We start from the raw sequence: 288,358 nt of genomic DNA, 5'->3' as shown, positions 1-288,358 counted from the left end.
AATAATGGTTTTGATATAAGAGGTACCATAATGTCACAAGAATTAGTAAACAAATTCCTATACCTCGTATGCCCTCAGGATAAGGCAAGAAAAATAGTTAGAAAAAAATCTTTAACTAGAATGATGAATCCTCTAAAGGGAGCATTGTGCCCATCCATAAAGACATAATCAGACAAGGGGATGTGCTATTGTCAACGTAAGCTTGATCCTTGGCCTTTCTGTACAGGTTTTGTCTTAGAGTTAAGTTTCCAGATAGTAGCTGGTACGGGGCTGTAATTTGCATTTTTGATGAAACTATTATTGATAAGATGGGTTCTTATTTATTGCTGAGCAGTGCTCACACAGCATCAAGGCCTTTTTTTGCTCCTCACCCCACCTCACCAGCAAGGAGTCTGGGGGCGCACAAGGATCTGGGAGGGAGCACAGCCAGGACAGCTGACCTCAATCAACACAAGGAATATCCCAGACCGTATGGCATCACGTTCAGCATATAGAGCTGGAGGAAGAAGAAGGAATGGGGGGGACATTTGGAGTGATGGTATTTGTCTTCCAAAGTCATTGTTACAGGTGATGTAGCCCTGCTTTCCTGGGGGTGGCTGAACACCTACCTGCCCATGGGAAGTGATGAGTGAACTCCTTCTTTTGCTTTGCTCTAGTGTGCAGCTTTTGCTTTACCTATTAAACCGTCTTTATCTCAACCCACAAGTTTTCTCACTTTTACCCTTCCGATTCTCACCTCCATTCCACTGAGGAAAGAGTGAGTGAGCAGATGTGTGGGACTGATCTACCTACTGGGGTTAAACCACCATGATTACTATATTTCCATACCTTCGGCACAGTTTTCAGAGATCCCAAGTGACATGGGATACTTGTTATAACATGTGCAGAAGCACTTTTATCATCTTCTCCCTCCTCACCTCCAGTTTAGGAATTTGTTGTTAAATATCAAGGAGATTAGTTTCAAACGTCAAAAGCAGATGTGAAGTTATGAGCAAAGATTTTTTTTTTAAGAAATATATAAACCTGCATTTCAAACACCTTAGATAAAGAAATATGAATCACTTCAAACCACTCCTGTTTTGCAAAGCTATTTAATATTCTAGACTGTTGGTCTGCAGGCGTCCAAATGGAATGCTAATTATCCACTTTCTTCCCCAGCTAAAAGCTTCACTGAGGCTGACAGAAGGAAAGGCACTAGACTGTTGAACAACAATGCCATGCTTTCAGTGAGAAAGACAACTATAAAATGTTTCCTGCAGCTTAATTCTTCCAGTATCAGCTGATCTTTTACTAGTCCTTACTTGACACCAATTAATCTCTCCTCTATAGCTTACTGCTCCCCAGGGCCTTAGCTGTTATTCCTTTACTTTATGCTGCATTTAAAATGGAGGTTGGGAAGAACACATAGAGTCTCAAACACATCAGACTAATACATTTAAATTTCTCCTAATCTGATGAGATTTCTTTCATTCCTGTTTTTCATTACTCACTAAAGGTATTTCCAAGATTGCTAGTTCACTGGAATGTCTCCATCATCTTTTCCTTAAAACAAATATCCCAACTAAAAAGCAGAGAACAGCTCACCACTTCCTATCCATCAAGCCCAAGAGACAACAAGGTAATATAACTCATAATTTTTACGATACTTCCCCATGAAGAATATTTAGACAAAATTTCTAGAAGGTCAAAATATTTAGGCAGGGTTTGTTAGGAGAGGTAATATCACGATACATTCGGAAAACAGTCAAAGTCTGAACTTCCCATATCAATAACTTACATGCATGAAAGTTTTTCTTATTCTCTAGCAAAATATGTTAAATCTTTTGACAATTTCAACCCATTTCCCTTGGACCATGGTAATCAAAATATAGCTATTATGTTTTTGTTAATTATGAATAGCTATCATATCAATATCAACATCCTGCAAGAACACTTTTATTTTATGTATTCATTCCCTTGAATGACAGGTTAACATACATGATATAACCCATTCATAATGATATTTTTTCTATAAAAATATAATATATATAGTTATATATTTTTCTATAAAATGCTGACATTTAGTACAGATTAGGTTTTAAATATAAATTCCAACTATTTGTTAAAAAAATTCCTATTTTATGCTTTTGGAGATCATTCCACAAGCAAACTAAGCACAAGTTAATAACTCAAAGCTGTCTCTAATCACTGGAAAGGTAAGTGCACTAAAGGCAGTAGCTCAACCTTTAGTTGATAAGTACAGGAAGTGGACTCCAAGCCAGAGCATGTACTGGTGTTTCCTCTGTCTGGAAAAGTAAGGACTCATTTGAAATGAATCCTTTTATTTCAGTGTCACTGATAAATATTGAGACTGCATCTTCAAGAATTACAATACTCTGATGTAACAGTTCATTCTCTGAAATAAGGAATTCAATAAGGGGTTTTGTCTTCCTTTCTCCTCTTTACCTAGTCCTGACCACACACTCCCATTTGGTTCCAGTTCTGAGCTGAGACAAGTCACCAACTTACAAAAAAAAAAAAGTGTCTTGACCAGTACAAAGAAGGGTATAGGGCTATGAATCCTGGAGCTGGGAAGAAGGGAGGAAAACATCTGAGATGGAGAAGGGAATGACAGCCCTGCCCTTTTGGAAAGTACACTCCATGAGGGCCACACAAGTGTTTGTGAAAACACAAACTGAGATTGTTCAGGGAAGAGTGGTCCTTCCCTGAGGTTCAGTTCTTAAAGTTGTTCCTTAAGTCCCACATCTCCCTTTATGCTTTATTTATATTTTCTTCTTAATTTTCATCTCTTCTGAAAATGTGCAGGAGAAAGGGACTGGAGTGGCAGTGACAGGAAATGTCTCCCTCATTCTCACAGTTGCACAAATCTCAATCTGGAGCATTTCTCCACTTGAAATTCTTCACTCTTCTCCTCTGAATCTTTCTGAACTCTCTAGTTTCATCACCTGTCCGATTTCCCAAGTACAATAGAAACATCCACTGAGCAAAGTTTTTAAATAACCTTTGCCACACACAGTCTACAATGGAACATAAGTGTTCATAAGGTTCCTCCTACCAAACATGCCCACTTTGTTCCAAGCCTTTACACTTCCAAACCCAAGTGTTTTTTCCTCATTTGCACTGATTCAGTTCTGCTGATACTGAAAATAAAGATATTATTTACACTTCATTTGTATGTGCTCAGTATGAAGATTTGGAACAACAGCTGAGAAACTGTGTTTTGTTTCGTGGCCAATATGGCACGTGTAAAACTTGTGGAGCAGCAGCTGAAAGGCTGTGTTTTTGGTTTTGGGACCAATTTGACATCTTTTAGCAATTTTTTTGGGCAGCAATTCAGAAGACTCTGATTATTCCCCCTCTCCAGACACCAATCTGGTATCATTCTATCTAAGTTTTTTGACACTTTTTGTCTGTGGAAATCAATAAACAAAGTCTGAAAATAATTTTCTCTGCAAAAATAAACTGTTATGGAAATTTCTGGTATGATCTTTGGCCAATGTATGACTTTAAAATCCAGGATTTTCATCTTTCATTACCTATGTTATGGTATATGTATTATACTTTAGTTTAAAATTTAATTATTTTTCTTTTGAAACATGAATATTAAGATGGATATATTCCAGACAAATTTTTAAGTGAATAATTAGCAAAATTTTCTTACAGAATTTGAAGAATCGTTGCTGAGGCTATTGAAAAATTTTTATAAGGCTTCAGATATTTTTAATGTGCCTGATGCCTTTAATGTAGTTTTTATAAACCTGCTATTCATGAAAAGTGACAAACAACCTTGTAACAGGAGTTCACTGTGCATTTAAAGTTAGTGCCTCTCATGGTAATCCTCTGAACATTTTTTGTCTCCCAACCACATTTAGGAGATTGAGTATATTGCAGCTTCCATATCTAAAAACCTTTGTCCAACAGGAAATCTCATTCTAGGGTAAGATATATAACACATACTTTCACTTATTAGGGACAGGATTAACAATATCTTTAATTTTACATGGATATCAAATACTGCCTATTTGATGTAGTCTAGACTAAAATGTAACTGAGAAGATGGTAGTGTGCATGTATGACTTTAAATACTTAGCTTTCCTTAGGTTTCAGTTATCAACATGTCCTGTTCTGCACTGTTTCGCTCTGTTCTCTCTAATTGATTATCCTGAGTAAAAAGTGACAAAAAGAAAAGAATAATCATTCCAGAATGGACACTTTGCTGGAAAACTTAATTTACTTCAATACCACATATTTTTAAAGTAGAGTTTAGTTTTCATTTTTGAAAGACAATATCAAATACATCTTCCTGAAGAAAAAGACCAGTCCACCATCTCTATTATATGACAGTAGTATACTGCAGGAGGAGGATAGACTCTTATTACATTAATTTAGTTCCTACATTAATTGTTTGCTCAATTTCAAAATTCTTTATGAAATGTAAAGATGCAACTTCCAAGAAGGCTTTCAGAAGTGTTTTTGGGCAGTACAGCCATAATGAGTCACCTAATGTGGCACCCTTTATAGATATTAGATATTTCAATATGTGAAATGAAATATAAGACATATCTACATATGATCTTGAATTCTGGCCTTTTGAAACCAAAATACCCCTTGAGAACATGATAAGTGCATAAGATACTGAAAAAAAGATAGCAAACATCTCAATATAGCATAATTGTTCTACTCCATAGAAGAAGCCAGGTATCTGCAGGCTACAGCTCTTTTCCCCTTTATAAGTTAAACAGGGTCTGAATTTTCTATCAGGGTTGAATACATTTTAGTGTTTCTGGTATGCTTCCTGAGCAAACTCCTGTGAAGCAGTAAACACTGCGGCAGCCTGGAGTATGTTATATCTCTGACAACATCTAAGTTTTCTGTGCTCACTCTGAGGTAGCTATCAAGATCTATTTTCAAGATAAATTATTTAATTTCCTTCCCTAAAATTGTTTTCCAGGCAAGATACACTAGCTGCTTTGAAAAGAGTTCTTTGTTTTTTTCTTTTCAGAGAGTTTTCACTTCAACAGATCAGCCCCTGACATCTCAGGTTAAGCTATCTCAGCATAATCACTGATACTACAGGGTTAGCAGGAAACGAAACGAGCACTGTGAAGGTTTCAGGTCGAATATTAATCTACCTGACAGCAGCATGTCTGGAAAATTTCATCTTCAGCATTCCAATATACCTAAATCCTTTCCACCTGCTGGGATGGCACTGATTCCCAAATTATAAGGTAATTTACAATTTAAAATTTGCATTTAAAAGTCTGTTTGAAGAAGAGATTTTGTTTGCTTCCTGTAACTCTGTATACTTATTAGTGGGCAAGGGCTGGAAACTGAGTGTTATGTATTTTTTTAACTTGCTTAATTTCCTTTTCCTGCTTCAAAGAAAAGCTAGGTCTCAGATGCAAGCTTCTAAAGTCAGTAAAATATATAATCTCTCTGTTCTGTGCCTGGGAATGGACAAAGCTCATTTAGTCTAGGTACATGGCATTTTTCTACATTGGGGTAAAAGAATGCAACATTAGCTATACTGTTCTAAAAAGCAGATCCTCTCTAAGAAAAAATCAGGCAGAATTAAGAATATTAATACTGTGTTGCATAACAGATGCACTATTTCAAAGTAGTAAAATATTTCTGTCTTGAAAAACTTTCCATGCAATGAACACTTTAAGAACTTTACCTGTTTTGCTTCTGTAAAATTCAAGGTAAGACTAATAACAACAACAACAATTACAACAATAATAACAATAATAATAATATTTATTCATTGCTTATGTCTTATAAGATTCCCACGGTCCATACTCACAGGTGTATGTGCAGTCCTGAATATAGAGCTTTTAATCCATTTTCTATATTATCATCTTATAAGAACATGCAAAAATATACTTAAAGAATGCCAGCCAGGATAAATTATAAAATGTATGAAATCAATATCTAAGAAAGTCTTAATTTGATATATTTTCAAAATTCAGTTTACAATTATGTATTAGTTAATTTATTCTACAGTCTTTGGAATACCACAACTTTATTGTATACATATCCTCAACAGTTCTTCATAATTTCCAAACTTCCTGTAATTTGCTTATAACTATATAGTACAACCTGATGGTAAATTAATTACTAATCATCACTTAATATGCTATTATTCACAAAAGAACTATTCTGACCTGCTACGCCCATGTTATGTCAATGTAAATCTGCAAATTTCAGGAAAATTACAAAATTCATTTATAAGTGAGGCTCCATCTCTTTCATCTTCATTGACTGGAAGATACCAGCTAGTACCCTCTTATTTTATATACTAATATATACCATTTAAATACAATATAAATACCCTTTTATTTTATATAAACCTATATATTATTAATATGTCAGTTGAGTAGTTATGTCAGCCAAGTTTTGTGCAAGGGCAGTTGATTTTACCCTTGAAATAAGCAGAGAATCAATTGTGGAAATAATTTTGTAGTCCATACTCACCTTGAATATATCCAAGTCTCCAGTAGCAGCATTGCTCTGTATGCCAAAACTCTTTGAACCACTGTTCTGGAGGAAATCATGGGACTCTTCAGAAGACCAGTTTGGGAAAACCCTGCCTGTTTATAGGGATATCCTAAATGTGTACAGTAAAAATTTTCTCCACAAGGTTTGAACATAAACTGAAGACAGCTACACCTGATGTAGTCTTTCTCTTTGAGCTTCTCATTGGAGTTTAAGTCTCATCTGTCTGGTGGTACTGTGAGATTAAATGCAGTAAGTGCACCTACTTCTTCCCAGTGACTATGGAGGGAGTGAAGACGACTAACTGACACACAAATGTCTACATCCTAGATAACTAAAACTAGTTGCTGTCTCGTACCAGAGATCTCAAAGAATTATGCTTGTACTCAAACAATAAAAAGAATCCAATTTTCAGGTTATTTCTAAAATGAGGGGGAAAATCTTCTGTATGGCACAATACTTGAAGTTATAAAAGGAGAATAGAACACATTGTTAGAAGAATTGAATGTGCACAAAGCTGGACTGACTGAAAAAGAAGGAGACACTGGTTAAAACTTTCGGGATGAATTGAGATTTATAACACAGTTTCTCAAGGTCTTATTATGTGCTAATTTTATTCATTTTGTATAAAAATAATTTGTCACTAATGGACTAACTGGGCCTACCTATGAAAACCACACTGTACTAGGTGATTCTTCATGGCATAGCAGGGGGAAATTTGTGTCACATGGGCCAACTTAGTTATCTAAGGCACCTCCATCACTGAGGGCATGTTGGTTACCTGAATTACCTCAGGCATATGAGTAAGGGCCAACAGTTGGATTTTTATGATCTTTGTGGGTCCATTCCAACTCTGAATATTCTATGACTTAATGTCCACCCATCACTTCTGTCTTTTCTGTCATTCACCTCAGAAGGCCCAGAGAAGAACATGTGAGGGGATGTAATTTTATCCTCAAAAGTTACATTCTAAATAGAATTAAATTATAAAATGAGTTTTCCTCAACTTGAAATAGCACAAGACAAGAAAGACCTGAATATCCTTATTCAGTCAAATAGTGTCATGTGACTATAAGAAGGCAAAAATAATCCTAGCATGCTTCAGGCAAAGTGATAGAAATAGAGATGTGTTGATGCCATTATATAAGGTGCTAGAATATTCTCCTCTGAAATACTGGATCCAGTCCATGTTCAAAAACTGTGAATTTAAACTAGAACAAATTTGGAGAATAACCTCTATATAGATCTGTAAAATAAAAGTGGAGATAATATATATGAAAAATCATAAATATCTGTAAGCACATATGGTGGAAACCATCAGGGAGAAAAAAGAGCTATTAAGCTAATAGATACTGTTGGCACAGTAGTAAAAAGGTGTAAAATGGTCATGAATACTTTTTAAATGGAAGTTAGGAGATTTCTAATACCAGGAACAGCTTTCAAGCAGAAACAGGAGGGTGAGAAATCTTAGCCAATTTTATAATGAGTCTTGCAGCATTTATAAACACGTTTCAGTTGCCTATAACAACAGGGAGTGGAGCTTTACGACCCACTAAGTTTTTCCAGCCTTATGCCCAAAGACACAGAAGGCACTGGCAAAAGAAATTCTGCTTGTTCATCTAAGTGGGAAGTTTTCACAAAACTTTTATAAGTATGAACACTGGTAATATGTTTACTTTCATTATATTAAATGAATGCACTCATTGGCCACTGTTATTCCAAAAATCTGTAATATACTTTAGTATTATTTTTAACGTAACAGTAAAATTATTGGTTTTCATTTATAGTTGGGCTGGTGGTGGTAGTGGATGTCAATGTGCTTCTTCTTATTTGTAATAATACAAAAGAGAAGGGAGAGATGTTTAGGTTGGTTTGTTTGCTTTCTTTTTGGTTTTTCCCATGTTTCTATCTGTTGAAACACAGTTTGATTCGCTGCATGATAATGTTCCATCTTTGTTTCTGACAAAAGTGGTGCTCTACCCCTTTCAAGTTGAATAGGCTACATTGTAAGTATTAAACATCTACAGTATGTCATATAATTGATTCTATATGTTTTGTTTGAGAACATTTTTTTGACATTGTGTTGCTTATTTATTTTTAATAAGGAGTGAAGTTAATTTTTATAAAAATTAATACATTCAGGAAAATCAAATCAAGTATTTATTACTGTAGAAGCCATTTTAAGACTATCTTTTAACAAACAGTCTCTTCAATACAACATAAGTAAAAATTCTTTCATTGCTCCTGTGAGACAGTATGTTTTCCAGGTCTGGTTACAGATGTTAAGAGTAACAGCCATGAAGTGTTAATAATTATTCCAATATCAATAAAAATAACATAATAATAACAATAAAATGGCAAGTCATATGTATTAGCACAGCCTCATTCATATTACTGCCTCCTACTCTGATTTTCTGTTTCTTTTTCTTTCCAGTTATCTTTTGTTTCCCCGAGTATAGTACAAATTCAGTCTATACATATAGGTGGCTTGAGATCATAGAAATTGAATGGTGAACAACCTGGAATCAGTGGAAGGAATATGAATTTCATTTATGTTCATCTCCTTGAAGACAAGATCCTAAACAAATAACAAAATTGTTTTAGTAATGATCCAGAAGACTGGGCTAGCAGTATGGCTGGAGCTGGTGGATGGTACTAACTAAAATTAGGAATTTAGTAAGCACTGTGCTTACTGCTGTGTTTGAGCAGGAAAACAGTATAAGTGACATCTGCTTTCTCAGATAACTCCTATCATCCTTTCTCTGGAAGAATAAAGTGTACTGAAAATTTAAAAGCTGTGAAAAAGGCAAAAAGATATTAGATCACTTGGCCCAGGTCCCAGATTAAGTGAACCACTGCCCCAAGCAGAGAAACCCAAATTCCCAGCTCTCAAAGCACCATGCCAGCTACTGGGAAGTACCATTGGCTCAGAGCTGATTTAAAAGAAAGTAAGAAAGAAAAATAACCCAGGATTCCAAATTCCAGAAAGAAAAGCTTTACTTTGCCTTTTAAATCTGAGGAATAATGTGCTGCATTTTTTGTGCATTTCAGGTCTGATTCTAGTTCTTATACACTGAATGTTATAATGCTTTACTGATGCTTGATTTTTACCGAGGAAAAAAGGTGCCCACTATTGCAAAAGGATGAGTAGTTTCTCCATTGCAGGATACCAAATTGCGTTGTACTGGTGTGCTAAAGTGCACATAAAAGCTGCAAGCCATCATTAAGAGTGTGTACAGATGTGTACTACTCAAACAGGTATGCCCATAAAAAAGGTTGCCATATACTAACTCATGACCAGCTGGTCATTACTGCATCTTTTGCAGAATTTATTACCCCCACTTTAATTTGCTTGCAGAGATACTCACATGAGCGCTTTTATCTTCTAAAGTAAGGGGCGGTGAGCTGAAATATTTCAGCTAATGGATCTTGGCAGATTCAGCTCATTAGGACTCCAGCAGAACAGGCACCATACACATATGAGCAGTGACTGTATCCAGATCAGAAAGAAATAATCTGGTTGTTGTTTCCAAGGGATAATTTAAATAACACATTGTCACGGAGTTTAATTCTTCACTAAATCTGAATGACAAATTTACTGATAGGATGAGGTCTGGAGGAGACCTTAACAGGCCATCTTGTCCTTCCTATGTCCAGAGAGAAGACCAGATATTTCTATATAATTCCTGGCAAGTTCTTGACCAATTTGTTTTTCAGCAACCTCCAGTGATGGAAACTTCACAACCTGCCCAGGCAATGCATTCCAGTGTTGCACTAACCTTTCTGTTATAAGGTTTTTCCTGTCATCTGATCTAATCTCCCTCGTGCTAATTAGAAACCCTTGATGTAATCACAATACATTACTCAGTTGATCCACATCTCTCCTGAACTGTGCACAAAATCAGACATCAGTGCTCCAGCTGACACTTTACTAGTGCCAAATACCACAAATATTTCAGCTGAATTAGAGATAACATTCCTATTTACTTTTTTTCAGAAAAGCGTAACATTCATGACTCTTGTCCAGCTTCTGAGCCACAGCAGCTCTCAGATCTGTTCATTTAGTCAGACATTTTTCAGTTTGCATTTACAGAGAATAATTTTGTGTGTGCCCCTTTTAGAACTACATCTGTTTTCTGTGTAGATTTTGAAAGACCGTGATCAGCTTGATCTAATGAGCCAGAGACTGGACAGGTGACCTCCCTGAAATCCTCTCAACTTGAAAAATTCTATTATTCTCTCAATTTCTGAGATGATTTTGAACTTGGATTCTATTCTACTGTGTACTCAAAGGTTTTCCAGCTAGTGCCATTTGCAACTTTAATGAAGTGATGATAAAATTACGACATCCTTGCCTTCCAATTATAACAAGATCTTTGCACAGTTTCTAAAAGAGGACAGACCCTTTAGTCCAAAATAGAATATATTCTATGAACTACTGCTAAAATATGCATAAAGTGTGATAATTGCCACGTAATAGTAGCGTCACCATTTTTCCCACTCAGCACAAGTTAGACATAAGTGTAAGAAGTCTGAAACCCTCCCAACGACACCATATGTTCAGCAGTGGCTTCTCTTTTGCTCTCCCCAGACTTCTACCATCTCCCAGAAATCTAACTGAAATACCATCTGAGTCAAGCTCTTTCACCCTCCTTCCCAGGAGGATATGATTTCTCATCTATTCAGCATTATTCCTGGCACTGGTACTGTCACTATCATGAGTTCCTACATGGATGAACATTAGCATGAAGCAGTAACCCCTGGGGCAGATGAGTCTCAGCAAGCTCTTCATACCATGTTGGATTAAGAGTGCTGGCAGGGTATACAGCTCATGGAATGTCAAGGCCAGTACTCACATAGATCAGTTCAACTCTCTCAGGACTCAATTGCTAAATAATTCTGTCTTTCATTTACTCGTTGGAGTCCTGCACTGCATTCTCATGGCCTCTGTCGTCTTCACTTCTTTACTCCTTTACACTCGTTCTCAGGACAGCATGCTGGTACTATGGTCCAGGTAGACTCGGCCTTCAATAGAGAACATCAGACTCTAAAGAGCAACCAGCTGTAGTCAGTTTCAAAAACCCCTTTCCTCTTTTCTATCCCCCATAGCTTCCCATGGGACCATGTTTCTCCTAATTAGAACTGACATACATTGATTGCAATTATATACATCCATACTGGTGTATTGCTCCTCCTGTTCTCTAAATCTCCTTGTGGAAACAATGATTGGAGTCTGGCAGCTTTAAACAGCAGCCTTTTTCATGACTCAGCTGATACAGATTCATGTGAGTTTTCCAGTTCCTAAGTTTCACACTGAAATGATGGCCTTGTCCTCAAAGTAGATAATTTCTTTGCTCCATGTACCGCAGCAGCAGAGTTCTAGGAAGAAGGAAGTGATTTCTGAGAATGAAGACATCTCTGGTTTGGCTGGAAGATGAAGAGCTGAAAACATGTCCAAAACTTCACTTCTTAACAGCTTTTACTTGACAGAAAATGTCATTAATGAATTTTGCCTCATCCAAAAGTCCATTTATCCAGTTTGAACACAAAAAAAATCTTCAGTAATTATTTCAATATTGGTATTTGTTTAGGTGTCAGAGTAATGGGAGATAGCTCAGCTATCTGGATGTATAGATATGCAGTTGGTACAAAACAGAAATAGAATCATGTGAGGACAGGGTGGAGAGGAAATAAAGTCAACAGCTTTGTTACTGTGCACAAATCTAGTCCAAAGCTTTCATAGACAAATTAAGAGAAGAAACAATACTTTTCAACTCTGCCAGTGTGGCTTTGTAGCCACTGCTCAGGTGATGTCCAAGATGCCTGTGATACTGGACTGACAGAAGACGTACTAAAGATGTATCAAAATGTCAGAATGGGCCCCTCCTTGTACATGCAGTTTCTTTCCTAGAGGAATTGATGTCTTTCCAGGCAGCATGTAACATTCAGGGAATGCTGATAATCAAAAAAAGCCAGAACACCCCTTTGAAAGAGCTGTAAGATACCAAAAAGAAAAATCCACTTCTGTCCTTACAGCACTCTCATTAGCTAAATTAATCTGGAAAGGTGATGTGATAGAACAATTATCTTCCTTTCTGTTCATCTTCTTTCCATAAGCTGAAATGATTTTACATACAACATGAGATTGTCTTCATTGAGGTTTGTTTAAGAAGTCAAATGCAGGAAGCAGAATTCAAAGATTATGATCTTCAAAATTTGAAGATTTAAATCTTTTGGTAATTATATAAGTACATGTTATACTAATGGACATTTTGAGCCAAGTGTTCTCAAGAAAATTGCTAAAGCTACTCTAAATCTTAATGAAATTCAATTATTTTTGCATGCTGAAGAATATGTGTTTATTTGCGACAGAAAAAAAACCCCAACAAAACCCTTGGCATTAGAAGGTTTTAATTCTTGTTTTTCCCCCCTCCCTTACTAAATCCTGGGATCAGCCCAACCTGTGTGTGTTTTTGTCTAAGCTGAGTGACAGCATTGTAAACCTAACCTCGTGAACATGCTGTAAATGGTTTGAATTAATTAATTTCCTCTGGAAATCTGTTGTATCCTGTATCCTGCTTTAACCCCCTATGAAGAAGGCCCAACGTGGAAGTATCAGTTAGCACCATAAGTACAGCTCACTGACAACTTTGTTGTTAATGAAAAATGGTTACTGTTTCATGTGGAAACCCATTGATGTTAATATGGCCATTGCTCTTGTGAGCTCACATCTGGTCTATGTTAGATGTTAATTCTAATTCTCAGTCAATATTTTTGGACACTGCTACTGTTGGTAATTTATTGATATTACCTGGGTGTTCTGCAAAGCTGTTTTGATGTATGTAAAGCACATTTATTTTGTAATAATTCATTAGTATTACTTCAACTTATTTTGTCATGTTAGTTGGATTTGTAAAGACACACATCATTAATACCCACATTCTTGTTTAAGCCTCATTTGAGTCTGTTAAATGTTCCCATTTGAAGAACACCATCACTTTATATGTATGTTCTGCTCAAGTCTGCCAAGATGTGGTAACCGAAGTACCTAGAAAGAAGAGTTCCCCACCCCCCAAATAACATTATAAAACTAAGCCTTAGCAATCCACATCAGAGGACTAAGGGGATTGGAGAGAGAAGAAATATCCACACTGTTGAAGTTTAAGTACTGGCCTGCAATGCCTGTATTTGGAAGGTAGTTCCAGTAACTGCTGATTATTGACTGTTGCTGATTGTCTGTCTTCTGTCTGCCCTAATAGATTTGTTTATATAATAATTAAATACATTTTACACTTATTATGTAGTAAGGAAGGAGCTGCCATCTACTAGACATTTGTAATGAAAACTATATTTGAATCCATGATGGTGATATTACAAAGGATAAAAAGTTAATAAGAATGTTCTGGTAGTTCACGAAATAGTGAACTTTATTGATAAAACAGAATTGAACTGCTTGAGTAAAAAGACGTCAGCATGAAGAGCCTGTTAGAGCAAATGGGACCATTTGATAGACAAATCAACAAGGGAAGACAGAACTCAGGTTAGGAGCAATTAGGCTAGAACAATTTTTCATCTGGACAATTGGATTTGAGCAGACAAAGAAGAGATGGGAAGCAAAAGAGCTCAGGAAACCAGACAAGTGAAGGCAGAGAAGGGGGGGAGCAAGAGTCAAGGAGTGGTGGAACACAGAATATTAGGAGTGAACGAGGAGTTAAAAAAGGAGTTAGATGAGGGAAAGGGTGAGAAACTAGATTATGAGTGGAGGAAGGAATAGGACCTGGCTTGAATCCCAGGTGAGGCTGGGAACCAGGTGAGAGAAGATTTGCAGATTGGGTTGAGGTTAAGTGGAGACTTCATTAATAGAAGGCAAGAAACAATGTACTTTGACCTTATGATAATGGTTGAACCAAAGGGATGCAAAAGATGTTCACTAGGGAGAAGTAATTCATCCTGGTGCCACTGAGAAGAAATTAAAGGTGGGGAGAAAAAAATAGAATGGTCTTAGTAATAAGCCTTAATTATCTATTTCTGAATTTTAGAGGGTATTACTTCGCATCTTTAGTATTTTAATGTGGGGGATGGTGGTATGATACGCACTGTAGATATAGTTCACTAGAAGGGGGGTTGTGATTTGAAACACACTGTTAAGCAATGAGGAGATCTTGAACATCTTCTTTTATAAAGAATCCTTGGTTGCTATGGAGGCAGTTTCAAAAGTCCTTTGTTAGAATATGTGTTTTCTGCTAATAAAAAAAAAAAAAAAAAAAAAAGGTCATTCATTTTTGGCTGAAAGATGATAACCCGGAAAAAAAAATATCGCTGAAGGGGTGGAGAACTAGGCAATAAGGCAAAAGCATGCTGCCCACAGAGAAAACACAGTCTGTAACTAATGGAAGAAGAAACAGGTAGAAAAAAAAAGAGTGGACATTTTGAGAGTAGTTTCTATTTTTTGCTGGTTATCTTCTTGCTGACTGAGAACAAACTTCATAGGGAGGGGAAGGGCACACCTGCTCTTGCAGTTAAAAAACCAGACCTAGGCAAACTAAGGGCAAACTGAAAGCCTCAGAAAAATCTATTTATCTATTCCAATGGGCATCTTTCTTACAGTGCTCAGAAAGGTGTCTGAGCAGTTTTCAAGGAAAGAGAAACAGGCAGCTGATCCCAGGGTCTTTCTCTTTTCTTACTCCCCAGTAGCAAGAGACTGTGTTTAGCAACTGTCTACAGTTCAGGCCCTCGGGCTTAAAGAAAAGGAGAGTAGAAGGTGTGGGCTCACTTCTTAAATTTTTTAAAATGAGTTAGGAACCCCTGGTTGTGGGTAACTAGTGAAAAATCTTCCTTGGCAGTTTTATGCCAGAGAAGCTGCATTGCTTCTGGAGAGCACTGCTATCACAGAAGACCCCACACAGTCAGCATGGAGATGAAGAGTCTATTGCTGAAGACCAGAGATGTTGAAACAGGGATGGTACAGGCGTATCCTCAGTGCCAGCCAAGACCAATTTAAAACCTCTGTGCTCCTGTTAGAGCTACAGCTCCACTGCGTGTCTGCATCTGAGGCTCAGGAGGAGGGGCACATGTTGCTGTGAGAGAGGCCCGTGTGGGTGGACTGGGGATGGAAAGCATATGTGAAAAGCAGATGTGGTGTGTGTTCCTGAGCAGAGCAGAGTGTGACAGCAGGGGCTTGGGAAAGAAGTCTCAGTAATGACTGTGTTAAGATATTTTAATAAAGAAGTTACCTAGTGTAAATAAATCCATATGTTTTGTAATCCACAGTCCCATTCTGCTTCAGCATCTGGCAATGTGGGGATTTAGCAGTGATAGAATTAATGGTACAGCTTCCTATTATATTTAATGGGGGGTGGAAAACAATTAATGACTTATTTTAAATGACAGTTTCAAGAATAGTCTTCATTAAGGAGGGCTAACAATTAAAGGAGATTATGTTTGCTAAAAACCAGAAAGAAGTACACTAAAAAGGAACAACCTGGAAGAGGGATCTGCCGTCACAAGTTTTGTCTTTGTGTACATATTATGACTAGGAAGGCTTAAAACTTGTGAAAGAAGTGATTTGGGGAAAAAGAGAAACATTTTGACAAGATCTTTTCTTCTGTGTTAAAAGTACCCATTTTATCTGATTTTTATTTAGTTTTTGCCTTTCTTTTTCTCTTAATTCCCTTTCCCACAAACAAGGACTGATTTGGTCAAAAAAGAGCAAGGGATGGATGTGGAACAGGTGTTGGGTTTTTTTGGTTGTTGTTGGTTTGTTGGTTTGGGGTTTTTTTGACTAGAAAATACTGACAAAAAGCGTTTCTAATTTACTTGCTTTATTAGTGATCTTTTTCAGGAGAAATAAATAACCATTTATGTCTTCAGTCTTTATGGACATACTAGGTCAAGTAGCTTGTATACAGAGTTCCTATTTGCCTCTAGTTCTTACCCCATAAAATCATAGAATGATAGCATCAGAGACTACAGAATGGACCTTAAAGATCAGCTGAACTTTTACTTCAGGAAGACAAAACACAGCTTCTAGGTGAGCACTGTCAAGCTATTCCTTCATTTTTTAAAGTATATGGTTCTCTAAAATACTAACTAAAGAGACTACTGGAGAGAAAACTGGAAATTACCCCTTTTACTCATTAGGAGTCTGACCATGAATATTCAACTATGCTCTTTTCCCCTGACTTTTTTCTTGCTTTGGAATTGCACTCAGTACTATTTATCATTTTCTTAAGGTTGATCGTGCCTTAGATTACGTGGGATGCCATTGAAAATGTTTTGAACGCAAGTAATTTCATAACAGGAGTGACAATTGCAGTAGTACTTTAGCACAATCAAGGAATCCTATGACTCTTCTTCAAAGGGGATGGGACATTGCTGAAGGGATTTAATTAATGTTGTCCAGAAGGATGTTTATTATTTCTGTATCTGTCTGAATATCCTTGTTAATAAAAGTGTTCTGCAATTTTCAGTAAGTTTGTTCCCAGTTTCACACATCTCCCACTTTCCTAGGGGAGAAAAATACCTACAAATCTAATAAAAAAAAAGTGCAACATGAACATTCATGGCTTGCTAATCATTGCTATAATAACAAACGTGTTCTGGGGAATTACAGTTGCCAAAGGGGCACAAAGTTGCTTAGCTATTTCCTACTGATTTTGTCCCTTCAAGAAGAGGAGTGTCAGGATCTTCCTCTGCTCACTGGCTGGTTTGTAGGAGGGTAGGGTTAGGAAAATGATAAAAGGGTGTGAAATGTTACCTTGTTTTCATAGTGTTGCTGCCAGTAGCTAGCCCTAGGGAGCACAGGCATATTGGTAGTTAGAGCTTTACCATGGAAGAGATCCCTGGATTTAAAGAATTGTGCTTGTTCTTCGCTCAGCCAGACATCCCAGAGGATTCAGTTGCAGAAAACAAATGTGCTACATGCTGCTACAAATTTTTACTTTCATGTTAGCTTGAACTACCCCAGGAAAAAATACAGTCCTACAAGATTTCTAAAAAAAAATTATTTTTGTTCCACTGTACATGGTGAGAGATGAAGGGCAGACTCCCCTCTGCTCCCTGCCGCAGTGCCGCTGGCTGAGGCAGTGGGATGGTGGTGCCGAAGGCTCCCATGTTCGGTGTTGGCTGGTGTGGGGCAGAGGGCCCAAGGGCACCAGCTGCCAGACGCATCCAAGCAACACAGGTTCCTTAATGGACACTGCTCTGTTGGAAGATTAGTGTGGTAGAACGCCACCACATGCCTCCCTGCCCCAGCAAATCCCCTCCACTCCCCTGATACACATATACAAACACTTTTCCCTGCGACCTGCAGAGCAGGAAAGCATCTGCCTTTGGGCTGACTCCTCAAATGAAACCTGGGCTATCTGGGGTTTTGCTGTATGCACAGGAGTCTGAAAACAGGTTGTCTTGTCACTTTATTTATAGTCACCTATTTCCATATTTATGGGTTCTGCTGATTTCCTGATTTGCTTCAGAGATAATTATGAGGGGTGAGGACACACTCACCTTTTCCCAAGATGCAGAAGATTGACCAGAGCTAGGTAGGTTGCTCTGGTGTCTCTGATCATTGCATTCTCTCCAGTGGTTACATTGTATGGGAAAATTTGTGCAGCTTGCTTACACACTCAGATCACCAGATTTGGCTGGGTATTTGAATCCCTGAATCATGTAAGGATGTTTATGTGCTTGTTTTTTACCTCTTGCCATGATGGGTCATGGTTTCCCATCTAGGATCATCTAGAGGATTTAATGAGTCCCAGCATCTTCTCAGGTAGTGGCGTTTTCCACTCAGATTCCCAATTTTGTGCCACTCTGTCATTGCAGCTTTTGGTCTCATACTGAAGATCTTCAGCAACTGCCCATATGGTGCTAGAGAGGGGTTTGCAGAGACATATAGAATAAGATCTTCCTAACAAAACCATCTCATTCATGGTTTCCTATAATTCATAGAATCATAGGATCATAGAATAGTTTGTGTTGTATGGGACCTTAAAGATTATCTAGTTCCAACCCCCATGCCACGGGTAGGGATGCCAATGGTTGTTAAGGCCTGGCCTTGCTGACATAGATGGTCCCTTCCCATCCTAGTGTAATAAAAGTAGTAAAACAGGGCCAAAATTGGATATATTAGTGATGCCACTTAAGTGTTGTGATACAGTAGATTTGTGCTACACAGAGAAACAACAAACCATGTATTGTTAATGGCTTTTAGGACATCCTGACCCCCAACAGGATTCATCTCACCTGTGACCTCAGTTGCCCTGAAGTCAGAGTGATCTTGTTCATCACCAATGACAGATAAAGCAAAAAGTGGCCATGCTCTTAATTTAGTTGTCTCAGTAAGGTTCTTGAATCCACATCTTTCTGCATGCTGCTTCTGCCAGCCCTCTAACAAGCAGCCTTTCCCTTCTACCAAGAAGTTGACAAATACATCAATGTCATGTCTATCCCTGCTAGGCAGAACTAAGCCATGTTCCTCAAACACAGCTCCTGGAGTAATAATAATTTATTGTAAGTAATAATAATTTATGCAAATAGATTTATCTAAAGAGAATCAAAAGACAGTTTCTACTGCTTCTTTATCTCATTGCAGTGGGAAAAAAAAGAGACACCAAATTTGGTCCTTCTGTTCTTCGGATTCTTACATACAAGTGTATTTTCCTATAACATTTTTACTGGTATGCCCCAGGCAGAAGACTTAGCAGAATCCAAATATTTGGATGTTTATTATCCTTTGCACATGTATTTTCCATTAGTATCAATGGAATTCGAACGTGTATGTATGGAAAGAAAAACAAACAGTTAATTATCTAAGTGAGAGTAAGGGAAATACAGGGCCTCCCAAAAAAACAATTAGCTGTAGAGGGGAGGAAAATTATTTTTCTGAATTAATTATACCTAATAGTAATGGAAAATACCTTATGGGCTTGGATCATCTGTCTCTGCCCTCTGCAGGAAAGGGATTGTATCTATGTTTGTCTCTCACTCATAGTATATAACCTACTCCTGGAGACGTTTAGTGACAGTGAATCAAATGCCTTCAGAGCCTTATCACTGGCAACCAATTGTCATGACTGTCAATAAATGTTTTCCTGATGTGCAGCTTTACCAGAAAGAGTACTACTTCCTCAGCTCAGAAAACACATGGGGAGTTATTTGTGCACTTAACTGTGACAGAGAAAGCAAAAATTAATTGATCATAGAATCACAAAACATCTCAAAGTGGAAAGGACCCCTAAGGATCATCAAGACACTCCCAGAAGGGAAGTACTTCCTTGCAGGTGAGCCTATTTCAGAGTGGCCACAATGAGGAACTCTGGAGCATTACAAAAACCACAGCTTTGCTTTAATTTATGCTATAATTTATGTGAAAACAAATAAAAAATAAAAAAAAGTCAATCTTGCAATGAAAGAACATATGTTGTAAAGTTCATTGCCTCAAAAAATCTCAAATAAGCAAAGAAACACCAAGGATGAATACTGAGTCATGGCAAGTTCACTGTTCTACCGTGTTGATGTAAGCAGTGGAATGATCAAGTGTGAGATACCAAAGTTCAGAGAGATGTTTGGGTCACTTCCATTGGCAGAAAATTGGATGGCAGAAAACTGTATGCCAGAATAGCACAGCACTACTTTTTCCTTCCATGCCAGTCATTCTAATATTTCATATGGTGACCCCTAATGTCTTGTAAACCAGTAGTAAGTACACACTTGAACAGCCAGAGCACTCCAGCTGTTGGTACCCATGCCTGCCCTGCAGTGCATCAGCGATGTTATCAGTGCAACCAAGCAGCTAATGGGCAGCAACACACAGCTTTGGGAAACTGGATACTCTGATGTAGATGATAGACTCTCAAGTGACCATGATGTCATGGTTTTAAGCCTAGCTGGAGATGAAGCACCACACAGCCCCTCACTCAACCTCACTTCTCTTCCCCTTCCCTGACCCTGGTGGAATGCGGAGGAGAATCAAAAACTTGTTTGTTGAGGCAAGAACAGTTTAATACTTGAAAATAAAGTGAAATACAATAATAAAGGTAAATAATAATAAAAATTATAATGATAATGATAATAGGGAAAAAAACAAATGATGCACAATGCAATTGCTCTCCATCCACTGACTGATGCCAGACCCCCCTTCTCGAACCAGATCAGCCCCCCCCTTCCAGGTAACTCCTCTCAGTTTATACACTGGGTGTGATGCTCTATAATGTGAGGAATATCTCTTTGGCCAGTTCAGGTCACCTGTCTCAGCTATGCTCCCTCCCAGTTTCTTTTGCATATCTCCTCACTGGCAGAGCATGGGACAAGAAAAAAAATGTCCTTGACTTAGGATAAATATGATGTAGCAAAAAAACAAAACATCTGTGTGTTATCAACACTATTCTCATTCCAAATCCCAAACATAGCACTGTAACATCTACTAGAAGAAATTAACTCTACCCTAGCTGAAACCAGGACACCGTGGAAAAGACAGTGCTTCTCACAGAACATCTGAAAATATTTGTTTGTCTGTAAATTATGAATACCTTTAAGAGCAATGAACTATTCTGCATGGAAGTAGATATTTCCATATCTTTACTTCCACCTTTGGGAAGGGTTGCTTGTTCAGATAAAATTCTTTGCCTCAAAAGTGGTTAGTCCAGAATGTAGTTTGAGCTGTGGTTAAAGCCAAGCTAAGTTTTCCATACCGTAAATTTAGCTAAGCTCCTACTATCTTGAAATTTCACTAAAGTGTCCAACCAATCTATTTTTCCTGTTTCATTAAACTACCAGTAAAAATGTTAGGGGAACTTACAGGAAATAGCTAACTGACTCATTTCTGGAACAGCAGCTGACCTATATACTCAGAGGAATAAGAGAGCTTTGATGCTACTTTAGGAATAGAACAGTGCATTTGACTATTTAAACTCAGAAGGACAGATATAGTTGAGGAAGAGCCTTGGTGGAATAACACCATTAGGGATATTCATGATGTGATAGTGACACTTTTATTAAAGGGTGAAAAGTAATGCATTACTTTGGGAAGACAATTTTCCCTGATATTTTAACAGCTATATATCTCTGGGATGATCATTATCCTTTATTCACTTTATTCACTTCTTAAATTCATTATTATTTTTCCACAATAGAACCTATTGAAGTTTCGATAGTATATTTCTTAATTGTTCTTGGAGCAATGAAGCAGAATATAGTCATTCAGAACAAATGGAAACTGATAATTAAGAAGAAATATTTCAGTAATTACAAGGTGATTCAATTAATGTAATAAAGAGAACCAGTTGTGATTGATCCACTCAAAGTCAGAGTTTATTTTTACAAATTGGATTTGATTTCTGTCTAGTCAGGAACAGGCAAATGATCTCAAGGTTGCAAGCAACAGATAAAGAATCTGAATAATGAATTACTTGCATTCAACCTCCCTTACCAGGGAAAGTTGATGTTAATATAACAACTTTGCACCAGTGATTCCACTAAGATTTCAACAGCTTTAATTTTTCTTTCTAGGATCTGGAATTATTGTTTTATTCCAATAAAAGTGGGTAATTTTATTACCTATCAATCAGGCTCTATGCGTAAATATATGCAGAGAAGCAAGCAAAAAGTCTCACAAAGATGGAAGCATGAGAAGGCAAAGAAAAAAAGTCCCTGCTAGTTCTAGACTTAGAGAACAGTTACAAGAAAGACTGATGGACACAGGCAGGCTGCTGTCAGGATTACAAACCCTGTAGTATTGCAAAACCTGGAGTAGTGATCATCTCATTAATGATCCAACAGCTTCATAGAGTTTTTGTTCACAAATGATTTCATGTACTAGTTTCTACAGCTAAAGAATAATTTGAATTAAAGTAACTCAGAATGATACAAACTAGGCATTACACCATCTCATTTGCTGAATTAAGGCCACAGGTCTAGGTTCCCTTCTTTGTTTATATGACAACTGAGAAGAGACACACATCTCAGAAAGGCAGTGAGAAACCTCACAATCTGAGTAAGAAGCTACTTAGAAATCCCAGTTTCTGAAATTCTGTCATGCTTTGAGATCCTTAGGAAACTCCAAGAGATATCTCAATGCATCTGAATCCAAAGATAAGGATTCTCTACAGAAAAATACCAGGTACCATCTAAAGTAACTGATCACAGCTATAGCTTGCCCCTTAAACATCACCAAAAGAGGTGTTGCTACCGACAGTTTTTCTGTAACAAAAAGGCGATTATAGCATTCAGAGCAGAGGAAGAGTAAGAGACAGATTCTCAGTCTGATAATTTTTAAATTTATGATTGCCACCTCAACTGGCAGTTTGCTTCTGGAAAGAAACAGTTCTTCTCACACTTTACTGAGTAGAAACAACATTCTCGAAGAAATTTCTTGGTGAAGATAGTCCATTGTCTAGTGTTGCCGTGGGATTTAGGTGCTGAAAAAATCTCCGGAGCAGCTAATTAGGGGTGAGATAACAAAGGGTTTATTTGCCAAGGCAGTAGATGTTACAAGACACCCGCGCGCCCCTGTGCCCGAGAGGTTACATTTTATAACATCATCCATCCAATCCCAGATGTATCCACCCTGTGGCCTTTTCTCTAGACCGCCCCGGGGTCCACCCCCTGAAAATGGGTCTGGGGTGCATTTTGGGACCCCCTACTTCATCATCTTCACCATCATCAGAGCACAAAGGGTACCTAGTTACCTAATTCTTGACTTCATTCTGTGGTTTAGGCCCAGATATGCTGTTCTGTCAACTGTCTAGGCCTTGCCTTGACAAAAGACTAAACATTTCTGCTGTATTCAGAAGCAGGATTGATATGGGGAGCATAGAATGGGGTAAGAGGGTTAAGGAATGTATAAACAAGGGTGCTACAGGGAAAGGGATAGGGACAGGGACAAAGAAGGGAAGGTTTCTGCTTTAAAACCTACTTATAAAACTTACAAGTCTTACAAATACTAAAAAATAAAAAACCATTAGGGGCTTAAGGCATCACTAGGAAAGAATGTACGTTAAGCAGGAGATTTTTTGCCTTAACAAAGTGAAAAAAAAAAGTCTGTAAATGAACATATTTAGTATTGATGTGACAACATTGCTAAGATGGATGTCAGAAAAAAAGAAAGTATGTAAAAAAAATAAATAGTTTTGAGCTATCAATTTCTCTCCTGCCAAGAACTTCCATTGTCTTCTACTTATTAACAGTAAATAAACTCCCTATATATTAATGCAGGAGGATTATGCTTCTTCACATTTGTGAGATCATTACTACTAAAGCTTTAAAAAGAATTACAGAAAATTAATTGTCCATAACTGAACTAAGGGACTGTACACGTAAAGGTAGCTTTGGGAAATGTAATTCTGTGTGAGTTGTAGCAGTTATGTTTGTCCAGTCAATAAAAGCTAATTTTTATACATCTTTATCTGCTAGTCTTTCTTTTTAAAGTCCATCTCTTTTTTCATCAGAAAAGGAACATGAGATAATGTGATCAAACATAATCTTCAGAAGCAGATTTTGCAGGATGATTTGTCAAGCACAATGGATGGAATATTTCATTCCATTAAGTGAAAGGAGTCTTAATTGATACTTGAGAGCAATTCCTTTGACAAGAGGAGGCTTTTACAAAGTTCTTCTGCACTCTTCTCAATATTATTCAGTTCAGTGATGCTAAATACCAGAACATAAACTAAACTGTATTTTCAGCTGGGTCTGAGAGAGTAATAATTTCTGTACCTTGGTAGGTGTGTTTCAAAATAGAAACATAAAGGAAGCCACAGCTTATAGAATAACATGTAGAAAATGTTAGACTGCTGGTCCTATCTGCCTCCAGCCTCCCATCATGATTCAGAGTCCATACAAATTACTTCAAATATACTATTATTTTATCTTTTATATATATATATATATGATAACTCACATTTTTCATAGTGTCTTTGTTTTTCAGACTTTTCCCCCTAATGGAGTTGCTTTTTACACCTGTATCTATATCAGGATGAATTTTATTTTAAAATTAATTTTCTTCTCATAATAAAGCAGACATTGACAAGTTATTTTAAATCAAAGAAATTAAAAATGCAAGACTTTAGAAGATGCCAAGAGACTACTTAATCCACTCTGTTTTCTAGGAAGCATAAGAACACGATATGTACATAATAAAGATTAAAATTATTGAAAAATCTTGCTGATTATCACAAAATCTTTCTCATAGCAGAAGTCAACTTTGCGGGCATGTTGCTCCTACTAATTTCTTACCATCAGGAGTTGAGTTAGCCATCTGTCCCTTTCTCTGGGGTCACTGCCACCCATGGCAAGATTTCAAAACTCTTGCCAAGGTTTTTCCTATTTCTTTCCTCATTGCTTCCTCTTCAGACTCAAGGATGTAATTTGTGTAGGCCTGGCAGAGCTCTGTCCACTTAAAACAGTTATATTTGCCTTCCAACATTTTACTACCTCTGGCCTCAGGAAATTGTCTGTGGTCCTCTTTAGAATACAAAAGGTTTTGCAGCAAGTCAACCTGTTGATCTCAGGTCTCATTTTCTACCTTATCCTTTGATCCTTCACTCACACACACATTTTGAGCAAGGTTTCAGGAAAACTCTCCCTAGCCTTCCTCCTTACCTGTCTCTCTCTCTCATCTGTCTTTGTCATCCATAAAAAGTGTTTGAGGTGTTTAGTGGAGTATTTCTCTTTGTTGACAGCTTCTTTTGTCCCTTTTCACTGGGAGACCACAGACAGATGAAGAGTGGCAATAGAATTGCTCAGCTTGCTAAACACTGTTTTCCTTATGTTATTAATGCTATTATCTAGATTGGTTTTTTAATGATAAAGAAAACAGAAAAACATTTTCAAAAATATAAATGTGTACTTTTATACCTAAATCCCTCTGCCCATCATTTTTTTTACCCAGTATCTTTAGTTTCTGCTTTTAACATTAAATTTGACTAGATAGAACTGGTTTTAATCATCTGAATTTTTATGTAAAAGGCAATTTTAGCTCTTTTTTTAAATTAAAACCAGAAAAAGTGGCTAAAACAAGCTGCTAGGTTATACAAAATTAATGTTACTGCTCTACATCAGGAGATACCTTGAAGATCATTGAGATGAGATCCTCGAGCCTATATTATTTCCACTTCTCATTCACAGGTGCAGTGTAGAAATGTCTGGTGAATCAATGGAAAAAAGCCAGTATAGTCTACTCTTTGCTATCTGTTTTTATTTCAAGCACTCCTCATATATGAGAACCTTGACAAAATGCAGTGGCACTTGAAACTCCAAAAGCCTCAAGTCATCAAAAGCTCTGTTTCACCTGAGAATCCTGTTCAGTAGGAAGAAGTTAATTTTACACTGGAATGCTGTCAGCACCTGCAGTACACTGTGCTGCTGGTACTCAAATTTACATATTACTATAGGGCAGAGTAGGAAAAAGAGCTTAGAGGGATTTTGAGATCTAAAACATACTTACCCAACCTGAACCTTTACAAGTTTATTACAAATAAAATGCTCGGGGTAATTAATGAGTTTTCATCTTGTTGTTTGCACCAACAGCTGTCAATTAAATATTTTTTGTGCAGTAAATTCTGATATTCTTACTTTGAGTGAAGATGCAAAGAATGTATCAACTTCTGATGCTCTCTACAAAGTCCTAGACACCTTCATGTTCAAATGCTTCATATGATATTTAGCTATCTCTATTTTACTGAGAAATAAAAAGTATTCTGAGGTATGCTTAATCTACACAGAACATCAGTTGAAAACTAAAATTTAACTAAAGTTTCTGAGCTTTTGTACAGTCCATATTCTTTCTTATCATAACATCTGTTGTAGCTACAGATACAAAAGCACGAAAAAGTCACTATTAACGCATATTTCTGTGTTGGTAGGAAGAGTTTTGATTGACAAATTAAATGAATGAAGCACCTCACGGAAAACTTTTCAAGTTCAATAACACTGCCCCAGAAATCTCAGGTTTTAAACGAGTAGCCCATATGCCTCATATTTTCTCACTATGTAGCCTCTATGATTCTGCATTTTTTTTTAATACTGAATCCAAGCAGCTGTAGTACAAATTCAGCTTAGAATCACAGAATATACTGGGCAGGCACCCATCAGGATCATCAAGTCCATCTCCTGACTCTGTGCAGGACACCTTGAGAATCACACCATGTGCCTGACAGCATTGTCCAAACACTACTTGGCAGGCTTGGTGCTTTGACCACTTCTCTGAGGAGCCTATTTCAGTGTCCAACTACCTTCTGGGTGAAAAAACTTTTCCTGATATCCAACCTAAACCTCCCATGACTCAACTTGAATCATGCATCAATACCCCCCCCCACACACACATGCATACACAAAATAAATTCTTCAACATATCAAAAGATTTTATTTCAAGTATTTCACATAGTTACAGCAGTCATATATCAGATATTTTTTGTCTTTTTTTCTCCCCTTCTGTTCTAAATTATGTCACAAATTGGGGCCCATTGAAGATTGGCAGCCTATAGAAACATTTAAGAGATTCTTGGATATATCCAATGTCTTTTTATGCTTCATATCACTACCTATTGCCATTGCAGTCGAAACTCTTTCAGTTAAAAATCAGTAGCGTCCTTAGCAGACCCCATGGTATTCCCTGGCACTCTGCTATTTGGAACTGATTCCACACTTGGGGTCACTTGGGGCACTTCTTTCTTCGGTTTTAAGGCTTCCTGACAGTGTACACAACACTGACATTTTGCTACAGAAATGAGGACAAGGCACTTTGTAGGGGAAGGAGCAGTGCCAGACCAGAAAGCTGCGAAGAACCCAGGCAATTAAGCTTCCTACTCCCACTGCTTCTTTCTTGTTGCTGCAAAAATATTACCCCTTGCTCAGTGACAGCAGCGAAAGAGCAGAAGGCTGTGCAGGTAGGAGGCAGAGACTGGCTACTCAAGCAATGCACTGCACGTCCTCATCTGCCATCTCAGGCAGTCTGTCACTGTAAGCTACTCTTTACTTTGCCTGACACTAAATAAGCCCTGTTTGTTGGGCTCAAACTACTATTCTTTCCCAATGGAAGGGCTTTGTGAAAAATACCATCTCCCTAACGGTGTTGCAGGTTTCACCACTTAATGTTTCCTATAAGTACTTCTAAATCACTCATAACTATTTTAAGGATCTGTGGCATCATAGGGATATCTGAATGCAGAGGGTTCAGATTAACAGCCCTGTGGCTGAGGATTGTGATTCTAAAATAGGGAGAGGTTTTTAATGCAAATAATGGTAAAGTCTTACAAAGTGCTTATGCAACCTGACTATTTGATTTTATTATCTTTTTCACACAAATACTCTGTTTTTTCACACAAATGCTCCTGAACTCTGCTACAGTTCAGGAAAACTGCCACTTCAAGATAAAAAATATATTTGCAGCTCTCCTTTCTGAACACAGAGATATTCCACAGCATCCTAATGCATGTACAAGAATTACACTGATGCAATAAGCCTTGTTGCCAGGATACTTTTGCAAGACATTTTTCTTTGCCTGTCAGTTGAAAATGGTGTGAAATAGCTGTTATTTAAAGTATTTCGAACTACTGTTCACCCATAATGCTTTAAGCAGCACAATACCTAGAAACCATGAACTGGAATGTCAAAATCTATATGAACAATGCTTACTATTAATATTATACCTACAGGATGATTTCAAATACCTCAGTGAGTTGAGAGAGAGGTATGACCCCCTGAAGTACAATCTCTTTCAAAATTCCCATGCACTAATTCTGTCTTCCACCATCTGCTTTATGGGACTGCACTTTCATATAAAAATGGAGTTGAATCTTGTAGACTACAAAGAAGAAATCAGAATCAGCTACATAAGTCCCATTATGTACCCATTACATAAGTCAGAAGTAGATCTTGCAAATCAGTTTCCCAAAAATCCATATTTGAACAGAATTTCAACATTTCTGAAGCATTCTTTACACTGAGCTTTTCAGTGAGCTGCCTGTAGTCACAGTGTTCAACATCTCAGAAACTGTTTTATCTTCGTAAATCTCAAAAGCTCTGTTGCTATTTGAGCTAAAGTATCAAGACAGAAATTACACCTGTATCCCACAGAGCACAAACTTCTCTGTGCAAGGGAGAGCTATGAGGAAAGGCAGTGAATGTGCCCTATGACTGAGCATCACTTTCCAGTAAATTACAAAGCAATACACAAATCCCAAGGGAACTTGGCTGAAAAGAGTTACAAAATCTGAGACTTAGACAGCAACAAAACCTAAAAGGGTATAATTTCTCTGCCTAATTTACCTTCAGCATGTAAGTGAACAATCCCTGCTGTATCGATCCCTCTCCAGTCAAAGTCTTTTTTACACTGTTCCTGCAAGAACCTGAAGAGTTTAGATTATTATGGGAGAAACCATGGGTTAAGGAAAGCATTTGGCATTGTGTAACAGCTCAAATTGCTTTACACAGCTTTAAAACATAGATACAAATACGCCGTGAGAGCTATTACTGTCATTACCTGAAAACTCACATTTGAACAGTCTGACTAACTGAAAAGGTATGTACAATCTTTTTCATCCTCCTTGGTGGCCCCAAAAGTAAAGAAAATCACTGCACCTTTACCTTTCTTCTGATAATTAAATTACCATTCTGCGTGAGCCAACTCAGACTGCTGACATGGAGTAGAAGTGAATTGGAAAACTCTCTGTAGACAAGTTATCCTTGTGTATAATAGAAAATCTGGTGAGCTTGTGCACACAACAAAACTGTATGAGAGTAAATCCAGAGAATGATGACAAAAGGAAAGAACTAAAACAAAAGGCAAACACAGGATTAAATGGATTTTTTTCATGTTAAAACAGGATACACATAAAGAGATGAATTATTGAAGTAATCTTGACATAGCAGACACTGCAGTGATACAGTTTTTAATGTGGATTCTCATCCCAAGGATTTTAAAAGTTAGTGGATGTTCAAGGGCCCTCATTAGTTTTTCCTTAGTTGTAAAACACACCATGAAAGACAGGTCCTGCCTACCTTTGTGCTTTGTTCCAGTTTGGAGCACATAGACTGATGCTCATTTTCCTCTGAGCCCTGGTGACTTTCTACCAACAATGAATGATCCTTACTTGTGGCAAAACATAAAGAATGACAAGTGGAGGAGGGGAAATCTAGCGAGATTATGTACAGTATATCTACATGACTGGAAAGATGATGCCTTCCCTCTGTTCTAGCCAGGGGTGGCCCTTGACAGCACAAGCAATTAGCTAAGTTACCAATGACACTGAGCAAAATTCCATTTCATGGTCCCTTTCTTGCACACCATTCCCTCCAAACCTACCAGAATTCTCTATAAGGTAATATAAAGAAAGGAATGAAAATTAGTTTTGGAAGACACCAGACATCCATTGCTGCACTAATTTTCCTATATTTCCTTTCAGATGAACCAGTCCTGGACATGTAAGTGCAATCAACTTGTGAGACCAAGGAACTTCTTGAAAAAGTGTGTGTTTACACTTCATTTAGCAAGAATTGCATTCTTTCTGTACAACAGAGTGACAGTGAATAATCCACTGCAGTAAACATGCAGTTGCCATTTTTTCTAAGGTAAAATCATAATACTGATTGCAAACTTATTTGTAGAAAAATAGATCTTTCCTGAATCCCTGGATAAAAGACGAGCAATTAAAATTATACCGTTTACATGTTCAAAAACCCACAGTTGCTTTCTTGATAGCCATGTTCCCTCTACTTGTTTTTCCCCATAGAAAAAAAAATCATTCTTGGATTCCTTGTAGTTCCTGTGACCCATGGCTCTGGTCACATCCTCCTGTCACATGCAGTCATGCACACCACCACCAATGCATGTCCAGGCCAGTGGAGCAATCAAGGACAGCTCTTCTGTTCTTGCTTGTTTTTTTCCCAACCACAACTTCCCTTGCAGTCCAATGCGTATCTAATTGTTCTATGATTTATTCCCACCTAATGTAGTAAGCACACTCATTAAAATCCAAAGATTTCTTTTATTGCCTATAGATCATGAACACACTTTCAGGATGCTGTCAAAATATTTCAGCATCAGATTGTCACTGCAGATAGGATAGCTGGCACTTTTAACTCATCTTTCTCCATTTTTTTTTAGTCTGTGCCCACTGTACAAGGATTCTTTCTTTCAAATTTGATTTTTACAATATGTGTTTCCAATACTGTTTAAAATTGAGATCTGTGGTACAGTGTCAAACTGCGGGCCAGTCACCAGTGACATGCCACTAAGGGACAATACTGGGGTCAATATTGCTTAATATCCTCATTAATGACCTGGAGGATGGGACAGAGTCTTCAGAAGATACAGAACTGGGACAAATGCCTGATACACTCTGTGTAACAGGCTGGAGAAATGGGCAAACAGGAATGCAAAGAAGCTCAACAAAGGGAAGTGCAAGTCCTTCACCTGGAGAAGAATAATCCTGTTCACCAAAGCGGGGGCTGACTGGATGGAAAGCAGATTTGCAGAGAATGACCTAGGGGTCCCAGTGGACAATAAGCTGGACATGATCTAGCAATGTACCCTTGTAGCAAAGAAGATCAAGAGCATCTTGGACTGCATGAGGAAAAGTGTTACCAGAAGACTGAGGGAGGTGATCCTTCTCTTCTGCCCCATACCGGTGAGACACATCTGAAAAGACACACTGGTGAGACATACAAATGCTGTGTCCAGTTCTGGGCTTCCCAGCACAAGAGAAACATGAACATAATGGACACAGTTCAGTGAAGGGCCACTAAGATGGTTAAGGGACTATAGCATACTATAAATGAAGTCTGAGAGAACTGGGATTGTTCAGACTGGAGAAGAGAGGGCTCTGGAGGGATCTTACTGAGGTGTGTGAGTACCTCATGAGGGGAATAAGGAGACAGACTCTTCTCAGTGGTGCTCAGTGGAAGGACAAGCAACAGCACACATGCATTATTTGTATCTAAATAGGAGTAAAAATATTTTTATTATGTGGGTGGTCAAACACTGGAACCGATTGCTGAGAGGTTATGAATTCTCATTTCTTGGAGATATGTAGAAGTCAACTGGACATTGCCCTCAGTAAACTGCTCTAATTGACCCTGTTTTGAGCAGAGGGCTTGCTCTCCAGATGTCTCTTCTCATTGCTTTTCAGTCTCCTTCTACATTACCCATCATAAGGCTTATTCTGCATACCAGGCACTTCAGCTAATTTCCAAATTTTTTGTTTACAACTTACAGTCACAGTTACCATTCAGCACACCAGGAGTGTATTCTATAGTACAGAGCAGTTCAGAATTACAGTCACAAAGAAATGTGCTACACTGGTAGCAGCCCATCAAACACCAAGGCAGAACATTCAGTTCTGTCAACTTTTAATGTCTGCTTTAATAGCATTATAGAAGGAGTTTAATAAGTAAAAAATTTACAGATAAAAGGAAATTGTTTTAGTGAAACAACCTATTAGTTTTGAAAGCTGAGGTCCTGAAAAATCTTTAATATCTCAGTTCCTTCTTACTTTCCTCCATTTTTTCAGCCTGACAGAAGAAAGGTGGCTAGTCTCCAAAGTTTCCATTCATTTCACAAATACACACTTGCCAGGCAAATTGTTCCCTAGATCATAGTTCTTCACTGAAACAACTTCAACAAGCTCAGAACAACAAAACTTCAAGTCTTTAATAGGGAATTAAGAGTTGTAGCAACCTATGGACTTACAGCCACTTCTACAAACACCATTAATATCAGAGGATCTAGATTTTGTTAACCCACAAATTTTTGTTAACTGATAAATTTACACACCTGGTTGGTTGTAGGATAATAGCTATGTAAGCTATTAAGTAGTAACTAAATATGACTTTTTTCCCTCACAGAAATGGTAGTTGGCTGACCACTGTATAGGACTGTCCTCATGTAGATCCAACCACTTATCCCTATGTGTCTGCAGATGAAATAAACTGTCTGGTTACACTTCAGTGAATGTTTCTGTTCCCTTAGATGGAGGGAAGAGCAGGAGGAAATTTTATTTTTCTTTTCTTTGCAAAGCAAGTTGTGCCTTGTAAAGAAAGATCAAAAATTCTATCTTTTAATTGAAGTCCACAAATATCACAGGATTCTGAGAAGTCCCAGAATTCTTCAACTAGTAAGAAAATATCTTTATTTTAAGTATATCACAGATTGAATGACATGAAGCACTATCTAAAAAAGATAATATGATTACATGCAAATGTCTGATCCTTTCTCCATAAAGATATTAACAAAGCAAATCACATTTGACTAATCTCTAACACATGCTAGCACTTGAAGAGTTAATTACCAAACATGGTGGAAGGAAGAATGTTACAAGGATTTAATACCACTCGGGGGCACTAACAGAAAAAATAAAACACTTCTGCTTGTGTAAGCAGACTGTATGTAACAGACAGAGCTCGTGTGGATTCTTATCCAAACCTCCATCAAAAAATCACATTCCATACACATACAGGTAATTTTTCAGGAAATTGCAGTGCTGTGTTTATATATTTATATATTTTTGTCTTCTAAGGGTTTCTGTTTTGTTTCGACATAACTTTTTTTCAGTAATTATCCAAACTGTTCGGGTGTTTAGAACAACTATAATAAGTTAAATGGAGGGTGAAGACAAATTGGTCAGGCAAACTGTTCATTTTACACTTTTTAAGTCCTGTCCTATCTCAGTCTCAATCTTCTTAGTTTTTACCTTTATTCCTCCAACTCTCCTTTCAACCTGTATGTGCTTCTATCATGCCTCTACCATCCTCTTAACTTTCATCTATTATCATTATCTTTTGATCAGAGAATCTCCAAATTAAGTCTCAACATATCCCATAGCAGGGCTTTTTCATATTTTAAAGTTGATTGTTCTCTTTTTCTTTCAAAATATGAAATAAACCATACTATTTTTTAAAAACTAGCCATTTCAAAAAATGTGTGGCTTTTTTATATCTTTTTTTCTTTTTAAAATTAAGCAAAACTTTTGATTAACCAGGGAATAAAACCAGAACCATAGGATTTTCATCCTGTTTAGAAATGTTTAGAAAACATTTCATGAATACCTTCAAAACTTGATATATTTATGTTCAATTTGAAAAAAAAAAGCATTCAAATATATTGAAAAAAAAATCTTAATTGATTTTAACCAGTTCTGGTCAGTCCTCCATATTGTGAAATGGTCAAAATTTCTCATAACCACTAACAAGATTTTAAAGAAAAAAATGAAATTACATTATGAAAATGAAATTTTCTCTTTAAAAAGACTATTCCATAAAGAGAGAGAGACAACTGAATTGAAGAAAGCTCAAGACAACGACAGTGCATGGTTAATATGGAGTAATAGAAAGAGGGGAAAGGAGATACAAATGCCATTTTGTAATCTTTTGGTTTTCACTTGCTTTGATTCAACTGTGTTATTGCAGTCATGCCACCTGGTAATTTGTGAAATTGAGCATCAGTTTTCCTCCTACTGTGTCAGAAGCTGGCATGTGGAAAATACTTTTCTTCCTGACTGTGAAGAAGATGGAATGGAAGGAAGTCTCATTTTAAATCACCTTTACTTTTGAACAATTTAATTCAGTCCTTACTTAAAGGAGACAATTCATAATCAGTTTTAGTAATTCTGTCAGTTATGCTGTCCTGGTAAATTGAAAATTCATAACCTGATGTAGCGGGCGTGTCTAAGGTACGAGGGGATGTACCAGGGCAAGAGCGCCTGAGGGAGCATGCGCCGACATAGACAACCTTACTGGTCAAAGAAGTCACAGGGTTTTAAGGGATAAAAGTAGCACCAAATTTGAAATAAACCTCTTTGTTTTACCACCCCACGAAGAGCATCTATACTCTTTATTACATAAGACACGTGCCACCCTACAGCCTACTCTTAGGGAATCATAGAATCATAGTTTAGGTTGGTTTGGGTTGGAATGGACATTAAAGATCATCTAATTCTACACCCCTGCCATGGACAGAGACTCCTTCCACTAGACCAGGTTGCTCAAAGCCCCATCCAACCTGGCCTTGAAAAGATATTGATAAAATGTTCATATTTGCATATAGCAAAACCATTTTTTGGCCCCTCACTATTCATTTTCCCATGCTCTATGTCATCCATTTCACCCTTGAATATATTCTTTGCGAATGACCTTTCATGTCGGGTTTCAAAAATATCTGCCACTCTTTCTATTCATCAAATTCTCAAATTATGGAAATGTAAAAAATTTAGATAACAGCTCTTATATGTTTTGAGCATGCAATCAAGCTCAAGAAACTCAACATTGCAATAAATAGTCTTAATGGAAAATTTAGGATTCGTTTTCAACATCATAGCCATTTTTTTCAAGGAAAGAGCAATATCACTTCTGAATATTACCTGTATCATAAACATTATTGTATAAGTCAAATATGTGTTTCTATGGAGAACACATCTGACCACAACATGAAATTTAAACAGATTCCAGTAACACTGCTACCAAAATAATTCACTCCAGCAATGAGAGGAAATGACTGGTAATCAAAGAGGGAACTGCAAGTAAAAATTCTTCAGAATGTGTTACTGATACACATATTCTGTGTCATCTTTTGGAAACTCAGTGAACTGGTTTTATTAACGATTAAGCAGAGATTATGATACTTTCCTCACAGGTGAGTTGTGAGGATGCTTTTGTACTGCTCGGAATCTGCAGGAAGAAAGACACTGCACAAGTACAAAGTATCAACAATTTCTTATCATTTCTACTATAAACAACTGATCTACTTTCTTATTTCTATAGGACACATAATTAGTCATTCCTCCTTTACAGGATTTAAAGTAGTTGCTCTGCTAAACAACAGTAAAATTTGAATGTTACAGATATTTTGAAGAGTATCAATATGGAAAAGGGTGGGGAAGGGGGTGGGGAGTAGACTACCCCCACTATCAAAGTATATACTTTGCACATTCCTGGCACTACATCAAGGTTAAGTTAAAAGCAGCACTTGAAGGCAGTTGCACATGGTAGATTGTACAACAAGGCTCATTAGCCAATGGTGAGTCTCATGTAAAGGTCTTTAATGTGGTACAATGGCATTTTTCAGCCTCTTTTAAAAGAGAAAAAGTTAATAATGTGAAAGTTTTATTACTTTTATTCTTTTAAAGAAGTGCCTTTTTGTAGTGAAACATTGTGGCTAGTTAGAGCAAAAGCTCAGGGAATTTCCTTCACTCTGGGAAGGACTGCAATTATACAAGGGGAAAGGACCACAGCAGTAAACTGGCAACATACCAAGGTCTTAACCCCTGAGACAGGAGGTGGAGAAATAGGTGTTAGCAGTCTTACACAAGTCCTTAAAGCATAAACATATGGTAAATCCATTACCTAAACTACAAAGAATGGAACCTTGCTAATAAACCTATTTACTAGGTTAAATAAATACAGAAAGTGTTTTAAAAAAGCTATCCGTGTGACATTTTAAAATCAGACATTTTTCACTTGTCAGAATTTGTTGTTGGAAATCTGTGAAACATGATGGCCCTTCCAACCCCATGAACACACACAGTCATGTTCTCTCCACTCAGCTCCGGCTCGGTGCTCTCCAACACCACGTGAAACCAACAGCATTTATTTCTGAGCTGCCTGTACCACTGTCTGCATGGACACAGTTCATCATCCAACTGGCTACTGGCACTCACAAGGAACAATAAAACATAGGTAGGATTCAAGTGTATTTATCACCTTGTTGTCCAGCCCTGTGCTCCATGGTATGTTTCATTTTATCCAGCATAAATTTCAGAAGTCTAATTTCAGAAGTAATAATATTCAGTAGGAAAAAAACCCACAAATCTTCTAGTGTCTTTAGAAGTGGCATACTGCCAGTAGCTTTAACAACACATCCACAGAATATTTTTGCATCATGCTTAGTACAAAAATGTTATTAGACAGGTCATAAAAGGTACCAAAGCTAAGGAGAACTGTGTTTTACAGTTGCTTTGCCACTAATTGCCCTTCTGCAAGAGGTGGGAATGGGATATCCAGGAATACATTTTAAAGCTTCTCAAAGTAGTTTCATGGATTTGTTGCAAAGTGGTGGCATTAATCTAAAGCCAGCTGAAGTCAATGGGCTGATTCCCTGCGTAATTCCCTGCCGTTTGAAACTAGGTGGTGTGGACACATAGCTGAGATGGTCATGTGGTAGCTTTTCAATCAGTTGTCTCTGCACTGGGGTGGTTGCTTAGTGGCACCCTCTCTCCTGCAGAATTCACGTGAATTTGCACTCTAATTTACCAGCCTGTGAAAGGTACTCCTTTCCTGCTTCTGGTAAATGACATATTAGTGATGCAATTTGTGTTCAAACGCAGTTTTATTCCAAAGTTTCATTTAGGAAAAAGAAGTTTTTAAATTCCGTGTGCCTATGGAAATTCAGTGATATTTAGTCATTAACCTGACTGAAATCCATCTAAGTGTATAGTCAAACACAAGCCACGTGTTCTCAAGCAGTGTTTATGGTTAAGGAAGCAAGGTGGGAGATCTATTACTTTTGCCCACACTCCCCATCAAATCTCCCTCTGTAAATACACAGTCAAACATTAATGATGACCCTCATCTGCTTCAGGTTCATTAGTGGAGATTCCTGTGCCTGCATGGAATGCCACTGATATCTAGTATGGACTCCTAGTTCTAGGAGAGTGGAGAGTATCAGGTTTAAAAGCACTGAATTATTATAATTTAAAAACATTTTTATTGCAGAAGATAGGGAATAAGCTGCAATTTAAAGAAAGTGCTTCAAATTATGTAATTATGATGGTTTTATTTAAAAAAAAAAGGTCAGTATAAAGTTGCAGTTGTAACCATTAGTTATGCGATTTTAAAGAGTGACAATATGTAAATAGTTCCCTTGTGGTGATTTTATGTTAGGAGTAATCTATTTTTTAACAAATGCTGAGGGAAAATTATTTAGTTTTATAATAAAAGTCTATTAAAGAACAAACCCATCTATGTGAACTATAAGGGTCATTCTTTTAAACAGAGCCATTATTTGTGATGAACTCTTATCCAGCTGCTGATGTGACACTCTGTGTTAACTGATAGCATCAATATTGCACTGCACTCAAAAAAAAAAATCCAAACAAAAAAACCCCAAGGCAAATAGAGAAATTAAGTGTTTTAAATAATGCCATTCCAGAACCATCTAACTATTATACACATTTGAGTACACCAGGAGCACTTCATATACTGGCTGTTATTGGATAAGATATTTCTTTGCATCTTAAAGTTATTTCAGTAACAAACGTGGGTAAAACCCTTCCCAAATCTTCATTCACAAAGCCTAACCATGATGATGATGATGATGATGAAAGTTATTTCAATATGGCAAAACAGATTAACACATTTAGATAAAACTTTGGAGCCATTTGGTACCTTCTTCTTTGATTTTCTCTCCAATTTCTTTTTTGTTTTTTGGCAAAATTTGCCACATTTTTAGCCATCACAGATTTTTGATGAAGAAAAGAAAAACAAACAAAAATAACCCTGTAACTGGGTACAGAATAAGTCAAATCTGTGAAAGGTGACCAGTGAACATCAGGAGTTCAAAAGACGAAGATGGTATCAAAGCTTCTAAAATAAAAAGGTGTTATGGTTATTTTTCATATGATATAATAGTTTCAAACATAATCATGTGGGTCGCGCTGATATCTGTCTGGGAGGGCAGAACAACCTTTAAAGTTTTCAAATGATCCTGAGCATATAGTAGGAACTGAGGGTGTTAATGCAGAGGAAAGGGCATGCAACTCATTCTTTTAATCACCTCTCCCTACAAATGTGCAAAGGGTGACAGCAACCATTTGCTCAGCGATCATTTAAAGCTGTCACTTCAGTTCGGCACAAAAGGATGGGAACCCCCTGGCCAAACACAGACATTTGCACCTGAGCGACTCAGGTAATAAAACAGGGTGTGAATAATCCAAAGATTAGAAAGGGATCAATTGCTTGCTGGAAATGCCTGTCTCTATGGACTATAAAAAGAGCCAGTGTCAGTAGCCCAGAGGTAACCACCTAAACCATGGACTTCTAAAGGTGTCATGACTCTAGCTTGGAGCATGGAAAAATGGAATATTTTCATGAAGTTTTATGGAAACCTGAGTGTTAAGAAAACTGGATCTTCTCTCTCAGGAGGTGATCTCCCACAGGCAATGCCCACAGCAAACTGATGCAGCAGAATCCCCTGCTTACCTGAAATCATTGAAGCAAGCAGCAGAAGTAGCCCTGCTACCTTTACACAGGGCTAGTGCTAACAGCCCAGGGAAGCCCTGTTGGGACAGGCAGCTGAGCAAAAAAATGGACTTACTAGTGCATTTATTTTTGAGGGTTTTTGTAGATTGTTACAATCATGCCTAAAATCCCTCCCTAGTAGTACCTCTACAAGCTAAATATCCCATACAGAAGTGCTATGAAGGTCTTATTGCTATTTTGCACAGTAAGTTGGAGCCAGATGTACACTACAAGAGGTTTCTTTCAGGCCCAGACTGTGAAGCCTGAAAAAAGCAGTTTAGATGAATGATCTGCAAAATCTCCACATAACCACTTGATCACACAGGAACTTACAAGGTACCTTAGATGATTATATATTGCACAATAAGCAAGTATTGGATAAAACCAGAAATACTGAAGGAATGACTGGAAACCCAAAACTTTTTCCCCTCAGCAAAGTAACCTAATCCTTTGTTTGCAGAGCTAACTCACCTCTAGTTTGGTTTTTTTGAATTTAGACCTCAGAGACATCTAAGTCACAGCTGCAAATAGGCATCTAAGCTCGAGATGAAATGGCAAACTTCACAGGCATCCCTCTTTTTTACAGATCTTGGGTGCCCTAGGATGTCAATATTTCTGCTGCCAACAGAACAGCTATTTCATGGGACACTGTCCAGTTTGATGTCCTGGATGTTCAAACCTATTTGTCTCCTCCTATTCAATGTGCTTTGAACTATGGTGTCTGAGTCAGGATGGTCAACTGTATTCCTGGAGCGAGCATCAAGACATCAGGAGTGACAGCAATAGGCAATGGCATTTCTGGAGGGATATTCTTGGGTTGATCACTTACTACTTTTTCTGTTTTTCAAAGGTAAAGGTTATTTTCCACCATGAGACATCTGTGAGGCAAACTGGGTAATAGCAATAAGCCTAATGCCCACACAAACAGGATTTTGGGGAACCTAAATGGGTTGAGCAAAATCAGTCTTTTTGCACACACCTGGCCATGTTATGTTCCAAGCCACCACTCTTCCCTAACAGGGATGTGGGCTCCCAGCAGCAGAGAGGGCTGCAGGAAAACCTCTTTCTTGATAGGATTTTATACACAGCATTTCTGAGGTACTGAGCAACTCAGGTGTCCAAATGTAGATATGAACCTGTCTATTCCTGGTGTCTCAACACAAATGTGGAGGGAGGCAAACAGTACAAACTGTGCACTGCAGGAGGGATTTTTTTATTTTCTTTTCAGACTGTTTTCATAAGCACTTACTAGTTGAGTATCAGAGTCTTTTTTTGTCCAGTTTCTAAAGAAAAACTGAAAGCTCTTATCTTTTTGAATGTCATGATTGACAAATCACCAGTACCATCAGCCCCTGATGTGTGTAATTTTCTGGGAAAGAAAATATAGTCTTCTAGAATAAAGACTTGCAACAGGATTATTTTTTAAAATAGTTCACATTTTTCAGAAGGAATTATGAAATTCATAAATTCACATATAGTTGTCTGCATGTTTTGAACAGTATATTCTCATTTTTCAAGGCACTTGTGCTGCTATATGTACTTATTTGCAGTGGTACACAGCAGGTGCTGATGAAGCAGAAATGTTACTTTATTGAGAATTGAAGCAAAATAGCACAAGCAGAAGATCAAATAGTACGTTAGGTATTTCTGGTAGATTTTAGGGTTTTAGTTTTCGGTTTCTGCAGTTACAACTTCCTTGCGAGGGGAGGGAGAAGAGCAGACACTGATCTCTTCTCTCTGGTGACCAGCGACAGGACCTGAGGAAATGACCTGAAGTTGTGTCAGGGGAGGTTTAGGCTGGATATTAGAAAAAGGTTCTTCACCAGAGGGTGGTTGGGCACTGGAACAGGCTTCCCAGGGAAGTGGTCACAGCACCAAGGCTGACAGAGTTCAAGAAGCATTTTGATGATACTCCCAGGCACATGGTGTGATTCTTGGGGGTGGTTCTGTGCAGGGCCAGGAGTTGGACTCAATGAGCCTTGTGGGTCCCTTCCAACTCAGTGTATTCTATGATTCTGTTACATCAGTCTAAAGTCTTATTACAAATAAAATTTATATTCAGTTTTCCTCCTTGTTTAGCTCTGTTTGGGAAAGTGAAGTTAATGCACAGAATGTATTTATCTGACCATTTTCATTTTTCTGCTACAAATGCCTTCAGTGAAGAATACATGTAAATCATGAAGTTATCTGATGGTAAAGCCAAATGATTAGTACACATCTTAAAGATTTTTAAAAAAAAAGTTAGAGCAACAACTACAAAGCCTTGGTTCCTGCATTCCTTGCAAATACAAACCTTTTGCTGTTTTTGCTGGGCATTTCTGATGTGTGAGGAATGTACCATGGGATCCTTAAAATCAAAATTATAAACATGTCTGTGAACGCCAGTTTAAAACAAGGAAACGTGCTCTGTCAGTCACGGGCTGTTAGAGGCACAGCCTCTACAGAGGCACTTGTATGTAAGAATATACAAGTTTTCCAGTGGAGGCGTTGGTTTCTAATGTGAAGATATTACTGCTCAATTACATTGTTATGCAAGAGTGGCAAACCAATTTTAGCTGTTACTTTTTCAAAACAAATATAACTCTGCATTTACACCTTAGTTTGTTCATGTACTTGATTAAACGTGTTTATAAATAGTCCCCCTCACCTTCCTTACAAATGTTTTGGATTCAGAGGCAGCATCTGGTTCATGGGACAGGCTATTGGAAAGCAACCAAGACACAAAATTCAAGCAAAGATTCACTAATAAGAAAAATTCAGAGGAACTGAGGTCAGGAGTTTGGGTTTAGGTTCATTGTTCCGATTTGTTACTCAAACATTGTATCAGACTGCTTCGTAATTCAGGCAGAAGAGACTCTTGAGATGGATTTTGATTTTATAGCCTTTCTAAATATTTGTTGAAAACCAAATCATACTTCTAGGAGGAAATAAGTAGGTGATGTAGCAGCATCAAGTCTTAAGCTTTTAATTGGCATGAAAGAGCCAGTAATAATGTGTCCTAGTAATAGTTTTCTAGTAAGTAGAATTAAAGCCATTGCATCTTTGTTACCTTTTACAAAATATCATCAATTAAAATAGCAATAATCAGGCTTCCAGAGAAACTACTGACTCCCGAAGAAGTTTGCATTGCACCTCCACCCATTTCAGCTAGCCATTGATGAACATATCCACACAGCATAAGTCATTACTAAAGACCTAGACTGCCAGATTTAGCAATCAATTTTTTTGTTTCCATACCGGAATTTTGGAAGAGCCCATTCTTAGGGTTGTCAAACAGCTCTTGTCCCTACTGATATCAGGTTATTCAAGAAAGTATTTTTGATTCAATTAGAGATGAGGTTTTTGTTCTTTTTCCTCGGGTGCAGCTCAAGAGAGTGACCACCTTTTGATCTGGACATAAGTGAATCGTTCCTGCCTAACAGCCATGATTCTCTGTGAATTTTAGCATGAATGCTTCTCTTGCTGTTTCAGTTTGCTAAAACTGAGTTCAAGAATTGAATGTAATAAGATTAGGACTGTATAATAAATAATACAACACAATTTTATGACACAAAGCAGTATCACAAACATAATTTACACTAAGACTTGGAGTTTGATATTGCAAATAAATGTGCAGTAAGTTCTTCGTGCATATTAGCACCTATGTACGTTCTTTATGACATTCCAACAATTAAAAAAAAGGAAGAGACAACATGTATGGCTTGATGGATTTTTTTCCTAGTGAATTGCATTAGAAGGAGTAGAATATATTTGGTAAAGAAAACCTAACCAACTTTAGAAGGCTGTGTAATCAAATTGCTAATAGACGATTTGTTGTTTTTTTTCTTGGCATTCCAAAAAATACATAAGTAGCTTCCTGTGTAGACTAAGGGTGAAAAGGAAAATGACAATATATTACAGCAATATGTGGAAAACTACAAATTATTTTACAAAGGGACAAACCTTGGAGCTACTCTGTTATTACTGAGGCTAAACTTGCATCCACTCCAGAGTGAAGCTTTAACTCAGTAAGGATCATAAGAATTAACTCTAGAAAGATCTGATATGATTAGAATCTGCTATAGCACTGATGTTAATTCAGTGGAAGGGTTTTTCCATCAGAATTTTTCTGCCCCTGTAACAACCAGTGTTAAATTCACCAGTAATAAAAACCTACCATCTACTGTTACAAAATAAAAGTGGGACAGAGAGAATACAGGGTGACAGATGAAGAGAAGATGGGTGGACACAGCTGATGTTCAATGTCTTATTCCTGTTGTCAGAAGCAGAATAGGAGGTCACATTCATCATTGGTCTGAACAGCATGAGATTGCTGACATTCCTACAGAATATTTCAGATCTGATTGATAAGTAGTAAGAAAGTTTAATATAGTTAGGGACCATGTCAAGGATGAATGTGGAAAGTTTAAAATGCTATTTGTGGTATGAAGACAATTTGTTATTTCAGGGTTTGTATGGAGTGATCTGTGCCTAGAAAAACATACAGACTGTGCATGAACAAGAATCCTGTATTTGGGATATGGAAGATTATTCTGCTGGACCACTATTAATTTAAAGCAGAGATTCATTTTCAGTATTTCAGTCAGCTGAACAGATTATTTTATCACTCCTCTACTAGCAGTCCATGATCTCAGAAAATCCAAAGAATCTATGAAAGAGCCATGGTAAGAGTTCCTTCAGACCTACATGCAGCAATTGCAAAAGAAACCTTTCTCAGCACCTTCCTCACCAGTCCTAGTTCCTTAACTAGACCCTGAAACTCTGTTAACAAGCTCATAATTTACTCAAAATCCTAATGTGTAATCTCAGACTTAAGCAACAGTTTCTGGAAAGAACTGACTTATTGAAAAACTTTATCCTAAGGAATAATTCAGAGCCATTAGATGATGAATTCAGAGGTTCCCTCACAGAGTCTAAACCCATTGTTTGAATAAAAGTCACAGGAGTCTTGAAAGCTCCTGAACACTCTGAAATGAGCCCTCAAGGTCCCAGCATCTCTAATGCATTATCTGGCTTGGAAGACACTTACATGTGGCGACAATAAACAACAGCAGTTATATTTTTGTTTTCATTTTCCCTTTTTTTTGACATGGTCATCATTTTCCATCTCTGATGAACAACCTTCTGCTGCTCAGGGTCATGGGGAGCAATGAGGATCTTTCCTACAAGCTCAGTAGTACATTTCAACATCTTCATGTATTTTATTCAGATGGCAGTGTAGAAATAAATAAAGTCCTACTGTACTGTGTGCAATGAAATCCCTAGAAATCATGGAGACATGGAGTTCTGAAGCAGCAGTGCTATTATTGTTCAGTAACAGTGCTTGAGAGAATAGAAATACTGGAACAGGAGCACCCTATACCTACACACAACACTGATTCCTTTGTCATTTGTCAATAACCTGTCTTAATTTTCTCATTGAAGATATCCCCAAATCTCAAATAAATTAATTGATAGCAGCAACTTATATTTTCTTTTTTTTTAGTTTGTCTGATCTTTGTTTCTGGGTATGGGGAAAATAATGGACAAAAGGAGGATATTTTAGAAGCACTGTTCTGTGCACAAGGTGACCTGCTTGATATTTTACGGGTGATATGCATTCCGACTGCTACATTTCTATTGGGTGATGACAGGATATAAATGCATTTAATTTACATTAATATGTGTTGGAGCCATCCACTTACAGCCATAGCCATACCTATAAACAAAGTACATTTTTTAATGGTAGAATTGTTCTTTCCATATCTATAAATTCCAAAGAATATACAGGAATTATATATTTAATATATATAATATATAGTCTACATTTCAAAAACCTTTCCTGCTAAAATTAGTACACTACTACACTGTAAAGGAATAGAAAAGTGAAACATTTCTAAATAAGTATAAAAATTAATCAGTAACAGAGGTTAATATCTGACCACTTACACTCTGATAAGCTAACATAATGAAATATACCAATCCTCATATCTAGACCAACCATGAATAATAGGCTTTAAACAATCCTTACCAGTTTTATCTGGTGCTTAAAATTTTAGCCTGTCTTTTCTATACTAAGCAAGTATCTAATATTTTTTCTGTGATGACTCATTTTAGTTGTATTTATTAATTGTTTAGATAATTGCAATTGTAAATGGAATGCTTCATTGATTCTGTAATTAGGGAGTCTGAATTTGAAATAATTTATTGGGTCTTAATTTATGTGCTGTGAAATCTGTTAGATCATTTGCTAGTCAGTATGTTGTCTAGAATAAAGGCATTTCTACAAAGGGATTTTAGGGTGAGGGTCACCAGTATAATCAGAAACATACTCAGTCTGGCCTCCAGCTAAAGATTATATGCTTTTAAGTGTATTTCTGTTTTGCAAAATGGCCTTTTGAAGATTTAGCCATTTCAACAAAATTCCTTTTTTCTATATAAAAAGAGAAAAGCAATTATTTTGCACTGTTGTTTGACTTCCCACCACCACCAACCTTTCCCCTAGACATAGATGACCCAGCTGATCAAGTGTGAGAAGTACATAGTTCTCTGCACTGACTTGTCTGAACCTCTGGAATGAAATCTTCAAAGTTAGGAGCAAAAGCTGGCATGAAAACTAAGCAGGGATTTGATTAAAGATTTAGATTTACCCACACAATAAATTGAACCAAACTAATTTTTGTCGCGTACAAAGGCACACTTATGTTTTCCGCAATGTATGGAAGGAAGTGACATCAGTTGGCTTTCAATTGTAATTTATTGTATTCATCCATACACTTATTATAACAGAGGATTTGTCAGTATGTTCACCATCAAAAAAAAGAAAAGACTCGGGTTTTTTTGTTGCTAAGCTCAGCTGTCACAAGTGATATTTGACTGAAATCTCAAAGCTTGTCTACTTGTACATGCTGCTTTGAAATTGAAACCTTATACTTTGAAAGTCTTTAGAAATGTACATGCAGGGGGGTTAAGGAAAAAAAGTGGGGTTGCTGAATATATTGCTTTGGGCAGGATTTATCTGACAAAATATATATGTCTATACATCAATACAGACATTTGCAGATGTCTGTATTGTAGACTTATGTAGATGTCCATATGTAGATGTCAGTATTTCAATTAATCACATATCCTGTATAACCAAAGAAGAGATGTGTGATTAATTTTAATCCAAAGACATCAGCTATACAGCGAGATATAATGCCATAGGCAAACCTAAGAGTACCTGTAAGAAGGGAATTAAAGGTGACCGAATTATAGTCATCTAAAGTGAAATGAAATGAATTTCATAGGAATGACCTGAAGTTTAATGCCTTGAAGGTACTTCTTTTATACAAGAGATTACCTTTTTAGATTCTCCCCCCTCTCCCCATTGTTAATGATTTTTCTTTAAATAGTCAAGAAACTTATTTGCCATTAATCTCACATATAAATATTTTGTCTCTGGACAAAGATGTAAATTACCGTATTTGGATCTATGACCATGTCATGAAATGTGCATATTCAGCTTCATTGTCTTCAGTGTAAATAATAAATTTAAAATACAAAACAGGGGCAAGAGTCTGAGCCTTTCACTCCTCTTTTTTCTTTCCAAGACTAACTCTTCCCATAGTTACAATCATGACCTATTCAACCTTTCTTTACTCTATAGTGTATATTCAGGAAAAACTCCTAATGAGCAACAACTATCCATGAATATCAACGCTTCAATAAAGAAAAGCGATAAGCATTTTTTTTTGTCAGAAGTCTTTTTCTGGAGCATGGAGAAAGCTAAAAATAATTGGAGTGGCATATTAGGAAAAGGAAGAAAATGTGTATACTAGAAATAGAGTAGGAAAAAAAGCAGAGGGAAAAATATCAGAAATAAACATATGAAGAATAATTTTAAGTGGGAAAAAAAGAGTATAGAAACCCATTTAATTTAATTTTTTTCTTGCAGCCATTTAAAATTTCCCTCAGATGCCATTCAGCTCTTGGTTATATTAATAGAATCTACTGAAACCATTGGGATAATAATGAAGGTCAAAATTTCTCTCTCAAACTAAATAAGATTGTTTTAGTGTCAACACAATCTGTCAGCACTGAACTTTGCTTCTCTAGGAGCTCTTAGATTAGTTCCTAAAAAGATATCTGAGAAGGCAGGCAGAGGAGAGACATTAAAAAGTACAAAGACTACTGTTCTTCATGTCATCAGATTCCAAAAATTTACTTTATCAGAATAACAAAAGCAAACCAGAAAAGAATTTGGATTGTGAGTAGCAGTTGTCAGAAGCTTGGAGCTTATGATTCACAGTTGAATTTTATTCCATAATTTTATAAGTAATTCCTTAAAGAATCATCACTTGTTCTTCTTTTGCCACTACATCTCATTTAATGTTACCTTCTTTAAGAACATCTAAGCAAAGCTGTTTGTACAATGCCAAAACCTGAAATAACAGTATGGGTTTCCTCAGGACCAACAAAATGGTAATCAGAAGACAAAAATCATGCTTATTTCTTTTTCATGCTTGCTTTTATTCCCTACTTGACTTGCTGCTTCCTACCCTGTTACTGTGTTACCTGGATTCCCAGGGGTTTTCTAACTCTCAGACAATAATCCTTACCAAGGAGGAGGAGGAGGAGGAGGGAGTGTTACATTTCTGTGAGAATCTTTGCAGTTTGTTGCCACTGAGTGAATTGGAACAATTTGGCTTTGAGGAAGTGATTTATACACACACATCCATCACATATAACCTGCTCTGCTCTGTTAGCTCTCTGTTTGATCTCTGGAGGGTTCAGTAGATTAGGGAGGGTCTTCACACAGAGGTTTCATTAACAGCCAATCGCTTAACCTGGCATGACTCCTGTTTGTGCATTTGGACACTTTAAAGCGGGAAGAATAGGGGAAAAAAATTGTTAATGGGTATCATTATTTGCCAGTTCAGGAAACACCGATCATGCTGTTAGAGAGAATTTGCTTCCTATTTCCTTGATTTTATTTTATGTTTTAGACATTGTAGAAAACAGAATTGAGGTTTACAATTTAAGTAATTCAAAAATGGTAATCACTATGTGTAAATTCTGGAAGCACAAAGTACATCAGTAATCAAAGAGAACATTAAATATCCAGCCATAAGCCATAGAAACTTGAACACTACAATCCAGTTTAATGAGACAGTAAATGCAGGCCAAACAGTTGCATTTTTTAAATATACCAGATTAATGGGTCTCTGGTTACTGTCACCTGTTTGTTCAGAGAGTGGAGGGTGGGATCCTATCAAGTCAAAGGGTTGATAGTATTATAAAACAAAGTTAAAGAACGAAGTCAGAATCACAAAACAATATGACCATTATTGTTATTGGTGGGGAATTTTGAGATATTGGCAACATACAGTTTTGGAACACAATACGCAGAGCTGCAGCAGTGACTCCCCACTATGTCTCTGCTCTTACAGAAAAGGGATATGCTATTAATGAAAGGATTAAATTTAGTACTTTATGATATCCTTAGAAATTAAACAACTGGTTTTAAACCAACAAAGTGCTCACCACAGTTTTACAGTTAACAGACCAAAGAAAGCATGCGAAAATTGCTGGTTTCTTACTGGACTCAAGAACTTGAATAAAATAGACAACTATCAGTAATTTTTGGGAAATATGTGGAGAAAATTAACAGAGAAACTGTGAGGGTTTGTTAGCTGTAACCACAACAGTAAGGTACAAAAATTTGGCAATGGTTATTAATATTTATTTCAAAAACAAAATATAAAAGACTGATGTTACATTCTATACAAGCTGTCATAATCTTTGAATATTTAAATATTTATCTGTTATTAATGAATATCAGTAGTCTACTCTTTCTTAAACTTTGTCCATCCCATACTTTCTAAGTCTTTACCACCCAGATGTCCAGAAAAAGAGATGTGCTCTGTAACATGCCCTGATATTTAAATGATAACAGACTATTTAGTACGAAACTTTGGAAATTTACTCTTTTTCATATTAAGGTTACAATTCAAGCCTCACTGGCATTTGCAAATGTGGTGATAACACATGAGAGAGAGAATCTGTGGGAAAGACTAGATTTAGGATTTCACAGATAAAAAGCAGCAACTTTGGATATATACAGAATTTTACTGGTAGTCAGATGCTTTTCCTGCTGAATTGTTTCCCGTGTTTCCTTTACCTTTCATTACCTTTCCTCTTAAACCTTTGCAAGAAATAGTTCTATTATCAGTTTCCCAAAATGAGCAGTCTCTTTCCCATGATGGTAAGGATATGAGCACAGCTGTTGCCTTATATGATCAAACGAAAGCTTCTCCTAATCCAATAAAACCCAGAAAATTGTGTGTCCATCATAATGTTTCTGTTATCATTAAAAATCACGTCCTTGTATATATGTTTATTACCTATATATAGACATCCTATATATCCATATAATCTTTACATAATTTTGATTTTCCCCCTATTTTCTACGTTGATGAATTCTACAATGTCAGCAGTAACAGTTAGAATCCCCCTTGACTTTTAACACCACCAAAAACATGCCACCACTGTTCCTCTGATTTTTTTCTGTTTTACATTTTATCTGTTGTCTTGTATTATAGTTACATCAAAGCTCTGTATAGTTGAGGTTGACTCTACCAGTGCACTACCAGGGACAAGAAGCTTCATGTATTAGGAAGACAAAGAATGACAAGATGTAGAGTTCATTTCGTTTTTGGTGAAAATAATTTTATTCATGTGTTAGAAGACACAAAATGTTGTGACCTATGACTTCTGTATTTAATTGATATTTCTTTTACAGATTTGTGGAAGATTGAAAGGCATGCAAGCGCTGGGAGTTTAAAGTCTTAAAAGGTAGTTTCAATACTTTTGTAAAAGGAGTGTATTTTCACTTATGAGGCCTTTCCCCGGTAATGTTCTTTGAGCTCATGAAAATCTCTGTATAAACAGTATTTGTTTGTCTGTCTATTTGTTTGTTTGCTGTACTGAAATCAAACTTTTCATGATGATTAACATGATCAGAAGCCTTTAGAGATTTTATTGCCAAAATAGGGAATGTCTCTTCTGATCTCTCCTGGCTGTAACAGAATTTAGATCCAGCTCCTCAGGAAACTGAAAGTACATTGTCATGACATATTACAGATTATTTTCATTATGAAGTTACCAAAGTCAGATACTGAAGGGTATGTATTTCTGGTAAAACATGAACCTTTTGTTACCTTGTGTTGACCTGACATTTCATAGTGGTTTATACGTGGATTAGCCTCAGATGTTGAGCAATAGGGTGCATTGGCTTTTTAGGTTTACCTTTAACTGAATGTGCCTCCAGTCTCAACAAAAAGGGACTGGGTGGAAACACTGAAAAGAAGCTGTTAATCCAGCTCAGCAGACAGAAATGTACTGCCAAGAGGTGTTAAAGGATGAATATTTATCTTCCATCTGAAGCTAGGTGCACTCAATATGGACTTTTGCTTTAGAAATTAAGATTTGGACATTTTGAAATACATTTGTATACATATTTTTCATTAAAGACAGTATAAGATTTTCCTTTTCCTGTTTGTCAAATGGACACCCACCTTCACCCAGAGCCAGCTCACACTGTGTTGAATCAGGGATTGATGCAGAGATGGAAACAATCAAGTGGAGCTGTGAACACCACAGCCCATTTCAAAAGCATTCCTTTTCCAGACCATCGGCTACAGCAGCAGTGCAGGAAATCTTCTCTGATTTTACCACTACTGAGCAGCAGCTTGATGGTGTTTATGCATGGCAGGACTCCACCAGCGAGGAGACCCACAGCTCCGGAGCACCAGAAGTGACATTCAGGGAAACGGTACAATTGACAATGGAGCTGTTCACAGCACCAGGGCTGTGAGCCCATCAAGCATCCCCTCTATCACATTTATTGCTCATTACTCAGTTTTAAAGAGGGTTTTTTATCCTGCACAATTTAACTGATATGTATACTTTTCTGATATTTTCCTTGTTCAGAAAATGAACATCAGGTTTGATAGACATCGGTGGGTCTCAGGGTTCATGCATTACATTTATCTTAATGTTACAAGGCTTATTCAGCTCTTCAGTGCAGGCTGTCAAACATGTTTGTCCTCCCCATTACACTAACTTAAACTGTGGTGTCACTGGGCCCTTCATGTCCCCTTTTCAGCTCTGTTAAGTGTCCCTTATCCTATACTTTCATGGCATATCATCTGGTGCTGAAACCATACAGAGAGAGGTGTTATTTGTGGCATCCAGGTGAGCTTTTAATACTATAAATATAATGTTTACCTCAAATCTCACCCTTTCTCTCTTGTGTCCTCCGACAACACAGCCCTAGTCCTGGATTTTAGTGATTTCCATGGCAAGTAGATGTCAAACTCAGTAACGGGGTTTTGCTTATCTTGCGAGGAAGCAAGATAGAGGATCTGCAAACCGTTATCAAAAGATTAAAATCTAAAAAACCCTTCAAACAATAGTAGTAGTTAAAATGTAGAAGCATTTCCCAAAGACTTCCAAAATACATTAATGAAAAAGGTTTCCCTGCATGTTCAGTTGATGATGATGTCAATATATTTTCCATTTTAATAGTAACTCACAAAGGTATTAAAAAGTAGCTCCTAAAAGCAGACATTGGAGTGTCCAAATAACTTATTTTAAAGGTTTCAGAGACAGCTTGTGAAGGAACTCTCTGGACCATTAGTGTTGATTTTCAATACACCATGAAATAATAGAGGCATTGAAGATACTTTGAAAGGGCAAATAAGATGACCCGGGTAATTACAGGCCTGTCACACTGACATTGATTCTAAGCCAAATAACTGGCTGGTGTAGGACATGATTAATAAATCAAAAGAGGACAATATAACTAATTCCAATCAACATGGGTTTACATCAAACTAAAATGGTATCTTTTATGATGAAATTTCAAGTTTAGTTAAAAATGGAATAATGGAGAATTCATATATTTAGATCTCTTTAAAGTATTGATTTAGTACTCCCTATTTATTTATTAACTAAGAAACTATGGTGACAAAAATGTAGCTTAGGTCATATCAGTAAAATTATGTGACTGACAGGTCTCCAAACATACTGCTAATGGACATACACAATTGAGAACAAAGGGGGTTTTTTGGATCTCCCCAAGTTACTTGTATCAAAAACCAGAAAAAAAATCAACAAAGTGGTACAAGTCATCTCATATCCTAACCATAAACAAGCATTTTGATCCTAAATATGGCCACATATATAGTATTACCTCTAAGAATAATCACTACTACTAGGTTATAACTTCAAAAAGTCTCTGAAAGAAAAATAAAAAGGAGAGAAGGAGAGAGAGAAGTATTAGTGAATTGCCAGCTGAACTCAAGTTTTCAGCATGATCCCTACTTGAAAAGGTAAATATAGTGACTGCTACAGGAAGTGTATAGGAAGAGAGGTTGCATTAACTCTGTGCTTGGAAACTGTGCTGTTGAACCTGGAGCACTCCCACTGCTGGTATCCAGAGATAAAGAACCATCCTGGGGAATTAGAGTTTGAGTAGAAGGAACAATGCAAGGGTTAGAAAACTTACTTCTTTATGGGGTACCTGAGCACACAGTAAAATAATTTATATCAAAGAAATCAAAGATATGACCTTACCATAATCTTTAGGTTCTTATTTAAGGACAAAATTTAATTATAGAGGGCTTTTCAGTCCAGATGATAAAGCTTCCATTTCTATGATCTTAGGCTAGAAAGGTTAGACTAGCAATAAGATGAAGTTCAAAAAATAACTCAGAATAACTTCTTGTTTATAGAGTCTTTCATTTTCTCTCTGCCCTATCCCTTAGTCCAATGAATCTTAAACTTCCTCTACACAGTTGTGCTGAAAGGTGAATGTGTTCTCTCCCAAAACTAGTTTAAAGCTGATTAGGTGGTGTAATCTCCTCTGACATAGGAGAACAGGATTTAAAACCTTCTAGGCAGAAGAAAGGATGTGTTTTTCATTCTTCTTTACCTGGGGTGATGCTCTGACCACTCATCTACAGGGCAAAATGTATCACTGATACTGCTACATTTGATGTGGAACACAGTTATCTGAGATTACCCCCATCAGCCATTCTCTGGAAGCACCTACAAGCAATTTAGACAGAGAAAGAGAAATATTTAGCTTGTGGTTCTTGAATATGCTATAAATAGTCTCCAGCTTCTCCACTGTCCTATTGATACACTTTTGGATACCACTATCCTACTGAACCAATTTTGGTCACTTTCTGAAGGAAGACTTCAGGCTCCTGAAAATCCTGCAGTTTAGTAAGGAAATGATTTGCAGTACTGAGGCAACTTTGGACTTTGCAACTTTGGCAACTTTGGACTGAGGCAACTTTGGTCAGCATCTGAAAAATATTTTTCAGGAACTGAATTTCCAAAGCAAAATGCAATTCACTGCTGTTCTAGATCTAGTTCAGAATTCCTAATACTCTATCATGGGAGAAATTTTTACCTTGCAATCAATTCAGAAATGCACCCATGTGTCTTTTCATACAGATTTGAACACTGTCTTCTCTGATTGGCATGTGATTTTCAAAAAAAAGGATATAATAAAATAAATGTACATTAATACAATTATCTATAATTTTGCCTCATTACATAAATATATTTATGTCCAGTAGGTAACTTCCCATAAATCTCAAAATGAAAATTTTAAATCTATATTTTCACTTTTCTCTTAAAAACCCTCAACTTTACAAACAGAACTTCTTCTTAGGTCTTCCTAGGTCAATGCAAGATTATACAAAGCAGCCAACCCAGTAGCACTCAGCAGTAGTCTTGAAAATCCTGAAGAATATCATATAGACCAGAATTTCCTACCTGAGCTTTAAAATTCTTTGCTTTTACATTTTATTCAGACCCTTAGCTTTATTTAAATGGCTTTTTTTATTGCATCTATAAAATATTTAAGTTTTAATATATACAGCATCATTATCCTACATTTTGAGAAGCATAAAAGCATATGAAAGTAATAGCTTCCTTGACACACAAGAGGATTGATGTGTATGAATTGAATTTTTCTGTGTTCTATGAACTCACATTTCATGGAGACACCACATTTATAGATAGAAAAAATCCCTCATCCAGTTTCAACTTCATAGGAGCTTAACATAGAAACATGAGGGATGTCTGCTCCTAGTATCACCTCTGCAAATTAAATTTCAGGATGGAGATCATTAGAGAGTATACTTGCAGGAGTGATTCTTTTTTTCTTAATACTACAATTTTATTTTAACACATGAGAGTTTGGTCTTCTCTACATTGTTTTAGAAAGCTAAGTTGCAACACATGTTATGCAATAAAGCTTTTGGGATGCAATAAAGCTTTTTTTTTAATTGTTTAGCAACATAACAAGCAATTTAAATTAAAGGATGACCATTTTCGTCATCAGCATATCAGAATCTTCTAGACTTCTATGACTTGAAATTTCCACAGAAAAAAAGCTGCTAAAGACAAAAGCATTTTAAATTGATTATCATTAGCATCTTTAAACAAATCCTTTTTATTTTCAGGAAAAACAGAATCACACAGCCCATTTGGGGTGCCTCCACGATCCTGATGTCACACATCTATAAGGCACAGTGGCACTGAAAGACCTCCTAAAAAGCAACCATCCAGACTGTGTCTCACTTTTTGAAATACATTTTTGAATAGTTATTTCTGAATTTTTCTCCAGTGCTTACGTAGAAAGGCAGCTGGATTCCAATAGTCGTGTTGCTTTACTGTTCTCTTTCAGCAAGTCAGCAAGAGCAGGGTTTTATTTGGCTACAATTCCATAACTAAGGAATAAATTAGCTCAAATTAAATGGCAGCAAGGGAGCGTTGAGGCAAACTAGACTGCCTAAAGGCAATTTTTGAAATTTTCCATTTTGAAAACATTTGCAAATATATATGGATATAATTAAAACTCAAATCCAGTACAACAGCAGAAAATGATGCCTAAAGAAGATCAGGGGCTATAATTCTCTGTGAGGGTCTTCTCACAGGCTGCAATGTCATCCCCAGCTAACATATGGTAGCAGTCAAGCATGTGATCTATCTGGGAGTCTTAGTGGCAATACAAATTCCACTCTTCTTTAAGGACGTATCAATTTGCACTTAGTTAATAAAAATCAGCATTCCCTCATATTGATCACACCTGTCCAGGAGACTTTATTTGGCATAAAGTGTGATTGGTCTGATTCAGACTCATCCAGACTGATCTTTTATTCCTAATCTCTAAGTCTGGATACATGATAAAACACCACTTGCTCACTCTGCTGTCAACTGCTAGTTTTGAACCAGAGAACAAGGAAAAGAGATAGCTGCAAAGGGACTTTTTACTGGGATATGTACTGATAGGACAAGGGAACAAAAGAGGGTAGGTTTAGACTAGATATTAGGAAGAAATTCTTCACTGTGAGGTGCTGAGACACTGGCACAGGTTGCCCAGAGAAAGCAACCTAGTCTAGTGGAAAGCATCCCTACCTATGGCAGGGGTTTGAAACTAGAGGATCTTTAATGTCCCTTCCAACCCAAACCTTTCTGTGATTCTGTGAAAGTATGGAAAATAGCAAATGAAAAAATAAATAAGTATATCAACCTTGCAAGCTTTTTCTAGACCTTTAAAAATACAAACTGTGCCAATCTGACCTTTGCCATAAGAGAAAGAACGAAAAAAAATTGAGTCCCTGTTTGTGCGACAGACCACTCCTTAACACAAGAGGGAATTTAATGAGTCTTCCAAACACAGAGCCAGCCAACTAACCTGCAATTTAGATATTCCCATAACTTCTTGTCAGTGTGTACAAGTAGTGTTATCACCTATAATTGACTAGAGGACTTAATTATGCTGGTAAATTTAGCAATAATTACACATCTTTGCCACCATTAAGGAATTACCTCTCAGGGCATGAAATCTGTTTATACTCACTTCCAGCAAATTCAGGGTTCATGTGTTTGCTCAGCTACATGGGTTCATCCAACCATAACAATCTCATTTGTTATGTGAAGTGCTCCATGAAACAGTATCTTGAACTACTCCTTGGTTTCTCAAAGAAACCAGTGTATCTAAAGGACAGTTTGTCCAGCACAGGAAAAAAAACACCTTTCTCCTCCTGACACTGTAGAACTTATAAAAAAAATTAATTTCCACTGGTATAGGAAATGGGTTTTGTGGTGGATAGAGTGGCTGCTCAGAGAAACCCAGGTTCATCTTAAATTAGTTCCTTTCTTTATTATGCTCATTATTTCTCAACCTCAACCTTCCTGCTTGTTACTTCAAAAGAGTGTTTTTAAGCCCAAGAGCTCATCTCCTTGCAGGGTAGCGAGGAAAATGAGCCATTCTTGACAGGAATCAGAAGGCATCATCTCACATCAGGAAAGCTCTCATCTACCACAATAGCAAAACAAGAGCCTTAGAGGAATAAAGCAGGCTGTGCCATGTAATTCACCAGTTTTTTCCCCCAGTCAAATCTGGAATGATTTACAGTAGCATGCTACTGCTGCTGTTAACTTCCCCCCTTATTAGGTCTCACATCAGCAAGTTTCCTGGGAGGAATATTGTACCCTCCTGCCTTAGCCCCCAGGTATCTTCAGTCTTCCCTTGTGCACATCCCCTTCACCGCCAGTAAGGGAAAGCAATAACACGGCACCTGGCACAGGCAGGTGAACCACAAACATGACCCATTATGCAAAGGGAAGGCTGAAGTAGGGTCACTTTGTAAAAAAAGTGAGTGCTTATCTATGACACAAACTGTGTAAGCAGCACTCCAGGTAAGAACTATTTCCTATCACTGCATCAAATTAAGCCCTGGCTGGGCTAGCCTTGCCCAATGTTATCTTCCACCTCCATTTTTTTTTTCTTATTAAAGGAAAAGACTAAATTATTAAAACTATAGTAAATTCCTGACATTGGTCCTCTAAAATGATGCATGAATAATACTTTTTACTAGAAAAACGTTGCAGAATAAAAACTTTTGAAGTCTGTGTGGTAAACAAAACATGAGTACTTGCTGCTTACACAGTAAAAAACATTTTACTATATAGCTAAGATAAGCCAAGAACACATGTAATGCTGGAAATTGTTTTTCATAGTGACAGTACCCTTAGAAATTAACTCAGTCTTCTTAAAAACTTTCTTTCTCCACATCAAACACTTGTTGGGAATGCTGCGGTTGCTCTCTTAGGAAACATAACCACCTCTTCAAGCCCTAGTTTCTGTGTGAAGGTTAATTAGTTTAATGCAGGAAACAGTCTGGTGGAGTTGGGGATTTCTTCTTCAAATAAATGAGTTAGAGACTTGAGTTTGGTAAGAATTGCCTGAGAAACTGTGGCTGTTGGATGTGACACTTTGAACAACAGAGCATCACTATACAAAAGGAGAGACAGTAACATCCTACAAGTTCTACCTGAACTGGTAATTTGATAAGTTTCTTATTAAACAGTTACAAAAACTGGAATGGCCTCATTTGGGGGGTGAAATTGCTTCCTGCTCACTTTTGTTACTCTCTGTTTTGTTCAGTACAAACCTAATCTGAACCAGAACATAGCTGAGGTTAGGATTTGCGAATGAGCTGCAGAGACTCACATCTTGTCGAGACGCAGATGCTTCAGTCAGAGGATTTTTCATCACAGCATATCAAACCACATTATTTTAATTTGCTTTAGACAATTGCAGTATGCAAGAGAGTAAAGAGAATTTGTATTTGTTGCATATCGATTTGCATAGTCAAGATTATTGAATACATTTAAGACCATAAGACACTGATCTCTGAAGCTCAGAACCTTAAACCCACAGTTTATTTGGGCATCACAAACCTAATTACCCCAAATCATGTCACTTATGGAAACACTTATTTAGAAGATTATTTTAAAACAGGCAATTTAGGTCTCAGTCAGGATTTGATTTGCATTCCTTCTTTAATTTATGGAGTTTGCATTTCTTCTGCATCTTACCCTGATATACTTTCTCCCCAGCACATGGCTGATTTTCAAGAGCTGTAAACTGAAAGCCACCATGAAAACAATCCTATTGATATAGGAGTAAAAGTTAACTCACTTTTCATCAGTAGGGTAAGAAGAGAGGTAATTCGATGCACACAAGTAAAAAGGTCACTTTATTGGATGTCTTAGAAAAAGAAAAAGGATTACTTTAAAGAGGTATTATATAGGCTTGATGAAAACATTTCATATACAAACCTGTATTTCTGATTGTTCCAGTAGCCTGTGCAGTGTTTGTTTGGACAGTTTCCCAGGGATTTCCTGCTTTATTAAGGAGACTGCATCCTGGAGCATAGCATTTACATAAGTTACCTACACGATTAAATGAGATAAGTAAAACATAAGGAGGAAGCCTCTGATACCAAAGGTATTATTCAGGAAAAAAACCCAAGTTTAATAGGGAAAGATTAACATTATATTTTTTTCCTTCTTTAGCTATGAAGACTATTTTTAAGCCATCAGGAAAAGCTGTTTGCACACACATAGGAGAAAAGTTAAAACTCAGTCAGAAAATACAGAAAAATTAAGTGTATTTACCATATACTAAGCATTACTGTGTTTTAGAAACTCGGACAAAATGCAGTCCCTAGTGTAAAAGCACCACCTGGCAACAATGGTTTTTGGCAAAACTCCTAACCAGAGTTTGGGCTGCTGACAGAAAACTACAGGTGACTTCAGATTATTTTAAATTTTTTTTTTAACTGAATTTAAATTTTGTTCTCAGTGTTTTAGGTCATTAGAAATACCACCACAGACCAGTATTTCCAGGTGAGTCAACTATCTTTTCTGCAAAACTTAAATTATTTTTAAACATTTCAGCCAAACATTGCTTAAATTCTTGTTATAAGGACGTTAAGAGCAATTTAAGACTTTTTTTCTTTGAGAAAGGTTAAAACTCAATTAAAACCCCCCAAATCTATTATTACATTTGTTACAGAGTTGCTTAGAGCATAATTGTATACACTGTATGCTAACAATTCTCGACTTCCTATTTGGAAGTATTTAATTTAAAAATACAATTCTTGATCAGAAAAACTGTCACAACCAAAAAAAAAAATCACAAAAGTTATTAAAATAGAAAACACTGCTTAAAACCTAAATAGCAGATAGCCATTCATAATATTGATAATATACCAAATAGTCACAAATGCCAACAAAAGCAATTTAGATATAATTTCTATTAGTTTTTGTTGCCCTTCATGTTATTCTTCATTACTCATATAATAAATAAAACTAATTCTAACATAATCACAACTTTGGTTAAAAGGACGCTGGTTCCCAAAACAGGATCTGTGGAAGCATGGCTTTAATTGATACCATTCAAATCCTTTGAGTTTTGTTATTGCAATAATCAGCAAACAGAAGAAAGTCACCATTGGACAATTCTGCAACACTACAGTGCTATCAAAAGACTGACAGCAAACGAAGTGAGACTGCAGAGGCAACACAGTTAATGAAATATGAGTACTATAACAATTCCACATGCGTTAGAATTTCTAAATTAAACTTTGTTATACATATAGGATTGTTCAAGTTGTCTAACCACAAGGTCTTGATGCTGTTTAGATGTTCCAGGCTACCTGAATTTTCTGTACAGTGGTGGCAGGTCCAACATAACACCTACAGGAGGCAGACCTGTAATTTCTGAAGTGGCAGCATATCCTATCACCCACAACAGTGTGAGCTCAATGTTAACTAGAATCTGGATTCCCCCAATCTGTTCTCCATGTATCAAGTTAGCTGTTTGTATTTTTAATTTTTCTGCTAAACATTAGATCAAGCAAATTCCTTCAGGACAAGAGAAACATTCTGCTATACACCCTAGGCACTCCAGTAAGCAGCAATGCTCAGCAGACACGGGATATGCTTCATGAATGTACCTTTATGTTCTCCAATAACAACCATTATGAAAAAGACCAATTCATTCACGTGCTCAGTATCTAGAAACAGCCTTTAATATGTTACTGCTGTAAAGATATTGTGATAATTCTTGCCAGTCTTGGCTGACATTCAGCAGATCGCTGCATTTCTTTACCTCAGTTTCTCCAGCTGTGGATGTGGACACATTTGTGAGAAACCAAGAGCTATAGACAAAAAAGCACTGCAAGAAGCACAGTGGGTTTTAGCCACCTTTTAATAAGAAGCGATAAAGAGTTTGCTCATCATTCAGTAAATGCTTTAGGTATCTGCAACAAGTAGCAACTCTGCAAAGTAGCAACTTTTGTTTTCAACTTGTTAGAAGATGCCTTACATAAGCCATAGTTTTTCCTCTCCCTCGCTACTTGCATAACTTCATTTTGTCTATAAGTATTAGTGTAATTGCAGTGATAAAGGGTTTCTTGAAGCGTCCCTAGCTGTTACAGTTTTCCCTACCTATAAACAGAGGTGCAAGGCAGAGGGGTACACACTCTGATAAAGTCTGTCCTTCTTCCAAACCATTTTCCCCCTTTCTTACATTTATCTAATCTACTTGAGATGCAACTATTTTGCTAACTGGCTTAAGCAGGAGCCCAGCTTATTGCATTACACATATGGTAGTGACCACAGGCCAATTACCTCTTCAAACAGACCAGGCACATTTATTTGTATGTGTGATTCCATAAACATGAGAAGACCGGAGTACAAGTTTGTGTTGCCAGCAGCAATTTTGTCTGCTTTCACAGTAGCAAAACAGAACCATACTTAAAGAATAAGAGACCAGCAAACTCCTCCTGCCTTTGGAGCTTGCTAAAAGGGGGCCCCAGCTCAGCAGTTTGGACACTGAGTGGCAAACACCATCTGTATCCTTTTCCCTTCCATAAAAGGAACCTTTATAGGAGTGTAAAGGAAAACAAAGAAAGATTACTACCAGTAGTTATAAATGAATAGTTAATCATCCAATAAGAATGTGAGTTCTCTCAAAGACATTGTACTAAAGAAAATTAGTAAAAATTACAAAGCTATTGAACAAGGGTGCTCCAATAAGCAAGTGACAAACCTCAAAAAGCCAAACAAAAATCTCTCCCTAAGCCAATTTTATAGCTATTACTAAAATATAACTAGGAAAAAAGAGGGTTTAACTAGAATTTTTATTTTGTTCATTTTACTTAGGCTAATCTTGAGCTTCCCATATTTCTCCTTTCTGGTCAGAAAAGCTGAAGCACAGCAAACATGCCTACATGAAATTTGCTGACAGAATTCTAAAGCTAGTAAACTGCAATGAATACTGCCGGGGGCACTTACAAACGCCTAATTTTTGGTGCTGTTTTCAGTTAGCCAGCCATAGAAATCAACACCGAGAAGAAAAATAAACACAGTTTTGACATGTACAGTAGCAAGAATTAGCTTTGTATCCAGAGGAAGAACAAGCCATTTAAAGCAGAAGTTAGTTGATTAAATATCTGAACAGCTTAGACTGCATGTTTATTCAAGCTGCGACAAGAAGTCAGTCAGCGAAGCAGAGGCCCTTCATTGTGAGTTTGTGCTCCACACAAACAGCTCTAACAGCTTTAAGTTCTTTTTTGTTTAGGAGTTTGTTTGTTTCTAAAGAGAAGGAGAATGTAATTGACCCAGTTGGAAGCAGTACGCTGCTGTCGGAAAGGCCTCTCTAGCCATACACGAGACATCAGCACCACCACGAGGCAGTCAGCTGCTACTCAGCAAACAACGAGTAACCAAAAGCACATTTGGAACCTCCACTCCCCATCACCTGTAGCATACACACACAAAGCATCCTACAGATCTGTGTACACTTACGTATAAAGACACAAATTTAGGTAACTTAATTTCAACAAAACTTTCTTTTTGCCTATCACTTGTAACGTTCCCAATGAAATGTACATCATCTGATGTTGAAAAATCCTGTTATTAGGTATGTGCTTACTTGAAGTTCCACTGTGCAAACATCTTCCTATCTTGACTGATGTGAAGGGAAGTCAGTGTTTGGTTCAAGAGGCAGTTAAAGCTTTTAACTGGAATCATGTCAATCTACCTAGATCTAGCTTATCACTTATTGTTACCAGGCATAAAGGCATATGCATTCCAAATAAAAATAATAAGACAGGGAACATCCAGGGACTTCACATCAGGTACAACTGTTTGAAATGAATTTGGTATAATTCAATTCAGCTATTTTATTTTTTTTTAAGATTTTTTTTTTTAATAACCTTACTTGCTTTCTGAAAAAATGTGAAGTTTTCTAGTAAGTTCGTCTTTTTAGTTTTTTAACACAGCAGCAACAGGAAGTAATATAAAAAACCCAGACCAGATCCCTCAAAAGAATTGCAAGTAGTTTATGTGCCATCTCATCTAAATATTTTTCCTAGAGATTACTCATTAGGGTAGTGGGAATTTTCTACTGTTGAGCACAAGATAAAGTTCTTGACATTTTGGACCACAAACTGTTTCTCCCTGTACCTCCCTCATGCTACAGCATTTGAAGGCATATCAGGAAAACCCTTCTGAAAGTATATAAAGCCATTGTAGTAATTTCAGCTCCTGTACCAATGAAATACAACTTTTAAGTCGGTATTGGCATACATAAAGTTATATGCCTAAAGCAATTTTCATTTCTAGCATGGCTTTTTCTCAGTCCTAGTCATGATTTGTAATTATTCACTAAAAGATGGATATTTGGATACCCAACAGCAAATCTTGAAAGCTATCAGCACTTTGAACATGTAGCAAATTTAAAATGTTACACTTCAACAAAAAGATTGATGCTCATAAAACTTTGATTCTATCTATTCACCATTTCCCCCTGATTTAGAAGTATTCCCCAATATATGTCTACTTTAAACTAGATGTAACTATCTTTACTCTCACCTTCAATTGGCAAACATGCATGATCTGTTTTCTGCTGTATCAAAAGTTATTTTAGGCATTGCAATTAATTTTGACTTATGGTGGGTAGATTTCATTACTCTTGTCTAACGAGAGCAATGCAACACATGGTAGAGCTTTTCTTCCCGAGTTCTAATGATAAGCATCCCATGTGACCTCCCCTCTCCTCAGGACCAGATAACATCACATAGCCATTGTAAATTTAATATTTTGTTTAAATTAATGAGAAACTTATGTATTTCATTATAATACTTGGGACTCTCAGTCTGCCCTCTCCAGGTAACACTACACAAAAAAATTATTTGCTCAACCTGAGTTTGATTGTCACTGTTTCCTGGAAGGAGATGGAATGTCCTGCGAAAAAAAGTTTACACAAGGAAGGCAAGAGGTTAGTTTGACTCTCAGTCATTGGCATTTCCAATGATCTACGGTATTTTAGATGACAATTTGTAGGCAAAGTCACTAAAATTTCTCATTATCATTAGAAAGTCACTAGAGAAAAAAGTTAAAAAAGAATTCCAAATCAGACTACAGTAACTTCATCTGAACAAATTCAACCTGTCTAAAAGCAGCCCAAGAGGCATTAAGTACTCCAACTGCTGCATGAAAAAGCTTTTTCTGCAAATTTATGAATTGCTTTGATACTAGCATGTTACTCTATGACCTCAAAAGTATTGTAGGATTCTTTGTACAAGATCCATTTTAGAAATTTAAGACACATTACCTCTGAGAAGTCTAGAACTACAGAACCAAAATGCAGTTATCAGCCTAGATGTAGGGGTTTAGGACAACCAAGAGCTTCAAATACACACTTCAGGTCTGTTTTTTTTTCATATTCAGTATCTTAAATATAAACAGCTGTATGAATACGGATGCATCTTTAAAAAACCCAACATTAAAAAATTACAGTACACAGATAGTTAAGTAATTTTAATTCTTTTCTTTGAAGAACATAAAACTCCTCCCAGATTTGTTTAACTACACTTGTATTTTCGATAAATCAAAATCTATGTGGAAGAATGATTCTGCAAAATAATCCCGTAAGGCAAAAGAGCAAACAAACCATTTCATCTTCGACTTGTTTTATTTTATTAAGACAACAGCTAACTCAGAGTTAACAGTGCTGAGCACTCTCTGTTCATCATGCAAGAAGTATACTTAGTTTTAATCGTTTTCTAACTACTCTACTCAGAGACAGTATGAGATTTTTGCATTCACAGGGTAGAGCATTTATTAACTCAAGCCTTATATCAAGTGTGGCACAATCAGAATGTTCTGAACAGCTGGTTAGGAAGATAGCCAAGATGCAAGAAAGATGTCTGAGCCTCCTTTTCAAGGGCAGCCAACTCCTGTACCGTAGGTGCCAGAATATCCACATGGCCTTTATAAAGTCCACCTGCCAAAAGACACACAATGTAGATGATGTATTCAAAGCCATTTTTCAGCAAAACTAATAGTGCTTAACCACAGTCATTTAAAAAGTTAAAGTAACTTAGTTACCTTGTTAAAAAAGGCATAAACAAAACAAAACCAGGCATACACACACTCTTGTCACTTGCAACCGTAGGCTGCATGCAACAAATGCAGAAGGCAGCTAAGAATGAGAAGCTCTTTATAATCTATCATTCTGTAGTTACACAGAAGACAACCACGAAACTGAGCACTGCAAGCAGGCAAGTATACCAAGGTAACTCTAGAGTAGTTCATTGCTTACCACCCAGAGCTCTTTTCTGCCCATATGTAACTTTCCCGTCAAAGTCATCCACTGGTACTTTTATGTCTGGTTCAATTTGGGCAATAGTGCAGTTTAAGTGTTCTTCAATCTCCCCCAGCAACTAAAAAAAAAAAAGTTTTCAAGTTCCTTTATAAGTCCAAGTCTCCGTCAAACCACTGTTCTGAACAGTCACATTCAAGTGCATTTTCAACAGAACAGTACACAGAAAACAATTTGGTCACAGACACCAAAGACTAACATGTTTTTTTTTGCTCAAATAGACAATACAAGTTCATTTCCAACGTCACTATGTTTTTACCCTACCTAGAAGCCATTATTTCACATTCTACCCTAATTATGTGAACAAGGCTACTTCATAATAAAGAGTTCATAGACCAAGCTTATTTTACTACAGATGATGTATGATTTGCCCTTTATTATAGCAAGAAGGCAAGAACTGCTTTTTACCAAGCATATATGGTTGGTATACAAATCCCAATTAAAACCTACTCAAGTGACACTATTTCCAGGTTAGAGAAACAACAGTTTTAAGTTACCTATAGCTTTGCAACAAACCATCTAAACAAAAGTGTGTAACTAACATAACTCTTAACAGATTTTGATTAGGAAGACTACAGGAAAGCTGAAAATAAGACTCCAACAGAATTAGTTGGGAATATTACAATAAACTTTAATAATTAAACAATTATAAAACATACAACTAGCAAAATTTTTTAATTTTTTCTTCAAATGGAATCAAAAGTTATAAGGACCCCAAAGCTAGTTTTGTATTTCAACTACACAGCTAAACAAAGAACTGTATCTCAGAGTCTTTTAGAGGAATTAGAATATTCTGGTTAAGCAAAATGTTTACCTGCATCTCATTGTACCATATGGTACAACCTCCTTCTTCCTTCAGTCTAGTATTGTAACACCCTTTTCCACGACTACTGCATACATGATACCAAACCTAGAAACAGAAGAAAACTTGTAAACTTTGTGAAATATAGTTGAGTATGTTTATTTTGACTAATTATAGCATGAAAAAGAATTTAGGTATCTGTTTAAAATCCCTTTCAACTAAGCACAGACAAGCAGTTTTTCAATGCAGGACATTTAAGTCAAATAGCAGCTGTGGATAGAACTTCAGATGTTCACCTTTGGAGTATAATTACCTTTTCTTTCTCTTTTGCCACAAGGGAGATTGCCAAACCCATCCTGAAATATTAGGGAAGAAAAGAGAGAAATGTATTTCAGTAACTACTGCCAACTTGTGAAACAACAAAAGAAAGTATCAAGAAATCACGGTGGCTACTCTGGACACATACATACCTCTCAGCTCTGCCCACTCTCCCAATTCGATGAACATAGTTCTGTTTTTCATCCGGGAGTGTCACATTGATAACTGTGTAAGACAGACACGACCCACAGACAACACAAGAACTTCTGTTTTAATGTATGAGCTAAGGTCAGAGACCAGACACCTAAAATAACACTTTGATTGCTGCAATTCCTCCCCTTAGCCCACATACGTACTTTGTTCTATTACAAGAATTACAGGCATCATCACCTGCAATACCTTAAGGTACACTTAAGGCTTCCACTCTCAAACTGCTTTTTCCATGACTACTTTTTGGCAAGAATGGAAAACGAAATGAAGAATCCCCAACAATACAGATCATCATCAGGTATTTGAGAAGGCATGGTGAACAACTAATTTAAAAATTGCTTAGTTTAAGCCTTTAACATCTACACCTTTTTAAATTATGCTGTAGGTGATATTTGTTTTAACAAGTGGACAGGACTGCAAATATATTGAAGCTCTGTGCAATTCAACAGCTTAAATTTAGAGTTATATCTTACCATATGGAACACCATGAATATCAATTCCTCTAGCAGCAACATCTGTGCAGATCAAGAAACGGACATCTCCTCTCTACAGAGACATAGTTATAAATAAGTGTTATGCTAAATAAAGCAAACAAAATCCCAGGCAATGAAACCACAGTCCTTCACACCTACTTCACCTTTAAGTGGCTTTGTACATTTAGGAATACTTCAAATAAAGCATGAATAACTCAACCCATTTACATCCTTATTTCTTTCCCCAACAGCATAAGGCAAATATAAATCGATGAACGGCTTAATCAAAACCAAAGTTTAAGTAAATTTTTTTTTAAATAATCAAGTGATAAAGACTTTAAAAAACAATGTAATTGCTACAGAGCTTAAAGTTAGTGGGTTTATTTGAAATAAAACCTATCTTCTCAATTCAAACTCACAAAGGTCATATTGACTGACAATACAGATTTCCATCGACAGAAATTGTGCCTCACCATTTCAGGAAGCGGGACATAGAGCATGTGAATTCAATTTATTTTAAAACAGAGAACTAGGAACAGAAATTAACAGATAAATTCAGATATTGGCAAGTGAGTAAAAAGCCTTCAAGAATCTGCTACATCACCTTAAATCTTTCCAGGTTTTGCTTTCTTTCTTGAGGTTTTCTGTCACCATGCAGACAGACACATGAGAATTGATGTCCCTTCCTATCAGGGCCTGAAAGAGCAGACATGCACGAATAACATCACCTATGACACAGAGCTACAGAGAACTTGGGAAAAAAAAGTACATTTTTTTGGGCAAAAGTCTCAACTCAGGGAAATTTCACTTATTTTATTACCAACTACTGAAACAGGCAGTGTTGGGGGACAAAAAACCAAGGCAAATAGTTAAACACCTTTCCTCCCTCCTCCCCAGAGCAGGTCTGTGCAGGTATTTCTCCTCACTCCTTCCTACTCTAGATCTCCCCCTTTCTTCAAATGTGTGTCTTCACTTTTCTCCTCACAAGTCCCCTTTCACTGTTGCCGTGTTTTCTCCCACCTTTCTTCATGTATACACTTGTACACACAGATTTCTTCCCATGTTTCTTGCCCTTACCAACCATCACTTTTACTAATACATGTTTCAGCAGAGGCACCATATACTCTTCTTATTGGTTCAAATTTTGGTGCACGGTGGGTTGTTTCCAGCCATTTCAGAGCTGTCTGGAACAGGTACAGGGCAGTTCATGGCCTTTTGCCACAAAGGGCACCTCTGCAGCTCCCTGCTACCAAACCCTGACTTTAATGCCCAGTCAATATGTAAAAAAACTGAAGCACCATTTTATTTGTGTGGGGTTGTAATATTGGTGAACTCTATCATACAATTTTGGTGTTGAAATAAACAGGAAAGTGAGCAGAGTAAGCTTTACACAAAAGATATTACCTCCACCCTGTTGGATGAAGTACTGCTCCATATTATCACAGTCTATTTTAGTCCTGCAGAAAATAATGGCTTGATCCATCTTGTGCTCTTTGATTGCCCGAACAGTGTATTCTCCTTTTAGAATTTTAATAGCTTCAGACCACATTTCTAAATAAAAGTAAACAAGTTATTTCACTCAAATTCTTTAAAAAAAGTGAAGAGTCTTTGAACTGCACACATTTATAGTTTTCTCTAGCCTTCCAGTAGACAAACTTTTATTATCAGAGCAAGTAAGATAAGTCTTCAGTTTTCATCTCTTCCCTCCATGCTCCCCTGTTGCAGCAAGCTGATATAATACAGAAAGAACAAAACCACTCAGAAGTTCCAGGTTTTGTCTTATACACACCAACAAATACCTGTTGTTTACAAATCTGCAAAATTCATATTCAAGTCTTTCTTTCCCACTCCCCAGTTACAGAAACACATTTCTCTTCCTAACTATAAAAACGTAGAAATAAAAATTTGGAGGAACATGACTAAAGACCAGTATCTACTATAATTTACCTTTACTTCATAACATTTACAAAGGAGCATTTCAGAAGCCACTAGTTCATAACATTTACAGAAGAGCATTTCCTAAGCTATTGCTTAACTAGTGTTGCTGATTACCTGGAGTGTTAGCGCCAGGTCGTGTATTGTCTTTTGCATGCACTTCATCAGTCTAGGAAAAACACAAACAAAAAAGCCCCCCCCCCCCCCCAAGTCATTAGTCCACACTTCACAGAGGAAATGCTTAATTCCATTAATTTACAACTAGCAAGAAATTAAAGTTTATAAGTAATCTTAGCATTCTGTTCTCCCACCAGAAAAAGTTAATCTACCTTTAGCTAAAGAAAAGTCTTAAGTTTAAGCACAAAAAACTTGCTCATAAAAAAGGGCAATAAAATTATTATGTAGACACTGTACAAAAGACACCTTTCTACACAAAGGGAAGAATTAAAAACACCCAAACCTGAAAAAAAAAAAAGGTATTGTAGAACATGGCTAAATCATATAACCACAGCTGTTCCTCATCTTTTTCCCTATGCTAGGCTGAATCAGATATTAACTTAAAACTCAAGAGAAATAAAGTCATACTAAGACTTAATTAAAAGGTACTAACATAACTAACAAATAGAGGTTCAAGAAATAAGGGGTTAAGAAAACCTTTAGACTTGTAACAGCATAAGAGCTGGAAATACAGTCCAGGTTATTCAGAACTTGAAGACTAAAGACTGGAACAACAACCACAACCTTCTCACATGGAGAGGTGTCAGGTAAGTGCAGAATTTAGAGTCTCAAATGTAGTCTTACACAAAACCCATTTCTCTAAAAATTGCTCCTCTCGCATTGCTTAGAGACAAAACTACCTCACAGAATGATCCATTTTGGCAGGTTTGTTTCCTCCTCATCAGTCAGAAAAGAGAGGTACTAGCTACAGTTAGGCCACAGGCCATTAACTGTGAAATGAGTGAAAAAGCAGTGCAGTGCCATTGTTCTCTAGTACAAATCAGACTTACTTTATCAAGCTCTTTCTCAGTTATGTTTGTAATACTGAGCTGTTCAGAAACAGTGTCACTACATCACCAATATTATGCTGACTACCATGGAACAAACCATTTCAGATATACTAAGCTGTTCCAATAGCCAGCAAAGATCCTTCAACATTATGCCCCTGTTCTGAAGGTTAAATAAGTAAACACAGACAAACAACCTTAAATTTCACTTACTCTGATATGATTCTTGCCGAGCCTTTCCCAAAGTTTATCAGCTTTTGGATTTACAGGCACAACTACATGGTGTACAGTTTCAGGGACAGAATCTTCTCCTTTCAAATCAACCCAGGTGGGAAAATGCATGATCTTTTCAGATAGTTTTTTCACATCAAAAGAGTGGAGTGTTGCAGAGCACACAATCACCTAAGAAGAGACATATGGATACCACTGAGGATAAAGATTCTCCCAACCAAAAAGGTGAGAGTAGAACTTGAAGAATGTTATGTAGTTGAACAGCATCACGTAGCACAATAGAAAGAGTCCCTGACTGGATTTCCTCAACACAGAAACCACTCAGCTGGTAAGAGTCAAGACAAAATAATTTGCTTAACTATTCTCTTACAAAGACCCAATCACTTAATAGGAAGAAAGCAGAACTACTGAAAGCTGATGAATCAAGATTATTAGCACATTAGAAATCATAACTTATGTAGTTATTTTTCAGATATGTTTATCTCTAATAATTCAAATTAAACTGAAAACTGCTAAACACTGGGCTTCAAGATCTAAAATCCTAAAAATACATATTCACAGGCAATTACTGAACCCATGAACAAGTGTTAGTTTTGGACAAGGGTTATAACAAACTCCACTACAAAGAAGTAGACTGCATGCCAAGTAACAGTTAAAGTAGAGCACATGGCTAACAAAACCAAACCCATAAAAAGCCAACAAAACCACAAATAGATTCTATACCTGAAGTCTCTTTCCATCTGAAGTTATCTGAGGAATTTGACTGTGTATCCTGTTTATGAAATCTGAGTATCCCTGGAGGAGAAGGCCATCCTACATGGGAATAAAATAAAAGAAATAAAGCTGCATTTCTTCTTTTTCATTCCTCAGTCTGTACACTTAAGTAAGCAACACACTTGTAATCTCAAAAGGTCTTGCTTTTAATTAACTGGACAGGTCAGTGCATGGCCAGGATATTATTACTAAGGAGAAAAAGATATAGTAAAATTTGGAGTATTTTCAAGTACAGCTGCTGTGCTTCACAGTAAGATCAGCAACTTCTCCTAACTAATACCCCAAGCCATTTAATCTTTCTGAATATTCAGTTGTACCACAACAGATCAGAGAGCTGTGCTCATTTCACAGCATATTGACTGCAACATTCATCAGCTTCAGGACCTGCTAGGTTAACTAACATTCTGATCTTGTCTTTGTCCTTCACGTTCCCTGCACAGGGACAGACTTCACTACTTTGTGAACACAGTTTGAAATATATTTTTCTAACAGAAAATTTTCAAACAGACTTAACAGAGAGGCTACAAGGGGAAAAAAAGTATGTAGGTTACTATGGTTACAAATAACAAGAGGATTAAGTTGGAACAGTCTATAAGTAGCTAATTGTTGTTTCACTGAAATATCAAATACTGTAGAACAATGACACTTCATTTACTCTTCCTGCAAACATCATATTGCATTTAAGAACAGAATTTAAGCAGCACTTAGTTGTATACATACAGCTTCATCCAGAACCAGGAATCGAACTTGAGATAAATTAATCTTCCCCGTTGAGACCAGGTCATCCAGCCTTCCAGGAGTTCCAACAACAATATCCACCTATGAAATACATAAAGAGTATGAACTGGTCCCATAAGTCCCATAGAGGCACTGTCAGTTTTATCTAAGTTTAACATCACGATACAATTATCGGTATAATGCCTTCTTTTCTATTACTTATAACTTCATAAAATCCTAGAGTAATTTGGGTTGGAGGGAGCTCTGAGATCATCCGGTCTCCACTCCCCTCATCACATGCAGACAAAGGACAGTTTCCAAGTTGCTTTAGGTCGCTGCCTTATACAATTTTCATTACCTTTAAGGAGAGAGATCCTACAACCTCCCTTGGCAACCTGCATTTTCCATGGCCATTTCACTGTTCAGTGAAACACTGCTTCTATGGACATTTCATTAGCAGAACCTGGGAAGTGCCCCTTCTCTCCTCCCATGCCCCACAAGCAGTTTAACTTCGTTATCTAAAGCCAAACAGATTTGTTTTTAAATGGGGATAAAAAAAATTTAACTTTTCCCACTGTGGAAGAACACAAAGTCTATCAACTATAGAAATAACTTAAGATTTTGTCAGACAGAAGGGTGCCCCATTACAAATTCAGCATTCACATAAAAGTCTATTAATCTTCCAGTTCAAGTAAGCTTAAGAGAAAATTTATATTTTGGCAGCTAGAATCACCGGAAAATTTATCAAGAGCGACTTGTTCTCATTTCCAAAAACGAGCCTTAAATAAAAAAATGACTCTGTTCTCCCTACAGGATGACTGAATTGATTGTACATTCCACGCTGCTCAAGCCAGACCAGTTCCTTCTGTGTAAGACTGATCTGCAGTGTAGGTTGACCTTGATAATTGCAGACTAGTTTTATTCACATAAACATGGAACAGAAGTCATTGGGAAAACTGTCTTGTTTGTTAAGGACAAATGGCAAAAAGTTACACCTTTATTTTAAAATTTTCAGGAGTACTCAGGCTTCAACAGAATTTGACTAAGTACTATGAGCACTTGTATTGACAATTGCCATGGAAGTAGAACTGCTACACTGGTGCAACATAAGCTTGTTATGAACTACACATTTTCTTTTTAACAGGTTTACAGGAGTTACAAGAAGCACCATTACTATTCTCTAGTAACATGATCATGAGTTATTCAGAACCCAAGCTATTAAAACATATGAAAAAAATACAACTTACTCCTTGTTCCAATACTGAGAGTTGATCTCTTGCAGCAACACCACCAATAATTAGCAGCTCCCTAAAATTGCATCAAAATATTTCACTTTTACCCATTTATTATATTCGGAAGTACATTAAACATCGGGCTGAAGACTGTTTCTTTTATTAGTAGCTGATGATTAACAGCTCTAAACAGTAATTTTAGGAACAAAATAATAGGAAAAAAATTTGAAAATTCATCCCATGACATCTAGTGTATTTTAATTCAAGCGAAAGATTTGTTACTGAATTGTATTTGAATTTAATTACTTTATCACTGTTGTAATTAAATCCATTAACACCATAATCAATTTAGTCTTATAAAAAAATCTGTTCCTTAAGAACACCTTAAAAATAATGTTAGTTTACTAAAGTTTCTTGTGTTCCTGAAAGTTAGAAATGCAAATAACAATAAACCAAGTGAATCCTACATTATAGCTTTCCTCTTCCCATTGCTAATCCCCTGTAATTATAGTAAACACTCTTGTAAATTGACTGCAGTTTAGTTTAAATTTTAGAAGCACAGTCAAAGCAGAAACAACTTTAAACCAAAGCAACTTGTAGACTATTCATTTTTCAGAATTTCATCTCCATGATAATTTGTCCTGTAAGCACATGAATGTAAACAGAGCAGACCCTATATACAACTATTTGTTGGAGATGAAAAATACACAAAATGAGGGGGTAGAGGGAGATGGGGGCAGGAGGATGTTCAAGAGAGAAGGGTAGTAAGTAGCTAATGATTTCAGTCAAAAAAAGGATGTGAAGTATCATATTAATTATCATTGATAATTAAAAAAATCCCACCCACCAGATCTGTCATACCAGAAAAAGGCAGTCCACAGATAAAACACATTAAACTCCCCCCCCCCACCTTAAGTGGTCTGACTGTAGATGAAAAGTCATAAGGTTGCTTGGTAGTACATTATTAGGGAGACTATTATTAGCAGCACTGCAGATTAAGGTCCATTTAGCTACAGAGTGGAACACCACCCATGCCCCCATGAAGTCACATGCATGGACAATATCATAAATGCAAGTAACAGATTCACTGTTACCTTAATTTGGGATTATCAACATATTTTTTGAACTGCTTCACATTGTTCAAAGTTTGTTCTGCCAGTTCTCTTGATGGCTCTACAATCAATGCTTTTGGAGCATTTGGAAGGTTCTGTGTTTGAACCACTTGTGCATTTCCTAAGTGGAAAAAAATAGCCATTAAGACAAACTGCATTCCTATCTTGGAATTTTTGACTGGAAAGAAACTTGGGTTTTCTATTGATAATTGAAACGGTGTCATTCTAAATTTTCCATTAAAGGGGGATATTATTGCTCACTTAATCATTAATAGCTTCAGACTAATATTCAGAAATTACAAGTGGGTATACTGGTCATGCAGGATAATTCATTTTATTGCAGAGCATAAAGACCCACACTTATTTTTAAGATAACACTGTTGAGTAACTCAGTTGAACTTCTCATTTTATCTGATACATTTCTAAATTCAAAACCTTAAAGGCTATTAAAGAGGAAGAAAATTTGGTATACTTTAAAGAAAGCACTAATATCTCTTCATTACTACTTTAAGATCTTACTGATAGTAATTAAAGGGATCAAAAGATGCTATGTAACACAATCTGAATATAGAAACAAGAGAAGCATAAAAAAATCTAACCTACCTGAATGCTGTGATTTTACAACACTACCATCAGGAGCCTTGCAAAGGCCAACATAGCCATCTTTTGGTGGAAACTTGAAATCTTCTTCACCAAAATTGAATTTCAATTCAGCATTCTAGATTTCAACAAAGTTGTATCATACAGACAGTCTCAAAAGACCATGTAAAATGAGAAACAATTCAATAGTGAGAAACCAGCTAGACGAGGAAGAGGGGAAGGGCCTTTTTCTTCCCATCCTACACATTCCTCTTCCCCAAGTTGTCACAGAAATCTTGCTAGAACTTAAAACCCAAACAAGGAAGAAAAAAAAAAAGCCAACAGAAACAAAGTACTTTTTCTAAACTTGTACATTTCTCTAACTACTTACACATTTTGCTAAAATCTTTACTTCTTGAGAGATCAACCCAGAAACACTAACTCCAGAAAGACATACTACTACATTACTGTAATGTCAAGAATTCAGAAGAAGTGAAATGGGAATTCTGGCACTTTCAAGCTAATTGTTTATATCTGTTGAATCATAGTATATCAAAGTTTAATACAAGCGAGATAGCAGTGGTATTAAGAATTAGTTATCCGTGCTTTTACCCTTATTTTCAAGTATTAAAATTATAATTTAAATATTTAACTTAAATGGTACTCAAAGCTAACACATATTTTTGAGACCACTTTAGTAGTGAATACTGGCAGACCAAAGAAAACTGAGCACAACTACAGTAACTGTAGGTGGCTATGTGAATTTTACACCTAAGTAGTTTGCTATCAAACCCAGAACAATTGTAATGATCTTGGAGATCTGTGATATTCCTAAGTTACCTTCAGTACACAAGCTGCAAAAAGTGCTTGGTTCTTTATGTGTGGTGGGATTTCAAACGCAAGGCCGAGGTCCTTTCCTGAAAGCAGGGTTAGTTCAGTCAGACTCTGCATGTGTGTGCATGTCTCTCACTGCCCCTCATCCAATAAAAGGATCCCAATAAAATTTCAAAGAAAGTGAATAAAACTTACCATTTTTTGAAAATTTTATTTGTCCTTTATCTATGTCTAGATAACATCCAATTGTATCGTGCATAGTGAATTCCTGTAAAAAAGAATAGTTGTGAAGCTAAGAGATTTTAGTGTTCAGTGCTTACATTCTGTCAACTTTTAGTTTTCCCACTTCTCTATTAAATGCTGATTCTTGAGAGAAGCAAGTTCAATTTATTCCAGTAAGACCACTGTCAATAGCTTGCACATTTTTATTTGGTTACAAACCTTCAGTAAATGGCCCAAGTGATCTTAGATATTCAGACACTTATTACTGCTTTAAATTTACTTTAAAAACCAAACACACTGACAATGATACATTTAAGTCATTTACCTGGAAGTATTCTGCACTACAGAAAAGTGAATTAGTCATGTATTTATTAGCCAATGTGAATCTAAGCTTAGAGCACCAAACATGGCACCTATATTTTGACTATACAAAAAGACTAACTCTCGAAAGTGTTGCTATATGCATGGTATGTATACTTAAATATGTTATTCAAATATCTTGAAATCTATTAATTGTAAAGGTATTCAATAAAATCTATATATTATAAAGTGTTTCACTACTAGAAGAGCTACAAGAGTCCTAAAAGTTGCAAGTCTCATGGCACTGAGACTTCATTAATACCACAAAAAGAATTGAGTTTCTGCTGTAATATTCATATTTATATAAATTATCCTTAAACATCTGAACTCAACTGGCATACTACACAAAAAACACCCCAGATATTCCCAGTAGACACTGCAGAAATGTACATTAAGGTACTGGCAAACCCAACTCAATAGCCAGAAGAAGTGCACCACTGTGTCTTACTAGCACTTTGTCATGCATTTTGACATATCAGAGTTACACAGTTAGTTCTACTTTAACTACTAGTAAACAGAATATGATGCCCTCACTTGGACATTCACCAAGGTATACAGATGGGTTGCTTTGTTCAAAGTAAAACTGAAATAAGTCAAGACATAAATCCCAGAGATTAGTTAAACTCTAACCTGTAACACACAGAAAAGTTTTAACTTTTAGATAAGCATCAATATATTTGTAGTCTAGCCACAATCATAAGTCTCAAGCTGATAATTGTTAATAAGCTTAATCTGTTAATAAGCTTTTTTTATCGAAAAATGATTCAATGCTTCATTGTACTTTTGCAAGTGAACCTCCTTTAGAATTTAGCACTATTACAAAAGACAGTTGATTGTTACAGCACAAAACCAATATGCCAAACTTTTAATAATGTTTCTACTAAACATAATTCAAGCTTACCTCCCCATAGCTGTCAAATTGCTTGTTGTGAGACTTCTTACCAGTGCCACCAAAGCCAAAGCCAAATTTATCAGTGCCTGAAGACAAAACAAAGTGCAGACTTTTATCTTTTGGATGACAGCTTATGCTTTTTTCTCTTTGTTTCAGTAACTGAAATCTCTGACACTACCACGTGAACAAATAATACATACTGCTAACTACAGACTTCTGGCTTTGACATATATCAAACCAGTATTTTTGGTACCAGTACATTTATTGATTTCACTAGTCGCCAGTCATCTTAATTAAAAAAACCAAAATGGAAATAAAAGGCAGAAAGTCACAGAATGCAAGAAATACTGCCACCACCTAAGCAGATTTCCTCTTAGAGGAAGAAAAACATTTGCATAAAAAGTTGTCAACTCCCTGGTATCAGCATCCTTCCCAAGGAGCCCATTCTCTCCAACACTAGAACAGGACTTCAGCCATTCCATGTGAATATGAAAACTGTCTGTGTGATTCTTTTGAAGGAAACTCACCCAAATCTAGTGAAGCCTGCATAGTTGACCAACCGACTCTGCACAAGCCTTGGTCATGACAGGAAACTTCATAGTAGTATTTCCCTTTAAAAGAAAGAGAAAGGTTCTAAAACAACATCCAAATTCATCAAGGTGGTTCAGTCTGGCTACTTCCAAGCCCATGCAAGTCTAACATTCCCACCTCTGCTGAAAGTGCCGACCCCTATTGTGTTTGAGTGAAACGTTTCTGTAGGTACCTGTGCATGGAAGGAAGAAATCAGCAGGCAAAAGAGACAAAGCACACACTGAGAGGCAGCATGTGAAAGGCTCCAAAGGAACAATAAGCAAGAGACAACAGTGGTTCTATTGAATCCATGAGAACTGATAAACTCCGAACACCAGGTTCTGCCAAATCAGTACCAGATCAGCAGCATGCGCTAGCATCAACAACTGCCAGTGCACCTTGAAGCACATCCAACTGGCTGTTTTCTACAGACAGACTATCCAATTAACAGACAGACTATCCAATTATCTGCACACCTGATGAAACGAGACTGTTCTAGGGTCTTTCTCAACATCCCACCAGAACCACTGTAGTATCAGAATGATTCTGCTTCTGAGTCAAGTGTTGGGGTTGGCCTCCCAACTGTTGCTGCAACCACAGAACCATGAAACTTTTACATGCACATGTCTGTGTGAAGTGTGTAAGGAAACAACTGAAAGTACAGTGTGCACAGCTATTTCCTAATAGTAACAGTTTAATAAAATGCATTCTGATGAATATCAGTTACGATTCTCCCTCCTCTTACTCAGTCTCCTATCAGGGAAAAGGTAACTTACAATACAGGGAGAAGAAAGCAGAGGTACTGGTCACTTCAAAATCTTCAGCTAGCAGTACATTTGGTCAGATGGACAGTAAATTTTAGATGCAACCATCAACATTAACAATGGGTGATAAGCAGGCATTTCAGCTGAATCTTTTCTAGAAGAGTCCCCAAAACACAGTTTTATATCTACCTTTAGTCACGCCTCTAGTTGCTCTGCATCCATGCCATTCTTTAATCTCTCTGCTTTGACAACACAAACCATCTGATCCAATTGCTGAAAATTACAAGACAGTTTTAGTTAAAGAAATTGTCTCTCTAACTGCTTTTAAAAGAAAATTTCATGCATGCTTTCCTCTAGTTAATTCTTTTTTACCATTTTTACCATTTTCAGGTGAACATCAGGACAACTCACCAAAAGCTGATCCTCTATCGTACGGGTTCATTTGCCATTTATTGAGCACTAAGTTTGAAAGACAGAAACAGAAAAAGCAATAAATCAAAAGGCAAGCCTGGAAAACTCAAATTAGAAGTTCATGGTGTTTGGTTTAACTTTCTGAGTAAACACCTTTGTTCCAATGCAATTCACAGGAAGTCAAGATGAAGGTCTACAACTAAAAGGAGGGGCACAAATGCATAATGCAAATCTATTCTATGGAAGTTTACATTATTCTACTAAGGAGAGCACAGATTAAGTTACCTAAAAACAGAACTGAAAACATTGAAGACTTTTATAAAATAAGCCAGATATCCCACACAATCACAAATTCAGCTAGAAAATATCCAAAACTACATGAAGAGCAATCAATTTGGATGCATTATTTGCCATTTCTGTTCAAAGCTTACATTAAGATATTTTTTCAGGGCATCAGTTAAAATGTCATTACTAAAGAGCTAAGAAACGTGCATATAAAATTTCTGATTTCATCTTTCATATGCTCAATAACATGTAATAAAGTCTATATACTGTCACTCACATAAAACCCAATCTATATATACCACAGACAGGACAAGGTTATTAGCTTTACAGTTGCAAGCTTATTAAAACGAATGTTTAACAAACCCTCAGATACTGTGAGGATATGATCATGGTTACAATCCACTGTATATCACTGAATTCTGGCCCTGTGTGTTTCCTGCTCAGTTCAATGTTTACCAGTACAAAGGCAGCAACTCAAGGTGTTGTTATTCACTTCCAAACCTAGCTAGGGGCTGAAAGGAAGGCAACAGCTCTAGTCAGCACAGGAGAACTGAAAGACTCTACAGTGCTACCTCAGTCACACAAAAATAAGTTTGAGCCTAGAAGAGCCTTCTGCTTAAGCCCACTTAAGAGGTCCAAACCAACTGTGTGGTGTCATAGCTGGTGCCTCCTCTATTCCTGCATCAGAAAGATTTTTTTTTAACTCCTTTTAAGCTGGACATTACCAGCACTCCACATCTTGCAAGGTACTGAATTAGCCTGGCAAGGCAGTAAACTAGTATGGCTTTCAGAAGAACACTGAAAAGCAAGCTGTGGATCAGCCAGGCTTAAAATGAAAACAAGAGTATTACTAAGAGAATGTAGTCCAATGCACACCAGTTCTTTCCGTGATTCCACCAGTAAATTTATATTCACTAAATTTATATTCACTAATAAAATCCTGAGTGATGATTCTCCACTTACCTTAGCCGAAATCAAGGAAAAAATACTTATCTAATGGCAAGTTAGCTTAACTTCACTTTGGAAGATGGCAAAACAACACAAGTTAGTGTTCCAAACTTAAGGAGTCGGACATATAAAAACTTACCTGCCCCACCAGTTTTAATAGTGGCTTTTCCTTTCTTGCCTTCCATTTGGTCCTTCAGTGTTTCATAAACAATCTGGATAACTGGAATACTAAAAGCCTAAAATGAAAAGTTATTTTCATTCCACAATTTATACAGTTACTTCCAGCCTGGTTTTCAGGTACAATACTCAGGACCAGGAACACTTAAAAACATTCCTACATGTCTCTTGGTATAGACTATTAGTAATAATGCATACATATTCTCTCTGTATATCTGCCTACACACCACCTCTACCACTTAAGACTTATTTTCTGCTTATTTAAATTTGATTACTTACACCAGTTTTTCCACTTCCAGTTTCAGCAGCCTATAAGGAGAAAAATCAAAGAGTTTATAATAACCAGGACTGTAAGGAATGTTCTAGAATTCTATTTTAATAAATTTGCTTTTTAGCAAGTGTTACTTTGGTTACAGAATCAAGAACACAGAGATCCACAAAAGACACGATGGACAAGGCACACCAGTCTGGTGCCTTCGAGGTTATTGACACTGCAGCATTGGCTTAGGCAGTATCAGTCATGTTCCATACAGATCTGTGTCAGGTATTTACAGCCAAAAGGAGAACAGCTGAAATCAGACAGATCTCATTCATGTGGCAGTGTCTGTCAAGTAGTTAAAAAAACGAAGTCTAAAGAGAATGAATTCCATCTGCAAGAACAGCTGGAAACATACTAGGAACTCACAGAGGGTTTTAGCTGAAGAGTAGAGTTCCTACTGAAGAGGGACAGGAGAGCAAGTCTAACCACAGAACCTTCTGGAAAGAATGAAATTGACCCCACAAACAACAATTAAAAGACACAGGATTTCTGAGAACAGGCCTATCCTGAATACATACCATAAGTACATCACCACCTCCCAGGATCAGTGGGATGGATTCTGCTTGGATATCTGTAGGAAGACTAGAGGAGGAACATGTGAGCACATGTCAGTGTTGTGAGTAGAAAAAGAGATTTTTGCTTACATAGGAATTCACAGAAACCATGTGCAAGGTATAGCAGGTAAATGTTATTCCTCCTGGCTTGCAGCTAAGGAACTGAAAAAGATTCCATTTACAAGGAAAGTCTTTTACAAGGAGAGAGAAGGAGATGGACCTTGACAGAAGTGTCTAGTGGATGCAATGGATTCAGCTGCACCCTGACAAGAGGGCTACATCTCACATCACTATGCTAAACTATAAAAGAAACAGATTAACTATACATTCCTTTTCTTGCTTTCTTTAAAAGATTTTCCCTTTAAAGCCACTTACGCAGCCCATACTGATAACATTCTGAATAACAATTCAAAACCAACTCTGAGGTGAAATAATTTGGCCAAGTAAGTAACCAAAACCAGGAATAATGACTTTTTTAGAAGACTGACACACAAGCTTTAAGTCTGAAGAACACAAAATTAGACCAGTCTGGAAAACATCTACTAAACTAGCACCAATTATGTGACAGTTTCATCCAGTAATCCCATGATACATAATAAATAAATCAGAGGCACAGAGACTTTTATCAAACAAAACAACTGAAATGCAAGCGGTCATGCTTTGCTTGTTCAAGTTTAAATGTTACCACTGCAGTCATAATTTGTGTTCTTCAGTCTTTCACACTAAAGAGAACTGCATCAGATGTAATGACAGTTAGAAGAAAACTCATATCCACTTTGTTTTGACATGGCAATAGAGGTATCTTAAGAAGCATGCGTACATTGCTAAAGGCCCAAAGCCACTCCTACTTACAGCCAGTCCATCTCCTCCACTGCTTGAGCTATCTCAGGCATAACACCCATTTCTGTAAGACAAGAAAAAAAGGAACAAACAGGGTTATTTACCTCAACATAGCCCAAAAGATATCCACGTGTCAACACTTCCAGCTACAGACAAAAAAAAAAGTGACTAGTTTACTATTATAATACATTATATATATACTTTATAACTTGCTAAACTACATAACCAAGCAGAGATTCTCCTATAAAACCCTATTATTACCCACTGCAATACACAGAAAAATCATGATAAACCCCCTGTTCTTGAAACCAGTCAGACTGAGGAACGAGCCTGCCTTTTCAGCAGTTCCTTTGTCAGACCCATATATGCAGTAAAATATGTGAACCCATTTCGATAACCACTCCCGACAACTTGCAGAACCCCGACGAGCCGGGGAGAGGCACCTACATCCACACAGGCCTCTCGACCTCCAGCCTTATATGTGTTCAGCCACACAGTATCGCGGGCCCACACGGAGGGCGGCCCGGGGAGCCGCAGAGAGGCCGGGAGCCTGCGGGCAGAGGCGAGACAGTCCCGCAGCACCGACACCCCTCAGGGCCCCGCGCCACGTACCCGAGAACGCCGCCATCTTCGAGCCGGAACAGGCCAAGCACCTCAAGACGCAGGCGCACGGCTCGGCGCCGCTTTATGGGCCCGGGTGGGCGCAGGAGGCGCCGCGCGGAGCGTTCCGCCCCAGCCCCGGCCCTGCGCACCCCTCAGGGTGTTTTGTTCGCAGAAGTACCTTCACACACAAACACGCCAAGTTATTTTTTTAGGCACACGCTAATGAGGATGCATTGTTCTCCATTTTTTATCCAAATTCTCCAGTTTCCCCAATTTCTGCACAATCTTGTTCTAGGATAACTCCTAGTGAGTTAATCTTTGGGGTGAATCTTTAGGATGTTATTATAAAAACAAAATTGGATTGCAAGTGAAAAAAAATAGAGCTTCTACAGTTAGACTACGGGTCAATGGTGCGTTTGTCTTTTAAGTGGAAGACACAGTATAAACATTAGGAAGAAGTTCTTCACAGATTGCTTGGGCATTGGAATGAGCTGCCCAGGACAGTGGTGGAGTCACCATCCCTGGAAATGTTTAAGAAAAGACTGGATGTGGCACTTGGTGCCATGGTCTAGTAGGCAACGTGGTGTTAGGTCAAAGGTTGGACTCAATGATCTCAGAGGTCTTTTCCAATCTAGTTGATTCTGTGATTTTGTAAACTATTGCCTATTGTTTTCCATTGTGAAATACAACTTCAAGCTTTTCTAGGCAGCACTGAAACAGACACATCTGGTTCAAAGGCCAAATAAATACCAAGAATCTCTGACAATGTAGTTCTCTCAACTACTGTGTTGCAAATTGAGTAATGGTTTTGTCCTGGAGGCTTGTTTCAAGACCTTTTTTAAAACTTACTGAGCCCTACTGACTGCTAACTTACACTGTAGAAACAGGTGTCATGCAGAGAAAAATACAGCAGATATATTATACCTTAAGTACCGGGCTGTTTCTCGTATATTAATAATTCCTTTGGTAGTAACTTCCTTTGATGTGCTTCCTTTCTTTCAGTATTATTCACTATATCTGTCAATCATTATTTTGCTTGCTTTCAGATAAATGACAAAACTAATAATTTTTTACAGATACAAATAATGTACAGATTCAACCATGATTCTGAAAAAACCTGTTTGTAGGCAGAACTCGATATCAATACATAGTGCTGCTTGTTGGTGTGGAATGTGGAGTGTAATTTATGATAAATTGTCCATAATTCTTTGAAACTTATGAACACCATGGTATACTATTTATCGTTGCTGTACAAGCTACATTGTCAAATACAGTTAGAGAAATCTTAAGTAAAGAGACAGTCAAAAGGCATTTTTTTTCTCAGTAGTTGTTTCTTCTTGAAGTATTTCCCAGGTATCCAAGAGAGCTTTCATATTGCCCTGAATCCCTAGTTTGAGAGTTTAAATTTTAGTTTAACCTAATTCTAGGTGACACAGTTGCCTAAGAGAAAACACTTACTAGACTCAAGCAAAAATTAGAGTACAGGAGCAGAGGTGGCCGGGAGTGAGGTAATTTTATTTCTATTTTACAAATAACGAATTCGTAGGAAAGAGGCTGAAACCTCAGTTCTTACGTAAGTATTTCAAAGAATCACAGAATCAATTATGTTGTAAAAGACCTCTGAGATCATTGTGTCCAACATATGACCAAACGTCACCATGTCAACTAGACCTGGCACCGAGTGCCACATCCAGTCTTTCCTTAAACACCTCCAGGGACAGTGACTCCACCACCTCCCTGGGCAGCCCATTTCGATGCCTAATCACCCTTTCTGTGAAGAATTTCTTCATAATGTCCAGTCTAAACCTCCCCTGGTTCAGCTTGAGGCTGTGCCCTCTTGTCCTGTTGCTGGTTGCCTGGGAGAAGAGACAGATCCTCACCCGGCTACAACCTCCTTTCAGGTATTTGTGGAGAGTGATGAGATCTCCCCTGAGCCTCCTCTTCTCCAGGCTGAACACGCCCAGCTCCCTCAGCTGCTCATCATAGGATTGTGCTCCAGACCCTTCACCAGCCCCGCTGACCTCCTCTGGACTCACTCCATCACCTTAATGTCCTTTTGGAAGTGAGGGGCCCACGACTTATAAACAGGCTCATTTTATCTGCTCGACAGAGCTGAACCCTATGAGTCCTACACAGCACCACTGGAAGAAGAATTTGTGAGAAATACACCTTTTGCTTTTTTTCTCCCCCATTTTCTTTGATTATCCAGTAAGGGTTTAATTAATACGCTCAGGCCTCGCCCACATCAGGCATTCCCTATCCCGAGCGCCCTCACTCGCTCCCGGGGCCGGCGCCGCAAGAGTTAACGCGGAGCTGTTTGGCCCCCGCCGGGCGCCGTCGCGAGGAGGGCGGTACGGGCCGGCCCGGCATGGCCGCCGCCGGCGGGGACAGCGGGAACAGCGGGACGGGGCCCCGGGAGCGCGCGATGGCCGGCGCCGGCGAGGAGGGGGAGAGCGGCGAGGAGAACATCCTCTACGACCTGCTGGTCAACACCGAGTGGCCTCTGGAGACGGAGGTGCAGGTCCGTGTGGCCGCGGCGCGGCCGCGGGCGGGGGAGGGGACCGGCCACGTCGGCGCGGGCGGGGACGCGCCTCGGGGGCTGCGCGGCCCTAGGGGCGCGCTGGGACCTCTAGGGGCGTGCCTGACGGGCACAGAAGGTGTCCCCGCAGCCGTGCTGCTCTTGTCGTACTTTCTTGTCACTTAATTACCACCCTGGTTTGTGCTTCTGGGGGTGCCCTGAATTGTTTCTTGCTCATTGAACACGTATGTCAGGTTTTACTGTTGAGCTGATAGGAGGGAAGCTCTGGTGAATGAAGTGCAGGTCTCATCTCCGGAAACTGCTGCACAGAGAGCTGTGAAAGCTGTCCTGGTAACAACAGCATCTTCATTGAATTTACCTTGCATGAGGAGAATTAGATCTCTCTCTGGACTTGTATATCAGAAAGGTTGCATCAGCATTTACTGTCAGTCATCATGGCTGGGCTTCGTGAACGAAGATCTGGGAAAGGTCTCTACCCACGTTTGTCACAAGCACGCTGGTGGCTAATGAGGCCAATATGAGACAGGCATGTCCGATTGCAAAAGGCACAGCAGAAAGACTCCTTAGGTGGTAAATTCTGCAAGGCACGATTCTTTCTGTGTTACCTTTTCTCCTCGAGAGTGATCCTGCGTGCTTTCTCAAAGGAAACAGAAGCGTTATAGATGGTGTGTCTCCAGACCTCCCGATTGGAGGCCAGAGTAGACCAGTTATGTTGATCAATGTGGCCAAGGCTGAGATGTTGTTTCAGGGAGCCCTTGTATCTCCTCTTCGGGGCTCCTCTCATGCGGCAACCGGTGGCAAGTTCACCATAAAGCAAGATCTTAGGGAGGTGGTGGTCCTTCATCCTTGAGACGTGCCCTGCCCAACGCAGCTGTGTTCTCAGCAACATGGCCTCAATACTTGTGACTGCTGCTTGTTCTAGAACAGATGTATTGGTCACATAATCTGACCAGTGGATGTTTAGAATTGTACAGAGGCAGCGTTGATGGAAGCGTTCTAGGAGTCGCAGGTGGTGGTGGTAGATGACCCATGATTCAGCTCCGTATAAGAGAGCAGACAGCACTATGGCTCTGTAAACACTGATCTTTGTACTTTTCTTCAAGTGTTTATTTCGCCAAACTCTTTTATGAAGCTTTCCAAAAGCTCTATATGCCTTAGCTAACCTGTTGTCTATCTCTCTGTCAATCTTACTGTCCAAGGAGATGATGCTACCCAGGTAATTAAACTGCTGGACTGATTTGAGCTCTGATTGACCAATGGTGATATGGGGATGAAGGAAGACTTCCTGAGGTGCTGGTTGAAAGAGAATTTCAGTTTTCTTTAAGCTGACTTCCAGCCCAAAGAGCTCAGCAGCATCTGCAAAGCAGGATGTTAAACACTGCAGAGCTGCTTCTGTGTGAGCGACAAGGGCGGCGTCATCAGCATAAAGCAGCTCCCGGACAAGATGGTTTAAGGTCTTGGTGTGGGCCTTCAGTTGCCTTAGGTTGAATAGGCTTCCATCAGTACGGTATCGAATGTAGATACCGTCCTGATCCTGCATTTGCAGGAGTGGGCTAAAAGGCAAAAGTGTATCACTTTGTCTATACGAGGCAGAGAAATGGATGCCAAAGCTTAAGAAGTCAGAAGATATTACTCTTGTACTACAAGTTTTTAGTTGTGCTGTTCTTCTTAATGGGCCAGTGGTAAAGCTGAGAAGCACTTCCATCTTTCCTTTTTCATCTTTTCCCCTGCAGTGTGCTGAGCTAGCTGCCTCTATGTCTGCTCTTGTCTGATTTGGATGTAGATGATGCAAAGAATGTGGGTTTCTTTTTTTCTTATAGTGGCTGTCAAGTCCACTGAAACAACCAAAGTTGTTAATGTATTTTGCACCAGAAGTCATTTATGGAAGTATTTTAACAAAAATTTATGCTTAATGAGAACATCTGAACAGAAAAGATGCGAAAACATCACAGGTGGAAGAATTTACTTGTTAATAATTACTAGAGTCATGCTCATAACAATAGGGTTTTGGTTATCAGAAAGATTTTTTTTTTTCTCCTGATCTGTAAATCCTCTATTGCAGCAACACATACGGATGTTTGGAAAGTACGATTACAGTGTTACCAATTACTGACTTAATAGGTTGTTCACATAGGTGAACAGACAGTTGCACTTTATTTAACTGCATTTTGAGAAATGGCAAATTGTCCTCATTTCTTGTAATACATGAAAGCAATTTACCTGTCTGCAAACCATGAGGAGGACTTAGGTGTGATGGCACCAGATTGTGGTTCCTCAACTGCATTAAGGGGGCACATTTCTGACAAGTATCCTTTCTCTTTTGCTGCCAGTAGTATTTTTGAAGTTGTATGGTAGGTTGATTAAAGAACTGATTAATCTGAGTAACAATTGTGTTGTTTCATCTCCTTTTGTTGACTAGTCCCTCTAGTACTCATGTGGGTGCCAAGGGGGATGTGAATATTGTGTCAGTCAAAGCTGAGTGAAGTGTGACACATCTCTTCATTGGCAGCTTCTGGGGATGCCAGTTTAAAGTGATTGTGTAACCCAGTGTGAGAGTCCTCATCTGCCCTGGTAGTCAGAATTTCTAAGCATTGTATATTCTGCTTGTCAGCTTCAGCAAATGGTATTGGCTATTTTAAACTTGATTTTTCTTGCCTATTTATTTTATTTTCAAGATAATATCTATTTTGAATGGCAGAAATAGGAAGGCTTGAAAATATTATGCTATGTACTTTGTTTGGATTTACATTCTTAAGAACTGTTAGTAGCCAAGGACACTTCTGATAGTCTTTTTACCTCTTTATTGGGAAATTGATTTTACACTGACAGTCATAGGGAAACAGATGATTTTGTCAGTATGAGTTAGATTTTGCCTTAAGATGTCATAACTATAATTTTACTTAAGTGATTTTGACTTTCGTTTTGGAACATCTTTCCTTTTGTATCCCTTTCAATCCTGGTTTATTCACACTTTTCAGAAAAAGTCACAGAACACTTCCTACCTTGTAGAACTGAATGTCTTGGAATGAATGAGGTGAGAAATAGTAGAAAGGAAAAGGAAGTTGAATGCTGCACTGGGAAATGAAATTAATGCAGTAATCTAGGCTACAAAGCAAGACCTTAAACTTTGACAGATTTCTATTGGCTTAGTTTTATTTTTCTGTTACCTCATTTGGGATGATTCATTTTTAATTTCAGAGCACTGAGAACTTACATCTCTAATTATGACTGTTGGAAGATGCATCCTGTGATGAAGACGTAAAGTCATTTTAAATTCAAGATGCTGATAAAACTGACATGGATTTCTTAGGTTCGACCCCCAAATTAGCTGTGATTTTAATTCTTGTTAGTGTTGTCATTCACCTGTATTGAATTTAACAATAAGAATTTCTTTCTGTAGGGTCGGGGAGAAGACAGGGGAATATAACAGTTATTTGTGAAGGAAACATGCAAGGGACTGACTATGCCAGAGGAGAGAGTGGTGTGGAAATCAAGCAGTCTGTATTCAGTATAGTGAGGTGATTGTATATAATGCACTGTTTGAGAACCCTGAAGAAATGTGTAACGAGAATAAAAGTAATCACTGAATAGTTAATCAGTGAAAACAGTGAATGAGGCAGTCGCAGTGGACAACTTTGCAAGGGAGGACCTGTGAAATCATTTGTGGAAATAAAGGCTGATTGAACTTTTCCTTTTCTCCAGTCTATATTTCCAAATGTATCACTTGGCTCTGGGAGGCTTTTTCATTGTAATCTAATGTTTTGAGACTTCCCCACCACCCTCCCCTGCTCCACCCCCAGCAAGCTTGCAGAGTGTGCAAGAAAATCCAAAACTGAGTGTTTTATCAGCAGGAAAGTACATTTTATTTCTGGAATTCTGTAGGGAGGGAGAAGTTGAAGGTGTTTTTCCAAACAGGAATGAATTAAAAAAGAAATATAGCAGATCTGGTAGTCATTGCTGTTGCTGACCTGATAAGAATATATTATAAAAAATAAAATTCAGATCTTCAGAGTATAATAGTAAATCAGTTTTTGAGGAGTTTAAGATGTATGGAATAGAAGCCTGTAGTTAAAGCTCAGAAGTGTACACCTAAAATATTCAAAAAAATTCTGAAGAGATATAAGCAATTTTGGGAATGTTTTTATTGTGAACTTTTCTTAATCCAAAAACTTTAACAAACTCTGCTTTTAAGGTCCCTAGGAAATTGCAGTTCTCCCTGGGGTACTAGGAGAGCTGTAATAAATAATTTATGCTCTCGCTTATTTTACTGTAATGCCTTGTTATTTCCTGAATGTGGAACATTACCTATTAGTACAACCATGTTTACTTCTTACATGCTGTGAGATGACAGCCTGGTTATTTGAAAGACTATTTATGGATTGCAAACTTTGCCTACAAAACTAATCTTTACTTCAATAACTTAAAACTTGGGAGCCCACATACTTTTTTTTTTTTATTTGAACATACTTCAAAATGTTGATAAATTGTATGTCTTTCAGTGTTTGCTGCTCCATAACTTGGTGAGGTCTGAATATTTCAGTTATCAAGTGAAATCTACTCTATGTATTCTATACTGAAGGGAAGAGGAATTTCATTCATTACCTGCTCTAATGCTCAGCTTGTGATGCTCTAATATGTTCATTAGAAAAGTATAAGTATGACTGCTTATTTGAAGAGGTGTGTGTGATTCCTTCCTTATTGGTTATCTTTGTTATTTTCTCAGTGTCTTATCTTTTTTCTGCTTTCTTACTGGCAAATAACTTTATCTCCTCATAGCTAAGAATATACATCCTGTGTAGTTTTCTGTTCCTTTTTTCTGTGTTTGGAGAGGGCTTTCATTTATATATTGAATGTAGTTGTTCCTCTTTGCCTTAAGTAGAACAGGATTGCTGGTAAGACTTTGTGAGATGGTGTGGAGTAGAGCAGCTGTGTTACCTAGTATAACTTGTTGTAAAAATAGTTTTTCTTCAGAAATTCTTTGTTTTGCTTGATGTTTCTGAAACTTTCATGTGCAATCTTTATGTAGCTTAGCAATTAGATATTAGCATAATATGTTGAACACTGGGTACTTCGACTTCTGAGCAGATCAATCTGGCATTAGTTTGGGATAGAAGGAATGGTTTATAATACCTGACAGGAGAACATAATCAGAAATCAATGTCTTTTCTTACTACCCAAAGATGGAGGCAAAGTTGAATCAATAGACAGTCTGTGGCACGTTTTTGTTTATTGCATCTTGGCATTTAAATTATTTGGCTTTATAGCCAGTTTTAGCTTATGCAGTTAAATTACTCACTATATGAAGATGTGAGTAATAGAAAATACATAAGGAACTCGTAGGCTAGGAGGCAGATTTAATCCATGAATCTGTGTATGAATGTTGTATTTAAGTTAAAATGTGTGATATAGTGTCTGATCATTATTGTTGTAATTGCAGCCAAGAGGCAACAGAAAACATGGTGCATCATTTATCATCACTAGAGCAATTACAGGTAAATATGACTTGTTCTTATGTTCATGACTTCCAAGAATGTGTGGATTACTTGTAAATTTTACAATTTCTGCCCTTTAGAGTGGCGATTGTAATGGAAATAAAGCACAGGATATGTTTTCAGGAAGATGTTTTCTCATTGTCAGTATTACTTTTTTAGTTTTATGCCAATTTTGTGAGCTTTCTTGTCTCCATTAGTTTGTTGGGACTAATGTCCTAATGTCCTAACTAATAAACCATACTTCTAAGAACTTAAGCTCTGTCTTTTGCAAAATGTTGTTGAGTCTTTCCTTTTCTCTACCAGCTCTTGCATGGGGCTGTTCACTTGTTAAGACAGTTCTATGCAATGTAATACAATCAAAATGTAAAATTTCCTTATAAACTAAGTGTTCAATCACAGTAACTGAACTGCATTTTCATCTAGTAGGAATTTCTCTTAGGATTTCCAAAAATGCATAGTGATTTTTTTTTTGATCTAACATTTGCATTCACAGTAACATGAGAATTTCTGTAAGCTGGAGGATGTTTTAAGACCACTAGAGATGTAATTTTTTCCTCTTTCCATTGTAGGTCCTGCATTATTTTTACTTCGGTACCTCTGGTACAGGTAGGTTTGATGAGAATATTGCTTAATTTTTCTATTTGGGAATATTTTTATAGCCATCAAAAGATTTGATGGAACGTAATTCTTAATGAGAGGAAAGTTGAACACTTCTTTAGAATATTGTCCAAGCAATGCTTAGAATAGTCTCTTTTCATAAATTAAGTTGTAACCCCTTAAGTTGCAGCTGAAGTCTATCTAGAAAAGAGCTAGTGTGTACTAGTTTGACTTTGTACTTTTACCAGAAGTGAAAGTCAACTTGCAGTTGGAATGTCATCTTTCTCCAAACACATATTTGTCCTCCCGACTCCCAACTGCTATATTGCGAGTGAAGCTGCTGTGGTTTTTCCTTTTTTTTTCTCTTAAGCCCTAAGGATGGCACAGCAGGGGTTGCTTCCTTTGGAGTAATAATTTTGATTTTTTTTTTTTCCTTGACAATTCAAACTGTCATACAAAAAGCTTGATAACTACTTGAGCAGCATTTGTGCCATTTATAAATTTTAGGTTCTGGTTCAAAGAGTGATTAAGTGGTCCCAGAAATATATTGGGGTAAATAAAGTGTTTCTGAAGAATTTCAGCTCTGTGGTTTTACTACTCTGTTGGTGCACTTAGCAGGTTTGAAGATATCCGTTTTCCTGTTTAAAGGATATTCTGTTGGTTTTGAGATATATGAAAAGGGGTATTTATTGTGGCTTCCTGTGAAACAATACTGTACTTGAATTTGTCAGGGAATGCTGTTTTCCCTATTGCTGGTGTTCTGGTTTATTTTTATGCACCTACCTGCCCCCGTTTTTGGTGGGGGAGGTGAATTTTTTGGATGTCATACTGTCATGTAAGTCTAGTTATGAGGATTCAGTTGTAGACAATTAAATTATTTTTCTTCCCTCCCTCCAGTAGTCATTTAAAGTCTAATTTCAAGCTTTTATAATTGTTTCTAGTTGCTATTTTCATGTATTTAATAAAAGTGTTTGGGAGGGAGGTCGGGAGGCCTCTAGTTTAAAGTCCTGCTAAAAGCAGAACATTAAATTCAGATTGGGTTCAATAGGGCTCTGTCCAGCTAGGTCTTGAAAAAGTTAAAGGGTGGACATCCCAAAGACTCTCTGATCTGTTCTAGTACCTGTCTGTCTTCATGGTGAAGTAAGCCCTTCCTTATGTCAGTTTGGAACCTGGTTTAGATTCATAGAGACATTTAGGTTGGAAAAGACCTTTACAATCATGGAGTCTAACTTTTAATGCAGCACTACCAAGTCCTCCAAAGGGTTGATCATAGTTTCTTGTGTTCCTGCCACGCACCTCAGTTGCTCCCATCTTCATAGTAACCTCCTAGGTATCAGACAGCTGCTGTTTGGTCTCCCTAAAACCTTCCCTTCTCCAGGCTAAACACGTACAGTTCCCTCAGTATCTCCTTGTAGGGCAAGTGCTCCAGTCCCCTAACCCTCTTTGGGGGCCCTCCTGTTTACTGGTGTTCTTCGTTTGCTGGGTGTCCCAAAACTGGCTGATGATCAGAGTATAAACAGTGATGAGTAAATGATTGTTTCCCTTAATATGTGGTTTTGTTCTGTTAATACAAACAAGGCTGTTGTTACCCTTTGTTGTTGGCAGGGTGCAGTGTTGATTCATATTCAATTGCTAAAACCACATAGGTGATTGATGGTTACCTTAAAACTAAATTATCTGGTTTGTATATCTCAGGTACTGCTTTTGTTAGGTGTAGGTTCTGATTTAGTCTAATGTTTTTGGTATTTCAGCCCTGCAAAATTTTCTCTGCCCACTGGACTGGTTCGTCTCGTTAGTAAGCAGATCAGCTGGCACCTCGTTCTTGCCAGGTAACCAGCTCTCATGCTTTTCCATTTTTTTATGCTTCTTCTGCTCTCCCCGCCATCCCTGCTGGTAGCCATGCTCAGTTAATATTGTGCTGAAGTCATGTTATTCTTTTTGGTCAAGAAAAATACCGGAGGCTTTCACAGGTAGCTCTGTGAAAGAAAACTCAATCTGCTGACTAAGGGGCTCCCACCTGCTTCCTTTCAGTTAATGCACCTCTGCTCAGGTCTGAATGTCTGTCTGGCTTTTGGGGTGAAGTTATTTGCAGTGTAGTTGTTCTCAAACTCAAGTCCTGAATTTGGTCGGTTAAAGACTTGACAGGATATATAATTTTAAAATAAGCAATTTGTTTTTGTGGAAAGTGAATGCATACCCTCAAGACTTGTCTGCTATTGCGTGACAGAGAAGTGGGAGTTCCAGTGCTAGAACCAGCTGTTCTGCAGTAATTTTAGCAATATCGGTAAGGTCACTGGCATTTAAAAATAAGCATAATATATGCAGAAAAATGGTTCAGTGACTTGAAGGTAGTATGAAAGGTTTTAGTTTATATTGTGTGTTGGGTACAAAGACAGGAGACCTGCTCCTAAGGAGACTGCATAACTTACTGAAGTATGACAGTTGTTTATTCCAGATAAAGCAATACATAGTTTTGGATGTCGCTGTTGTAAAATTATCCATAAGCAGCATCTGATTCTGACCTCTCTTGCAATGAGATTTTAGACGTTGTTTCTATTTTCTTAGTGCTACTGGAAAAGAATGTCAGATAGATTTCAGTGACTTGAAGGGAATCTCATAGAACTGATACCTTCTTTCTAGTAAAAAATTGATATTTCCCAATTTGTTTTGATTTATGAAAGAGGCAATTTATATCTAACCTTGCAGAAAAACCCCTAGGACTGATGCACATTCTGTAAGGAATGGACTTAAAATGAACTTTCAAACCTGTATTTTCTCTTTCAGCAATGGTAAATTGTTGGCAGTTGTTCAAGACCAATGTGTAGAAATCAGGTAATTTAGTGTTATCTATTGCTTCATGAACACAGTTTTGGAGTCCTCAGAAAGTGTTTCTAGTCATTTACTAAATGTACTTTTAAATATTTTTCTGCATTTTGCAGTGTTATATATTGTGAAAGTTATCCATGGAATAATCATAAAAGCAGAAACCTTCTGTTTGTCTTAGTTCTCAGCAATTCCACATTAAAAAACAAAACAACCAAAACAACACAACCCCTCCTTTATCCCCCAATTATAAATGTAGTAGCTGTATCTAAGTATCTCTCTCTCCCTCTCATTTTGTTTCAAGATGTGAAAGAAAAACAATCAAGATGCTCTGAAATACTCAACACAAATCATGATCTTTTTAACCTTTGCCTTTCTGTCCCCTCTAGAAATTCTCTCCTAACAAATGGGACGAGGAGCCAGTATTCTTGTCTGTAGAGTAGCTGGCGTGTATAATACTTCACCTTATTTTGCAAGTAGTGTGGATTGCCATCAAGACTGATGCTTTCCCTTCTGCTCTCTAACAAGAAACTCTCCTTTTCCAGTTCAAGAGCACATTTAGCTGTAGAACAGATCTTGATTGAGTGTGTTTACTTGCTTCACAAAAATCCATTTGCTAGAAGGTCAGACCTTCTATTTATATGTAAAAGAAGCAAGTGTATGAAAATTGTTCAATCAAAACTGTTGTGAATACCATAAATGTCAGCTTACAGACTATAAAATAAATCTTGTTTCTTTGTATTAATGTAACTATATTCTTGCATTGTTTCTAAAATTGTAACCTGAAGAATACTGACTAGGTTTTTTTTCTAAAGTTATATGAAGTGCTGAAATGTTGCTATCCTATTTTGAACAGCATTACGAATAAATGAGGGATGTTAGTACTTATGCAGTGAGAGGAGGATGTCTAAAGTACTAGTATTAGTTACTGTAGCTGCCTAAGGGTGAAAGCTACTACCTGCTTTTTTGACCAAGTAGTTAAGGTGTGCAGGCCTTTGCATTGAATATTTTTCTAGTGTTCTGTTTATTATGGAAAGTTGGATATTGTCTTTTCATATTTAAATTCATATGAGTCTTTTTTTTTCTGCAGGTCTGCAAAAGATGAATTTGTATCCATCATTGGAAAATGTCAAGGTATGGCAATCTCTATGTGCTTACTTAGTGTCATCATTGTTTGTTATTCATGCATTGCTAAATGGTGATGTTGGTTTAGTTTAATGATAATGTTGTAACTTCTTAAAAACTACTGCGAAGAATCTCGTAATAGTTTTACTTTATGACTAGCTCCATTACCCTCCCTCTACCTCTGCTGTTTGTAATGATTAACATCAGAAAGAAACCTGAATCTGAAATGAAATGATAGTTAAAATTAGTGGGTTTAGGAGACATAACGGGTGACTTTTCTTTTTTGACCGTCCTTTGAAATAAGCTTGTAATGCAGGTAGACACCCTGCATTTTTTTGATGCAGCTGACTTTTTGTTCTGTTTAAGGGATTATATTTATATTTCACTTTTATTAATAACTTTATTCCTTTTTCACAGTGCCAAAGGATCCCAACCCTCAGTGGAGGAGAGTGGCATGGAGTCATGACTGTATGTTACTTGCTTATGCTGAAAGCACTGGAACAGTCAGAGTGTTTGACCTGATGGGTAGTGAGCTTTTGGTCATTTCACCGGTATGTGCTCTCTTGGATTAAATATTGATGTAGTAGAACTTTTTTTAAGGGTCATGCATAATTTTCACTCTTGGACCTTTTTAAAGTCATGACTTATGTTGCTATAAATGTTTACACTGCGAATACGATGCAGAAAAGGACCATAAAATGTTTAACTATAATATATCCATCAAATGATCAACAGAAGACATGTGTAGCCATTAAAACAGCACAGAGGGCGTGTTTTACATCTGTCTTGGAATTGTGGTAGATCTGCAAGTACATTGGATAGTGAAATATAGACTCACCTAATTAGTGTGTGTGCAAATAATTACAATTAGTAGTAATAGATCTGCATTTCATATACAGAGTCAATTATAAATCCAGAAATATTGCTGCTAGAGTAACATGAGGAATTTTTTTGCTTGGTATGACAGTAGATAACTGCTGTCAACAGGCCCCACGTAATATATTTCCTATTTTGTATGTTCAAAGGTTGTATTAAACTGATTTGTGAAGGTGACTGAAATGTATTTCCTTAGTATATTGTCTTTGCAGAATTTATAGTAGTAAGATTTCTTTAAAAGAAAAATAAAAGGAAGTGTATTTTGTTACTAATACAAACTCTAAAGCATTTTATTATTTTAATACAATACAGTAAATTTAAATTCCTAGTTCTTTCAGTAACAAAGACACTTTTTTTAAAATCCCCTTTCTCTCTCAATGTCTGTCTTCATTTTTGGGTAAAGACAGCAAGTTTTCCAGGAGATCTGAGTTATGCTATTGCTGGATTGATCTTTCTAGAATACAAAGCAAGTGCTCAGTGGTCAGCTGAACTTCTCGTTGTTAATTATCGTGGAGAACTGAGAAGTTATCTTGTAAGGTAAGCATACATTTTGACTTAGTTTAAGAAGGTGCAGTGAACTTCAAAGGAATTCTTTCCACTCTTTCTAGAAAATAAATCTGAAATAATCCATGGGTTTTTTTTTTTCCCCTGCATACTTAGTGTTGGAACAAATCAGAGCTTTCAAGAAAGTCATAGTTTCAGCTTTAGCAGCCATTACGCCCATGGTATTACAACTGTCATTTATCATCCTGGTCACAGGTAAGTGCTTCTGCTACCTGATGGTGATATGTAAATGATGAACAAAAGTGGCAAAATAAGCACTGAAGTGTGTTGGATATGGAGGGGGAGAAAAACCCCCTATTTTAAAATTGGTATTTAGTACATCAGTAATAAGTCATGTTTCATTCTACCTATGAATGAAGACTTAGTTGATTTCACTTGAATAATTAGGTAATAAAAGTCAAGTTCTGTCTGAGTGCCTTGCATAAGCAGCGTGCATTTTGTAGAATATTAGGAGTAGCTTCAAAAGACATTTCTGAGTGTGGTGGGGGTAAAGGCTGATATGTGTTTGGTTGGAGGGTTTTTTTGCTTGTTTGTTTATTTGTTTCATTTTGTAATTGACTGCTGGACTTGTTGGCCAGCCCATTTTCCCTAGTGTTCTGACTGGAACTGCCAGGCTTCTGTATTTGGAGTTGTCCTGTGATGTGTTTTCTCTATTAATAACCTGTTGGTTACAGAAACAGGATTTGAAAGGTGGCCTAATTGACTGCCTGCTCTTGAACCCATTGTAGTTGGAATAGGTACTGGTTAGCCTACTACTTATGCTAAAAATGTGCCTATTTTTTTAATATCAACTTGCTATATAGCAAGATAAATTCAGCAACTCTTTTTCCTACTTCTTTTCAGTTGTAGGGACTAAACTTCATTATAGATATTTTTCTTCTATTGCGTCTACTAGGATTGAACCCATTAGTGCAGTACGTTATATCACTGTTTAGTTTTAAATACCAGAAGAAGCTCACTGTTAAAAACTCGTTCTTATTCTTCAATGTTAAGTGAATTTTAAGTGTCCTGTCCTATCTATCTTGGGAAAAAAATTATTAATGAGATGTAATGTTCTTCTAGCTTTTTATTTTGAGAGATTAATTTTGCTTATGATTCCTTCTTGCTACCTAATTCATATCTAGTAATTTCACATGATTAGTATTCAGTATACTAAATGTATAGTTTTGATGTAGTAAGTGAGGATTATGGAGCTTTGGTAGCACTACCTGACCGGACAACAGAAACAACTCATTGTTTCCTTTGATCAGACCAGAGTTAATGGTTCTGACACCATTTCCAAAGTTATCTTTTCTAGTCCTAATATTAGGAAGTAGATTGCTGCAACAGTAAGTGTTGCAAAGAATGTTGGGTAATATTCAAAGAAGAGTCAAGTAATTACTCTGATGTTATAATAGATGGTTATGCCTGCTTTTAATTTTTGTGACTTTTTGAGTAAATGATGTCAGAACTGTTAAACTCTTATAATGGATGAATCCATTAGCAAGAAAATACGTAGCAAACCAGTTGTCAGGCAAATAGTATGGACATTGCTTTGTATGTGCTAGTGGCAACTTCTTGCCATAGTGATTTAGAAGAAACGGAAAAATTGCAATAATGTCAAGTTTTGTTTTCTTTCTTTCCTCCCACCTCGAAGAGAATGATATCTTTGTTTTTCCTACTATTCTTGTAAGATCTTAGGTTAATGTTTTTAAAACTTGATATTAGTGTGAAGTAAAAGAACAAGAGATAGTGCTGGGTTTGTGCTTAGAACAGTTAGTTCAAAATATTGGTCATTAAAATTGTCTTTTTATGGAAGCTTATGGTTGGCATAGCTCTTTTTGTTGTCCATGTTGCAGATTTTCTAGGAAGAGAAATGACCTTTCCTTACATGGAGAAATGTGATTCTATCTACTGCTGACCTAATAAGTTTTTGTAATGTGTGTGGCATACACATTCAGGAATTACTTGTTTTTACCAGGAAATATTATGACTCATTCCATGAAAATAAAACTAGTCAGATGGAGTCCCCTGTGACTGTAGTACCTCCTGCTGTATGCAGGAGATATAAGCCAGTTAACTGGCTTAGTAAAGTTGAAAAATTGATGCTTGGAAGAATGCACAATTGGATGGAATGGGTCGAAAGCAAGAGAACTGATGTTTTACCCTTCATATAGGCAAGTGCTTTCTGTTTTGAATTTAATCTGTGGTAGAAAACTCCTAAATTTGACATTGGAGAACTCTAAATTCATGATCAGAAAATTTCATTGCTGAAATTTTCTTGTTAACCAAAAAAAACCCCAGAAGGAGTTGAAGGCAGGCACTTTAAAATTATGCATTAAATAAAATGGTAGATATATAGGGACACCTGAAAGTTTTCATATTCAATAGCATGAACTTTGATCACTTAGCATAAGTTCAGCTTTGTCAATTTGTGCTTTCCTGCATTTCATTCAGCCTCAGTTGGTGAAGTTACACTGGACTATCTTCACTGCTTGTAAGGCTTGACTTACCGCACTTTGTATTACTGTGTATTTGCGCATTGCCCATTACAGAGCAATAAAAGAGCACTTAAGAACTTAATGCACTTAATTTTTTCAACTAGATGTATGATAATTGCAAAGAGAATATATCAGTAGGGAATGTATCCAAAGCAAGAGTTTTGGGGAAAAGTCTAATAATGAATTTCACTGTTGTTAAAATGTGTTATATACGTTAATTTAGATACCAAATGTTGCTGTCCTCTTGTGATGCAGCCTTCATCTAGGATGGAATTTATGGTGCACTTTAGTTGACAAAACTTTAATGTCTGCTTCAGTGTGAGCTCTTTGTAAGCTCTAATGTAAGTTTCAACAATTACTTCAGTATCTTAATCTGGAACTGAATGTCTTACCTCAGGGTTATCCATAGTAAGACTGCTAGAGAAAATGTTTGATGTTAAAGCCTAAAGTTTGCGATGAAGGCCTTGCGATAGAGTTGAAGGGTTTCAGATTCAGTTGAAATTTTTTTGTTGTACCAAAATTGATGAATGAAGAATGGCATATCAAGTTTTTCTTGGATGCCTGAATTGAAGTTGTTGTTCTCAAGACCAGTGTTACACTGGTTATCTTCAACCCTACTTTGTAGCAACCTGTAGAATAGAGTACACCTGAGGTACTGCAGGCATTTTTTAAGACTGAAGGAACCCCATGAAATCATCTAATCCATTCCCTTCACCGCAGAGTCAGCAGTCCAAGACCTGCACATCTGTATCTTCCCTTGAGAGTGTGGTCTGTGTCAAGGCCTCTGATGTGCTGGAGGAGCTGCTCCAGAGAGTGCTGGGGACTGAGCCTGGCAGTGCATCACCACAATTGTGTGGAACATGTACAGAGACAGGTTCTGGTCATCATTTTCTGCAAAGTGCTGCACAAAATGCTGCAGACATTGGCTGCTCTCTAGGCACTTATTGATCTCTCCAATTCCCTGAAAGGAGGTTGTAACCAGGTGGGGATTTGCCTCTTCTCCCAGGCAGCTACCAACAGGACAAGAGGACGTGGTCAAGCTGTGCCAAGGCAGTATTAGGTTGGGCATGAGGAGGAATTTCTTCTCAGAAAGAATGATTAGACATTGGAATGGGCTGCCCAGGGAGGTTGTGGAGTCTCTGTCCCTGGAGTTGGTCTAGTTGGCATGGTGGTGTTCAGTCATGGGTTGGACTTGATGATCTCAGAGGTCTTTTCCAACCTAACTGATTCTGTTATTCATCTGTGGTTTGTGAATAGCATGAGACCTGGGAATATTCAATAAATTTTACTGACCTCTTAAAGAGGATTAAATGGGGAAGGAAATTTTCTTCCTGGACTTTTTTTTTCTTTTTTTTCTTTCATTGGACTTTTGTGGGAAAAGTTTTGAAATGCACTCAGGGCAGAGCTGAGCTGTGTGAGTGGCAGCCGCTAGGGAGCAGAGCACTTCAGGAGTGATGCAGCCTTGGAAAAGGGATAATGGAGCTTTCCCAGGTCTGAGCTCTGGGCTCTAACAATTGTGCCTTTTTTGCAGATACTTTACTTTTTGATGGGTTATTCATTAAAATGATGCTTCCAAACAAACTTAGACACATATTCTCAAAGTTTTCATCAAAATAGTCATTAGTTAAATATAGAACTGCTTGTTAATAAGGTGGAAGGGCTTCAAGGGAAAATACTTTGATACAGTTTAATGTCAGTCAGCAATAATTATAAGAGTTATGTCAAAGTTTTTAAAATGCCATCTACTGTGTGTAACAAAATTATTACATGTATAATCAGTAGAGTGGCTTTGGAAAACAGAATTAACAAGTCTTGATGCTTTCAGTTCCTCAGTGAAAGAGAAGTAGCTTTTAACCACATCTGAATAAATGGAAACCTAATGCTTGAACAGAATGATCAGAACTTTTCATAGGCTTAAGCTATAATTTTTTATAGTTTTGATGGTAAGGCAGAAACTCAAACTTGTAGACAAACTTTATTTTAGATGTTGGGAATTATGACTTATCTGGAAAGCTACAGAAGAGAATGGATAGGTATAAATGCCACAAATAACAACTGACACTCAAATAATATTTAAATACTTTTAGATTTCAGGGTATTTATCCACAGACAAAGGTTATTGAGGCTCTTAACTGTCTTTATTTAGTCTTTTTGTTGCTGCAAGCAGACTGCTCTGGACTTAAGACTATGAGAAAAAATGTGGCAGTATATGAAACCATAATATGCCTTTATATATTTTACAGACTTCTCCTTGTAGGAGGCTGTGAAACAGATGAAGATGGAGTATCTAAAGCAACTGGTTGTGGGATATCTGCTTGGAGAATTCTGTCAGGTTCTCCCCATTACAAACAGGTCACTAGTTACGAAGATGACGTTAGAATAGTAAGTATTTGTCCTCATTTTGCTGGATGAATATTGTCACTGCCAGAATTATCTGACTGGACGTTCAATATGTCTCTTTTTGAAAGAAGAATTTAATGCAGTTTTTGCTATTTTCTAAGGTACGATGGGAATGTCTTAAGTAGTTATCTTTTCCCGCCCTGTATCTGTCCGTTTTTACTTTTTCTGTAGTATGATTTGAACTTTAAGTTCTTGATTATCACTTGGGGTTTTAAAACCCAAAACAACAAGAAAGAACAGAAATATTGTAACACGGAAATGTGTGAACTCCTCAGTTGTACACTGGGATATGTCTTTGGAAAAAACCTCCAATTTGTGCTTTTATTACTTTAGAAGAAAAGACAGCATACCTGAAATAAATGTTTCAGTTTAACTCTGGCTCTAGATTTCTTTTGCTTCTAGTAGAAGTAAATGTTTGATTTAGTAACAACTTGGTTATACTGAAATCAATTTATAATATACCAGTATAAATTCCAGTATTTACTCTTATGTAGGTATTGCTTAGTATTATAAGGGAGCTGCTAATTTAATTGCAAATGAGTGGTGGTTTTCTGTGACATGTTACATACCTAATGAAGTGGACGAAATTACACAAACTGGATTTTATTATCCTTGCATTATTTTGAAGTGGGCAGTTTTATGGAAATTTAAAGAATCCTGCACAGTTGTTTTAGTATTTGAGATATGACTTAATTTTTGGTGCATAAAACAATGTATGAGATTGTCTTTCATTGAATGATTTGTTTCTGTTTTTACAGGCACAGAGAAGGGGATTATTAAGGATTATGAATTTAAGATTTTACAGCAGGCGGGGAACAGAACAGGTATTAAGGTCTAGGTCTACCTCAGAAATGTATTTTACTAACATAATTGTCCATTAATGACTATCTGAGAAACTGACTAAAAGCAGGTTTTACTTTATGCAACTTAACATTCTGTGAAATTAAAGCTAAAAGTTTGTTCTTTTTGATTAAATGGAGAAGCATGCTATTTATTTGGCTTTCTTAAAAATCCGATTAGTTCATCTGCTGAAGCTTGAATCATTAGATTTCAGGAACAGGTCTAGAGATGTAAATTCAATATTAAATGTAAACTTATTCAAAAAGGAAGGTATAAGAAGCTACGTGCTTATTTGTTAATGAATGTAATAATCACAGCATGTTAGATGTGTTACAAGAAAGTAGATTGTGATAAGTTTCTCAAATATATGCCCAGGAGAGAAGTAAGAGGAATAAAACTCAGCCTTCTGCACTACGCCACTCCCACTAGAAAACAACAAAACCCCCTCACCTTACAGCCCAAAATTTTCATACAATGTAGGGAAGAAAAAATGGGTGGATTCAAACTAATCATTCATGGCTTAAATAGAAAAGGCACAAAGACTTGATTTTTTCTAGTCTGAGATACTAAGGAAACGTTTTGCTAAGTAACTTCAAAAGTTTATTAAGAGTCAGACTTCTACTACTGGGATGCATGTGAACCTAATAAAACTGCTGATGAGAATCAACTTGTTCTTAACAAAAACTGGGTATGGATTTTGTATTCTCTCCCCTGAGTGAGTGGGTGTTAGAATGTCACACTGAGGTGTAGGTATGTGCTTTCTGTATTTCTAAGGCTTTGTACACAGTGCTCGTGGCTTTCTTGTATATGCCCTAGGAGCTGCCCATGCACCACTGCACCACCTTCTCTTACCTCTTGTCTACTAATCGTGTGTAGCTTTTGACTGATTCCTCTTTCTGTTCCCGTTTCCCTTCTTGTAAAAAAATTTTTTTCCCCTTCTTTTTCTTTACTAAGAAAAACCAGAAAAGAATGTGTCTACCACCTTCAACCTGTGTCCTCTTGAGAGGAAAATGCTTGATTGGAAGTTATATGGACTTAGGAAATGACCTTAATAGATCTTTTGGGATGTTTAGGTGACTGGTTAAAAGAAGGTGCATGCTTGATTGGAAGGGGAAAATAAATCTTTCTGAATCTCTCTCAAGGGTGGAATGGGAAAAGATTTTATTTCCTTCACTGAAAATATAAAAGAGAAAGCTGAAGTAAAGTTTTTTTACTGAAAAGCTTGTACTGCGTATAGCTATACTAAACTTCAACTTCATTGCACTTGCCAGTACTGAATTAACAAAGGAAAGCAGAGACTGTTATTCATCCTTGAATGTTTGGATCCAATTTCAGAGATTACGGCTTAAATATATGAGACATAGTTTGTATTCTCTGTGGCAAATTAACACCAGGGTTAAAATATGGCAGGCACAGCAGCTGGATGACTTGTGTATTAGAACTAGCTATACTGGTATTGGATTCTTAGTGTTCCTACCTTGTGACACTTAGAAAATGTTAGGTGCCAACCTGCTGATGTTTTCAAAATCTTAGTTTGAAGTTCCCTTAAGTCGTCAAGCTGTTTACAGAGGCAGCATTACCTGCTTTACCAAAAGACTCATTAATTTTTATAGATAAGAATGTGTGGGTGGTAAATTTTAGTGTGTTAATATCTAAATCTAACAGCAAGAGAGTAATTACTGACTACTAAGTAAATATTTACCTCTTTTTAAGATCTGGGATGTATACCACTGATCAGTTATCTGAACAGGTTATATATTTTGGCTCTATGTTTCTAAGTCCTTTAACAGTCTTTTGTTCTTTATGCATGCAAATTGATCCCTAAAGAGAGAATTGACATTGTAGGCATGTACAATTCCTGGGCAAACCACAGCTGAAAGTACAGTACTCTGGCTTCTTAAGAATATAATCAGAGAATACTTAGGAAATTTTTCTAATATAAATAATGCTTAACTGATTAAAAAAAACCCTTAATGCTTCCCTTTTCAATTAAAAACACATTTTAGGCTTGGATTTAAGCAGTGCTCTCAATAGCTGCAAACCACTGTACAACAGTGAGCAGATTCCTTGATTGTCAGTTTTCTGTGACATGAAGACGTAACTTAGAAAGCCTAAGAAATAAAAGTAATAAACCCCCCCCAGCCCCAAAATAACATATCTACCTGAAAAGAATGTTTATATCTTCAAATGATACCTACTACTAATGTTCTGTAGAAATACCATTACAACTTCTTAATTGATGGAGGTCATTTAACGTTTTTGTACTTCATTTATGTTGGGGTATTTTCCAAGAGGGAAAGTGTCGGCTTAAAAATTGGTTGGACAGTTTTAACATTACCGTAGGTGAATCTTTATTAGGAAGTTTTTAAAAGTGAACTAACAAAATGGAATTTTATAAACAGTGTAATTTTGGAGAATCTGCACTTTGCTGTCTTTCAGTGAAGATTAGACTATCTAAGAACCTAATGATCTTTCTGAAAACATAGTAGTTGTGCTGGGAGCGGGGGGAATAAATATAAAATGTATTTTCAGAAATTGTTATTCATTGCTACCATAGCAGTGGTGCCAAATTTGACTTTAAAAATTGAGTGCATATTTAGAGGGTCTTGTGGAAATAGCATATAGATTTGGTTTTAGTTGTGTGGGATTTCTTGAATCCTTAAGGAAATATTTTGTTAGGAGTATGTTTTGCCTCTTAGGGTATCCAGAGCTGAAGGAAAACTGTATCCAGGAGCATTTTTGTAGCCTTGATGAAGTTTACTTACAGATGTTGAATTATTTCATCTGTATGGACTATGGACCTTATCTGATATTTGCTGTGTTGCTGCTTAGTCTGTTGTTACTCAAGGGATTCGTAAATTGTGATTCAGTGTCCTGAAATGAAGATCTCTCCACGTGTGTATTTCTTGTATGTCCTTTTCTTTTTATTTTAGTTTACTCCCAGGGAGAAAGAGCTGTACTGAACTATGTTTTGGTAACAGTCTTCCTTGGGTGGACCTGAGAGACAGGACAGTAGAAAACTGAAGCTGCTGAAGTTTTTTTCTGTACAGAGAATGACGTGCAATTTTCCCTCCAAGTAGCTCTGCATTGCTGTCAGGGGCGTTGTCCTAGGAATGCCACACTTCCAGGTTTTATGTGCTGTATAACAACGTGATGCCGAAGTTCACATTCTTAAAGATTTGTTCATGTTAAGGGACTTTTCTTCCTTTATGCAAGTTGTTTTTACTCTTCCATGCCACAATGGATATCTCACCTTTATTCTTCTAGAGTAGGGGGTTTTTTTATTTATAATTTAGGGCATGTCAAATTTTCAGGATGGAAGATAGTACAAATTTCTTCTCTAAAATAGAAAAAAATATTTTTGGAGGAATTTTTTTGGGTATTCCTTGGTGTGTATTTTTGTTTACTTTGACATAATGTTTGGCAGGATGGAGTTTTCAAGATGAATCTTTCTCCTGATGGAGCTCTTTTGGCAGCTATTCATTTCTCAGGAAAACTGACAATCTGGTCTATTCCATCTCTCAGACAACAAGGAGAATGGGACCAAACTGATCAGGTAAGAAGGATGTACATGTTTAGAAACTTGAGATATATATATTAATCTTCTGGAGATGTGTTTTCATAGGGAGATGAGAGTAGTTCAGATAACTGTGCCTTAGCTACATTCTAGCTTTCCAGTCAATTCCATGTTTTTCAAGAGCTCTGTATTTACTTCTGTAACAATCTTTTATGTTTCAACCATCAACCATAAACTTGAAAAATTAAGAAAAAGAACCAATTATGTTGCAATGAATTTTTCATGAAGCCTTTTTGGTGCCAAGTAGGTAACACTTAGAAGAAGATTGAAGTGCTATTATAAAACAGAAGTGGAGGCTAACAGGTAACTTTATTTGAATGGTTGAAACCAAATTATGCTGGATGTCTTATGTATTCTTCTATGCCTCCCTCAAAATTTATCTTACCTTCTGCCAGATAACACTCTAGAATAGTTTATTAATCAATTTGTATTAAGTAATTTACTTTCTGCAGGAATTGTTTGCAAAACTAAGTAGAGAAAGTTATGTTAGGAATTGCTCAGACACTGGCAAACTTTTGTGTAACTAGCATGAGTTTAAATCCTGGGAATTGAAAATTAATTAGTTTTCACAGAAAATTCTAAATAACCAATACACTCTCTAAGATTAAACTTTATTTTAATGAGAAAATGTAGTTTGAAAAGTGCCAAAACCGAAATGATGCACACTAGAATGTGAAGTATTCTGGTTTTCCTCCCATTAATTTCTTGACTAATAGATCGTAGAATCATGCAGCATATACTGAGTTGAAAGGGACCCATAAGGATCATCGAGTCCAACCCTTAGTCTTGCACAGGACCATCCCGGACAGTCACACCATGTGCCTGAGACTATCATCCAAATGCTTCTTAAACTGTGTCAGGCTTGCTGCTGTGACCACTTCCCTGGGGAGCCTGTTCCAGCACCCAGCCACCCTATGGTGAAAGACCTTTTTCTAATATCCAACCTTAACCTCCCCTGACACAACTTCAGACCATTCTCTCAAGTTCTGTCACTGGTCACCAGAGAGAAGAGATCAGTGTCTGCCTTCCCTCTTCCTCTCATGAGGAAGTTGGAGACTGCGATGTCTTCCCTCGGTCTCCTCCAGGCTGAACAGACCAAGTGACCTCAGCCACTCCTCATATGGCTTCTCCTCAAGGCTCTTCACCGTCTCCATTGCCTTCCTTTGGATGCTCTCTAAGAGCTTAGTGTCTTGTCTTCTACTGTGGTGCCCAAAACTGCACAAAATATTCCAGGTGAGGCTACCCTAGTGCAGAGCAGAGTGGGACAGCCCCCTCCCTTGACCAGCTCATGATGCTTTGCTTGATGCCCCCAAGGACACGGTTGGCCCTCCTGGCTGCCAGGGCACAAAATTTTGCCTGCGCCAAGGTTTTCCTTCTTGCAGAGGGTGAGATTTGAACATGCACCTGCAGAGCACAAGGGATTCCCCAAACCACTGAAAGGCTTTTCACTTTGAGTACTGTGTGTTATGTTCTAAACCTACAAGACATGAACCAACATCAATTCCAAGTAGGGTAATGAAATGAGATCGAAATGTAATTTCAAGCTTATTTAGAAAAGTATTTTAGAAAAGCATCAACATAAGGAAAAAAAACCTCTCAAAAAATTTCTGCTGTAGTACTGTGAAAAGTGTTGTGTGTGTATATATGCATATCCATCTGTCTTCAGACAGATTTGCTCAAGGATACTCAGTGAGTTGTTGTATTTTTTAGCAATAAAGAATATGTATTCTGAAGGAGTATTTGGGACTTTTAATTCAGTGAGGATGATGTAAAGGATATTCAGTAACTGCTCTCAGAATTATTTTTGTAGGTAAAACTGGTGTGCAAATATAATGTATATTTTCATAATATGTGTGATTCCTATGTAATCGTCACCCAAACGTATTTGTGAAATTAGCTCTAGAGTGGACTCATCTTTACTTTCAGTTAGTACTCTCTTCTTTCTACTGAAAAATTAAGTCCAAAAACCACCTTCTGCTTGATCCAAGCCTACTTTGGTTGTCTGAGCTGTATAATGTACCCATATTTCCACTGTGTTGCACTTAGGGGCAGGATTTCTGTCATCTCTATTGGTGTAGTTCCCATGTGTTCTCATAATACTAAACAAAGTTAAAACAACAACACTGCAACATAATTCTAAACATTACAGCACATCATTAAGTAATGCTTCTTCTCTTCTTGCAGTAGTTTTGAAAGGGGCTTTATAATTAAGAAAATAACCAGAGAAAATACTTGCAGTGCTGTTCTGGACTGGTACACAGGACCACTACCCAGAGCAAACAGGAGGACTGTTTTGGAGATACTTTTGTATGCCTGCAGTCCTATTTATAGACAGGAAAAGCAAACACTTGGCTTTCGATTGCTGGAGAACCCTTATTTCAGAAATCTTTAGGGTATTATTTTTGTTTAATGCTGACCAGGCTAGGTCTTGTGGCACTCTTGTTTTCTAATACGGTGTTTCAGGAATCCAGAAGTCTATTTTGGCTTGTTTTTTTTTTTTTTTTTCTTTTTTTTTAATTGTCTGGAGAAAAGTACAGTGATGCTACAGGAGCTGCATGTTTATGTTCAGGAAGAGTTTGAATTTATATGGAGCATTTTTATTGAAAAATGAGTGCGTCTGCAATAATGTAAATAAACAGATTCTGTATTACAAAGACTTACTTGCATATAATCCTTTTTTTTCTCACAATTTTTTTTTTTTTTTAGCCAGGCTATGATGAGCTCAACCCAGACTGGAAACTCTCTAGTGAAAAAAGAAAGAAAATAAAAGGTATGCAGTACAGTTAGATCATTCTTTTATACCATTGTGTGGATAAAAATAGTAATACAAATATACAAAGACCTGAAATGGCTTAGTTAAATCTCAGTCAGAATGGTCACTAAAATTCTATGTATGATCTGAATTTGTGGTATGGCATAGCTAAATGAGTGTTACAATAGGGGTTTTTAAGTTCTGTCTTAGGAATGCTTTTGTAGCCATAACTATGATGATGTTTCAGTTAGTGCAGGATTTAATTTTTTCTTTCCGTGAATGTCTAATAAATCTTGGAAGGTAATGTAATTTAAAGATACTGGCTTAAAATTCTAAAACCAAAGGGCTTTGTTTCCTCTGACTGGATTTACCTCATGTCAGTCTATTGTTTTCCAAAAATTGAGGCCACTGCGTGCCGCCATTTAGCAGCTGGTTATTGCATGGCTGTTCCAAGAGTGCAGAGATCAATAGCAATTCCATGATCCATTTGCTACTGCTTGTATACATCTATATTATTAAAAGATCACTGTTTCTTTGTACTACTTTTCTTGGTGATTTTGTCTTCAGGTTAATTCATCTGACCTTCTTGGGTAGGCTGCTGACTAAGCACAAGTAGAAAAGTGGGAAGCTGACCTGTTTCTCAGTGCTGTTTGGGGAAATATCGTTTTCATCTGAGAAGTGGGAAGTGACATATAGTGAACAAATTGAGCCAACTCTCTGATGAATGTTTTGTCCCAACATCCAGTTACCACAATCAAGTTTTGCAAATGCCGCAGTTTCCATCTTCTAGACTTTTTTGTTTGTTTTTAGTTTAATCTTCCTAACAACTTCATCTTGTAGGCTGTTTTAGGAGCCTTGTTCATAGTTGTCACTTGTCCTCAAAAGCAGTGTAGCCTTTTCTGATTTTCATTAGTATTAGGTTTGTTGACAGGTCAAGGATGGCCTGATAGGTATTGAAGTAGGTCTTTATCAAATATCTAAAATTTGTCATATTTTGTACAAGTAAATCAGATTACTGTGAATTCTTTTTCTAAATAAATTATATATATTACATCTTTAAGTGATTTTTTTTCTTCTCAGCAGCTTTATTTAATACAGAACTGATTTAGTAAAATGTAGTTGATATAAAATACAAACTTAGTGAATCAAGGTTGTACATATAATAGTAAATGTCTGTTAAATTAGACCATATCTCTTAGTAATGAAAGTCTTTTCTGTTCTTATCTAGAGTTTAAAGTGATCTTTCTTTCTATGGTGCATTCTTATTTGTTTTAGATAAAGAATCCTATTACCCACTGATAGATGTGAATTGGTGGGCAGATAATTCTGTCATCTTGGCTCGATGCTCTGGTGCATTGACTGTGTCATCAGTCAAGACATTAAGAAACTTACTGGGAAAGTCATGTGAATGGTTTGAGAGTTCTCCTCAGGTCACTTCAGCTCATGATGGAGGATTTCTCAGTCTGGAGGTGAGGAATGTGCACAAGCAGATACCTTTTTGGAATGCAGTACAATAGTTTGCTTTTTTATATGTAATTCTAAGAGGGGCTGTGGTTATAAAAAGAAGTTGTTACTAGTAATAGAACAAGTGGTTCTTTTTCCTTATCTCTAGATAGGCATTGTAGGGAAATTCTGAACTTGCTGCAACTTAACTGTTGTAATAAAAACTTGATTGTCAAGTTTTGGAGAGTAGAGGCAAAAATATTAGAAGATTGAGTTGCAATGAGAGAAATCTTGCAGCAGGAAGCAGTTTGTGTTGACAGTTTTCACTGCTTTGTTAGTGCACTTGAAGAACACTGCAAACATTCCTCTTCCATTTTGAAAGACATACCTCTTAGAGAGGGAGTATATTTAAGAGAAATTAAGACAGAGCAATTAAATGATGCTTTTTTTGTTTATCTTTAGTAGGATTCCAGGAAGGAGTAGAATATAGTCAAGTTAATAATAAATTTTCTTTGAAACTAAGAAAATTACTCTTTTCTAAAGCTTACACTGAAATAGGTATTAAACATCTTAAAGAAAAATTTAAAATAATATTGGAATCAGAATATCTCAGTACATACCAAAGCTTGTGTGTATGTTTTTGGAAAGGTGTATTATTCTGGAGATAATATACTGCCAGGGACTAGCATATTGCAGCCCAAATATGTAGTCTGAGATTACATGGAACAGAAGACCTTGCTTTGAATAATTGGAAGTTGAAAACACTCCTGAGTGCTGCATTAAGCTATAGAACAGTGTACAAAGATGTCTCCATAGCTCTGTCCTCTCTGGGGTGGTGCAGAACATTTAGTGTAATAGCAGGTTATTATAAAGGCTTTGCTACTTCAGTAGGTAAGGGATGGAGCCTCAGATCCAGGAGACAGATGCAGTTGAGGTTTGTAGAGCATGTTAAGCAAACTGATATATAAAGGGTGTAAAGGAGAAGGGAAGGAGGATGTTGATTCTGACATTTGGAGTATTGGAAGTGGAGATGTACTGAGTCCTCACCAAACTAGTTTAGGTGTACTAGGTGGATGCTTCTCGTTCATATTTTCTGTGCAGTGTGAGATAAAACTTGTTCCAAAAAGATTACGCTTGGAGAACAGGCCTGGTGAGGAAGATGAGGGAGAAGATGACTCTGACTCAGATGATGAAACTTCTGCTAAGGACAGATACTTCAGCTACCTGAAGCAAGGCCTGTACTTTGTGACAGAAATGGAACGATTTGCTCCTCCACGTAAACGACCACGTACTATTACAAAGAATTTCCGTCTTGTCAGTTTGAGATCCACGACTCCAGAGGAACTGTACCAGAGAAAAGTAAGTATAGCAGGAAAGGTCCTATCTCTCTTAATCAGCTTTATTTAGAAAGACCTTTTTACTTTTCTTTTATTTCCTGCTATATTAACAGCATATTTCTAAGAGTCTCTTAATTGACAGTATACTGTGTCACCTAATTAAAGGGATCATTGTTTAAAACTAGCATTATAATAATTGAAATTAGATGATGTTTGGAAGTCACTAAGAGACACTATGCATTATTGGCTTGGCCAGACTTGGAACTGTACTCCTGTCAGTGTTTACAAATAGTGAAAATCCTGGCAAATCTATTGAATGAAATCAGTTTAGCTTGTTACTGGCCTGGGAACAGGTTAACTTTCACTCTGATGTGAATGGTTTGCATTTTTTTTCAGGCATACATACAGGTTAGGGCTGTGACTCACTGTTACTGAAGAGATACTTCTTTATTCTTATGGTTGTTGTAGAGACTGCTTTGTCAAGGCCATTTCAGTTGTTCTCATGGTAAACCAGCCCACTCTACGTTGTTAAAGTTTCCAAGAAGTGCTGATGTCATACTGATACCCAAATAACTTTGTCCTTCTTTTTGAGGGAAAATCTCTGATTTTCTAGCAGTGTCCATCAGATTTGAGTCTTACTTATCTGTATCCTGTACCAGTCTATTTCCAACCTACTTAAACATACCCACAGTAATTATCCCTCTGCTTGTTTCAACATAGGGAATTAACTGATTGTTTAATATGGAAATCAGATGACTTTCATTTTCATGTTTGCTTTTTAGATCGACAATGAAGAATATGGGGAAGCTTTGTCTTTAGCTCAAACGTATGGCCTTGATTCTGATCTTGTGTACCAGAGACAGTGGAGGAAGTCGGCTGTTAATGTTGCTTCCATTCAAGACTACTTGGTGGGTTTGTTGTTTATGACTTCTAGGCTTTCTTATCAGAGTGACTGTGTTATCTTCACAGCAGTTGAATTCTCAATTGTGGTCTAATTTATGCAGTGTTAATTGATGGCAGTTTGGAGAACTGTCCTGCAAATTCCACCTCATATCATGTGAGAGAGAGCAATCTTGTTAATTTAACTGAAGGCCTGATCTGGAAACCTTGAAAATCTGTCTTTTGGAATATCTTCTAACTTCCATTCATAGCAATATGCAGTGTGATCTCTTCCCCCACATGCTACAGTAGATTGCTGCCTGGCAAATGGCAAATAATAATTGGAAATATAAAGCGTTTAAATAACTTCTAAGTATTTTACAAAATGATTCGGGAAGGTGAAGTTGGTATCAGTATCTATATAGCGAAGTCTGATTAATAAAATTTACCGTGAACTCTGCTACCTGTAACTGGAGCTTTTCAGTAGAATCCAACATGGGGGTTTTTTGTCTTGGAAGGAAGACTGCTAACTCCACAGACAAGTGGTGTCAAAGTCGCACAACCTAATGGTGCTATAGGAAAAAGAATTCCAAGACAATAAGAGATATATAATCTCATTTTTGTTTTTTTCAAGTCAGATATTAATTGAATGTCAAAATAAGATTTTTACAAGTAGTCTTTTTTTGTGTGGTCTGTAATGTCTACTGGAGATCATTAGATAAGGGCAGTGTGTTTTGTAAGGCTGGTGTCTTTTCTGTCATAGTATTCTATTGGCATGATATTGAAAATATCTAGTGCTATTGTGGAATACACTTGGTTTATAAAAACTGCATTTTACCTCCAAACCATCACATTTTATTTATTGTAAGTAGGTGTGATGTTAATTAGGAAGTACAAATAATAACTTTTGTTTCAGTTGTTCTGAAAGTTCTGCTAAAGAATTTGGTATGTCTGTGCCCTTTTCTGTCACATGCATTCTGAGGGAATTATGTTTTTTGCGTTCTCATCTCTCTTGTTACCTTACATTGTCAGTCATCAGATGAACTTTACATTTTCTTAAGTGGAAGAAATAGATCAGCAGACTTTAACATCTCTGGTTTTGTTGCTTTGAAGTGAACTATATAACGTTATGTCTTTGTTCTTGTTCTTGGATAGAGCAAAATTAAGAAACGTGCATGGGTTCTTCATGAGTGCTTGGAAAGAGTTCCAGAGAATGTAGATGCTGCTAAGAAGCTGCTTCAGTATGGCTTGAAAGGCACAGACTTGGAGGCTCTTGTGGCCATAGGGAAAGGAGAAGATGGTGGCAGGTTTGAGAAGAGTATTTTTTTTGTTTGTTTTTATTTTAAAGAATGATGTATAAAGTAATTTCTAGTAATTTGCTAAATTTTTTTAATCAACCACTAGTGAAAATGGTAAGAAGCTTTTGCAGGACATAAAGAAAGGTAATGCTTTGAATCAGGCTATTCTAAAGATGTCCACAAGGTACCTATTCTTATTTTATCTTTGTATGTACATAAAATGTAATGTTAAATGTAAGTGTGTGTATGTAAAATATAAAAAGGGAAATAGCTATTTATTTTGTGCTACATTTTCTCTCTTGTCTGGTTGTCCTATAACTTCTTCATCCTAGAGAACTTAATGATATCACTGTTTTTCTATGAGAATCTGTTTCTCTTGCTACTTCTGGAAGCTCCAGCTAGCCCTATCAGTGCTTTTTGTTGTATGTCTTAATTGTTGTAATGATCTGTAATGATCAAGCAGAAGCAAGACACAGTGGAGACAATTCACAATATTCTGTTCTTGGTGGTAGAAATAGAGGAGGCTGTTCTTTCTTTATGCAGTCATCTATTACCATTTTTTGCTGTAGATCTGCTGCCAATCCCACTGCTACCTGTGGAATTTATGAACTTTTATGAAGTTTGGTTTTGGTTTGGTTTAGGGAGGGGGTGGAAACAAGAGGTGATGCCTTTTGTTGGCTTGTGATGAGTGCCTGCTTGTTTACAACAGCAAAACTCACTATTTTTCTATAAAAGTGTAGATTTTTAGTCTAGTCATAAATGTAAAGCTGTGTTAGTATGTCTCTCCAAAATTAGTTCATCATATATTTTTGTTGGTTTTTTTTCTTTTCATCGTCATCATCGGTTGGATTGTTGGTTTTGTCTTCCAGGTTTATCTTACCGGGGGAAGTGGACATTGAAGTTCCCTATGAAGACTTTTTGTCACCAGATGAAGAAACAGATACTAGAAAGGAAAAAGAGGCCAAGAAGCGTCAAGAACTGCTATTATCAGTAAACTTCTCAAAGTAAATGAAATGTTAGACTGTGTTTTATTCAGTTACAGGTTTATAATAACTGCACAGTTGCAAGAACATAATTACTCTCATGCATGTTCTTCCTAATAGGAAAGTGGTTTAAATTTTAATGGGCGTTATATTGTGTAAAAGTTCTTGGTTTACTTAATTTCTTGATATATTCTAGTGCACAAAGTAATTAAAGTGTGTAACCTGGGTCTTCATGCACACATGATGTACAAGATTAATTGCAAACATGAAAATTCCTGTTTTGAACACAGGCTAACACTGGAGCAGAAGGAACTCTGCCGTAGCAGACTCAAACTGTTAACTTACCTTGATCGCCTTGAAACCTATGAGGTGAGTTCTGTTGAGTTCTCAACCTGCGGGTGTTCTTATAACTGTTTCATCACATCATCGTATCTTTTTTGTTACATATTGCAGTATTAATGTTTACAGTCTTCTTGAAATGCTATAGTTTGTCACTGGAGAAAAGTAAGACGTTTTCTGTTCAAGCTACTGTTTCTCCTGCTTTACTGTTTCAAATGGCTGGCTTCTAGTCTTGAGAGCTGTAGTTGGGAAGAAGCCTGCTTTGAACATCTTGTGTCTGCAGGGAATTTGGTCATGCAACAACATGGGATGTGGAGTTCATGGAGGATTGCTATGATTTCCTACCCAGTCGAATTGGCATATTTTACTCAGATTCTCTAACAAATCTTTTTCTTCCATGAGCTTACGAAAATGAAAGTTTTTGGATTGTCAAACAGTATTTTGCTAAGTTTTTATATTTTAACTTTGCAGTTGGCACTGCACACCCTCACATAGGACTTTTATTACATCTCTTTGCAACTAATGCTGTCTAAGCTCTAATTAAAATAAGGCAGAGTTGTCTTAGCTTATCAAGCAAAAATGCATCTGTTTTTTTCATACTGAAACAAAAAACAGCATGCTTTTCAGCATATGTCTCATACTTACTCATCCTAAGATAAAGAAATGTGTAGTCTTTTTGATGCTTTTGTAAATTGTGCATAAAAAGCGGTCTTGCTCCCTTTTTTTTTTTTTTTTTTTTAGGAAATCCTTGGAGGGCCTCATGCAGCTGAGCAGCATTATGATGGAGAATTCTTCAAGAAGTTCAGAAATCAGAATATTGTACTTTCAGCAAGAACTTATGCTCGGGTATTAATATTATTAATATATTTTTATTATATTATGCTATTTATTGGTTGTTATATTATTAGTATAGTTCTATTAATTATTAATATATTTATTTTGCTAGAATATAATGTTATTTTGGTATTGCTGTTTGCACTTAAGTGTTTTCCCCCCTTCCTTTGAACTTAGCTGAATTTCAGTAGTAATTTAAGAGATGGAGGTGACTTTAAATAAATGAATGCTGTGATCCTGAGCTTATTTTCTTCGTTGCTAAAGAAAATTTAAAAATTAAATCTTTGTTGTATGACCTAAGTTTACATTTCTTGCTCATTTTTAGTCTAAATCAATCTTAGGCTAGTTCTGCAAGTTACTGTTTTGTTCTTTAGGAAAGCAATGTCAGAGCCTTGGAAATCTTGTTCACTTTCCATGGATCAGCTTTACTTCCACACAGACAGGCAATTCTCTCCAATTTTCCAGAGACTACTTCACCACATGAATATGCTGTGTTGTTACCTGAAGCTCGGTAAGGATGCACCAACCGATATTAACTAAAAGAAAGACGATTTTTAGGTTAAAATGTAAATTAGTTTCCATATATGGCACTCAGCTATTGGTTTTTACCTGAAATCAAGGGGAGCAGCTTTGTGTATATGGACTTGACCAGTCTTCATTTTCTGCTTTACTTTGTGCCATTTGTGGAATCTTTTTGATCTCTTCTGATTATTAACAGGAAGGCAGGGATTTTAAAGGTTCTCCCCATTACATATGTAAACAGGAACATGGACTTTTCTGACCTGAAACTGCGTAGATTTTCACATATGTAATACAGGACTTTAATTGATTTGTAATAACAGCTAGTGTTAGGAAATTAATAATACAAGTGTTTAGCTCCCTGGAAACAAATAATGTTTTTCTCGATTTGTTTTGAGAAGTAATTTAACACTTAGGCAATCAGTAACTTCAGAATCATTAATTTTCTTGATACTGACTCTTACTCAACTTTTTAAGGTAGAATTATGCAAAAGTTTAAATCCAGATTTTCCTACTGTATGATTTCAGCATAAAATGTTAGTTTACTGTAAATTTTATATACACTTTCATAAGAGTCTTCCTTGAACATCATAATTATGTTCTGTATATTAATTAGGAGAATTTTTTGCTTGTAGAGTATTTCTTTCAGACACCTCAATTGTGAAATTAGTTTTGAAACATACTCAGTGCTCATAAAGAGTTGGCAAATTTCATTATTCAATATTTTATAATACAGCTTTGAAGCCTTACTTCAGAGTGAAAGTTTTTGAAGTAGCTAAAAGATTTTTTTTTTTGGTAGTCTTTCAACATTATAGTTAAGTTTTTCACTTCAAGGTCTTAACAGTCCAATTTGGTCAATTCTCTGTGTAGAATAGGGCTTTTCATTTCATCAAGTTACTCCCCTGACTTCTTTCCTAACTTATAATACTTAACAGTTTTGTCTTTTTTAAAAGGAAAGAGCGGTCTTTATTTCATGATATCTGATACTTCCCTTTTTATGTGTTGCTTGTATTAGGAACATGTGTAGTTAAGGCATGAAAACACTTGTTTTATCCTTTTCTTTAAGGTAACAGTTAGGACCATGAAGAGAAATTACTGCAGTGTTTATGAAATTGGTAAAATATATTCCACTTCTTATCTGTTGATAAGATTTATAATGTGAGACATAGGGAAGAACGGTCTTAAATGTGTTTATGGTATTTTGTTGGTCATAAATAGGTTCCCCTTCTTTCTGAAAAGTTGTTTGTTCTTGTTTTTAAATTTTGTTTTTGTTGTATGCTTTGTTTACAAAACTGACTTATGTGCCAAGAGGCAAAATGACAGCTAAAATAAAACATTTCACTAGTGATTTAGTAGTAAAGATGTGAAGTTATGGGTTAAGAACTTAGTTTTGTCTGCTGTTGAAAAATGGAAGTATATAGTTTGAATCTTTATTCCTGTAGCAGACAGAACTTTCCAGTGCTAGAGTCAAGTATATGCAGGTTCACACTTTTTTTTTTGAGATTGCAGAACGGACAATATTGTGTGTCTGAAGTGTTTATCTTTGGACACCTACAAAATGAGGATAAGATCAACACCTATCTACACAAATATAATATACTGTATATGTGATCTAACCATTTTCAAAAACTGTTTCTCTCTTACAAAACTGCTCACATAATATTGCTAAATTCACTCCCATAACCATTATTTTATTAATGTAATAAAATTAAATATGTACTGGTGAAAATAGTTATTAATGAGAATAATATATTAATGAAACAGACTTATGTTGTACCAGTAAAATTTTCTTACTACCTTAAAAAGTTTTTTTTGGAATGGGGTGGGTCTCTCCTCCCCTGCCAGTTCAGAGAGCTTCAGCTTCTGGTAGTTCTTGTTTTGTGTGAAGTCCGTAAGTCCATGTGAATCAAAGAGAATTGGAGTTCTTGGTCATTTTAAGTGAGTTTACTGACCTGTTAGTTCTAGTGTTTTAAGGGGATTATTAGAGTGAATAGAATTACTAACATTTTGTAGATATGTCGTTATTGTTTTGAAATCTGGTTTAAATGAGTGTGCTATCTAGTTTTCTTTGTATTAGAAGACAATATGTAGACATAATTTGCCATAAATTGATTCAACAAGGTTATGATACAACTTATTCATTCCAACATAACATTAAAAAGTTGTAAGTACTGACTGCAGTTAATAAATTTCTAAACAAATGAAAAACATTACAAAAATATAAACCCCAATGTATAATTAGTAGAAAAAATTTTGGCAGCATTACCACTTACTTTCTCTTTAGCTTATGCAGCTTGTAATTACAGAGATCTCAGGATAAGGGGCCCATTTTTTTCTGTCAGGATAGGTCGATTAGGTGGAAGGTGATTTTTTTTTTTTGTCTGATGCTTAGTGATTTTGTAGTGCTAAGACGGTGTGCTAGGGAGTTAAAGTATCCTAAAGTTGAGGAGAAATTTAGGAGGACATTTCATTTAGGGTTCATTATTTTGTATAATTCTAATACCAGGATAGTACCCAATACAGAGTCCTTGTCTGGCTGAGTTCTGCTTAGATGACAAAGCTGAGGGCAATGCTGATCATGCCGACTCATACGCCAAAAATTAGATGTAGGGTGCCAGTTTCTTTATGGTTGGTGGAGAATAATCATCAGTTAATGAAAGTCACAGGTAAGATGGCTGAGGGTTGAAGTGTTGGGCTGTAGTCCTTTTTACAGAGGTTTGATCCCTCTTACTGACTCTGTAGTGAAGCTTCTGAAACACTAAGACACACTGGTGGCTCCAAATGCTTGCCGGCTTCAAATTGGTATTGTGACAGACAGACATTACTAAGTAATGTGTTTTTTCAGAATTCAAATTGTGATGTTTTCCTATTTTTTTCATATTATTTCTCATCTGCTTTTGTAATGATGGCTCCTGAGTCTGGTCATTAGGATTCACAGTTCTTCTTAAAGATCCATCAGATGCGCAGACTACATCTGTTAAGACAACTAGAATGAAGGTGTTTGAAGTTTAGGTAGTCAAAGAAGATGGCAGTTCTTTTTAATCTTTATTTTAATAGCTATAGCTAGTGTTCTTAATGTATAGTTAAGACTATTGCCGTGAGGTTTTTAAATGGTATCTAGGAAAATACTGTTTTACCAGAATTGTAAATACATAACCAGAGTATTTTTCCTTTTCTTTTAAATTTCTTATCCTTTTTACTACATTTAACTGCTATGTTGTAACATTACTGCTCACATTTTCAACTTACAGAAGTCTGGAACTTCAAATGTATGGTTCCCTCAACAACCATAAGTCTGCTATATTGCACATTATGCCATAGTAAAAGTCTTCCCCCTAAGATAGTAACTTTTTATATGTTGCTGTGTTTTTACTTCTTAACTTTCTCAAATACTGGTTTTTGGTTGTGACATTAAGTGAATTTTTACTGGGGAGTTGTGGATGAACTCCATTTGCCTGATGAACTGGAGTGAGAATGGAAATACCTCCTAAAAACTTAGTGAAGCTTTTAAAACCTGGAAATTTCCATGCAGTTGACTTTCATCTATGAATGAATAAATACTACTAAGAGTTCATAAGCAGTTAGCTTTGCCTTTCCATAATGATATCTTCTCCTGAACTAGGTTTTTAGTTACTGCCTGTGGCACTGCAGTTTCAATAAAACTTTTACAGTTTCATCTTCTTTCTTCCTCATATGTGCATGTAAATAGGTTTGATGACTGAATGTCTGCAGAACTAATATATAGTCCACATTTTTTATATTATTTTTTTTTTCTTTTAAAGCAGCACTGCTTTTGTTTTTAGTGTAGTTCAGAAGTATTCATGTTAAAAGAATTAATCCTATGGTCAGTTCTTTTTCTGTGTTTGTTTCAATTCATTTGTATAGTGCTACAGTGAAAATAATGAAGGCTTAAGTTCTATATGCACATCATTTTTCTCTGCACTAAGGAAAAGAAAAACAATTCAGAGGTGGAGAGATCAATGTAGTTAATGTTATTTTCAGGATGTATTTGGTAAAAAAAAAAAACCTCAGATCTTACCTTCTACTGTGAAGTAGAAAAAATAATTTTTGAGAGAAAGATTAAGTTTTGATGACACTTGTGTTCCTGTCTGAATTGACTTATGGGAGGAGCAGGAAAAGTTCTCGTCCATTTAAAAATTAAAGCAGTGGTTTGGAGGAAGAGAGACTGTTCTGCAAATGGCTTATGTCGGGATCTGGGAAAACAGCAGGAGCAGCTCACTGCAGCCAGGAGGCTGCTGCAGACAGTGAGCTGTGAAAGTACATAGATGGTAGTCTTGAGGAGTTTTTGAAGAGGAGAATGAGAACTTGAAACCATGAAGGAGCTGTGGAGAGCAACACAAACTGTCATGGAGGAAGGGGGAAAGTTTCACAGAAGCTGCTGTGCTGGAGCTGAGCTGTCATTCAGCTGAGAGAGCTGAGTGTGTTCAGCATGGAGAAGGTTTCAAGAAGGCCGGTAGCAACTTTCACATACCTTCCTGTAGCATGTGAGCTGAATTATGCCTGTGCTGTATATCCACAGAACATTAACAGGATTTTCTGTGTATTTCTGGCTTCTTAATGCCTGGCTTGTCCTGATTTCATCTACCATACTTGTCTTTTGCCTACACAGTCATGAGCTGGAGTTTGACTTGCCTTGCTCAGTCTTCTCATGAAAGTGTACTGCTGCCAGTCTCATTTGTTTGTTGCCTTTTTACAGGGTTTAGAACAAAATTTCTCCCAGGAACGTTTATTATGCTTTATAAAGGTACAGTTCTGAAGTAGTATTTTCATGATCTGATGACAGATAGCTTTGATCTTACTTGGAGTTCAACTGTGTCTTTAAAATAGCCCATTTTGATTTTATGAAAACTGCTCCTTTGCAGTTTTAATTGTACACAAGTTAAAAACTCATAGTGAGCTTCTGAGCTGTGGTTGTGTATGTTAGTTGACTTTTCTGATGTTTAGGTTATCATTCTAGGTTGTTTAGGAGAAAAAAAATGACGTTTCCCTCTCCCCAAATTCTGTTAAAGGTTAACCACATCATTAATACATAGCTTGATTTATTTATGTGAAATCAGTTATAACTTTCTCCTCTGGTGGCAGAGTTGCTTCAAAAGACCTGTCATCGCAGTGTGCACAGCAGGAATTCTGAAGGGTAGTTAACTGTGGCAGCCAAAAGCAGCAGTGGGAAACCTTTTCCACTGGTTTATGCAGATCAGTTTTCCCAAAATGTGTGATGTTTTTGGCACTCTGTTTTAGGCAGCAGCTGTACTTTAATCTTGATGAATTTGCCACATCCTATTGATACACCTGGAAAATGAAGCACTTCTCTCTTTGCCCACCACTTCTGTATCACATAGTATATTGAAGCATTGTAATCAGTTCTATAATTGTACTAACTAATTCACTGTTCAGGTACTATAGTGATAAAAAAGAATGTTTTCATGCAATATGAACAATGCAATACATATGGCAGCTGTTTGAGATGATATATATAGGATGCATTTCTTATATTTCATCCTCAGTTATGAAATAATTGTGACATAACAAAACTGTTTTAGAGCCATAAGAATTGCAGAGCAACAGAAAGTGGCATTGATTTCCTTATTACTGTCTGAGAAGATACAGGCTTTGGACAAAGGAGTTACTAAATGAAATTAAAAAAATAATATTTATTTTATTTATTTATATAACAACTTTCAAATACAGAATTAGTTGTTTATAACACAATTTTTCAGACAATGTGACATGATTAAAAAAAAATAAAAGATTCATCTACTTCCTAAGTGCCCTACTCTTAAAAATGTCAATGTCTTTCACCAAAAAGATACTACTTCATGAATGCATTGGGGCAAATTACCTTGTGCATTCAATGTGCACGAGTTTACCAAGGAAAAGATCTAAAAAGAAAAAAAAATAATTTTTAATTAGATCAGTCTTGGAGACAGGCCTGTTGTAAGAACTGCTTGAAGAAAAAAAAGCCCACACAGTTGCTATTGGTAATGGAGAGAATTGGAATCTGACCTTAAAACTGAATTAGACCTTCCTCTTTTGAAAGCCTATCCTTGGACAGAAAAATAATCTACAGGTTTCAATAAATGCAGTTGGTAAGATACAGAAACTATAATAGCATGGACCTCTTTTGATAAAGAAAAAAATGGAAAGAATTGCTAAGCCAATGTAAACAATGGAGTGAAAAGAGCAATACAGGAAAAGTCAGCTCTTTTTGAAGAAATAGAGTTGAAAACCTCCATAGTCAGTCAATTTACTTGGCTCCAATCATATTTATTCTGCTGTCGAAAAGAAAAGGGAAAGGATAAAGGGTGGGGGAGAAGCAGTGGCTCAGGAAAAAAAAAACAAAAAAAAACCCCGAAGCCATCCTTATGTTTGTGTGCAGTTATGGTATGGCACAGCTGAGAGCTTCCTTCTCTTGGAAAAGAAAGCCACCTGTTTCAGTGACTGTAATGATCTGACCCCGTGTCTGGAATCTTGAGCGAGTGCCGGCTGCATAGTAATGCAGACTTAACCTGCACACATCTCTGACCTCTGTGGGATTTCAGTGACTAAAACAAACCTACAAGGTTGTGTAGCATAAGGACAGAATGAATTCTGGATGTAGTAGTGTACAGTGCATATATGACAAGCTACCTGTGCATGCTGAATTCACCATTTCAGCCCAGTTAGAACAATGTCGTGTGCACAGGGCATGAGAGGAGGTTCTGATTTGCCCCTCTTGAGCTGGATTTGCTGTACAGTTGTTGTAAACAAAAACATAGTAGAAAAATGGGAGGTCTGCCTATTTTCAGATATGTGTTCATGTCTGTATGTCTTTATTCTCTGTCTTATCTGCATGTATGTTTTTGAGTTTGCAGACTGCAATAGTGTTTTGATGCCCAAAATCTTTTTTAACTGACTTCCATTTTGACAGCTACTTTTCCAGTTTTGTTGCTCTCTGTTTCTGCATGAGTCACTGAAATTACTGATAATGGAAATTTGAAGAAAAAAAATAATCGTGCTGAAACAGAAATATTAGTTAAGAACAAACCTGTGATAAATGTTGAGATAAATACAGTGTTTTAATCTTTGCGTTTATAAAGGACTTGGGTACAGGGATCTGTCATCCTTGCTTGTGTTGAGACTGGTTTATTCCAGTCCTTGTATTTGATTTCACATACAAAGAGTTTTTCTTAACTTTTTAGAGTTAGAGGAGGGAAAGTAAGGACAATTGGATGCAGTTGTGGGGGGAAGGAGAGAGTTACATATTTCTTTATTGTTGTTGAGAAGGTGAATGAAATTAGGAGTCAGCTCTGAGTGATGTGGGTTCTGCTGGGGTTTTTTGTACATGTGATCTTAGCTCAGTAAGAAACTTGCCTGTTTAGAGTGTCTTTCCATAATTGCCGATTTCTACTAGGATGAAAAATTTTGTAGGCTTTTTTTTTGTGTGTGTGGTGTTTTCTTTAAGCATTTAGAGGAGGCGGTTTCTGAGTGCACCTTGACTCTTAGTGAGAGTTTAAAAATATAAAATTCCTCTCTGAATTTATTCCAGTGGTGAACCCAAATACTTTCAAAATGGCAAATGGAACCAGAGCAGAAAATACTTTAAAAAGTATTTTCCTTGGCTTATCTATGCACCTGACTTAAAATATTGTGACTCTCAACTTTTTCTGCTGTGAGAAGGGAAAAAAGATACACAGACATTTTCCAGTCAAGATTGCACTGCCTAACGATTCTTTGCCATGAAATGAAAAATCTTTTCCTCTTTAGTATTTTGCAGTCAGATCTGTTAAAAAGCTTTTATGAAAACCGTTTGAAGTATGCTTTTAGCACTTTTGGGTTTGATGTGCCTGGATGACTGTAGGTTTCATTCCTGCAAAACCTTGTGCTGAAACATGAGATTGGTTTTAGTAGATTTGGCCGGAAGGCAAATGGCCAACGACAGCTGTCAGTGAAAAAAAAAATGATGCAGGTAAGCACATTGCAACATTTACCTGAAGTTTCTCAAGTGAGAAGTAACACTACATCTATAATATATGGCTCAAATATCCTGCGTTAGATATTTTCTAGACATAGGAAACTTCCATGACACTTTTTATTCCAGGAATTCATTCTCTTTTTGAGCCAAAGGACATGGTGGTTTATCTTTTATGCCATGCAGCAAGTAGTTAACAACTGAGCTGCATATTGTATAAAACAGATCTTCTGTTTATTGTAAACGAGGCCATGTCTCATCAGCTTACACTGTTATAGGAAGTAAGAACAGTGAAATGCTATTTCCTATTTAAGTGAAATCATAAAATAGTATGCCTTGTCAACTTTATATCAGCCTCGGCATATTGTTTCTTTCTTTTAGGATTTTTCAGTCTGTTCTGGCTTTTATGGAAGGGATGTTATACACTTCTTGCTGTTTGTCATTCACATTGCTTGTCTCTGTACTTTTCAACTTTTTTTTCAATTGTACCATGTCGAGTAAGATAGAAGGAGGCAGAGTTACACATTGCTTCATCACTTGGTGGATTTTGGAAGTGCAGGGAAAAGGGGAAGCAAAACAACTTTCACAGAGAGCAAAACCTGGGAACTTAAATTGTTTAATTAAACAAAAATTATTTTTTTAAGTGGTAAACTTGCAATTTGAGTTATTATAAGGCTGGGACGTTACAGAAGATATTTTTAATGGGGTCTTTATGTAATTCATGACTTCTCTTATTTGGTAAGGATTCTAAAGTGTAAAGTATTTTTAAAAAAATATTTAAATTTAAGGGCAAACCCAGGGGTTTTTTTGTGTTTATAGAGATAGGAAAGAAAGTACCTACTTTTAGGGAAATGCAGATCATTTTCTGGAAATAGTTGGGGATACAGGCTGGGTAGGTGATTGATATTTCCTTGTCATGTGTCTCCCCTGTTGCACCACTGTCAGTTAGTTCAGTGTCAGAGACACTTGCAAAAGCCAAATTTTGGAAAAGAGGAGTAGGAGCACAGTTTGTGTTCTCTTTAATAGAATAATGGGATCATTTATGTTGGAAAAGACCCTTAAGATCAAGTCCAAATTTAAACCTAACACAGCCAAATTCACTTCTAAACCAGGTCCCTAAGTGCCACATCTGCATGTCTTTTAATACCCCCCAGGGATGGAGACTCAGGCAATATGTTGTCTTAATAAGATGTGAGTGAGAGGGACTGATAGAGAGGGACTGAATTTGTTTTACAGGTTCCCCAGTACTATTCAGGATGTTCTTAGTGGAGCTGTTGTTTATAAAAAAAAAATTGTTATTTTTTTGTTTTACTATTAAAAAAATAATCTCAGACACAGTATGGGCCTGTAGGATTTGATTACATCAAATAATTTCAACAAAGTACATTACAAATCTTAGAGGCAGAATAATAGTTAAGGCATTAGTATGTGAGCTAATGTTGGGATAAAAAGCTGTCTGTAATGTGAAATTAGAGTTGTTACCTGAAAATCTCCTCTTTTTATGTTATTTTTCATAGTAATTCTGCTACAATTTTGCAGACATTTGGAACAGCTTCTGAAATGAAACCTTTGTCTGTCCGTTACTGTATAAAAACTCTTTTCTCTTTTGTTTTCCCCATTTAGAAAGTGTGTTAATATTTAAAAAAACACCCAACCCCTCTGAAAAGAACAACAAAAACAAACAAACAAAAAACCCCGACCAACCAAAGTTACATGAAAAGGGGAGATTTCCTCAAACCCTTTGTGTTTGATTAGTTTGTCCAAGACCCTTGTGCCTGATCAGTCTGTCTGTGTCCTATATGGGGACTCTTCCCTGAGTAGTTCTCCAAATCAGAGGGCAGTTTTACTGACACACTCAGGGTCACAGGCCAAAGGGAGAGACCAATCCTGGGGCTCAACACCTTTATTCAAGTATGTTACCCACTGTCAGCAGCTGCCATCATCCTTGAAGGACTCACACTAACAGTTCATGGAATAACACTCTTTATTAATAAAACTGTGGCAGGTTGAGGTTTGAGGATTGCTGGTAATAGTATCTGACTGCAAAAACATGTTCAAAGCAATATACGGGCAAGCTGTCCTCCCTAACAAAAGTTAGCTTGAGGTATTCATTCAGTGCATGTAGAGTATGGTTCTTGCCCAGTAAGTGTCCCTATGGGGGAGAAGACAGGTTCAGCCCTAACTTCTCCCCATTCTTAACTTTTACACTATTTCTTTACGTTTAAGTTGATCTTGAGTGACTGCAGTCATACATTTTACTTGGTGAGGGACGGAGGTACCTTGGTGTCAGGTAACAGTGTAGAATCTGAGATAACCTTAGGATGGGGATATGCATCAGTCCAAAGAAAGTGATTTTGCCAGGGCTGATTCAAAAGCAAGACATCTTCCTTTATCTCCTTTGGTTTTCAGCTGTGATGTGGCTTATCAGCAAATAAGGACCACTGAGTTCCCTCCTCTGCAAGGATTTAAACAGTCTGGCCACAGTTTCTGCTCCTCTCCACCCTCTGCTTAGTTCCCTTAGCATGTACTGTGTACGGGAAATTGGGCATGCTGGCCACATCCAGGGAGTAGCAACTGCATTTCCCCCTATAATTTCTGTACTGTTATAACTATGTCTATAACTTTCTACTTTTCTTGAGTTTTACCCCCAGTCTTTCCACAGACCTGTCCCCGCCTAAACAACCAACCAACTAATCCACCCCTTGAAATGTCTTCTTAAGCCTATTGGGAAGTGAATGGGAAAAATTTAGTAAGAAAAGAAATTGTCATGGGCAAATTTTGTCCTGCAAAATTGATTGAGAGCATTATTGATTGAGAGTCATAAAGTGCTCCTTATACTGTCTTGATTTTATATTTTGGAAGACAGCATTAATGACACTTTGGCTTTTATAGTATTTGACGTTTCAACTGATAAAGAGAACTTTTTCACTACACACTGAACTTTCCCTAATAACATCCTCATGTATGACATTTGAAATAAGACCATATTAATTTAGTTTATGAACTCAGTTTTAAATATTCATATTTAAAATTATTGGTAAATTATGTTATCTAAGATTTAAACAACTAACAGCCTCCCTAATCCCCCAAATTCGTGGGCATATGATGAATCTTTCAAAAATAAGATGAATCTTTCAATAAATTTATGACATATGTACCAGGAATAAAGTCACTTGAGGAAAGTGACTTTATTCCTGGTACATATGCCATAAATGTTAATTTGAAGTTTTCTTTATTAATTATTTTTCAGTGATGTTATTACATGGTGCGTAATTATTAAGAGAACTGTAGAGTGTTTTGTCCAGCTGGAGTTGAATGCAGGTGTTGCTACAGGAATAAGCAGTTTTCCATCTTCTCCCCGCCTTTTGTTTGACTTTTATAACCTGCAAATCTGCCAGTTTATTGCTGGCTTTCTGCAGCATGTATCATTTGAGGGGTTCAGAATTACTGCGGTAAAACACAGGGTGTTATTTGTTAATGAATAGAGGAGGGAAAGAAAGAGCGGCCAAACTTCTGGGTGAGATGTCTGTGTGTATGGGGCAGGGCAGTTAGTGTGGGCATGTCTTACTTTGCTCAGTGAGTTTAATGGCTGTTGCTAAATGAGATGGAGTCACTGATTTTTAGTTGTTGTTTTGACTCTTGCTATATTGTGAAATTGATTTGTTGGTTGGAATTGTGTTTCTTTGGAAGCTACTGAGTTACAGTGCTGCTTTTCAAGGGATGAGAAGATTGTGTCAGTTCTTAATTTATAGATAGACATTGTCCACATAGTATTACTGTTGCTGTTTATTATCAAGGTCAGAAGAAAATGTGTGAAACTTAAAACAACTTATTGCTCCAGTATGCTGCAACTCTAATGTCTTTACTTTGTAAATGGTTTGTTTCTTATTTCTACAAGTGCCAAAACCTATAAGGTTCTTTTCTTTCCCTTTAGTATATGTTCTTCATTCCTTGATGTGTTTTTTTCGTGTTTTATACTGTTTAAACAGGTAGCCTACAGTAGCAAGCCATAACTAATTATTCTAATAATAGCCTATGTTGTTCTTAATCTGTATCCTAAGCAGATTTTTTTTTTTTTCTTCATCAACCTCAGTATTTAGAGGATGTTTCTCTGTGGAAGGTTGTAGTCAGAAAACCACATTAAACTTAATTGAGAAGATCAGTATAGCAGGGTATATCTTCTTTTGCTTCAGTACAAGAATTTGTGCTAAAATTTGAACAATAGTCGTGGTTTCTTTTCAAAATGTGAAGTTTGTAGGTTTTTATTCATTTCAGTCTTCCGTGACAGCACATAAAGTCGGAATACTTAGTGTGAAGTTGTAAAAATTCTGGAAACGTGTAGTGGGTTTTTTTTCCTTTTTTTTAAGGTATAGTCAGTAAGAAAATCAATTTAATAATGTTTTTTATTGGATCTTTAATGGTATAGGTAGAATATGTGTTTGTACAGATAATATAGAGGCAAATCACACTTGTAAAGCTGCATTAAGAAGTAATAAATCTTAAAGAATTGATACTGTGAATGAATGACATGCTTATGAATTCACTGAAACACTTGTGTATGCTGTGTATTCTATTAATTGAATGCCATAAAAAATTAAAAATAAATGAAATTATGTAAAGCTTTTCTGTTATACCAGTTACAGGAAAGGGATATTGAAAATTCTTCCTTGGAATGAGCAGAAGCATCGTGAAGAAGACTGGTGTGAAAAAGCAGAATGCAGGTAAGTATATAAAAAGCAAAAATATTTCTCCATATTATGTACATTTCAGAGAAATAATTTACTTATTAATTCTTAAAGTGTGGGAAATACCCAGTAAGACTGGCTTCTTATTTTTTGTACTCACTGACTTGTGTTGTCAGCCTTCTTAGTGAGACTGACTGAGCACTGTTTCATGTTCCAGCGTTACCTGCAGTGTGCCACTGTAATGAGTAACTTTGGCAAGTGCATGTGAGCAGTGGGAGGTTACTGTTGGAGATCCTGATTTAGTTATCTGTTTTTCCTTCCGCCCCATTACTTGTCAGCCATAACATTATCATAGCAGCATTAATGGATCACAGAACTGCCTTTCACTGTGTAAGGAACAGATGGAAAGCAGAGGTGGGGCATACCTGTGTCTTCAGTAGAGAGGATTCTTTCCTTCATGATCTGTCTGCTGTTTGAAATCTCTTACCAGTTGCTTTTCTGACAAAACTAACACTCAGTGTGATTGGCATTTGAGTTTCATCAAATTATTGTGTAGCGGTAGGTTGATTGTATAATTTTCTTTTGGAAGTTTTAGAAAAAAGACTGATGTGGAAAAAAAATGCAAGCAAATATATACTTAAACATATACTTCCTTTTTTTTCTTTTTAAAGGATAATTATTGAACCAGTTTTGCAAGATGAAGGCGAGTTTCTGTATGAAATGCAACCTGAATTACTGAAGTACAGGACTACTGACCTTTCAGTAGATCTCGTTACTGATTGGTATTTGAGCAGAGCTCAGGAAATTGAAAAATATGCAATGCAGGTGAGAATAGCAGTGATGAAATGATGGTGGCTGATCAACCTTCTTCAACAGAATCCTTAATATTCTTGATGCATATTAATGGGACACTTTTCCCTCAGTAATGTACAGTGTCTCAATCTTCATTATGGCTTTTGAAGTATTTGTTGTTTTTTTTTTTACAGTGTACTTATGCTTGCTCTAAAGTTTACTTAGCCAAATAATTAATCCATAGGAATCAATGGGAAGCCAGTAGATTCCCTTTCACATAGTTTACCATAGCAGACAGTAGCTCTTTTGTAATCCATGAAAAATGTTTACCATTACATTTTTATGTTTACAACTAAGGGGAGGGAAGTTGTGCACAGGATGTTGGGAAACATATTTTATTACCTGCCACATGATACTATATCATGTATATTGATATGTGGCAGTCATGTGTCACTGTCATATGTCAATATGTGGTATTGTCATGATTGATTCCTGGCAGTTCTATTGTGTGTCTGTAGGGCTACCATGCAGCTTATTTTTGCTTGATTTTTTTTGTATGTTAAAAGTATGTGAAACTGTGTGGTAAAGATAAGCATTGCAAGTAAGAGCAGAGCTCATTACTGATGTGCTGCAGTATTTTAGTGCTTCTTAAGACAATTGAGCTGCATGAAAACGAGATTGACTGGAAATATCACTATGAGTTAGTTTTAATGGGTGAGTTCTTTCATTCTTTAAGTTTTCAGTCCTCCAAGGCTCTTCAATTATAGTTGCCTGGGATCTTAACAGCCTATCAGTATGTATGGAAATAAAAACAACTTCTAAGGATCAATTAAATTGTGAACGTAGAAATTAAATTTCATTCTGCTCTTCCACACTTATGTCTGTCTCGCTGAATACATACAACCAGTATTGCATTCTTTGAAATCCAAACAGAACCCTTCATATAAAGGTAGGTTTAGTCACCAGGGAAAAAGGGTGTAATTATCTTCTGTGACATAAAATGCAACAATTAAAATTATTAAATCATGATCAGCTAGAAAAGTCACATTACATGTCAGTTACCTAATTGTCTTAGAGCAATCCTTCGTATTCCATACAGTGAGATGAGGTGATGTATCTCTGTTGATGATCTCCAGAAGGAATAATATTCTAAATTATGTACATGGGATGCAAGCCATTTAGGAATATACAGTCCACAAAAGCTTCTAGGAACTTAAAATTACCTATTAAGCAACAGGGAAAGAAACACAAACGGGGCACAGATTGACGTTGGTTTTTGGCAAACCAAAATTGTTCAGCAGTGAGGTTTTTTTATTATTTTTTCAGGTCGACTGTGCCCTGTCCCTTGTTCGTCTTGGCATGGAGAGGAATATTCCTGGTCTGCAGGTGCTTTGTGACAATCTGATCACTCTTGAGACAGTAGTTTATGAGACTGATGGTGATCGAACCTTGACTTTAAAGGAACTTCTAGAGATGAAAGACATTGAGAAGCTGAGACTGTTAATGAAGAATGTAAGTTTCAGAATAAATTAATAAGTATACCTTGTTTTCCTGTAACTCGTTTTACCATAAATCCTGTATATATAAAGATACTATTAGTGGCTGACATTTTTCTGATGAACCTCCGTCTTTAATTCAACAAAAATTTAACACTTTTACGGTTCCTTTACTGTGTGTTGGTATTTTTAAATATTGTCAAGAAATCTTAATATTTGCCTCTGCAGCAGATGTTTGTTTTTCATTTCTGTAGTCAGCCTTTCTGTGGCATTTCAGAATACAAAAAGACCTCTTGGAAAGGTTAAAATATAACTAGAGATTGAGTAGGGCTCTGAAATTCAGTTGAAGCATTTCTAGAGGAAAATACTCAAGATTTTCATTTTTTTCCTAGGATTTATGTAATCACTCATAATTAGTTTTCCTGTCTTGCATTCTTGCTGAAAGTAATGCTACTCTGGCATGCTTGCAAACCGATCTTTCACTCATATTGAAATGGCAGGAGGAAAACAGCTGAGCTTTCCTCATGGAATGGGCTTTACTCCCTGAACTGCTCAGTTTCCCCAAGCCATTGGATAGCAGAAAGGTTGTTTCAGTGCTTCATTGAAACATCTGTGCAGTGGTGGTGAATGTCAGGCTTCAGCTCTTGTTTGTGATAGGTGAAGATACTGTTTCAGTTACGTTGATCAAAATAGATTCTGTTTGTTTTTTGCTTTTTTTTTGCTTATTTTGGATAATGAAGCTGAATTTGTTCCTTTTTTTGCTCTCTCTGTAATTCACTGTGTTTTCCAGTCCTCCGATGAAAAATATGTGAAGAACGTTTATCAGTGGATGATCCCTTTTCTCCACCGCTGTGAAAATCAGTCCCCTGGACTTGCAAATTCACTTTTTAAAGAATATTTAGTAACACTGGCAAAGGAAGACTTGACTCTACCTCTGAAGATATTTCAAAATTCAAAACCTACTGTAAGTGCAGAGCCCTGATGATTCTACTGGTTTGTTTGGAAATTCTTGTCCTGAAGAGATAAGTTCATAAATAGGGCTAGTTCATTTAAATCAGATCGTCTTTCTGATCTTTCTCTTCCTCTTGGACTCAGGATTTGTTATGTTTTAGAACACATTAAGTGAAAGGTTTTATACCATACATTATGATGCAGGTAAACTGTCCTTGATGAGATTGTCAAACTAATCTAAAAATGATCTTGACCTAGTAGAACAGAAGTTATTGTATGGATTCTTCTTTGAAGTAATTTTCTGGTAATCTGTTCAAAGTAAATTCCTGGCATATTCACTTTTAAAAAGTGAACATGAAAGAGTTTAATGATCTCACTAATATTTCTTTCCTGAGGAATTTTACTAGGATTAAACTGCAAATTAATTCCCCTGCGTCCTGCCTTCCACGGGAAATCTGAAGAATAAAATGGGGACCATTAAGATTGAGGGAAAAGTTCAGTGAGTAAGGGTTGAAGTTGCCTTCCGTATGAGTGTTTCATGCTGCTTCTATGGTTTAAATAATTCTTCCAGAGCACATAAGCACATTTTTGCATGCTATTGAACTTTCTGAGTATATGGACAAAAATCAACTAGTGGAACAAAACCACAGCTATTTTGTGTGTTGATACTGTTGAACATATTAAACAAATCTGACAAATGTTTGCAGCAGTTGCCTTCCTCTGCCCTGTGCCCTCTTCTCTTTTCAAATTCCAGAAGGGTATAATGGCACACCACTGTTCTTTCGAGTGTCTGCACTGCAGGAAACTATCCAAGTTATGTTTCAGGTTGTGACTTCACCAGTTTTTGAGCAAGGGTCACTCTGATTGCACCTAGAGACAATTTACTTACTTGGAGTACACATCGTTTTATATTCAGAAGAAAACTGTTGAATTAGAAATGGAAAATAAAAATGAGTGTGCTTTCTTTTCTTGTTAGTGTCAGCAAAAAATTATTCCTGATCAAGACCAACTTATGATTACGGCACTGGAATGTATTTATAGCTGTGAACGAGATGACCAGCTCTCTCTCTGTTATGATATTTTGGAATGTCTTCCACAAAGAGGATATGGGTAAACATTTTCAGCTGGTTATTTGTAAATATTTTAGAAATATTAAATATACTTGTGAATTAATGCTTTAAAAATGGTTGTTTAGTCACTAAAGGGCAGTTGATGTTGGAATATTCTGCTCCTGTCTGAGTTGCCATGATTGTCATATGTGTATTTGTATGCTTGTGGTGTGTATGTACTCTACTAGATAATGCAGAAAAACATGAGTTGAAGTAGCAGCCCGGAGCAAGGCTTCTGTGTTAGCTCCTTAGACTTCTATAGTCTGATGAATTGAGACCCAGTGTTAGAGTCGTATTGATCCTTAATCAAGGAACGTTTCAAACTGCTTATCTTTATATCAGTGTAATATGAATTACATTAAGAGATTATAAGAATTACTTGTGTATATATGTATTTAATTGTGTAATATCTTTGCAGGCCTGAAACAGATAAAACTAACACTCTTCATGATGAAGTAGATGAACTGGAACAAATTCTTAGGTATTTAATTTAGCTAAAATAAATAATGTATTCTTACACAAGTCCCTAGGCAGAGCCAAGAACTTTTTTATGACAAGAAAGCAGCAAGAATACTTACCTTGTTTTTAGTGCTGTCAACAAGATTATCTGTATGATTTTTTTATTCAGAACATAGAAATGTTGAATGGTTTTATCTATTTGAATATCATAAAAATGCATATATTTCTTTCTTTAAAAGTTTGAGGATTTGGGGTTTTTTTTGTTCTTTTTTTGAGGAGAAAGAGGGTTAACTGAGGAGTTTGTTTTGGTCTTGATACTCTATAATGCTTTAAGTGATCAAAGACAAAAACTGTAAAGATATATTATCAGGTTATTGGTGATGTGTGTACCCTACTGTATTATTATTATTATTATTATACATATTTTAAAAAATGTAGATGATGTTACTCTGGCTAATCCCTACTGTTACAGATTTTATGGAATTTGTTTGCATTTGCAGTACATTGTCTGAGACAGCTTTAAGACTGCTGCTGCAGCAGTAGGTGTACGATTGTGCAGGATTCAAAAACGCTGACTCTCTATTTACAGTGTGTCAGAGCTGTTGGAGAAACATGGACTTCAGAAACCTGTTTCTTTTGTGAAAGACACAAAGGACAATGTGGAGGAGGCACGGAAGCTGATGATCAGGCTGACAAGGCACACAGGTCGCAAGTTAGTATTCCAAGGGGAGCGGGAGATAAGAGGGAAAGGACAGTCAGGTAACAGTCCCTGCCTGTTGTGCTGCAGTAGGGAGCTGTGGCATTCACCCTGAAGATGGTGAACCTAAAATACATTTGTTAAACTAATGATTAACGTGATTGCTGTTTTGGCTGCATTCTCCACAGTCAAGTCTGTCTTACTTTGAATCTGCTTTAGTATGTTGGTGTTCAAGTAAACAAACCTAAAAGGCTGCAAGATGATGAACTGTAAAAGTTAACATATTGTAAATGAGGTCCTTTAAGACCTATTTAATTTTATTGAGAGTGTAGGATTTGTAAAATAACACTTAGTTGTTTTTGGCATGTTTTCTTGGAACCCTTGTAATAGGGTAATTTATTGATTGTTACTTACTGATTCTACTGCTTATATTCCCAGTATAATTTTTCTACTTAAGAACTACTTCATTTACGTCATCTTTCAACTGTGCATGAATTATTACGGGCTCTTGGCATGAGCAGATAAAAAATTTGAACCCTGGGAAAAGCAGCCATCACTGTGGGTGATTTTTCTTTCTTATTTGAGGCAAACATGCCCAGCAGTTTATTGGTGATGGTAGAGTAATATTTAGATTTTTAGTAGTATGAAAGCTTTTTAAGAGTTCTAAAAACCTTTCTTTGCAAAGATCAAGTCAATGCCTCGGTAGGAAAAATGTTGATTTTTCTACTCATGGAGACTCTTTGCTTTGTCAAAATGAAAGTTAATGCCACATGAGAAAATCACTATTATCTGAAACTAGCTAAAAAAATCTTTTTTTAATCCGAAAGGCTCAAGATAATGTGAGAAAACCTTCATAATGTTTTTTACTAATAAAAGTTTTAATAGAGCACAGGAAGTTGAAATTTTGTGGGTCAGCATTGATCCAGGGATCCAGAAGGTCAAGAATCTGAATACCACTCAATTTAAAGGAACAAAACAAAGTTGCAGCTCTATTCTGCTGTGACTGCATGCAGTTGATTAGTCCTTGGAGATGGCCTAAAATGAACAACACTTTAATGATCCTCAGTTGCTGTTAGAAACTTGGTTTTGTCCTGCTGTTCTTGGATTATGAGGAGGAAAGCACATCCAACTTTCTGATGCATTATTGAAAATTTTTGAAACCTACCTTGAGAAAAATTGCCTAAATCCCTGTCTTATCCCACAGAAAAAAGAGAAAACGCTTGGGTATTGCATTGTTGTCAAACCATGTTATCCCACAGACACTTTTTTAATATTAATTAATATTAAATGCATTCTATCTTTAAATCACTTCTTGTTAAAAGTCTAATTTAATATTGAAATAACATTTGAAAAAACTCTTATTTTTGGTGATTGAAATGTAGTGTTATCTGTTACTTTTCTTTAAATCTGTTGAGGCAGGGAGTGTTTAATTTTAAAAAATGTTTGTAGGCAACCATCAGCCAGTGAGACGCAGTGGAAGGAGTTGCTCCAGGATATGTTAGACATGCAGCAGAAAGTGTATAGATGCTTGCATTTGGATACGTGCTATGAGGTGAGTTTTGTGTCTTCTTACTGACTTATGTCCCAGGTAAGCTACAGATACTCATTTCATATTGTTGCTCACAAATGTAAATACATTTTTATGTGTTGTATTACTTGGTTGTCTACTGGCTTTTTTGCGGTATTTTCATTCAAACTGGAAATTTCTGGTGTTAATTCATTTTGTCAAAAGCCTCTTTAATAAATATCCTGTATATATTTTACCAGAATTCACCTTTTTCAAAATTGAGTCAGCTTCTTGAGGCTGTATTCTGTAGACAGTAATTCTGTGTACAAATGTGTTTAGCAATAAATGCTTTAAACTAATAAAAACACTCTTTTAGATAAATGTTATCTTCTCTCAAGCATTCCTTAAACATGAAGTTCTGCTTTGATAATATTATCCAAGATCATTATAGGATTATGGACTTTCTGCTGCTTGCAGTTGAAGTAAAATAATGTGAAATGAGAAATCTAATTTCATTGAAGGAGAAAAACTCTGCATGTGCATAAAATCCAAACCTATGTCATTAGTATTTGCAAAGGACGGCTTTTAGACTGATACAGAATTTGCTGTGACATTTATTTTTTATTTGCATTTTCACTTCAATATACTGCAGTTTTTTTACATATACAGCACTGTGTCCACTATAATTCATATTTTATGTGTATGTGTGTGTGTATATATATATATATACATATATATATGAAAGAGGGTTTTTTACAGCTTACAGATTTAATTGCTTATGACTACCACTCTGATAAGTTCTTTGGAGAGGTCTTAAAAGCAGATTAGAAAAAGAAAGAAGGAAAAAAGCAATGCTGTTCAACCTATACATGGAAAAAATCACTCATTCTTTGTAGTTGTACAGCTTGAGGTTGCTCAAAGAGAACTTAAATGTATTTAATATTCATGGTTTTGTAATAACCTACAATTTAGTATACTTGGAATTTTTTTAAGTTAGTTAAAAAAATTATAATTCTAGAACACTACAAATAAGGCATTGGCTTTGCTCTAATCTTAATATGTCTTCTGTTAACATCAAATTATTTTTTAATCTCTGAACGATGTGATTTTAAAAAAGACAAACAAGGGTTTTGGTAAAATTATGTAGGAGTGCTGAAAATGCTTTGAAGTGTAATGCTGTCATATGCAGTTATACTTTGATAACTTCAAAATTGAGAAATTGATGAGACAGGAAGGAATTGCAATCTCGTGTGAGGTTTATATTGGGTATTTTTTAGAATAATGCTTACTCTGTTTTGCTTCCATGCAAAGTGAATTCTGTCTTCTTAAAGAAGGGCTTCGTGTCCATAAAGTTCAAGAGAGGTAAATATTGTTTATGTGAACTTTGAGGAAGAAGAGTCAGCTATCATAGTTTGCATTTTTCACTGTTCCTTGAAGATTAAAATGTTGTGGAATGGAAGATGATCCAATTGTGTGACGCTCTTTAAGAAGCACTGAACTGTGTTCCTTTCCGGAGCGTGAGATGGTTTGGAGAGGTTCAAGATGTGATTGGACAGGGTGCTGGATAATCTCGTCTGTGCCCCCTTTCCCATGAAAGGTTGGAGCAGATGATCTTTAGAGGTCCCTTCCAACCTGGGCTCTGCTATAATTCATTGATCATGTTTAATTTCTTGTGTTTTTTAAAACCTTTGATAAAAGGCATTTTGTTTCAGTTGTGATATTTTTTGAAATTATTAAATGTCTCTGCTGTTCTTTATTGGGACAATACTGACTGTGCTTAAGGAAAAAAATACTTATTTTTATAAGTAAGAGAGATTATTTTGAGTGTCTTAAAGCAGGCAAAACTTTGTCCTGGAAATAAATTAGGTGTTTTTTGGCAGATGCAGCGTTATATTAGTATGCGCTCTTTGAAGATAGTCTTGATTGAAATTTAAATAGCATCCTATATGCTCAGTTCTAAATATTTTTAGTTTCTTCAGGGATACAGAATTTCCTCTCATATGTTGTTGGTTTTAAGGTCTTAACTGCCTTTTCAGATTCTTACATCCTATTAATACCTCAGAATGTAGGTATATTTCTGATCTCTTAAAGATCACCTATAAAAAGACAGCTAGTATGCTTTTTTTTCTCCAGTAAGTAGAAACAACTAGCTACTAGTTAATTTTAGCTTTACTTAAAATAATACTTTCCTTGTTAGAAGTTACATTTTCTGCTTGGACTGAATATATTCTTTTGACTACAGGCATCCTCAGACATCCTTTTATTCAAAGAGGTTGAATATGCATTCTAGTTCTATAGGATGCAGATAAACTGACTCAAAGCAGCTGCTGCAGGTTATTAAATTACTGTTCTTCCTTTTAGATATTCACTGAAAGTCTTTTATGCTCAAGCAGTATAGACAATATCCACTTGGCTGGACAAATGATGCATTGCAGCGTTTGGTCAGTGGATCTACCAAGTTCATCAAAAGGGAAGCCACAGTACCGAGTCAGCTATGCGAGAAGTATTGAACTAGTTCTGGCTGCTGGCAGAGAATATTTCAATTCTTCAACGAGTTTGACTGACAGCTGTATGGAGTTGGCCAGGTATGTTTATAGTTATCATATACATAAATACAGCTGATTTAATGTCGTCATAAAATTAGGGTTTATTTGCTACTATTTCCCACCCTGCCAAATCTCCTATTGAGAATCTTTTTTCACAAGCAGGCTCTGGAAATACAAAGTAGCATTACTTTTAATGCTAAGGGTCCTGTGATTAGCTTTTATCTTAGTTTTATGGTGATACTTCAAAATATGTGGTTTATAGATCAAATACTTCCTAAGAATGTGTGACTGTGTGTTTATTCTGTTTAGTAAGATGTTTTGGTCCTTCTCTGACTTACCTCCAATGAGATGTTTCATGGTAATTTAACCTTGTTTCCCTGAGGGATTATCATAGTGTGTAGGTCTCCTAGTAGCCTCTGTGTATGAGTTGTTTTAGGTAGAATGTATTGATCTTCTCTTTAACTTTTTCATTCTCCTCATGTTTTAATCTTCAGCCTGAAATATTTGTCAATGCTCCTGAAAACTGTGATAGGTTCAGATGGGATGTTCAGCCAACATACAATTTTATTTTATTTTTGATGTAAATGTGTCTATTCTTAATTAACATGTAGAGATAAAAGCCATATGGCACACTGAACAACTAAAATAATTTCCTGTTTTAATGTGTAAGGTGAATTAAACCGTTTGAAATCACTGAGATAGGATACCATCCAGAGGGACCTGGACAAGCTTGAGAAGTGGGCCTATAGTAATCTCAGGCAATTTAATAAGACCAAGTTCAAGGCGCTGCACCTGAGTCAGGACAACCCCTGCTATCAGTCCAGGCTGAGGGATGAATGGATCAAGGGGAGCCCTTCTGAAAAGGACCAGGGGGTTCTGGTGGATGAGAGGCTGGACATGACCTGTCAGTGTGCACTCACAGCCCAGGAAACCAAATGTGTCCTGGGCCGCATCCAAAGCTGTGTGGGCAGCAGGTCAAGGGAGGTGATTCTGTCCCTCTGCTCTGCTCTGCTGAGACCCCACCTGGAGTGCTGCGTCCAGCCCTGGGGTCCCCAGCACAGGAAGGACATTGACCTGCTGGAGCAAGTCCAGAGGAAGCCACCAAGATGATTAAAGGGATGGAGCACCTCTCCTGTGAGGAAAGGCTGAGGGAATTTGGATTGTTCAGCCTGGAGGTGAGAAGACTCTGGGTGACCTAATTGCAGCCTTCCAGTACCTGAGCGGAGCCTACAAGGAAGATGCAGAGAGACTGTTTACAAGAGTATGTAGTGACAGGACAGGGGGAATGGCTTCAAATGGAAAGAGAGTAGGTTCAGATTAGATATTAGGAGAAAAAATGTTTACTGTGAGGGTGGTGAGGTACTTGAACAGATCATCCAGAGAAGCTGTGAACGTCTGCTGCCTGGAAGTCTTGAAGGGCAGGTTGAATTGGGCTCTGGGCAGCCTGGTCTAGTGGAAGGTTTAGTCTCTACCCATGGCAGAGTGTTGGAACTAGATGATCTTTAAGGTCTCTTACAGCCCAGGCCATACTATGATTTTGCATGTTGATTTTTTTGTTAAATGTGTATTAATAAAACTACATATGAATACACTGTATCAGAATGCAAAAAAAATCTAAAAGCTTATTACATCAATATAATATTCATAAAACATATAAATCAAAAATATTTAAAATAATGTGCTGATAATGATCTCACGCATTGATTCATCTTCAGAGCAATTTAGTGGGAGTTTTTTTGTTGTTTTCTTAATCAGCTTTGTTTTTATTTGCTGTACCTAGTTGAGGAAATTGTGACAGTGACTCTAATGTTTTACTTCCAGTCAACTTTTTACAGTATTTTGCTTTTATCTTCTAGTATATGGCAATACCAAAATCCAGTAGTGATAAGAAAAGTATTTCCCAAAATAATTATATATTTAAGTAAAAATGTCTTCAATATTTTCTACTAAATTCATTGCAGGTCTAAATTCAGGAGGGTTTAGGTGATGTGCTTATCACACACAACCAATTGAAGGCAATGTGAAAATAGAAATTTGTTAAAATATTTAGCCAGCCATAACACAGAAAGAGTGCCAGACACTTCCAGTGTATGTTAAAAGACTATTGAGTATTCTGACATTTCATAATTACAGTAAATTACTAGTGGCTGTTCTTTTGTTTTGTTTTACTCAGAAGTGAACTTTTTTTACAAATCTAATTTTGGATGTGTTCATCAAACTTGAGAAAAATCTGTTTCGTTCCTTATTAGGTGCTGTCTACAGCTTATTGTAGACAGTCCCAGTGCTGTTCAGGAGGAGTTGGACCTCATTCGTGCTCTCAGTTACCTTGAAGAATTTGGAGTGAAAATATTACCGCTGCAAGGTACTGCATAATTTTATTCTTTATATGATACTTGAATCACAGGCATTATATTTATATATATATTATATACATGAGAAATAGTTACTGTTATGTAAGTGTGACATGATTAAACTAAAGGATCCGTTTCCTGCCTCCACTTTACAGGCATATACCAAAAAAGTGGTTTTTGTAATAAAATTTTTTAGTTTATCTGAGGTGAGAAAGATATTTGCATATTACACCTCTGTTTTGGGACTTACTTTTACCAGGACTTTAAAGTAATTAGAGTAGTGAGTATATGAAATTCCTGGTGACTTCAACGAAAATAGTTTGAGCTCATCTTTAATTTGCTAAATAATCTGCATTTGCTTATGTGCTGATGAGCTTTAAAATAATAGGTGGAGAGAAGTACTATCATGGATAGGCAGTTTTCCTGTCTCCACTGGGCTGTTTCCTTTTAGAAGTATATAAAACCCAGTGACAGTGGAAGTGAACTTTTACGAGGTATTTCTTCTGATGAATTGGTTACAGTTAAATCTGTTTTGAAGCTCTGACTCCAATAGAACAGAAAGTTGTTGGACAGGAGTTGGAAAGAAATTTTATGCTTATGTACAGTGAAACTTCATGAACACTAGTAATGGAAGCACTGTAAGAGAACTGGCTGAGATGAGCACTGAGTACCAATGAAACGTGTTTTACTTCTGGTATTGTGCAGAGAAATACTGGGATTTATGGAAAGCACTTATGAGTCTATGGAGAATGAAGTAGATGTCCTTAGTGGCTGTTGTTAGTTTACTTTGGTGTTCTCTTTTTGTTCTCTTTTTCTCCAAGTATTTCTTCAAGTGAGTTAATGCTCCATATGTATTACTCTGAAATCTTACCATTTCTGGACTGAGAATTTCTGATTTCTAGATCTTGCAGTATTAGCCTGTTGATTTCTGGAGTAAAATTCTTTTTTAGTCAGTTTGTTCAGCCTGTAAAAAAAATGCACATACTTTCTTCAACTTTTTTTGGTCTGGACATGAAGGTATCATTTAAAAAGTGTCAGCATAATACTGTGTTAACAGTATGTGTAATAGAACTGATTTAGATTAATTAGAATATGTGAAATCATGCCTGTAATTTCATTAATGAGCCTGACTTATCCTTGCTCCAGTATCTTTCATGTAAATCAGATTAATCTAATACGATTAAAATGATGTTTTCAAGTTTTAATGAAAGCCTTTAAACAGTATGTTACTTTGATAGAATGTCATTAAAGTAGCTCTAAATATCAGCTGTTCCCCCAGCAGTAGTCTATTAGCAATAGACTTTTATTTGCCATTATACATTTAGTTTTCTGTAGATCTTCCCCTCACTTGTATTTTTAGCAAACTCAGCAATTTAAGTTTATGAACTACTATTATGCTCTATTTTAATAAGATCTGGTTTGAAGATTCCTTATTAACATTAAAGGTGAAGAAAAGTCCATCTTAAATGTGTTTGACCCATCAGATTACTTTTAGTTATGTTTGATATTTACAAAAAATCTTACTTGTATAATGAGTGAATGAAAACATACTATTGCTGTTTACTAATATATGTGTGCGATAGAATATTAAAAATTAAACTAAAAATGTAACCTTTTCCTGTTCCTTCATTCTTAAATTGTTTTAGTTGAACTTGATTTCTAGAATTGATAGAGTTTTCATTATGTGAGTACTTTGCTCTTATTGAGAGGCCTAGTATCCTATGTTTTAAGCCCAATATGCTAATGCAGATTTTATCCCACATGCAGCTATTAAAGTCTTACTGAGTGTTAAGTGGAAGATCTGCATGCTGTTCCTCTTTGTTCTGAGAATTTGCATGGTATGAGAAAGTTACCTTTTTAAAGCAGCAGCCTGAAGTTAGCCGCCCACTAGCTAGCTAAAAAGAGCACTGAATTCAGGTGATGATATTAAATTAGGCAATTAAGATAATTGTTTAATTCCTTGTAAAATCACTTTCGAAACGCAGTACTAATTATAAGCTTCTCAGAATATGGTTGATACAACCTGATGATTTGCAGACTATGCTTCCACTTGCTCAGAAAATTTTTACGTATATTAAAACAGCCTTAAGAATTTGCCTATGACGGTTCTTTCAGTCTGTGATGTATCTCATCTATGCTAAAATAAAATGTAGCATGAAATCTTAGTTACTTAAAACATTTTAAATGAAAGTTAATGTCTGCATTAGCATTCTTTCAGAATGTTGCAAAAATGGTAATTAAAAGAAATTGTATAAAGGTATCGTAGTTAGTTGTATAATTTGAGAATCATTGAATGTGAAAACCTGGAACAAAACCAAGTTTTCCTTCAGGTCTGTTTCTCTCTTTTTGCTCCCTTCGCAGCCTGACTTGTAGTGGTTGGAGCTGGATATACTGGGGTATTATTTTAACTTTCTGTTTATAGGTATAATTGAAGATCTGCATGAAGGGCTGGTTTTCAGATTGTGTTTGCTTTCTTATACTCCCCATCACTCCCTGTGCCCATGCTGTTTAACCAGAAATACAGCACTCAGGTTCATTTGTGCAGTCTCTTAACACCAGTTCTACTTTCAACAGTGCGTTTGTGTTCTGATCGACTCAGTCTCATCAAGGACTGTTTGGCTCAGATGTCAACAAACTATAAACAGTCTGCTAAGCTCCTGGGACTTGCAAACTTGCTAAGGGTTGCAGGTAAGCTGTGTTAATAAGACTCTGAATTGCAAGCAACGTGGTTGATGTCACACTTTAGGACATTTGAGTTGATCGTTAGAAGATGTGTTTGAAGGTAGGACTAAAAAGTCATCTGGAAGAGCAGTCATTGGGGAGGAATAAAAGATTTTACAAAAATGGAATATTTTATTTGTAAAACAGCTGAAATGGTCAGCTGCTCTGATGTCCCACTAATACCTGAAATAAAAAATACCTTGTCTAATCTAGAGTTGGAGTAAAAGCTTATTTCAGATTGGAGGAGTTGTGGCTGAGAACATCTTGTTTTACAATTAATTGGTAGTACTAAAATTCCAGTAAATCTTATTCTCTCTGTCAGATAAGGTAGTTTTATTTAAACATAGTTACATTTAATTTAGAGGGGAAAAGTCATCTGTAAAGCATGAATTTCAGCTGTTAGACTTTTGTCTATGCTGCATTTATTTCCTTTGGGCACTAAAAATAATGCATTAAGTTGAATATTCATTTGATGAACTGAACATCTTCAAAGCTTGAGTCCTGAGGATATTAGTGGGTTTTGGTTTTTTGTTTGATAGCCTACCTAAGGTAGCTGCCTTTTAATTTTTGAAAAATACTTAATCAATGCAGCTGTAAACACAACACTGCTGTATTTTTATGATGTAGAAATAGAATATAGAAATATGAAATACACATTCATATTTCATGCAGCTTGGTGTATAAAATCAGTGCATTTTGGCTTTGTCACTGAAGCATGCCTGAGTAATTCCCTTTTCCTTTTCTATTTGTTAAATCATTTAAGATTTTTTTCTTATCTTTTCAGGAAGCTTAGTATTGGCCATTTTTTGCATAGTATTATAAACAGAGAGAGAGATATTTGAGAGGGTTTTGTGAGGTTATGAACAGAGGTAAGGAAGTCAGGCTGCTGACCTCCCAAGATGCCCAGGTCCTAAGGAAAGGAGTCACAGGAAATGTTGTGACTGCTCAGTGCTCCCATTACATAGCACTGCTACATGAAAGATGACAGAGAGAAGGGGACGGTACCATGTTAGGTATCTGGATCCAATCTACATATTTTAAATGTAGTCCCTCAAAAAATTAGAATGACAGTTGTAACTTCTCTTTTTTTCTTTGCTTGTAAGACTTTTGGGGGAAAAAAAGTCTCCCTGTTGGTTTGTAAGATGAGATTGCTGTACAGCTCTTTACCTGTCCTGTCTGCTTCCTCCCACATCAAGTTAAAATCGGTCAATTTTTCGTAGTATTCTGGGTTCTTTAGGCTAATGTTGTTTTTTGTTTTATCTTCTTTTTGAATCTAAGGGATTCTGTTTGTATGAAGGAAGGGAAAACAAAATCCACAGAGGCTTTATGAAGCTTAAAAACACTAAGTATTTTGTCCAGTTTTGTTAGCCTAGTGCCTTAGCTTTAGATCAGACTTTACAGTGCCCTGGCATATACCTTTGAACAGGAATCAAGTTCGTGGCTCTCATCTCCAGAGACTGAAAGGTGGCAGGCACCAGATATTAGATGGAGAACTTCAGGTAATTTGTATAGAACTCATTGATATGGTAACTTCTGTATGCTAGTGTTATAATCACAGTGACACAGGCACAGCACCAGAAAGAGAGATTGAAGAGAGATATTTAAAACCAGATGATGAAATGGCCTCATGATTTTTCTCTTCCATGCACTTACTAGGCTAGAGAAAAACAGAAGATGGATGTGTGAGGTGGTTAATTATTAAACAGGTGAATGATTTAGAAACTAGTACTTACTCTACCAATGACATATTTATTCTGCAAGTGTTGGGCTCTCTGACTTCAGTGGTTAACATCAAGAGTAATGCTGATGGTTGCTCCGGTGATAAGTAGGGAATTTTAGTAGTAAAAGTATATTTCAAGAGTGAATATTGGTAAGGAATACACTACTTTGGCATACTTTACTTGTCTCTTATACTAAATAAAGAAATAACTTTCACTTACAAAGTAATCTTTTGATTATAGAATAACATTTATTTATTAAAAATGAAAATATAGCAAGAAAACATTTCCAGTCGTGACTTTCTGTGGTGGGTGTGTGTGATTTTTTTTGTTTAGTTGGTTTATTTTGCATAAGTAGCTTTAAGCTTTTGTGATTAAAAACCATTTCATGGTTACTAAAGTATGTCTATTTGTATTGCTTGTATTTACAAGCTGTTTTCTGTAGAGGATGTTAATTTATAAGTAAGGTATAGGTTTGGTATGAGAATGCCATACTTGTGAATTTTATCTAAACTTATATTTTGTAGGAGATGGGTTATGGAAAACAGACTTATTTCATTTTAAGAAACTCAGTATTTCTTCATTTCCTTTTTTTTTTTTTTCTGGACTTGAAAGCTGTGAACAGCATACGACTACTATTGCAAGTTTTTTGTGCCTGGTGTTCCATCCCGTTAGTCATTAATACCTTTGAAAACAGATTTTAAGTGGAATGCTGGCATAGCCTTAATCATAGTTTGTAACGAAGAGCTTTGCAAAATTTGATGGTAGATATAAAAAACCCCAAAAAACATTAAAGAAAGACATGCAGAAGTGGTATTTCTATACGTATCAACTTGTAATTTAAGTTACAGTGTTACAAGTAGTTAGTATTAATTAAATAGTTATTTTAGGACTTGGTAACCTATCATAAGAATGATAAATTTATTCCACAAATTAGTTTGTAGCCAAAAGGGCAGCTCATGCATACGGGTTGTAAGATTTGTGAATTAGTACTTTATTTTAAATTTAATATTGGAAAAGGAAAACCTGCCTTGTGGTTTTAGTACATGTAGTCTTTGTTGACAGGTGTAAAACTACTGGGAAAGGGTATCTTGATTTCTAACAGCTTTTGATGAAAGCAAATGATTTTATTGAGATATATTGGGATGGGTCTGGATATTGGAAAAGAATCTAGGGATTGAACTTTATGGACTTACTTAATGAAGAATTACATATAAGTGCTGCTGGGAGAAAGAACTGGTTTTTGTCCTTAATTGGTTTTCACTACTTATACAATTATCCTGATTTATGAGCCACCTTTGCTGTGCAGGTAGTTCTGATTTTGTCTTGTGGAACATACTTACTGGTATTGGTTATGCATGCTCAAATTTGTGGTCCCTTCTGTTCCCAATCCACCTTGTGTATCTACCAGGAGAGTGCTTTCATGTGCTTTGTCTGCAAATGGGAGGAATTTGTTTCAGCGATTCTCCCTCTTTACTCCTCTTGCCACGCCACCCCATATGATTACTGAAAGGGAAGGACCTGCTTGCTACATCTGTCCATGCCTGTATAAATTTTAGACATATGTGTGTTTATAGAGCATATAGTATATGTTGTGTTTTACTCTATGTAGTATATAGCCTATAAAATTCTGTGAGCATATATATTTTAATTTCAGTTTTAAAAGTGCATTTGTTGTGGATGCAAGAGTAGAGTGCACATAGTTATCTCTAAGGAGCTTCATGAGCTGTGTTCTCTGAATACAGTTTAGAGGGCAGCACTGGAAGTCAGTAATAGAATTTATTTTCATACTTATCAAAGTTTAAATATTGCTTAGGTAATGAAATATCAGGTAACTTCTTAATTGCTTTAAAGTATTTGATTAATGACAGTAAACTCTACTTAAGCCTCCTGTCACTACCTCTGTAAAGTAAGCACCACAAGTGTTATCTTAATTTCACAGATGGGTAAAGTGAGGGAGGGAGAATGTGCTCAGCATGACAGCCAGAAAATCTGCACCTGCTCAGGGAGCTGGAGCTGTTGTGTGTCTCACAGTCCTCACTTAATCCACACTCTTTGTTAAGAAAGGGTGCAAAGAATTCACTTTATGCAATTATTTGAGTGGATGTGTGCAGAAAAGAATAGAAAAAATACTTCTGTATCACAGCATCTTCTCTACTCTTACTGTATGTCAGAAAGATCTGATGAGTGTAGCTGTTTATTTCTTTTGTCAGGCTCTCTAGAAATGTTTTCATTATTCCCTTTTCTCACAACTTTCTATGGCAATTTACTTAATTTTAATATCCATAAATGAAGTCTAATAACTTTAAACTTTGCTCAGATTCCTAAGTCAAAGCTTGGTTTTGAGACTTACCTTTCTTAACACTGACTTTCTTGCATGTGGAATTAACTAGTTGGTTTCTGATCTCCTAAATGTAAGCAACATTGAATTTCTGAAGTGTTGATATAATTTGACTTTAAAGTTTTCGTGATATGATTTCATTTAAGATAATGTTCATTCATCCACTCACAAATAGCATGCATCTTACACAAGGTGTTTCAATAAGCTTTTTTTTTTTGTACAATCCAAACTGGATCCAAGATTTTAAAAAATATTTGAACATCCTTTATTTCTCAAGAAAAACGTATTTCCTGTTATTTCTGACCTTCCATATTTTTCCTCTCATTGTTTGTACTAGAATCTTAGAATCATTTAGGTTATAGAAAACCTTTAAGATCACAGTCCAACCATCAACCTGGCACTGCCAAGTCCACCACTAAACCATGTCCTTAAGTGCCACTTCTCCATGTCTTCTAAATACCTCCTGGGATGCAGACTCCAGCATTTCCCTTGGACATGTGTGCATGCACACCACCCCCTCCCCTTCCAGTTTCTAAATTTGATTTGAGTCTACATGTCACACATTAACATTAAGGTTTGATGCTGAATTACTATTTAATATAATCAAGTCACAATTTTATGGGTTTTTGTCATTCCTCTCTTGGTTTTTAGATCTTGGATATCTGTCAAAATGGCAAGGAGAACAATTTAGAATTCAAAACTTTCACTTTTATAAGATTTTATTAATAAAATAGCATCAAATGAAGTGTCAGAAAGCTGAAGCAGTGAATTTTTTCATGTTTGAATAGAAGACAATAACTAAACTGCAGCAGGAAGCATTGTAAGTCACTGCAGTGTTAATGAAAACTGCATGAAGAAGGTCGGGCTGTGCATTGCAGGGGATTCACTACTAATGTTGGAGTTGTTCTGTGCCATAACAGTGTGTACAAGGCAATGGAAGCAGAAATGAGTGAAATAATGGAGATGAGATGTACAAGTGTAGCCGTGGACTGGATGAAAAACGATCCTTATATTTTATGCTTGTGCTTCTGTGAAACATGTAGTGATGTATCCTTCTACATCAAAAGTACTGAGCTGAAACATTGGGGATGGGGGACTTGACAGCACACAATTGCTCAGGCACAGTTTGGAAAACCATTCTTTGGTCCAAGGGTTCTTCCTCTCTTTCCTCCAATCTCACAGATTTTGAAGTGGGAATAAGTAGCAGTGATTATTTTGTCTAGTTGAAATCTGAGTGGCAATAGCGTGATTATTGCCTTTTATTTGTGTCTGCTACTTAGTAAGATCTCTCTGCAGGAAGTCAAGCTGTCAGGGTAAAGTGGGCATCAGAAGGTGAGTGGCAAGTACGTGTGTCTTGCTTATAGAAATGACAGTTCACATTTAGCTTGTGTAGATAGAAGCACCTCTTTGTCATCTGTAATTGCTTTTGCCCGAATGAGAGGTTCCCAGGTTCCAGAGGGCAAAATTTTGCAACAGAAGAGCCTTGAATGTGATTAATTTGCAACATTGTGTGCTGGCAGTATATTGAGCAGGAGGCCAAAAGATAAAATGATGGGAAGCCAACCTGTTCTCCCAGCTGAGAGTGAGGGGATTAGGGGAGTCTTGATTCAGTTCAGTAATTAGGGTAACTTCGCTTGCCTGAATGTCATTCTTGTGCAACTGCTGCAGCTTTTCTTTTGAGAAAGCTTTAAAAAGAAATGTGCTTTGTCTGTGGTGATGGATCTGCAAAGTGGAGTTAAAAATAACAGCTATGCAATTTAAGGGCATGTACTCTTTAAATGGTTTTTGAAACTGGGTCTGTTTAACCTTCTGAAATATTTGCATTTCACAAGTTGTAGTAATACAGTTTCATAAACCAGTGCCCTTTTCAAATGACCGTAACAGCACTGACTGCATAGAATTGCTTTTAATAATAGAGAAACATGAGCAAGAAGCTTGCATTCAAAAAATGCACTCATTTTTATTCTAAAAATTCTTTCCTAAATGAAAATGAGTATTGTAAGATTATTTTTCCTGTGTATGTTTTGTCACCCTCTCATACAGTGCATGGACATAGATAGTATTTTGAGCACAAGACTGGAAAAACTAGTGTCAGTAAAGTAAATAAATTTCATTCTCGTGTTTTCAGTTGAAATTGGAAAAAGCTTTTAAAAAAAATAGATGAGTAGTAAAGAGTGACAGGTATAAATGTTATTTTTATTGACAGTAACTGACTTTGAAAAGGAGATGAGCTGTCTTATTAGATTTTTGTCTGTGAAAGCTGATGTATTAAAATTGAGGTCAGGACATTTTTCTACAAAGATTCTTGAAGAAACTTTAGTCAGAAGAATTCAGTAGTATCTGAAGTGTTATTTCTGACCCATAACTGGTGGAAGAGGCATTGTCCAGGTCTGCTGACGGAGATCTGTGTATGGTGTGGAAGAATTAGTTTCAGTTCTACTCGCTCAAATTAAGGGGTTAGCGATTTTTAAATGCCTGTTTTCTGCATCTCATGAATTATTTGGAGCCATGAAGTGGTAGTTTAAACTGGGTCTTTGTACACTGTAAGAAAAGCAAAATTTAATTTTTTTCTTCGTGGACTTTTTTTTTTCCCAGTGTCAGGATTTTGATTTATATGTCACTTAGCTTAAATATCAGTTTTAGTCTGTGTCTTGACCATCACATAAATACAGCTTTTAAACCTTTTTTTTTTTAACCTAGACATTACATGCTGTTGTTTGTTGTGGGTTTTTTTTTTTTTTTAGCCAGTGTTTATGCCACTGTTTTTTAAAATATATGATTAACTGGTTTTATTCTTTCCTTCAGGAAAAAACAGATAATTTTATTCCTGTTTCAATTTCAAGAGGGGCTTTTCATGTTGTGGTGTATAGCCAATTCTTAAGAAATGAAGTAGCAAGCTGAAGTTGAACGTTAATTCCAATTAACTAATAAAAATTTTGAATTTTTCTTGCAGGAGATGATCAGATGGAGAGAAAAGGTCAAGTTTTAATCCTTTTAGTGGAACAGGCTCTCAGTTTCCAGGACTACAAAGCAGCTAGTATGCATTGCCAGGAGCTCATGGCTACAGGTGAAGGGAATAAACAGAGGTTGCATGAGGTGATGGTGGTGGAAATCTGACTCTTGGCTTATTGTGAGGTGTGGTGTTTCAGATTGGACCATTTCATTAAAGTAGTAATTACATCTTGTTTATGGAAGTGAAGTAACGTCTCCACGGAATAGAGACGCATACAGCAAATACTGTATGTAGTAAGTATGTACCAAGCTATGAGACGTGTGACGTTATGGAGCTTTTCTTTATGCCTCTGGGAACACAATTTCTAGTTTTTTCTACACTGTACCCCTCTCAAACAGGTAAAAACGTGACTGTAGCTAACAGGAAAGCCCAGGTGTTTTAGAAGTTTACGTTTAATTTATGTGTGTGAGGGTATGAGTGGAGGTGAATGAAATACATATGTCAAGGTACTAAGGAAGATGGGATTTGTTTCTTCAGATCTTTTTTCCTGCCTTGAGAATGATGGGGAAAATCCAAGAGGAACTGAGATTCTTTTAATATATCAAGTGATTATACTTGGTTTTTGCAGCCACTCCAATAGGATATTCAGTATCGTGCTCTGAAGTAAACGATGGTTTTCTTATTGTAGTATGTAAAGTAGAGAATGTAGGCTTACAGATGCCTATTATAGTGATATCTGCAATATGATAAAAATTAGTCTTTTATGCATTTTGTCAGTCTAAAGTTGAGTTACACCTCTGTTTTATGAAGCCTTTATGGTTCCTTTTTTGGGGGATGTTAAGTGTTGACAAAATTGTTACCCACCCTCCTTTATCTCATCCAATAAAAATAATGCAGTATCCTCCTATCATTTACGGTAGGAAGTATGTTTTGTGTTCCCTTGTAGGTTATTCTAAAAGCTGGGAAGTATGCAGTCAGCTTGGGCAGTCAGAAGGCTACCAGGATTTGGGAATGCGCCAGGAACTCATGGCCTTCGCTCTGACACACTGTCCCCCGAGCGCCATAGAGACATTGCTGGGAGTGAGCAGCTCATTGCAAACCCAGGTACCTGTTTCTGAAGCTTCTTCCATAAAGTTCAGTGCTTACCAAAGTAAGAGGGATTTGTACTCATTTTCAAGTTTTTTCCCTTAAGTTTTACCCTCCATTTGTTCTACTCCATTTTTCTGCTTTTACTGTTATATATCAGCAAATCAGGTCTCATTCTAAGCAGTTTTATATGATGAGTTAGTTTCTCGAGTAGAAATGCGTTTGTATTTTCTATCTTAGTACTTTTAATTTCTTCATTGATAGCCTGATTTAAACATTTTATTTGCAAATGCAGTTAATGAAATTTTGAAATGTCTTCTAGGTGTTAACACCTAGTACTGCAACTTCATTAAATGCTCACATAAATATCTATTAAATGTGTAGTTTATGATTTTTTATGATCTTTACCCAATATACAATGAAATTATTTTCTTACTGATTTCAATGATGTAATGATTTTATCAAGTACAAGAGGCTTTATCTCTGAGCTATCTTTATTAACTATGCAATGACTGACTTAAGAGAATCATGTCTTAGGTGTTTAGCTGATCCGACTATTATGGTAGTGGAGTAATTTAGGTTGTCAGAATGTTAAATTGTGATTGTACAAGCCACTGTAATTGTGGCTTGGCCTACATACTGGGACTTGTTTGAGAATTCATAATTGTCTTGTCTAAGAGTTCACAGTGTTCTTAGATTTATAATTGTGTAATGGAAACATCTTAGAGGTCTCTCAACACAGGGCAGGAAGGGAGGAGGGAGCCATAGCTTCAGCACATATGAAGCCCAGTTAAGGTAGCTGCAAGTGTGTAGCCTTTTATCTTTACAAAACCACTTGAATAGCAGCGTGTATGAGAAATACAGGCAATATATGAAGGCAGTCTGTGCTCCTTCAGTAACAGGGCTAACATTAGAATAAAAGCTGCAAAGGATTTCAAATGCAGTTTATTTCCTGCAAGCTATTTACTTTTTTTCATTATGAAAACTGAAATTTCAGAGAGGTAGGTAAAACTATGAGCTTAAACATGTATTGATACCTGTACAATTTTTAAATAAAAACTTCCCCCCCCTCCATTATGTGTCTTTACCTAGAATTAGAATTTGAAGTCAGACAAAGTTTTGGCACTGTATAAACCAAAATTTTTTAAAACTTCATTCAATTCACACCTGCTGTATTGCTGTCTGATTCCTTTGAAAGGCTTTATGTCCTCTTTGTGGTAATGCAATGCAGCTGCTCAGCCACTGGTTCGCACTTTCTTGAATCCCACTGCTCCAAAGGAAAAGATTCTCTGTCTTCTCCATTCACAAAACTGGAGACCTAATTTGTTGCTCAGGTTTCTTTGTTAGTGCAAACCTTTTCTAGCAAAAGTGCAGTGATGATTAATTTGGTATTTGTCTCAGGAAGCCAAAGCTGAGTAATAATTTCTGTCAAGGTACATTCAACCAGTTTCTTCTACAATTATTTCTTTCAGAAACTAAGCATGACCTTTTTAGTTCTGTTCGCTGATGTCCTACATGTTCTGTCCAAGCACTCTGTCTCTGTATGTGGATAGATGGGTAGATGCAAAAGATCTTTATCATAAGGTCACACTGACCAGAGATATTAAACAACTTTTAGTGTCTTTTGACCTTCACCAGTTCTACAGGCTGCAGAGATTCTGCTCACAAAGCTACTGTCCTGTGTAACAACTCCTTTGTGGAGTTGCCCAAAACCTAAGTCACTGTTCAGATAATGAAAGTTTTCTGTCAGTTCTTTAGCCTATGCAGTATATCAGAGTGCATATAATTAAAAAAAATAAATTGTTAAATTGTGTGCAAAATATTGCACAAAAATCATGGAGAAGGGAAGGTCATTTTGTCTAGGGACTACAACAGTGAGAGGATGTTAGAGATACTGTGTTCTTTGTGTCTGCATCCTTGTTTCTCTATCATGGAAGCTTTTACATCAGAATTTCTTGGGTTTCCTATGATATCAGTTATAATTCTTACATTTGCTTATTTGACTGATAAACGATTATATTTATTTCATGTTTATAGATTCTTTATCAGGCTGTGAATTACCAGTTTCTTCCTTCTGAAGGAGGTGAGAATGCAAGTGTCTCAGGACCTTCTTTGTTGATGAGTAAAGATACAGAGGTAGGTTTTAATGAGAATTTTAAAAGTAAAAATGATTTTGTTCTGCATTATGCTAAAGAGCTGAATTTGAGTTTTTAGATTTACTAGATAAAATGGACAACATTAGACATGTACTGCATGCTGTTCTTTGATTGTTTAAAATTCAAAGTTTTGCTTATGTATTTATATCTGTTTGGATTTTGAGTTGCTTCTTCCGACACAGTCTTAGTACCATAGAAAACATTATAAACCCAGAAGCAGTAGAAGAGGAAAGTGCAACAAAACTTACATAATGATATACATTCATGTTGGTTTGATTTTTTTTTTTAATCCATCCCAATTGCAAAGCAAAATATTTGAAAATAAACCTGAACTACATACTTAATTAAAAAATGTTATAAATTAAATTTATTTTTTGCCTATGTTCTGTGCATCTGTCATGGTTTGAGAAACCCAAAATCCAATTCCCTAGTCCAAACCCCCTCCTGCATCTCAAACTGGTGTGAGATGGGTTTTCCAGACAACCACACGACTCAAAATGGGGGAAAGGGAATATATTACAATGACTGTACAAATAAATACTACAATACATTATATACAATCTTAATTATCTCTACCATGACATAAGTATTTACAATGGATCAAATCTCTTCTCCCCTCCAAATAAAAGTCAAGGAGGGAAGAAGGAAAGATCCCTCTTCAGAGCAGCAGTGTCTCTAAGGCAGTAGGCATCTATTTTCTTCTCATGCATGCAGCAACCGTGGCTTGATCTCTGCCAGCACACACGAGGGGATATCCAAGCCCCCTTGGCCACTCGTCTTCAAGCGAGGGTCTTCTCTTCCATGGACTGCGTAGCAGGGACGAGGTCGCGTCACCACGTCATACCACGAAGCTCAGGGGTCTTCGTGACGGTCCCTTTCCTCAGGGGATTCAAATTCCCCTTTGCAGAGCTCCATACTCTGTCTCAAGGCAGCAGGGGGGCCAAGGTCAACCTCTCCGCATTCCTTCTTGGAGCTTTCTAGCTCCTCTCTGCAGTGCTGCTGCAGTTTTAGGATTTCCATTCAGTAGGAGTCCATCCTTTCCAACTTAAGAGGGGTCTCAAAAGGGTTTTGGGGGGTCTGGTTCAGTTCTAACCCCCAAAACTCTGTCTCTCTGCTGCCGGCTCTCTATCTCGGCTCGAGCAACTCTGAGTCTTCCTTGGCTGCATGCTGTTTACTGTTCCTTCAGTTATCTCTTGGCTCTTAGCCACAATCTCTGGACGCTGCCGCCGCTTCTGCTGCTCACAGTGGAGGGAAAAAAAACTTCTAGCCTCTCAGTCACAGAGCTCAGTTCAGTTTAACACTGGTTCTGAGTTTCTATGACCCCAGCCGGGGGCTGGGGGGCCGTGGCCCCTCAGAGGGGCTCTTGCCCCTTATTCCTCGTGGCTTTCACAACATGGCTACCCCTTCTCAACAAAAACTACAACCTTCTCTTCCGTTCTGGTTGTGATATGTTTGTATTTTGCAGAAGCGCTCATTGGCTAAAACTTCAAAACTTCAAGAGTCACCACCCCCTGGGGTTTTACCATTTTATAACTTCAGGGGGGAAAACTGTTTCCCCCCGCCACAGCATCAGGAAGTTTATGATTTCTTTTCTGTTTCATAATGTTCATATATTGCATGTGAAATTATATTTATGTGTAAGATCAGAAGGAACATTGAGTATGTTATAGGAAATACAGGTAGGACAACAGGAAATAAGTGTTCTATTATTTTTTTTACTTTTTATGTCTATTATTTTAAGTTTGTACATGTAAAATTGCAAATATTTTTCTTTCTTTAAGGAAGATGTAATTACCTATTTATGAAAAAAGGAATGTGTTTTTCACATAGTGAAGTGGAAAATTCTATATTTAATTATTTTATGTGTTTCTGCTTAATTACATTTTTCAGTAGATGATAAACAGATCTCAGAGTGGGGGAGGGGAGCAAAAACCTTAAACACAGGAAAGGAGAGAGGAAAAGGGGGTGAGAGAAAGAGGGAAGGAGAGAAAGAAAGAAGGTTCATCTTGCATAGTGTGGCTTTTTGAGAAAGGTATCTGAGTTGCAGCTTCCTTGTCTACATTTTGTGTAGGTTTTATATATGTTTGTATATGTGTATATATATATGTGTGTGTGTGTGTGTACATACTCGTATACACATATGCATATGTAAACATATATGTACATTTGCATATATATATAAAATACATGGCAGACAGGTAAAATAGCAGTATAAACACTATTCAGAGGAAGAGGGCCAAATGCTTTATGTATTGCTGGAATCATCAATATGAAGAACAGATCTGTTTCTCTGGCACAAAGGCTTTATATTATTTGGAAATCCATAGATGTGTGTCTCTGAACGGAAGTTTAAGTAGATGTTAATAAAATTGATATAGGCATGTATGAGTATGTTTACAGTATTTTAGTATCTGTGAAAATCTTTGAGGCATTACCTTCTTCGTCTGTAGTACGATGTTGTGGTGGAACAATTAGACATGCATATAAATGATTCAGAAACTTATTCAAGGATTTATCAGAGTTGAGTTAACTCACTAATTAGCTTCACTATCATTTCAGTTTGGATATTTGAAGCAATTTTCATTATGCTAGGGAATTCATATTGAAAAATTTCTCCCGTGTAGCTTTGATTTTGTTCCCCCTTAGTTCTGATTGATTGACTCTTTAGAATTGGAAGTAGGTAGACAATTGACCTGGCAAGTTTGTATGCTGCTGCGTTGAGGTTTTTTTTTCTTTCTATTTAATACAGCTTCTTGGCATGTTGTGTTTCAGACTGGTGCACTATGAAATGAGTTCTGTATATTTGCTAATTCTGTCTTTTTGTTCTTTCCCAGTTGACTTAATAAGGATTTATAGCTTTTTTCATTTCTTGCAATGCCACACTGGGAAACATAGCCAAGAATTTACTCACTGTGCAACTCTTCCTTTGTTACAGACATCTGAAACGTTAGAAAAGCAATATATTCAATAACTCAGTTTCTCTGACTTAACTGAATCCCATAACTGTAATTCCCATAGTTACACTTCAGATAATTCCTTGTGCTTCACCTTCATTGACTTGCACAGAATTTTAGTTTCTTCAAAGAGAAAAACCCTAAACTGTAAGATTTTTTCCCCCTTTCCTTTTACTCCTTTCATTTTCACTTATGTCCTGATTAACTTATAGCATCCTTTTCTCAAGGAGTTGACAAATTTGTTTCTTTCTCACTTACTGTTACCTTTTCAAATTGGTGTTCTAAATATAAATTTCCTTTTCTTGACTTGACTAAGTTTTTTCTGGCATACGTGTGTTTGGGCATCCCTTTCTCTGTTGTATTCAAAATATCTATATGTAAGTACTTCAGTTTTCAAAGCTTTAGTGACCTTTTTCTACCTCTTCTTGCCTTTGTCTAGTATTGAATCATTATTTTCCACTACTATTTCTTTCTTTATATCACCAACTGGTCATAGTTTTCCATCAATCTTGATGAACTCTTCTCCAGAAATGTCTAATTTCATTTTTAGTAAGTTTTTCCTCCAAATTTTTCCCCCCTGAAACTTGCAGAAATCTTGATAGCAGCTGATTACAATCTCTACAGACTACATAGAAATATGTCATTTAACATTACTGTCATGTTGACTTCAATATAACTTTTCTCCAAGTTTTTGGTGGTCCTTCTCTGAAGGAAATTCCTGAGTGCTGTGATAAAGATGCACGCACCTAATCATTCTGTAGGAGCTAATGCATTTGCACAAGCTTTGTGTCAGCTTGTCACTGTTGACTGAACTCATGGGATCAATTGGAGAAGTTATCCTTCAGAAGCTACAATGATTCCATTATACCAGTTTATTTTTGAGCAAAATGTTGTTTCACCAGTCCTCATGCTTTTTACTCTGTGTGCTACAATGCCTAAACAACTAATCTTGTGCTTCTCTAGTAAAATATCTCAGTGAGACAATTAAACTCTTGATTAATGAAAAGCCTTTCAGAATATTATTGCTAAAATTATTAAACTAAAATACAGTGCTTAGTCATGAGATACCTGGTTGTTTATAAACAGTAGAAACAATAACCATCCATTGTCTTGTAAATGAGCTCTGACTTTATGTTAAATCTGCATAATACTTAAAATATGCATTACATCTTTATCTTTTATATATATGGATATGAAAGCATAATTGTTGTAAAGTGGCAAATCCACACAAGTGAAATTTACAGTTTCAAGTTTCCTTGAAAACAAACTCTTGATAGAAGAGCAGGCATAGTTTCTAGAGGAGAGTATGTTCAAATTATAGAAATTATTGTCTTAAAGGTTGCTCAAAGAAAAAGAAAATTTCTGATTATTAGCATTAGCATCTTTGGTTTTGCATTTTTCTTAAGTACTAGATCTGGGAAAAGACAGGATCTTTTAAAACATTTGTGTACATTACAATGGTAGGTCACACATTGTTATCACTGCTGGTTAGAAATTATTAGAGAATCATGGTTATTTATCCTTGAGTCCTTTAGCTACTGACCCAAAATTTCTAGTCCTCTTTCAGATCTACAACTGTTAAGCAGATGTCTTAGTTATTGCTGTATATCTCAGTCATCAAAGCCTGTGTTTCAGCAGCTGCATCAAATGCATTGGTATGCTTAAGGCTGGGTTACTTTTTCAGTTCCAGTGATATTATGACCCTAATAAGAGCCTAGACATCCAATGACTCAAGAATTTTAGTGTTATCAACTTGAGCTGAATCTTTTCCATAGTCTGTCATTTAGGGTCTGGTTTATTGTTATGAGACTGGTTCATTAGCTGTAACAGACATTGCCAAAAAAAAAGAAAAAAAAGGTTAAAAATCCCCAAAATAAAACCCTCCAAGGCACAAAACTTAAATGTAGAATATACATGAATGCTTACGTAAAAGAGATTATTTTAAATTCCTGTTTTCCAAGGGAAATACCAAAAAGGGAAAAAGGAAGGCTAGTGCATGATGTTCTGTTTTATGAACAGACTGTTCCATCTCATTTAATTTCCTACATCATCTTGATGGATGACTTAATGCACAAAGTGTATGCAATGTATGGTTTTTACATGTTTTAATCTTTGCGCTTTGACTAATTGTCATTAAGGGCAAAAAAAAACCATGTTGCAGGTGTTCTAGTTTATTACTGTCTGTTCTGTGGCTTATCTAAAAAACAGTTGGCTTTGTTATTTGTCCTTGCATTAGACTGTTTGGAATTGTATATGTGTGAACATGGGTGTATGTGTATAAATATTTGGTATCTATATATGAATATATAGATAAAAATGTTTTAGCTGTTAATGTAGAGTATCTTGATAATTCAGAATTTGTTGGTTATCTTTTTTTACACCAATTTAGATTCATACAAAATTTTAAGCCACTAATTTAGCTGCTGCTTAATAAGTTTTTGTTTCTATTATTATTTTGTTTTTAACGACAAGGGCTTACTTTATAAACAATGTCAGGAAGAAATAATAGAAGAAAATAATTTCCCACAAACACCCCTTAAAACCCCCATATATAATTTCCTCCTGAAGATACAATTAAAGGATACAATTCAAGTTGTTTTCTTTAGATGAGATCTCCAACAATATTTAAGAAATAAATTCTTTTATGAGAGATTGATTCAGTATAGAAGAAAGTTCCAGGTACACATAGGAATGACTTGTCAGAAAATGGAATTCCTGTTTGTGCAGAAAAGACTGTAATTACTTGTGAGAGTTGAAATTCTTTTTAGAAAAAATCAGTAGAGTTTATCTGATAGCAGTAGAGCTACAGAAGCATCCACACCTGCATACAAGTTAAGTCATTAGTTTTCACACTAGTGAAGAAGGTCTATTTAAAAAAAAAAGTGCTTTTCTAAAATGCAATTGAGAACTTGGGCGGGATTTATTTTTTCTGCTTCTATTTTGATTTGTTTCATTTTACCTACATGAAGAATCAATTAGGTGTCCTGCAGCATCTACTTGAAAATGGAGGCAGACAGAGAAATTAGCATTCTGTATATAACATTTAAAATAAATTACAAACCCCTTTTTTCCTAAGTACTTAGAGGGGTTTATTTAAAATTCTCCCCACAGCCCCCAAACCACCAGATTTTCTGTTGATTTTCATTTTTCAAAGCATTAAAAATTCTGATATGTTGTATTTGGCATGTACTTTCTTCATTTGGTGAAACAAGAGCTGAAATTTCTAGTTTAGCTAGTCAGTTTGTCAGTGATGCATCTGGGAAATACGCAATATAATTTCAGAAAGGATTGGAAAAAAATGCTGAAGGAAAAGGAAGAAGGACTTAAGATGGACCTGCTACTTCAGTGGTCAGCTTAAGGGAGTGATTTACTGCACACTACAGTAAAAGGTAGTAAAACCAAGGTTGTCTACACAACATTCTATGTTATTGAAGCTGATATTTTTGTCACTGAGGTTATGGTGGGATGTATTTGTCTTGAGTATAACTTAGCATCCTTTGACTCTGATGTCTGAAATTTTGTCTTGAGTTGTAAACTAATACCTCCCATACAGTTAGAATTTTGCTATTTTAATATACTTCAGTGTATGGGAAAATGAACAGTAGAGTTGCTAAGGACAAACATTGGATATATAGCTGTTAAAGTTTGCTGTATGGAGGAAAATACTTATATTTTCTGTTGCTGAAGACAGTGTGTTTACATTAGTATGCTAATTATATATTTATGTCTAATGCACAAGTGTTGTAAAGCATGCAATTAACACAAACCTTTGAGAACTGGAACAGCACAGATGTTCTGGGTATTATTTAAAGGCTTTACGTGAGGAAGAGCTTGTATAGAAAACCCCATTTGTGGAACATCTAGTCTGAAGAATGGACTTCAGTGTGAATTTACTGAGACTAAGTGAAGGTGTTTGTGCATGTACTGCAGAAGCAATAGTCTTTTATTGTATTGCAGAAGTCTTTTATGTTGTCTATATTCAGTACTTTGTGTGCCAACTGCAGAATTTCAGATCTTGATACTTCTTCACTTGGTCTAGAGATGAATATTTACATCTCTACCATTTCCCCTACTGAGAATTCAACTTCGTTAATGATACCTCTGTACAAATACAAGATTGTCTCTAGTATCAGCTTTCTTGGATTATTGAAGATTAATTTTAGTATGCTTGATGTCCACATTTGTAGAGACGATTATTTTAATGGAAGCGTTCAACAGTTATGTAGAATATTTCCACTATAAACTGGAATTAAAAACAGCTGCTATCTGTGGAAACAAGAGGTTACAACAGAATAAAGGGCAAAATGTTCTGCTGATCACACTACTTACTTCAGATGGAAACTCCTAAATCAGTTTTGGCTTGTCTTTTGTTTACTTTTGACAGATGCTGCTTAAATTAATGATCATTAAAATATGTTATTGACATTGTGTGTCTGCTCTCTAGTGCATTTATTTTGCTTTATGTCATTAACCTAATTGTAGCAGGAGTCTAACAGTTACCACTGTGTGTTGGGTATGCTCACAGGATGAAACCCACGTCTCCTCTAGCCAGTCTGCTGATTTGTTGTACTGGACGACATCAAAAACCATGGAGGTGTTGTCTAACACAACTATGACTACCAAAGCCGTGCTGCATGCTGTCAGTGATGGGCAGTGGTGGAAGAGATCATTAACTTACCTGCGACCATTGCATGTAAGGGACTGCTGATGTGCTTCAGATGTGTACACGTTTGCTGATATGTTAGTATAAAAACTAAACTCCTTTGTAGATATCTGATAACTGAAGACCTCAATCAGTAAATGAAATAGAGACATCAAAAGATTGTTTGCAAGCCAATCCCAATGAAAAAAGGTGTCTAAAGATGTTTTTTTTCTATATGTTCTATTAGGTTTTCTCCTGTTTTCTTATTGTAGTGTAAGAAGGCATAGATGAAATTTGCCAGAAGTTCAGAACTTTGGGGTACAAAGCACAGTTAAACCTGCTCTTTAAATACTGTAATCTTATACTCAAAGCTGTTCCTTTTCAGTTTCTCTTTTCTACCTTCTCCATTTCAAGTGAATTTTCTGTAATGTTTGTGATACTAGTTTTTCTGGTACTATCGAGCATGGTTCTTTTTCGTTTTTTAAGGATACTGAACCTCATTCAGCATTGGTTTATGTAAGATGACTCCTATCTTGCTCCCTACTGAATTCAGTGATACTTTCATTTACAGTTGTTTCCCTTCTAAACAGTGGTTACAGAATTTTTTATAAGCTTTTTTACAGTTAGGATCAACTATACTTACTTTTCTCAGAGTCAAGAATTTGGAGACGTATTGAAGAGTGGGCCTGGAGAAAATGCTATGGTGGAAAAACAAGGCTGTCATCCATTTTATGAGTCTCTAATTCGTGATCCATATGTTGCAGAAGTAAGTTGCAATTACAGAGCTCTAAAGTGTTAATTTTTTGTTGAGATCTTATAATGAATTAAAAATGCAAATTTTTGATTATTCATGTGACTTGAAATTTTGTGCAAAAGTAGGAAAAAAAAATCCAGAACTAAACAAAGGAAAGCATATGCAGGAACTGAGGTAGAGAATTGCATCTGATGCAAGTTGTCTAAATATAAATGCAGAGTGTAGCACACGTGCCAGTTACCTTCTTTTACTTCTAGTCTGAAATCAGCTATGGCACATACCAGAACGATTCTTTGGAAAGCTTTGCTGAAGTGTTGCTGAGAACAGAGAAACTGACAGAAACAAAAAGCGAAGGAAAAGACCTGCTTCCAACTACAGAAGGTATGGGAATATGTATATTCACTCCTGTATTTGCTATATATTGTAAATACAGAAGTATCTGTGGATGGGTTTAAGTATGGAGAATTGCACGCAATGATCTAAAGTATTGTCTGGTTATTTTGTATAAATTGTGATGTAGTTCAACATCTCCCATTGGTAAGAAGTCTTTTGAAGTAGCTGCAGAGCTTTCAAGAGAATTGGTATATTTAAGAGGAGTAGCTTAGTAAAGATTAGAAATCTGAAATTTCTCTTAAATAAGCAGAGAGCATTATTTGAGGGTTGACAAAGATATGAACATTGTGGGAGAGATCGTTGAAGATTTCCTGAATATGATTGTGTACAGGTATTTAAATGGAAGTTTGCATCCCAGGGTTAGTTATTTGTATGTATGCCTGTGTATTCAGTTGGTCAGATTCTGTGTGATTGTGTACACAACTTTCGGTATTGCAGGGTCATTATAGTATTTTATTTGCTAATTAATGTTTTACTGCAGCTTCTGGAATCATCAGAACTTTTTATCTTCTGAAATGTCTGCAGTTTTAAGTTATAGTTAATAAGTTGTTAACTGAAACAGTTTTGCTTTTTTAAAAAAACAAACTACACAAAACCACCTGTGGTTGTTTGTCTTTCCTTTTGGATGTCTCCTGCTGGTTTAAGAAATGAACTGTTTAAATATTTAGATGCTCTTAGTGTCTTTGAAGGAAGATATCGGTATTATATTTGACTCTGTGGTAAATGCTGCCATGGAAAATGATTATATTAAATCACTTGCTATATGAGGAAAGTTTTAGGTGAGATCTTCTTCATAAGCCACACACTTATTTCAACTGTTTAGTAAAAACCAGGATGTTTGTCTTACAATTATATGTCCATGAGTTCAGCTCATTTGGTTAAAGCATGGTGCTTATAACATCAAGGTTTTGGATTTGATCCTTGTATGGGCCATTGACTTGAGAGTTGGACTTGATGATCCTTGTGGGTCCCTTCCAACTCTGGGTGTTCTGTGAAATTTGTGAAATGTGATTCAGTAGTTTGAGATATGTGATATTTCTTCCGATAACCTGTATAGTTCTAATAAAACAACATTGTGAATTAAAAAAGGTTAACAACAGCTTTGTATGATGGGGATGTATGCATATTTTGTTCCTTTCATGCTCTCTTAATGCAAAATTCCTTTTAACTCAGTACTTATGATCTCATTTTTTGCATGCTGATAGGCTTTTAGCTTTGATTCCTGTGTCTTAAAGGAGGAGGAGGCAAGGATTAAAAAGCATTCATTGCTTTCGTAGGGAAAATTATTTAATTGGTAGATCTTTGGTAATACTTCCTACTCTAACTTGAGTAATTGGAACTGGTTGTTTACAATTCAGTGGCTGCCTTTGAGATGAAAATTTCAATGTTGGGGACTTTCTACTGAAGAAGAAAAGAAATTTTAAATTCTAACTTCAGTTTTTGAGCTTCTGTGTTCTTCCTCTTAAGCGTGCAGCCTGATGATTTACCATTTTAATACTTTTATCCTCTTCCACCACTTCTTATAATGAATCTGAATTACACTTAGAAGTCCCTCCATCTGCGCTATGGAACAGAGTTCTATGTTTTTCTCAGGAAAGCTGTTTTTATTCTATACCCAGCAATCCTGCTGTATGATAGTCAGTAAGCAGTTTTGTTACACTTTAACATAAGTGTTACATAGCTTTCTCTAGATAAAGGGATTAGTAATTTGCTATTTGTAATGTTTTTAACCCTGGATTAGTGGCATTGGATCTTATCTCTTCCCCATTCTTAAAACTTTATCAATTCTCATGAAAGTCCTAATGGTGAGTTAACACTTTCAGGATTGTGGAGCTTGAAAATGTGCATATTAATAGCATACAGCTAAAATTTAAAATTGAAAAATCACACAAATATGAATCTCATTTATTATTCAGCAGTTTTCTTGTTTTCAGGTTTACTGTATGGTTTTTATGAATGCTAATATGAGGTGTTAGCTACTATACTAGTAACTAATGAACATAGCAGATTTCAGTTGATTTTGCTGACAAGTAGATAGATTAGGTACTAAACTCAAAGTAAATAAACCCAAGAAAGTTGGTCATGCCTATTAATCCTCAGGGGTTGTAGAACAAATTATAGCTTAATGTTTTCCATGATTTTGTAATTGCTTGTGGATATGGCTGTTTAACTGTCATATATACTTCTAAGTTTAGTGAGATTTTTTCATGTGCTAAATGAACAATTGAAGACTTGAATCCGTTTTTACATTTTTTTGCAGGGAAAAAAACCAAGAATGTGGGAAGTGAGTTGAAACCTCCTAGGTATTAATAAATTCCAATTTTCACAAATAAACCATTTTCTTCTTGCATTGCCGTTCAAACAGGCTTGTGGCTTAAAGACCTGCTCAGGAAATAAAAGTTATTCATAGAATCTAGAATGTTTTGTGTCTTGCTAAGAAAGTACTGTTTGTGGGACAGCAACCTTGCTTGTCACTGCCTACCCTCCCTGGTTTGCAAACCCTGTAATGTCTAATCTCTCTGGCAAATTTCAAATTTGGCAGTGGTCACTAAGTTACTGTAAAATTTGTGAATGTGTAGGAGACGACACAGTGGCATCCTGCTAATGTCTGGAGCCTGTGATTTGAGCTCAGCTCTGTTAGGCATCAGAGGATTCCTGTAGGGCTTCACTAGGGGATGTTGGCTGTATGCAGTTAGTCTTTCTGTATACATGTGTGTTTGTGTGTGTGTAAAGTGGATACATGAGCACATACCATGACCACACAAATGTTCACAGAAAATTTGTGTTAATTGAATCATTACAGGAGATGTTTTGTTTTATTTTCTGAGAAGGTACGACAATGGAAGCAGGTCTTTCTTCTTAAGTACATTCTGTCAGCTGGGATACCATTGAGTTGGGCTTCATGCAAGAGTATGAATAAAATCATATTGTTTTCTGGCCCTGTGTTGGTGCTGTGCTCTTTTTCATGATTGGTATCTGAATGGTGAAGATCCATTTTTGCTAGTGTGGCAGTTGTCATGTTGGGGATGTTAAGTTGGAAGAGAACCCACAATTTATTGTGTATTTGCAAGGCTTTGCAACCATTAATTTTCCAGAGAAAGGGTAAAGGGGGCAGCGCTGAAATGCTTCTTTGCTTTCTCCCTTTTTTTTTTTTTTTGTGTTTTAATTAGAGGTGGTTGTGAGAATACATAAAGTAACTTTGTTTGTGCCCAGAGGAGGAACTACCAATTTTGCAACATAATTTGTCAAGATTCTAATATTAGATATTTCTAGAGTCTTACTGTCTTTGCTTGGACAGCATACAGGTTATTTGGAGTGCAGAAGAAACGATCGGTCAGCAGCAAGAAGCTGTTTGAAGCACAGTAAAAGCTATTAGCAGCACAGAGCAAAGGTGCTGTTGGACAGGCTTGTGTTTGCAGTAACTGTGACCTATGACTGTGTAGGCAGCCTCTGTGGTGACTTGTCACATAGAAATTTAGGGTTTGTAGATGGCCGAGGGCCAGCATGTAAATCCACTTCAGGCTGATGGCAAATTAATGATAATCTGAAAATTGTAATTGGTCATTCAAGCCTTTTATAAATCATTCTTCGGAACAAAGAATTCACTGGGGGACTGTTTGTGCAGAGTAATCAGGTTCCTTGCCAGCACGCCCTGCAGAGCAGTTTGTGTAATATGGGAATACAGATGTTTGAGACTTCCTTGAAATAACAAAGTTGGAAGATAGCTTCTACCTAATGGAATAATATTGGTATTAATAATATTAGTAATAATATCCTCTATAAAAAGTAAACCATAATTGTATTTTTTGGTGTACTTACATTTTCCTATGCAATTTCTTGCCCAAGTTTCATAAGATTTTTGAAGTTGTCCCTGGAAATAATAATTTATATTCTCTACCCCTAATATTAAGTGTATTACAACAATCATTAGCCTGTAATTGTTGGAACTTTCATAGCAACCACAGTGATGCTTGATTTTAGCACAGAAGAAAACTGCATGAAGGAGAAATCCTGTTACTAATTAAACAACCTTGGGTGCTTATATTATGACTGCATATTGGTTCTCCAATTTGTGTAATTTGTAAAGTACAGTGGGTTTTTTAAACGAAAAACCTCCAAGTTTGGTATCTATAATGTAGCAAAAGGAGATAATTTCTGTGTCAGTTTTACCAGAAGTATATGTTTTTATAATCAGAGTACTTATTCTTGATGCATTGATTTCAACTGTGGTAGTGCTGATACGTGTGTTTGCAATATGTGGCAGGGCTTGTTTTTGGTGTTTCTTATGACACTTTACAGCTTTTAAAAATTATTTTAATTTTTAGTTGAGGCAGAAGTTTTTAATATGGTTTGTCACATTCAGTGATGAGTGAATTAGAGCTGAGGCTTGAAGAAAAGACATTTTGTACCATTCCTGAGATTGATATCTTGGAACTCTTACAACATTACATTATTGCCTTGATTTTACAAGAGAAAGATTTACTTGTAAATCAGTACAGGTGGCTTTGTTTAGCATCTCTTACTCCACAGTCTCATTCTTGTTTGGTTAATGCATCAAACACTTTGCCTGGAAGTTAAGGTAAAGCTGTACTTGAGTTTAATGATATATTTATCTGTTTCTGGATTGTGCTGATAAGTGTTTAATTGAGTATATATAGAGTGCTTCAAGCTAGTGTCTAATAAAATACAGTTCCACTGAAAACATTTCATTTGCTAGCTGTCAAGGCTAGATGGGTCACTAATCCAAGCTTTGTTTCTGCTCCAGTTCTGCTACAACTGGCAAATGATGCTTTACCAAATGATGCGGCCTTGTCTCTTGCTTATCTACTTGCACTGCCACAGGTATGTTGATAGTGAAAGACTATATATAAATATATAAAATATATTTTATATAAAATAGCATTTATATATATATACATATATATAATATGTATATTATATAAAATAGCGTTTCAAAATTCCGTAATAAAATTTCGTTTCCTTTGGATTTTAAAATCTGAAAATTTGAATACACAATTTTAGAGATTTGGCTGGTGCATTTAAAGGAAATTGAGCAAATGCCAGTGGACTGGCTAATGAGCAGGGCACTGGTGAAAAGACACATTTTCTTATTTAAAATAGAAGTTGGACCCAACTGACTGACAATTATAATGTAACTCAGAAATATGGATAATAACCTTGTGGTAAAGAAGCAGCAAAACTGTAGTTATAAAATCATTTTTGTTAGGTGTTTGTGCAAGGGGGAAGAAAAACACCATAATGTAGAATTATCTTTGTGTGTGGAGGTTACTGATTTACTTCTGTGCCAGAAAAACATAGTCAGAACTATTTCTAAATCACAGCAAGTAGCTTTTTAGGAAGTTTGTATGTTTAATGTTGTATGCTTGCTAATTCTTTCATCTAAATTTATGCTCTCTTTCTTCTAGGTGGTAGATGCCAACAAATTCTTTGAAAAGCAATTACATTCTGCGTTATCTCTCCAGCTGGCAAGTTATTACTATAGCCTGCAGATCTATGCTTGTTTGGCACCATGTTTCAAGGACAAATGCCACCCTCTCTACAGGGTTAGTGCTCTTTCTTTTTAAAACCCCATTCATTAATGTGCAGCATAAAAGCTATTCTAAAAAGCCGGTACATGAGTTAAGCCTGTTAAGGAGCTGATCTGACTTATGCTGTGAGCAGCCTGTTACGTTACGCATAATTATTCTTCTACAGTACTGTAAACAGACAAGTACTTCACAATTTGTGGAAGAGTTTTTGAAGCACAATATCAAGTGTCATTTTTAGGTAATAGCACTATCAGTCTTCAAAGTAGCTTATAAACACTGAGTAATAAGGAGTATAGTTTATACTGTCATCTTGCAATACTGTATGCAATGCGATAAAATACTTCCTAGTGAAAGGGAAGAGTCCATTTCAACAAGAGCAGTGCTATTCAGAAAGTTTCCATAGCCTTCCCTGAGGTGTGTTGGTTTGTATTTCAGTTTACATGCGGTGTTTTGAAAATTCATCCTCATTCACTGATGATTTTTTCTGTTTTCTTTGACAAGTTTCTCATTTTGAAATGGCACAGCTTTGCTCCTTGTCCATTGCCTGTGAATAAAGCAGTTACATGGTAAACTCCAAACTAAATTGAAGAGGTAACATACAACATTTCAGTAAGGCACGGATTGCCATTCTTCCTAAGATACCTGTGTAAAAGTTCTTCTTTGCCACTCCAGGAGAGCCTTTGTGAAGTTACACCAGTTCTTTCCTCCTGTGCAGAAGCTCTCTTAACCGGTTGGTTTTCAGCCTAGCTTTGAATTACAGCTAAAAGAACACTTCTGGTCACAAGTTTTCTGAAAAGAAAGACCAGTAATCACCACTGTGGCATGGGAGGAGATTTTTTTTCCGTGTTCAGAATGACTCCTGATTTACAGTGGAAAGCCTGTTTTGATATTTGCCCAATTCTGCAGTTGGGAAGCCTTTCATGTTCCTGCTGAGATTTGCATTTTACTGTCTTCTATTTAGAAGCTAAAGGAAAATGTAGCCCACAACTGGAAACTGTGCTGCTTGCAAAATATGTTGGTTGTGAGGAAAATATGTTGGTTGCTAAAATATGTGGTGCTTGCAAAATATACTGGTTGTTAAAAAACTTTCTTTGAGCTTATAGGTCTGTCTGCTGCAAGACAGCTCTGATGAAAAAAAGATTTGATTTGGTTTTTTTTTTGTTAGTTTAGCTTTTTTAAACAGTCTTATTTTCTAGGAAGCAGTATGAAGACTTTGAAAAGTGTAAGTCGTAAGAATGAGGACAGAAATGTTAGACTGAACTATTTGTGCTCCCATTGCCATTTAATAAGCAAAGTCCTGTCAGTGGCACCATGTAGTTGATCTCTTACTGATGTCATCTTTGACTTAATCTTTTGTTCCATCTTGGTAAAATACTGATAGTGATAAATAGTGGATTCCAGGTTGCTTGCTAAAAACAATATATTCTCTGTTTAAACTGCTCTTAAACAGTAGTTTTTGAAAATATGAGAAGATTCTGAGGGAACAGCAGAAGAAGAAAAAGGGGAAAAAAACCACAAAACCAGTATTGGATGTCCAGTAAGAAGAAAATGACATAGACAAATTACCTTCATTGTTACTAATTCCAAGGGTATCAAGTGAAAGAATGTCCCTGAAGTAGAAAACAAGAAGTAGAAACAGACGCTTTTCACCAATATAAACACACTTTTTTTCTTCAATTATAAAAACAACCAACTAAAAAAAAACCCCAAACAAAAAACCCGTACCCGAACTCCAGACTTAAATACTTGGTTTATACTGCAAAATGCTCATTTGGTTAAATTTACACCTTAGATGCTGGTAATAAAGAATGGCTCCACTTGCAAGTTGGTTTCATCAATGCCATACAAGTTGCTATCCATGGGAATAGACTTAGCTATATTTTTTATTTTTGTGTTTCCTAATCTGTGGGAGGAAAAAAAAATTGATCTCTAACTTCTATGAACATGTTACAGTCAGTTCTAGATGTCATTCCATAGAATATTGTCTTCTAACTCATGTCACTGGTGTCTTGCATCACCTTTATCTTCTGTTTGCCAAAGCAGAAGTGTGTCCCTACGTCCTTTAAGTGCCTAAGTCAAAGCTCTGCATTACTCTTAGAAGATCAATGAGTGCATTCTTGTGGGTAAAGGTGTTTTCCCCTGTTCTACATCTTTACATAGTCAGTGGAGATGTAAATCTGGCATTTCAGCCACACGCTTAGAAGGTGAATCCTCAAGATCATAGAGCACATATTTCTGTCTAACAGCACCTAAGTCACAGTAGGTGTGATTTCTCTAGTCCGTTTAATCAAGTAACCTATCAGGAGTCTCTAGCTGAATTTATACGAAGCTGCATAGAAGTGTAGAAAAGACCCCACTTCACGTGTTTCTCATTTTAAAATGACATTATTTGGAAACAGTAAATGAGTAGCTCTGGCATAATGGGAAAAATGTCACAACGGAAATGACAGAGGATATTGTTCTAAAGATAGTGGGGAGTATGGGGAGAGTTCCTCTTCCATTGGCTAGGACAGACTTTTAAGACTTGATAGTTAGTCAGGAAAGATATTTTGAAGGAATCATTGGGTCTGTTGCATGGAGGCTTGATTTTGTTTTTGTTGTTGTTTTAATTGTGACATGAAATACTGACAGCTAATATCTGCACATCAAAGTAGAATCATAAATTACCAGAAATTCTCATTACCTTTCTTAGTACTGTTGATGTCCAGAAGGAAATCAGGTTGATAATTTCAGTTTCTGATGAAGTTATTACTTTGCTTTAAGGACAAACAAAGGGATTTGGGTGTAAAGTATTGCTTTAATTTTGTGCCCAAGGCAATTTTGAATTTTAGTTGTTATAATAATATGCACATAACAGCCATAGTTTAGGGCATCTGAACTGTATTGCTTTTTTATCCTGAGGAATATTTTAAAAGAGCTCTCCAACCAAATAAAGCCACAGATAAAGGTCTGTAAGAATACTACCAAAAAGAAGAAAAGAAAAAAAATTTCCAGAAATGGACTGTCTATGGAATGTATTTGTGTAAGAAGACTCATTGCCCCTTGAGATGCTGTATTTATTTTTGTTTTAGGTCTGTACTGGCTGAGCAGGGATGGGATTAACTTTCTTCATTGAAGCTGTACTTTACCTTTGTGGCTAGAAGTGTTGATAACACTCTTGTGTTTTGGCTGTTGCTTGCTTACACAGCATCAAGGCTGTTGCCCCACTGCCACTCTGCTCACTAATTCTCAGTCTTGATGAAAAGCTGTACAGCTGAGGAAGAAATTTGCTGGATAATTCATGTTATTAACAGCTTATCTCTTCATTTGTCCTATCCTGGTGATCCGATAATGGACCAGAATAAATTGTTTACTCTACAGAGGAGTGAAAAAGTTTAATTATCCTGAGGTTAATTAATATGTTCCTGTCCTCATGCTAATAACCTGTTGCTGAGGTCTTTCTGTAGTTTTGGAGAGGATTATTTTACTGACCTCGTCTGGAAGGGCAAGCTTTTCTTGGAGCATCAAACAACAGTTCTAACAAATACTGCTAAGTTATAGAGGAGGATGGGAATTTTGCAGTTAGTAGCAGATGTGGAAAGTTGATGTTAGCAGAAAATTCTTACTTTTTTATTTTATTCCCTTACATGTTCCTTTTAATTCAAGAAAGTGAATTTGATTCCTGTCCTTTTGTGCATTGAACCGGCAATATGTTGAAATGGTAAACTCAGAGAGTCTCCTTAGTGATGCTTTTGTTGCAGCCTCGAGTTGGTGAAGAAGCTGGGAGTTCAGTTCCACAGAGTTAAGTAGCTTGATACAGCTGACTTTTTAGCCACTACGTGACTGGGTACATTTATACAGTGAACTTGAGCTCTGTGCACTTTAGCTGCTTCCCTTTCTGTTGCTTGCTGCTTTGGAAAGCATCTATCAACCTCTCTAAGAGGCAGAATTAGGTCAAAGGAAGAGTACTTTGAACTTGGGACTGAATCTGTTGGTCTTACGGGACTTCATTGTGCAGGCTTGACCTGGCTCCCAAGATGGTTCTCTTGGTTGATCTAAGGTTACAAATACAGTTCTGTTACTCCAGAGCAGCAAAGCTCCCAGCTATGGTCCATATGCTACAGCTTTAGGTAATACTCTGAATATAGGATGTTGAAAATAAAGACTTAATTTGAAATGGAAATTAGTAGTGTATAGAAGGCTGTATGCAGGAAGAGGGAGAGAGGCATATCTGATGGGCTAACAGATGCATTAACCATATTTTATAATGTCTAATGGCTTTAAGCTGATTACATGGCACTGTAGCACAGCTAGAAGTTAAGTGTATACACATGAGGTAATCCCTCACTGGAAATTGAATGCTCATTAAATGGTTGCATGTTGGCTTGGGTTTAATGATATTATCCTATCACATTGCTAAATTATAAACTTAGCCTACTAGAAATAGTATATACATTTTTAATCTTAAATTGGATTTTTGTGCATGATGTTTTACTGGAGTTTATTGACACCAATGTGCAAAACTGACAAACTGTGTCAGGTAGACTTGTTTCATTCTGTCTGGACATTCAACTTTTCATCCATGAATGCAATGGGTAGCACTAAGTCTGTTGTAGATGGTAAAATGGTAGTGCACTTTATTGTTGGCCTATGATGGACTTAAAACTTGACCTTTACTTTTACTACCATTTTAAGTCCTAATTCAAGCCCTTGTCTACTCTTTGGCCCCTCTTTCTGTTTGGTTAGTGATGTTGAAAACTAACAATTTTCCTTTGGCATTGTAAGTTCTCCCTGTTACTTCAGTGTTTGAATTTTCTCTTGTATGTTCTGCATCAAGTTCAAGTTTCTTTGCTGGTCTTTAAGTTGCTCCACTTCCTTTTCACGATGCTCTTTATGCCTAATACTTCTTATTGTTTTATGTACCACGCTGCTTGCTTATACACGTTCAGGTACTCATTATTACTTGGAGAGTGAATCTGTTTCATTTGGTGTATGCTTCTGTTTCCGAGTTCAGTGCATACCTGAGAGTTCCAAAAACAAAACTGGGATAGATTAGTGTATAACTCCTTGAATCTATACTATACTATTCTCTTTCTCATTGATCTTCCTTCGTGTGTGTGGAGTCTGTGACAGAGAGGAGAATCAGAGAAAAGGAAGGCAGTGGCAGAAGGAACCATTAACTGGCAGACAAAGAACTGATCTTGGGAGAAGTTTTTTTTTTTTTTTTAAAAAAAAAGAGAAAGAAAAAAAGATAGGCCAAAATATTTATTGATGATTTATTGGTCATCTTTTCTTCAGGTCATCAGTAAGGGATTCTGAATAAAAATCTACCCCTTGAGGACTTGCTACTGGCTCTCTCCTATCTGGAACATGGTCTCTAAGCTTTTACTTCTCTTTTCACTGGATTTCAGTTCTTCCAATCTATTGGCAACCTAAGCTTCCAGACTGGACTTTGGTAGGGAAACTTGTGGAAGTATTTGAAAAGATCTGTGTATATTTTGTCACAGGGTTCCTTTTGTCCATGTGCTCTTTGATACCCTCATAGCCCTCCAGCAAGTGAACAAAGTGGATTTTCCTTTATAGAGGCCATGCTGACTCTTTCCCACCAATCTCTTAATGATCAGTGGTCTTACAATTTGTTATGTAGTCTACCATCTTGACAGGGATGGACATTTGACTTGCTGATCTGTCATCCCTATGAGAATTCCTTTTACATCCTGTCTTTTCAGATGAGACTGGCACTCTGGCACACTATTTTTTTATAATGTTCGTTGATGCACCTTCACTTGCCATTTAACAGAATTTCACATTTGTTTTTCTTGAGAACTGAAGGGTGAATGCCATCTGATTGTGGTGGTGTGCAAGTGTATAGCTGACACTTTCCAGATTCTTCTAACTCATCTGGATCATATTGAGCTCTCTACCCCCCACACTTTCAGTGGTCAGGGCTGGCACAAAGATCTCGTGATTTACACTGTTATGGATTTAGCCATCAGTGCTCCTTCCACACCTTTTCACCAAGTGATCCTACCACTTCTCTAGCTGGCTTTCTGATTTTGAGTGGCTTTCCAGAACTTTTCTGCTATCAGCTTTACTGTTCTTTATAAGTCACTTTCCAGACACTTTTTAGCACTCTTAGTTTCTTCTGTAGCATGTCACATTTTGTGAGTTTTACTCATTGATTTGCTTATTGCTCAGTGATATCTCAACACGTAATCACACATCATTTAAAAAATGGGGAACTGACTAAACTGCTATGTCCAGAAGCTTAAAACTCAAATGAGCTCTCCTGAAGTAGCAGTTGTGGTGGTTAGTTTTGAACATCTTCTGGTATGATCCCTAAAGTACTTACTAATCCATCAGTTAGGAACATTACAGCCAGATTGTCTCAACTAGATTCCTTTGGTTGAGATGTGTTTGCTGTGGGTAAGGTAATGTTTCACAGATCCTCATCTTCCTTTGTTAAACACAAAAGATGACAAAATACTACCATTCTTAGTTAGGACCAAATAATATTTAGGTGACTCAGAAAAGATCTATTGTTAAATAGTTGTTTGCTACTACCTCCCAGCCCATTTCATTTCTTCAAGGTAAAGTGTGCTTATGGAAAGTGATCTTCAAGTGTTGCTTATTTCTGTTTCTCAAGGGTTATATGAGCCATTCTGTTAAATCTTACTTCTGGAAACAGAGTATTGTTGTTCTTTAGTCAACTGTTTAGAAATATTCTTTTAGAAAAGAGGATCTTCAAACCAGCCTTGCATATCAGCAGAGGGTTGAGGTCTAGCTTGCCTATGTTCCTCTGGAGATACATTTGTGGCTTTCTTGCAAGAAGGTGGTTGGGATAAGTAGAAATCCTTTCCTTCTCTCAAAGCATTTTGTTCTCTGGGAAACAGTACAAAGGTGACCAGCAGCTTTTTGAAGCAGTCTTACCCTAGTCAAGTGGCTTTATCTTCTCTTTTACATTTGTTTTCCGAGCTTCTATAACTGCCTTCTCTTTGCAAGCAGTCTGATTGAAATTTTCTAGTCATCTTAGAGCAAAAAAACCCCATTTTAACAAAATTTTATTCATCTGAGTTGGCAATATAGGTAACTTTTCAGACAGTGCTGAATTTCCATTGAGTGAGAGAGTAGGCTTCTCCATCTCTGTTTTGTAGTGGTTTGGCTGGTTTGATAGCGGGGTTTTTTGGTTTGTTGGGTTGGTTTTGTTTGTTTGTTTTGTCATCTTGGAGGATTGAGGCTAAATCTAGACTGACCTCTATATTTAGCTGACAAAGCTATTCATGAAAATGTACATCACAATAAGAGAAAGGTGGTCATGGAGAAGTCTGTTCTTCTAATCAGAAGTGCTAGCAGTCCCTGGATTAGGATGAAAAAATATCTAACTTCTCATATTTTAATACCTGTCAGGAAAGAGTAAATGAAGTGTTTTGTAGCTTGTGGAGTATATAGTTTTCAAATTGTAAATTAGTAAGACACAGAAAGTATTTGCACATATCCAGTCAAGTAACTGTGCAAATTAAAAGGATACGATATTGCACTTAAATTAAAACTGTATCATATTGCAGTCAAGTTTTACAAGTAGGACTGTGTGCTTATCCCAAAGTCTATATATGACTACAGCTACTGCCATATAGGTCGAGATTAAAGACATTCTAAGAGAATAGACAATAACATAATTTATTCAAAAAGAAAGCACTTTTCTCCTTTTTTTTGAAGAGAAAAGGGAGATAGACAAAAGGTTAGGATAATTATCTAAAGGGTAACATTATTTACTGAGAATAATGCTGACTGCAAATGGGAAATGAATCATATAATATGAATTTAGTAGGCACTTCACTCAAAACCATGTAGTAATTGTCTATTTTTGGAGGTGTTCTTTTGGTTCACACTTCAACCTTTTATATATCATGTGTTATTTCCACCAGAACAGCTGTCAGGTGAAATGATGAGATGAGATTTTTCTGTGTAAACCTGACTTATCAATGTCTTACTCAATAAGAGAAAGTCAGTAAGAGAACACAAGGTAGAAAATAAATTATGAAAGCATCTTCTCTTGGGACAAATTATTCCTCACTTGTTGCAATAGCTGTTGGAAATCAAAGTAAAAAAGTCTTTCTCTGAGGAGAAATTCTACATGAGCCAACAATGTGAACTCACAGCCCATAAAGCCAACTGTACCCTGGGCTGCGTCCAAAGCATCGTGACCAGCAGGTCAAGGGAGGGGATTCTACCCCTCTGCTCTGGTGAGACCCCACCTGTAGTACTGCAACCAGGTCTGGGGTCTGTAACCTAAAAAAAGATATAGACCTGTTTGAGTGAGTCAAGAGGAGGCTACAGAGATGATCACCTCTCCTACAAGAAAAGAATTGAGTTTGTTTAGCCTGGAGAAGAGAAGGCTCTGGGAAGACCTTATAGCACCTCCCAGTACCTAAAGGGGCTACAAGAGAGCTGGAGAGAGACTTTTTGCAAGGACATGTGGGGACAAGACAAGGGAGAGTGGCTTTAAACAGAAAGAGTGTAGGTTTAGATTAAATATTAGGAAAAAATTCTTCACTGTGAGGTGCTGAGACACTGGCACAGGTTGCCCAGAAAAGCTGTGGCTGCCCCATCCCTAGAAGTGTTCAAGGCCAGGTTGGGAGGGACTTTGAGCAAAAGGTGGCCCTACCCATGGCAGGAGTGTTGGAACTAGATGGTCTTTAAGGTTCCTTCCAACTCAGGCCATTCAATGATTTTATGAAAGCAGAGCATTAGAACAATTTGTTCAGCTCTTCAAACACAAGTCGTTTAACATAACTGTAGAAACAACTGCCTGGATAACTTTTCCAATTACTTTTATGTTATATTACTGAACAGCAACCTTTTGCCTTATTTTTTGATTCTTGCAGTAGTGCAGTGATCCAGGAGTGTTTATTTTATGCAAGTCACTCATATGCAATGAAATCTTAAAATATTGTTTCAGTTTTTGGATGAAATTCGTGGTGAAGATGGGAAGAGAAGCTAGGGAATTGAAGTCCACAGCTGCATTCCTGGATCTGCATAATCCAGATACACATTTTTTAGTAGAGTAGGAAACTGCTTGTTTGCATCACTCGTGTGATCACATACTGTGACGAGAAGCATTTTTTAAGAGTACAGACAGACTTTAAAATCATTATACTTAAATATACCTGAGACTTTAGAGTATGTTACAAAAACTTCTGATAGATGATTAAAAATCTGAAACAGAATATTGTTTTAATATCTGAATGTGTATGACCTATAGGTTTAATAATAGAGAATTTATTGCTTAGCTCCTCTCTACTTCATTTTTTAAGTAAGTTTGTACAATTTTATTCTGATTTATCTTTTAGGTTATAAAAGGTATTCTAGTAGGTATTCTTAAATGTTGACGTGGTGTGGTTTCACTTGTGGGTGATGAGCTGCTGCTTCCTGTATCCACTTCAAAAATGGTTGTAAAAGCTGACCCTGAACAAACCTGTGTTGTCACTCAACAATATATGTAGCTGCAGCAGTGGAAGGACAAAGTGTTGAGGTATCCTTGCACTTGAGTGATGTGACAGTACAGGTTTTATTTCTGAGATGCCCTGGTCTTCCATCTTGGCCCTACACTTGCTCTTTTTCTTTGAGCAGATCAGACGTGAGACAGCTGAGATCTGAAAGGTTGGCCACCCCACATCATGTGGTGCAGTATCCAAGTTAATGTACTCTTGACTCACAGCATGGCAACAGTCTCAGTTAAAGACAAGTGTCATTAATTTAATTAATGAAAAACTGTCCTGTGGAGAGATGGTGTTTACTTCTCAAGTGAACAGGCACATTCAGGATTTTACTTCTTGAGTGAACTGTTTCTTTCCTGTAATTTTTTTCCCCTCCAGTATGTGAGGAAAAGTATCACCTATATGTGCTTCACTTCATTCTTCTTTTCCTGCCTTCCCCTCCATCAAATTTGTAGCACATTGAATCTCTTGCTACACAGATTGTGGTAGTTGCTGCAAGGATTAGGGAGAGCTCTCCTTTCTGAAATAGAAATGCTTTCTAGAGGTGTGGTTTGGTTCCCTTAGCGGCACTGGCGATGGGCAACAACTAAAGGCGGGGCCATGGGCATAATACAAGTGTGTCTGCAGCAGGAATGTTACACCCTGCTCCGTGTTCTCCCTTGGGCATGTGCTGTCATCTAGTTTTGCTAACCATGAGGGTTTTGCTTGGTGTATGTGTCTCCCTCTCTGGCACAATCTCTTTCTAGGATCACTTAAAATGGTGTAGAACAAGTGTGGTGTTACAAAAATCTAGACCCAAGGGAACATGCCCTCTGCTCTCCCCTTCATATTTCTGTGGCTCACCACAGTTGTGGCTTTTGACCATTGCCAAAAAATCACAGTTCAAAGGTGATGGAAATGTTTTGCAACTTCAGTCCAGAAAGATCCACAAAGTCAGTAATGTATTTGGGAGGATTATGAACGGATTAGCCTCTGATGATCTAAGCAGTTTTTCTCATCAGTTTTTCTGATCATTTGCAGTCTCTAGATCATTTACATTAAAAACAAAATCAAAAGAATAATATTTCTTTTAGAACAATTGGAAAGGTTCTCAGTCTTAAAAGGAGAAAACAAGCTAAATAGCCTTACAGTGATCTAGTATCTCCATGACGTCTTTTTAATATTTATCTCTCTTACCGTAGTTGTAAAATTATTGCCACTTCCTGAGTAGGAGAGTAATAGGAGAAAAGCTCATACTTTTTTTATTTGTTTATTTGTTCCTGGTATGTATGACTGAATTAAGTCTTTTAGAGAGATTTGAAAGAAAAAAAATCAGCAACTTACCAGGAAAAGAAATCCTGGCAAGATTAATTTAGGCATCAGGGTGAAGAAATTACAAGATCAAACCCTCCTATCTCTTTTTAAAACCAGGGGTTTTTTTATAATGTCACAGTGACAGATTTTGATGGGCTTCACAGGTGTCACTCCCAGAGGGTGGTCAAAAAGAAATAACTGCTTTAAAATGTCTACTCAGGTCAACCTTGTTCCCTAGCTGAGGCTTACTGCTAATGGCTGGTGGTGCAGTAGGGATAGTATTTTGTACTGATCTGTGATGAGTAAATCATGTCTAATAGCATGAAATTAAATTAACTTTATGCTTAACTTTGTTTTTTCTATTCTGTCCAACTTTTATTTTTTCCTTAATTCTCAAACAAGGCCTCTGTCAGCACAAATAAAGTGTTTGCCCAATAAGTGAATAAAATGCATTGGCAGGTAGTTCATGAGGGATTACCCCTGGCAGTGCTAGGGACGCCTGGAGTTAAGGATCAGCTCTTGTGGCTTCTCTGGAAACTTACCCTGTTTCCTGCTGTGTGTTTGTATGTAAAATACCCTTCCTGAATGATTACAGGGAGTTCAAGTGTCAGAGGTACTGGAGATATTTATCTGACAAAGCTGAGAGATGGACACGTAGACACAATTTCTAACTATCTGAAAGACTCTGAAAAACCAACAGAGAGAATAGTGCTGGTTGGGGTTTATTGGTGTGGGTTTTGACAGGTAACATTAGAAAGGGAACAAGTTGAATATGGCTTCTTATTGGTCCTACCTGTCAAAATGAATTTGTATTTACACAATTTGCTTTAGAGTTTTTTATGTTTTTTCCCCAAGTGCCTGCTACAATTTGAAGAAAGTCCAAGAATTTGTAAACCCTGTGAATGCTGCAGTAAGAGTCAGACTTTACTGATTTTGTCACCAGCTGCTATTGGTAGCTAATTGTTATGGTCTTCTCAATTAAAAACTGTTAAGACTTTTTTGAAAGCTGGCAATACAGCTATAATGATCTTTTTTTGTTGTGTTTATTAGAACAAGCATCATGTCTAATTGAACTAGGAATCTAATGGATGTAGAAATAGTTGTGCTTCTCTTTTAATAACATGAATTATTAAAAATGTGATGATGTTAAGGAATGAATACTTAAAATTATAAAATACAAGTTTTGTGCAGCTCAATACCAAACACTTTAGTTTTCCGTTTTTCCTTTTTTTCACTGAACTTTTTAGAGCTTAATAAATACTGCACAAGCAACACTGTTATTTAAGAAAACATTTTAAATATAGAGAGGGAGGACAAATCTGAGAATGAAAACGTGTGTCATTCCAGTAAATGAGTTTTGTAAGCAACTGCCACTTGGGAAGGTTTGTTTCTTTTATAGATTAAAAAAACCTTAGTTAGTAAGTCTCAAATTAGATACCAGATAGCAAGAATATTCTTGCTTGAAGCAGACTGTGGGATTTCTCTAAGATAATTTTGGATTCACATGCTATGATAGTTTGGAGCATAGATTTTGTAAAAGACAAAAGGGGACAACACGTGATTGAAAGATTTTTTGGTGGCGAAGAGTTCAAGACAGTCCTTGGCAACTGCTTGCAGTAAAAACACTCCACTTGTGTTTTCTTAATCTAAATGTATAACTTTATCCTCTGGACTGAAGAGTTTACACTTTTTTTTTTAGGCTTACAAATGTATGGATATACATACATGGGTGTTCATACAGCGCATGATTCTGTTATTCTAAATCTATTGTTATTAAGACGTTATTTCCAAATACAGCGTTCCTTTGAGCAAACAGGCAGCATTGAAGAGTGCATACAGATGCTTTTAGGTAAATATAACAAATGGAGACTTAATGGAGAGAGAGGAAACCTAGCAAAAGAGAGTGCCAGGAGAGGTTTAGGTTAGACATTAGAAAGAAATTCTTGACAGAGAGAGTGATCAGACATTGGAATGGGCTGCTCAGGGAGGTGGTGGAGTCACCGTCCCTGGAGGTATTTAAGAAGAGACTGGATGTGGCCTTAGTGCCATGGTCTAGTTGACAGGGTGGTTTTGGGTCAAGGGTTGGATTTGATGATCTCAGAGGTCTTTTCCAACCTGGTTGATTCTGTGAAATTCACTCACACAGATTGTCAGAGGGACCTGTCTTTCTCAGTGGACTAGAAGTTTTATGCGATTATATTAAACATGTTTCCTTGTCTTGTCTCTTTCCCCATCTCCATGCTCTGTTTTCTAGTGTATCACATCGAGTGAGATACCAGGGTACATAACAAGTAGTGGATGGGTTTCCAGCTGATATAATTGTGTTCTAGAGGCACTGCTCTGCTTGTCTGTCTCTTTTCGGAGATTTTATTATTCTGTTATCAATCTTCTAAGCAGCCTTGAAAGAACTACAAATATTGTTTATAAAATAAATGAGTTTGCAATGTTTGGAGGGCTTCAGAGGAGTATCATGTGGAGAGGAGAAAGGATGCCTTGTAGCATTTAATGTGACTTGATGAGCAACCTGTCAACTAAGACTTGAAAAGAAAAAAAAAAACAATTTAGAATGACCAGCAAGTCATGGAAAAATTCAAGTGTGCCTCAAGGTTTAAACTTTTGTTGCCATGTTTTACCCTGCTGTGCACTCTCATTAATGTCTATAAGTTTAGCTTCTAATTTAGCAGAATCATTCTGTAATAAAAAACTCAAAATATATTGATACACTCAACATTTTTGAGATCACAGCGGTTGGATCAGTTGTTTCTTTTAGAAAATATTTCAACTATATTGGTGTCCCCAGGTGTTTTTTGGTGGCTCTTTTGTAGGCACTCCTTCCTCAGTGAGTGCCACATGTCACAGACTTCTTTTTGGCATTGAGCTTCCGATGGCTTCATTTTTCATGGAGTAGAGAAATCAAGGTATTGAGTGAGATGAGTGCTTTCATATTACAGACAGCTCTGTTTAAGTGGAGGTTACTAGACATAGCCACTGTACAGATCTTGAGATAATTTGGAATGTACGTGCATTCCTTATTGATTTCAAACATGTAAACTGTATTTGCTTTGTGTTCTAAATTTTTGCTTTGCTGCCTGGGTTTTTGACTACAGAAGTTATTGGTTTATAAACTATGCACTTGATGTGTAATTTTTAACACAGAAAAGTAAGTTTTATTTGTTTTTGTTTGTTTGTTTTTAATTTTTATATCATGGAATATTCTAAAGCATTCCAAAAGGATAAATTTTAATGTCATAACAAATAGCCCTTACAGAAAATTTGAACTTCTGTTTTACTTAAAGTTTCCCAGAAACAGAAACAAATCTATTAATTCTGAGCACAGTGATCCTTTATATATTGATAAATTTTTTTCAGAATTTGCAGGGATTTTTTTAGTTTGTTGTCAATTATTTTCACAGGCTGATCCAAAGGAGTTGATTCAGATGGTCACAAAGCATGTTACTCAGTATGGCTGTGCAGACTGGCCTGAAGAAATCTCCACTTTGGTAAATCAGCTGCAGTACTACAATGAACGACTACTGGATTTCACTCAAGCTCAGACTCTGCAAGGACTTGGCAAAGGAGTGGATGTGCAGAGATTTACAGCAGATGTACAGTATAAGAGAGAAACAATACTAGGATTGGCAGAGTAAGTAATATCTATTTTGTTTATTTATTTTAGAACAAAATTACTTTAAGCTTTACATCAGGAGAGTAAAATGAAAGTAATGCCGACCTTTAGAAGGGGTAATTTACCAGCTGCTTTAGAGATTTACACTATTCTGTAATGCTGCTACAGCTGGAGATTTTTTTTATTTGACTACTCAAATGAAATGTTACTCAAATAAATGGATCTATAGCTTTTAATTGAATCTCTAATTCTTTGTTTGTTAGCTGCTAATATTAAAGTTAATTAGGGATGAATGAAATCAGAGCACAGGTGGAGGTTTGATCTCTTCCTTTCATCTCCTTTAAACCTGCCCTTGCATTCTATTGAGGTATACCCAAGCATCATATAGTTTTTTAAAAAAAAGTTGTTAAACTGTATTTTACTCTTAATAATTTAGTTAAAGTTGCTGTATATCACTATACTCTTTCCCTGTATTCATTTATAAGTCCTGAAGCTTTCACCACGTATATTCTGATATTTGCCATGCTGTTATCTCACTTTTCAGAAATCCAGAATAGAAAAAAAGGAAAGAAATAGGATAGTACTGTCTTATCATTTAAAAAATACCTTTAATTAACATCTGCATGCAGGTACTTTAAGCTGTGAACAAGTCATGAGTATGACTTGAACTCTTTATGTTTTGAGGACAGTCAAAGTTGAATAGTTGCCATACTGTCAAAGGAAGAGTTCTCTGCAATAAGAAGCTTTAAATATAATTTTTAATCAGATTTTCAGCTGATCTTTGCATAAAGCTTTTGAAGAGCATATTTAGATGTTTGCAGTTTTCCACCTATGTAGCTAGTAGAATTTTGTTACTAAAAACCCTTTATATATTGAATAAGAATAGTTTTGTAACCTCAGGTTTTGAACACTACGCTTCTACTTTACATCTATAAAATCTATACCTGCACAGATTTTGTCACTGCATTAATAAAAATAGCTTGTGGTAATTTTTAATGTTTCTGTTGGAACTACCTGTTATGTATATATTGTTCACTAAGCATGTGTCTGTAGTATGTCACTAGGTAAATGTTGCATCCTAATATTATCTACTATTATTTAGTAACTTCAATGCAATATCCTTTTGTTATCACAGATACTTTGAGTGCAGGAAGTTTACTTATGTTCTCATCCATGAGTTCTTTAGATATTGTCTTTTGTAGAAATAAAGTAAATATGAAGAGAAAGTTCCTTAGAGTAAGTAGAGATAAAAACACAATATGAAAGAGTTTGAAGAAGTGAGGCTTCATAGCATGTGGATGAGAGTGGCAGTTCCATACTAGGCACTCACAAAGGTCCAATTAATTACTTGTTCAACTTGCAGCTTCCTTACTTTAATCTTCTCAGTGGACTCTTAATCTGCATTTTCTAATGAAAAAGATGTGCAAATTCAATGTAATTGTGTAGCGTATTTTTTCTTATTTTTAAATTAAGTGCCTCGTTTTTAATCTTTTATGAAGTGCTGTTTGAAGGAACAACACCTGGAAGAGATGGTATCTTATTTACAAAACAGCTTTATATTAGAATAAGCAATTTGCTAAAACTACTTAACCAATAGTTGTCTATTTTATCTTCTATATTTGGTGTATTGTATTTGAAGCTTATTGTGCATTATTTATCCAATATTTAAAGATCCAGGTGCCTCACAGACTTAATTAATGTTAATTCTCAAGCGGTTAACAATTTATCTGGGCAAAATAGAGCTAGAAAGTATTTGTAAAGAAGTTAGGGGAACTAGAGCAAGACTGAATGGGAATTCTTGAGTAGTCAGGTGAAGTCCCATGTAGCTTCAGGCCAATGATAGTGTTTTTTGAATTTATTCTTTTACTTGAGGCCAGCTTTTGGGTGGTGTCTTAGGTTTGGATTTTGTTTTGTGGGGTTTTTTTGGTTTGTTTTATTTTCATTCTAGTGCTCTGTGGTCTTAAACCCTTCACTGCTTTTTATAAAATGTTGAAATCAGAAGTTGATTTTAATATTTTAATACCAATTTCTTCCTTGCCTTATGTGAGCAATCTGAAATAATTATTCTGGAATTTTAGAAAAAATGACACGGTTATCAAGCAATCTGAATTTCATAACTTAGCATGTGCTTTTTGGGTTCTCAGAATGATTTTGGGGCATATGAAACATGTCCCTTTCTGGAAGACTTAACTAGAAAGTCTCGTGTGCAACCATTGTGTATACTTTTGCTATCCTGCTATGCCTGACTGCGAGTGTAGACACAGCCTGTTCTGATGCATTGCTGCTACAGAACTTAACAAACAGCTGAGGTCTTCAGTCTCATTTTCATGCTTCAAACATGAGAGGAAACTAAAGCCTCTTGGCTTAAATCTTCATTTCACTTCTCCAAGTTGTTTCTTGGGATTTTTTTAAACATTTTGGGAGGATGGGCAGCTGAAAAAGGGGATCTTATTTCCCTTTATTATGATTGAATCCAGTCTCATGCTTTGTAGCTGTTTGATGTGAACACAAAAAGTTGAAGACTTCTTGTGAGCAACAGAGGTTGTGTATGATACAACAGAGGTTTTAGAGAAGACAGGAAAAAATTGCTCTGAGCTGCCAAATGTTTATTTCTGTCAACTTGAAGATAGTCAGCAAAATCCCAGCTGAACGCAACTGCACAGCCATACTCTTTGATACTTTTGAAATTCATGCTACCACACAGGCAGGGTGGCTAAGAACCATCCACAGGAACTGCTTCTGATTGGTTTTGCACCAGTCTTGGTTGCAACAACACTGACAAAATACATCCAAAGTGTGCCTGTGCTGGAGCCTTCTATGGGGATTTATTTGACAGTCCTCACAGAGACAGGTAGTCAGGGCTGGGCATGAAGAGGAGTGTGTAAAAGAAAGTTAGAAGATCCTTTACAAGACAGTGTAAAGGATTGTATCATTTTTTTTTTCAGCTTTTCATTTTGCAACAACTACTTCTTTTTGGTCATTATTTTGACAATAAATAAATAGCTTGTTACTGTTCTTCATTTATGTGATATAATTTCCTTAAACCTCCATTGCTTTATGCTGCTTTTCCTGAATATCCTGTTGTCTTCCCCTTAGCCAGTGGTATACCTGCTGTGCAGTTCTTGCAGAAATCTTCATCCTCACTGTAACTAGTAAGCCCCTTGTTGACAGTACATCAAATGATTTCTGGAAAATGCAAAGGAATGTAAGGTTGTATGTGTTGTGATTTGGCAACAGCTGTTCTGTATCCCTGCTTAAAAAAGATCTACTTCTATGAGCTGAATGACCACTTGCACAAACTGTGGCTACCTAATCTAGAATTTACAATGTAGGGTTGTCATGGGACATGTTAATGTTAAAAAACAGGGCATCTGCCTCTAAAGGATCAGATAACTCTTATGAAGTATTTTAAAAAAATTTGGGTCGTCATCCTCTTATACATACACCATTGCCTGCTGAGTTAAAAACTCTTCTGTTTTCATGGAAGTATTGAGTCTGGTTTCAAGAGGTAGGGTATGGGAAGCCTTGCTGGGATGGAAAATCAGAGGGAAGGTTCTGTAGGCATCGGAACAGAAGAGACAGGAGGATAATGTGTGGAATTTTTCTCTTTTTTTTTTTCTTTCCTTTTCTTAAATGTGCTGTAGTAAACACTTTTATTTATATTAAAATATATTTCTCTCCTTTAATTTTGATGCTTGTGTTCTTCCTCCTTTACTTTGTATACATGTTATTCAGTATACAGTGCCTAATGTTTTTCACGGGTTGTCATAACCTAGAGTCATTACAAGAGGGTTGTAGATGTTTAGCTCTTTTTGAATTTTGTTTTTGTATGGTTTTGTTTTTCTGTTTGGTTGGGGTTTTTAGACCATTAGAGCAATAGTTATAATCCAAAGGCTTTTTGATAGCTGGTTGTGAAGATTTTTCAGCATTTCTTAGCATTTTGCTTTTCTACTCAGCATTGTATATCTCATTTTAATTCTGCAATATCTGTAGCAACTATCACAGTGGAATGTAACGTTATGTTGGATTGAGCATCTAAATACCAGAATTAAGTTGTATGGATGTGTCACCTGATTACCTGAAGTGGTGAGGAAGTCATAGACTCTAGCTGTCAGTGGTGTTTAATACAGATCAAGATATGGTATAGATATATGTTTGTAAATGACAAAAAAAAAAGAACTGGGAGGACATGCTCTCTAATCTGTAGGTTTTTTTCTGTTCTCTTTTTTGTACTTGGATCCTGCTGATGGTATAGAAAATTTAGGGAGCAGACTTTGTGAAGCCGCAATTTAAAATATCTAAAGAAGATGTTAAACATAATAAGATAAGGTCAAGTTTATGGAGTTAACATGGGTCATAAATTATTATAATTTTTTAAACTAATTTACTGACAGTTGCAATTATATTTTGTAGTAGTTCACGTTGTGTAAGGCTTTTTTCCTTAGGTGCATGTGACTTTAATTAAAGCATCTAAAACGATATGGTCAGTGGTATTCACATTAAATACATTTTAAAGAAGTTGTTTGTGGGAGGTCTATTAGGAAATAATTACAAACAGATAGTGTTTTTCTTGGAATCATCTTGAAGAAAAAAACCCCCAAACAACCAAACCAAAATCAAAACCCAAAACCCCAGCATCAACCTTAATAGGATTGCTCCTATGCCAGCCTAAGAATCATTTGTGTGTACTTGAACCATACTAACTTTGGTGGATTAGTAAAAACTAATATGAAGTTAATTTCAGGCTTTCATAATTTAACAGATTCTCCATCTCTTATTTTGTTAAGAAGATTGTACAATAACAGAAAAGCGGTTTTTACTATTTCTAGGACATTTACAAAGTGACCTGGAGATCTTCACAGCTTCTCTTAGTGTAAAATTACTAAAAGTGTTTCTGCCTGTGAACTTTGAGGAAGAGCTTTGAGGACCTCTTTATCCATTGTGCTAAAACACTGTAGGTGTTGCAACTAAATGAAATAAGTGCTAACTGTGATGTGTTACATCCTTCATCACTTTTTAATTGAAATGAAATGAAAACTGAGATTTTTCTTTATCACAGAGGCTAAGCAGAAGCTACCATTGAGAACCAAAGTGTATGTGGAGTGTGGAGTAGGTGCCTCTCTTTGGAATATCTCTGTAGTTTTTTGGGGTTTTTTTCCTTCTATTTTTATTTTTCAGAATGGAGCACCAGGTATAAGCAAACACAGAAAGACACACTTCATGTATTTTTTTTGTTTAAAAATTATTCTAGTTTCTTGGTTTATGAAAAAAAACATTAAAAAGAAATAATTGCTTTTCTAATGTAAATATTTATTTTCATGTTATATCTCATGGGACTTAACTTTTCCTTATTTTCTTTCTGTCTGTTCTCTGTAAGAACACTTGAAGAAAATGTCTACAAGATTGCTGTGTCTTTGGCTCAGCGATACAATGTTCCACTTTGGGAAGTTTATATGACCCATCTGGAATTTTTATTCACCGACAGTGGGTAAGTTGTCTGCTCTGCAAATGCACATACAATTCTGTTACACAGAAAGAAGTACTAACCTGTGACAGAATTGAATTATGTTGGGAGTAGAGTTTGATTTGTGTGTTCATTTGTCTTGTGATAGTATAGGAAATTTTATATTTTCTGTATGATGCTTTTGTAGCCAGCTGTGAAAATAGGTGTTACAGGCAAGGATAGAAGTCCATATGTGTTTTATTGTTCTTCAAAAATATTCCAGGACTTTTGTTTCATTGTTTAGGTTTCCACAGCTTTGAATGCTTAGTTCTCTCTTCCAATAGCAACTTATCCTGTCGTTATTCCTACAGTCCCTTGGAATATGTCCTGAAACTTGATAGTTTCTATAGTTTTGGTTTTTTTTTTTTAAGAGGTTGTCTATTTATTGACCTCTCTCCTACATAGTGGCAAAGGAAATAAATATATTGGAACTTCCCTATTTGCATTATGCATCTGTTCGTCTCGTTTTCAGTTTTTGATAGAAGCACTTTTTTTTTTTTACAGTATTTTTCTTAACTGTTCTAGCCTCCAAGATTATGGCAGACCAGAGCTGGCACTGGTCTGGCATGAGGGGAGGGATGCTTTTAATTTCTCTTCCAAAGTTGGTTCCAAGGCCTTTATTTATTAATTTATTTTAAACTTTGGCATCTTGTCAATCACGTATGTTTTGCCCGCTGAAAGATTGTAAAATGCATTCTATGGAAGACTAAGCTACTTGCCTGAATAGAACATGCAGATGACAGTGATGTAGAATCCCCTGTGTAATGCAGCAGCTCTTCTCTTCTGACAGACGTGATCAAATCAGTTTGGTTTGTTTCGACTGTTAAATTGTGAAAGCAGCTTTAGCTTGCAGCAGTGTTTGTACCTCTCTTAACATTAACTATTAATTAAAAAACATTTTATAAAACATGAGGGATAAAAAACAAAGCCTGGTAGATATTGGTGCATTATCTGAGAAGATGAAATAACAGTCTGAGATTTCCTTTGCTTCCTCCAGAAAATAGAGAAGTCATACCCTCTAAATTTTGATGCTGCTAAATTATTTACTGCTTTAAACAAAACAGATAGTGAGGCAACACTGAGATGAATATGAAAGAGCCAGCTACTTTCTTTGGGAATAGAATATTACCTAAGGTATTTTGCAACATTTTCCTATAATTTTCTTTATTCTTGTCCTCCTTGAGTTAGTATTCATAGAATTCTGAACTCACTGAGTAACAATCTTTTCCCTAGTGAAATTCAAAAAAAGTCTTGAAAATTGATGTGTAATAGCATAATACGCTGCTGAGCATGTTTTTGTTGTATCATAATCTCATTTTAAAGTTGATTGACAGCATATGACCATTACGATATATTTTAGTCTTGGGATTATGGCATTAATAATACATACCTCATTATACATTCGTTCTGAACTGAAAAGAAGTTTATTCTAAGACTTAATCTCTTTAACCAAATATGCAGTATTTCTATAAGCCACCTTACATGAGGAGAAGCTCAAAAGATGGACTTACGTAGTTTGTATTAACTATTTCTTTGACAAAGAAATATCACATGTTTTTCTGTGGAATATGGGTCTGCTGAAAATTGTTTAGAATGACATTTTTTAAAATTAAGTGGAAATTTCTTTATTTTGAAAAATCTGATCATATTTAATTACCAAAATTCTATAAAATGTATTTTATGATTTCAGCAACAGGAAATTTTATGTTTGCCTCTCACAGAACCCCTTATTCCAGAATCTTTGTGAATAATACGGTGAACCCTTCCTATCCACTATCAACCCTGCCCTAAAAACACAAAGCAAACATCTGTTGATCCTGTTGATAAAATTTTATGCCCAGCCAGCCTTTAGTTTCAACTTTGGATGTGAACAGAAAAATATAGTCAGATCACACCCTGCAGATACATCAGGTCCAAGTGTCTGTTTTGCCTGATATGAAGTGTGAATGATGCTTTATTTCCATTTATGGTAGAACCCTATATGGTACAACAATTAACAAATAACAAGAACGTAGAGAATTAAAATAACTCTTGCAAGGTTAACAGCCTAAATGGGGTAGGTTGTAGATGTAAAAATAACTCAGAAGTATCTTATTTTCCTTCAGAAATCAGAGAATAATTTTTAAGCTGAGAGGGTTGTGGTTTTGGTATTTGCTGTAAGAAAATCATCTTTAGGAATGAAACTGAGATATGTTTTACTTGGATATCAAAGAGAAACATGGACTTACGTGCGTCATGTGTACTCAGGGGAAAAATGATGAAGTTCTGATTTAATCAGTTTTAAAGGTAGAGGAAAATCAAATGAAGATCAGATTTCCAAATGAAATGTACTGCCTAACGTAACATGATTGGATTCTGGGGAGACTCAAGGTAGTAGTCATCTGTAGGTTACTTCTTTTCTCAGATTTTAGGTTAAACATTCCACTGAGAAAGGTCTTAACTAAAGATGAGACTTCCTTGATGTGCACCCATTTTTCTCCCAACTGAGGGAAAAAAGGAGTGATTATCTTTTACATAGTCAGCTGGAAACGTCTGAATTCATGCTATGAAAAAGCTAACGTATTGTTTTCAAAAGAGTCAGGAAAAAATTTCCTGAAGCAGTGAGACTGACTGAGGTCAACCCGGGGTTTGCTGATATTTTCATAAGCTTTCGTGGATGACAGTTCAAGGAACAACTTGGTAAAACTGTCAGACAAAATATCCTAAGCATGAATAAGTGTCAAATAGATTAACTGGTGGGCAAGAGCCAATTTTCATTGATAATATCTCTCGAAGTATGCACAGGTACTCATTAACTACAGAAAATAGAATATAATAGATTGGGAAAACTTCTAACTGGGCAATAGGATCTTCGAACATCATTCCGCCACAAGTGGTTGGTTTGTTTGTTTGTTTGTTTAATAAAGGCTTCCTTTACACATACCCTGGATGTATTTCTACTTTTACATATAGCTATACTTACCTTTTCAATATTCATGACCCTTAATCTGCATGTCCAAGTCAACAGATAGCAGGATCAGGAAATAGAAGAGTTGCTTAACTTTTGTTTATAGAGAATAACAACTATCTAAATATTTATGAATGATACCTTAAACAAAGGAAAGTATTGTCCTGTCTCCCAAGTGTGCAGCTGAAGAGTGTCTCATGGCACGTCCAGACCTTTAAACAAAAGTTATTTCTAAACGCAGGTTATCGACACTGAAAATAGAAGAAAGAGCACAAGGTCTTGGACTCTTTGAGACTTTGAAAACCAATCCTGAAACCTTACATGAACACATGGTTAAATATGTTTACCCAAGTATTGAAGGCCAGGATCACCAGCGGTTGCTTTATTATTTTACACTCCTTGAAAACTGTGGTTGCTCAGAAGTGGTGAACCGTACACTTAAACCTGAAACTCACATCCGACTCCTGAAAAAATTCAAAGCAGTTGCACCAGGTAGGAGAGTACCTCTTTCTTTTCTTCATCTCTGTATTTATTATTCTGGTATGTAAGTGTTAATATGATTATGCTCAGCTAGTGTATACTTTCAGGTAATTGTTTTTTCTCAGAGCACATCAGATGAATGCAAGTAATTTCATAGTCTTATTAAGTTCCTTCTGTTTGTATTACTGGAAATCTGTTTGATCACAGCAAGAAAAAAGTATTTAAAAACAGATTTCTGTTGGTGACATGAGTTAAAATTATTGTCACTATTTCACGGAATTTTAAAATAAAAAATACCAACCTCCTACAGCATAATTTTTAGTACTTCAAATTTAACATGAAAGATACTTAAGACAGTTTACCTTTTAAAAGTCTGAACTACAGAATAAATTAGGAACTTTAAACATTTTGTGGTTTTGATTGTCTTAGTGAGGATAATTTTTTTGTCTTAGAATATTTTTTGTTGTCTCTTATCCTTGATGTTACTTTTTGCTTTTGTGGAAGTACGACATCTTCATCGTACATTTTCAGATAATGCCTGTAAAAATGCACTACTGCAAAGGACTCTGAAATTTTGAATACTAGTTTCAATTTGGTTGTTATTCAAGTACTAACAGTATCTTGCATTTCAGTTGTCCGACTCCAAATCCAGTTTCAGAATGAAAAATATACACTGCATTGCCTACTGTGGGGATGAATTAATTGTTCAGTACTGGAACGTCATTTGTTTTGGACACTAACTTTGCTGCAGAGTTTGGAGACATGATGCATATGAATTCATGTATTGCAGAAAGAAAAAAGTCAATAATTTTTGGAGAGGAGGGATAACCTTCAGTTCTTGTTGATATTATTCAACACTCAAGTTCTATGATGCTTGTCAAAGAAAAATCTGCCAAAAAGTTATTTTAAATGTTGCTCAAAAAAAAAAGTCCTGGGACCATACATCAGACATAAATTAGTCACTTAGTATGGTAAAAAATTAAATCTATTGTACTGCACACACTTAAACAAAAATCTCAGTGTTCAGCATGATTTAGAGATGGATAGGAGTCCAGAAACAACATCAAAGTGTTTACAGAGGTTACAGACCTGAAGTACATGAATAAAAACATGGCAGTAGAAGTCAGTTATTTTAGGAATTATATGATACGAGATTAAAATAGTATTATTGCTAGAAATACTTCTGTTGTCGCTAGATTAATTTGCAGGGGTTTTCTTCCTGTAGGAACCAAAGTAGTAACAGGACTCTTAATTATAGATACTGATGTAAATGTATCTACATGTCCTGTCTCTAGGACATGTTGACCTTACTTAGTTTACTTGGGATTAGTGCCTTGCATTTTTTTGCCAAGTGGTAAATACCAATTGTAGCATGATCAGAATACATATTTTTAAATTAATGAAGACTTATTTCTTGAGGAACGTGAGGGTTTCTAGGCCTTATATTTAAATAATAGCATGATTCTCTATACTCTATATGTGCTCTTGCTTCTTTGAGAATCTACTTTTTTTAGTTTGTATCATAGAATCACAGAACAGTTTGGGTTGGAAGGGTCCTTAAAGATCATCATGTTCCAACACACCTGCCGTGGGCAGGGACACCTTCTACTAGATGGGTTGCTCCAAGCCTCATCCAACCTGACCTTGAACACTTCAGGGATGGGGCAGCCACAGCTTCTCTGGGCAACCTCTTCCAGGGTTTCACCTCCTCACATTGAAGAATTCCTTCCAAATATCAAATTCCTTCAAATATCAAACCACCCTCTTTCAGTTTAAAGCCATTCCCCCTTGTTCTATCAATATATAATGTTAAAATACGTTCCATGGATTGAGAAATTTCACATGCGCCAGGACATCATAAAATCCCACTCTGTCAGTATGTAAGTTTGTAAAAGGGGATGGGTTAGAGTCTTTCTAGTTCTGCGGATACTAGTGTAGTACTGATTTTTATATACATAATTGTAGAGTTTGAGTGATTTAATTGTTAATAACTTCTACCTCTTCCTCCTTTTGTCACTAGGTCTTAATTACAAAAAACTAACAGATGAAAATGAAAATCCTCTGGAAACACTGGAGCCCGTCCTTACAAGTCAAAATATCTTATCTATTTCCAAACTGGCTCCCAAAATTCCTAAAAAAGATGGCAGCATGCTGTCATCAAGCTCTGTTTATACTGTCTGGTTACCAAAACTTTTTTGGAATGGTGATCACCATCTCATTAAAAAGATACCAGAAACCATGGATGAGTGGCTACATGCATATGATATGTGTTCAAAATACTTCGATAGACTTGATCCAGGTGATATTGTCACTTTCATTGATGAAATTACCTTTTCTTCAAAAGCTGTCACAAAGGTAAGCAGATATTTTTTTTAAGAATTTTAGTCCTCAGGTGAGGCACAGTTCATATTATCAAGAAGAAAGTCTCAGCAAATGTTATATTTTTCATTTTATGTTCTTTAAAGATATATTCATGAACCTACCTTCCTATTCCTACCTTTTCTTTATATGGCTGTCATTATATATTAAAAAAAAAGGATTTTTATTCAGTTAGAGGAGTTAGCTCTGTGGATAAGAGAGTTTTTGATGGAACCCCAAAGTCCCTGTGTTCCTGTTCAACAGAGAATAAGATACTGTGTATTTCATAGACTCATAGAATGGTTTGAGTTGAAAGGGACCTTAAAGACCATCTAGTTCTGACCCCTTTGCCATGAAGGTTTGCTGCATTTTTTCCTTATATCTAATCTAAACCTACCCTCTTTCAGTTTAAAACCATTTCACCTTTTCCTTTCACTACATGCCCTTGTAGAAAGCTCTCTTGTAGGCCCCATTTAGGTACTTGAAAGCTGATCTAAGGTCTTCCCAGAGCCCTCTACTTACTGAACAACCCCGGCTCTCTCAACCTGTCTTGATGGGAGAGGTGCTCCAGCCTTCTGAGCATCTTTATGGCCTCCTCTGGGTTCAGTCCCACTGTCCATGTTTTCGATGGAGATACTAAACAGTGCCGACCCTGACGAACGCCACTTGTCAATGCTCTCCATGCACTTGGACATTGAGGTGTTAATGCAACTCTTTGCATGTGGCCATCCAGCCAATTTTTTATCCACTGAGTCAAATCCTTGTCTCTCCAGTTTGTGTGCCATTTGTCATGCAGGACAGTGTCAAATGCTTTGCATTTACCGGTAGATGACATCAGTTTCTCTTCCTTCATCCACCAGTTTCTGATGCAGAAATGTCATTGAGTGACTCAACTTTCTCCATGTCCCAGGTAACCAGTTCTCCCATTTCCTTCCAGTGAGGACCCATATTTTCCCTGGTCTATTCTTTATCACTGATATACCTATAGAAGCTTTTCTTGTAGCCCTTGACATCCTTGGCAAGATTTAGTTCTAACAGCACTTTAGCTTTCCTAACCTGATCCCTGGCTACTGTGACAATTTCTCTGTATGTCTGGCAGGGTACCTGTCCTTGCTTCCACCCTCCGTAGCCTTCCTTTTTGTGTTTGAGTTTGTCCAAGAGCTCTTTGTGCATCCACACAGGCCTCCTAGAGTTTTTGCCTGACTTACTCTTTGTTGGTATGGATCACATCTGTGCTTGGAGAAGGCTAGCCTTGAATATCAGCCAGCTTTCATGGCTCCCTCTTCGCTTTATCCCGTGGTACTCTACCATGTAGATCCCTGAAGAGGCCTAAGTCTGCTCTCCTGAAGTCCAGGGTAGTCAGCTTGCTGTGCACTCTCCTTGCTGCACTAAGGCTTCACTGCTTCATGGCGACTGCAGCCCTGGCTGCCCTTGAGCTTCACATTCCCCACCAGCCTCTCCTTGTTGGTGAGAACAAGTTCCAGCATAGCATCTCTCCTAGTTGGTTCCTCAATCACTTGGTGAAGAAAATGCATTCCAGGAACCTCCCTGGATTGCCTGTGCCCTGCTGTGTTGTCCCTCCACCAGATATTTGGTGGTTGTATTTGTTTATTTATTTGTACTCATCCTAAAAGTCATTGTGCCACAGGTTTGTGCTTAGTACTTAGGCTTTTGCATTCTGAATAAGATGCTCCACAGAGAAAAGAATTCTGGGCCAAATATATATGGTTTCTAAGCACTGTAATAATATAAATGGTAAACTCTGATATAATTGCCATCTGGCTGAAAGCCTGGTTTGGAAAGAACATGCTTTCATGTCTGTAACATGTATTATTGAATCTGCAGTTTCTTTTTGACCAGTGAAACTTACTTATAAGGACATTTTCAGCATAAAGTTTCCTCATGTATGTATCTGTACTGTGACACACAAAAGAGAAATGAGATTTCTTAGGTTTTACCTTATTAAAAGATCTAGAGATGTCTTCACTAACTTTATCTGAAATGAAAAGGGGATAAAGAGGTGTTCTCTAGTTTGGGGGTGTTTTTTTGTCTTATCTTTTTTATTCTGTATTGTGATAATTTTTCTGAGGATTTTATTCACAATGTTTCCTGAGGTGAATTTCAATTTGTTCCCTCTTTGGATACTGTCTTAATGATCCCTCAATATTAGTATAGGTTTATTACAACTCATCTAACCTGTATCTATATTAGAATTTGGTGAAAAAAAAAAATTGCTGACTGGGAAAATAAGCAGCTTTGTCAGCACAAAATTTGTGCTGTGATCTGACTGTCATGCTAGACCAACACATTTTATCACTAGTTCCATCAGCTGTCTCTTAAACCTGTTTAGCAGAACTATTGCCTTGGTTTAGGTGTTTTGATCCTTTTTATCCCATGATAGTACTTTTTCATTCTTATCGGGAAAGACTGAGGCTCATCCTGGGACCTTAATTGCCAGACTTGACCCTGGACTGAGATATCAGGGGGATAACTGTTACCTAATGAGAAGGAAGTACTGTCTTATGTATCACCACTGCTAGTGACTGCTTGAAACTCTTGCTGTTAATGTGTCTTGGGAATTTCAAGTTTCACTATTCTCTTAAGATGAGTAGGAGTAGCAAGAAAGAAATACTGATGGCAAGATTATTGTGTTTAGTGGCCAAGCAGAATTTTGTAGTAGAAATATATTATCTTTTTTGGCCATGAAAGATACTCAGGAAGTGCTTGAAACAGTTGGTCAAATGATCTAATTTAGTATGTCCCCTACACTGGTTTTGGGAGTGAAACAGCTGTTTAACCAGCTTGCAACTAGTTTTGCCTCAGGATCCCATCCAGTTTTCAAGTGGATGTGTACAATGAGAAATTGTCATTGTAGACCTTGAAATCTTCTCTGAGATCTCTTTCCTCTAACTTTAGTCTGAAAAATGCTTCATGCCTAGAAGCTGCCTTTAGGTCTGTACCTGTTACTTAAATTTTATCTGGTTTGAGGCTGTTCTGGTCATGTACTCACTCTTTTAATCTCTGACTTGACACATTCTTCCCAGCCCAGTTCTATGACCAAGTACTTTACTTTATCAGTTTCCCATTCCTGTACCGGAACATAACATAGTTATGTTTGTCATGGTGTATGATTTGCGTCATATTTAACCAGGCTGCAAAAACCATGGTCATTATCATGAAATAATTTGTGCTGTCACTGAGACAACTGAGTTTTCTCACATACAGAAAATTTGTGGATTTCTTTTTAGAGGAAGCTTGAAGTGGGATAGTGCAAGTATGTTTTTTAGGAACGCTGAGAGGTGAGTTGACAAAAAAAAAGGAAACATCTGAGACCCCTCATCTTCCTCCCACTCCTTCCTTCAGAAGGGGAAAGCAGGAAAGGAGAGAGAGAGAGTAGTCCAAGGAGAAGATGAGATGTACTCCAGTGTTACTCTTGTGGAACAGCACCTCCATTGAAAAACCCCTTTTGGTCAGAAACAATCAAAAAAAGTCTCAAGTGATAAGGAGTAATGGGAGGTTGGCTATGAAACAGGGTAGGCTTCGTGGGTTCAACTTCAAAGGTACCATTGCTGTTGTCACCATGTGGGAACTTAAGAAACAGACATCAAACTATCCCCCACTGTTTCAATATGTCAGTAGTAGTAAGGAGAGGCAGGTGATGGGCCAGCAAAGCAATAGGCAGCTTCTTCTACTTGGTGTGTCACTTGGATATGGCAGAGAACCTGGAGGCAGAATGTGGAATTATGCAAAAGGGAACAAAAACACAGGGATTTAGTACTGACTTCTGCAGCTTCTTGTTCGTACTGAGAAAAACGGGAACGTGATGGGCTTTGACAGGGGCTTTCTTCTTCCTCTCCCCTTCCACAAGCTCTTTGTTTTAGCTTTCTCGTGGATTGAATGAAAAGGAGGATGAATGAGCAGTGCTTGACTGGGCAAAAGGGGATGAGAGAATGTCGAAATTGGAGAAATGGATGAGAAGTTTGCACTTAATGAAGAGGCAACAAACATTGTTACGCTGATTGTATTTTGAGATGTGACACAGTGTTAGATACTTTAGTGCTAAGAGCTCAGAGATTCTTTTCTTCCATGTTTCTTGCAATTAGAAGTGAGTTACCACCTGGAAGATAAGATTCGGGCCTTAAGGGTTTATAGACACGGTGACATTGGCTGGCAAGAACTGTGTGAGCAGAGATGCATCATAACGGGACTTCAATAAATCATAGACCCAAAGTAACAGGGTTAATGTAGTTGAAGAAGGTGAAGATTGATGCAATACTTTTGTTGTGTTTGTGGTAAATGAAACAGATAAAGTCCTTTACACTTTGTCAGTACCTACCTCACACATTGAAGGACTGAAGTATTGATCCTTTGACCGCAGCAGCTCACTGCTGCAAGCAGTGAGAGGGTTCCTGCTTGTGGCATTTATACTCAGAAATGCTTTTAACTCTAAATAACTATTTAAGTCTTTCTGACTAAATAATAATCCAGTCCACCTCTGTAATGTTAAGAATAGGGTATTTGTGTGTATGGAACAGATTTCTCCCTATATGGGAGATATTCCAAATATTCATTGGAACTACTACTTACATTTTTGTATGCATTTTAAGTCTGTCATCTTTTTTTCCAGCAGCTCTATTTGCTTTTAAATAATACTGCTGTCATAGATTCTTAATTATAATAATGATCATATCAACTTTTTGTTATGATGATTTCTCATTTATTCCCCTTTCTGTGATCTTCGTGAAACATTTTAGGTATTTTTTTTTTTATTCCTTTGTTGTAAGCATTTTGTTCATTGGGCTGTAGAGTCGGTTATGTCTCCAGAGAACCATCTGTTTCAGAACTCATAGGTCACTGCCCTGATGTTTTTTTGATTAACAATACTCTGGATAAAAAAGTCCAACGCAACAAAACCACAGCAATCTGAAAATAGTCTTTTTTAATCATTGTGTTTTCATTGTTGGCACACACTAGAAATGGAGATTGGCACTGTATGTTGATTAGGAAGAAAAGGCTACAGCTTTAGATAGCAAAAGCAGAGTAAAAAGTGATTGTATCACCAGTTAAGTCTCCTGTAGAGAAAGAAAAGCTGAAATTTTCTTTGCATGGGCTCTTCCTCTCAGCATTCCATAGACTCAGGCACATTCATCATTCATTCAGACTATAGCTGACAACATTTTTTTTTTTTTTTTTTTTTTACTAATCCATCTTTTTTAGCTTCTCTTCCAACTTCTCATGAAAAAAAGGACTTTGCTTGCAACTCAATGTTTTTAGTTGAAATGTTGACTTATTTTCTCTGAGTCAGTAATGCTTTTTTGACAGGTGTGGATTGGGAACCTGTTACGACTGGATATTAACCTGAATAATTTTCTTGAATTTAGTGCCATTGAATGACTTTAAATACCATTTAAAATAATAGTATAAATAGCTCGGTTTAAAAAAAAAATGCTCAAAATAATGTTCACTATCTTTTGTCTGTCTGATTGACTTCTTAACGCTGCATAAAACACTTAAGGAAAACGACAGGGCATGACATTGCCTGAAGGTGTACAAGGAATGTGTTAATAGTGTTCTTACATAGCGTGACTGCATTCAGATGTTACTTTCTGAATTACTTGTCTTCTTTTTATTGCTTTTTATCACCGTACTTCAGTTCAGTTGGTTTGTCTTGTCTGACCTTGTTTTCTTCATGGATATTTGACAGTACTTCTTTTTTTAGTATAAGTGTGAGATACTTTTTTCTGCCTTTTATTTATATTGTTATTTTAATTAAATCTGCTTCAAGACAACATAATAGGAAACTTCATGAATAATACCTTTTCTTTAACTGGTTCCTTACAAACACTGAAACTGATTTCCAGATGAATTGTACAAGGTCAGGTAGGGATGGAGTTAACTTTCATCATAGCAGCCTCAGTGGGGGTGTGCTTTGGATTTGTAACTAAAACAGTGTTGATACCACACCATCTTGGCCCTTGCTGAGCACTGCTTGCACAGTGTCAAGGCTTTTTTTTTCGACAACTCAGCCCTGAGTAGGCTGTAAGGTGGGCAAAAAGTGGGCATGGATGCAGCCAGTACAGCTGACCTGGACTGGCCAAAGGTGCATTTTGTGTCATGTAATGTCATGCTCAGTAGTAACAAGGAGTTGGAGGGTGTGTTCCAAGGTAGTTGTTGCTTGGACGAGGGCTGTGCATTGCCCTGCTTCTGGGAGGTGGTCAGGGATTACCTTGGCTCATTCATTTCTTTCCTCTCTCTTTCATGTGGTAAACTATCTTTATCCTGCTTTTCCTCTTCTTTTTCTCTCTCCCTGTAGGAACTGGGAGCCAACTTTTGTTATTCCATAGCTGTTTAACCTGCTTCTGAATTAACTATGTAATTATTTTCCATTCTAGTATGTCTGGTTGGCTTATGGCTACATGACATTTGGTTAGTGTAATATGTAAAGCTGGGGTCAAAAGCAGTGTGGGCAGCAGTTCAAGGGAGGTGTCTCTGCCCCTCTACTCTGCTCTGGTGAGACCCACCTGCAGTGCTGCATTCAGCTCTGGGGTCCCCAGCACATTGACCTGTTGGAATGAGTCCAGAGGAGGGCATTCAAGATGATTAGAGGCGTGGAGCACCACTCTTATAAGAAAAGGCTGAGAGAATTGAGATTGTTCAGTCTGGAGAAGAGAAGGCTATGGGGTAACCTAATTGTGGCCTTCCAGTACCTGAAGGGAGCCTACAAGAAACTTGGGGGGAGACTGTATACAAGGGCATGTAGTGACAGGACAAAGGAGAATGGCTTCAAACTGGAAGAGTGTAGGTTTAAATTGGATATTAATAAGAAATTCTTCATTGCGAGGGTGGTTAGACAGTGGAACAGGTTGCCCAGAGAAGCTGTAGCTGCCCCATCCCTTTAAGTGTTCAAGGCCAGGTTGAATGGGGCTTTGAGTAACCTGGTCTAGTGGAAGGTGTCCCTGTCCATGGCAGGGGTGTTGGAACAAGACGATCTTTAAGGTCCCTTCCAACGCAGGCCATTTTATGATTCTGTGATTTAGTGGCAGATGTGGGATCTGGACCCAACAATTCCATCCGAACACCATGAAACATTTTTCATTATGAGGGTGACTGATCACTGGCACACATTGCACGGAGAGGTTGTAGAGTCTCCCACATTGTAGTTGTTCAGCGTAATCCTTGGCAAGGGGCTCTAGGTGGCTCTGTTTAAGTAGGCATTTGGACCAGATACTCTCTGGAGGTCCCTTCCAAGCATTCTGTGTTTCAGTGTTGCCAGAATATCAGGTTTCTGTGGCATTAAAAGGAGGGGAGCTGTTTCCATAATCTTGAAGTTGCATGTTAATCACTGGCAATAAGAGTAGCAAGGTCAACATCTTCATGTACAAGTGAATGTTACTTGCACAGTGCTCTATTAATAAATACTTCCATACTCTGAGAAGAATGGGCTTATGAGATGAGTTTTTACCCTCAGGAGTGAAATCTGTTGAGCTGAAATAGTATGTGATGTTCTTTGGTTTGAAAAGAGATTTTTAGGATTTTTCATTACACATTACAACCTATAGATTTAAAAATCTTTTTAACCTGTAAAAGCTTTTTAAAAATAAAACTTCACATGCAAACAAAACATAAACTAGCCCCTAAGCTACACTTTTTTTTATTACTGGCTGTGGTACCAAATCTCATTACTGAAGCTGACTAGAAATATAGAGGATAGCAATTCAGGTTTTGGAATAAAATAACCAGAGAAATGATATGTTGATAGTGCTGCATTTTGGCACTATGCAAATGTGAATGCAAAATTAAAATAGTCTTGGGAAGAACCTGTATTCTTTTTTTTCTTTTCTTTCTGAATGCTTTATTCTGTATATGCTTATGGCATTATGACTTCTAAACTGGCAGTATATTGACACTGTTCTCTCAGATATAAGTTAGATGGAATACTTAAGAGAGATGCAAAAGGCAAACAATTTAATTTTCAGTTAGTCTTATAAAGTGGTCCTTGGATATCTCTCAATGCAGAATTAAAAATCAAAGCTTATAAGGTAGCAGTCTACAAAAGTAATAAATATTATTAGGAAAAGAAGTTTCATATGGTTTAAAATGAGCATGAGTCAATGTCAGTAAAAGGAAGGACAATAGAAGAAAGTGATGGAATACTGATAATTTTTAAATAAATGACTTATAAGAAATAAAGTTGTTTCATATACTTCTTATAGTTTTATGCTGTGTTGTGGAGCAGTGGAGCCACCTGACCTCTAGGCACTACTGTAATACAAATAGTAGCATATGGGTGATGAATGAATAAATAATTGAGCAATCTTTTTCAGCTGCCAGTTGAAGCCAGGATAGAAGTGACTAAGAAGGCTATTAAGGCAGTCAAACATCTTTCTGAGAAATCAAGAAAAAAAACTTCTGAGGATGACATGAAAGATGTGGAAAATCCCTCTGTTGCTTATGAAGAAATTCTGAGTCACTTGCAACAATCTCTTGCTCATCTGGAAACACTCAATCACAGTTTTATCACTTACTTGAAAAACAGCGAACAGGTAATGATTACTGATCAAATGTTTGTTTTGAGTGTTACCATGACTAGCAATGATAGACATCATTCTTCTGTCATATTTTATTAATGTTTTCTACTTTTGATTTTGTTGACCTGGTTTTTGAAAATTCACTTCCATCAATCTCTTCTTTTTCTCAGTATGTATTAATTCTTAGCAGAAAGGAAGATTCTGATACAGCCCTGCAAATAAGCAGGTCTTACTGATTAGTAACACTGATTAGTGTTCAAAAATTATCTGTTCACAGGATACACTACAGAAGTATGGCTATTTATATGATTTGTCAAGGTCAGAGAAAGAAAAAATCCATGAGCAAGCAGTAGCTATGTGTATAGATGGTCAGCCCCTGGACATGATACAGCAGTTGTTACAAGTGGCTGTTGGAGATCTAGGTCATTCTCCCAAGGATATTGTCCAATGTGCTATTAAAAAAATTGTAGGTATATTAAGGTAAGCACACTTCCTCAGTTAAGACCAGAGATCTTTCTTCAGGGTTTTTGGAGGGTTTTTTTTGGTTGGTTGGGTTGGTATGTTGGTTTGTTGTGGGTTTTGTTTGGTTGGTTTGGTTTGTTTATTAGTTGTGAGTACTTATTTGCTTTCAATGTTTGGATTTTGCAGAAAATTAAACAGGTGAGTTCTTGGATTGCTTATGCTCCTGTTTACCTATAATTTCATATTTAGGCAGTTACGTTTCTCTGAGTTTGGGAAACCGGGGCAGTCCGACCAAATTAATACACAGAACTCATCCTGTTCACTGGAACATGCTTTTAAGTTAAAAGCGTTGGCTTTGCAGTATTGTTCCATTATGTGTGTGCATTTGTGAATTTTTGGAAAATTTACGACTGCACATAATTATTCCCCCTTAAACAGAGTTAAAAGGCATTTTTGTTGGAAATGGTGGGTAACTCATGCAGGCATTTGGGTAGCAGAAGCCTAGCAATGGCTGTTGCCACAACAGCATGTCCTACCGGAAGTAGTACAATTTTCATCTTCAAAATAACTTGCTGAGGCATTTCTAGGAGCTGTCTTTTCATGTGGTTTGATTTGGTTTTTGTTTGCAAGGTTTTTAAAAACATGTTTATTTGTCCTTAAAAAACCCTGCATTTTTCTTCTTTGTTCTTGTAAATAGTACTTCTTAGAGTTTTTGATCTTCTTCCGTCTCCCTTTGTGTCATACCCTACTTCCAAATGAAAGAGCAAACATGATGCTTTATGCTCTTGCAGCACTTAAAAGCAAGAGTGATACCCTAAAAACCTCCAACTTGCTAACTACTTGGAGAGAAACAAGTTTCTAATGTGAGGAAGGGGATTTTTTTGCTCAACGAAGAGTTGTCATTGTTACTGGTTTTTGCTGTTAGTGCCATTATACCATAAGCAATCTTATATGCTGTACCGTAAGGAGATTCTTTTGAGATCTGGGCAAGACCTGGATGATGCAAAGGAACATGAAATACGATTGATTCTGAGCATCTTAATCTTGTTATCAATGAGTTTAAAGTTTGCATTAACTTCAATGCAATGGTCTTTATAGTGTAATGTATTCTTTGTAGTCTTGCTTCCAGATTACAGTTCTAACACTTGAGAGAAGGATTAAAAACTTTGTAGTCATGGTTCTGTGAACGTGACATTGGTTTTTAACAAGGTTTAGGATATGTGGAAGTCCACAGATTTTTATAGTGAGATAAGAGCAACCTGTCCACTTTCCTGCCAAGGAATTGGCACCATTCTGACCCCTGCCTTAGTGTGATGGGATCCATGTGTCTGTTTTGATGTTCTCTGTCAGAACAGCTTAACCAAAGAGCACACTCAGTCCCACTGCTGTTGGACTATAACTGAGATGTGAAATTTTAAGACATTTGTGTTCCCAGGATGAAGAAAGCCTGAGATTTTTGTTTTGCCATCATTGTTGAGAGACTATCAATGAGCTCCTAAGGATCCATCTGTCTGTGATACTCTTTCTCCTTCAGAGCATCATAAAAGTGTTCATTATGTCTTTTTTCTGCAGTCAAGTGAAATTAATCCATCAAGGATTTTTTTTCATTTGAGAAACCCCTCATGGATTTCATATTGCTGGGTGCTGTGTGTTGCCTTTTGCCGACTGGAAGTGTTGTACTGAATATTCCAAATGAAGTATCACTGTATCTTTAATCTAGTGTTCATTAGAATTATTTTCTTCTGTCATATTTTTTTGATGGGGGGAGAGGGAGATATTTGTGTATGATCCATTGTAAGTGAGCATATACTTTTCATTTAACTATTCATACAAGACTCTCTGCTGAAGTATTTCTGTTCCAGAGAGATACATGCAACAAGTGTGAAAGAGTGTTCTGCTGTTAGATGGCTGCTAAACATTTTAGTACTTCTAAGACCAGTTTAGATAGATAAAACTTTGAGAATTTATCCTGTTGTTCTGCATGCAGAAAAATAATGTGGGCAAGGTGATCTGAATGCACATACCAGAAATAGGAAAACAAGTCTAGCATGGAAAATTATCTATGACTCTACTTTTTCTTCAGCATGTATGTGTATATTACGGCAGATTGAAGTGCCACAGAGGAAAAGAAGGCAGCCTGTCAAATTGTTTGCAGTCCTCTTTGGCAGAAAATTGATTTCTTCTGTCACTCAGTTTGTGTTCACAGCATCCTCAATGATGGTAGAGCTTTTGCATAGCAACATAAGTAATATTGTCTTTCTTGTCTGGGTTTGTCCATTTGAAGAAGAATAATTTGGCTTTAGATAATAACTGTCCTGCTGTTTCTTACTAGCAGTATGATGTATCTGGATATAAACCTCACAAAGTCCAGTTATTTTTACTATAATGAGTGTCATTAACATGCAGAGTATGAGAAACCTATCAGAATTCTCTTTTCTACTCTGCTTCATGTCAACATTTTTCTGTGAACTGAATTATTTGTTCTTTATATGCATTGCAAGGCTGGAATAGCTGCAGGTTCATTTAAAGTTCTGGACAGAGACCATGACCAATAAGTCTTATACAGCACTTCACTGAAAAGAAGAGAATGACTGACTGTCCTGTAGACAAAACTGTAGTGGCAGAGATAGGAAACTTAGTTGGAAGCTTCAATTAAACTGATTTGTTCTGTAATGTGACCTAGTGTGGCCGGTAGAAATATTCTACCCCCACTCTTCCACTTCTTTGGAGAGAAGGAGAAGGGAAAGATAATTTCATATCATTCTGTACTATGGAAAGTTTGTCTACTACAGTGATAAAGACTATGAAGTGAAAATCTAGCATAAAATACAATAGCAAATACTTGAGATAATATCCTCCCTATGATGAAATTCAGAAAGAGGGTAATATTATAAAGTAGCATCACTCTAAATATAGGGAGCAATTAAAAGACAGGTTGCATCTCTTAAGCCTACTATATCACCTTGTGAAGAAGGTAAATCCAGCTTTGTTAGAAAGAGTAGCTAACTTAAAAGGGAAAAAAAATCAGATTTTTATTGTCTTATCTAACATGAGCAGGGGTCATATAGAGTAATTTTGTAACTTGTGTATAATAATTTCATGGTACTTTAGATGGAAATAATGGTTTGCCATTATGACATTTTTCCCCCAAGTTTTTAATGATCACACCAACAGTATGTTATTGTCTTATTTTCCTCATATTTAAATAAGAGAAAACACAATCAGAGAGAAGAAAATTAAGCTTAAGTATTTTCAATGAATACAGTAATGAGGTTAAAAAATTTAGATGAAATTAATTTATTTTCCTTTCAAGTGTTTTTTGTGCTTTATTCTATTTGAGGAATGTGATTAAATATGCATCACTTTTTCTGAAGCTGAACTGAAATCAAAATAAGCCTTTATCAGTGTAATTACATTGAGCTCATACCTATGAGTTTTGAGGTGAACACTGAATCCTGTTCTGTTGTTTAAAACATGAATGAAATAGCTTATAATTTGTGTGGAAGACTAATCCTTCATTAATTATATTCATTTCTGTTAGTAACTGCTTATTTTTAATCATTAATTATTAAGAAAAGAACAAGGCAACAATCTGTGGAAACTTGACAGGATTATTTGTCTCATGAGCTGTCGTCTCTTTTTAGCTTCTCTAACCATTAGGCAGTAAAGGCAGTATTAAGCTTAAAAAATGGTTGCTTTCAATCATCCTAGTTTTATTTTTAAAATACTTTCTTATTGTAGATAACTTCAATTTACTACTTAGATTAACCTTTCTTCTCCTTTCCTTCTTAGTAGAAGAGTATCTGTCTGCGTGTGACAAACTTGAAGCTTTCTGTAAATGTTCATAAATCTGTTGTTCTTGAGAACTGACTTCACAGATGTATTGTCAGAAACAGTGATTTTCTGGTTTTGGAAATGCATATTAACTTTTGCAGAGATGTGTCTTTTGACCTGGGTTATTTTGAGGAGCTCAGAACCTGGTTGTGACTTTCATTTCTGATTAGAGAGATGAAGGGTTTTTGAAGAGTGAGTGCTAGGACTGTTCAGAACTGATCTCCAAAATCGAGGATATATCAAAATAGAAATTTTGCTTATCAGTGTCCTTTGATATGGCAGTTGTTTATGTACACTGAAGATAACTTAGGGTGAGTAGAGCACTAAGATTTCCATTTCTGTAGACTATAGAATAATATAACAGTTTGAGTTGGGCCTTTAAAGGTCATCTTATCCAACACCCCTGCAATGACCAGGGACATCTTCAACTAGATCAGATTGCTCAGAGCTCTGTCCAGCCTGGCCTTGAATGTTTCCAGGTGTATCCACCACCTCTCTGGGCAACCTGTGCTGGTATCTCACCACCCTCATAGTAAAGAATTTCTTCCTTATATGTACTCTGAGTCGACCCTCTCTTAGTTTAAAACTATTATCCCTTGTCCTGTAGCAACAGGCACTGTTAAATAATCTGTCCACATCTTTCTTATAAGTTCCCTTTAAGTGATGAAGGGCTGCAAATATCCTGTTTGTTTCTATTTCAAGTCATTTTCTTCTTAGTGTGCAAGTTTTATAAGTATTCTAGTTTTCTTTGAATATACCATGTTAATACCCTTTGTTGGTGTATTTTTATTACAAACTTAATTGGAAAAAAAGCACAAAAAACAGTACAGGAAAATTTAAATCTGGCCTGTAAACACTAACAAAGTGGCTTATAAAAGAACAGAAATGAAGTGTCTTATATCTGTCTTCACTTTGGGAACATACCTTAAATTTTCTTAGGTTTTCTTATTGCTAAAGAAATTTGAAACTATCTCCCGATGCCTGTAGCCAGTTGCATAAAATGATTATTTGAATACTGCTGTGCTTTGTACCATTTCCACACTTCTGCCCTAAAGGTGTAATTTTTTTTATTTTCCTTAACAGAGCATGCAGTTCCCATAAGTCTCCTTTTCTGTGAAAATACTTTTTTTCTTTTTTTCTTTTTTTTTCTTCTTTTTTTTTTTTTGAGAATGGATTTTTTTTTGTGTGTTTTGGTGAAAATGGATTTTATCTTTTGGACACACATCATGTCTCTTTGAGAGTGTAACATCCTGAATATTTCTGTACTGTTCTGTACTATAAGTTACAATTTGATTGTTTCCAAGTATTCTGAAGATGTTTAGGAAAATATCTAGATTTTAACTTGACTCTTAGAAATTTATTTAACTGGCATGTGATAGTATTTGTACAAAGAACAGCATTTCCATCAGACACATGTAACAGTATTTTTTGAGAAAAAGGCTGGTGTTATGAGCTTTCTACTTGTATTTTGAACTTGTGAGTTGTGTTGGGTTTGCGTGGGCAGGTTTTGGTAGCGGCGGGGGCTGCAGGGGTGGCTTTCTCTGAGAAGCTTCCAGAAGCTTCAACCATGTCCATCAAAGCCAATGCCAGCCGGCTCCAGGATGGGCCTGCCGCTGGTCAAGGCTGAGCCCATCAGTGATGGTAGTAACACCTCTGTGATAACACATTTAAGAAGGAAAAAATGTTATTGTGCAGAAGTAATTGTGGCCAGAGAAGAGAGGATTGAGAACATGTGAGAGCAACAACCCTGCAGACACCAAGGTCAGTGCAGAAGGAGGGGAGAAAATGTTCTGGGCACCAGAGCTGAGGTTCCCCTGCATCCTGTGCTGCAGACCACAGTGAGGCAGCTGTGCCCCTGCAGCCCATGGAGGACCACAGAGGCACAGAGATTCCATCTGCAGCCCAGGGAGGATTCCACACTGGAGCAGGTGGATGCCCAAAGGAGGCTGTGACCCTGTGGGACACCCAGGCTGGAGCAGGGTCTTGGCAGGGACCTGCTGACCCTTGGAGAGAGGAGTCCATGCTGGAGCAGGTTTTCCTGGTAGGAATTGTGGCCCTGTGGGGGACCTGCACTGAGCAGACTGTACCTGAAGGACCACGCTATAGAAAGGGACCCACGTTGGAGCAGTTTCGGGAGAACTGTTGCTGCTGGGATGGACTCATGTTGGAGAAGTTTGTGGAGGACTGTCTTCCCATGGGAGGGCCCCATGGGGAGTAGAGGAAGGACTCTTCCTTGAGCAGCAGCAGGAACAACCTGCAGTGAACTGACCAAAACCCCCATTCCCCACCTCCCTGCTCCACTGTGAGGGAGGAGGTAGTGCCTGAGAAAAAGGGAGGGATGGTGGGGAGGGTGTTTTTAAGATTTCTTTTACTTCTCATTATTCTGCTCTGATTTAATTAGTAACAAATTCTGTTAATATCCCTAAGTCATGTCAGTTTTGCCCATGGTGGCACTCAGTGAATGGTCTTTCCCTGTCCTTAACTTTTCAGACTTCCATTATATTTTCTCTCTCCTGTCCACTTGTGGAGGGGAGTGATGGAGTAGCTTTGGTTGGTACCTGTCATTCAGCCAGGGTCAACCCACTATGGAAGCGTATCATAACAATATAAAATGAATATACTAAGTGTTCATCAGGCAACAAATCATCTTGAATTTATTCTGAATGGAGTCACATCTTGGTTTTAAATCTAGTATTTTTCATTGAAGTGCCTTAAGATAAAAACAGAAAAATTGAAAGTTCTGAATGCAGGAAGACATTGAAGGTTATAAAAATTCAGGTTTCTATGCCATATAGTATAATCATTTTTAGGAAATATTTATCTAACTCAAGTAATAAATTACAAAATTGTAAACATTCTGTAACTCCTGACAAAAAAGATTGTGGAATGTTGCAGTTATTTTTACACATTACTATCAGCTATACACTGTATTTTGGCTTTAGTACAGCTAGGGCAGCCTGGGCATGCATTCGTTGTTGATAAGAGCACATATAAGAAGAGGCTGACATTTTTAGTGGCAGAAGAGCTTTGATATGGTGATGAGCTGCAGAGTAAATGCACTTTTTCTCTGGTTTTTTTGCGTCATCTGGAATAACATGGGAACTATTTGCCTGCCTTTCTCTGTCTTTAGTGCAGCATTGACAAACTAAGATAGGCAAAACTGTTGTTTTTCTAGTTTTATCCAGGCATCGTTGTCACTGCAGTGGTTTCCATGGACAGACCCTGTGTGCTTTGTTGGAGTACCAGTGCAAAATCTCGCCCTCTCTCAGCACCAAGTCTGTTTGTTTTATTGAAAATCTTAGCAGAAAATGTAATTTTCATTGGATTATGACCAAAACTTGCTTTCCTACTGGAGTGGGTTTGAGGTTTTTGGTTGGTTGATTGTTAGTTTACCCCCCCTTTTCCCCCCCCAGTTTTTACAACCTTTTCACCTGTGGAAGAAAACTCTATTTGTAACTGGAATGTCTGATGGGGAGGGTGGTGGACATTTTTCTATTCCTGCATGTGCATAGTGGATGCTGTTTTGTGGGTGGCTTGACCCCAGAGAAGTCTACTGAACCAGCAGATAGGATACTGTTGACTCAGATTACAGTCAAGTTGATTTAAGCCAAGAGAGATACTGCAAGATGATTTGAAAGGAAAAGATGGTGACACTTATGTATAACTTTGAGTCTCTTTAGTTGATACTGAGATCTTTAAGGTAGTGAGATTATATGTGTATATTTTGCTGACCTAATCTATGTTAGAAGCACTAAACTTTAACTATTCTTTTCTTTTCAAGTTTCATTTAAATATTTTAGTATTTTTTTCCTGACTCTTTCCTTGTTGCTCTTTGCGTTATTTTGACATAAAAATAAAGGTACTAGTTAAGCAGTGAAAGTGAAAAATTGTTATAATTGTTGAACAATTCATATAAATCCTACAGATGCATGAAATGAGATACAATATGAAGGGCCACTTTAATAGTAACTTTGTCTTTCCTTAACAGTGGAAATGGCGATTCATCTACAACATTGAAAGATCCACTTGGAATCCTAGAAGGCATAATTTCTGCAGTGCATGCAAGTGTTGAGAAAGGGTAAGAGCTTCCTGTATGGATTCTGTGGTTAAGACTTTGATTATGGATGATTTTTTCTTTGTGGATATATATAATGGGTTTGTACTTTATTCTAGAATAAAGTCTTAGAAAATTGGCTATCATTTATGAGGTTCAAAAACTAAGCCCTTACAGAAACCTTTTCTTGATCATTTGAAAGAAAGTAGGTTACTGAACCTAAAATTTAGATAACTGCATATTATGGTGAATTGAGAAAATGTTCTTTCAGCTGTGACTGCAGCAGATTGTACATCTTCCAGGAGTATGTCACTGCTTGCATTTCAGTTTAGTAGATAAATTGCAATTAATAATGATTCACTTTCAGATATCTGAATTTAGATATATAAATTTGTCGATATTTGTAGGGTGTAGTGCAGAAGCAATTTCACAAATGCTATAAGATGGGTCACCACAGTTTTTTTCTTCTCTTTTGGGAATGTCCTTATTTCAGATCACATAATAGTCCATATGTCCCACTGATATTTTCTATGGCATTCCCAGTAAAGATAAGGAAGAAAAAAAAATTAGTTTTTTTTTCCAGATGTACAAGGTAAGAACTCGTGTATGATAATAGTAATAAAACCCCATACTCTCTGGTAGCCACACAAAACCAGTTGAACTACTTTATGGAGGCTTCTCCAGTCACGTTTAAGTAGCTAAATATTGGATACCGAAGCAGAATTGATGTAAAAATTTACAGTAAATGTAATTTGCAATATTCTAAGGTATAATGGAAGAGTCAGTACTGTTTTAATCTGAAATACACTTTCTGTAGTCTTTTTATACTTCATCAACATTTAACTGGTGAAACAATAAGCTAGATTGAAAATCACTATGATTACAAGAGTTGCTTACATTCATTTAAATACTTACTTATTACCTTAAACCTCAGCTACTCAGTTGACAAAACATAATTCTTTCCCTCAGGAAAACATATGTAAGCATGAAGTGCAAAACTCTTGAAATATTCCAGCAGGTCCTTTAATTCCCAAACTTTCAATTTACAGTTTGAATGCCACCTGTTCAGCAGAGGCATATCTAATTTAGCTGAAGTTCTGAGCTAACAGCATAATTCAGACAATAAAAAGCCTAAGTAAAATTGAAGTCCTTGTAATATGGAAACCTAAGATGTCAACATTTATTATTTCAGAGCTGCAAGACAAGTTAAATTGGTGTTTTCTGCCTGATATTACTTTCCCGTCTGTCTTGTTAAGACAAATAAGGGAACATTAGGGCTTTAGTTATAAATCACACTCCACCTGGAACTACTTTCTTGGCTTTTTTTTTTTTCCTGTAAGAAAAAAATTAGCTTGAGTTTAAAATACTACTAAAAGGTAGAATAGCATTTACTGTTTTGCTACCTGCTAGTTTATAGCCTCTGAGGGACGTAACGGATTATTCTGCCTGCAAGTGTTGGTTGGTTAGCTCACACTGATCTGTGTACCCTAAATGCTTTCATGGAGTTAGATTGTATTCAATATAATACACTTTTTGAATCAAATTATTTGATTAAGGATTTTTATGATTAGCAAAGTGAGAAAGACCCCAAAACTTAGGGTTTTTAATGACTCTCTGTTTTAATTTCTTTCTTTCTGAGGTTTATTGCATTCTGCAATCATTATCATCCTAAGAATTTATAATCATCAAGCTGGCTATAGATGTTACAGGAAAAAAAAAGAAATGCCTAGTTCTAAAATTAGGAGAAATTAATTTGTGTATGTGGAGTGTAAAGAAGGGACTTGTAAGGAAAGAAAAAGAATATAGGGTGGCAGTATGAATAAGCATTCAGATATAAAAACGTCATAGTTAAAATGGAAGCATTTCAGCTTGTTTTCCGTAAAAGTCAGATGGTGTGGAAGTACAGGCATGAGTCAGGCCCAGACACCGTGAAAAGACTTGGATTTTCAGATGCTGAAATCCAGCACCATTATATGGTACCAAAGTAGTATGTGGGAGAATATGGAACTTTACAGATGGATTTACATAGTTATTTGAAGTTCAGAAAAAATTCTTACACCACATAGCTTTGGGCACCTGATTAACAAGGACTTATTTCTCTGCAGCTTCACACAGGTCAGCTCTTCCATTTCTAGTGTTATGTATTTGTTACATGTTGAATGTACCTGTTAAGTTTTAAAAATACGTGTGGTACTTTCATTAGAATTATTGCCAGAGACCGTTTAACACAGTATTGTTTAATTACAGGGAGAAAGTAGTTTCTTCAGATGACCTTCTGGAGTGGTTGAGACCTTTCTGTGGTGATGACTCTTTAGCAGTGAAGCCTCGCATCAGGGTATTGCAAATTCTGGAGCAAGCCTTCCATCTCAGTGATGAGGACAGCAAGCTACTTGTGTACTTCAGGACGCAAGCTGTTCTCAGAGCTTCCTGGCCTGAAAAAAAGGTATTGATTGCTATAAATTATAGCATAAGACTATTTTTCAATATGTGGTTGTGATGCATTCTTTTGGTATAGGAACTAATCCTACTTACCTTTTGAATCAAGTGTTTGATATATTTTGATTCTTTGAAAAACAAAGCTGTGTAAAGTTAAGGGACTCCTCAGCTTTTGTTTAGGATCAGGAGTGCATAACACTGAACTTGATTAAATAGTAATGATTTTCCTCCCTGTCAAGCATTCGCTTCAAAGTTTTTGTATATTCTTTCTTTTCTGACCATTTTTTTCCCGTCAATTTTACTTTCCTTCTTTGTCTTCTATTTGGTTTGTCATTATAGTCAGAATTAGAATGGCAATTATTGGCCACTGCCTAAAGTTGGGAAAAAAAATAAGGTAAACTCATTGTTGAAAGAAGTTACTCTTAGCTCTTTATTTGTTTCCAGATAAGAGAGACAAAGTGCTTCTCAGCTCAGGTTTTCAAGTCTGAAACAGATTAATTTTCTTTTTGAATTAAAAGGTGGCAAAATACTTCCATTTTTGAAGTATATGTAGAAGTTAATCTAAGACTATTAAGGATCTTCTAATGAATATTCTCAGGAATGGAAACACTTGAATTTGTCAAGTAGAATATTAACAATTCTATATATATACAAAAAGGCTCTTGTTGGTTATTCATTATTAATATTTTAACTGCTTCATTTCATGACTCATTTTGCTGAAATGCTTAATATCAACATATGTATTTTTAGAGGTTCTGCATTTCTGAATGCAATGAAAATATACTACAGGCTTAACAGGACAAATTAGTCTTGTCTTTGAAGCTTGTGCTGTTTTGAAATCATATGAGTAACGCTTGCTGCATGTAGAATTGTTCAGAAGCAGAATTACTTTTTGTTTATTTTCTAAGTGCCTCCCTCATGCCAAAATCTTGTGGAACTAAAATAGTATATTTATAATAGTTCCTCAAAAAAAAAAACCTATGCACAAAACCACTTTATATTCATGTAAAACAAAAGCAATATCTCAGTTTTGACTCACTGTGCTAAATTCATCCAAGGGAATAATCCCAATAAAAATCTTAAAAAGAAAAGAAAATACTTATCTCTTGCTGTTTTTAGAAATTACTTTTTCTCTTGCATTCACAGTAATACCAGCATTTAATTCCTCAACTACTATTCAGATATCTGTCTAGGATTGGATTCTTCATCTTCGTTCAATCCTTTGTCAGTGTTTGTATTGCCTGTGACCTGCTTTTCAGTTCAAAAGCATTTCCAATTTTAAAACATTCAACTAGAATATGTCTTAAGAAAAAAGTTACAGGTAGATAATAAAAAGTTTTACTACTGCACTGGATAAGCTCAAACCCTACAAAGATAATTGTATAAAGATATGTATACAATATAGTAATATAAAGTTGTCTGTATATGCTATTTATTATTTAGCTAAGTGTAGAAATAGTTTTCATGCTTAGCAATAGTGAAAACTGTGCTTACATGTACATATATAAAAATCATAATTTATGCACCCCAATTTCTGCTACAGAGTGCAATTATAAGAGTCCTACTGGAACATATTAAAAAATTATTCTCATTTTCATGTCAGTTAAAGCTAAATGTGATAGATGAGAACCTTTTGTTTTCTTTGAATATTTTGTGCTAGATAACTAATGTGTTATTTAGACGGGAGAGTCATGTTAGTTTGTCCATTAGGTACACGTCATTGAAATTCAGAGTTCTTCACAAATGTCCAAGAAAACAAATGAGTGGTTTTAGATGTAGACTGTTTATATTATCTTTTTTTTCTCTTTTAGTCAGCAGATGTCAAATGCTAGTCTACCAGCTGATACTAGAAAAACAAGTGATGACCTTGTTTGATGATTGTTTGCATATTTTGTAAATTAATAAACAGGGAAAATAGCATAATAAAATATCCAGATTGAAAGTGGTACATTCCCAGTCCTTTGTGCTTTGATAGTGGAACAAGAGCACTGCAGAGTCAGTACTTACATGGCTGCTGAAAACCAGAGAGAGAGAGATTTGTGTATGAGCTTTGGCAAAACACTAATTATGTAATTTTCTTGTGCAAGTTAATGTTTCAGGTACAAAGACCTTTAAAAGCAACCCCATTCTGCAGAAGGGGCTGTTGAAGTGCAATTTAATAGTTTGATCAGGTTGTTGGGTATTCCTGGCTGTGAAGCAGGATGAAGAAATAGACAGGAGGAATTACATCTTTCAAACGTGCACAGACTGCTATGTCAGTCTGTCTGCTTTGTCTGTAGACATCAATTTCCCTAACATCACTACACCTTTATGAACGTGGTCATCCTTTCTCATCCACCAAAGTAGTTTAAAAAAAAATCACATTAAAATAAATGGCCTGGGGAGGTGGTGTGGATTGAATGCTATTTTTAGATTTTAGAGGAATTTGTTTAAAGGTTGTTAGTTTTGGGTGGTTTTTTTAAATGAACTTTATATTGCAAATATGTCAAAGCTTTATTCATTATCTTACTTCCAGATTGTTTTATTGTTGCTTAGTTGGCATTTCTTACATACTTTTAGGGGATCCCTCTTCACCATTCCTTGGCAGAAAAAGGGACAGCATATATTGTGAAGTATGAATGTGGATATCTATTGAGTAAAGATAATTTTAATGATATTACAGTGTTCAATTACCAGAAAATGTGTGAAAGCCACCCTCAGTGTGTCTACTAATCCTCTTAGTCAGACTTTGCATACATCAGGGAGAGATTTAATATTTAATTATGCTCTAGGTGCTGTAAGTAGTGGTCCCACAAATCAATGTGCTGGGAAACAGGCCAGCTCTTGCAAAATTAAAAATGTACTTTATGGAAGTAGCTACCTACCAAACACTCAGAAACACGGCAATTTCCAGTTCTCTAATGATTAGTTAACAAAATTAAAAATTCCTCATTTTTCAAAGGCTTGAGAGTCTTTAATTCACATTCCAGAAGCATCGCACACTATGGAGGAGGAGGAAGCATGCGTTGTTTTAATCCCCTTGATGAATTTTATCTGAGCTCTTCAGGTTCTGTAATTTTCTAGTTAACTGGTGCATGAAAAATATGGGTCAAAATACTGACTTTTTATATGTTAAAAAATGTTGAGGGGAAGGGAGAAAGACGTGGTTTAGAATGTTCATATCAAAATTTATCTTTATTCATCTAAGATGGGAAATCCATTTCTTTTCATATAGTATCTAAATAAATAGTCTGTAATGCCTCAGCGCAGTGTCTAATCATGTGTAAGGTGTTGGGTAATGGGTTATATGTGTGTCTATGTCAAGGCATAAGTTACATGAGTTAGGAGTTTGCCCCAGGAAGTTACAGTGGCTCTAACAAAGCTTCTCTAAGCAAATTAAGGGTTAGTTTAAGATAAGAAGTTATTAATTGTGAAGCTTCTATAAGGCACACCTTGTCTTAAAAGAATTGTTTCATTATTATGCAAATGCAAAATGTAATTACTACTTGCATGCCACTTAAATGCAAATAGCTTTGTCATTTAAAGAAGGTAATCTCATTTAGCCTTTCCCCTCATCTTGTTATATTATGGTTTTTTCATGATCTTGGAGTATACAGAGCTGCTGAGGGCTAAACATTTTTGAAAGTTGGAAGGGATATCTAATAGGGATCTAAAATTTTAACTTTGGGCACTTTTCTTATTTATTTTTTTCCTAAAGTTTACCTTTGAAAAATTGTCAGATTAATTTGTATTGTGTGTGTGGGATGTACACAACACATTTTCCTTCCTTCATATTGGCAATTCATGTATGCCATATGAAAGTTTGTGTCTCAGCAACCTTAGTAAAGACTACAATATATATATAATGAGTTTCTGAAAACTTGGGTCTGACCATCAAGACTCGGTTGCTGTTTTGTTCCTCTTCCCACAGTACACAAAAAATGTGTATCTGTTTACCTGATGTTTCTTCATGTGACTTAGTAAAAAACAGTCTTGATGGCAATGTCAATGTCCAGTAATTTTTCAACTTTTCTCTGTTACCTCTATTCACATCAGAGATTTAAACATGAGAATTCTCACTGCACTTTTCAAATCCTTAAGTCATTTTGCTGAAGCCATTTGTCGGGTCACAATGCCCCAGGAAGCATTTAGCTTGATCTGGCAAAGTACAAGTGAAGGAGCTGTATCTGTTTGATCCTCAGCCATCTTTCATTTGTGAAAAATGCTTAATTAGAAGAAAGATTTATGTTCCTATCAACTTAGAGTAAATTTGTTATGATGTTGTTTATAATTCCAGAGACATTGTTTCTCTACTGGTAATGCATAAAAATTAAGCTTAAGAAATTTAATTTAAGTTTTAATTAATATTTTAAAACACTAATTTCCATTCCTTGAGGATGCAATTTATCTGTATGAAAACATGTGAAATGTATTTTTTCTAGGAACATAAATTGTAGCATGTATGATTAATTAAATACTTTAAGATGCAAATGAAATATTTTCCATTATCTATATGACTATAACAAATAAGACAAAGTGGAGAGAAAAGCAGAATAGCTTGAGTGCACATGACAGTTTTGAACGTGAGCCCTGGATACTGCAGTGTTCTGTGACTGGTACAAGTTGCTTCAGAGGATGATAAGAATGCTCTGGAGTGGATTCATGGGAGATAATTCACTTTCTCTAATAGGTCTTTTGTAATGAAGGTATAAATGCAAAATTGTTGAAACAGTTCATACTCGGCTTTGATCCCAGTGTCAGAAAATTAAGAGCTCATTAGTGATGTATTCAGACTTCTGTTACTGTGTTTCAAAGAAAGGAGTGGATAAGCTGTAAATCAGCCTTGGATGTCTCTTGCTAAATTTTTTGCATTGGTACACATCATACATCGAGTGCAAAACATGCTGAAGCTTTGTGAAGGAGGGATGCCATCCATAGGCTCCTGGACAAGCTCGAGAAGTGGCCCCATGATCAGTGCAACCCCCTGTATCAGTACAGGCTGGAGGTTGAACAGATGGAGAGCAACCCTGCTGAGAAGGACTTGGGGGTGCTGTGAGATGAAAGGCTGAGCATGACTCAGCAATGTGAACTTACAGCCCACAAAGCCAAATGTGTCTTGGGCTGCATCAAAAGCTGGGTGGGCAGCAGTGTAAGGGAGGTGATTCTGTCCCTGTGCTCCGCTCTGATGAGACCCCACCTGGAGTGCTGCATCCAGCCCTGGGGTCCCCAGCACAGGAAGGACATTGACCTGTTGGAATGAGTCCAGAGGAGGGCATTCAAGATGGTTAGAGGCGTGGAGCACCACTCCTATAAGAAAAGGCTGAGAGAATTGAGATTGTTCAGTCTGGAGAAGAGAAGGCTGTGGGGTAACCTAATTGTGGCCTTCCAGTACCTGAAGGCAGCCTATGAGAAACTGTATACAAGGGCATGTAGTGACAGGACAAAGGAGAATGACTTCAAACTCAGAGCAGGTTTAAATTAATTATTAATGAAAAATTCTTTACTGTGGGGGTGGTCAGGCAGTGGAACAGGTTGTCCGGAGAATTTGTGGCTGCCCCATCCCTGGAAGTGTTCAGGGTCAGGTTGGATGAAGCTCTGAGCAACCTGGTCTAGTGGAAGGTGTCCCTGTCCATGGCAGTGGTGTTGGAACTAAATGATCTTGAAGGTCCCTTCCAAACCAAACCATTCAGTGATTTTGTTGGGATTTTTTAACCTCTTAATGTGATTTGGTATGTTATGTTGTTCTATGTTTTATAGGATATTAAAATCCAGGAAATCAAAGTCTCTACGTACTACACTTTTTCACTCATTCTATTGTTTACTCAGTCTAAGTAACCAATTCCAATCATGTTACCTCATCCACAGTGTATTCTCTCTGTAACTGTCCTCCCCTCTATCTCAGAGCTTACTGTGATAATGTGGTATACCTTCTGAAAAAGGTAATTGGAGAAGTGAGTGTGCTGTCCTTGTGAAAATTCAGTCCATGCTTATGCATCTCAGCACCTTGATTGCTCTCTTGACTTCATCTGTAGATGAACCAGAGGTCTCTGAATTTCATTCAGTGAGGCTCAGGTTACAGTTTTGACTTGATTAGATTAATGTAGCATATTATAAAATAGTATATTTTAGTAATAGTTTTACCATTGTTAAATTTTATTTGCCATCCTATGGTCATTTACTTACCCTAGACTTTTATTTTAAGTCAATTGGAGCTTTCTTTCTGTATAAGCTAGCCTTGAAAATCGTTTGTCAGCGTCTTATCTGTTCAGTGCTTTTAGTCTCGCCAAAGCATGCTTTATATAAGCAAAGAAGCAGCCATAAATCCATGAGAAATTCTACTTTTTAAGTTTACTATTTTATCATAAACTGGTTTGGTTTTGGTTTTATTCCTGTTAGTAGATCAAGTTCTTCAGTGATTTCTAGTTAGGAAATTTGAAAATATAAGTGAATTGAAAATTGGTTTTCTTTAGATATTATTCTTTTAATATCTTAAATGAGTGTTTTGTATTATTAACTGCAACACCTGATTTTTTTTTCAGTTTTCCTATTCCATCAACTGTCATGCTAAATGACAGTTTTTATTTAGAGATCTATAAACTCAGTGTCATCTAAGAAGTCCTACTCAGGTATTCTTAAAATAGTTCTTATTTCATAGCCATTTCTGATAGTTCCTGTTGATTGAGAGAGTGAGGGGGTTTTTTTCCACATTGTTACTATTATTACACAGGGGCTCAACTATAATGACTGTGGCTGCTAGAATATTCACTACACCAAATCAAAAAGAAAACCACCAGTTGCAGTGCTTATGTAAAGCCATTTGGTGTGACAGATGCATGATGCTGCCTACATTATTGTGATTATTTTTATGGCTGCAACAGAGCTACTCCTTTATTTTAGTTTTTACAGCATAAATAATTTTGTGATAACCATCCACATGGTACTTCAGGTGCTCCTGGTGTAGGTCATAAATATGGATAAACAGTGCAGAAATTTTGCATAAAAATCAGAGTTTCTTTCCTTTTTTTAACTGAAAATAAAAGTACTGAAATATTATTTAAAATTAGAGTCAACATCAACAACCTTATATTCCTGTAAGACAGTACTTTATTGTGAGTTTTTCTTTTTAAAAATATATCTTTGACTATGGTAGTTTTGCATATCTTCAGGAAGGTATTTTGGAAATACTAATTTTGACAAGTTTTCATTTACATGTAAACAACTTTTAAAATAATTTTGCCTCTATTAGCAAGAATTGCAGACTTCCATTATCAAAACAGCAGTTACACATAGAGCTGAATCCTGGGAACTTGTGGATGCACTGCTGCTTCATGGTAGTGATGATCAGAAGGGTAAATTGAAGAACCACTTGGCATATGGTATGGAGGGAAATGACTGATGCTAATTTAACATCTGACAGTTAAAAGTGATATGTAAGGATTAAAATCTTGTCATTTTTAGGCTGCATCTTCCAATGCTCTTTTCTGATCTAAATGTTAGAGTATCTATACAATACATAAATTATGAATTATGAAACAATGATTAGTAGCTGGTGCATACAAGGAAAATTACTTCTGTGTTTTTAAATCCCTCATGTTGCACAGATCTAAGTTTAAGCCATACATAAATCCAAATTTTTACCTATTAACTCACATATAGGCAATATACATTTTAAATAACATGTATGTTAATCCTATCTCTTTCAGTTCCAGCTGATATATAAGTGTTTCAAATGCATAATTTTTTCTTTATTTGCTCTTATCTCTCTATCAATATCTACTTGCTGTCCTCAGAGGTTTTCTCTGGGCTGAAATGGATTTGCAGATTAGGACACAGTCTTCCACAGAATACAAATGAAGGGATTTTATTTTCTATACAAGTTATTCATTTTTATGCATTAGGCAACGCATTTGTGTTTATTGAATCTATATGCATTTCTTAGTGAGATGCATATGAAGCAGATAAGGAATTAATATATAAATCAGTTCAGAAGAAAAAGGATATTGGGTATTTTACAAGAACTCAATATGTGACTGAGCCTTAGTTTAATTCATCATCGGGAGGCTTCTGATTGATTTGTTTTTAAACTTGAATCCCATAATTTGTTTCTCATGTTCACTGGCTTTAGTTTCAGCAGGGCTTGACCTGTGGGATTATGTTCATCCCTTTACTATCTACATGGAGCAAACTTGCATATGTGGTCAGCACTCATATTCATAACAGTTTTTAAGTCCAACTTTGGGGAAAGTGCAAGAAAGCCTGATCACAGAGTTCTGTCTTCTTTGGCATGTAAGGCACGGCTAGTGAATGCTGAGCTTGTTCATGCAAAACCTTTGACTCAAATTTTCTTTTTTTATGAATTGTTCCCAGTTTGTAGTTTTGATAGCAGACACTTACTTCTGGTCTGTCAGACTGTTTCTTCCAGCATAGGACAGAGCAGCACATGTTCTCTTTCTGAATTTGGAACTTGAACTGTGCTCCACCATAAATTTCAGTCTCCTTGTTGGTCTTAAACTCAAATGGAGGAGAGATATGAGGCCTTTCTGTCACTATCTAAGGTTGTATTCCACCTAGTAATGGAAACCAACAGAAGAATCATAGACTATCCTGAGTTGGGAGGGACCCACAAGGATCATTGAGTCCAACTCATGGCCCTGGACAGGACACCCCAAGAGTCACATGATGTCCCTGAGAGCATTGTCCAAACAATTCTTGAACTCTGTCAGGCTTGGTGCTGTGACCACTTCCCCGGAGAGCCTGGGTGCTGAACCACCCTCTGGGTGAAAAACCTTTTCCTAATATCCAACCTGAACGTCCCCTGACACAGTACTTTCAGTGTGGTGGGGTTTTTTATTTTTTTTTTTGTTGGTTTTGGTTTGTTGTTTTTTAAGTGGACATTCCTTATAAAGCTGTTAGCTTTTCATTAACTGGGAGAAATCCATAAACATAGCTTCAGAAACGCTTGTTTCAAGCAAGGGAATTTAATCTGCAGCACTGGTCCAGGCTACAAACTATAGTAGTTTTTTCATTAAACAAGAACTAAATCCTGTTATTATCCAGGAGCATTTGTGAGGCCAGTAGAACAGTTTTTTAAAAGTTACCATCTCTCATCTGTGACTTACTACCACATAAGTTTCCATTTACCAAAATCTAAAATGGATTAAAAGTAGGATTATCCATATGTGCACTTGGGAAGATGGAGAAAGTGAGATGAAAACATCTTATTTAAAGCTGACAGGTTCCTCTGCCATGAGGGGAGTATATTTGGAACACATTTTTGAGAAAGTAAAACTCATATTTGCTAAAGGAAAGATGGACTTCACAAATGACACATTGGCAGATAAATATTTTCTTATAGACAGGAAATATTTTCTTGTGCACAGGAAGTCTTGGCATTTTCCAGGTTTACAGTTTAGTTGTAGGTATGTGCACTTCAAATTGCACTTTTCATATACAACAGTAGTGTGAGTAAGCTCATACTTTTATAATCTAAGCCACAGGTTTCTGTGGGGTTTGTCAAAAGTAAAAGTTCTTATCAGCTTTTCAAAAATGACCTTCTGAAAATAGGAAGTGCAGTAGTGAGATTGAATGCTCAGTAAGGAAGCAGATTATGTCAGTGCTTCATCATAGTCATTGGGCAATATTCATTTTAATAGGAAATATTTTGAATTTAATTCTAAAACAAAGGGAATATTTAAAGTAAGTAAAACATAATGCTGTATAAATGCGTTCTTTGAACTATATTTCTTAATGACCTTTAACTCTGTACATGGCAGTACAGTGCTATGACATAGAGTGAAAGGTATAATATCACAGTGTCTTTTAAACTTCAAAACTTTGATAAATACTATGGCGAGTATGTTAAGGTGATACTAAATTTGAGGGAAGTCTGTAAAATATATCTTTGGCAACCAACTTCTGCTTGACCTCATTGACTCCTATTCAGCTGCCTTGTGAGAGTACACATTTCACATACAGAAAATTATAAGCTTGCTCGCGTCCCTTCTCACAGGGAAACTCTATATAACAAAATATTGTGTGTCCAGTGTCTTTTCATAATGTAAATTTTAATATGTGTGTGAGTATATAGAAGTGTCAGTCCTCATTGAGATCAAGGTCCAGTTCAGCCCCATATTCTGTGTCCAGCAGTGACCAAAAAAAACAGATGAAGAAAGAAGAGTAGGAAAAGGAAAAACATCTATGAAACTTACTCCAATATTACCCTTATCTGTGGATAGTCAGAGTGGGTTAATTAGGAATAACTGTGTAGGCAAGCTGTAAATTCAGATGTTATTGTGGCAAGATTAAATAAATTCAATCTAGATAAATTCAAATAAAGAAGATTTACTGTTTGGCTGGCAGGTGGGAATAATTTACCAGAAAGACACCAAACTCGTTTACACTTTAAACTTATTTTCTTAAATCAAATGCCTAAGTCTGTTAGGAAGTATTGTAGCTTAAACCAAAGGTGCGATTTTAGTGCAAAATTATTGGATAAAATTGTGCACAGAGTTATGTAGATGATCAAAATAGATTGCAATAATGGCTTCCTCCAGTGCTAAAACCTTTTGAACTTTGAAGAATGAGGCTGTAAATATAGCAAGGAAAAAGCAGTAAGGATAAAGGGTAGTAGTTCCCCAATTCTCTGGCTCTGGCTCTCTGACTTCTAGTTTATGTCTCACAAAACAGAATTGTTCACTGATTTTTAACCTCATCTTTCTGATCTAATATGAGGTCTCTTACTAACCTGCCTTTAACCAGATATCTCAAACTATGCTCAAGCTTACAGCTCTACTCTCATGGTTGCTCTTGATTTCCTCCCTTCCCATGTGCCCATACACTGGCAGATGGGTGGCTGAATAACACGGTGCTTTGTTCTTCCAAACTTGTTACTACTCTCCCCAGCCTGACCCTGTTATGTCTTTGAGGATTTTCCCCTCAATCACAATTTACAGGTTTTCTTTTAAAAGAAACCCTGGTTTAGAAATGATGGGAAGCTGGTAATGTGTTGGGGAGTACAAAACATGTGGTTTTGCCTTTAAAAAGGGTTTACTGTTGCTGTGGCATTTGAAGGTATTGAATAAGATGTTTTAATACGTGCTTGTGGTTTTGCTTTGTTTCACAAGTATATGATGTGTCTTACATCAAGACTAATAGGATGTCTAGTATTTTGAAACAATTTGAAGAAAGTGAAATAAATAATAGCCTCTAAAAGCTCCTAATCTTTTATTTGCAGAGTCAGTAGCTATGCAGTTTCAGGAACAGTTGTACAGTGTTGCAGATTTGGATTTTTTTAGGGGTGATTTTTGACATATGTGTTCATACTGTGAATAATTAACTTTAAAATATCTATTTAACTTAATTTGTAATTTTTTTTGTCCTTTGTAACAAGCTTTTAACTTTGCAGCCTTGTACTAGAGGTAGGTTTCAGTTACTTATGCTTGTACAGAATTTCAGTAACCACACAAATACCAACAGAACAGGGAATGACAGAGTCCAGGATGACCTGCAGAGTGGGAAGATGACTTTCTTCAGTGACCAACCCTGACTGACCTGTTGTGTAGAAAGTGATTTACCTAATTAGATTATAAACTCCTTCAGGCGAGACTGCTGTATTTTGGTGCCATGAACAGCACACCAAGATGGCAATTACAGGAATTCTGTCATATTGCTACCAATCCTTTCAGTCATTGTTTATAAACCATGTTAAACCCTGTCTAATGAGTGGAAGCAAGTTTTAGCATCAGTGTTCCCTGTCTTGAATCTGAATAAAATCTTTCATGTCACATCTGCCTATTATTTTGAAATGCAGCATAGATGAATTCTCTAGCACTACAGCTTGGGCAGAGGGGAGGGTGGGGAGATAAATAAAAACAGTGCATTTTACAGGGGAGTTCTGACAAATTGTAAGTGTATTGTAGCAATAAGGGACTACTCAAATGCCTGCTTAGTGTTTCTATTTTCATTGCCATATTAATTCAAATTTATGCTGCAGTGACGAACAGGAACACATTTTGAAATATTTACATTTACCATCTGGTGGATGGTAATAAAATGAATTTTATAATCATGTAAATCAGTAAGTTTTTAGTTGCCTTTCTTTGAAACTGCAAATTTCTCTGCCTTTAGTACAGGGAGTTCGGTTTTAAGCATGAATGTAGCTTTTCTTGATAAACAAACAATTATGATGAAGGAAAATATTTTCCTTATTTCTGCAGCTTGTGTCTTAATTTATAAACATCCTTATCATTTATTTCCCTTGTAGTGAGCAAAATCTGTGGATGAAAACTGTGGCTCTGTCATGCTAACAGAGAGTAAAAATGGAATTTGCAGAATAGATATCATTGGGCAGAGTGGGGTGGAGGTCTGCCTGTGTTAGTTTTTCTGCTCATTATTCTTATATGTAAATAGGCAACATTTTGTATTTTGATGAAGAAGAGGATTGGATTGGCTGGATATTTCTATTGGCATTTCCATTTTTCAAAAATCACTCTCATCAGCCAATTTAGTCAGCATGAGATTCTCATATTATATAGCTTTAGCAATAAAGCATTTATAACTCTATCAGATGTATCTGCCCCTTAGGAGGGGAGAACAATTGTTAGTGGATACCTAAATGGCGTAATTTAGATACAGCAACATTCTACTGTTGTTGTAAATACTGATTTTAAAGTAACTTAAATCTCAGCAGTGAGATAATGTACCAAACTAAAGTACTGATCCTGCGGACTGCTGTGCTGAACCTTGTCTTTATCAGTCGTGTGTGATGTCCACAGTTTTAACCTTTTCATTCTTCAAGTGTATCATCTTAAGTTTTTATAAAATATTAGGTTTCTAGAAGCTACAGAACAAACTTGAGAGGCCGCTTTTAATATTTGGACTCCTTTATGCATACCATATGTGATGAGTATAAACCAATAACGAATCTGTGGAACAAGATGATGAGTCAAAACTTCGTGCTTTGAAACTCGATAAAGTATGTTGAGTGGTTTCAGCATTTTTGGCATCTAATAGGATGTGTTGATGTGATGAAAGAGCCTTATAATGATAAGACTTATATTAAGTCTTTGAAAGATTTGATCATGAAGCGGAACAGTTGCTTTTATTTGACCAGGGATTGTAAGTGCTCTAAGTCTTTATTTCAGCACTGGATATAAAGAGCATGCATTCCAAGTTTACTTGGGATGGCTGAAGTCAGATGATAAAGGGTATGTTTGTGCTCAGATAATGTACTGTTGCAGACATTACAGGTATCTCAAGCAACTGCTAGATTCCTCATTTTATTTATACTGTAGCAGTAAAAGCACCCATGCCATACATATCACATATTTTTTGTATAAACCCAAATGTTTTAAAAAGCTTCTGGGAATCTTATCTGAGGTAACTTCCTCCTAGCAAAGTTATATCAGAACTGAGATATTTTTGCCAATTGTTTGATAAATAGCTGGACTGCAGCAGTAAATTTTTCTTCAAGAGTGCTAGTTTTCCTGAGACTTGCGAGTCAGAGCAGTTCAGGACTGTCCCTGTAAGACAGTGACGGGTGACTGAACGCGTGCTATGACGAGGCTCTGCTATTGGTAAGCAGACCATAACTACTTGAGAGAAAATAGCTGTTTGATGGCTAAAATCATGTAATTCAATGAAGTATATCATGTGGCTGTGCTCAAAGACACTCAAAGTACCCTATTTTGGATAACAAAAAAAATCCGACTCTTCAGGCATCTTGCAGCTGTTACAGGCCATAGCTGCAATCTGCATTCCCATTTGGAAATGTTGTTTGTTTTCTGTCTTGGTCACTATTTGCGAATGGTGGCCTGCTTTTTGGAGTCAGAACTCCTTTATGGGCAGTCCTAACAGCTGCTACCTAGTAATGAGAAACTGGAAAAGATGTAAAGTTCTCAGGATAACATAGGATTAAGAGGGGTTTGCACTGTTTCAGACCACTGATAGTATCAAATGCAGTTGTAAGCTGCACTTGGTGTTGTTTGTGTAGCCTGTATTTTACTTTGTGAATTTCCTGTATGTTTTTTTAAAGGAAAATTAACATATGCAGATGTTTGCATATTCTTAATTCTAAACGTGTAGTCCCTCGATAATGAAATTGCGTATTTTAACAGTTTAACATAAGGTTTGGGCTTTACTTAATTTGTGTTTTGCTTTATAATCTATCATGAGTATAATTTCTACAATTAATTCCCCTAATTGACTTTCCCATTGTGGTAAATATTTGTGCAGCCTTTTAATGAGAAACATGAAGCCAGATGTGATCTGCTACCAAAGAAACGGCCTGAAACTGCAGAAAATCAAGTCAGAATTGAGCAAATCTGTTGTTAAAACTGAAAGTCCTTGCTTTCCTTTTCCTTGCTTTTGTTTTTGTTGGGGTTTTTTTATCTTTTTTTGTTGTTTTTCATATTTCTTTGGGTTCATCTGAAGTTCAAGTCTGACTATGGGCGTCGTTATTCTGTTTAGTGACAGATTTTCTTTACAGGCGCTTTTGTTATCAGGGCTCTGAGCAGTTCATGGCAGGTTATCTTTGCATGGTTAACCTTTGAGTGGTTTAGGCAGATGGTTTTTGGGTTTTGTTAAAAAAAAAAGGAAGGGGGAGCTGAGTTATATTATCCCATGACGCTGTGTTGCAAGATTCAGAGTCATCTGAATAGATCATCCAAAATCACTACAAAGGGAGTGTTCAGTTAAAAGTGGATTTTTTTTGCACTGTTATTACACTATAACAGGCTTGACTAACCTCAGCAACTCATCTCAGGTAGCTTTCACCTTTGTTAAGATGGAATTTCTACCTTTTTACACAGAGCGTGCTCTCTGCTGTGAAAGGTGGCTGCTTCCTCAGCATGCTCTCCCTCAGCCTCAGAAAGTGAAGACAATGCAGAAGAAAACTTATACTCTGTGTGTGTGTTTTATATATGTGTGTATATATATACATACATACACACATATCTGTGTATAATAAATATAAATTAAAACCTCATTCCAATGTGCTGCTTCAAGGTATTGCTTTCTTCTAGCAAGGAATTGTTGCTTTCTAACCTCATCTGTTTCACAGTAAATGTAAGTGACATGCATTTAAAATGCAATATAAAAAGTGAATTTTCACTAGTCTTCTTAAAAACTACAAATCATTAACTCTCTAGAAAGTTCACTTTATTTTTATTACTCATAGTGGGAAACGTAGGTGGCTTGAAAAAAGGCCCTGTATAAAGAAATACTGCAGAAATTCACTGTGTTTGAGAACAGAAAGTTAATTCTTCTGATTTACTTTGAATTAGTGTGTGCTATGTCAGGAGCAATCATGTTGCAAGGATCCTGCTGTCCAAAACTCAAAATTAGTGTTAAGTTAATTAACCTTGTAAAAAAAAGTAACCCCAAGTCTGTAAAGATGCATTAGGCAGAATTATTGGAATTCAGTTCATTTTGAATAGGATGTCTGATCTGCTCTCCACTACTAATGGGGGACCTTCTGTGACAGCTTTTCTTTTCTATTAATATTGTCTGTGCCATTTCTTGCCATTTTTATGGTTATCTTTAGAGAGATCTTAACATTTAGTCTGTGTTTTGAAGTTACATGCTGTTTGTACAAATATACCGAAATGTACTTAGTGGACCATCCAGAATGCTTCTTGGTTTAAATATTTAAACAGCTATTTGTCTGAAGAAGGAATTTGGGGACAGATAAGCAGTCTGAGAACTTCTGTTGTCCAGCTAGTAATTATTTTGCTAAGATGCTAAATATTTTTGAACCTTAGATGTTAGCATGTCTTATGTCTCTTTTACCATTTCTTGTTTTTCTCCCTTCTCTTTTCAGCCTTGTAATTTAAATATCGACTATTATAATATTTTATATTAACAAGTATAGATGGAATTTAGGGATATTACAAGTGGAGAACTGATGCCTGCTATGTGACATTTGGAGTACAAAAAAGTATTTCAAGTGGACATATCTCAGAAATGTTTCTGCACTATCTAAATTGTTTTAGTATATGGTGCTTTCAGATATACTCTGGAGACAGAAGCAAACAGTTTTTCAACACTAAATATTTTAAAGTCATGGATTATATAGGCAACTTGATAAATGCATCAGTAATGTTTGTTTTCCAACCTCTTTTGAAAATTTGCCCTTGATGTATTAGAACTACTTTGAAAAGATTGGAATGCAGTCTTTAATCTTTCAGAGTAGATGTAGAACTGAGGAGGACTTTGTCCATGTTTGATGTTTTAGAACTACTTGGGCTGAAACAGAAAAGTTAACATTTAATGCTGTGTGCAGCAGAATTATAAGATGAAACTGAAGTGTTTGATATTCTGGAACTTTTTGAGCTTTGGAAGAAAAGTTCAGTGTTAGAATGTGTTAATAATGCAGAGAAAGCTACCCTGTTATTGTAACAAATTATTTTTGAACTCCAAAAACTTTTGTATGTGAGGTAGATAGCGAGTTTCTTGTTCCATTTGTGAAAGACCTCCTGGTGTGATAGCCAAACTTTTAAACAGAAGCTACTTCTCATTTAGTAGCAAGTTGGTTCTTATTTACAGCAACCTTCCTTCAACAGTGAGACCTTTTACTTGGAACTTTTTTACCATGCAAACTGCAGGCAGTAATTATCTGTAAAAGAACCTGTCATCAACTGACGTGAATTCAAGTCCTGGCAGAAACTGCAGGTTTTCAACAGAGATGGATACTTTTCCCAAGATAAAGTTGTCTGGGAGCTGACTGTTGAAATGTGGGATTTTGTTTTTCTCAGGTTCAAATGCCTGTGCAGAGAAATACTGCATTACTTGTTAGCAAATGTTCTTTGCTGGGTAAAGTAATTTGGAATCATCTTTCAAGGCTCTTTCATATGTGAGAAAAGATGAGATGCTGCAAATTCAGGAAAAGCTATTGAATTTTCATACATGACTGAGAGTAATATGTATTAGGGAAGCACGAACATACTCATTCTTTAAAAATATGTGTGTGCGTGTATGTCTATACATCAAGAAGGAAATTTAAACCATTTTTGGTTGTTTGAAGAACACAGAGATAAAATCCTCTGAACTAATCAATGTATGTACTTATGTGAGGTTACACCATTCTAGGAATGTCCACCTAAGTAATTCTCCATCATTTGTGCTCTCTTGTTTTATTTACATGTAACTGAAAATGAGAAGGAAGAAAATGGGTTTCTGGGAAAATGATGTTGATCGTGTTCCTGCATTGTTTTGGAATAGTGATGTCCTTCACAGATAGTTTGTTGATTGCTTTTAAGTCATTAATTTCTGGCAAGAAATATATCAGGTGGTTTTTAATTTTTTTTTATCCCCTTCAGGTAGAGATGACAGATATTGAAAATGAAGAAAAAAGGTATGATCTCTTTCTGGGACTTCTGGAGTCTAGTCAGAATCTGTCTGAGTTTCACCACTTGGTTTTACTACTTCAAGCTTGGCCACCAATGGACAGGAGCAACGGGTGAGCATTTCTTCAAACAGTCATGTAACAAAAGAGTTCAAAGTCTTCTTGCTTGATGTCATGTAGTCTTCAGTCAAATAATTCAAACGTAGCTGAGAGTATGACCTTTGGAAGGGGCCATTCTGAGAAGAATAAATGGTTTATTTAAAGCAGAATTGAATCTCAAATCAGTTTCTTGTTAAACCTTTATATGCAGATATAGTCTTTATTGTGGCAGAGACAGAAAAGCTTTTTATTGCCTGAACTTTTGCACAGGAGAGTGTTCTATCTCCTTAAATTTCAGATTACATATTTTGCTCTTGTTTTTAGCACTATGAACACAATTTATAAAAAAGAATAGAAAGTTCTGACTGTTTTTTCCATTCAGAGTTATACTTTGCAGAAAAGCCTTTGAAAGGTCATGTGCAAAAAATCTGCAGGGGGTCTGTGAGGATAATAGTACCAAGCAATGGCTCTTCTCTCTTCTAGATCCACTACCTATTATTTCTGTCTCTGAGTGAGGTATCCAAAAGAATATATACAAGGAAAGGCATATCCTAGCTCAACAATTTAAAATTAAAGTAATTATTTAAGACTTCAGAATTGTACTCATCAGAGTAGGTATTAACTGAAAGTGTTAATTTTGGAACATCTTGACTACATTCTTTTACTGGTTCTTTGGTTTTTTTCTGTGAGTTTCTGAATGCATTTAAAGGTAAAAAATTTAGAAGTTATATTCTATAACTGATAATCACTTCTAAGATATAAAGATTCATATAAACTTTGAGGTAAACGTCACATATCTCTCAAAGAGAGCCAATACCATTATTAAATTTTTTGGACCAAAAACAATGTGCCATGTCTGACAGTGCTTAGGTTAGAGTCCTTAAATGATGTTTACTTAGAATTACTATGGGGTATTCATTACAACCTGTTTTAACTTGGGGACTGCATTCCCTAAAGTGTGTTTATGTGCATTGATTTGTCAGAAAAGTTAAGGCTTATCTTTTTGTGAAAAGTAACTTTTCAGTGCATGTGTAGAAGACTGGTGGATTACAAGGTAATCTGTAGGGATTATTTACCTTCAAGCCTGGATAAGCATTAACCTAAATTCTTTAGTGACAGTTTTAAAAGCCAAAAATTGTCTTCAGTGCACAAGTACAAGGACTGTTACATCTCATCTCACCCATGGCTGGGCTTTGCGAACGAAGATTTGGGAAGGGCTCTACCCACGTTTGTTACAGGTGCGTTGGTGGCTAAAAAGGCCAATATGACACAGGCATGTCCGATTGCAAAAGGCACAGCAGAAAGACTCCTTAGGTGGTATATTCTGCAAGGCACGATTCTTTCTGCATTGTCTTTTCTCCTCAAGGGTGATCCTGTGTACTTTCTCAAAAGCATCCACAGCATTATAGATGGTGTGTCTCCAGGCCTCCCCATTGGAGGCCAGAGTAGACCAGCTATGATGATCAATATGGCCAAGGCTGAGATGTTGTTTCAGGAATTCCTTGTATCTTCTTTTTGGGGCTCCACTCTTGCGGCAGCCGGTGGCAAGTTCAACATAAAGCAAGATCTTAGGGAGGTGGTGATCCTTCATCCTGGAGACCTGCCCAACACAGCTGTGTTCTCAGCAACATGACCTCAATACTTGTGACTGCTGCTTGTTCTAGAACAGATGTATTGGTCACATAATCTGACCAGTGGATGTTTAGAATTGTACGGAGGCAGCGTTGATGGAAGTGTTCTAGGAGTCGCAGGTGGTGGCAGTAGATGACCCATGATTCAGATCCATATAATACAGTAGACAGCACAATGGCTCTGTAAACACTGATTGTGGTACTTTTCTTCAAGTGTTTATTTCGCCAAACTCTTTTATGAAGCTTTCCGAAGGCACTATATGCCTTTGCTAACCTGTTGTCTATCTCCCCATCAATCTTACCACCAGAGGAGATGAGGCTACCTAGGTAATTGAACTGCTGGACTGATTTGAGCTCTGATTGGCCAATGGTGATATGGGGATGAAGGAAGACTTCCTGAGGTGCTGGTTGATGGAGAACTTCTGTCTTCTTTAAGCTGACTTCCAGCCCAAAGAGGTCAGCAGCCTCAGCAAAGCAGGATGTTAAATGCTGCAGAGCTGCTTCTGTGTGGGTGACAAGGGGGGCATCATCAGCATAAAGCAGCTCCCGGACAAGATGGTTTAAGGTCTTAGTGTGGACCTTCAGTCGCCTTAGGTTGAAAAGGCTTCCATCAGTACGATATCGAATGTAGATACCGTCCTGATCCTCGAAGTCTGCTGTGGCCCTTTGGAGCATCATGCTGAAAAAGATTGTGAATAGGGTTGGTGCGAGAACGCAGCCTTGTTTCACACCATTTTTTATTAGAAAGGGCTCAGAAAGTGCATTGCCATATCTGACTTGGCCACGCTGATCCTTATGGAGTGAGATGATCATTTTAAGGAACTTGGGGGGACAACCTAAACGCTCCAAAATCTGCCACAGGCCTTTTCTGCTCACAGTATCAAAAACCTTGGTGAGGTCGACAAAGGTTACATAGAGACCTTTGTTCTGTTCCCTACACTTCTCTTGCAGTTGTCTGAGAACAAATACATGTCTGTGGTGCTCCTGTTGGCTCTGAAACCACACTGACTTTCAGGTAGAATTCCTTCTGCTATAGCGGGTATTAGTTTGTTCAAGAGTATTCTTGCCAGGATTATGCCAGCAATGGAGAGCAGAGTAATACCACGATAGTTTGAGCAATCTGATTTAATACCTTTCTTCTTATACAAAGTGATGATGACTGCATCTCAAAGGTCTGATGGTAGTTCACCTAGTTCCCAACAGCACACCACAAACTCATGAAATTTAGCATACAGTGCAAGGCCCCCATGTTTCCAGATTTCGGGTGGAATTCCATCAACCCCAGCTGCCTTGCCGATTTTCACCTGCTGTATGACCTTGAGGGTTTCTCCTAAAGTAGGGGTAGTATCAAATTCGTATTTTCACTGGTTGTCGTGTGATGGACTGAATTGCTGAGTTTTGGACTACACGGTTAGTACTGAAAAGAGTCTGAAAGTGTTTGGACCATCGATTCAGAATGGAGGTTTTATCTGTGTAGTGGTTTGAACCTTGTTTTCCCTCAGAGGCTGAAAAAGTGGTAACCCCCAGGGGTGGAGACCCCTGGAAGTTTTGAAGTTCTGTCCAATGAGCGCTCCTGCAGAAATGTAAACATATCACAAGCACCGGAAGAGAAGGGTTGTAGTTGGAGTTGGTAGAAGAAGTAGCCATGTTGTGGTAGAGCCACGAGGAAAGGGGCCCGGAGCCCCTCAGGGCCTCTGGCCCCTCCCCCAGCCCCAGCTGGGGGCTACAGAGACAGAGCAGAAGCGGCGGCAGTGTCCAGAGACTCTGGATAAGAGCCAGGACAGATAAGAACTGAACCGGAGGAAGCAGCAGAAGAGAGCCCGCAGCAGAGCTTTGGAGTTCTGGGGGTAGGAACTGTACCAAACCCCTAAAGCTCCTTTGAGACCTCCTGGAAAGGAGGAAGATGATGGACTCTTGCTTGAAAGAGCCTTGAAGTGCAGCATGCACTGCAGAGAAGAGCTGAGAAGCTCAGAGCGTCCTGGGAAGCTGGACCGGGACAGAAAGGAATGTGGAGGAGGGCTTCGCCCCCCCCTCCCCCCGCTGCCTTGAGGCAGAGCACAGAGCTCTGCAAAGGGGAATTTGAATCTCCTGAGGAAAGGGACTGCCACGAAGAACCCCTGAGCTTCGTGGTATGACGTGGTGACGCGAGCTTGTCCCTGCTACGCAGTCCACGGAAGAGAAAGCCCCTTGTTTTGGAGATGACGGGCCGAGGGGCCTGGAGACCCCCTTGTGTGTATTGAACAGAGATCCAGCTACAACTATCCAGTTACTGCTGCATGCATGAGATGAGGAGAACCTGCTGCCTTAGAAGAAACTGCTGCCCTGAGAGACTGGAAGGGGATCTGTCCTTCTTTCCCTCCTGGACTTTTATTTGGAGGGGAGAGGAGATCTGATCCATTGTAAATACTATATGTCATGGTAGAGATAGTTGTGATCGTGTGTATAATGTGTTATAGTATTTATTTGTACAGTCATTGTAATATATTCCCTTTCCCCCACTTTGAGTCTGGTTGTGTTTTGTCTGGAAAAAAAAACCCATCTCACATTAGATTGAGATGTGGGAGGGGGGATGGAGCTAGGGAATTGGACTGTGGGGCTATCTCAACCTATGACAATCTGTTAGAAGGCCTGTTACATAGTCTGTCACAAATTCATGTTCCAGCTTTCATGTGAAGTTTTGGTTTTGATTCTAATTAAAAATTGGATGTCTCACAGTGTGTGTAACCATCAAACCTTTTACACCTAAAACCCAACAAAACTTATAGAACAAAAGGTCAAGTGAAATACTGCTGCAGTTAGCAAAATTATTTTTCCTTAGGTTTACATTCTATAAAGTCTCAAAAGGAAGGAGAGGTAAAAGAACTGAAGTTTGAGGGTTTTTTTAGTAGGCTTTTAATTTTGTAACCTCTATATTAAAAAGTCCATGTTTTTTAGCATTTTTGAGTTCTTATTTTTAAAACATTCCAGCTACACTAATGCTTATTATGGCAAGAGATTCTCTTCGTGTAGTAATATGCAATGTTTACTGTGAGAAAACAAAGAGGTAGCTTGGTTGTTTCAATCAATACTCAAAACTGTATACTTTTTAAAATTTTATTTTCATACCCTTGTTATGCATGCATGCTTTTCCATCCAGATGTCTCATATTCAGATGTCATTTTAAACATTTAATGAAGGTATTTTTAAAAAAAAATTATTAACAGTACCTGAAGCTCTACAAGTACCTTTGGGACTTGATGCCTACATTCAAAAGGCATTTTTTATATTTATAATAAATATTGATAAGGTGTTTTGGAGCTGAAAGAAACCCAACTTTTTCTTAATGGGAAAAAAAAATTAATGTGTTTCTACTGTGCTTTTGAAATAATTACCTTTTTCATGTTGAGAAATAACTTTTTTTGACCACATTGAACTAAAGTAAAATTCAGGAGAGAAGAAAACTGAATTCTACCTGTAGGTGTCAAAGTTTTGGTAACTGAATTCTAGTTTCACTTAGAGATAGCAAATAGCAGATATTTGTTAATAGATCACAGAAGCAGTTGAAATAGTTATAAGGAATTGTGATGAGAACAGCTTTATATGTGTAAACTGTATATCTGATATTTAAATAAATTTGCATATGGCAAACCTTGATGGCCTTGCCATCTTTCTGGTTTTTTTCTGTGTTTTGTAGTGGGATTTTTGTTTCCTTTTTTGAATGGTAAATTCTTACAGATTTTCTTAAGGTACTCTGGGAGCAGCAGCTACAGAAATGGAAATTCATTATGACTCTCTGTGCCTCTAAGCGCTAAGTTCTCCTGACCTTACTGAGGATTCAGAAATTAAGTGCATTATGTTCTGTTTGTTGAATATGCTGGCATCTTTGGGTTTGACCCATGAGGTTGAAAGGAGGGGAGAGGGAGAGGGAGAGGAAAAGAGGAACTCTGCTGTTCCCAGCCAGACTTGTGGGAGCTCTGTGCTCAGTGACTGTGAATGATGAAAAGGGTCAATTAAATTGTCGGAAGAAAGACAACGACTTCTATTTAATTTGCATTCAGTTGCCCACTCCTGTCATCTCTGTCTGGCTTTCATGGTGGTCTGTAATGTCAGCTTCATGTTCAGCTGGTTTTACTTGTTGTTTATATGCACTTGCGAAAACGGGCGATGAGCAGGGGTGTTCATATATGAAATAGTAGATACTGGTGATTGTCCTCCCCATCCTCTCCAGAGCTGTCAGAGTCCTGGTATATGTCAATCCCTCTGACTCTCTTAACAGACTCCATTTACAATGACATTAAGGTGTTGCTTTAACAATTGCTACTAAATAATAGTTTGAAAAGCAGCACTTTGACAGCATTTTACTTCTCCTTGTCACATTGTCATGTGTGCTAGATGGGTATCTTAATTTACAAATGTAAATTAAGGTTTACATTTGTAAATTAAGATACCCAATTTAAATGTAACACAAAATGGCGAATTTTAGTCTTGATGTAATTTTTTTTTTCTTCAAGCTAAATAAAAAGTTTCCCATGTCTTTGGGGTGCTGATTACTGGCCAGAGAGATTGATGGGGTGATTTTTAAAACAGCTTTTGTTCCTTCCTAAGTTTATGCACAGATAAACATAGTATTTGTGTTACTGTGGCTTAATATAATCATGATTTAGTCTGTCATTATGCCTGATTTTAGCCCATTGTAGGTGGGAATTGAAATGCACTAACTTAATTTACATTAGAAAAATGACAGTGCAGATGTACTCCAATGTTACACTTTGTGCTATCATGTAAAAGTGGTCTGCTACCCATTTCTGTCAGTACATCCAGTCTTAGCCAGGACACTTATTCCTAAGAAAAGTATCCAACCATCTCCATGATCTGTCAAATAGTGGCTATAGGCCAAGAAATGTTGCAGCAACAAAACTTTACAGTAAACATTACCTTTGTCATCCCCATGATAAAATTTACTCATATCTACTGTCTGCCATCTGTTTAAGTCTGACTGTATAATGGTGACATAGTATGAAGTTATGTGTGGGATTACAAGAACTTTTTAAATATGTAAAACAAATATGTCTGCATCCATATCTACTGGCAGAGAAGTTCAGAAGCATGTAATTTCACTTTCCTACCCTGTTTGGATGGGCTATGGAAAAAGTTTATTTTTGTTTGTACTTGTTGGACCTGAAAATTAAAATGTGAATCTGGCAATACTTTCTCCACTAAGAAGCAAGAGACAGATACTTGAGAGACAGAAGCTGTTAAAATGTGATCAAAACAAACAAATTTAGGAGTGCTGGATTCCTGTCACTCCTCCCTTGATACCATTCTGCTTAGTAAATCAGCTGGTATGAAGCCAGGAGAAGTGGTTCCTATGCTATTCCAATTTGATCAGTCTTTATCTGTAATTCCTCGGGGATTGTAACAGTATGTCATAATTCCAAGTAATTTAATCTTCTGTGTTTGAAAGAGTGCTGGCATAATGGACAGTAACTTGTGTCAAAAGTTTCATCTTTCTTTCATGAGGTTGCAGTTTTAAGTCACACACACACAAGGAGCAACTTACAGAAAGTGGTGTATGTGTATTACATTCTGTATACATCTCTTTCTTTACTGGGCAGATCGTGCACAGATGATAATCCCTGGGTGAAACTGGGGACTGTTATGCTGCAGAGATGCCCACCTGAGGAAAAGGAGAACACAGGAAATGAAATTTTGAAAATCTGCCGTTCTTTATATGAGACAAAGCACATGCTCCCTGTCAAGGTAAGTTTTTACTTTGGTTGTCATGCATATGGGTCCTGTTTTAAGGTCCCAGCTACAATAAAGATGTTGCCATACTGGATCAAGTCCAGTGGAGAGCTAACAGAGAGGTTGAGAACTGGGTTCATTCTGTCTTGACAAGAGATGACTAAGGGAGATCATATCTTTATCTTTAAATATGTGGATGAGGAAACAAGTAGAGGAGTTAAGAGTCAGTCTCTTCTCAGAGATGCTCAGTGATAGGACAAGAGGCAATAGAGACAAGTCATCAAAAACTCTGATTACATCGAAGGAATGTTTAGAAGAGTCATGGAGTAAATGCTGTGTAATAACTATGATAATCTATCTTCCCTAAGTATGTATACATACGTCAATGAAAACATCTCTTAAGTATAAAATTATTCAAATTATTGAAGTGCTTTGTATGTAAACACTGTGTATTAATGAAGACAGACTGGAGAAATACTTAATGAATGTCATACAATTTCAGAGTACTTGTGCATATTTTTAGTAGGCTGATTAATCCCTTATTATCATCTTCACACAATCACTATCTGTTATAAAAAACACCTGATGTTAGGAAGAGAAGCAGAATAGAAAGAACACATTCTATTTAAAATACAGACAGGTGGGTGTGTGGTTTGCTTTATTTTTTAGTAGTCCAACACACTGGTCTGAGTCAGGTTCAAAAATCTGTGTAAAACATGATTCCAGAAGGTGGCAGTAAACTGAAATGATAAGTACATTTATTAATTTATTCATTCCACTAAAATACTTTGGTAGAAGGCAGGTCTCTATATCCCTGGGCCTGGTGTAATTATATGCAGTTTTTCTTTATAAGGTGTTGAAATGGTGCAATATATCGCATAAACTCACAATCTTATTGTGCATAAGAGTAGCTAAACTTTGTCAAAGTTGAATGTTCTGCCTCAGCTCAGTGATTCAGGGAGATAAATCCTGAGTCTCACTGGCATACACCAGTCAGTTCACCATAGGTTCTGATCAAGAATGGGTCATGATTTGCATTTCTCTTAATCAAGTAAAGTTTTCCTTGATCTCCATAACAAGTCACTGTATACACACAGTTTTGGTATTGGTAGACAGCTTTAGTTGGAGGGGCCTTCCTGTTTTAATGGTACAGGATGTTGGAAGAACCCACAGTGTAGCTGTGAATATACAGGTACAGATATGAGGACATTCTGGTCCTCAAACATAAAACAGCTTTACTTCTTTAAAATACATTTTTTATGAGTGGAATGCTGTGCAGCAACAGGAGTTGCACTAAAATGTAATTGTACAGTTACTTACAAACACAATCTGTATTGCTGTAAGTCTCTACTTGGGAAGAGCAAGAATGACATGCATAAATCCAAGTAATTTATTTGTATGCAAGGCTGCAGTACTTAGGTGCACAAATTAAAGTTGCAGTCGTGTGGCTGAATAAGATGAAAATCTGATCACTGACAATTAACCTGTTTAGATGACTTCACATTTCAATAAATACACTCGTTAAGAAGACAAATCTGGAATGATGAAATTCTAAAAACTGAGATTAATTTATTATCATGAATAACATTTACCATTCTGAAGTTCAAAGGTTGTTACTGGAAACATGTAACTTCAAGGTTTTTGTCCATCTCCTGGTTTATCTAGTTTTTTAAGCCATATTCTTTTTTTATGTCTTTTGGATAGTTGCATAGCTTTAATCTTTGTATTTGTGTGTGTATTTGGTTTGTGGAAGGGTTTTTTGGGGGGTTTTTGTTTGGTTTTGTTTGTTTGTTTTTTAATTGGCATTATTCAGTGGATAGATATTACCATTCCTCTTAGTGGAAATAAGCATTTTTTTATTAGCCCGGAAGACATGTGTTTGGACTGTCCAACATCTGCTCTGCTTGATTAATCTCTTTAGAAAGAGACAAATCCTTCTGCCAGTGGTAGTTGTTAAAGTGTGACTCCTGAATATCTCATGTTCTTCTATCACCCTATGGGTCATGTGCCAGTTAACATGAACACCTACAAAGGAGAATGTATCTAGTCCCTTATCTGTAATCACCCTGCAGTCCTAGTGGCTATGAGATGCTTATATCCTAGTATAATATAGCAGCCAGCTGGTCTCCTTTTCTTTCTATTTTTGTAGCTAGTTTTATTGGGATTTGTATTTGAATTTACATTGTATGGTTTTGTTCATCATTTTGATCAGTTGTCTCTGATCATTTTTTTTCTGATAATGTTGAATTTAAAAGCTGCCATTCAGTCTGCTTTTAGCCTCTCCAGAGATAATACTGTTTGTATTCATTACCCAGCCCTTCAAGCCATCTGTGAAAATACTCAATAATACTGAACCCAGAGCAGACTCCTATGAAGTATGGTTTATATACCTCATTGATGTCACAGTGAACCATTGATAGCTGCATAAGACAAAAGTTATCTTACAGAAGTTTCAACTAAGTTATGATAATCCAGGTTTTGAATTGGGCCTTCCCTTGGCCCTCTCACAGGGAACATCAAACCCCCTCTAAGCACAGCCTCTCATGGCAGGCAGCAGACACTTGAATACTTTTGGGTGCTTAACAAGCACAGAACAAGAACAGAAATCCACTTGTGCTGCTCTGAGAAGCACTGTGGGTGGTGACTTCTTGTTTGGGGTAGGAATTTCAATTCCTGTCCAAAGCAGCTGTGCAGTCATTTGTGGCAGTGATACAATGATATAGTTACACTATTCAGACAGTCTTCAGTGACTGGCAAGTTGTCCAGTCTCTTCCTGTGGAAAAAAGGAATGGAGACCAATCCAAGGATTTGCAGGTTGGACAACACTATCCTGCACCTTACTTCTCTGGTGCAGAGGACAATAAGTGTTTCATGTGACATTTTCGAAGTCTTGCTGAGCTCAGATTTCATAAGGAAAACAGAGGCAGTGCAGTTTTTCCTCATAGGAGATACCAAGTGAGGAAGAATGGATAAGAAGTACCCTTTTCCATAAACTGCTAGCAAAACTGACATTAAAATAAAACACTTTGTTAATATAAATGCATTTTAAGAGGACACTGAAAAATGAAGGGCAACAGACAGAACCTGCAAAAAGTAGTGCATGGATGAAAATACCTCAGAAGTGAAAGACTGGGGAAGTGCAGTGTATTATCTTACCAGAGATTGAGGGGTGTTTGATTGTATTCTGCAGATATTTTTAGATAGAACATGAGCTAATAAAAATCTCTCTTGATTTACAAAGAAAGATATAACAAAAAACAATTCAGTTTATGTAATTTCAAAATTTAGCATAAGGCTAAATATCCTGAAAGAAAGCAAAGTTAATTATTGGAATGTGTATTTCACCTTCAAAAGAGATGATGGCTTCCCTATACTTGGGCACGTTAGGTAAGACTGAGTATGTCTGCTAGCCATGCTACCATCAGGGAGAAAGTTATTCAAGCTGTCTGTCCTTTTTTGAAAGGCTTTCAGACAAAAAGAGTTATCAAGCATGGTAAAATTGCTGTTTTACTCAGGTTGTGTATCTTACAACTCTCATAATTTATTTTTCTAAGTTGCATTTATTGCTGTGGATACACATTTTCAAGAAAAGGAGACATGTAGAGTGAATGTCTAGCTTTGCATTCAGTAAATTTGCTGGAATGGCTGGTGTGTTGTTCAAAAGAAATACAATGGCATATGAAATTATCAGAAGTTTGATAAGCATATGAATGATCAGACAAAGTTTAGTGTATTTGTTTAATCGTCTTATTCCTTGATCCCGTGTCATATCCTTCCCAACAATCATGACACTCTCTTCCCAACTCTCATGACACTACATTGAGAGGAGCTGTCGACTCCCTCAAGGGCAGAGAGGCCCTGTCGAGAGACCGCAATAAATAGGAGAGTTGGGCAGTCACCAACCATATGAAATTTAACAAGGGCAAGTGCCAGATTCTGCACCTGGGATTGGGTACCCCTGGTTGTGTGTATAGACTGGGGAACAAGAAGCTGGAAAGCAGTGCTGTGGAAAGGGACCTGGGAGTCCTGGTTGATGGCAAGTTGAATGTGAGTCAGCAGTACCCTGGCAGCCAGGAGGGCCAACCATGTCCTGGGGGACATCAGGCAAAGCATCACCAGCTGGTCAAGGGAGGGGATTGTCCTGCTCTTCTCTACACTGGTGCGGCCTCACCTTGAGTCCTGTGAGCAGTTTTGGTCACCCCAACATAAGAAAGACATTAAGCTATTAGAGTGTCCAAAGGAGGACGAGGAGGATGGTGAAGGGTCTGGAGGGGAAGCCTTATGAGGAGTGGCTGAGGTCACTTGGTCTGTTCAGCCTGGAGAAGAGACTGAGGGGAGACCTCATTGTGGTCTTCAACATCCTCGTTGAGGGGCAGGTACTGATCTCTTCACTCTAGTGACTAGAGACAGGACTGAAGAAAATGGCATTAAGCTGAGTCAGGGGAGGTTTAGGTTGGATATTAGAAAAAAGGTGCTTCACCCAGAGGGTGGTTGGGCACTGGAACAGGCTCTTCAGGGAAGTGGTCACAGCACCAAGCCTGTCTGAGTTCAAGAAACCTTTGGACAGTGGTCTCAGACACGATGTGATTTGTGGGGATGTCCTGTGCAGGACCAGGACTTGGACTTGATGATCCTGATGGGTCCCTTCCAATTCAGCATATTCTATGATTCTAAGCATCAACAATCAGTAACAGTACTGAATACAAGTTTAAAGGAACAAGTCTGAGTGAGAGAACAAGCTTTGCCTTAGTGACTCAGAGCTCAGTGTGTTAGAATATATCCTTCTAGGCTGTGTTTTTTGAAGGGGTAAATTTAGAAAAGCCTGAGCAGAAAGAGGGAGTTCCCTGTCCCAAGTAAGGCCAGGTGTGTCTGCAGTGTGTTACAGTTGGAGCATTTAACATCTCATCTTTAAATAATTTTTAGGCTTTTAAGCTCACAGCTACTGAAACTGTGCTGCTACAAATGTAGATCATCTTGGTCATGAAGTTGTTACAGTTGTCATTAAACTGCAAAAGATGTAAAACATACGTGACTTGCATTCTCTCAGCTTAATGTTTAGTTGATGAGCTCCTTTGACAATTGCTCTCAAAATGCTGGAGTGAAACAGCCTCTCTAAGAGATGGATACCATTTTCAAGGTAACTGTAATACAATATCCAGAGTCCTTAGTGTAAATTGCCTTTGAATATGGGGCATCTCTGATGGGCGTCATTGGGAAATGGTTGTGACAAGCAGCCTGAATTCTCAGAAATGACAAAAAGGGAAGAGGAAGGGAAGGAGAAGTTATAATTTGATTTATAATGTAATTTTTTCATTGAACTACTTTTTGATATATAAATTAATAAATCACTGTACTATTGAGGGGAAAAAAAGCCAATCTACAAGTTACATGTAGAATGTTTTGTTTGTTTGTTTTAACTAAAAGCCAGCATAAAGATTTGGAAAGGCAGAGTTAATTTGTTGGGGGGTTTTCGTTTTTATTTTTGAAGATATTTCTCTGGCCAGTTTCTTCTTGAAAAAGATGTGATGCTAAATTTATGCTATATTATATAATACAAGAAACTAGATGAATGATGGAAAGTTAATTTACTAAACTTTATTTGTGTTTAAAATATCATGTAGAATTTGGAGACATTTTGCAACAGAACTTTATGATGTTGAGCTCTGCTATGTACTGTTATTTCCTCTTTATTTTGTTCCACTTTTATGATTGCATAATTGAATTACAGAAATGTCACAGGTGTCTCTTAAAGTTTCTTTCTGTGCTTTGCAGCATTTCAGTAAGTACATATATATTAGTCCCACAGAGAGCTGTGATTGCTCTGTTATTTTTTCAGTAAAACTCCCGTTTCTAATGGTGATTCAGTACCTGCCTTGTCTTAATCTAACAAATGGTGCACTTTAACCTTGTATTCCACATTTTTTAAATTTATCCTTTCAAGTTACCAAAGAGCTGTTTCTGACAGGGAAGTTATTTTTTGTGGAAGTTTGGTTTTCATTTTACATTTGACATAAAATTTTCGTAAATTTTAGTGTGAATGATGATGTTAATATCTCCAGAGATCGCACTGAGTTTTCTTTTATTTTCAGTGTATAAAAGAATTATGTTTGCTGCTGCTTAACCAGTCCCTCCTGCTGCCATCCCTGAAACTGCTGGTAGAAAGCAAAGACCAAGATCTTCATGCTGTGGCACTGGAGCAGATAACAGCTGTTGCTAAGGTATGAACAATTGAATGAACCACCTTTCAGAGTCTAAGCTGATAAATTACCTCTTTTATCTTTATGTAGTGAGCAAAGACTACTAGACACTTACCATTATTAAGATTTTCCACAGGTATTGTGTCCACAGTGAACAGTAACATTGGGCTAGTAAGATCTTTTATAGATGCTTGAGGTGATTAAACCTCATAGGACTTTGTTTAAATTACCTAGTATGCTATTTTAAGTCATTGTGGTGGAACAGAAACTATTCTGTTATATAAAGTAGATTGTTATCTCTGTGTTCATATTATCACACTTTGGGTTTTTATAAGTGATAATAGTATGTCAGATGACTTAGTTTGTTTCTGACAAGGTTGGCAGTCTGTTTATATACACGTGGAGACCTGTTATGTCACTGGTTTTGTAGTGATGGTGTGCTAGGGGACTTTCATGCAATTATAAATAGGTTTTATTGATACTGTAGCGAAGTTACAGTCTCAGACCTTTTTATGAAGGAGAATGGCTTTCCTATCTGACTGAATTAACTGCACTGATTATTTCCAGAATTATAATATTTAGGTGAGAAAACCTCATCTCTAGTACTTCCAAATTCTGCACCATATCTTAGGGAGCTCTTGATTGTGTATTACAGTACAAAATAGTAATTGATGGTATATTTCCCATGTGATACTTCAAAATGAAACTACCCATATGGAAACAATTTTAAAAATAACCATCCCCCAAAAGCAAAAGCTTTAAAAATGCAATGTTTAGAAATTCAGATTGAAATTATAACTGCTCTAGTTATATTGATTGCCATGAATTTTTCAGATTCCTTAGCTGCAATAAACTGAAAATCCTACTTTTGCACCTCTATTCCCTATGAAAGATATTCTAGATCCCAGAATTCTCCCTTAAGGGCTGTGCCTTTCCTTCTTATACTGCACATTGTATTCCAGAAACTTTCTCTTTTTGCATCCATTGAATAGTTTGAGAAATGATCTATCATCTTTCCAGGACTGGTGAAGACTGGTCAGAAAAGCAGTGGGTCTGGAAGTATAGGCTCCATCTTAGATGCCGCTTTTTTTCAAAAGGAAAAAAAATTTCCTTCAAAAGGACTTAGTTTCCAACTTTTTTCATGTGTTTTTATGAACATTTGAAACAGTAGCATGAAAGGTAGCAGGACATATTATATGTAACACACATCGGCTTGTATCAAAATTCCATACCATCGCTAGCATCCAGTTTGAATTTGGAGTGTTTGTTAGTTGAGTTTGGTATTTAAGCAAAGAACCACCATGAAGGTGTTCCTATTCCCTTTTTTTATACAAATAAACCACAAATTTTCTGACTTTTTCACAAAATATAATATTATGAATATTAACCACCAAAACAATAGTACATTGGTAGTGTTCTTTTACCACTTGCTATTTTAGATTTTATGTCTGCAAAGCAAGACTTTTTTTTAACTGCTTGTAAACAAGATGCTCTCACTGAAAAACAAGCATGGATCTGATATATGCATGCACTTTCTTATCTCTGTTCTTGTTAACCTTTTAAAATTGACTTTTTGTTGGCAGATGAAAGCTGCTGTATAAGTGACTAACTCTGAAGCTTGTCACCAGGAATTTGTGTCCAAGTATATTTTATTTAACTATTTTTAAAGCATAATGTTGTACAGTAGCGCATTCTGAATGGTTGCTAATTGTATTGCACTTTTAACTGACCTTCTCTTTCTGGTGTGCTCCAGCTTTCAATTCCCTACACTCTAGGTTGATTACATTATATTGGAGTTTCAGGACCAGAAACCTTATTATCTTCTTACTAATATAAAGCACTTTGTACATCTATGCATGCCCAAAATAACATTCTTTTTGGCCTTCTTATACAGGGGGAAGCTTGATAAGCCGTTTCTAGTTTTTTCTTCTAAACTTAGTATTTTGAGCATGTAGTTTGGTAAGATTGCTGGATAACCTAGAATTTTCAAAGCATTTGGCTTTGGTCTAATGTTTCATTTTAAGTCAACGAAGATTTAACTATTGACTTTATTACATCAGGCGTAGAGTTTAACCAGTACCTGGAATGTGGCATTCCACTGGCAGTGTTAGAAAAGCAGCTAGTACAAAAGAGTGCTGTGCTCAGTGTAAAAGCTGTTCTTACATTGTGTGGAAAAGTACCTCTTACTCCTTGTTTTATATGCATCTCTTATGATTACATTATTTTCTGTTGTACTAAAAGTGCATATATTACTTAGCTGTGGCAATGTTGTTTATTCAGTAAAATTTTCTATGCCTGCTCTTTCCTTTTTAAAATACAGTATTTGGACTGTTAATGCTTTTTGTATAATTCTTAATGAATTTTTCATGGGAGGGCCATTTCTTCTTACATTAAACAGGAAACGGACAAATAACATCTGGCAAAGGGGAATCATAGCTATTGATTCCCTGATGTAGTGCTTACACAGCTCACAAACATGGCTGCGTGAAAAATACAGCACTTGCTTGCTGATAGGATGTATTAGTTAGCCATTTGTTGTGTGTTGCTGACAGCTTTATGGATGTTTACAGTTAAGGATGATGCTGAAGTGCTGATACTAGGAATTGTATAGCTTTTGCCTGTAATAAAACAACCGAGTTTTTGTGTAAGCTTTTTTGAAATTGCAGATCTCTCTTTTTATTGTGTATCTTTTAATGAACTGCCACTTGTCTTTTTTTGGGTAACAGAAATAACAGTTCTCTGTGTTGTGTGGTGTGTGAATGATTTAAAAAAATCAGTTTTCTTAAATAAGCTTTTTACTACCAATAGAACCCTTAAGAGTCAGGTTGTTTTTGAGAAGGGTTTCAGTGTTGTCTGTACACTTGGTTATCTCTTAGAGATTAAGACTGATTTTTATACATCTGACAGAACAAGTAAATATTCTATTACCTCTTGGTACCTGTACTGTTAAAACAGCTAACAAGCGGGAGTTAATATGAGCAGTCCAAATACTTCTTCAATCAAGACTTTAATAGAAACTCTAATAGAAAAATGTTTTACTGTAAAATAATACCTTTGCTCCATTTGCACACTATACTTTCAATGAAGAAGTTCTGAGTCTACCTTTGCAACATATTTTACTGAAAAATGTCATATGAAAAATCATAAAAAATGTGGGAAATAATGGAATTTCTAGTGTTTTTCAGTGTCTTATGCCATTTATGGTTACTCAATGGGGCTTACCCTTTAAAAGAAATCTTGTTAAATTATGTGTATATAAGCTTAGTGGTCATTGTGGTAAAATATCTGTCTCTAGATTATTTTTCTTGTTTTCTTCTCCCCTTATTTATTTGTTCTGTATAGACTCCAGTAAGGAATGAAATTAAAAGCATTTTTACCTCCATAGTAGTGGAGAAGGGAATACTCTGGAAGACAGCAGATTCATTTCTTTTCTGCTATGTCATTAGCAGCTCTTATATTTCATAATGCATGGATTTTATAATGCATAAGTTATGGGTGAAATAATAATAATTCTGGTAATACCAGAACCTCTAGACACCTGCACAAACAATGCTGATGGGGAATTGCCCTGACCTTGACTCGCCCCTTAGTGAGGCAAAAGAAAACACCTGACCTGCTCTTGCTTCTCAGAAATTCTCACTGCAGGACAGATTTTTTTTTCAGATATACTGTGTCATAGCAAGTATTTGTGCAATGTCCATGTAGGCTGTATTAGCAACCAGAAAAAATGCTGGATGTAGATATGTGTCCTTGGTCTTGGGGAGTGGATACACAGAATTCTTGCATTCATGGTTGCACAAATTTGTGGAGGCCTCAGTGATTTATCGGGAAAGCCTTCTGTATGCCTCAAGTTCTTCTTCTGATCTTCACCCACCTATTTCACACACAGGCTTGCTTGAAACTCAAAGGCTCACTGTCTGCATGCCCAGGGGACCTGCTGTCTTGGTAGAGCCGTGAGCCTCCAGCCTTAGTCCATTTCATAATATTAGTGTGCTGATGGCAAAGCCCCAGGCAGGCATGCTCAACCCTTACTAATTGTGCACTGACAGCAGTGAGTTCAGCTTAAGACACAAGCTGCTGTTCTGATTCACAAATACAGAAGGGGTGAATACAGGTTGTGCAGGAAACAACTTGAATCCCCTGCCCTCTCTAGGAGCAGCACTTAGTAGTCTGAGGTTAGGCTTTTCACCATCCTGCTGAAGGTGTGCAAAGTTTAGACAGAGTGCAAATGGGTCCTTGCTTCTTTTGACAGAAACTTTGCTGACACGTGGTTTTCTATCTGTAAATGCAGGTCCATTTATACATTCTGCATTAAAGAGACATTTGATAACATGCACAAGAAAAGCACTGTAGTGCTGCTTCAGTGGAAATGAGTGCACCTGTTGCAATTCTGTGTCTGTGCTGTCTCACTTCCTAGATAAATGCATGTGTCTCTACAGGGATAAGTATTGATCATCACAGTCTAAAGCAGTGAGCTAGTCATCAGAGATAAGAGTCATAGATCGTTTGGGTTGGAAGGGACCTTAAAGATCATCTCGTTTCAACCCCCCTGCCAGGGGCATTGACACCTTCCGCTAGACAAGGCTGCTCAAAGCCTAACCTGACCTTGAATACTTCCATGGAATCCACATCCACAACTGTTGTGGGCAGCCTTTTCCACTGCCTCACAGTGAAGAATTTCTTCCTATTATCTAATCTAAACCTACCCTCTTTCATTTTAAAACCATTTCTCCCTGTGCTAACACTCCTTGCCCTTGTAAAAAGTCCCTCCTCAGCTCTCTTGCAGCCCCCTTTACGTACTGGAAGGCTGTTGTATGGTCTCCTGGGAGTCTTTTCTTCTCCAGGCTGAAAACCCCAAGTGTATCAATCCTGTCTGCATAGGAGAGGCTCTTCAGCCCTCCTAAGATTGTCTTTGTGGCCTTCTCTGGACCAATTCCAAGAAGTCCATGTCTTTCTTGTGCTGTAGGCCCCACACCTGGATGCAGTATTCCAGGTACTCATGAGAGCAGAGATGTCACTTCAATGCCTACACTTTAATACTTGAAAGTAGATTTTAGCCAATACCTAAATAGGTATGTAAGCCGAGGAAAAAATTTCAGGACTTCTCCTCCTTAACTTCATTATCCCCATTAGTTCTTTTACTTAGACACATGTACATTGTGTGTAAGCATCACGCTAAATCTACACAGTCAAATCCTACTGAAGGAGAGATAGACATGAAAAATGAAAGTTATTTTATTTCCATTTAAACCTTCCAGAAGTAATAGATTTTACACTAATGAAAAATTTAGCACCCTTAGCATGGAGTTCTAGATAGGCATTATGATTTTTCTCTAATGTATACACTCTGAGTTTGTCTTTATTATGGGTCATAGTTTATTCTCACAATATGGAAAGTGGTTATGTGTTAATTTGTGCAGAAGATACCTGCACCTCTGAGGTTTGCTTAAACTGCAGTCAGCTGCATTCCGTATCATTGGAACAGTGATTCTGGGATTAGTGATAGACTTTGCTGGAACCAGAGTTGAAAGGCTTAGTTAGGGTGTTGGGTAGCAAGGGCTCTGCATCTGCAGGCGGATCGACTCCTTAATAAGGTCCTGCCTCTGCTGTCTGCCCAGAAGAAGTAGCTTTTTAATAGTGGGGTAGTAAGGTTGTTTTTTAGTAACTGTCTTAATTGGGTTTTACTCTCTTATAGACAACTTCTGTCAAAAGAGTGATTTTGAAAATGAAAATGTAGTGCATTTAGGAGTCTCTATCTACTTTAGGCTAATATTTAGTATTTATGGAAAGCAAAAATAACTTTGAAGGTTGATTGAAATAATGTTTTTAAAAGGTGTAAAATTTTGAGGATCTAAATTCTACCTGGAACACTGTCATGACTCAAACAGATGGAAGAATTACAAATCTAGTGCTGAGTAAGAACACGGCAAATATATAGGCTCTTTTTCTGAGATGCTGTTCTCCCAACTTTCAGTTATTTTCAACTGTATGTATTTGCTAACTAACTGCCAGTGATTTTCTTTCTTGATTTTGTGCAGTTTCTCCTTAAAGTTCTTTGAGCTTTTACATCCTTCAGTATCATTTGCCAAAGAGTTCAACAGTGTAAAAAAACAACTCATTTTTCTTATTTTCTCTGAATCTCATCCTGCTAGATTAATTTGATGCTTCATAGTTTCTTTTTTTATAAGAGAACATGTTTAATCAATCCCCATATAATTTTAATGATGTTACTATCTGCTTTATGCTCTCTAAGCTACCTCTTTTCTAGATTGGAGAGTCCTAGTTTTGCTGAGTAATTTCTTGCATAGAAACAATATTATACTCTCTATGGCGTATTTTCAAGATATACTTTATGTGTTTACCTTTTATATTGTTTTAGTTTTTTTTTTAATTTAATGTTTGTTCTAACAACATTATATACATTATCATACTTTTATCTAAACATAGCTGCTCAGTGTATAAGCTATATTAATTAAGGTTTTTAAATATACGTCAGTTCATTGACAATCTGTGTAGGTGTTTGTAAGAATTTTGGGGTGTACATTTATTTTTATTTAAACCAATACCATAACTGTCTGTTCATATGCAACTGATAATCCAAAAAAGTTGACATACCCTAGAGTTGCAAAACAGGTAAAATAGTCAATCTAGGTTTCTTAGCTGCCTGTTTTTATACGGAATTCTCATTAAACGTCGGTGTCTCTGTATTCCTGCCACACCTGCCAGACTCCACTTTAATTGACCAAAATAGACAGTGGCCTGTGAATTCACAGGGTCTGGTTGCCATCTTGTGTCTCCATCCAGTTGCCTGGAGACAACTAAGTTAACAAAGGTTTCCTCTTTTTGACTACATCTTCAGACAGTTTTCAAGTCAGAAAATGGGAAATATTAATCAATTTAAACCTACTGAACTATTTGAGTTTAAGGATGTGCTGTTGCACACAGCAAGAGCCTTTTTTGTGCTGTTTTGTCATGTGTAAAGTCACAATGATCTCATTTCTGCATGAGTGCAGACAGATGCTCTACTTGCATATCGCATGTGAGCATCTTCAGCCTCATAGTATAACTCAGATGTTACTGTTTTTGTGCTAGAAAAGGTCTTTTACTTTCAGATTTGTCTCTCTCCAATTTGTAGGTTTCTGGTATATGAAATCACACTAATCTATAGCACTTTTCATTAACTGAATAATAGCCTAAAAAAATTTAAATTAAACCTCACATCTGCTGTTAATGTCATTACTGTAATTACTGTTTGCATTTTGTGTTCATAAAATCAAACAATGAAGCCCTGTGTAAAGTTGCATCTTACATACAGGTTAAGAAGAGAGCACACAGAGCTCAGAGGTGGGACAGAATATCCCTCCAGCCTCCCATTTCAGAAAAGATGACAGCTGTTTGGATAATGCCTTAGTATGCTATGTAGTGTGCTGCAAGATGCCAACACTAGGAATTTCAGAATCATGGGATTGTTTGGGTTAGAAAATACCTTTGAAGTCTCATCAAGTCCAACTGTTAACCCAGCACTGCCAAGTCCACCTAAGTGCCACCTCTACACATCTTTTAAATAACTCCATGGATGATGACTTAGCCACTTCCCTGGGCAGCCTGTTCCAGTGCTTGACAACTTTTTCCATGAAGAATTTTCTTCTATGTTCAATCTAAACCTCCTGTGACAAAACCTGAGGACATTTCCTACCTATCACTTGTTAACTAGGAGAGGAGGCTGACCCCCCCTGTCTCCCTGTAACCTCCTTTCAGGTAGTTGTAGAGAGTGATAAGGTTCTCCCTGAGCCTTCTCTTCTCCAGGCTAAACAATCCCTGCTCCCTCAGCAGCAACTCATATGACTCACTCTCCAGACCCTTCACCAGCTCCATTGCCCTTCTCTGGACACTCTCCAGCACCTCAATGTCTTTCTTGTAGTGAGGGGCCCAGAACTTGAACTTATGATTCAATCTGTGGCCTCACCAGTGCTGAGTACAGCGGGATGATCACTGCCCATGTCCTGCTGACCACACTATTGCTGATACAGGCCAGGATGCTATTGGCCTTTCTTGGCCACCTGGGCACACTGCTGGCTCATGTTCAGCGACTGTCAATCCATTTGATTTATTGATCAACCTGTCTTCAACATAGTTAACATATGACAGTTATTAACACAGGGCCACCTCTCGAGCCTGCCATGGTCCTTCTGGATGACATTCCTTCCTTCTCCTTTTTGGTTATATCTAGTTGTTCTATTGTCCTTCCTTAAGTAGTAAATTAGTACAACACTGCATTTCAAGGAATCCAGGAAAGACATGTTGTCTCAATTTAAAGAGACTGAAGTGTTTTGCTACGGAAGATGAGTTATGAGGAAGACCAAACTCCTCCCTCTAAGCAATTATAAATCTGAAATTAAGAGGTTCCAATTGAGGAAGTGTGAAGAAAGAAAAAAAGAACAACCCTTTATTAAAGGATATATGTGTATTGGCAGAACACAAGAACAACCAAACAATGATCCTGTACCCAAAAATCCCCTACAAAAAGGAAACAGTTTAGTACTTTCTGCCTTTTGCTGCAGTTCTAACCACGATCAGCAGGGGGTGCTGTTGGGCTCTGGCAGTCGCCACGTGGGGGCCCTGGTGCACAAGAGAAGCCGAAAATGGAGATCTCCCCCCACGTCGAGAAGGGAAAGGGGAAAAAGGGGGCTCTTCCCACGAAACTCACACTGTCTGCAGCTGGCTGCGGCTGGGATTTCCCCCCCTTCATCAATGAACACACACTGCTGCCAAACACAGGAGTGGAGGAGGGAAAAGGGTGACCTCCTCCCCAAAAGATTCCTCTGCAGGTGGGTCAAGCCTCTCCGATGAAGTCCGAACAGGTCTGGGCTGGGGGCAGAACAGGGTGCAGGAAAGCGGAGGCAAACTGGGGCCAGAAACAGCCAGGTGACCAGGCCAAAACCAAAGTGAACCTCGGACCCCTCCAACACACACCCTCCCTACAGTCAGGGCAAAAGGGAAGTGCCTCCCGTTTTGGAGGAGAAAAAAACCCACCAACTCATCAACACTCCCCGTAGTCTTTAGAGGGCCATCAGCTTGGAAGTGGATCTGCTGGTTAGTTCTTTTGTGTGGATCAATCACCCTAGGGAAACACCTTCCTGTCCCTCGTTCAACATCTTACTTTTACAGTGATGCAGGGGAAAGAAAAAAATTCCCCCTTGGTTTTTTTAGAACAAGTAAACCTACGACACATGTGAAAATTAACTGAAATAGAATTTAAAGTATTCTATAGTGGTTTTAGTAAAGCTGTAGACAAGATTCTTAAGAGAGTATCTGCTCTCATGTATCAAGTAACCACATTTTTTGAGTCATTCTAGGTGTCTCACAGAGGTTACCAACTCTGTGTTCCACCTCTTTTATTACGTGCTATATTCTTCTGAAAATCTCATCCTTCCTGTGAATGCTGTAACTGGAAAATCTGATTGTGTCTGTGAATGTTGCCTGTCATATTAACATGTGGAATGTAATGTACTGTATTAATATAAAGTGAGCAAAATGTAATATACACTGCTCTGACCTTCCTCAGAGTGTCATTTTTGATACGGAGCTAAATGGTGTGATCCGTTCTGCACTGGGACTGAGAAACTGTGAAAAGTCTGTAAAGCTGTTGATGTAATCCCAGGCTGTTAAGCATCCTTATTCCTTAACTTTGTGCAGGTCAAATATTTATATTAATGTGATAGACTGTTAAAGATGTACCTTTACATATTCTGACATATGCATAGTGTGTATCCCTGTTGTTAATCCATACAGAATACTCATCTCACTTTGAAGGTCACATTGTATAGTTAAAACTGTCGTGACATGTTCTGGTTGATGGCTGTATCTGGTAATTAATTTTTAATTACTTTGAATTTCTCTTTCTTTGTAGGTTGATGATTCCACTTGTGATGCTGAAATTCTTTCCTTGCTCCTGGATGCCAAGCTAGTGGTGAAGTGCATGCCCACTGCCTTCTGCCCACACCTTGTTCACCACCTGCTGGCTCACCAGGGAGAGAGAGGCTGGGATGTAGAGGAAATAGCAAGGCAGCTTAAAGAGGCAGGATTCAATGCAGAGGCCGGGTCCCTCTTGATGGCTCATCGAGGGACTCATCCTGCACTCAGGACTTTTACTACTGCCCTCCAGGCTGTCCAGCATTGGATCTAAAACTGTATTTGTCCACCTTTTTGCTGGAGATCTTACACAAAAGGGAGAAATCGATGTTCTAGTGAAGTAACAAAGTGAGTTATTACCTACGTGTTGTAGAAAACAAACAGCACACAGTGAATTCCCGTATACGTCTAATTGTTTAAAAAAATTATCGGTGCCGACTGTATCATTCTGTTGTATGACTAGCAAAGCATTGAATTTGATAATCCCTTTCAGATCAAAGTGTTAAATGGTTACACTCGGTGACATAGAAATGAAACATTAGTAAGCTGGCAGGTAATATACAATTTGTCTTAATTTCTGTAAGTAACTTACTCTTGTTGTAATGTAAAACTAATGTAAAAATATAATTATAAAGATATATATGGAGCAAAAAAAGTCGCAATGAAGAGTGATTTTTGAGAATTTCAAAACCTTAAAATTTGGTATTGTGCAATGTTGTTATCACAGCTTTTGTTTGCAATAAATAAAATATTTTACATTTAATGTACTCTTTCTTTTTTCAGCCTTTTAGTCAGGTAAATACTTTCTTCAGCTCCTTTTTCTGAAATTGCTGTCTCCCCTTAGTGATGTTTATTCATAAGGGCAGACTGAAGTCTTTGAGATATTTTTCTCTACACTATGGGAAGCCTCATCTCAAATCCTAAACATGTGTTGATACCTTTTGTGAATGCACTTTCACAGTATTTACTTGTATTTTTCTTGAATTTTGAAAAATTGCGTAACTGTGTTTATTCCAAATGCCTTTCTGTCTTAATAAGGCAAACCAATATTTTGATTGTTTTCAGAGGTTTTTTAACAAGCGGACTGTTTGTTACACTGCATTACCAGAAGGGTTTGACGTTTCCATGTGTTTATAGGAATTTGTTGTTAAAATTAGTCTGTCAATCTTTTGCCTAATCTTGTGTTCAGATCTAATTTTGATGCAATAATGTACAGAAACATTACACACAGTAAGAGCCACAGGTTAATACATGTTGGAAGCAACCTCTAGGTAATGTAATGTAACCTCCTCCTTAAGGCAGGTGGCCTTTATGGTTGGAGCAGGTTGCTCAGGACTACATTCACTTGGGTCTGGAAAACCTACAAGGATGAATGTCTTGGCTTGGCTGTGCCCATTTTGAAAAGCTTTTTATGTTTGTCCTCTTGGGATCTTCTTTGTTTTACCAACTTTTACTGTCTGTGAAAATGTCTCAGATGTCAGCCCACATTGCACAGGATTCTTAATGAGACTTTTAACAATGCTTTAATTCTTCTGATTGTTAACTTATCTTTTGTACCTGCTAATCCCAACTGTCCCTCAGTGTTTATGGAAGTGCTTGTATCATCCATGTATTAACATATCAAGTTCAAATTTCTATCATTCAGCTATATTGCCTTAATTCAGTTCTCTCATGTTAGCAGTCCCAAGAGCCCCAGACTAGTACAGCAAGTATATTGGAATTGCAGAGAAAAGAGAGGAAAAATTTTAAAAAGGTAGTGTAAGTGGTAATCAGTAGTTATGGGCAAACCACAAGGCACAGCTCCAGCAAGAAAACCTTGGATTATTTTGTAGAAGATATTTCAATACTTTACAGTGAAGCATTTTGGTGTGTCTGCGTGTTTTGTTCTCGAGTTAGTAAATTCAGTACTAGATTTTCTGACTATTCTCATTCAGGATCATGAAAAGTTTGTGTTTAGTGTCACTCTAAAGCTGGGCTGTAGATAAAGCTCTAATGAGTGTTATTGATCTTCTGTCCATTTTCTGGTTTCTCGGCATTACAAATCCATGATAAATGTTTTCCTTGCAGCCTGGACTACTGCTGATTTATTCTGTATTCAAAACTCACCTGTAAGACAGAGTATGTACGTTAGTATATACATCCACAATTATTAACCTCTATTAGTGTATGTTTCAAAGAAAATTAAAGGGAAAAAAGAGAAAGAAGAGGCATGTAACAGGGACGTGTGTCCCAGTGCCAGTCTTTTAGTATCTTCTATATTGCAGATGAATATTTTTGGCTCTGGGATTGACCAGGATACACTAGAAGATGCTGTTGAGTTGGGTTTGGATTTTAGTTTTTGTTTTGTTCTTTTTAAAGAAGCTCACCTTGGTGTGACTTTTAGTCAGGTAATTGTTATACTGAACACTAAGCAGTTCAGTTCTGTCAATTTGTTTGATTTGCAGTTGGGATTTGTTCAGAATACAGCATGAGCAGACTTTTTTTTTTTACCACAAACAATTCCACACTCTGGAGATAGATCTGCTCCCAAAAGCAGGTAAATAAAGAGTTGAGTTGTGTCTGCAAGAGCAATGCTTCCTAGGGCAATTAATCCTCTTTTGTCTGAAGAACACAGATAGTGTTTGGATCTTTGAGGAGCTCTGGTACCTGGTAGACACAGCAAAACAGCAAAATATATCACCTTTCTTTTGGGTAATTAGAACTAGAGATTAGGGAAGAAAGATCATAACTCAAATTTCTTTTTCTGCCTCTGTAGACAGTATGACATTGCAACAGACACAGAGAAGACACTTGTATTTATAAACAAAACAGTGCAATCCAGTGAGTGGCTACATATGATTCAGATATTTTCCTGGTATAACGATTCTGTGCTTTACTGTTTGTGACATTCTGCACGGTGAAGAGATGCTTTGAGAGTCTGGCCATCTAGTGTAGAGTATGGCCATCATCAGCTCAGGAAAGACATGGACCTTTTGGAGCAAGTCCAGAGGAGGGCCACAAAAGGACTGGAGCATCTCTCCCATGAAGGCAGGCTGAGAGAGGTGGGCTTATTCAGCAGGGAGAAGAGACCTTAAAGCAACCTCCCATACTTAAAATGGGCTTGTACGAAATAGGTGGACAAACTTTTTGGTAGAGTCTGTTGTGATAGGAAGGGGGGTAATAGTTTTAAACTAAAAGAGAGTCAATTTAGATTAGATACGAGAGAAGTTTTTTACAGTGAGGATGATGAAACACTGTCACAGGTTGCCCAGAGAGGTGGTGTATGCCCCATCCCTGGAAACATTCAAGGTCAGGTTAGACACGGCTCTGAGCTCTCATGTCCAATTGAAGATGTCCCTGCTTATTGAAGGGGGGTTGAACTAGATGACCTTCCAACCCAAACTATTCTATGAATATGAATACCTGTATCACTGGGGTCTGAATTCCGATGCTTGCAAAAGCACAATGATTTTTTTGTTTTTTGTTATATTTTTTGATACATGGAATGGAGAAGCAGAGTTATGGCTTGTATCACTTTGCAGACATACTAAAAGCTCCTCTAGAAGTCTAAAAAGGTTTTTCAATTTGATTATTTAACTGTTACTGAGCACTTGAGATAGTGTTTGCATAGGATTATTTGTTTTGACACTGAGCTCTCTTTCCACATTGGTAGAAGCCATCAGAAGTTACATTATTTTATATGGTTTTTTATAGTTTATTATTATTTTTTTCATGTACATCTGTGGTGGTACAACCATCACACACACACCCCTCCATCCCTCCTTGGGCCACACTGTGATGTCAGAAATGCTCATTAGGCCTCAGCCTTGATGAACAGCACCTGGGTTCAGCTCCTTGTGCACTCAGAAACACTCTGCTCCCAGAGGAGGATCTGCTGGAATGTTCTGCTAAATTCTGCTAAATTCCTATACGCTAAATGCAACAGCACTTTGACACCTTATGGTTAGTCCCTTTTTATAGACACAGAAAATAGTAGACCCAAGTCTCTTTAGCAACCACCTGTACTTATGGGAAAACAGCTCATTTTGGTGATGGTACATAGAAGTAGAAGAGGATATAAAGGTCCTATGGATGGTCAGAAACAGGCTCACTTTCAACTTGGCTAAAGCATCTGCTAATGTGATTCTATTCTCCCCAAGAGCTCAGTGCCTTAAGCTTTCATGTTTGTCCTCAGTGATGCTGTGTTGCACTAGGTGGAGATGGAATACTGAGTTTACAGAGTGAATGAGGATCCCATTGTAGAGTGGGAAGACTTCAACAACACAAGGACAAAGCCTTATCTTTCCTTGGTGCTTAGGAATGACAGTTTTCAACTACAATCAGTATTTTCAGTAGGTAATTATGAAAGCTAAAACTTTATAAAAAATAAATTCCTCTCTAAGCCTTTCTGTCTACCATGACATTCAGAAACATGAAAATCTTATTTACTTTGATTTCTTCTTATAGTGATAGATTTCATCTGTCATTTTTCTTCACTTGCTTCGGTATTAGCTAACCAAAGGGATGGCTTGGTGGTCATGCTGATGACTCTGCTGTTTGAACAAAGCTGAGTATTCTGTCATGTTGATTGAACCTCCATGGGACACACTAGGCTGTGCAAACAGAAGAGAAAGTCTGATGTTATGTCCAGCTCAGTCATAGCTGGATCTTACAACCTGGTCAGCATTTCTACTTAAAAATAGAGGCTCTGCTTTCTAAAGCTGCCTGGGAGCAGATGACAGAGAACCTAACAGCTTCCCTATTGCACAGACATGTAATTTCCAAAGCCCAGCTTCCTGTACCTTCTCAGTACCAGATAAGTGACAGTTAGGGGAAATTTTTTGTGTATGTTGTGAGCTGACCCTGACGGGACACCAGGTGCTCACCTGATGCCATTCTATCACTGCCCTCCTCAGCTGGGCAGGGGAGAGAAAATGTGGCAAAAGGCTCATGGGTTGAGATAAGGGCACTGAGACATCACTTACAAGGGACCATTTTGGGCAAAACAGACTCCTCTTGGTGAAATCACCAATCAAACCAGAGTAGCTGTGGTGGGGGGAAACAGTTTTCTCTCCTGAAGTTATAAAATGGTAAAACCCCAGGGGGTGGTGACCCTTGAGGCTTTTACCCAATGAGCGCTTCTGCAAAATATAAACATATCACAAGCAGAACGGAAGAGAAGGTTGTTGTGGTTGCTGTAGAAAAAGTAGCCATGTTGTGAAAGCCACGAGTAGAAGGGGCAGGAGCCTCTCTGGGGGGCTCTGGCCCCCCCCAGCTCCGGGGGGGGGGGCTTTAACCAAAGCTTTTAAGCTTTAACCAAAGCTTAAAACATCTTCCCCCCACCCTGCCCTTTTTCCCAGGCTCAGCTTCACTACCGATTTTCCCTGCCTCCTCACTCCTGGTGGTGTAGGGGTATGGGAAAAGAGGAAATTCAGTGTAAATAGAATTTAGCATAAAGAATGTAATTAGCATTGAAACTGAATTGTGTTCCTCTCACTCTGAAATCAGCATCTTCTGTCAGCACTACGCTGACACCCTGAATGTTCTTTTACCCTACCCTCCTAAGCTTCCTGTGCTTGCAGGGCACAGTAACGGGAAAACCAGCTCCACTCAGAGCTCTGATTTACAGTACAATGTCCTTTGCAATCTAGGTACAGAGAATGGCATGACAGCATTTTTCCTTGGCAATCTTTATCTACTTAATGTGCATGTCAAATATTTATTCTCATGAGCAAAACAGATGTATGCTGTTTAAAATAAAAAGTAATGCTTGAAAACAAATAAGCAGAGGAAGTTTAGTCTAAAAGTGAGAACAATAAAGAATACAAACTGAATGAAACCAGAGGGTGATTTTAATTATTCTGATAGTACCAACTGCATTGACTCTGGCTATAGAGGAAAAAAGTATATGAATGTAAATTTCAATAGTGTGTATGTGTAATATATATATGCAGTATCCTATATAATCTCAAAGAGGGAATGGTAGTGCAATCTAAGATCTAATCCTGAAGTGTTTATTTTGTAACTTCTTCCCCTTAATTACACACTTAATGAATATTTTGTCATAGTGATGGTTTAAATGTTGCACTGGTGAGGTGTTCAGTTCTGAGCCTCTCACTCAGGAAAGGTATTGAGGTGCTGGAGCAAGTCCAGAGAAGAGCGTCTAGAGAGTAAGTCCTGTGAGGAGAGGCTGAGGAGCTGAGGGTGTTCAACCTGGAGAAGAGGAGGCTCGGGGGGACCTTATCACTTTCTACAACTCCCTGAAAGGAGGTTGTAGCCAGGTGGGGGTCAGCCTCACCAACTAGCAACAGGACAAGAGGACATGTCCTCTAGCTGTGCCAGGGAAGGTTCAGGCTGGACATCAGGAAGAATTTCTTCACTGAAAGGGTGGTCAAGTGTTGGAATGGGCTACCCAGGGAAGTAGTGGAAGGGTTCAAGAAACGACTGGATGTGGCACTTAGGGCCATGATCTAGTTGACAAGGTGATAATCCGTCAAAGGTTGGACTTGATGATCTTGGAAGTCTTTTCCAACCTGATTGATTCTGTGATTCTGTTATTTCTGGTAAAGACATTGCAGAGTAAAGTGAAAACTGGCCTAGGTGATTTTTGACTTTGAAGCTATAAAATTATACACCTGTTCTGTAACAAAAATGAGCCTTAAGTGTGGGTTTTTTCAGTCTTTGGCTCTTTCAAAATTTCTGGATGTAAGTGGATGAAAAATTAGAAGTGATTGTGAAATATGGCTATGAAGTAATTCCAGTTTGAGATGATTCAAGATATTTAAAGTTGTAAGTTTTGGGTTATTGTTAGCTTCATATCCAGATATAATCTATATCTCTTCAATAACTTGATAGGTCTCCATAGGTATGAAAATTTTAGGTAAGTGTTTAAGTGATGTGGTTGGTTTTTTTTCTGTTCATAATAATGGAAAAATGACTGGCAAGACAACACTAAACAGCTCAGACTAATTGTTGGATTTTCTAAAACATTTAACACATAAAATTCAGGAATTTGAGGGTCTTGGTCTGGAGAGTAATGAAAGTAATATATCTTACTTATAGAGATGAGCAATGAGCAAAGGTAAATGAAGGGGACTACAAGCCACCACTTGTAATTAGAGCTCTAGGCTTTTTAATTAGTTGTTGATTCCTTCAGATCATTTTGCTTTCAGAGGGCAGTATTTGTTATGATAGTATTCCCTGGATGTCCCAGTAAAGACTCATACTGTGAAAGCTCTGAACCCATATGCAACAGAATATTTACATTATGTGTTAAAGATGATGTGCTAAGAGAAAATAAGCAGTGAAGACAAATGCAACAATACAATCTCTGCACAAATTCTGCTCAGCACCTGCTTGGCCTTACAAACATGAATTGTACCAGGTTGAAGATGTCTTTTTGGTTTTGTTCACCAAATTGGGTTTGTTTCTTTCACCACCTTTATCCAAGGATTCTTAGTTTAAACTGAAGTTTGGTTTTACGTGCCAATTATCAGGGAAAAATATATTGACTGGGAAGGATATGCTGCCTCTAGTTAAATGTCAGTGCTCTGTTTAGGCCCTGGATCTGGGCAATCTGGCTCTCTCTTTCTTTCAGAGAAAATGAAGGAATATCAGTGACAGTTTTAATTAAAAATGAACAGGAAGTTATTTTGGAACTTTTCTTAGTAGCTTTCAGGAGGATGTGAAAAACATGGTATTTCTCCAGGTTTTACTAACCATTAAATGATATTTGAGGAGGAAAAACAGAGGAAGAGACTTGGTTTTCATTCGTAAGATTAGTTTCCTGAAGTCATAGTAAAGTCATCAGCCCTCTGAAGCCAGAACGTGTAGTTCCTTCTTTTTCCTTTAATTCCCTAATCATAATGTATAAAATTGTCAGCACTGAAAAAAAGAAAGGGTAAGGAAAAATAACTTTTGCACTTAGCACTTTACTAACTACAGGAGTATTGGAACACATTTATATCTAATTCCTTGAAATGCCACTAAAATACTTTTCGGTTGTCTACATGAGGCTTCTAAAAATAGTTGGTATTTTTGGTAACTTCTCTGTACTCCAAGATGCTACTTTAAATGTGGTAAGTTATTATTGATATTAAAAGTTGTTTTCCATCCTGTAAACTGAAAAGTCAGAGAAGGAAGGAAAAGAGACCACAGGTGGTGTTTATGCCAGTATCTTAGTTTTGGCTTCATTGAACAGTAATACCTTATACACATAGCAAAGTACAAGTAGGTACAGCTCAGTCTGTTATATTTCAGGCCTGAAATTCAGAGAGCACCTTCAAAAGTGTTTCCTTATTCGCTCAGTTGCTCACTGTGTATCCAAAACCTATTTGGAATAGGCTCAAGGTCTTCAGGATTATCAACAGTGCAACAAAACAGGGAGAAGACTCACCTCTCTGTGTTAAATTCCCTGCTATTGCTGTGACTGAAGACACTGGCAATATTCTGCATGCTTCATTTGTTTTTCATGACATTTTGTGGCATTTGAGATTTTCAGCAAGGATTTAATGCTGTTCTATGCCATGGGAAGAGACCTCTAACAGCATGGAGTAAATGTTCTTCCTGGCTGGCAATACCAGTCTGATCTATTTTCCCATGGATGTGAAGGGTCCCAAGAGAAAACCAATTAGTACCAACAACTGATTTAGTTGGTAAGATCTCCTTTTATTACCATTTTACTTATTGCAGCTGCTAGTTTCAGCCTCTGGTTTTAATAACAGTTCAACATGTAAGGACTAAATCTGCAGATGAACAGAAATCAGCAAGCTGGATTTTGTAATCTTAAAACACCTCTATGCTACATCAGATCAAATTTCAAGTCTACAAAGGCTTAACCAGAGGAATATTGTAACTGTGAGGAAAAGAGCTGAATAATTCCTGGCATCCCTTGGATAAGTTTGAAAAACATAACCTCCAGTGCTTACAGAGCCGCCGCTGAGGGTTACTTGGGAAGTGTTGGACATCTGCGCATGGAGGTGATGGTTGACAGCCAACATCTCAAAGCCCGACTTTACTGATGAGTTTGGCTTAACCCCAGACCTCCCCTCTATTAAAGAGAGCTCTCTCCTCTATTGAAGACTACTGTTTAGCACTGTTGTGGAAAATAGCGTTTCAGGGAGAGTTGATGTCAAGGGCGTTCACTTTCAGTGCTTGGACCTGGCAGCTTTTCCATCTCTTTAAGAGCTGCAGATCAGTTTGCATTGCTGTATACATTTGTAACTTTGAGACCTTAGAGAATGAGATTTCCCTTGCCTGTTCTTTGCAGTTACTAGTTTGCACCTGAGCTATAAAAAGGGAACTATGAGGCAGATGAAGGAGGACTTTGTGGTTGCTTGTTCTCTTGCAGTATGCAAGAGTTTTCCTTATTGGCCTGGAGAATTTTAGCAATTGTTATGACTTTTGTGTCCCAAGTGATGTACAGTCACAGCTTCTGAGATTACCAAAAATTGAACGATCTGAAGTAGACCAACGTCTTTGTATGAAAACTGTAAGTTTATTAACATATTTTTGATAGTCACTTTTTGAAACATCCTCTAAGGACTAACTTAATTGTAGAGTCTGGCAAAGAGGATATGTAGCTTTAAGATGGACTGAACCAACCGAAATTTGAATTGTGTTCTCTTTTTCCAGGACAGCTTATCAATGTCAGTTTTATTAAGACTACACTTATTATTACTATTTTATTAAGACTACGCTTATGCAGCTTCTTATTTGTAGAGTTTGAGTGAGAAGAATGCAGTTTTCCAGAGGTATCCAGAGACCTTGGTGCTGCAAGGCCAGCCTGTTCCTCTCTTTTAGACCAGCGCTAAGAAATGTACACTCAGTCAGATCATACATTCTTTTTCTAGAGATACACCAGAAGAAAGAACAGGACCTTTGGCTCATATGTTTGCCTTTTGTTCAGAAGTCAGAGCACAAAGCAGAGAGAAGATGGACTAGAGAGAGATAAATTATTTTTCTATAAACATTAATTTCTTAGTGTTTGTGTGGTTACTGCATTCATTTATGGGTGCCTATCCAAATCCTTCTGCTTTGCCATTTGACCAGAGTGTCAGTGTAAACAATATGAGGCATTCAAATATTATGGAATTGAAAGAATGGAAGAATTTTTCTCTTTTTAGAGCTATTCCAGATATTTGTGATGGAAAATCAAATGAACGAATGGAGGCTAGTTTTCCTATTAGAATTTTTTGCAGACAAACTTAGATTTTTCCTTTTTTTTAGATTTTTCAAATATTCAAATATTTTTGAGAATTTTATTCTCCAAAATGCTTACTACAACTTGTTACTTTTATGAGCTTCTAGGATTTTTAATTAATCGTCATTTCGTTGAGAGGATTTAGAAGCCCAGTATGTTCCATTGTTTTACTCTTGGAACACTTAGCTAAAGATCTTTTAATTTTTTTCAAGAGGAAGACAACATGGTGAAAGAAGTGTATCAGAATCTGTTATATGTAAACTCCATGGCTATCCCTGTGTCTGACAGCAAAAATCTCCTTTACAAATGTTCAGAATAAAATGGGAAGAGCTTCAGACCCCAGGGCTATGAATTCATGGCTTGTATCCTAAAGCATGTTTGTGAATCGCTTATGACTCAGCCTGGGAGAATACTGTGAAATAATCTATCTGCCAATAATCAGATGAAGTTACACAGATGTATTATCTCTCCACTTTGATTTAGCAATGATTTCTATCTGGCCTGGAACTAAATCCATATGGTGCTTTTTATTAACCTGTTTGAAGAGACAGGGCTTGTCCAACCTTCTGTTTGTAGGCTGCCAGTGAAAATATGGGTGAAAGCTCTTGCTCATAAAAGGGCAGACACAGTGTCAGCTGTTCCTGCGGAGAGGTAGAGTTTACCTGGCTTGTTGTTGTCCTGGCTTCTTCTTTCCCACCTAGATCTTGTGATTTCTGTGAGTCTGAAGTTGCAGGTCTGAAAGGTCCCAGGCAGGTACCTGAGCCTCAGCTAGAGGTTGACAGGTTTGGGGCAGCAGGTAGCTTCAGCAGTGCAGCACTGGAATGCTCCTTTTCCCTCTCCCTCACCTTGAGCCTGTAGTTGCAGCTGGAGGAGAGCTGAAGAGAATCGTCCTGGGGAAGAGGTAAGCAGCAGATGGTTATTCCTGAAGAACTTCTTAGTTTGGACCACCTGAGGAACCATGGCCCTTGGGTACATTGGTGGTCAAAAGTAGGATTAGGAGAGACAAATTTCCGTTATAGTGGGGCTCTGGGAGGCTTTCAAGAGAATCTGTTGACTTCCATGAGATTTCTCCCTGGAGATTTTTCAACTGAGCCAATGTTGGTGTTATTGGACAGATATCAGCCTATGCCTTAGGTTTAGGTTTTTCTTTTGGGCTTCTAATGTGGCATATTGGCTAATGTCCTTTCACGCTTTGCCCCACAATATTTTTGTTAGACAGCTTCTAACCTGGTTGGTTCCCCAAGAGGCAAACAGAAGGACATCCTGTGTCAGCTTGTACCCCATTGTAAAATATCGTAAAGTCCTTTAAAACGTAGTGAAGTCCTTTCTTTGGAAGCCAAAATAGGCAGGCATGCTTGATTTTTATTTTTTAACAATTCTCATTTTGTAGGCACCTAATATAAAAGCTTATCCTTAACAGGGAATAAATTTACGTAGAAGACTTTTTCGAAAACCTTGATACTGAACATATGAGTCCACACTGTCACCCTGTCACATTTCTGCACTGCAGAATGTGAAGCCCCTTGTCCTGTGAGCAGGGAGTTCCCTGGGGTTTAACCCTGCTTCAAATGTCTACCTGTTCATTTCTGTAATTCTGTTAGCTGTTCTACCTTCCCACCCCATATTCATCATCTCTCTAGAAACTGTAGCCAAATTTGCAGTGCCAAGGCTGGGGGTTTTTGCAACATTTTTTTTTTTTTTGAAAAAAACCCTTTTCCTATTGACTAACTTTAAAATATTTTAGCTCAGTCTAAGTTTATCCTTGAGTATTATCTCTCTCATGAACATTAAGATGCATCTCACTCCTAACTGAGCCTTTTCCTTATAAGGACTTTGAAATATTACTTTGACTTCGAGTTTTCGTGGATATTCTGGTATTTTATTTGACATAACAGAGTAAAATGGTTAGTTAAGGTAATGAAATCTGCTATGTAGAATGAAAAATCTTGAAAAAACAATGCACTTTGTAACTCAGGAGGAAGTGGCACGCTGCATCTTCTACCACTCTGCTGCTGTGCTATTTTAAGTGTTAACATAGGAAGAACTCAAAGTCTGATGCATTTAACAAATAGCAAATTTGCCCTTAAAGTTTGTCATTTTAGAAATAGCATTCACAGCCTCTTGTAGGTAAGCAATTGCAAATATGTAGTACCAATAAATTCCCTGCAGACCAGTCATTAGCCAGAGAAACCAGATCAAGCATCTTCAATACTGAGAAAGGCAACCCAGTGACAACAAACAAGAGGTGGGCTCTACATTACTGGGTGTTTACCCTGCCACTTTGTTTCCAGCAGTGGTTTGACAATAATAGAGGCCAAGTTAGAAGCTGTGGTAGGAGTACTTAGCACAGTTAATTAGTCCTAGTACTTAACTGTCATCATGTTGAAAACCTTTGTTTTGTTTAATTTTCCTAAAACTGTAATAGAAAAGCATCCCTGTTTCAAATTAACTGTTAACGTATTGGAGAATACCTCATTGTTACCTCCTTTATTATTATGAACTTTTATATTTTGAAAGGGTTTTTAAAACATCATCTTTAGTTCCAACAAATATAATTCTTTGATTTTTCTGTCTTTTTTTTTTTTTTCCCCACTGTTACTTTTAGAACACCTCCTTTGGTTTCTCCTTGAATTGTCAGATTTTATTTGAAATATTGTACCACAGTTGTGGTCTTGTCAATACTTTGCAGACTAGAATAGCTACTTTTCATGACCTTCATGCAATGCTTCTATGCCTTCATTACAGAGTTACTTTTGCTCTGTACTCGTGTTCTCAACTCATTTTATTTGTAGCTTACTGTAGCCCCAGCTACATTTCTGCAGTGGTGCTGTCTAAAGGGTCTTAGTTTTTTGTATTTACACCTTTAATTCTTCTTTCTCAGATGTACCATTTTTTTTGGGTAAATTTCTTGGCATTTCTTTGATAAAAACTTTTGTAAGAGGCTTTAACCATGTCCTTGAGAACCTTTAAGGTATTTGCAGCATCCAAAAATTGTTTCTGCTCTCAGCTGTATCACTACTGGAAATTCAGAATATAATTCAAAACCTATGACAAATCTCCTGTTTCATCTCCCAGCTTTCCAGGCTAAAAGTAACTATTAATAACTATTCTATGAACACGTTGCTTTCTTATTATTGTCAGTTGGTTGTGCAGGCAGTTAATATTAACTTCACCTAAATAATATATCCTTAATTTTCCTGTGTAAATGTCAAACACCACAAGCTTTACTAAAAGCATGATGCAAATATTAATCTTCTTCTCACTAGTCTGATAGTTCTATGTATTGGGTATGCATGGCAAGGTGTTGTCAGTGGGGGGCTACAGGGGTGACTTCTGTGAGAAGCTGCCAGAAACTTCCGTCATGTCCAACAGAGCCAGTGCCAGCCGGCTCCAGGACGGTCCCAGTGCTGGCCAAGGCTGAGCCCATCAATGATGGTGGTAGCACACCTGGGATAACAGAGTTGAGAAGAAGAAAGAAGTTATTGTGTGGAAGTAATTTTGTCCAGAGAAGAGAGGAGTGAGAATATGTGAGAGGAACAATTCTGCAGAAACCAAGGTCAGTGCAGAAGGAGGGACAGGAAGTGCTCAGGCACTGGAATTGAGATTCCCCTTCAGGCTGTGGTACAGACCTTGATGAGACAGCTGTGCCCCTGCAGCCCATGGAGGTCCGTGGTGTAGCAGAGATCCACCTGCAGCCTGTGGAGGACTCCACACAAGAACAGGTAGAGGTCATAAAAACTGGCTGTGAGCTCGTGGGAAGCCCACAGTGGAGCAGGCTCTTGCTCCACCAAGGCTGGAGCAGCTTTGGTGGGAATCCAGCCCAGGTCAACCCCCCTCACCCTGCTAGGGAAGTAAATTTCATTAGTGTGACACCACGTGATTTAGACAATACATTTTTATATTTATACTGATGTAATATCATCTACTGGCTTGTTTCATATTTTTTCTACTTTCTTTCAAATATCAAGGTTTCATCTTCAGTTCTCTAGCAACTGATGTATTTTTATTTCTTTTTGTCTAAAGGTAGGTACTTTTTTATTCTGGAATATCTCTTAAAACAATGATTTGGAGATTGTTTGGCTTGTTTCTGACATTTATTCAGATACTGTAATCTTTCCAAATGTTTGATATTTATCCGTGTATCTATTAACTGCATTATTTTTAGCAGTTTCTGTTATGCAGTTTATGTGATACAAACACCAGCTTTACTGGTCTGTTCCTCCTTGAAACCTCTATCTCCTTCCTGAATTTTTGGCATGAAACTGTGTCGGGGGAGGTTTAGGTGATATATCATGAAAAGTTTCTTCACCCAAAGGTTGGTTGGGCATCAGAACAGGCTCCCCAGGGAAGTGGTCACAGCACCAAGCCTGTCTGAGTTCAAGAGACATTTGGACAATGCTCTCAGGCACATGGTGTGACTCTTGAGATGTCCTGTGCCGGGCCAGGAGTTGGAGTTTGATGATCCTGGTGGGTCCCTCCCAACTTGGCATATTCTATGGTCCTGTGATTCTTTCATGATAAGCACACTTACAAAAAACTTGTTTGGATTTTCTGCTATGACTATATCTGTTCTAAACATTTCTCTTACACCTTGATCATCTAGTAGTCCTAGAGACACTCTTGTCAGGCTTTCTAACTCTATGAAGGAGTAGTTACTATTTCTTTTTATGCCTTAAGCAACATTTTCCTCCCTTTTTTTTTTTGCTTTCCTTAATTTTCCTTCCAGTTCTTTTCTCCTTCTTCATTTGGACATGACTCAAAAGACCATCTTAGTTCTAGAAGCTTCTCTAATTTTGTGCTTCATCTCTGTAGGCCATTTAGTCTTAGTTTGTTTCAGAAATGACTAGTTATCTTTTTAGCCTTTAGGATGATCTATTTAAACAATTTCTGTCATAGCTCCAAATTTTTCGTCTTTTGGATTTCATGTATAACATGAAAATAATTTGGTTTTAAATTTTTATGTGATGTCTCTTTTGAGATAAACAACTTCATTATGGCTTTGGGGGAGAGGAGTTCGTATTTTTTTAATATGCTGATTAAGTAAGTGCATGTATGAAAACCAAGCATGCTAATTAATATCGCTGTGGTTTTGATTTTGGTGGGGTTTCATTTGGTTGGTTTTGCTTTGTTTGCTTTGGTTTATATTTTTTTACTCTTGTTGTTGGTTTGTTTTGCTTTACTCTTTTTTTTAAAGTTTTCTAATCTCTGTGTCATTGTATGTATAAATTTTCAGGTGCCATTTAAATTGTACTCTCATTGTTCAAGTCTGGCCCAAATATTTTCCTATTTGAGTTTCACCATTCTCTATTCTGTTCTGTATTTGAATTTACACAGGTTTTATGACTTAATTTTTCCTCTTTACACTATAATTTCACCTTCTGTCTGCTTATCTACTAAGTGCTACATTCAGGAGATGCTGTCAGGGAGTCCTTTAGTGCCCTAAGTAATAACTTGCATTTTGCCTTCAGAACTTCTGTCTTGCTGTTCTCTAGGTCATGGCATGTCACTGTACCATAACTGTTGTCTTGTTCCTGGATTTCCTGGTAAGGTGCTTTATAAAACTGCATTTCTTTTCCTCCTAGTCAGAAAAGTCACCAGAAGGCTCTCTAGTATCAAAAACCTTGTCATTGGTGTTCTTGTTTACCAAATCCTTCACCTCTGTAACCTACCTCTCCTTGCTCTGTGAATGTAAATGTGTTGCAGGGCAGTATGGGGCCATCACGTGAAGGAGTCTTCACCATGTATAGGGTTGTGGACATCATGGTCTTCTGAGACTTCGCTTTTGCATGAGTATTGTGAGCCTGGAATGAAATCACTTTACATCATTTCCAGACAGCATTCTTCCTTCTACTCATAAACTCTACAAATAGGAACCTACATAGATAAATGTAGTCTTAATAAAAATTGTATTGATCATGTGTCCTACAGAGTCACTTGAGAGAAAGAAAACAATTAAAATCTTGGTCAGTTCAGTCAATCTTAGAGATACACATCCCCCTCGCTTGTCTGTAGAGGAACTTCAGTGTGCCAGTAGTCCTCAGACAGGCAAGGTGAGCATGGGGAACATAGTTCCACTGACATGAATGTGAATAAAGTGCTCAACCTGTTCAGGAGTTTAGCAAATCTCACCAGCTACAGTTTTGGGACTCTAAATACCTTAAAAAGCAGATCCATCAGACTTACAGTATGCTGTACATAGATCAATGAGTTGTTATTCTGGGAAAGGCTGGTGCATGAGTTATATGAGTGGGAGACTTGATGTAAAAATGATTTTTGGTATAAGAAAACTAGAACTATGTTAGGCAATTCAAGAGGTCCTGATTCCCACATCAATTTCTGAACTGTTCTTTTCTTCTGTTGTTTTTTTCTGAACACAATGACCTGTAATAGATTTTATTTCTGTTTCAGTGCCCTCTGGTGTTTGTATTTTTCTTTTGTTTAGTTCTGTTTTCTTCTTCCTTTTTCTAGCATACTTATGCACTGAGATATCTTTCAGCTCAATCCCTTTGTCCCCTGCAATGTTCTTTCTGACAGATCCCATTTAACAATACTAGTCTGTCCTTCTCTCAAAAGTGTTTGCAATGCCCTTGGTTTGTGTTATTTATTTCTCTCTGTCTTCTTTTCCTTTCTTCCTTATTTTTTTATAAACTCTAAAACTCTGGGGTTTATTATTCCTTGGACCGCGCACCTGCAGTGGTTTCCATGGCAACATGATTTTGCAGCCCCCAGCTGTTTCATTCCTCATTCTTATTAGCAGTTTACTGGATGCTGGTAAAAATGCTGTGGGTTTGGAGAGGCAACCTTGCAGCTGACAGCAAAAGCATTTAATTACTTTGAAATTGCTTGTCTGGTTGCAAGTCCACTCACTTTACCTCAGATGAGAACTCAACTCAGCTATGACCATTTAGCAATTTCATCTCATTAGTTGTGCTTTCTTGTTGTCTTTACATATCTATCTTATGCTTAAGTTGATAGCTCACGCTGAATCCAATCATTTCTTATGATCTAAGCATATATAGATAGCTCTGGTTCTTCCTCTGTCTTTCAGTTATCCTGGAAAATAACTACATTCCTTTAAATAAAATGTTTAAAAAACTTACTATAGATAAACAGAATCTGGGCTGTCAAACCTCTTAAGTACCTTCACAAAAATACCTCCATTGTGTACCTGAAACTAAAGTCTTTATTACTTTGAGATGGGGTCTTGAACAGAGATTGTATTGGAAGAATATAATGATCTTTCCGTCTGCAAATCTGTCTTAATTTTGTGCCCCTCATCACAGGGGAATCTGAATGTCTAATGAAGAGAAATGATCAGTGAGGATTCAAGGAGAAAATCAATCTTATTTTACTTAGGCCTTACCTAGCTTCTAATAATAAAGTCTAGGGTATTAACACCTGTTGTATTATTGCCAATAAAAGTGATGTTATTCTAGGGGGACTGGCTTCATATTTTATTATTCCCACAAAACAAAATGTGAAGTAAATGCTGACACCATGAAAAAATATAAATAACATATTCTGTTTTATTTGTAGCTAATTTTGTAATCTCATAAAATTATAAATATAAAATAATGTGGGTAAACAAAGATAAAAATACACAATTTGTAGTACCGGTAACATGGAAGGTAGGGTTTATCTAAAAGAGGAATATTTTTGACAGTCAACCAAAAAGGAAAAAAACCCTCACACATTAAAAACACTGGTTTCAGACTTTGAAGAATCAAGTTATAGAGAAAGCAACAGAGAGGAACTGTCTGTGAAAATGGGAATTTTAAGGTGGCTAAGAAGTTTTTTTGAAATCTAGACAGATCCTAGATCAAGCCAACTAGCTGAGCCACATTTGTATGCAGTTCATGAAATACGAATTCCTTGACATAAAAATATCGTTGAAAGGTGTTATTTTGATGACTCTTTCAAATAAGCTTTTAAAACAAAGACAAATCTAAGCTTTATTTCTAAATTACTGAAAGAATTATTTTAGTTGCTTTTATATCAACATTACATTGTAATAATTATTCAAGTGTGATATCAATGATACAAACGCCTTTATTACATTTTCTTACTTTTTTTGGTTTTTGCTTTAGAATTTGTCTTATGCTTAGCTCCACATAATTATTTGAAATAGAACAGAAATTCAGTGTCCTACTTTTGGATATATTTTTGTAGATTTTTAATTTTTTTTCCTAAACTGTTAGATAGACCAATTTAATTTGTATTTTACAGGAAGAAATTATATTCTCTGTAGTCTGAAAAAAAAAAAACCTGAGGAAAACTGAAAGATCAGTTTCCATTATTCTTAATATGAACGTAAGATTTAGTAAAGTTCTTGGTATTTTTTAATTTGCTTTTCTCCACATGTTGGTGTGATGATATGATTATGAATTAAGGATTGTTTCCTTCCTCTCTTTAGTGAGATTCTTAATGTCTTTTAACACAGTAATATGGGGTTTGTTTTGTGTAGTTGTTTTTTTTAGGGTAAAATAATAAAATAATTACATATCAGGTAAAATAAAGTGTTCTCTAGTATTCTAGTATTGCCCATGTAGTTTGTTTTTGCCTTGGGCTTTCAGGTGAAAAAAACTCATCTTTGCTTCCATTGACTTCTGCAGATAAGCTGTGGCATTTCTGAACATTCAGTGTGTTGTTAGTTGCTATTTATAGTAACATACATCCCTGTACTCCTGCCAACATGGAAACAAAAGGCTGGAACTGGCTGAAATGGAGGTGGTGTTAGCAGGTTCAGCATCATTAATTTGTATGGATGCTGTAAGAGTGTGCAGGGGCAAACGTCACTCCAAGTTTCCAACTCAGATATTTTCACTAAGCAAATAGGAAAAAAGTTACTGCTCTCTTCTAACCCCATCCTGGGATCTGCACAACAAGCTTGATTCTCCCCTTGTATTGCCTGGTGACCTGTAAAAACATTTAGCGCCCCAAACATAGGATAACTGTGGTTTTTCATGGGCTTGGGGGTGTGTTTTCCACCCCACAGACAGCTTTATAATCACAACCTCTTCAAGTGAATTCTAGTGTGTATCTGTTTAACCTAAGAGAAAAAACCAAAAGTATTCTGAACAAGTCTTAATGAAGATATCCTATGTACCTTTTAGTGGAGAGGAGTTTTTTTAAATGCTGAAAACTGTCCGCAAAATATGACCAATATAGGAGTTTTCTAGGTCTTGGATATGGAGCAGATATTCTATTGTTAGGAGATTTTTATTCTGTGTTTTGTATATGCACACATATACATACTTAGAATAGAATTGGTGGTCAACAAGCACAAGTCACAGTTTCTGTGGAGTGCTGAGAGTACTGCATTGCCCTCCATAAGCCTGCCAGTGGCCTATATGGGAGGTGTCCACTGCAAACCTGAGTCTCAGTAGGTTTAGTGTGAAGTTTGTCATAAAACCTGAATATATGGGTCAGGTTCATAGAATCATCAAATAGTTTGGGTTGGAAGGGACCTCTGAAATTCACTTAGTCCAGACCCCTTGCAATGAGCAGGGACATCTTCCACTTGATCAGGTCACTCAGAGCCCCATCCAGCCTGACCTTGAATGTTTCCAGGAACTGGGCATCTGTTACCTCTCTGGGCAACCTGTGACAGTTTCACCACCCTCATGGTAAAAAACTTCTTACTTATCTCTAATCTATACCTGCCCTCCTTCAGTTTAAAACCGTTACCACTTGTCCTATTGCTACAGGCCCTACCAAAAAAGTCTGGTAGGTACAGGCCCCCATCAAGTACTTTCTGATAAGCCATCTTTCTTATAGGCCCCCTTTCAAGTACTGAAGGGCTGCTGCAACCAGGGCTGAGCACATGAGCACAACATGGCTCAGGAGGTACACAGAACTCTGCAGCCAATGATGGGTGACCATGGCCCAAGGAAGAGTGATCACAGGCCAGAGCAGGAAAAGAGTGAATTTTAGGACTGGATCTGAGTTTCCCAGGATTGCCTCGCTATTCCTGTGAACTCCAGTTTGAGTGGAAAGTCAGAACTGTGTGCTGTTCTCAATGAATGGAGCTATCTGGCTGCTTTTTCAGTTATTATTTATTCACTGAATTTAATTTTGTTTTCAAAAAGGTGTGCAGTGCAAGATTTGTTTCCCCTCTGGCCACAGGGCTAAATGGTGTCAGCTTCCATTCACTAAAATATCCTCTGCTTCAACATCGTATTTCCTCTTTAAAGGATTGTCTGGTAGAGTGGACACAAGACCTGGACAAATAAGTAATCAATTATTCTAAAATTAATTTTAATTCTTGCTTTATAGAGGAGAAGGTCTGCAGGTTTTAGTGTATTGCCTCTATTTCACCCACAATACAGAACAGTATAGCTGGAATGTGTTGAAAACCATTTAGTTGACGGTAGGAAACATTTTTCAGAACAAAATGAACTTACTAATTGTGGGGAGTGGTGATTCATGTACATATTCCTATGTGCCACTGGCAGGCACTGTCCCCCGCTTCCATCACGGCCGAGCCAGGCTGGGCCGGGGCAGCCCCGCTGGTTGCAGCTGAACCCATGCGGGAACAAGTGGATGCATGAAAGAGGACTGTTACCCTCATGGGAAGCCCAGGATGGAGCAGGGTCTTTTGGAAGATCTGTGGTCCATGGAAAGAGGAGCCTGTGCTGGAGCAGGTTATTCCCAGGTAAGACTCCACTCATGGCCCTGTGGGGGACCCACATGGGTGCAACTCATCTGTTAAAGACTGCATCCTATGAAAAAACATTGGGCTATAGAGACCCCCTCCACCTCATGGAGGAATGACCTTTGGGACAGTAGATATGGGAGACCTGCGGCCCAGGAGGGGTGGACCTGGTTTGGAGAGGTCCATCAGGAGCTGTTTCCCATGGGAGGGACCCCACGGAACAAGGGAAGGACTCAGAACTTTAGCCCCCTGTAGCCTGTGGTGAAGACCATGGTGGAGCAGGAAGTCCCCCTGCAGCCCATGGAAGGAAGGAGGGGTGGTTGGAAAGTGTGTTTAAGACTGTTTTATTTATCACTCTTTAGCTCTTATCCTGTTAGTAATAAATTTAGTATTATTCCCATGTTGAGTCTGTCTTGCCTGTATGACCTCTCCCACCTCTTAGCAATTTTCATGGGTGCCTTGAATCCAGATAGGCTCAACCCGTGACAGTGGAGTATGGTGGTTTATCTATCTGAACAACTCCACACACTGTGATAAATACAGGATTCAAAAGTTAAGCACTTGCAAGAAAAATAAATGGTACATATACTGAATATTTCCTTTTGCAGCCACAAAATCTGTAAACATTAGATGAGCAGATACCGGGGGGGCATGGGGAGTGCCATTTAATTTTTTGGGTTTTTTTCTTGTCTGCCAAATTGGAAGGAGTCACAGTAGACAGAGAAGATAAGTGAATTAACCATCCACAAACACTATCTTCTCCCCTGCTGACCCCTGCAATTTCAACTTGCTAATGGTGAATGAATCACCTCTTCCAGGGAGGAACAACTAGAATTTGTGTGGCAAAGCAAGCCACAGTGCAGCATTTGGCTTCTTACTGGTGAAATTTTATTGTTGAATGAAAAGGTATCCTATCTATGATACTTGCAGAATCCAGACCTTCTGCTGGGAATGAGATAAATACTAGTTTTAGGCTCTGAAATAGTCACACTACAACTTTATATGAACATACCTCTCCTGGTTTTGTTTTGGTTTTTTTGTTTTGTTTTGGTTTGGTTTTTTTCCTTTTTTTTTTCTTTGTTTGGTTTTGGTTTTGTTTGTTTCTTTGGTTTTGGTTTTGTTTTTTTAAAAATATGTATAACATAAAAAATTATTGCAAGAAGGGCTTTGATTCTGACATTTTTAGAGATGAGAGCAGCTAAGGAAGGCCACTGGCATCTTCTGGGGTCTCAGTGACTGTGATGCAACCATGTCTGTGTCTGCACTCTGAATCTGTCTGTGCCACAAAACTTTTTGTAGCTTTTATTTTTTTTTTATTATACTGCCGTAAGTGTCACCTGGTGTGTGTACAGAGCATCAGACTCCCCTGCCAGAGGGAGAATGATGCTGTGTATCCAATGTGCATTCTTCACACGATAAAGGCCAATGTGCTGATGGTTCTCATCACAGGCAGGTCTTGACAGAACCAGCAAACCAAAGTGAAACCAAAATAGAAAACCCCAAGGACTCACTGAGCATTGTGGAATCGTTGCAGAACGATATGCATGATCTGAGAGGAAAAAAAGCAGTTACAATTTAACTGGCTTAATTGGTGTGGGGAAATAGAAAGGAGATGCTGGGTAGTATGTTGAGAGGCTGCCAGTGCTGTCTTCACAGTTGGGGGTGGTGAGAAAGCAACTTCAGCTGGCCACGGCCATCTGTCATTTTGAAATGACACTCTATCTTTTCTCTTTGTTCTGCCTGACACCTCAGCCCAATGGGTAGCTTGCCTTTATGCCTCTTTGATTCCAAGCCCTTTCAAAACTTCCAGTGGGACTGAAAATATTAACAAAGAGGATTGCTGTGTAGGGAACATCCACACTCACAGAGACTGTCCTGGTAGAAACAAGATATTTCCATGCCTTAGCGCTCTCTTAAGCCTCTCCCCAGTCTCGGTTATAACAAAAGTTCATTTATATTCACAAAACCTTTCCAGACTTACTGGGACAACTCTCCTGTCCCAATAGATAGGAGGCGACGTTTGATTCCAGACTTGGATGAGGATTAGATTTATAAAAGTATGTGCTGTCTTGACAAGACTGCTTTTAAAACCAGAGCTTTTAATATCTGAGACTAGAGCCTGCCTGTCCCCAAGCACAGGGCTCTGCCCCATGCAGGGAATAACCTGACTCGATTCTCTGAATGCAGACCTAGCAGCTATGTTTCTCATCAGTTTGCTGTGGTTGTGATTTACATGAATTTGGACAGGTTGTTAGGGAAGTCAAGAATGGTCATGAGAAACGTGTTTAGTTTAACAAACTAGTTAGAAGTGCTGATGCTTCTAGAAAGAAAGTTCCTTTATATTGTCCATTGAACACCTAGTGAGATACAGGGTAACACCTACCCTTGTGAAAGAGAAGATGAAATAAAAGATGATTTTATTACCTGAGAAACACCCTTACTTCAGTCTTACCTTTCCATAGTGGCATATAAACCTTCTGTATGTCTTGGCACCAGAAACGTATAACAATGAATAGTTTTTGTTGTGTTTTTTTGGAGAGACCATCTGTGCAACGAAATGCAGATCTGCTGGAATGCTGATGTTGTGGAAAATGGAACTAGAAATGGGGTTGAACTTTACAAACAGTTGGGGTTAATCTACATATAGCAATTATTTTTGTTGTCAGCAGTTTAAATTTACCAGTTCAGAAAGGTTTAAGAGAACTAGAGTTCTTTAAAATGAAGTGTAAGCTCCTTGTAAATGAGGCTATGCTGCCTGAAACCTCCCCTTCAGTTCTGCCACGTAGGCTTGCAGGAACTTAATTACCTTAGTGTGGCTGTGGCGGGAGATCCCAGCAGAACCTAAAGGTCCATTCCTCTGGACATTCCTTTATGCACATGGTCTACTGATGTCTGTACCATGACAGATATAGAAGGGATGTCAGTCCCAAGGATTCTTTTGCAGGAGAAAAAAAATGGCCATCTGAAATGTGCACTGAACATGTACCATTTACTCCTTATTTGTGTTTATTAGTGATAGCACTCTGTGTACTTAGCTGATAAACAAAGTCAGAAGGTGTAGAGTGGGACAACACCTCAATACACTCAAAGATGGGAATGGGCTCATTTAAATTTTTATAAGAAACAGTGACTTAATCTGTGCCTCAAGACTTGAAATGGATTTAATAGCCACTAAGCACATTGCTTTTTAGTAAAAGGTCAGCACGACTTTACCATGAATGAGATAGCAAATTTTGCCCTCTTAGTATTTTGAATGCCCAATACATACTTGATAACAAAAAACCCCAAACCTCTGACACCTTTCTAAACTACTGGTGTCTGTCTAAAAAACATCCCTGATATTTTTGTAAGGTAGACCAGGCACAAACATGTCTAAGTAATGATTCTCTTGAAAGAGCAAGAAGAGAAAGTCTATTCCCTATAAAGAGAAGCCAGTGGGAAAGTATGAAGCAAGAATATGACTTACTATTATATGCAACATTTGTCTTAACTGCAGTGCAAATGAAATTTGGCAAGGGACCTTTGTAGGCTCAAGTTGCCATCTGTAGTAAGAAAAAAAATCTTATGCTGGAAATAATTACATGACTTTAGGGATCTTGCAAGAGGAATATCCAGGGGGTCCTCTTGGTGATCCATGCTTTCTCTCAAATCAAAGTAGGTGAAGAAAAGAAAATCCTGGAGCCCAGCCAGCGGTTATATGAATGATTTAAAACTAAAGGTCTTGTTTCTGAAAAATAGCAGTACCCTGGTCTAGTGCTTCAGCCAAAAATGCTTGTAAAATTGAAATTGTTCATCTTCCCTTGAGGGCACTAATTCTGTCAGCCAGCAGCTATCTGGGACAGCCACAAGTGTCTTAAAACAGCAGCATGAAAGGAGACAAAGTGAGTGTTAGACAAACTCAGTCTTCCATGAATAAGTTGAACAAAGAATCATTTGGCTGGAAGTTCCTATTTTGAGGGCTAAGGAGTTAGTTTGTGCAATGGAGTTAAGCAAGGCAACAATGCTTTTTTCTACATAGTTAGAATATATATTTGCTATGGATGTAATAATTTGAAGTATATTTAGAACTCTTTGATTTTTCAAGTTTTAATAATATGTTTTATCACATAAAATACCCATTTTTTCACTAGATTAAGTGTTCCTAGTTCCCAGTCAGTTCTAAGAGCAACAATTGAAATGAAAGGGTTTGAATCACAAAACAGTTTCACCCAAACTTTATCTGACAGTGAAGTGATGACATTTCTCTGGCTGGTGGAGTCCCCTGGTGGCATCTATGCCTTCCTCTTTCTAGGCTATGGAAAATGTTTTGCTATAGACTACTTGGAATAATATCTTAAAAAAAAAGTTTTAAATGAAAGTCATCTACATCATCAGTCATCTGTTTTGAGGATTTTTTTCATTTTTTTTGTTGTATTTCTCTTTCCGGGCAAAAGTATTTGAAAATGTTGTCTCAAATTTTAGAAGTCTTTTGGAAATCTGACTTGCATATCTCAGTAAATGTGATACTTTCTGAATCAACTTTCTAGTCTGTGGTACACACCTGCATGCTGGCATCTAAACACAGATATCTTAAACTGAATCATGATTCTAACTTGCATATATCTATATCTGCTTAGAGCGCAATGTTTGGGTGTCATAAGCTGGAGTTAAATCCACCTATAACATCATGCTAAAAGGAGATGTTCTTAGAAAGCAGCTTGTAATCATATTGTCAACACCTTTCGCCATGCCAATGGCAGCTTGATCCTTGTCTGCTGGATAAGGATAGTAGCAAGTAGGATAAGAAGGTAATTTTCACCTAACATTGCTGAGTCAGTGAATTTGTCACTTAAGTCTTTACAAATAAAATAAAATTTGTGAGAACTTAGAACTGATTCATAAATGTAAAAAAATGTCTTACAGTGAGAAGCTTAAGCAGATGAAAGTTCTGCAAAAGAAGACTATGAGGTGTTTTGGTTGTTGGGGATAAGACTCTTCTAAGTAGAGTAAATGGAGTACTGAAGAGGTTTAATTTTTACATGTAAGTGTAGAACTATCAATATGTCAAAGGCTTTGACTTAGTCACAGAGATTTTGTTTTTAACAGTAGATATAATTTACCCCTTGAAAAAATATTTAGAAAAAGATGGTTTATTTTCTTTAACCTTTTAGTGTTTTTGTTGGTATTTTCTCTCCCAGATGATAAACCTTTAGTAAAACTGGTATACCAGTTTCTGCAAGTAAATGCATGGAGTAACCAGTAACACCTTGTCAGATGAACTGATTTCCAAAATTTTTTCCTCTAAAAACTAACTCTAATTTGTTCTTATGTTAGGCTCAGTGCCTTTCTGTTCGTAGATGTAGATTAAGGCACACAGATAGCATTCTACCATACCAGGTACTGTTACTCACATGTAAAGTCAGGTCAAAGGTGCTCATTCTTCAGTATCTCTTCTATCTGAACTTATATGGACAATTTTCAAGGCTACTTTTTGAATTATTTTGTCTACTTTTTATAATTTTATTAGCTGAAATAAAACCCATCATGCTTTCATATTACCTGTACTCATGTGATTTATTTAAGTTTTTGTTTCCATTTAGAGGTTTCACTGCTCGCTAGCATCGAGATGTGTTACTGCAGTTTTATAACTGAGAGAGGTCCAGAATATAAGTTTTACTTTGGAACATGACTTAAGATACAGAAAAAGACTATTACCACCATAACTTCAAGAAGTGCATAGGTTAATATTTAGTAGAAATAACCCCTTGCTTTGATACTGCAGCAATCCTCTAGCATTGAACTAATGCCACTATGGCTCACCATGGAGACCCCATGTATAGAAGAGCTATTCAGAAATGATTTTTCTGTTCTTTAAGGCTGAATTCTATTTCATTCTTCAGAGCTGTAACTTAGCAGTCACCCAGTAAAGCTGTCCTGGAGGAAAAACTCTGACCATAACAGGAGAACAGTTGTAAGCATTGTAAGTCATCCCTGAGAAACCGAATAGGAAGAGTTAACGAAAGTCCTGGTGGCTCTTTCCCTTTCCTATACTTGAGGTCCAGACACATTGTGTAACGTGTATCTTGTAAGTCACAAAAGCAATTATTGTTCCAGAGGTTACATAGACAAGAGAAAGGAGAAGAAAGATGTAATTGGAAAGAGAGATTAAATGATTCACCTACTCTGAAGCCTGACAGAGGAGAAGTGCTCCCTTTTCTCTTCCCCTGAGACCTCTGCAGGGGCAGAGGCGTGGGAGATAGCAGCACTATCCTGGCATCTCTCTGAGAGGGAGAAGAAATGAGTGGTTTAGTTTGCATGTCTGGTTTATAATATTGGGGTCTATTTATGTTAAAAAAAGCTGTGCTGTAAACAGGAGAGAGCCATAATAGTTATAAACGTGGTGGCAAAAACTTTTAAACCTCAGTTAGTTTGCATACAGATGCCTGCCCAGCAAGGCAGGAACCTTTGAGGGGAGAGCACACAGGCAAGAAAGATAAAGATTGTTTCAAAGGAAAGAGAAGGTGTCTATCTAGAAAACTGCTTTTTTATTTCTTTCCTTTTTTTTTTTTTTTTTTTTTTTTTGCATTCAGTGTGTGAATCTTGTAGGTAATTTTATGTTTTCTAAAAGAATTAAAACTGTTATTGGGTTTCTGTGAGAGGAGGCACAGCAGACTGATGGCTGCAGCATGAGCTGGCTGGCAGCACAGCAGCAGACCCGTCTGCATTGACAGCTGTAGCCTCAAATGCATCCCCTGGCTTAGACCTTGTACTAAGTATCAAAGTTACAATTATTTAGGCTGGGGGAGATATCATAAGGACATCCTCTTTAGGGTAAAAAATGAATTGGGGTGATCTCTATTGTTATGTCGGTAGACATTACCAGAAATAAGAGATGGGCTTAGTCTGAAGTGTTGTATTGTGTCATTAATCATCTTTGCCTCTTGAATTATTTTAGATTTACAGTTTGCTGCAGAGTTGTATTGCCATTTTCTCTTCTTTGCCTTTCCTAAGTAATTAAATGCCTGTTTGCGAAATTCAAAAGGCAGGATATACAGAAAATCCCCCACTTTTCTCTTTTTATTTTTAGGTTGGAACTCCTAGAAATGAGTACTGGGAATTGTTGCCCCTCACTACATACCAGCAGGGAAGATGAACATCTGGTAAACAACTTCACAGTAAAGGAGTTTGGGGTCCTCACAGACACCAGGTTCAACACGAGCCAGAAACGCACCCTTGTAGCAAATGTGGCAAATGGTACCCCTAGCTGCACTTGGAGGAGTGCTGCTGGTAGGATGAGGGGGGTGACCCTCCCCTTTACTCAGAATTGGTGTAGCAACACCCAAAGCACTGTGTTCAGTTACGGACTCTCAAGTACAAGCGAGATAAGGACATAGTGGAGAGAGTGCAGTGAAGAGTGACAAAGAATGCTCAGATGGATCTTTTCCGTGTGTATTAAATGCCTGAAGAAACAGTGAAAAGAAGATGGAGCTAGACTTTTTTCAGTAGTGCCCAGTGACAGATCAGGATCCAAGGGCCACAAACTGAAACACAGGAGAGTCCATCTGAACATCATTAAACACTGGTACAGGTCACCAAGGGAGGTGGTGAATTCTTCCTCCTTGGATATACTCAAAAGCCATTTGGACACAGTCCTGAGCAGCTGGCTTTAGGTACCCCTGCCTTGAGTAGGTGGGGTTGGGCAAGGCAACCTCCAGAGGTCCCTTCCAACCTCAATCATTCTGTAATTTAGTGATGAGATCTTTCATCTATTGTTTGGCTACCATGCCAATGCCATCACAGTCATATCTGAGGGCATGTGCATTCCCAACCAGGTACAGACAGGCAGTAAACTACCCAGCTCATCCCCCAGGCTGGCCAGACTCCCTTGCAGATCAGGTGTGCAAGCACTTTGTGAATGCTTCCTCACAGTGCAATTCCTTCAGTAATATGTCAGACTCTTACAGGTCACCTTAACCTCATGGTGGTGCTGTGTCCTGCTGCTTGATGCAGGTCTAGGGAATGGTTGGAGTTGAGGCAGATGAAGGAGCTAGACCTACCAGAATAGATAATTGATCTTCTGCTCTGTGCTTAACCTCTAATGGTAACTAATTTTGTGTTGGATCTTTGTTACTTGTGTGTGCAATTTTATCGTTTTTGAGGTAAGAAATATCTTCGTGGTACCTTCAAAACTAGTTTTATACTTTTAAAAACCTTATAAGTATTAAACGAAAATAAGAAAGAAAAACATGAGGATTCTGCTTTTGGAAGCGTATTCTGTGGTTGGAAGGAAATTGTGTTATCCATTGCATATGTGCTTAACCAAATCTGCATGAGGCCCCTGAAAATAAAGTAAATTGCCCCTTTTCTGATGAAAAGCACTTCAGCAGAGCAAGTTAGTGTGACTATTATAGTTTTATTTGGATTCAAACATAGGCTTTTCATGCTAAAAAATTTTGTTTGGCAGTATTTGAAAAATGACAGCAGAGCTGGTGTTGGAAATGCAACATTGGAGGAGATAGAAGTTTGGAAGGAAAAGCAGTTGGTGTCTACCTCCCCTTGGCTTGTCTAACAGTGTTGTATTCCATATAATTAATAACAATAATATGGGCTCCCTGGTAAAATGACTATATTCAATTTTGTGGATCAATAACAAACACTATAGTATATATCGAATGTAGGATAGCGTATCTGTGTAGGCATTATTTAGACTCAAGTGAATTAAATTCAAGGTCTTGATTCTAGTAAGTTGCTTAGTAAATTGAAGCTGTTAAAAAGCATCTTTTCAAATGCTGTTAGAACTGTGAATGAGAAGTGCTATAAGATCGAAGTGTTTTTATCGTAGTTATTTATGTTTCATCTTTAAACTTTTGCTTGAGATAGACTTGAAGAAAATACTTAGTGCTGTAGCAAATTAATTTAATTTTGAAGTTCATTTCAATTTATTTGGAAATGAGTATTCAGTAATTTCTTGTAATAATTATTATCCTGCAAATTTCTGAAAAAATATTTTTAAGGATTCTGCTGGCAGTAGTGAGCTTTTTTATTTTTAAAATGGTATAATTTTTACTACATATTTTTCTCTCCATTTTTTTAAATAAAATTACTTTCTCAGATATTCCCTTCCTACAAACTTGTTCTTCCTACTGATGTTGGGTAGGTTAGCATATCAAATCAATACCAATGGTGCAGGGATATAAAAAAATTAAACCTTTTTTTTTCTTTTTTTTTTAATTGGAGCCAGTGTTCAAATATAGTGTTATAATTGCAGCTTCCACTTACCTGGTTACCTAAACTGAATTTTGATCTGTTAAGCACAAAGTCTTGATACTGTTGCGTATTTTTCTTTTCAGAGCATTTTCTACTGGAACCTCCTGGGGAAGTTTTGTACTTTTTTAGAATGAAATGGGTTCCACTTCATCTGATAACTGTGGCAGAGCTAGATCCTTGGAGCTGAATCAGTCGGAGAAGAAAAGGTACAAATCTTAAACTTAAATGCTATCATAAATTACTAAAATAAAGGAAGAATCTGAAATATTTCATTCTGAGCATTTCGAGAGTAAACAATTTATATTGCAAATAATGGCATAATTCTGTGACAGCAGGGCTTGTACAAATCAAAAACTTACATGGTAATCTTGCATGAAAGTAGATCTTTATTATAGCTTATAACACACATATCATTAAAGATTTAATTCTGCCAGTGTGATGGCAGAATAGTGACTATCTGCTTGTCTCATGTATGCATTGTAATGCTTATTTTTATTTTGCTTCTTTGAATAATGTCAAAGAATAAAACTAAACTTGCTGATAATGTGAGGATAAGTTAATGAATAATGGGCAATGGAAGGTATTTGCTAAGCTTACCTGTGTCAGAGGTAAATTTGGTATGTTTATTTCTGGGGCAAAACTAATGATTCATTGTTGCAAAAAGTATCTGAAAATGAAAATTCCTTATTCTTGGTGATCTCACAGTATGCTTTTGTCTTCCCACACAAAAGTGTGGACTGTGACTGTGTTAGTTGACCTGAACCTACCTGAAGATGACAACATAATGGAGAATGCCACGCTCCACTGTGCTGAGCAAGCATGATGGCAGATATATCCACTCCTGCAACTGCCACAGACTGCATTGTGTGTGAAAAAAATGAATTTTGAAAACTGTGAGCACAAAACAGTGCAAGAAGCCCCATAGTTAGAGAGGAACTGCAGAGCCCCAGCAAGCTTCTCTTCTTCATCATCTTTACCAAGCCAAGAGTGCAACTTTCTTCATTGTGTCTCAGCTCTGGATACTCATTTCTCAGGGCTCTGTATGTTGCATTCTCACTTCATTCAGGCATTGCTCCTGCCTGGCTTTGGTCCTGCTTTTATTGTGGTTTAAAGCTGCATTTTTGAAATGTATATTTATAAGAGCATATATCGGCATTGTGAAGCCCCAGAATGTGCAAAATTGACTTTCTTCTGCTCTATTCACTCTGGCACCTCTTCAGCTTCCCTCCCAGAGTCCCTGGGGGAAGAAGTCCTACCTTACCTCTTGCCCTGGAAGTTGTGGTACGCCTTTTCATTAAGGTAGAGGGAGGTGGTGTGAATTCCAGAGGGTTTTATAATTTAGCAGCCTTCTAATAACCTCTGGTTGTGGGGGAATGTTTTAAAACTTGCATTTCTTGATAATAATGACAGACAGACAACATGATTTTCAATCTAGCATACTCTGTATTACTTCTGAGATTGTTATTTCTCCTATGAAATGCTACAATAATAGCAATGCTTTCTTATTCTCATGGTTATCATCTGCCTATAGTATTTTTTTAGCAGCTATTGTGATTGCTTGTCATTTTATTTAAGAAAAAAAATCATTTTACTATCTTAGCTTCTGTGTGATTGCGAAAAGTATGGGCTTCAGGGGCAAGCTATTTCCTTTGTCAATGAGGTGTATGCATACAAATGCGGGATATTCATCCTCGCTGTTGCCTTGAACAGAAAATGGTATTTAATGAAAAAAAATTCTGCTGCAGACAATGTCAAAATGCTAGAGAACGGTTATGTTTTACCCTTTCTCTTGCTATACACTTCAAGTTGTCTCCAACCACAATGTGCCATAACCACATCACAAGCACTATTTCAAAGGAGGTTACAAAGTCACTGGTAATACCAGCACAAAGTGTCATTTTCCATACCAACTCTGGTAGAAAGAGCTGAATATTTCCAGATAATGCGAGTTTCTTGTATTTATTCCGTTTTTCTCATGAACCTCAGCTTGACTTCTCAATTCTAACAACATCAGGGAGAAGTGAACCAAACCAGTAAATGTGTTTCAGCTCAGTGAAGGAAGAGCAAGGCTCATAGTTTCCATGGAGCATGGTTTGAAATAGTGGTGCCTGACTATGGCAATTCAAGGTCACTGCCATTTCTTAATCCTCTTTGAAGACCTAATTTTACATCATATATATTTTCATTTTGGGAAATCTGTTTTACTATTTAATACTATGTACCACCTACACCAGGCTGATGAAAGGGAATAGTTCTCTCCTTCCTGGGATGGAGGCACACTCGACATACCCATGTTGATTTCCCTTTTTGTATTTGAGATGCCATTTGGACTGAAACAAAATAAAAAAAAAGTGTCTGCTACTAAAAAAAACCTTCAACTGTCAAAGAATTTGGCTCAAGTGCCATTCTCACTCCCATGACTTTAAGGAATTAAACCCAGTTTAGTATCTTTTCTCTATACAAGTTATAGTGAAATAAGAAAGAAGTTGAAAGTATGATGTCATAGAATCATACAATGGCTTGGGTTGAAAGGGACCTTAAGTACCATGTAGTTCCAACCATGAGCAGGGTTACCTTTCACTGAACTAGGCTGCTCAGAGTCCCATCCAACCTTACCTTGAACACTTCCAGGGATGGGGCCGCCACAGCTTCTTTGGGCAATCTGTTCCAATGTCTCACCACCCTCACAATAAAGAATTTCCTTCTAATCTCTTACCTAAACCTACTCTCTTCCAGTTTCTTCCTTGTCCTGTCCCTACATGCCCTTGTAAAATGTCCCTCTCCATCTTTCTTGTAGGCTCCCTCCAGGTACTGGAAGGCCACAATTAAGTCACCCCAAAGTCTTCTCTTCCGCAGGCTGAACCATCCCAGCTCTCTCAGCCTTTCCTCACAGGAGAGGTGCTCCAGCCCTCTGATCATCTTGGTGGCCTCCTCTGGACTCCCTCCAACAGATCAATGTCCTTCCTGTGCTCGGAACTCCAGAAGTGAATGCAACACTCCAGGTGGAGTCTCATGAGAGCAATATCCTCTAACTTTTAGCAACTTCTAGTTGCTTCTAGAACATAAACTGCTGTTTCTATCCAGCATCTGCATTATTTCTATCAGTATATGTAGATTTCCTTCTGATCAGAGATCTGTTAATGGAGGTTGAATCTAGTGTAGCAGCCATGCCACAGACTGAGTGTAATTTGCAAGTTAGGATATATGAAATATGTCCTTCTTCTTCCCATCATAGACAATATAAATCTTATGCATATTCTGCATGTACAGCCTGATTTGTTAGCTCAGACTGCTCATGTTGTCTCTTTACAAAGACTCTTATGTCAGTGAAGCAGGGAATCATCTCATAAATAATGTCATTTAGTATTATTTAAGAGGATCTAATATTTCTTTTCTTTGCAAGATTTTTGCTACTTGCTGAGAAATAATCCCCCAGGATGAAATTTGCCATGAGGATTAACATTTGCCTGGAAGATCAATATTAAACTGTAAAAAAGTAATTCCTGCTCATGTCATGTACGTTGCTCTTAGTTTAACCTTTTTTTTCTGCTACTCAAGCAGTTGCAAACAAACTGAGCTTTCTGATCTAATTTCAGAGAATTTGCCTGATAAATACAGAAGCATATGTATAGAATAATGAACTCCCAAATTGTCCATTTATTGTTTTAAAGACTGATTCTATAAACTACTAATTATTACTTTTTTGATGTAAATTAGAAGTTATTTCCTCACATTTGCTTTATATATTCTCCTAACTAAGGTAGATTAAAATTCATTTTGGACCTGAAAAAAAGCTATGACTTTTCTACAGTGTGCATTTATAAATTGAATTAGCTCATTTCAGTCAATTTAAAACTGTCATCATAAACCATAATCACAAAAGGTATCTCAATAATCAGGCCCTGATAATCTGATTCCTAAGGGGACATTTCAAAACCAGCAGACTTTGTTTCACTGTCTCTTTTCTCAAGGAAGGATTGAATATAGGCTTCTACAAAGGAAACTTTACAAGAGTAAAACCAAAATTCGTCAAAAAAGAAGATACTTTTCTCTTTTATATTTTACCCTCCTATATGTACTTTCAAGTAAGCAAATAAAACAATTATCTTACTGTGCTCCATAAGTTGGTTTCAACAACTTATTCAAACTAGTACAGTTCAGAGAGCTTCAGTTGTTCACACCATCGTTGACTTGGTCTTTATGAAACCAGGCCCTCACAAAATTAGCAGCACATTTTGATAAGAGACATTGGTAAGGAGAGGCTGAAGGAGCTGGGATTGTTTAGTCTGGAGAAAAGGAGGTTGAGGGGTGACCTTATCACTCTCTACAACTACCTGAAAGGAGGTTGTAGTCAGATAGGGTCAGTCTCTTCTCCCAGGTAACAAGTGACAGGACTAGAGGAAGTGGTCTCAGTTGTGCCAGAGGAGGTTTAGATTATATATTAGGAAAAGTTTCTTCACTGAAAGGGGTGTAAAGCATTGGGATTGGCTGCCCAGGGAAATGGGAGTCACCATCCCTGGAAATGTTTGAAAAATATGTGGATATGGCACTGAAAGACATGCTTTAGTGGTGAACATGCTGGTGGTGCTGGGTTGATGGTTGGATTTGATGATCTTAGAGGTCTTTTCCAACCTTTATGTTTGTATGACTCTAGGATTTAATTTGGTTTAGGCTTTCCAGAGTTTGTGTGTTCCATCTCAGGTAGAAAGGCTGCCAAATCCCTGTGGTCCTCAGGGGCTAAAAATCCATTTGTGATAAAAATAGTCATTTGAGGTGTCTGGTTTGGCTTTACTGCTCTTCCGGGAAGACATAGAATCATAGAATCAGCTGGGTTGGAAAGGACCTCTGAGATCATCAAGTCCAACCCTTGATCCAACACTACTGTGGTTACTAGACCATGGCACAAAGTGCCACATCCAGTCTCATCTTAAAAACCTCCAGGGATGGAGAATCCACCACTTCCCTGGGCAGCCCATTCCAATGCCTGATTACCCTCTCTGTAAAGAATTTCTTCCTAATATCTAACCTAAACCTTCCCTGGCAGAGCTTAAGACCATGCCCTCTTGTCTTACTGAGAGCTGCCTGGGAGAAGAGATCAACCCCCACCTGGCTACAACCTTCTTTCAGGGAGCCATAGAGAGTGATGAGGTCTCCCCTGAGCCTCCTCTTCTCCAGGCTGAACAACCTCAGCTCCCTCAGCTGCTCCTCACAGGACTTGTGCTCGAGTCCCTTCACCAGCTTTGTTACTCTTCTCTGCACCTGCTCCAGCACCTCAATATCCTTCCTGAACTGAGGGGCCCAGAACTGGACACAGCACTCCAGGTGTGGCCTCTCCACTGCTGAGTACAGGGGAAGAATCACTTCCCTGCACCTGTTTGCCACACTGTTCCTGATCCAGGCCAGGATGCCATTGGCCTTCTTG

General features: G+C 37.0%; 2 protein-coding genes across 3 annotated transcripts; one reads left to right on the top strand and one right to left on the bottom strand.

Annotated features, from left to right (window-relative positions):
• Nucleotides 1-63,576: 63,576 nt before the first annotated feature.
• DDX1 (DEAD-box helicase 1) lies at nt 63,577-81,548 on the bottom strand. 2 transcript variants are annotated; one of them, XM_027641069.1, is made up of 26 exons: nt 81,461-81,548; nt 80,861-80,912; nt 79,973-80,036; nt 79,415-79,444; nt 79,098-79,194; nt 77,726-77,773; nt 77,504-77,587; nt 76,508-76,591; nt 75,990-76,066; nt 74,702-74,774; nt 74,513-74,589; nt 73,697-73,811; nt 73,076-73,214; nt 71,997-72,057; nt 70,753-70,851; nt 69,982-70,071; nt 69,241-69,429; nt 68,141-68,192; nt 67,493-67,639; nt 66,693-66,784; nt 66,089-66,161; nt 65,558-65,630; nt 65,401-65,443; nt 65,100-65,195; nt 64,226-64,346; nt 63,577-63,907 (listed from the first exon to the last, which is right to left on the bottom strand). In XM_027641069.1, the coding sequence occupies exons 1-26, from the start codon at nt 81,474-81,476 to the stop codon at nt 63,777-63,779; spliced, it is 2,223 nt and encodes a 740-aa protein (XP_027496870.1). In that variant the 5' UTR covers nt 81,477-81,548; the 3' UTR covers nt 63,577-63,776. The 2 variants fall into 2 exon arrangements, with proteins under 2 accessions (XP_027496870.1, XP_027496871.1); XM_027641070.1 differs by lacking the exon at nt 81,461-81,548 and adding an exon at nt 81,296-81,369.
• A 2,271-nt stretch (nt 81,549-83,819) lies between these two features.
• Nucleotides 83,820-253,619, top strand: NBAS (neuroblastoma amplified sequence). The gene is made up of 52 exons (XM_027641066.1): nt 83,820-83,972; nt 89,428-89,482; nt 90,052-90,088; nt 91,831-91,908; nt 92,864-92,911; nt 93,993-94,036; nt 94,445-94,578; nt 95,307-95,440; nt 95,564-95,662; nt 100,191-100,329; nt 101,106-101,171; nt 104,615-104,743; nt 107,471-107,534; nt 108,792-108,985; nt 110,061-110,318; nt 111,079-111,204; nt 112,331-112,482; nt 113,343-113,477; nt 113,747-113,825; nt 114,537-114,641; nt 115,004-115,140; nt 127,755-127,838; nt 128,474-128,627; nt 129,921-130,106; nt 130,881-131,054; nt 132,018-132,151; nt 132,569-132,631; nt 133,199-133,321; nt 134,756-134,858; nt 137,175-137,398; nt 139,609-139,721; nt 142,285-142,398; nt 149,444-149,557; nt 150,390-150,547; nt 152,567-152,665; nt 160,165-160,332; nt 160,934-161,047; nt 161,293-161,416; nt 166,194-166,270; nt 166,855-166,992; nt 181,160-181,389; nt 186,749-186,859; nt 190,063-190,313; nt 192,322-192,656; nt 200,984-201,202; nt 201,465-201,667; nt 209,472-209,561; nt 211,785-211,980; nt 229,268-229,407; nt 236,618-236,762; nt 242,837-242,965; nt 252,855-253,619. The coding sequence occupies exons 1-52, from the start codon at nt 83,820-83,822 to the stop codon at nt 253,128-253,130; spliced, it is 7,155 nt and encodes a 2,384-aa protein (XP_027496867.1). The 3' UTR covers nt 253,131-253,619.
• The last annotated feature ends 34,739 nt before the right edge of the window (nt 253,620-288,358 follow it).

The sequence above is a fragment of the Corapipo altera genome, unplaced genomic scaffold (assembly GCF_003945725.1).
Source record: "Corapipo altera isolate COAL_440 unplaced genomic scaffold, ASM394572v1 46, whole genome shotgun sequence".
Classification (NCBI taxonomy): domain Eukaryota; kingdom Metazoa; phylum Chordata; class Aves; order Passeriformes; family Pipridae; genus Corapipo; species Corapipo altera.
The sequence above is the reverse complement of the archived record's forward strand: the minus strand, read 5'-3'. Positions and strand labels throughout refer to the sequence as shown.

Coding starts and splice junctions, on each gene's coding strand:
- DDX1 (XM_027641069.1), bottom strand. Junction 70,852..71,996: donor TCTCAGTATTGGAACAAGGA/GTAAGTTGTATT, acceptor TGTATTTCATAG/GTGGATATTGTTGTTGGAAC. Junction 65,196..65,400: donor TGGCAAAAGAGAAAGAAAAG/GTAATTATACTC, acceptor TTCTGTTTCTAG/GTTTGGTATCATGTATGCAG.
- NBAS (XM_027641066.1), top strand. CDS start 83,820: ATGGCCGCCGCCGGCGGGGACAGCGGGAACAGCGGGACGGGGCCCCGG. Junction 101,172..104,614: donor GCAGGCGGGGAACAGAACAG/GTATTAAGGTCT, acceptor AATGTTTGGCAG/GATGGAGTTTTCAAGATGAA. Junction 127,839..128,473: donor TGTGAAAAAGCAGAATGCAG/GTAAGTATATAA, acceptor TTCTTTTTAAAG/GATAATTATTGAACCAGTTT.